Raw genomic sequence first — 288,358 nt, 5'->3', positions numbered from 1 at the left:
CCAGTTATATGACAGAGATTTATTGGTTCTGGTGACAAAGGGAATGAAAACTCTTGCTGAGAAAATGCTGATAAGCCCCATTAGTGAGGTTTGTACAGTCATTAATGCAGCTTTCACGTTTTTGCCAAAATACTCACTGTTTTCCTTCACTCAGTGCATCACTCTTTTTCTACTGACTGATATTTTTAAACCCATCAATTATTTAAGAGTAAGGGAAGCATTATTAATATGTCAAAGATAAAGTCTTTTGGAGAAGATATTCCCTTCAGAAGAGCTGAGGGAAAATACATACACAGAGACAGGAACCCCTCTGCCTCTTATTAGATTGGTTAGCAAAGTACTGTTTTTGTTTCAACCAACAAACATCTTTTGAGAGTACATTTTTCACTTTGGGATACCAACAAGACATAGGGCATGCCTCACCAGTATCTTGTCACTAGAATGACAAAATTAGAGCATTTTTGAAAGTGAAAGGGGAACTAGTAATAAATGCACTGGATAAAGGCATAACCAAGATTAATTGGCTCCAACTTTTATGATAAAGTTGGGGAAATAAGTCATCTAACTGACCAGATTTTTATGGCCTTGAACTTAGAGGTAGAACAGATGAAGCATTCTGACCGATTCAGGGCAGGTAGAAGAATGTTAAATTCCTGTGTGCTGGAAACAGGGTGGGAGGGGGAGAGAGAATTTGTGAAAGCTCTCAGAGCAACAGCTGGCATTGTTTGAGTACCGGCTCTATGTTATCCATGTGAAATAGAGCATGGACCCATACCATGTCTTCTAGAACTCTCATAAACTTCTAAGGAAAACAGTTTTATACAGCTCAAATGCTGTCACTTAGTGATGCATTGCTGATATTGTCATTGAGGCTAGATCAGTTCAGTTCAAAGCTATTTACTGAGCATGTGGCCTGTGTCAGGGTGCCTTTTGTCAGGACTCAGAGATGAAGAGAATGCTTCTCTTCAGGAAGTGGACACCCTGTGGGAGGAGCCTGCAGCATAGGGAGTTTTCTCTTTGGGGGAGATTTTAGAGTCTGTTTTAGTAAAGGGAGTGATTATTATACTCATTGGATGCTAATGAGCAAAAGAAAGTGAATATTTTACCTGCTTTCTGACACTTGTACTTTTTCACAAGCTAGGAGTACAAGAGTATTTGCAGTTGCTGTGTAATGGCAACCCTCGGTAAATACAGATGGCATTATACTATACTATCTCATTTAATCTTGAGAATATCATTTGACGCATGCATTATTTCTCACTTTACAGATGAGAATACTAGGATTTTAAATGGCAGTGACAATTTCAAGTCACAGAATAATGTAACCTGAAACTATAAAGTGGGCTTAAGTTAAAACACTTCCTGTGAGTTCATTCTGATACCAATTCTATCTCTGTCCTGGATGATGGACAACTGACTGTGGACGGCTTCACAGTAATGGCAGAGGAAGCATTCAGGAGGTCAGTAATGCCAACCAAAACATAGGGCCGCTGCTTGTCACAGATGATGTGCGAAGTAGTCCCATTGTTTTATATTCTATTCTATTAACTATAATAAATTCTACTTCTTTTAAAGACAGGGATCACAGTTTCTTTGCTTCGGACAAACAAAATGGAGAGACTGCACTGAGTATTTCTGCAGTGTGAGGTAGACAACTAACCTGCATAATCCTGTTTACTTTGAATATCTTGGGGACTGTGTTCTTCCATAGTCTCTTATTTTTAGTAATATGTATTATAATGTCTTAGAATTGAAAGAATAGGGGAAAAGGCTGTTTGGTCTCTATTTCTAATAGCAACACTATAAAACAAGACTGTGATACAGGCGTATAATAATAACACGGGGATTCAATAGAAAAGGAAAGGGATTTAGGAATGATTTAGCAAAGGTGATTTGCATGGCTTAATGAGGATAGAAAATGACTTTCTGATATATTCAAAAAAGTGAAACGGCAAAGGAAAGAATCAAGACAGCAACCACAAGGAGAAATCATTAAGTTCTCCCTGGAAAGAATTTTGGTGGCATCAGAATCTTGACTAAAGAAAGGAAAAAAGTAAAACATCTATCCTGCCTTTCCTATATTAACTACACCACTGGGCAACCAAGTAGTAGATGAAAGGAAGTTTCTCTTTGTACTTCCTCCAGCTAATGCATGACGAACTAATGCCATAGTTAATGGAACTAGAAATTACACATCAATGGCTGCTAACCATTGGAGGAGATAACAATAATTATATTCCTCCTAGTGGAAGAAAACACTTCTAACTATGGAATAGTTTTTTTTTCTTTAATTTTTATTGGAGTATAGTTGATTTACAATATTTTGTTAGTTTTTGCTGTACTAAGTGAATAAGTTATACATATACGTATATCTACTCTTTTTTAGATTCTTTTTCCATATAGGCCATTACAGAGTACTGAGTAGAGTTCCCTGTGCTATACAGTAGGTCCTTATTAGTTATCTATTTTATATATAGTAGTGTGTATATGTCAATCCCAGTCCCTGCCTTTCCCTCCAGTAGCCATCAGTTTGTTTTCTACATCTGTGACTCTATTTCTGTTCTGTAGATAAGTTCATTTGTACCATTTTTTTTTAGATTCCACATATAAGCGCTATCATACGATATTTGTCTTTGTCTCTGATATTTAGTGTGGTAATCTCTAGGCCCGTCCGTGTAGCTGCAAATGGCATTATTTCATTCTTTTTTGTGGCTGAGTAATATTCCATTGTATATGTGTACCACATCTTTATCCATCCTCTGTTGATGGACATTTAGGTTGCTTCCATGTCTTGGCTATTGTGAACAGTGCTGCAATGAACTTCGGGGTGCATGAATTCTTTTGGATTTTGGTTTTCTCCAGATATCTGCCCAGGAGTGGGATTGCTGGATCATATGGTAGTTCTATTTTTACTTTTCCAAGGAACCTCCATTCTGTTCTCCATAGTGGTTGTACCAATTTACATTCCCACCAACAGTGTAGGAAGGTTCCCCTTTCTCCACACCCTCTCCAGTATTTATTGTTTGTAGATTTTTTGATGATGGCCATTCTGACTGGTGTGAGGAGATACCTCATTGTAGTTTTGATTTGCATTTTTCTGATAATTAGTGATGTTGAGCATCATTTCATATGCTTTTTGGTCATCTGTATGTCTTCTTTGGAGAAATATCTCTTTAGATCTTCTGCCCATTTTTTGATTGGGTTGTTTGTTTTTTTGACATAGAGCTACATGAGTTGTTTGCATGTTTTGGAGATCAGTCCCTTGTCGGTCACCTCATTTGCAAATATTTTCTCCCATTCTGTGGATTGTCTTTTTGTTTTGTTTATGGTTTCCTTTGCTGTGCAGAAGATTTTAAGTTTAATTGGGTCCCATCTGTTTATTTTTGCTTTTATTTTCATTACTCTAGGAAGTGGATCAAAAAAATCCTGCTGTGATTTATGTCAAAGAGTGTTCTGCCTATACTTTCCTCTAAGAGTTTTATAGTGGCCAGCTTTACATTTAAGTCTTTGAACCATTTCAATTTTATTTTTGTTTATGGTGTTAGGGAGTGTTCTAATTTCCTTTTCTTTCCATGTAGCTGTCCAGTTATCCCAGCACCAATTATTGAAGAGACTGTGTTTTCTCCATTGTATGTCCTTGCCTCCTTTGTCAGAGATTAGTTGACCGTAGGTGTGTGAGTTTATCTCTGGGCTTTCTATCCTGTTCCATTCATCTATATTTCTGTTTCTGTGTTATTATCATACTGTTTAATTACTCTAGCTTTGTAGTATAATCTGAAGTCAGGGAGTCTGTATCTATGAAATAGTTTTACCATAAAATGGATATGCATTCTGAATAAGTCTTTGAATCCAAATACTAATTTACCAGAAAATCAGATAAGAGAGGAGCATGTTAAACTAACCATAGGGAAGCCATCAGCAAAATATGGACAGGTGAGTCTACAGGATAAATGACTTGGTTTATTCCAAAGACAAATTACAAGAAAGATACGGAAGAGAAACCTATAAAAAGAGATTTAAAAGTTATATCACTGATTCACAATATGTGGATCTAAATTAGATCCTTTTGCAAACAAACTGTAAAATAAATTTATGACATTTATAAGACAACTGAAATTTTGAACACTGAGAATATTTGATGATATTAAGGAACTGTTAATGTCTTATAGTATGATAATGGTATTGTGGTTAAGTTTTATGGTAATCCTCTTCTTTTAGAGATACGATCTGCAATTTTTAAGACTGAAATGATAGGACATCTGAAATTTGCTTCACACTAATATAGAAGAGGTGGAGGGAAAAGATGAGATGAAAAAACAAGATTTATAATTGTCATGGACTGAATGTTTGTGTCCCCCCCGAATTCATTTGCTAAAATTCTAACTCCTAAGGTGGTAGTATTAGTAGTTGGGGCCTTTGGGATGTACCTAGGTGATGAGGGTAGATCCCTCATGAATGGGATTAGTCCTAATGCCTTAATAGAAGGGACATAAGAAAGCTTGTGAGAAATAAATGTTTGTTGTTTAAGCCACCAGTATATGTTAATTTGTTACAGCAGCTCAAACCAAGGCAATAATTATCAAGGCTGGTGATGGGTAGATGGGAAGTGGTTACACAGTATAGTAATGCATACTATTTGCTTTTTTATATTTTTAAAGTTTTCAAGAAAAAATAATATGAAAAGTGATAAAGTTGTCTAAGAAAAGATAATAGTCGGGCTGCAGTGGTACTGAGAAAATTTTTCTGACAACTTCCAAGACTTAGCATCTCATTGGAGTAGAAAATCTGGGAAGCTACCCTCCAGAATTTCTACTTATAGGATAAAGAAGTAAAACATAATAAGAAATTATTAAGGGAAAGCGTTTTGCAATTTGAAGCTTCCTGGGAATGTTATGATTTATATGCTGTTTACACTCTTTATTTTTATTAATGAATCTTCTAAATGTATTTTTGTACTAAGAATGTTTCTTAAAAATCTCAGCTGTTCTAGAACCTTATGAAACGGACAAAATTTAGTCTACAGCAAGGCAATGATTTTATGGAACTAATTATGGGAGCAGGGGGTGGGGACTGAAGTCAGATAGAAATAATGAAACATTTCGTGGACGGAAGTATTCCAGTCCCAGCGTTCCACTTTATTTATATTTAACAAGTCCAACATGACTAAGGGAGGAGTGCAAAGCAAAACAGAAGGTTGGCTGGGACTGAATTAGCCCATTCAGGCAAATGCAGTGCACAGGGGCTTACTCACAATGTGTAGGTCAAGGAAAGAAGATGGAAGGACTTCTTGGCTTATGTCCCATACCATCATACCACGTGCATGCAAGAGTTCTCACTTTTGTCAGTTCTCTGCCTGAATTGTATCGTAATTTTCTCCTCCTGTATTTCATGGAGAATAAAAATAATAATTGTTTCAAAGACATGCATTCCTTTTCATCATCACTCCTCCCTGATGCTATCTACCCCTCCCATCCTGTTTCTACTACATAAATTGCCATAGAAGTTCAGATGGTATTATCCCTGGAAGAGTCCTCAGAGAACATCTAGTGTAACTCCTTATTTCTCAGAGAGATGCAGTGTCTCAGGATGCTGGTAGCAGGTGCAGGTGGGGGGAGGGGTTGCAGGGGAGTGATTGAGGTCACTTGCCTGGTTATTGCACAGCTGTTACTGATTTTCAGTACAGTACTCTTTCTCCCCCATGCTTTTCCACATCTTGGGTATTATTCATCCCTTTTGTTCTGGAGTCCTAGTGATTATGGTGAATGTCGTTTAAAATCTGTGGTCCAGGATACTATGAATATAATCATTTATAGGAGAAAAAGGTGCTTTGTCCATTTCCCTGGGCGTATCCCCTCAGAATCCCCTTTGCTTAGATTGTTGATGTGGTCCCTTTGCATCCTCTGCCCTTGACAATCTCTTTTTATTAACTGGGTTATGTTTTTATGTTTCTAAGGAAAGTTGAGATATCAATATTTATTAATAAGTATGGTTGGATTATTAATTTTCATGGAGCAATTGTGATTCATTTTGGTGAAGATCTCAGCTCTAAAGAGAAACCAGAGGATGCTAATATTCCCACGGCTGAGGAGTAGGCTATTTTCTTGCACGTCTCTGACTAAACAAATGACATTTGGAAAATTGTTTTTCTTAGAGCTGATTAATGCCACGGCCAAGATTTATTGCTTGGCTGAAGCTTCTTGGCATATGGATCAGGCAGAGACATGGGGAATACTGAGCTACTTGGCACCCTTTTATCAAACTCTTTTTGACATTTTTTTTTTTTTTTTTTTTTTGCGGTACGCGGGCCTCTCACCGTTGTGGCCTCTCCCATTGCGGAGCACGGGCTCCGGACGCACAGGCTCAGCGGCCATGGCTCACGGGCCCAGCCGCTCCGCGGCATGTGGGATCTTCCCGGACTGGGGCACGAACCCGTGTCCCCTGCATCGGCAGGCGGACTCTCAACCACTGCGCCACCAGGGAAGCCCTGACATATTTTTTGATTCAGGGAATATCCTTTAAAGTTCACACTTGGGCATGACAGGTTGGAGTTGACTAAAATATAGATTCACAAGATCTCCTGGTATAAGAGACGAGTCTGTAGACTAGTTATTAGTAGGTACTTACTAAAGCAAGTGTTGCATCGTGGTGGAGAGCATGTGCTCTGGTACGAACCGGGCTTAACTCCTGATCCACAATTTCCATTTACATCACCTTAAAAAATTACTTTTCCTGCCTATGCCTCAATTTCCTCACTTATTTATGATAAGTGATAATGATAGCACTCATTTAACAGGGCTTTATCAGGCTGTTCTGAGGTTTAACTGAGTGAATGCATATAAGCCCTTAGAACAGTGCCCAGTGCATAATAAGCGCTCACTCAGTGTTAGTCATTATTAAATACCTAGTCTTGTCAAAGCTGCTCCAAACCATCCTTTGCCACAAGGCATCTCTTGATCACTTTCTTCTAGATCCTTTCCTTTTCTCTTGTGCCGTGGAAACATCAGGTGTTTAGAAGCTGACAATCCTGGCTTCAAATCCTGACAGTAACACTTCAACTAACATAGTGAACTGGGCAGGATACATACCTGCTTAAGCCTTTGTTCCATATCTATAAAATTTGGATAAAATAACACCTACCTTTGTCCTAGAACAGAAGTTCTCAAGCCAGACGGCCCCTCAGTTCAGGCCACACTTCATCCCATTCATTATGGCTGACTGTGTCTCATCGTTCAGGCTTTCTCTACCTCCTCCTTGGAGGAGTTTTCTCTGACACTCTGCCTGTTTTCTATTACTGCATTGGTCTTATTACCATCAGAACCGTCCTCTCAGTCTGTAATTGTAGCACTATTTGTTTACTTATACTCTGAATCCTCTCAGACTATAAATGCTCTGAGGGAAGAAATGATGTGAAGTATCTAGCATGTTATCTGGCACATAGCAGGCATAGTAAATAAATATTATTTGCCTGAATGAATTTTCCTTAAGTGTCAATAAAAAAATAACTGAGGAAAATACCAACCCCCTTAACAATAGTAAGACTTAACTTGTGCAGCAATCATAAGGGATTGTGGTAAATTCACAGGCACCTTGCCAGGCTTCCTCTCTTTCCTGTAGGGTCCTCGCCAGCCTACACACACAGCTGGGGTCCCCTTGCTTCCTGCTTCTGGATATGGTGGATTTTCCCTTAGCCAGGACAAAAGGCTTAGGCTAAATTCTTCTGATTTCTGTCTTCTTATTCAGCATTGGTTTCTGAAGGTCACACCAATTTGTATGGACACTGTTGATCAACAAAGAATAGAACCTCCCATTTCCCAGAACGTTTTAAAGTCTCTCTTCAGGGCTGGATATTCTTATTTTTCAAGGCTTCATCTCCTCATTGTATCAAACATGTTAAAATGAATTAATATCCTGCATTTAATACAATACTCTTACAGTAAAATATATTAGAAGAGATTTTTATAAATTGCTCTTGAAATGTTTGGCTATGACTAACATTTCATTTCTGATTTGCTGCTGAAAGAAAGAAAGAGAGACATGCGATCTATCAATACAGACAGACAGTCTTATGAAGCAGGCATAGTGAATAAATAATTATACAAGTACTCATTAAATCAGTGCTTTTGGAGTTCCTGTTTTTGGATTTTGCTCCAGAAACAATTTTGAGAAAACAGTTAACTTTAATTCTTAAAAACCTATGGGTTTCTTGTTTAGAGTTTCTAGATTTATTAATTAGACAATGTTACTGGAAGGCAGTGTACTGTCTCACTTAAGGAAATGAGCTGCGTTATGAGGTAACAAGTTTGCCGCTGCTAAAAGGATTTGAGCTGGCTTCATGGAATGTTACTCCCTCCTTGGATTTTGTGAACCACACGGGACATATCTGGAGTGTTTTAACAATCCTAGGCTGGAAAATGTCCCAAAATATCAATTCTCCGAGCTAAGGAAATATATGCATTTGGTTAATATGCTGAACTGTGTTGACAGTTTGACAGACTTGAGTTTGACAACTGAGTCTGTTGATTTTCCTGGCTCACACTGCGGATGTCCGCTCCAGGTGAGTGAGGGCCCTATTATATATAACAGGAATTGCAAGTGGCTTTGAGCATGCACACACACACACACACACACACACACACACACACACACACACACACACACACACACACACACACACACACACACTTGAAACTCTGCAGAAGACATTCAGGCCCAAATTGAATTCCGTCCAAAAGTCTGATGTAATTTCATTCTCAGAATATATTCTATCAAAACTTTTAAGGCTTCCTTTCCTCGTCAGAATGAAACTGTTGGGGTAATGAAGTCCTTTTTGGTTAATATTGTATCTATTGGGAGGGAATGAGTTTAAAGAAGTTTCTGCTGATTATAAGGGAAATGTGTGCCAGGCATTGGGAAACCCTGTGTGGGTGGCTGAGTGGAGTTAGAGGCACTAGCTCTGTATTTTCTAGGGTTCTGTGATTGTAGGTAAAAGGCTGCTAAATAAAAAAAGGGACATGGTCCTCTGGAACTAGGAAAGGAGTAAATGAAAGCTGAGGAGGACTCTCCCCGTCTCTCATGCCTGCTTCTCGCTGAACTTCTCTTTTCTCTCCCTGCTGACGGGCTCTCCCTGTGACTCAGTGCAGATGGCAGGAGGTGCCTGCCCCATAGCTTTGAGGTTTACAGCTTCTCCGTTCCAGACACCAGACCACACTGGGATTGAAATCTCCATCCACAACTCCAAAATTCTAAACAATGGACTGGAAACTACCCAGTTTGTCTTAGGCGTCCGCCCTCAGCCCAGTCAGCCTTGTCCGTGGGGAGAGGATTTTCCATGTGAACTGATTGTAAGCAGCCCACTTTTATGAATGGGGTAGAAAGTTCCAGGGAAATGGGGTGTCTTTGGCTCACAGCGTAGAACTCCTTAAAAGATGCCCACTACTCTGTCCTTTCGAAGTTGTTATAAAAATAATTGAGAGGCAGTTTACATTCTAAGAAAAAAATTCATTATAAACAAATCTTGTGCAGAAACACAGGTAACCAAAGCAAAAGATAATGAAAACTATCTTTATTTTGCCTGAACAGAAAATACAATTAAACTACTCCCTAAGTTAATAATAAACATAGTCTGTCTTTATCGAATGCCTACCATTTGCATGCCTTCAAGCATTCTCATGATTAAATACAAAATCAACCTGGCTTGTGTTTTGCCACAGATAAGATTGTGAGGCAGGAATGACCCCTTGGGGAGACTTTCAGATGGAGGTGGCTGAACCACTGCCCCAAAGGATCACCTCTGATGCGTGGGACACGCTCAGAGCTTCCAAAGACAAAGGATGCAAACGCTCAGGTGCCTACCAAATGAAAATGGAGTGAAGTTGCCTCTTGGTCACTGGGAATTTGATGAGGGGAAATAATCTCACTCAGCCTGTCCCAATGTGCTAAACTCCGTAGCCACTGTTAACTCTCCCCTCACCTTATTTGCTCCACCTAGCTTCTAATATTTCTAAAATACCTGGCCACTTCTTCACTTAAAATAGACCTTATCATTATCCTGGCAGAGTTACTGAAAAACTAGTTTTATAAATTATTCATTCTTCAGTGAAGAAACATTCATAAAGTACATTCATTTTTGGTTGCCCCTGGGAACAAGGATATGGAGAAGACACACTTCCTGCCCAGCAGAGACTCTACTGGCCCATTTTTTATTGAATTTGAACCACTTTTATCATTATGATTACTACTTATTTCCTGCTAAGGAAAGAGTTTTGGAGAGAGCTACAGGCTAAGGCTCAGCCTGATTGGAAGCTGCCTCGGTTTGGTCAGATTCATTTTTGGTAGAGGTGAGTAGTTCTTACCATTTAATTATGGCTCTCCTCTACTCATTTCTGCCCATGTCTTAGAGTTGTGTGTGTGTGCACCTGCACACACATGCTTGCTTTGGGTTGACATTAGGGCGTGAAGTTTCGCTTTCCCCAAATACCTGAAATATTTGTTTTACTTACTCTCACCAACCTGCTATTCTTGATGAGGGTTCCTCAGGTCCAATTGGATAAAAAATAAATTGCAAAGGCTTCTGGGATATTTTGTGATGCTTACTTTATAAGATCAGGATAAAATGGAAGACTCCTATTTGATGGCCAGCTTGTGACTCATATAGAAAGTAGAGGAAATTAGGCTGGACATCCCTCAGCCTTATGTCTCCCACCCTGTTAAACTCATCTACAGGTGCACACAGCCATCCTACCCTTCCTTCTCTCCCATGTGAAGAGAAGCCTCCCTGCTTGTGCTCTGGACATATGTGCTCTTGCAGAACTTGGCTCTCCCTGAAGCCTCACCTGATGAAACACACAAGTAAGACAATGTACACATCTGATAGCATGCACAAGTCTCTTTCATCTTAAAAAAGAAAAAACAAAAAAGGTTCACTAGTCTCTTCTGCAGCTCAGCACTCTGCACCTACTGCAGCTACATCGTTTCCCTCCCCTCTTCTCTTGGTTGCCGGCTCCCTTCCTGTTCAGGCCTCAATTCACTTTAATCCAGCTCTCATATCCTCATCACCTGACTGAAACTGCCCAAGCCAAAATCAGCAGTAACCTTGGAGTTGCCAAAAGAGACTTCTCCATCTGTAACCTTCTTGTCCTTGCTTCAGTCCTTAATACTTTTGACCACACCCACAATTTTAAACCTGACTCCTCCTGACCTTGGGGCACCACCCACTCTGAGTTCCTCCCTGCTGTTTTTCTCACAGTGACATCCTGCTTGAGACTTCCTCGTCATCTGGCTTTCTCACTCCCCCATCATTCTACGTCTCCCTAATCTCTGTCTTTGTCCACATTTCTTTTCTGGTGCAGCAGACACATGTGTACAACTCTGGATATTTGGACTTCCCCACCTGGATACCCCATGAGTCTCAAATCAACATGACTGTCTGGTCTCATCCACCTACACGTCATTCTGCCCAGACGTGCTCGTCTTCCTGTGTTCCTTAGCGCAGTGAACGACACTAATCTGAATGTAGTTTCCCAGTCCAGAAACTTTAGAGTCACCCATGTTTTCTTCCTGCTCACCCCAAGCATTCAAAGTCCTTGTGGCTTATTTAGCTATCGCTTGTATCTTGCATGGATTATATAAACAACGCTAAGAAGTCTCATTTCATTGATTCCAGTCTTACCCTCATATCCATCCAACTGCACTGAAGCCAAGGTAATCTTTCTGAAACACAAACATGGTGATGCCAATTCCCTGCTTAAAATTCTTTGAAGGGGCTCAGTAGTGCAGGGTGAAGTCCACGCTCTTTAGCATTGAATGTGCAGTCTTAATCTTTTTGCTTATGTCTCTAGCTTCATTTCCTACCAGCTCTTCACTCTCAGATTCTCAGCTGTATGCTCTGTGGCTTGAGGAAAGCCAAATCTTTTTTTAAACTTATCTCCATCTTCTTAGTCCATAAGAGTTTCATTTCCTCTTACAGATTTGCCAAAAGCAAAGTAGCAAATCTGATCCCCTGTAATGCAGTCAGCCTATAATGTGCTTCAGCATGAAAATGCCTGTGCTTCTGATATCCTTGGTTATTTCAACTTCTCTATTCTTGCCCCCATTGCCCTGAAGGGGGTAATTCAGAGACTGGAGCATTGGCAGTGATTAAACAGGTAGGTTCTAGGCCTGGAGCCTAGCAGCTCCAATCCATTCATTCTCTTGTCTGGTCCTGTTTTGTTGTTCTATGGAACTGGAAGACTGGTTCCTGGGGCACCTGGCAATTGGTCAGTCCAAGCTCATGGTGGTTATTCCTCATTAACTGGCACAAGTATATAGTAAGGTTTCAGGTCAACACTGTTTTGCATATGCCAACCCCCATGCGTAGAATTTTCTCCCAACTCCATGCTCTGTTTCTCCAATTCAGCACCTGGTGAAATTTCTGGCTTCCAGATGCAGCTCACATACCTCCTCCTCTGTGCCTCATTCCCTCACACCCCTGCTCTCAATGCCAGTTAATCACTTGCTCAGAGCTCACACAGTACTATGTACATCCCTCTAGCACTACATTTAACCCGATGTGTGCTGAAGACCGCACTTGTATCTGTTTCTCTCTCTGCCCTTGAATGAAGTCTTCATCGTCGGTCTCTGAGTTTCAGTCATCACTGTTTTCAGTGTCTAGCATGGTGCCTAGCATGGAGTAGTTGCTCAGTAAATGTCTCTGAGATGAACAGTGTATACCTACTTGGAAGAAAATAATGGAACGTATTTATCCTATTGTCTAACTTCATTTACAAATAAGGCATTTCAAATAGAATCACAAGGCGTCAGAACAGACCTTTGAAATCACTAGGGAGTGGTGTTAACTGTTTCTCAATGAAAACCCTTAAGCAAATGTATGTGGATAAATGAAAGGAATATCTGGAAGATTCCACTGGAGCTGTTTTGGTTTCCCAGAGTTAGCCGATCCCTGTAAGCAATCCTAGATCTGATGAAGAGCCCTGAGCTAAACAGATTGGCTCCTTCTTGAATCCCTTCCTGCTAGGCTGCCGTGGCTGTTTAAGGAGAACTCCCAGGCTTGAGTGACAAGTTTTTCCCCAGGCGACAGCAATGTGGGCCATTATTCAGTGGGTTTGCTCCCCTTTCATGCTCCTAGTTGATTGATTGATTGAAACTCTGGTTCTGTAGAAATCCCTCCCCCTGATGCAAGGTGGTCTTAGGCACCGTACTACCAACACTCCGCATGTCACAGGAGTCCCCTCCACTCCCAGGCCCCAATGTGACGATGTGGTGGCTGACAACTCCAAGCAGAGCTGTTCCTGGCACAGTGCTGCTACAAGGACACGCGCCTCTCCGTAGTCTGACAGTCCCTCCAGCACATCTGCCCTTTCGGGATTTTGCTTCTAGCTGTCAGCCTTGGGGTGGGGTCTCTTTCGCTTGTTTCAGTAGATGTAGGCTGGACTCAGAGTTAGGGCTGCTGAGAATTCTTGTCTCTCTTCTTCCCCAGTGGTGCAGCTGTTTCCTACTTTTTGTTGAAGACTAGATAACGTTTCTCCAGATTTTATATTCAAGGGTCCAACAAGGTGGGTTTGTGTCTAAGCATTAGAATCCAGAGCAGAGAGCTTCGCTTTCCCTTCTTCTCCCTCACTTCAGGCAGGGGCAGGCATTCCCGCGGAGCTCCCCGCCGACCCCGCTCTCTTGCTCCCTCTCGGAACGCTCTTTCTTATTCTCTCTTCAGGTTCAACCAGTGAATCATCTCAGATTTTGTGCTGCCCTTTGAGACTCACAAAACATTTGAATTTTTCAAAGCAGCTTTTGACTTTTGCCTTCTGGGACCTCAAAAGCCTCCCAGCCCCGACCTAGTCCAGGCCTGACATGCTATTGTTACCTCATTTACACTGCTGTCTGGAACACAACGCAGACTGCCTTTATCCTGCAGAGAGTGTGCATATTTTGAGAAAATTACTCAGCCTTTAAATGTCAAGATAATTGAGCCCACAATCCCACAGATAATTACATAAAGGACAGAAATGAGGCATCGCCACTGCCCGTGCTGCAAGGGACCTTTGGGGCCAGCCCACACCTTTCACAGGTGGAGAGAGGAGAGGAGGCATTGCTGGGTCACATGACTGCACACGGCAGCTCCCACTGACCTCTCCTGAAGTCATATCTAAGGCCAGTTAGCACTTACACATCTCACCCTCTTAAAACCCTCCATTTCTATTTGTTCTGTTTTCAAAATTATCTTACATCTCCCTTATGCTAAGATAAAAGAAAAAAGGAAATGGATGTTGAATCTTGAGGAAGTATTGTGATGCTCTTTGGGTCCTGACAAGACAGACACCCTGATTCACCTTTTCCTGATGGGAGGTAGCAAAATACCACACAGTTGTTTAAAGCCCATCTTGGAAGTGGATCCTGGAGGTCAGCAGCCTTTGGGCACTCTCTCCTCTGAAAAGACCTCACTGTGTTTCTAATGAGCTGGGGGACCTGACTCAAGCAGTGAGATGTTTTCCTGATTTGCCTTTTAGTGTAGCAGCAGCAGCAACTAGAGGTATTTAAAGGGTGAGGCACCAGCAAGACGAGACCATGGTATTTACACACAGGCTGGGGGAATAGTCCAGCAGGAATGGAGAGAGCCCTGGGATTAAGGTAGCTTGATTCTTCGGGGCTCTTTTACATCACGGAGGTCTTCTCCCAACTAATTTCTTTTCAAATAACCAGTTGTCTTGATCCTGAGCAGTAAAACCGAAACAACACTCATATGATTTTATTGTCATGGCAGTCGATGTAAAGTAGATATGTGCTAGGTGCCAAGGTGCATGCTGGGCACAGTGGGAGGACAGCACTCCCATAGGCCCACATGAAGAATAGCAGCAAAGCAGGGTACATGGAGTCAGTAGCATCTTGGCCAGTCAGAGAGAGTGAGATGTGAGCCCGGTGATGAGCACAATCTTGGACTTGAGTGGGCTTTCTGTGTTCTGTGGCTTCACAGCCCTGGATATGATGGTACTTCCTCCTGGGGAGCTTTTCATCTCTCCATTGTCAAAATGGTAAAGGCTCATAAAACTCTTAAAGCTCACATAAATAAGTCCTCTTGAAGACACAGTTTGGAGCTGATCTGCTTGGTGGTAACCTCTGAACTTCCTAATCATACCGTCCATCTCCCCATTAGGTCATCAGTGACCAAGCTGCAAATTCTATAGGTCATTTCTTGAGTCTCGCTATCAGCAGTATTTGACCTAGTGGATTACTTGCCTTCCAGGACACCAGAGTCTCCTGGCTTGACTCATCCTGTTTGTCCTTCTGTTTCACAGAGTCTCAGCAACCTGAGCTCCAAAAGTTGCAATCTCCCAGTGTTCAGTTCTTAGAACTCTTAGGTTTTAGAACGGATTAACACCAGGGGGCACATTCACAGAGGTATCTGCATGCTTGGTACTCCTGGAGTTGTGCAGCGCCCTGCTATGCTGTATCATGATAGCAATGTGGGCAGTGCTGGTCTGCAAACTGTTACTAGTTCACAGTGAAATAAGAACAGAGATTGAGAGAACACACCTAGAAACATTTAGAGCAGTGTGACATTGTTACTGTTCAGCACATCCACATCTGTAGTTGGACTCTTCTCATTGTTCATAGCCTGAGCAGGTACAGTTTGGGCATCTTTGAACTCATATGGTGAGTCACACTTGATGTGAGCTGGGTACCGGGCATATACAACAGGACCCTGTTGCTATGTGTGATAGTTTAAGTTTAATTAGTCAATTGAAAAGAATATAATGTTTGAATCCATTCTTTTTGTTGAAAGATAATTTAAATCAACTATAACATTATCAGATAAATTGTTGAAACTAACTACTGATGAAGATGAATGTTGGAAATATGACTTCCTTTGTTTCATTTTGAATAAAAGTAAAAAATGAATATTCTGAGCCTGGAGAAATTGCTTTAAAATTTCTTCTTCCATTCTCATCAGCCTGCCTCTTCAACCATGAGTAACATTAAAACAAAACATGGCAACAGTTTAGGTGTACATTGCTCTTAACGAGTACTGTCGTCATCAATCCAACCTAGAGGAGATATATTAACAGCAAGAAGCAAGCTCATTTATCACTTTAAAAAGTTATACATAGATATCTACAGTGTATGTTCAAAATGTATGTAGAGATTCTGAAAATGGGGAATCACTCTTTCATTAATAATGTTTTGTTTGATTAAAACTGCAAAAGGATAAAAAGGTACAAGTGCAATGCTCTTATTAATCACCTATATCCATAATTTCAATGAACAATGTGTAGTTTTGGTCATCTTTTCTTTATTGTGTTTTATTCTGATTATATTACTGAAATGTAATCTTACATTTGCTGAATCGAATAATAAAAATGTGGGCTTGTATTTTGTATGTCTTTATTTTTATTCCATTTCCCTTTTCCAATAATTTACTTTTGTTTTCTTTTACAAAAGTATCAGTTTTGCAATAGATTGAAGAATATAAGAGATGAGATATGTACCTCAGAATTAATGCAGCCCCTGGAGATGGGCAAGTCCTTCTCTTTTCTATGTACACTCACTCCCATGATGATATCATTAAGACTCATTCCTTAAATTCCACCCAAATGCCAACAACCTCTAAATGCATCTCTTCAGCACAGACGTCTCCCCTGAATTCAGCTTCACTTGTCCAGTTGCCCACTTGCCATTTCCACCAGGATGAGTGACAAATCCAAAACCGAACTACTGATCTTCTCCCATCCCCACCCTAGATGCTCTATTTACAAACTTCATCATCTCAGTAAATAGAAATATCTTTCTACTAGCTCAGGCCAAACACGCAGAGTCATGCTTGACTCATCTCTTTTTCTCACACTCTACACCCATCTGTACTGAAATCATGTTGGTTCCATCTGTTAAATATGTTCAGAATTTAACCATTTCTTACTACCTCCATTTCTGTCACTCAACCCTAGCCCTTACCCACCCTTTCTTGGATTACTGCAATAATCTCCTAAACAATCTTTCTTTTCACCCTTGCTGTATAGTCTCTACTCAGCTCCTCTGCTGAATGAGCCTTTCAAAGCTAAGAACAGATTTTGCTACTCTTTTGTTCTAATCATTCCAGTGAAGCCCCATCTTAGTGTAAAAGTCACTTGTAATGACTAAAAAATATACATGATCTGTTCTCTTCCTTTGGTCACTCTGACCCAATCAAACCGACTTCCTTATTGTTCATCAGATGCACTGATCATGTTTCTGCCTCAGGGCCTTTGCACTCATTTTTTTCCTCTTCCCGGAACACTTTTCTCCTACAGATCCCCTTAGCTTGCTCTCCCTTTAGATATTTTCTCCAATCTTACCAGCTCAGTGAGCCTTTTTTTTTTTTTTTGCTTTTTTCCTGCGGTACGCGGGCCTCTCACTGTTGTGGCCTCTCCCGTTGCGGAGTACAGGCTCCGGACGCGCAGGCTCAGCGGCCATGGCTCACGGGCCCAGCTGCTCTGCGGCACGTGGGATCTTCCCGGACCGGGACATGAACCCGTGTCCCCTGCATCGGCAGGCGGACTCTCAACCACTGTGCCACCAGGGAAGCCCAGTGAGGCTTTTTCCCAGGCCTTATTTAAGTTTGTACTCCTCTGATTTCTCCTATTCCTCTTCCCAGTTTTTTTTCCTCCATAGAATGTAACACTTTTTAAGGCCCTGTATAATTTGTATTGTAAAGCTTTTCACTAGAATATAAACTCCACAACAGTAGGGAATTTATCTCTTATGTTCACTGTCAACTTCCTAGCACCTAGAGCAGAACTTGATACTTAATAGGTACTTACCCTCTTTATCATGAGATCTGTTATTTGACTGTGAGCCCCTGGTAAAGAGAGAAGATAACCTATAACATTTTTTATTATCTGGGCTTAACCTAGTACCTAGTAAAGAACAGTGATCAATGCATATTTACTAATAACTGAATGAAAGGTTGTCTGGGGACATTGCAAATGGTGAAGGTGTACCACCAGACCTTGGTTTTTACTATCTTAGTATGAAGATGAGACAGCTGCAGAAGAAAAAGATTTACCTGGATGAGAGAGACAAATAACAACTTACATGTGGTTCTGGAAAAGAATATATTAATTGAGGTTTGGGGTAGAGCAGGTGTGTTTTGAGTTCTGGCCCTTGGCAAGAGAGAGAGAGAGAAGGAAGGTTATCTACAGGTGAGGTGGGAACAGGCTTGAATGAAGTATATTTGGTGAGAGTTTAAGCAAATCGCCTGGCTGAACGTACTGGTCCAATTTTGAGGACTCACCCTGTCAGTCAGAAACCTCTGCGCTCTCTTTACTTTTTCAAATAGTGACATCTAGAAGTAAAAGCTGTCACCTACTAGGGAGAAAAGCATATCTTCAAAGTATTTTCCTTGAGACAACTAAGTGTTTGACTGGAGTTTCAGGAAACAGAATTCAGCCATTGTGTACATGAAAGAGATATATTCTTCTAGCCATAAAAAAAAATTACTGCTTGTTATTTCAAGAACAAGCAGGAGGAAATGATGGCTATATTTCAGGTGGCAGTGATAGGAGAGGTTATGGAAGCTCATAGAGGCTGCTTCCCTTTTCCTAGATCATAAAGGAATGCTATGACCAGTGTAGTCATTCACACTTTAGTATGAATAAATTCATATCTTTTTATTTTTTTTCCTCAGGCAGATTGCACTGTGGACCCCCTCTCTGCTTATAGGATGAATAGATTTAGGTGTCAACAATCAAGTAAGATCAAGGATAGTTCTATTCAGTAAGTAAATGTGCTTCCATATTCCCCTTCAGATTTCTAAATTCCTGGTCATATTGAATGGTCCACTTAAATCCAATGGATCAATAAACATGAAGGTTACTATCAGGAGAGGCCTCTAACATTTGGGTATTTGATTTGCACTCTTACTGAATAGCTTTAAACACCAAGTAGTAAGAATACCTCATGATAAAAAGCTTTTGTAATTTTCTGGTGTGTTGTACAACTTGCTTTTGCTTAATGGGGCCATATGCAAGGTATATGATATTCTACAATATAAGCTGGGGACTGGGAAAATCAGGGTGGTGTGCTTCTTGGGATTCAGATGTGCAGATCTATTATTCATCCTGCCTGGCATTTATTATCCAGACAACTGTGAAAATACCAAAACATTGTTTATATTCATCACGATCTTATTTGATGTTCTTTTTGTTTCCATTAATGATTTATAAGAGGACATTTGCTTTATGGAAAACGTGAATCCAATAAGCTTTACCTTGTGAAAGGAAAAGAGTAAACTTATGGGCATATCACTTCTGCAGCCTCATTTTTCTTATCTGTTTAAGAGGTTTTAGCCAAAGGACCACACTTTCTGAGCCAAGAAATGAAGCATGGATTTTGATGCCTATCTTGGATGGTGAAACAATCTTGGAAACACACTGTAGGTTTTGAAATGTTGACTGTGAGGGACAAGTTGGTGGTTTATAAGTACAGAGAACATAGTGACACAGTATTTGAAATTAGGTCTGTTTTTGTGAGCCTAGGAGGGATAGTTATAACAAAGTTAAGGCCCCACTAGATATGATGATTTCTGATTTCTAAACAACACCCATAAACCTTCTAGAGATATGCGCAAGAGAAAGATGGGCGTATTGTAGGATCTGAATTTGTTTTCTTCAAACAGTAAATTTTCCTTTGTGGCCAGTTTATGTCTTTGAACTTTCTGTTTACTTTTCTGGCAGAAAGGGAAGGAGAGAGAGAGAGAGAAAGAGAGTGAAAGGAAGGAAGGAAGGAAGGAAGGAAGGAGAAAAATTGTGTTTATCTGCAATATGAAATGCTTACATATGGCAGATCATTTCTGGATCCTTTCACTTATCATAAGGGATAACACTTACAAGTGTATCATGTGCCAGAAGTTTTCAAATCATTTTACACATACGAATGATACATTTAATCATCACAACAATCTTATGGGATGGGTGTTATTCTTACCTGTGTTTTACAGATAAGAAAACTGAGGCATAATTTGCCCCAGCTCAAACTGCTAATAAGAGGCAGAGGCAGGACACAAATACAGACAGTCTGGTGCCAGAATCCATTGCCTGTAACCATTATACTCGGCTGTCTCTTACTGAAAAGAGCAAGGCTCCTTGAAAGGGTGTTTTTATTTTTTGCTATTAAAAATATTTTCATTTTAGGTAAGTTAGGTCCATAAGACTCTGTTTATGGAAATTATACTTATCCTTTTATTTCCCTCCCATACTTCAACATTTCTTCCCATTCATCAAGATTTTAAACCGGATATTTGAGAAAATCAATAAAATTAATACGCATGTAGAGTTGGATAAGGAAAAGAAGATAGAAGACACAATTTACCAAAATAACGAATCAGAGAGATGAAATCAGTATAGATTTTACAGATATTAAAAGGAATATCATTAAAGACAATATGTCTATATGTTGAAAGCTGAGATGAAATGGACAGATTCCTTCAAGAATACAAACTGCAAAAGCTCACACAAGAAAAAATAGATAACCTGAATCCATTAGAGAAATTGAATTTTTAGTTAAAGACTTTCTCATAAAGGAAATTTTATGATGGTTTCACCAGTAAATTCTGCCAACTGTATAAAGAAGTAATTATATAAATGCTGCACAAATCATTCCAGAACATTGAAAAAGAAGAAACGCTTCCTAATTTATTCTATGAGGCAAACCAGGTAAAGATACTTCCGGAAATGTCCCAATGAAGACCAGTATCTGTCATGAATATGTTTTCCAAACAAGAGTTTAGTAATTTCAATCTTAAAAATGTTTAAAAGTATAATACATCATGATCAAGTGAGGTTTATCTCAAGAATTACAGAGTTGATTTAACCTTCAAAAATCAAACAATGTAATTTACCAGATTAATAAATGCAGGAAAATACTTGACCTAATCCAACATATATTCTGGGTAACAAATCTCAGTAAACTAAGAACATCAAGAAACTTCCTCAGCCTAATAAAGGGCATCTATGAAAAACCGACAGTTGACATCATACTTAAGGGTGAAAGATCAAATACTTTACCCCCAAGTTCAGGAGTAAGACAGGTCTGTCGACTTTTCATCATTTATATTCAACATTACACTAGAGGCTCTAAGACAGTGCAATCAGGCAAGAAAAATGAATAAAAGGCCCTCTAGATTGAAAGAAAGAAGACAAAATGTCCAAACTCCATCATCATCTATGTGGAAAATCTGATTGAATTTACAAAAATGACTAGAAGATTGTTCAACTGAAATTTTAAAATGCAATTTACTATAGCATCAATCTGTGAAATAATTACAGGTACATCTGACAAAAGATATGAGAGATCTATGCATTTGAAAATACAAAATATTAAGAGGAAATAAAGACCTAAATTAAAGACCTAAATTCCTTTTTCAAAGGCCAGAATATTCAGTATTGTTAAGATATCAGTTATTTCCAAATTTATCTATAGATTCAAAATAACTGCAGTAAGAATCCTAGCAAGCTTTTTGTGGAAACTGACAAGGTGGCTGTAAAATTCATATTGAAATACAAAGACATCCTTGGAAATGTAAAACAGAATCTGAGAGCTAGCCCTACCTACCGGGCTTCAAGTCATATTAAAGAAACAGTCACCGAGGAGATAGTGTGATGCTGGCATCAAGATAGGTAAGCTAATCAATGGGACAGAATCCAGAATCCAGCAAAGGTCTCGTACATGTAAAGATCAATGATTCTGACAAAGCTGAAAAGACAATTCAGGGAGAATTGATCATCTTTTCAATAAATGGTACTGGATATCAAGATGAAAAACAAAAACAGAACTTCAATCCATTCCTCTCACCATATATTAAAACTAACTCAGAAATGGATCATGGGCCCATGGACCTAAATGTAAAATCTGAAACTATAAAACTGCTGAAAAAGAAATAGGAGAAAACATTTGTGAGCTTGGGTTAAGCTAAGATTTCTCCCACAAGTATGATCCATGAGAGAGAAGATTGACAAATTGAACTTCATTAAAACATCATCTTCTCCTCAAAGAAAATTATCAAAAGAATGAAAAGACAATACACAGTTTGAGAGAAAATCTATCTGAAAATGGTGCATCTGATACAGGACTTGTTTTAGATAAAGCTCTTTCAGAACTCTGAGAAAACAAACAACCCAATTAAAAGTTGGCAAAAGATTTCAACAGACACTTTACTAAAGAAGAAATAAGAATAGAGAATAAGCACATGATAAAATATCTGACATCATTAGTCATTAGGGGGATATAAATTAAAAGCACAGGATACCACTACACTTCTAATAGAAGAGCTACAAGTTAAGATAGACCATACCAAGCGTAGATCAGGACGTGAAATAACAGGAGCTCTCATACACTGCTGGTGGGAATCTAAAATGGTACAGCTTCTTTGGTAAACATTCTGGCAGCTTATTTAAAGAAAAGTTATACATTTGCCTAACATATGATCCAGCCACTGCTATTTTCCATAATTACCCAAGACAATAATAAGTGTATGTCTATATAAAGACTTATGCACAGATATTCATTGCAGCTCTATCTGTAAAAGGCAAAAACTGGAAATAACTCAAATGTCCATCAGCACGTGAATGTCTAAACAAATTGTGGCATATCCATACAATGAAATGCTATTCAGAAATAAAAATGAATTACCCAGGGATTCATGAGACAACATGAATGTTGCAATCCATGCAAGATGTAAATATGCAAAATGAAAGAATTCAGATAAAAGACTGCATATTATTTGATTCCATTTATAGAAAACTTTAGAAAAATTCAAACTACTCCATCTGATAGAAATCAAGGAGGGACAGAGAAAGACAGAGGAGAGTGATTACAAAGGGTCTCAAGGAAACCTTGGGAGATGATGGATTTTGATGCTTATTATTTTGATTGTGATGATGGTTTCATGGATGTATATTTATGTCAGAATGTATCAAATTGAACACTTTAAGTATACACATTTTGTTGTTTATCAGTTATTCTTCAATGAAGGGGTAAATGAGAGATGAACAGAGCAGAGCTCCTTATAATAAATGCTGAGTGGTTCTATAAAATCAACTGCTTTTAACAATCCCCTCATTTGAACTTATGTTTGATATGGTGAAATTCTGATGCAAGCAAAATATTTACTCAGTCTGTGGGTTTGTTCTGGAAGCAGATGAACATGTATTTGGGGGACTAGTTGGCTTCTTGCTCGCCTGATTTAAATTCTGTGCTGCAGAGGTGAAGTCATTTGTATGCAGTCCGTGTTCTTCACCAGCAGACACAGACTCTGTAAGTCTAATAGTGAATCTGAGCAAGCATTCTGGTTGTGCTGCGAGCAATTTGAGTTTTGAATGACCTTGAGAATGAGCATCTCTAACCTGCAGAGAAAATTGCATCTTTTTCTTAAAATTTAAGTTAAAAAGGAATGATTCATTTTCATCATACAGAAGAAATCGTATGTTGATAGTACCTTTCATACATCATTTTAACAATATTAATTGATCCAGCAAATAAAAAATTCCCTTACTCCTGGGAAGGATGGGACAATTTTGAGAGTTGATGCCAATTTTTTTTAACATATGTTTAAATCCAGCCTGTGAGTTAAACAAGAGTGGCAAATTCTTACCATTTAATGTCTCTTTTTCATGGTACTTTTAAAGGTCTCAAAATTGGGTAACACTGGCATGTGTATATGTATATGCTTATGCATAATTTCCTAATTCTTCTAAATGTCCTATGGTGGGGTGGACTGGGCACTGAACTAAGAGTAACAATACTTTTTTTTTTTTTTGCGGTACGCGGGCCTCTCACTGTTGTGGCCTCTCCTGTTGCGGAGCACAGGCTCCGGACGCGCAGGCTCAGCGGCCATGGCTCACGGGCCCAGCCACTCCGCAGCATGTGGGATCTTCCCGGACGGGGGCACGAACCCGTGTCCCCTGCATCGGCAGGCGGACTCCCAACCACTGCGCCACCAGGGAAGCCCACAATACTTGGTTTTGATGTCCTAGCTTTGCTACTTCTTAGCTTTGAGTTTAGGCAAGTCATTTTACATAGTTTAGCTACAGATTATTTATGTGTAATATGAGAAACAAGCACATGAGTTGCCAGACTTGTCTATTTTGTGTGCCAAAAGTGCAAACTGTCCAGGGCCGGGCACATTAAAGTATTATTAGCAGCTGGACTGCAGAAATCTTGGATTGCAAATTAAGCAGTATAAATGCAGTGCGGGGTAGAAGGTAGGAGTGGGCCTCCTGGAGCAAGACTGATGGATTCAAATCCCATCCGCCCCTCCCAGCTGTGTGACCTTGGACAATCAACTACGTGTGTGAGCCGCCAATTCTTTATCTGTAAGATTTAAGGACAACCTACCTCAAAGCGTTGCTATGAGAATTAAATAAAGCCATTTATGATAATATTGAAGATTGCTCAATTAAAGTTAGCAGTTGTTATTATGACAATCTATCATTCAAATAAAATTTTTATGATCAGAAAAAATGCATTTTTGAAAGGAATGATTAAATTCCAGTTGGATATAAACACTGCAGTCAGGACTGCCAAATCCTTGAACATTTAGAGGTAGATTGAGAAGCTTAAATGAATTCCTTTTATTTTTTAGTTTTTTTATTACTTTAAAATTTTTGTTGAGGTATAGCTGCTTTACAATTTAGTGTTAGTTTCAAAGTGAATCAGCTGTACATATACATATATCCCCTCTTTTTTGGATTTCCTTCCCATTTAGGTCACCACAGAGCACTGAGCAGAGTTCCTGTGCTATACAGTAGTTCTCATTAGTTATCTATTTTACACATAGTATCAATTGTGTATATATGTCAATCCTCATCTCCCAATTCATCCCACCCACCCCTTCCCCCTTGGTATCCAGATGTTTGTTCTCTATGTCTGTGTCTCTATTTCTGCTTTGCAAATAAGATCATCTATAACATTTTTTCAGATTCCACATATATGCGTTAATGTACGATATTTGTTTTTCTCTTTCTGACTTACTTCACTCTGTATGACGGTCTCTAGGTCCATCCACGCCTCTACAAAAATAAGAATTTTTGTTCCCTCCTTATATAAAAAGGAATTCTATTTCTGAGGAAAGATTGACAGGCCATACACCAGTTTTAAAGAATAATTTCTAATATAATTGAGACAGTATGCACTTTAGTCAAATGAATGTTAGTCCATCATTTCAGAGTAAATGGTATGTATCTAAAAATTGCATGGGTAGTTTTAGTGATGCCATGAAAGTTGGAGAAACGAGAAACAATAAATTCTTCAGTTAATGTCAGTCAATTTTCTCCAGTACTTTGCCTAGAAGATGTGGAATGTTCCAGTACTTTGCCCTAGAATATGTGAAATGTTTTCTCAAATGATAGATCATTACTAAAGATAGAAAACAACAGTTTTTGTAGAACCAACCCTAATACAGCCTGTCCTGCGTCTTTAAGTTTACAGAGTTAAGTGAAGCGATGTTACTTGGCTAGGAGTGCAGGAATGGTGAGAAAGAGGCACAGGAAAATCAGTAATTAAAATAGGGTGATATGAGTACATAATGGGGGCAGATGAGGGGACAGAGGTGGCCCAGAACAATGGGAATCTATTCTGTTTACAGGATTCAAAGAAAGTTTCAATGGGGAAGTAACTTTCAGGAGTGTGTCTCAAAGGGTGAGTGAATGTTTTCCGGGGGAACAATAAGGAAAAGGAAGAGGACACAGAGGACAGATCTGTTTGGGAGACTGGAAGCAGTAAAGATCAAAGTGGGGTGCAAGTGCAGAGCAGTGAGAATAAAGGCATAGCCTGAGGACCACACAGTGATGGGCCTTTTACGTACAATATAATGAGTGTTGCACTACTTAGGGCTAAATGGTGATGCCTGCAGGAATCTGTCTCACTAACCATTTTGGCATCCAGGAGTCCTTCCTGTGGTTGAGGTGTTGGTTACTTCAGGGAAGTGCTCTGGATGCAGAGAAAATCTTAATGCTAAATAGCTGGTAGAGTTTCTTTTGTAGTCCCAAATGTTTCCAGATGTGCGGAGACTTGTGTATCTGCTTGGGACGGAACTGTGTCAATAGTGCATAACTGTAACCAGGCACTGTATGGGCAGGGCAATGATGGCTGCCCAGTGGAGGAAACTCCTGGATCCCAGCAGTCCTGTTTGCCAGGTCTCACAGATACAGAACTTCATAAGAATGTCCTAGTCTTCAGCTGTGCCAGAGCACAAAAATTGCCACAGTGGACTGCCGTCTGCATTGTAGATGGGATAAAGGAGGCATCACGGTCCCCGGAGTCTGACTGTCTCTTTGTGGATTTTCAGAGAACTGCTGCTGAGGAATTCCCCCCAGGCAGTATTTGCCATCTCTGAAATGCAGAATAACACAAATCCAGAAGGAGGTGGCTCTGGACAGAGATCCCTATATATCAGAAAGTTCAACCAATCAGAATGGTTGAACACTCCGCTCATTTCTTCCTCTAGCGTACCTGGGCCATCCCTGAAATGCAAAGCCCTATAGGCAATGCCAAAACCTGACCCCATCCCACCTTCCTAGAGCCACCATGTAACTGAGGGGGAAGCTTCCCACTTAGGCAGTTCAACAACAACCAGAGATGACCGCTTTGCTGAGTGTCCAAAGAGGGGTAGAGACTGTCCATCCTGATAGAGCTCAGCGGGGAGAGAGGAAGAGCTCTGAGGTGTGTTGTGATCAGGGACAGTTTCTTGGAGGACTTGGCCATATCTGGACTTTGAAGCTCAGAAAGTGATTGAATGGATTGATAAGAGAGTATTCAAGTAAGAGAAAGGATGTGAGTGGAGGCCCAGAGGCGCTGGCAGAGCCTCTGGTCCCCCCCGCCCCGCCCCGCATCTCTCCAGAGTCAGTTAGGTCCTCCTCCTGTCTGTCCCCTTCACTCTGCTCTTCTGGCTCAAATATTCTAGAGTTCTTTGCCTTCTGCTTGGCTGTTTGCCTCAGCATTCTTATTCCAGCTATTCTCAACTTGGGGCAACTTCACCCCCAATCCCCACACTCCCATCAGTGGGTATTTTTGATTTTCACAACTGGGGGAAAGTGTTACTGGCATCTAGTGGGTTTTGGTCATCCTGCAATGCAAAGAATTGAAAATATATATTTTTTTTTGCAAAAAATGCAAAGAATTATCCAGTCCAAAATATCAGTAGTATCAAGGTTGAGAAAACCTGGATTATTCTATTTAACCCTGTCCTCCCACTCTCACTGAAAAAAGATGCTTTTTCTTTCTTCAAACTCCAAAGTCACCTTCAGACGTAACTGTGACATTTATTCTGGGACCTGAGCACTAAGGCGCCATCTCTGTAAGGTCATATTTAGAGGTACTAGGGGTTCGCACTTCAATATGTGAATTTTGGGGGGACACAATGCGACCTATCACAATGTGTTAATCATCTTGCCTACCTGTAAATTTCCACAGCATTTTCTCTGTACTTTAGAACTATTGTGGAGTCCATGTTATCTGCCTTCATACAGGAATTTGTATAGTGAGGTAATTCTTCTGTGTGCTGTGAGCTTCCTGAGGGGAGAGGCTGAGGCAAATAAACAGGCAGAGAGATTTTATGAAATTGAGCGTAGAAAAAAAAATCTAAGTGCTTTGAAAATTTAAAGTTTTGCAGTAATAAATGGTATTTTTGAATTCTAAAATTTGTATATTCATGTATTAAAAAAATCAATCATGTCACTTTGTTGGCAGGTCCTGCCAAGATCCTTGTATTTCTTCTTTCTTTGGAGAGAACAAAGCTGATACTTGAATTTGAGATAACTGAATTACCCACATGGCCTGCATTTCACTTTTCCCTCTTTTATTTTATTTTACTTTATTATACTCCATTTTATGTTCATCTTCTGACAGAGTAGCAATCAGCAGGAAGAAAATCTTTTTATGTGGATAAAAGTCTGACTGATGAAACTTCTGGAGTGAGGACAAGAGGGAATGTAGAGGCATGAATAAACACCAAATGCCTTTTGAAATAATTTATCTAATCATTGTAAGATCTTACTGACAGTTTTTAGACATATAACTTTATAAAATTCATTAGTTTCTTGATATTTCTCTGAGGTGCTTTGATCTGTGAATTCGTTTCATTTCAGCTCCTTGCCTCTGGTCTGGCTCACACAAGCTGCTTTGCAGCTACCAGAAACCACACACTCCCAGCACTGTGTTTTCGGTTTTTATACCCAGCCTGTACTTTGTATGTGACACTTAGTTGTTGCTGAACTGATGAGTGACAAATTAGCTCATGATTCAATGGATTTTGTTGGTGATTTTCTAGACTAATAGAATTTGTGATTAATATAGATGATAATGATGGCTTATATCCAATCCCAGACTCCAACTTACTAACCGTTATCAACCTTTTCCACTCTGACTGTAGTCCAGGGGCTTTTTCCAAGTGTGCCTCTGGCCAACAGCTGCCTGATGCATGGTCCAGGCTAAGCTTCCTCTCAGGTGAACGTGGGTGAGGGGTAAGAAGGTTGGGCAAGGGGAAGAGAATGGCTTTGTCCCACAGTCTAGCAGATTGGATTTGGTGAAACAATAATGGAAAAGGGAAAGAATAAATTTGAAAGAAGATGGAAACATGAAGTGGCCATAACATCCAGAAAAGTTTTGTTCTGTTCCAGCAGGAGCAGGAGAAATACCATCAGTTACTCATATCACTCTAATTACAAGCTTATTTATACCTCTGACCCTTGTTAGTCCAGCTCCTTTTGGTAGTCTGTGGTCAATGGCTAAAGAGGGTAAGGTAAAGGCAAATATTTTTACCAGGCTCCTTCTGGAAACTTGCTTATCCTCTTCTTGCTACTGCTACACAAACGTAGCAGAACCCAAACTTAATGAGAAAGTTTATAGGTAAAATAGACCACATGGTTTAATGGAGAAGTATATGGGCAATGGAATCCAAAGATATGCCTTTTTTTGCTTTTATCTATTTAGGTGTAAATGAAATACCTCCTCTATTCTAGGTTCTACACTAGGTACTAAGGTACCTTGTATATTTGTACCAAAATAACAAAAGACGAGATCTCTGCTATCAAGTAATTTTCAGTACACTAGGAGAAACAGAAAAATAAACATGTATTTACAGTGCAATATGATAATTGTCATAAGATTTCTATAAGCACACTGGCGAATGAGAACTCAAATCTGTTGAGGAGCATCAAACAAGGTATGAGGGAAGGGAAATGTCTGAGCTGAGACTTGAAGGTTATATAGACATTTTCCAGTAAACAAGCCTGGAGAAGGCATTTCAAGCTCAGGAATTCAGTGAGCTATAAGGAGTTAAGTTCACCTGAAATGTAATCTGTAAGGATAGGAGAAAAGGCTGGATATGAATCTGAACACCTAGGCAAAAGCCAGATTCTGAAGGGTCTTCTTTGCCAAGCCAGTAGTTTTTAGATTTTTACCTGTGGAAGATGAAGTGTCATTGGTGAATAATACATAGGGAAATAGCATGATCATATTTGCATATTCAAATTATTACCATAACAGTGATGTAAGGATGAATTGGAAGATGTATTTTATTTTATTTTATTTTATTTTTTTTTTGCGGTACGCGGGCCTCACTGTTGTGGCCTCTCCCATTGCGGAACACAGGCTCCGGACGTGCAGGCCCAGCGGCCATGGCTCACGGGCCCAGCCGCTCCGCGGCATGTGGGATCTTCCCAGACCAGGGCACGAACCCGTGTCCCCTGCATCGGCAGGCAGACTCTCAACCACTGCGCTACCAGGGAAGCCCAGGAAGATGTATTTTAAAGACCCACTGATAGGCTAAAAAAAATCACACAATCATATTAATAGAATGCAGTAAAAGCTTTTGGCAAAATCCAATGTGCAGTAATGACAAAAACTCTCAGTAAACTAGGAATAGAGCAGAACTTCCTCAACTTGATAAAGAATATTTACAAAAAACCCACAGCAAAAATCAAACTTAATGGTGAGAAACTTGAAGCTTTTCTACTGAGATCAAGTAAAACGCAAGGATATTCCCTCTCACCCCTCCTTTCCAACATCATACTGGAAGTTCTATCTAATACAATAAGACAGGAAAGGAAATGAAAACTATAAAGATTGGAAGGAAGACATAAAATCATCTTTTTCACAGATGACATGATCATCTATGCACAACATTTGAAAGAATTAACAAAAAATAACTATTGGAACTAATAACCAATAATCGCAAGTTTGTAAGATAAAAGGTTAAAATACAAAATCAATCACTTTCTTATATACTGGCAATGAACAAGTGGAATTTGGCATTTAAAATACAGTACCATGAACATTAGTACACAAAAATCTGAAATACTTTGGTGTAAGTCTAACTCAAATCTGTACAAGAGCTATATGAGGAAAACTACAAAATGCTAATGAACAAAATCAAAGAAAAACTAAATAAATGGAGAGACATTCCATGTTCATGGATAGCAAGACTCAATAATATCAATATGTCAGCTCTTCTCGGTATAATCTGCAATACAATTCCAGAAAGTTATTTTCTGTGTGTCAATAAACTTATTCTAAATCTATAGAGAAAGGCAAAAGACCCAGAATAACCTACACAATACTGAAGGAGAAGAACAGAGTTGAAGGATTGACAGTGGCTGACTTCAAGACTTACTATAAAGCCACAGTAATCAAGATAGCGTGGTATTGGCGAAAGAAATAGACAAATTAATGGAATGGAATAGAGAGCCCAGAAATATAGATCCACATATATATATATAGTCAACAGATCTGTGGTAAAGGAGCAAAGGCAATACAGTGGAGCAAAGATAGTGTTTTCAACAAATGATACGTGAACAACTGACATCCACGTGCCAAAAAAAAAGGGTCTATACACAGACCTTATATCCTTCACAAAAATTAACAAAAAATGTATCATAGACCTAAATGTAAAATGTAAAATTATAAAACTCCCAAAACATAGCACAGGAGAAAACCTAGATGACCTTGGGGTTTGGCATGGCAGTGACATTTCAGATAAAACAACAAAGGTATGAACCACAAAAGAAATAATAATTAATCTGGACTTCATTAAAATAAAAAACTTCTACAAATGACAATGTCAGAAGAATGAGGACAAGCCACAGACTGGGGGAAAATATACGCAAAAGATACATCTCAGAAAGGACTGTGGGGCCTCCCTGGTGGCGCAGTGGTTGGGAGTCTGCATGCCGATGCAGGGGACGCGGGTTCGTGCCCCGGTCCGGGAAGATCCCACATGCCACGGAGCGGCTGGGCCCGTGAGCCATGGCCGCTGAGCCTGCGCGTCCGGAGCCTGTGCTCCGCAACGGGATAGGCCACGACAGTGAGAGGCCCGCGTACCGTAAAAAAAAAAAAAAGACTGTTACCCACAATATACAAAGAATTTTTCAAAATCAATAATAAGAAAGTGAACAACCTGATTTAAAAAATGGGTCAAAGACCTTAACAGATACCACATCAAAATATATATATGGCAGGCAAATAGCATATGAAAGACGTTTCACATCATATGCCACTGGGGAAATGCAAGTTGAAGTAACAATGAAATATCACTACACAACTATTAGAATGGCCCAAATCCAGAACACTGACAACTCCAAATTCTGGCAAGAATGTGGAGCAACCGGCATCCATTACCGGTTGGGTTGCAAAATGGTACAGCCGCTTTGGAAGACAGTTTAGCAGTTTCTTACAAAACTGAACATACTCTTACCAGTAATTGCACTCCTTGGTATTTACACAAAGGGATTGAAAACTTATGTACATACAAAAAACCTGCACATGGATGTTTATGGCAGCTTTATTCATAATTGGAAGCAACCAAGATTTACTTCAGTAGATGGCTGGATAAATAAACTGTGGTACGTCCAGACAATGGGATATTATTCAGTGCTAAAAAGAAATGAGCTATCAAGCCATGAATAGACATGAAGGAATTTTAAATGCATATTACTAAGTGAGAGAAGCCTATCTGAAAAGGCTACATACTTCATGATTCCAACTACATGATATTCTGGAAAAGGCAATGCTTTGGAGACAGTAAAAATTGCCAGGAGTTGGGCAGAGGAGGGATAAATAAGCAAAGCATAGAAGGATTTTATGGCAGTGAAAGCACTTTGCATGGTACCATAACGATGGATATGTTATACATTTGTCTAAGCCCATCGAATATGCAATACCAAGAGTGAACTGTAATATAACTATGGACTTTGGGTGATTATGATGTGTCATTGGGGGTTTATCAATTTTAACAAATACCCACAGTTTGATAATGTGGAATGCTGTTTGTGTTTGGGGAAGGGGGTATATGGGAAATCTCTGTACTTTCCTGTCAATTTTGCTGTGGACCTAAAATGTCTCTAAATATATAAAGTCTTAATGAAATCAATCAATCAAGTCTTATTTGTTTGAAAAATCCATTAATAATTATTTGATGAATGACTAGAATGTCTAGTATGGTTAGTGAGCAAAGCTCTTGTCTGGTGATTCTAAGACTTAGCTTTACCTGGGAGGGAAAATAATAGTCATGCTTGGAGGGAATGTCCTCTATTCTGGTTAGACAACCTTGGCAATGACAGCCATGGCCAAGTCTACTGGAAACTATTTAATTGATTCCCCCAACTGCTGTTCTTTCAAGTTTCCTGTGTGAAGAGATCAGAAATATAATTCTCTGGGTATCATAGCTGACTCCTAAAGAAAGATTCCTTTCTACAGGAAACCAATTTAGCCGCTAGCCTCTTCTGTCTTATCCTCCTATGGCTTTTTAGCTCTCTAATCACAGTCTGTTTTCCAACTAATTAGTGTTGGGACAATTCAGCCCTGAACCTCAGCTTGAAAATGTTAGTGTCATGGAGACAGAGCACTTAATCAAATGACTTGTGATTATTCAACAAAGAGATTTTCTCTGATTAAGACTGCCACCCTTTCTAAGGCACTCCGTCTTCTTTCTTAAAATCTTTGCTTGAGCAGGCTCTGCTGTGGCAGGGTAGCGACTGACATGGATGGTTTACTGAAGGGAACAGAGAGACATGGCAGTACCATGAGGAGAACTGCCTTCTCCTTTAAAAGGATGTCTTTAAGCAGTTCCCTACTGGCTATTAACTTTAAAGAGTCAAGTCTCTTATCATCGGAATGGTTAGATAACTTATTCAGCTATATAGAATGGATTATCTCGTTCTCATAAATTCTTCAGTCTGTAAAGATTATGGCAGGCTTAATTGTATTGTTTGCTTTTATGTTTCCTTGATTTTGAAAATTTCCTATCAGAAGGAACAGGATTTTGATACATGGCATTGACAGTGAGTGAGCTTTTAACCTGATCTCTCCTAGACATTACATGGGAGGCAGTTTAGGAGCAGTGAACCAGGCTCTAGATCCTTGAGACAGGTTGACTTTAGTAAGAATTGAATTCTGCACTCACGGTGTGATTTCAAGCAAGGTACTGAGCCCATCTTTTTATTGAGGAAGCTAGTACGTACGCAGTAAAGTTCTTATGATGATAATATGAAACAAGGTACCTAAAATACTTCTTGAAACACCTGTTAAGATAGGAAGCATTACTTAGTAACAGCTAAATTGTAGTTTAAATGGAAACCAGAGATGCTTGTTTCTGACCTCCCATAACCTCGCTTAAATATTTCTTTTCTCACAAGATTCTTTCAGACTAGGTTTCATGGACCAGAGAAAATGACAACGATAAGTTCTCTTAAAAGAAAATAACTTATTAATATAGTGACTATTCCTTACAGGTTGTTCTGGGAGGTTTCCAGTGACCCTCCAAGTGGTTACTTTACTCACAGGTCAGATGAAGCTGTTTTCTTCCTGCCTGGGGACTCTGCAGGGATCTCACACAGGGAATGGGGTGCCCTCCACAGCTCAGATGCTGACAAGTGCCTGTCGAAACAGGTTATTTTTTTCCATCAGGCATTGCCAGCGCTCTACTTTATTTCCATTCATATGTGAAAATGAAACCTAGAATCGGCTCCTCTAAAGCAAGTTCAAGCACGTTACCAGCATTTGGTAAAATATTGATTATCTCTTCTCCCAAATGGCAGCACTCCCAGTCCAGCAGAGTGGGATGGAGGCAATGGAGAAGAATTCTATCTTTCCCTGTGTATCCATGTGCTGAGGGCATTGAAATTAAAGGGCTGTTTTTAAGTTATCTGAGGTTATCATGGACAGGTTGACAAATGAAAGTAGCAAGATATGGTGATAAGATTGGGGGTATTGGAGCCAGGTAGATGTAATTTGCATTCCTGTTCTCATCCTTACTAGCTCAGTGACAGACCACGAATTGACTTACTCACAGTTCGAGTTTTATCATAAGCAAAATAGGGACACCAGCCCTGATTTGCAGTATTGATTGGAGAAAAAGCGATAATGTGCAGAAGTGTGTAGCAAAGAGCCTGACCCATTGTGCATGTTTTAAAATAAACAGTAGCTATTGTCCCTGTGGCATTACTGATTTAATAAGCAAGAAAAGGGCTCTGTCACCCCGGACATCATGCCCACTCTTACAGCACATTCTCAGTGCACCATCTGGACTTTAACAAGATCCCCAGGAGGTTCATATGCCCATTGAAATTTGAGTTGTGTTGATAATGCCTACACGATAAGGTTGTTGTGAGGATTAAGTGAAGTGATAGATGTAAAGCACTTAGAACCTGACATAAATACTAAGTGCTGAATATGTATTAGATATTATTTGTTTTATTTTACGTCAAGATATACCTCTAATGACAACTTTCCTCTCAGGCTTCCTGTGATCTTTCATTATCCTCTTCTTATTTAATTATGCTCCACAAAAGTCTTCATAGCTACTTTTGATAATATATTTTTTTGAACTCTTCTCTGTCAAACTCAGAGATCTTTAAGGACGCAGGAGTGTCTTGTATCTCCCTGTTCTCTGGGCCCAGGACGATGCAAGAAGAGACCTTCAATAAATACGAGCTGAACCAATGATACACGAGCACATACACCAAACAACAGCAGCGACAAACTGACAGTTCCAAGTGGGTGTTACGAAGAACAGTCACCAGAAAGACTCAAGGAATGCTAAGGTGCTTCGAGAAATGTCCTTAGTAAGGGTGACACTTAAGCTGTTCTTTGAACAACATAGATGTGCAAGAGTTTAAGAGAAAGAAACGGTGTAAATTCCGGGTGTGGGTAACGATGTGAGTGAAACTTAAAAATGGGTTGCAGGGGCTTCCCTGGTGGCGCAGTGGTTGAGAGTCCGCCTGCCGATGCAGGGGACACAGGTTCGTGCCCCGGTCCGGGAAGATCCCACATGCCGCGGAGCGGCTGGGCCCGTGAGCCATGGCCGCTGGGCCTGCGCGTCCGGAGCCTGTGCTCCGCAACGGGAGAGGCCCGCGTACCAAAAAAAAAGATTGCAAGTAACAGGCTCACAGGAGCAAGAATCGATATGTGTTTCTGGAACAGAGAGTTCTTTGCAAGTTGTGAATTCACATAATGAAGAGCCTCAGCTAAAAAGTTTGAAAATAGAGGACCTTTGAAAGTTGTTGAGCTGGAAAGTAACATGCTTAACACATCTTTTAAAAGAGAAATAAAAAGAGTATTAATTGCATGTGCTTCTTAAGTATCTCTAGAGACAGGGATTTATGCCCACTCAGGCTCACGTAAATATTCTGTAAGAGGATGCATGTGGGAGGGATAGGGTAGCAATGACAGAGCTGTGTATACCAGCAAAGCAAGGATTCATTTCACTGCTGATAGGCTAGCGTTTGTTTTTTTGCCAAACCTTCAAGGGAAACAAACAACTATCAGGTCCATGTGGTCACTTAGGAATTGTTTCAAAGTTTTTAATTTTTAAAATGTTTACTTGTCACAGGTGTTATTGTTGTTTTCTGATTTGCTCATACTCTGAAAGCTTCTAATTTCCTCTACAAAGTTAGAGTGAAGTATGACTGAGCAATTCAAGGACCATTTTAGGTCCTGAATTTCGGGTGCTACAAAACTACTGGATGAATAGTGAAAAAATGTGTTGGGCTGATGTAGGTGGTGTGTGGTCAGCTGGTCTTACTGGCTTGTTTGGTGACTGTCTTGCAGATTTATTGCAGTTTGGTGCTTCAGTAAATTTTCTAGTTTCTCCAGGCCATTGGTCAGAAGAGACCATGACAAGGAGTTTGTAGATATGCTAAGGGTATTTTATGTGGATTTTTCAGGATGAAGTGAAGGCTTTACAATGTTTCCACTGGAGTTGAATTTACTCAGAAAGAAATTGTAAGAACAGTTGATTTGTCCTTAATATTCTGTGTTTCCTTTGTGCTGTAGATGAAACAGGGAAGAGTCAAAGAGGATCAGAAATAAATCATATCTCTTTTGATTTATTTACCTAAACTGCGTATGTCTTTATCCTGTTGACTGACTGATTCTCTTCCAGATTATATTCCTTGTAAGCAGATATATGACCTTTTTTTTCCCCCTTATTGTCCAAAAGTTGTGCAGACTAGACCTGAATACACAGAAGGAGTTCAATAAAAACTTACCGAATAGTTGAAGTTCAAGCATGTTGTTAGTAAGCATCCATTTTCTGGAGATACTGATAGTGTCCCTGGTGTTTCATGTCAGCAACTGAAACAGCTGAGGAGCCTGTGTTCCATCTTGGGCTTCGAGCCTTTGAGGCCATAAACTCCCCTCCCAGAGACCATGTGCACTGTGCCCATGGAGAGGCAGTCTATAATTACAAGGTTCTTGGGAGGAAACACAGTGACTGAATCAGAGTGATGTGTAGACGAGCCTTGCCAGAGAGTGAGGGGCTGGGGAGCACTGGGGTAGAGAATGGTAACACAGTATTTTTATCGATAATGTAATTGAATATATTGTAAACAAGAGCTGATATCTACGGTGTATGCGTTGCATGCCAGCCACTGTGTGATAGTTCACAGGCATTATCTCACTTATTATTCACAAAAACTTTGGTAAGTAGGTGTTAATATCTTTCTCAGTTTAAGGTAGGAAGACACTAATGTCTTGAGAGATTATGCAACTCATCTGTATTCAAGGAGCTTAATAAAAATTCTTGTTTTAATTTGGATGATTTCTAATGAATTTGCACATGTATTCCCATGTATTTATTGGAATTTTTCCTGATGAATGACTTCTACGATGCTTCCAGATCTAATATTTTATAATTTATGAAACATTTGCCCGTAAGCTTTTCTGGATATTGATTTTTGAGGATGATAGTTCATTTAATGGCAAGTCAAAATTTAATTTCAAAGTTAAATTGTTTTATCCACTACAGTTAAAGGCCCTTGAAGAGATAAGCCTTTGTCGGAGGCAGATCACATGTGTACCTGACTTTTTGATGAAGATATATATATCTGTACCTATAGGTACAGATATATAGGTATAGATGGGATTCCAGAGAGAAGGGCTGATTGGGAAAAGAAGGAGGAATTTGTGTCAGTGGGGAGAAGTAAGGGTTTTAAGACCAGAAAGCAACATTCACTCCATTGTCCTATCCTTTCAGTCCACATCCATGGACAGTCTATATAGAGGGTGAGAGAGCATGTGGGGAGGGAGCCTTTGGCATGGACTGTGAACTATGTAACTGAGAAAAGAAAGTACAGAAGTGACTGTCAAGAGAAATCTCTGGATTTATTCTGCTTTGGACAATCTTAAGAGCTTCAGATGAATACCTTAAATTCCCTGCACTGTAGGTTTTGTCCTAGCAACATGCCCTAAAACTATGAGTTATGACTGGCTTTGGTTTAAAAGGAATATTATAATCAGCCCTCAAGGTGGAATAGAGAGGCAGTGCGTGGTCTAATGCTGCTATTTGTTTTCAGTAGATCTTTACTGAGTTCCCATAGGATTTTTAATCTATAATTTACATAGGTGGAACAGTGTCGATTTATTAAGCTTATTTAAAAAGCAAGTGACAATGACATCCATATGTTTCAACTGAAACATTTAATGTCGCTGAAGGTCAGCTAGATGTCACCAAAACAGAATAGGAAATAGAGAATAGAAAACTTTTCCTTCTTCTGCAAAGGGTTTGATGCCAGGATAATCTAGTTTGTTTTTCTAAACATGGCAGATTAAAAAGACTAGAGAATCTGTTAGAAACAGATGTTCTTGGAAACAATGACAGCTGAAGGCTTGTTTCCTTGAGGGAAGCAAAATGCTGAAGAAAATAATTAGTTCAAAAATCACATATGGAAATAACCTACAAGAATCATATTTGGAAATAATCTAATGAAAGACGTACAGAAGCTCTATATTTTTGCTATTCAAAGTGTGGTTCATGGAGCAGAGCCAGTCCATGATTTCCTTTCTTACTTCTTAGCAATGAGATAAGTACAGAAACTGAGAGTAAGCGTTTAGAAACGTTTATAGTGACTTAACATTACTGCAACTTCCAAGCCTGTGATCCATGGATTTGATTCATTGAAAAGTGTGTAAACCAGTTTGCTTACTGTTGAACTTAATTGGTAAGCCACATCTGGTGCAAACTATGACCTAGTCATGCATAGTAGTCATACATATCTTGATCTGCAATCCTTAGAAAACAAAACTGGTTCTGCATCACAGACACAAAATCTACAAAACTTTACTGAACAAATTAAGAGGACATAAATAAGAGCAGGGATAAGCTATGTTCATGGATTGAATGACTCAGTATTTTGAAGATATCAGTTTCCCTCAGATTAGTATATAAAGTCAATTAAATTCCAAGTATTTAGAAAAAAATTCTTGACAGATTTTTTGTGGAAGTGGGGAGGGAGAGAAAATGACAAGCTAAATCTTACTGATACTGGCTAAAAATAACGAAAGCAGTAAAAAGAAAGAAAGCAAAAAGAAAGCTGGAAGACTTAAACTACCAGTACCTAGCATGAAGATACAGTAATTAATATAGTGTGATACTTAGACAAAAAGACAATCTGACAATGAAACAGAATTAATAGTCCAGAAACAGATCCCATAAATTTGTGGTCACCTAAAGGTGATGCTGTGCTGCAGTGGGAAAAGGGTAATCTTTTCAATAAATAGTGCTGAATTAATTGCTTTCAAAGAAAAAAAAATAAAATTACCTTGACCCTTACTTCAAACCACACAAAAAATTAGTCCTAGATTAATTTTAGATCTAAATGTAAAAGTTAAAACAGATGAAAACATAGGTGAACATCTTTATAAACTTGAGGTGAACAGATATTTCTTAAACAGGACTCAGAAAGTATTAACCAAAAAAGAAAAACTTAATAAAGTTATCTATTAAAATTAACATAGATAGCTTTTGTTCTTCAAAAGACACCGTTAAGAGAGTGTAAAAGCAACTCACAGTATGGGAGAAAACATTCACAATACATATATTCAACAGAGGACTCATTCCCAGAATACACTTCTTAAAAGTCCTAGAAGTCAATAAGAAAGTGACTGACAGTCTAATTGAAAAATGGGCAAATGATTAAAATGAATAGTCCACAAAGGAGGATATCTAAATGGCCAATAAACTAATGAAAAAGTGCTTAACTTCATTAGTTATCATGAAAATGCAAATCAAAGGTGTAAAATGGCAAGTGTTGGCAAACACTTGGAGTAACTGGAACTTTCATATAATCGCCAGTGACGAGGGTGATGCTAACAGAACTGTGTGGCGGTATCTGTATATCTAAACATATACGTACCCCACGAACAAAGAATTTGTATGTATTCTACCAAAAGACATCTACTAGAATGCTCATAGCAACACTCATCCCACACTGGAAAAAACCCAATGCCCATCGAGACTAGGATAGAAATTAACTGATGGTCTACTTACACAGGGGAATATTATACAGCAGTGAGGATCGATCATTTACAATTACACCGAATCCTACAGAGGAATCTCACAAATACAGTTTTGAATGAAATGAGCCATACACAAATGAGCACATATTGAATTGTTTCATTTATTTCAACAAAAATAGGCAAAATAGTACTCTATGCTATTCAAAGCCCAAACAGTGGTTACTCTTGGGAGAACGTAATGACATAAAAGGAGTACCCGGGAAACTTTTAAAGTGTTGGTAACTATGTGTCTCTATCTGGTTACACGATTTCAGTTTGAGAACATTCACTGCTATGTGCTCTCTTGTCTCTGTATGTTTTATAAGTCCGTCAATCGATGGATGATTTCTAAATAAACACACAGAGAAGCAGAGAGAGAGAGAGAGAGAGACAGAGAGAGAAAGAGATTGAATTTTCAAATGAAGAGCTAGTCTCAGCTTGGAGGAAAAAGTCGAGAAGGTAATAAGTAAAGTCAGATTTCCAACTCTGAGGTTTCCCTGAAGTTGTGCCAGCACTCTGAGTTCACGGAACAGTTATATGGGTCATGCCCCCTTTGAAGAGAGAGATTAGAAATGATAGATTCTCCAGTGTACAAACTGTATTTTCAAATGTAGATCTGGTATATATACCTAGCAATACAGAAGAAAAAGCAGCAGGGACTTTCAAATATATGAAACATCAAATGGTTCAGCAACTCTAGAATTCCCAGCTTGAATCTTTTTCATCCAAAAAAGTATACTGTGTCTCAGGCCAAGGAAACACTCAGGTTACCGTTGTTGCTGGTTTATTGTAAGCCGGAGGGTGACAGAATCTCACAGGATCATTGATAGCCCAAATCGAGGTGCCACATGTGAAGCAAAATGCTCTAAAACGTGAGTTATTTTTGACCTTGGTTTAAAACGAATGTAATCCTTAGCTTTCCAGCTGAAACAAATGGGATGTACGGGAAAATGCCGTTAAATAAAAGTAATAAACATGTTAATTTAGTTTGGGATAGGTACCAGGATTATACTTCATCACGTCTAAAAACTTTGAGAGCCCTGCATAGAAAAACCCGTACATCGGCCAGGCCGATGGACACAGTCCTGTGGCTTCATAAATCGCGGATGATGAGAAGGTCCTTGCTCAGGGTTAGAAGGAGGGTGGAAAGAGTCTACTGGGAGGTTTCTGCTTCCACTTGATGCCCTCTGGAGTACTTCTCTAGGTCAGTCAGATTTAAGGCACTCCTGTTAGATAGTCCACTTTTCCTGGGATGCGACCACGTGTCAGCTGCACACTAAATTATTTTTGACGGATATACGTACTGCCTTTTACAGTACTTTTGCATTCCCCAATTCAGCTATTTGTTCATTATTTTGGTCATTTACTAATCAACGATTGATGTTTACTAATTACAATGTATTAGGACCTTATGGAGATCCAGAGATGTCTAGGAAATAGCCCTTGCCTTCAAGAATGAATACTTACAAAATTTTCATAACTATAAAAAAGCAATATAAGGTAAAATGCAGTAAGAGAAATTAAAACTGGTAAAGGAGACAAAAGAAAGCTTCCTTTCAGAGAGGTTAAGCAAGGATTTGCAGAAGTCATGGTCTTTGAACTGAGCCATAAAAAGGAAAAACTTTTGGACAATGTCATTGAAAGGAAGTAGGTCCTAATTAGAGGAAACAGGATGAGAAAATGTATGAGGTTGCGAAACTGTGGGTATATGTTGGGAGCAGCAAATCATCAAGTTTGCCTGGAGCGCAGGCTGTGACCAAGGGAGTAATGAAAGGAAGGAGAATGTGGGAGTGGAGTGTATAGATTCCAAAAAGAAGACTAGAATTGAGACTGCAGGGCTGGGAAAACACTGAAGACTTTGGACTGAGGAGAGAGGGAGGCTGGTTAGAATGTAAGTTACTAAAGGCAGGATCTGCTATAATCCTAAAATGTACCAGAGTAGACTCATTGTAGGCATTCAATGAATGTTTGTAGAAAATTATATTGAATGTTATAAAAGTATGCCATAAAGGATATTCATGACACTTCCATTTATTTAAACTTTATTTACTTTCTGAATAGGTAATGCCTTCCAGTGATAGGATATCCAAATGTTTTCAGATGGACATACATTAAAGATAAATTTCCTCTTTCCTACTCCTGTACTCCTGTCTCTTTATCATTTAGTTCCCCTCCAAGAGGCAGTAATTGATATCAATTTCTGATAGATACATCAAGAGACAGTCTGTGTGTGTTTCCGTATCTGTCTGTATTTTTTATTCACATAGTTTTATTTACTTTTATTTACAGTTTCTATTTATTATATAAATGGAGAAATTCTACACACAAGGCTCTGCAAGATGATTTTATATTTATATATCAGTGATTTTTTTCTCATCAAGTACACACAGAACTGCCTCATTCTTTTAAATCTACTGCCTATTATTAGTTTGGAAAAAGGCAATATAATTTATTTAAACAACATTAAAGATAGATATTTTCAGTATTTTCCTAGTTAAACAACATAGCTAGCATAACAAGATACATCTATTATAGTGTTCTTCTTTATAAAGTATTATTATGAAACCTTTAAACATAAGAAAAAGTGTAAAGAATAATTCAACAAGAATCTTTGTGCCCACCATCAGCCAAAGAAATATAATATTAACAATATAGTTTAACCCTGTGTATGCCCTCTCCAATTGCACATCTCTCCCTCCCTTAGATGAGCATCAGTATGATTATTACTAGGGCTGAGTAATTCCACATGTATTTCAGAGCCATTTGTACTTTTCCTTTTCAATGAGCTTTCAGTTCATTTGCCAATTTTAGTATTGTCAGTCTTTTTATTCATTTATAGGAACTCTTTATATATTGGTGAAATGAGTTCTTTGTGTGGAAAGACAGAAGAGAATATTTGTGGGCATCTCTAGCAGCTCTCATGGTTACCTGGTGACGAGTTAGTGGCTCCTCCTCTCCCTAGCATCACCTGAGCCAAGCATACATCCTTCCATTTCTCAAGAGAATAGGACCCAGGCAACTTGCTGACCCTCTGCCAACGGGTCTCCAAAAGATGCATATAGTGCTTATCCTGAGCATTTTGCACAAAAACCTGTGATGTGGGTTGCACTTACTTTCTTTTGCAGTTTATCATTTGTCCTTTGACTTTGTCTTTTGCCTCAAAAATTGTTCTGGTTTTCTTGTAGCTCATTTGATTTCAAAAATGAATTTTTTAAATGTACATGTTTATATTGGCAAGTTTTTTTTCTGAACTTAAAAAACTTCCTGTCTTTTGCCATACAGAATGCTTGATTATTATCTCATGTTGATGCCTCTGAATGCATAGATTAATCCACTAACTTCCTTATACAATTTAGTATCTAGTAATAGTTAATAGAGACGTGTAATTCTTTTATTACTCTAGTGTGGATTCGTAAATTCTGTCTTTCTAATGGGAAGAAGTATCATGTGCTATACCTGCTGGGAAACATAAGAAAAGGATAATTTTTAGGTTAATAATTTATATGATATAACACTCTCTTTAACTTTTCTTACCTTTGTATTTAAACGTAAAACATAACAAAAACAGAAAGAAATATACAATAAACTTCTGCGTGTGTATCATCCATTACCAGCAATTACCAATTCATGGCCACTGTTGTCCCATCTTTACTCCAGCCTACCCTACCAGCAATTTCTTCATTACTGAGTCAGTTATCAGTCATTTATGTTATGGTTTCTCAGACTTGTATTATGCTTAAAAAGGCTTTTCCTACACCAAAGTTATTAAAAATAATTATCCGTATTTCTTTTATACTTCTATAGTTTTATTTTTTTAATTTAAATAATAGTCCAAATTACTTGTGGGATTAGTTTGGTCTATGAATGTGCAGAAATGTATTTTACTTATTTTTTTTCTATATATTAAGTAACCCATATTTTCATCAGTTATTTGAAATGTTATATTGAACCTATAGTAAATTCCCATTTGTAATTGGAATTTTGAGATAGACATTCTGGTACAGTCCATTGACCTAGCTAAATATGCAATTTTAATTGACCATATTTTGTTTATGTTTTTCATCAATATTCATAACTGATATTTTCTTTAGTTTTCTTTTTTTATTCTCTTTGTCAGAAGTTTTGTTATCAATGCTAAGTTTATAAAATGAATTTGGAATTTTTTCTTCTTTTTTTAATGCTCTGGAAGAGTTTAAATCATATTGGAGATACAATTGACCCTTAAACAACTGTAGGGGCACCAACTCAACACACAGTCAAAAATCTGTGTATAATTTATAGTCAGCCCTCCGTATCTATGGTTCCTCCACATCCAGTGTTCCTTATTCGGGCGTTCAACCACCCATGGATTGCGTAGTACTGTAGTATTTACTTTTGAAAAAATCCCCATATAAGTGGATCTGCACAGTTCAAACCTGTTTTGTTCAAGGGTCAACTGTATTTACTTTTTTTTTAAGTAAATTTTCTTGTGAAATCAGTCGAATCTAATTTTTTTTTAGGGATACCTTTGATAACTTTCTCTATTTCTTATGATAATGGATTGGTTAAAATTTATTATATCATTTGAAGCCAGTTTTCATAAGTTATATTTCATTGAAAAGTTTCCATTTTCTTTAGATTTTTATTTTTTTTCCCCCTTTGGTCCAGTCTAGGTAGGAGAAACAGGAACTCAGATACTCTGCCCTGACAACTCTAGCCACGTTGGTCTTCCCAAAGTGTCAGCTCCCTTTCTCAACTCAGGAAGCCCACAGGGTTTTGCCTGGGTGTCCCGTGCCTGCTCTGTGGTCTGGAAACCCTCTCAGGGCAGTGAGTTAAGCAGTCACAGGACTATTATTGTTTATTTTCTGTCTTCCATTGACCACCAGTCTTCACTGTCTGATGTCCAGTGTTTTCAGTCTGCACATTTCAATCTTTTAGTTCTGAAAACGTATTTTGATTTATATCTTTGGCTTTTTTGCCTCACTATTTATTTCTCTTCTTCGGGTATATTAATATTTTTGGAGGCTATTAATAGGCATAGTTGGAATGTCCCTTTCCTTTCAATACATTTATTATTTCTTTCTCTTTTTCAAAATTCCATGTCGCTTGTGATCATCATTCCCGTTCTCACGCCCCTTGTAGTATGTTCGGCCTTGTTTCCTCTATTTGGGGTTGCCTCCAGTTGCTCACATCATTTTCCCTGGGCTCTGTCAGCTTGTGATTTGTCTCCTTCTGTTGTCACATCATACCTCCCTCTGCTGTGTCCATATACCTCTGATGTGTTTTCATCTTGTGGATACGATTGCTTCATTATTTAAAATCCATGTTGGATATATTGGTTACAGTTTTCATCAGCTGTGTAACAAGCATATTTTCTGGTGAGTGTTCTTCATCTCCTACTTTTTTTCTTATTCTCTTTTTCCTTTTCTCCTATCTTATAATTACATAGAGTATATTACTTAATTTTTATTTTTACTACTCCTTATTGACCAAAGATATTTTTTCAGGCTAACTAATACCAGGAACGCATGGGGGAGGAGGAAGCAGAGCCGTGTTCAGGTGAGTAAGACTTCTTTTTATGACGACTGCCTTTATATCTCACTGTTCTTTAAGCAACCAAGACTGGCACTGCAGGGCCATTCACAATAATGTCTGTCTCCTCCAGTCTTCCTCAACATCACACTACATCCTGGACTAGAGCTTTTTTTCCCTCTATGGCGTTAGAAAAAAACAAACACAAAATTTAAAAACAAAATATATATTAAAAAAATCTTAATTCTTTTTTTTTTAACATCTTTATTGGAGTATAATTGCTTTACAATGTTGTGTTAGTTTCTGCTTTATAACAAAGTGAATCAGCTATACATATGCATATAGCCCCATATCTCCTCCCTCTTTAATTCTTTTTAAAGAACACTTTTCTTGGTGTTTTATGAAAATAGATCTTTTTGGTGATTGTTTCTAAAGCTGTTTATCTTCTGAAGCATAGTGTGTAATGACTTAGACCTGTACTGGTGAACTGGGGAACTGGTGACTGGAATCACTGTTGGATTCGGTATAGGACATCATCAGTCTGGAAGCCAATGTTAGTCCCACTTCTGCATCTAATTAGTTGTTACAGCTTAAGCAAATCTCAGTCTTTAATAAAAATTGCCTTCTCACAGGCACTATCCCAGCTGCTGGGCATCGGAATGTCTGCCCTCTCTTATATCCCCTGGAGAAATGGGAAAATCAATATGCATGTGCTTGAAGTGTTAAGTGGAAATCTGTTTCTGCCTTCCACCTCCTCAGTAGTCAGGCCAGAGCTTGCCTCTCAGTGTCCTGATATTGTCTCATTCTCCACTCAATTTTCAGATGACACTCTGGCCGCAGAGGCTGCCCGATTGGAGACATCTTCCACAGATAGGTGAAATGTCAGGCTGGCACTATTATAGACAGGAAAGATCACAGTTGCTTTGATATGTTTTGCTGCCCTGAGAAATTAAATTTATTATCAAAAATAGTTTTGTTTCTTGAAAAATATTCTACATTTCCATCTTATTTGAGGACTCAGGGATTCCTGACCACACAGCATGGCAACTCGGAAAGTTCCTTCCCACCTGCCTTCCTGCCCACCTACTTCTGTTTCTTCCCTTTCCTTACGCACGCTGTTGTGTTCAAATATTTGGAAATGATATATACATGAGGATTCTAAGCACCACAATTTAAAATGTACCCAGCTTCAGTGAGAGTCATCTTTGATTAGAAAGAACATATAGTTGACAGATATTCAGAGTCATCTCAGTGCTGTGGTTCTTGAAGCCAGCGCCTGTAAGGAACACTCAGTTGTGACTAGTAAAAACGTTATGTGTGTCTCTAAGCTTTAATATCTTAGACCAGATGTTTAAATGATCCTCTCAGTAAGTGAACTGGGTAGAGCTGCACGAAAGGCAGGAGTGGAAACATGAATAGGATCTTTCACACTTGACTGTACCCAGCATACAGAGACATAATAAATAAAATAAGGCAGAAGCATAGGAAAAAAGTCTTAATTGCCTTCCTCTGCTTTCCCTTCCTTCCTCCCGTCTCTTCCCCAATGTCTGTACTCAGCTGCGTCTCCAGCGATGACCCCATCCTCACCCATTCTTTTCCTTTTCACGGTTTTTCATAGTTATCATTAAAACGGCTTTGTGACCAACTAGAGGGGTGGGATAGGGAGAGTGGGAGGGAGACGCAAGAGGGAGGGGATATGGGGATATATGTATACGTATAACTGATTCACTTTGTTATAAAGCAGAAACTAACACACCATGGTAAAGCAATTATACCCCAATAAAGATGTGAAAAAAAAAAAGAAAAAGAAAAAAAGGGCTTGAAAAATGCCTTTTGTTAATGCCAGCACTTAGCAGAGTCCCGCTGAGCAAGCCAGCTCCCAAGGTCCTGTCAACACTTTCTGTCAGCAGCTAGCTTCCTTACACTTTGGCAGTCAGACACATCCTCATGAAACACAAATCTTTCTCTGCTGAATCAGGATGTAGAAATGAAGGAGCTGGGCAGTGAGGCAGGAACCCTTGCAGGATTATTTATTAATGAGGTGGGCCTCCACAATATGGATGGCTCTATGTCAGAGTGGAGACTAGATAAACAAATGGGGAGATGAAGTACTGATTAAGTCCTTGGACTGCTGGGTTAGTCAGCAAAAAGCAGACTGCGGGGGTGGGGGGAAGTAAGAAATACGGTTTAAAAAAATTTTTTGTAGCACCAAACTACTCTCAATTTCTGAAAATACAGCTATACTTATGGTGCAGTAGAATGGGAAGCAATTTCAGAAATCAGCTTCTCCAGCCATTTTACAGGTGGAATTACTGAGGAACAGAGAGAAGAAGGGGACTTCCCAAGCCTATGCATTTTGTGGCTGAGATCCTTAATCTGAAATGGTATAATACAGGGGTTTTCAGCCTCAGCACTGGATAACTCTTTGTCTTGGAAGGCTGTCCTGTGTACTGTAGCATGTTTAGCAGCAGTCACATCTTCTACCCTCCAGGTGCCCAGAGCAACCCCTCCAAAGTCATATTAACCAAAAATATCTCTAGATATTGCCAAAGGTCCTGTAGGAGCATAATCACCCCCAGTTGAGAACCACTAAATAGTCTAATAAACCACTAAATCAGTGTAAATAGGCCGGTGCTGAGCCTTGCCTTGATTAAAGAGTTGATGCAGGACTTCTGTACTTGGTGCTGGTCAGGGTGTGTCTAAACTTCTCAAGCAGACTTTCATCAGTAGATAGGCAACTGGCAGGGCGCCAAAGAGAGATTATGATGGTGGCCAAGAAGAATGTCTGTCAAATGAGAACCCAAGCTCTTGTTCATTCATTTCTCTATAATGGCCAGGCTCTTTTACAAAGACAAAGCGTGAGCATGATGCTTCATGTAGAATCTGTCCTGTCTCTGCTACTAATCATGGACAGGTAAACCTCAGAAATATTGTGGGTTTGGTTCCAGACTACCTCAATAAAGTGAATATAACAATAAAGTGAGTCAAACAAATTTTTTGATTTCCTAGTATATATAAAAATTATGTTTATACTATACTGTAGTGTATTAAGTGAATGAAACAGCATTATGTCTAAAAAATAGTGTACAGACCTTAATTAAAAATACTTTATTGCTAATAAATGCTAACCATCATCTGAACCTTAAGCAAGTCAAAATCTTTTTGCAATAGTAGCATCAAAGATCAATGACCGGGGGGCTTCCCTGGTGGCGCAGTGGTTGAGAGTCCGCCTGCCAATGCAGGGGACATGGGTTCATGCCCCGGTCCGGGAAGATCCCACGTGACGTCGAGCGGCTGGGCCCGTGAGCCATGACTGCTGAGCCTGCGCGTCTGGAGCCTGTGCTCCGCAACAGGAGAGGCCACAACAGAGAGAAGGCCCGCGTACCACCAAAAAAAAAAAAAAAAAAAAAAAGATCAATGACCACAGATCACCATAATGGAGTAATAATGAAAAAGTTTATTGAAATATTGTGAGTATTACCAAAATGTGATGCAAAGACATAAAGTGAGCAAATGCTATTGGAAAAATGGCACCGATAGACTTGCTCTATGCAGGCTTGCCACAAAACTTCAATGTGTAAAATATGAAATATCTCTGAAGGACAGTAGAGCAAAGCCCAATACAGTGAGGTATGCCTGTATTGCCTTAAGCCAGTCATCACCACCCTGGGTATCAGTTTTCCTCTTGCTGAGTGAGAGTAACTGGGGAGTGTTTCCCACAGCTCACCTAGCTTTGATAATGTTACTCATTCGTCTTGCAAAAGTGAGAATTTCATTGTGGCTTCCAAATCAAGAGAAAATCTGTTCTCCAGTCCCTTCTAGAAGTCAAGTCCCGAGGACTTTCCAATCTCTGAATTGAGCATATTTTACTAAGCAAGTTTTAGATTTGATTTATGTCTAAGGTTCAGCTGAGCTAGAAAGAGAGCTGAGAGCTACCAGGTGTCAGAATAGTTGGTTAAACAACAGGCCAAAAACAAAATTAAAAATCAAGCCTTTGATCACCTACTGTGATAGTTTAAGCAAAAGACTAAATTGGATAAAGGGCCAACTCTCCCCTTTTCCACTTTAAGCAATGGACTGGTGTAACCAGGTGAATCAGCGTGGATGTGGGAGTCATTTCACTGCCAAGGTACCCCCAACACAAGGTTCCTGCAGTTTTATGGACTCGCTGGCTGAAGAAAGGTGATAGGAGAGGACTAGAAGTGGGAAAGTACTGAGTACTGAATCAGAGTAGAGAAAGTGTCTTCAGTGTCCCCCGACTGCCATAAGGAAGCCTCTGCAGAGACACCTGAGATAGGTGTCAGCTGACAACCCCAGTTAGAGACCTCTGAATAAAGGCACCTAGACTCTGAATGCAGCCGTGAGTAAGAACATGACTTGACAAAGCGTCCTGAGTCAACTTCCTATCAGGACTGCACCAAGTCTGTTATGGGGAGAGATTTCCCACATGAAATCTGACAGGTAAAGTCTTTGTAATTACCTATGGTCAGACCTGAAAAAAATCGTACATATAATTTTTGGCCAGGAACTGGACTCAGTTTTCCTTAGATCTGTTCAAATGTCTAGCAGGTACATTGACTGATTTTCTATAAGTCTATTCTGATATGCAAAATGCCTTCCCCAGTTTTTAAAATCTTAGATATTTGCTTCTATTTGTGACTGCTCGAGTTCTAATTTGCTCTCAGAAAGCAGATGAGAATGTGTGCCATATAAAAAGAAACAACTGTGATTTATAGCCTTAATCTGTCAATGTGGTGTATTACATTCATTGATTTTTGTATGTTGAACCATCCTTGCATCCCGAGGATAAATCCTACTTGGTCATGGTGTATGATCATTTTAATGTGCTTTTGGATTTGGTTTGCTAGTATTTTGTTGAGAATTTCTGCATCCATGTTCATTAGGGATATTGGCCTATAGTTTCTTTACTTGGGGTGTCATTGTGTGGTGCTGGTATCAGGGTAATGCTGGCCTCAAAGTGTGCTTTGAGTGTTCCCTCCTCTTCAGTTTTTTGGAAGAGTTTAAGAAAACTTTGCATTAATTCTTCTTTAAATGTTTGATAGAATTCACTAGTGAAGCCATCTGGACCCAGGCTTTTCTTTGCTGATAGTTTTTTGATTACTGATTCAATCTCCATACTAGTTATAAGTCTGTTGAGACTTTATATTTCTTGACAATTTAATCTTGAAATGGTTTATGTTTCTAGGAATTTATCCACCACTTTTAGGTTTTCCAGTTTGTTGTCGTATAATTGTTCATAGTAGTCTCTTATGATTCTTTTTATTTCTGTGGGATCAGTTGTAATGTCTCTGCTGTCATTTCTGATTTTATTTGAGTTTTCACTCTTTTTCATCTCAATAGATGTAGAAAAAACATCTGATAAAATTCATCACCCTTTCATGATTAAAAACTCAACAAAGCAGGATAAGAAGGACATTACCTCAACACAATAAAGACCATGTATGAAAAGCCCACAACAACATCACACTCAATGGTGAAAACTAAAAGCTTTTCCTCCAAAATAAGGAACAAAGCAAGGATACTAACTTTCACCACCACTTCTATTCAAATAGTACTGCAAGTCTTAGAGCAATTATCAAAAAAAAAAAAAAGGCATCCAAATCAGAAAAGAAGAAGTAAAATTATCCCTGCTTTCAGATGACATAATCCTATATATAGAAAACCCTAAAAGCTCCATTAAAAAACTGTTAGAACTAGTCAATGGATTCAGTAAATTTGCATGATAAAATATCAACATTCAAAAATCACTTGCATTTTGTATATTTGAAAAGGAAATTAGGAAAATAATCCCATTTACAATAGCACCAAAAGAACAAACTACTTCAGAATAAACTTAACTAAGTAGGTTGAAAACTTATATACTGAAACCTACAAAACACAGATGAAAGAAATAAGACATAAACAATTTGAAAGATATCCCATGTTCATGGATTGGAAGACAATGTTTAAATGTTCTACTACCCAAAACAATCTACAGACTCAATAAAATGCCTATCAAAATACCAATGGCATTTTTTTTTTACAGAAATAGAAAAACAATTCTACAATTCAGTGGAACCACAAAAGATCCTGAATAGCCAAATAAATCTTGATAAAGGATAATAAAGCTGGAGGCATCATGCTTTCTTATTTCAAAATATATTACAAAGGCTACCATAATCAAAACATTATGGTACTGGCATAAAGGCAGATATATAGACCAATGGAACAGAATAGAGCCCAGAAAAAACCCATACATATATGGTCAATTGATCTTTGAGAAAGGTTCCAAGAATACACAATTGGGAAAGGATAATCTCTTCAATAAATGATGTTGGGAACACTGAATGTACACGTGTAAAAGAATGAAACTGAACCCTTATCTTACACCATACACAAGAAAACAAATCAACCTAGTTTAAAGACTTTAACCTAAGGCCCCAAACTGCAAAACTCCTAGGAGAAAACATTGGGTAAAAGCTTCATGACATTTGTCTTGGCAATGATTTCAGAGCTATGACACCAAAAATCCGGGTCACAAAAACAAATGTAAATAAGTGGACTAGATCAAACCATGAAGCCTCCACACAATAAAGAAAAAAAATCAACAGAGTGAAAAGGCAACTTACAGAATGGGAGAAAATATTTGCAAATTATGTATCTGATAAGGGGTCAGTCTCCAAAATATGTAAGAAACTCCCACAACTCAAGAGTGAAAGAACCAATAGCCCAATTTAAAAATGGCCAAAGGAGGGCTTCCCTGGTGGCACAGTGGTTGAGAGTCCACCTGCCAATGCAGGGGACACGGGTTCGTGCCCCGGTCCAGGAAGATCCCACATGCCACGGAGCGGCTGGGCCTGTGAGCCATGGCCGCTGAGCCTCCGCATCTGGAGCCTGTGCTCTGCAATGGGAGAGGCCACAACAGTGAGAGGCCTGCGTACCGCAAAAAAAAAAAAAAAAAAAAAAAAAAAAAGAGCAAAGGAATGGAATAGACATTTCTCCAAAGAAAACATATAAAAATGATCAAGTACATTAAAAAATGCTCAATATTATTGATCATAAGGGAAATACAAATCAAAACATGAGATATCGTCTCACATCAGTCATATCAATAGAATTGTTTTTGTATCCTAGAACAAGTTACCCATTTGTTCGCAAATTACCATCCCCCAGAGGAAAATTTAACAAGGCTAGCGCACATTTAGGTGGGGCACTCAATTTGTGTACAGGCATTTATTGAGGGTCTAATGTTTGTCAGACTTCATGCTAGGTGGACCAATTTGCTAGTCAGTAACAGAGATTCTCAGTGTAGACTTCTCTCTTGTGCTGCAGACTTGGAACTCACTTCCTCTGGTGCATCTGTACCTAGATGTCCCACAGGCACTTCAAATTCAACATGTCTAAAATCAAATCCTGCATCTTATTCTTCCCCTCTAATGTTCTTAGTTTCCCAACCAAGTAGCAGATTTCTTTCTTTTCATACCTCCTGTTACCTTGGCAATGCTCACTAATGAGTGCATTAAATGTATATATTAATATCAGAGGTAATGATATTACTATGGTATTTAATATTCCCATCCAGGAATAGCATATGCTGCTTCATATAAATTATATAATAATTATAGGGTTTTTTTCTTATAGGTCCTGTACATTTTTGTTAAAATTTGACCTAGGTACACTTTAGAAATTTGCTGCCAATGTAAAGAGACTTTTTTCTTTTTTAATTTCTGTTTTGTTATTCTGAAAATAAAAACTACAGAATTTTGACATTCATGTCTTAACCTAAATGACATCTCCTTCCTGAGCCTTCCATGATCACCACATTTGAGGGAACCCCTCTTATCCAATCTCTGTTTATATACATATATGCTCAATTTTACAGCCCTGCTTTATTTTCATCAGTGTTCACTATCTGAAATTTTATTAATTAAAAATTGTTTATTATCTATTTCCCTTCCTTCAGAATATAAGCTCCATGGAAACGTCTATTCATCTCTGTATTTCTATTACCCAAAATAACACCCAGCATAAAATAACTGTTCACAAATATTTGTTGAATGAAAAAATGAATGAATTTGTGCATATTTATCATATATAACTGTTTTATGTGATTCTGTTATCATTCAAGTAAGATTTTTGTTCTTTTATTTTGACTAGAATTTTTATTTTGCTCTAGGTATATAATCATAGCATCTGAAAACATATATTGCCTTTCATTTTATTTTATACAAATTATTTAGCTTAATTTTCCTCCAGGCTTTATTAGCTAGAAACATCAAAGCTATGGACTGTAAGTGGTAATGCAGGAGATTCCTATCTTATTTCTGCTTTTAATGGAAGTAGCTTATTTCACTATTTATGCCAACATTCATTGCTAATGTTTGCAAATTGTCAGCCTGTGAGCTAATTTACTTAACATTTTTATTAGAAAATGTTGCTAGATTATTTCAAGTAACTTTTCAGTAACTATTGATATAATTTTATGGTTATTCTCTTTTATGTAAGGTATTACGTTTATAGCTTTTTCTGATGGTAAACCATGATTGTATTCTTGGAATAAATTCTCTTAGTTTGGTATGTTATGGTTTAATATGCTGTTGGATTTCCTTTGAAAACATTTTGTTCAGAATTGTTGCACCTGTATTAGTAGCTTAAACTGAACTGCAGTTTTTCTTCTTTGTACTATCTCTGTTAGGTTTTTTTTTTCTTTGCGGTACGCGGGCCTCTCACTGTTGTAACCACTGCGCCACCAGGGAAGCCCCTCTATTAAGTTTTGATTGTACAGTTATACTATCATCACAAAATGAATTGGGGAGTTCTTCATCAATTTTTCTGTAGGCCTGGAATAGAATAATATTGAAATTATTTGTTCTTTAAGGTTTAAAGAGAAGTCAGTGTACAGTTTTATGTAATCTCTGTGTTTACCGTCCAAGGATATACCATGGAGTTTTTAAAATCTTAGATGTCATTGATTGTAAGAAGCCCCATTATTTCATAAACAACTAAGAAAAGAAAAAAAATTGTCTAATTATGTTAAGCTTTATTATCATATATAGTTTTTATTTTACAGTTGTTGAAATAACTATTTTAGCAACTCAGGAAGAACTTTTATCATATGTGAATCTGTCTCAAGGAGGGAGTGAGGATATTCTCAGAGGCTGTCCCACCCCACTTTCAGGGTCAAATTTCCATTTTTCAGCACCCCCAAACTGGAGTTATATACTTAAAAGGGAAAATGGCAGGAGTACTGCTCATCTTTCCTCACACACAACTTCTGTGGGAAAAGGGGAGGAAACAGTGATAGTATGGAAGGTCAGCAGAGGAGTGTGTTGGCTTATACCCCAGGAGCGTTTTCACGCTCAGAAGTGAGGGAGCCGTCTCCAAGCATCCGGACAGATCTGAAGTACGTTTACCCCTCAGGACATACGGTCTGTGCTTGGTGAGCTAAGTGTGAGTCCTCTTCCCTCTCCTCACCCTAAAGGCGCTTTGCGTCTTCTCTCCTCCTTGCATCCTCAGCTTCCTCCCCAAAGCCAGGCCAGAGTCTGTCAAATGAAACAACAGAGAGCTCTTAAGAAAACAGACCTCACAGAGAAAGGAGTGTGGTAATTCACCAAAGTACAAGAAATTCTGGCCCCATGTAAACCATGAGTTCACACTAATACTTCAAATACCAATCTTACACTATGAGCTTCCTAACTTTCACCCTTTCCATCCTTCTGTCATTATCCTCAATCCGTTCACTTATTTTCTTTCTCTCTCTGCATGTAATCGATCTCCTGAAACCACTGGGTTTCTGCCTCAGTGGTTGCCTCCTCACTTGGTCCAAACCCCACCTCTCCACTGTCCTGCTTGACCATCTTCTCACAGGGCCCTGAATCCCTCTTACTCAGTTGTCTGCTGGACAGGCCTCGGCCCCTGATGGGCCACTGCCTTGCTTCTCGCTCAGCCTAGGAGAACATTTATCATCCAAACTCTATGACACCAGAGAATCAAGATGAGGGCCAGCTCATCTTAATGTTGTTTTAAGATTAAATAACATGATTTTTTTTTTAAAAAAAGACTTATTCTCAAGATTTTATCTGTTGCTTCAGATATGAGAAGTTGTGATTTACCCTGTAATTTAACGCCTATTCTATTTTATTACTACAATTTCTACAATGTGATTTTATATATATACACAGACATACATGTATATTTAAGACTTTAGCTAAAATTTATTTGATTGTGCCAATTAAGTTGGAAATCAGAATTTTTTTCTCAATTTGTTCTTTAAATACCACTTAGTAAATCACCTTTCCTATCTTGTTTTAGTAAGTATATTTAGCTTTTATAAAGTTATTATATAGGATTGGTTCTATGTATGGAACTTTTCTTCTGTTGCATGCGTCTATATATATATATATATTTTTTTGCGGTACACGGGCCTCTCACTGCTGTGGCCTCTCCCCTTGTGGAGCACAGGCTCCGGACGCGCGCGCAGGCTCAGCGGCCATGGCTCACGGGCCCAGCCGCTCCGCGGCATGTGGGATCGTCCCGCACCAGGGCACGAACCTGCGTCCCCTGCATCAGCAGGTGGACTCCCAACCACTGTGCCACCAGGGAAGCCCCATATTTCTATTTTTATGCTGTTATCACATCTTGATTTATTGTCTTTTTATCTTACCTTTTATTCTTTGGCATTTCTTTTTCTAAATGTACTTTTACAATTATTTGTTAAATTAAAAAAATCCTACTGTGATATTAATATGAAATTGGTATACTAATAAAGTAATTTGAATTAAAATAAATATTATAATAATCATTTTCCCCATTCAGAAACACGGTTCTCTCTCCATTTGTTCAGATGGTCTTATAAATAGTATAATACGAGACTATAGTTTTCCTCCTAAAGTTTACAGGTCTCTCTCTTTGAGTTGATTCCTAAGTATTTTATATTTTCTTTCTTTGTTGATTTTTGTTGAAAATGGAATCTCTTTTCCGTGTTTCCTTCCCAGTTAAGTTCTAACATCATCTCTGATTGACAAAGAATCTATTTCCTAAAGAAAAAGCAGCTTCTGGGCACAAGCCCCGGGCAGTGTCTGGGATATGAATAGCAAGGCCCAGGAGAAAACCCAGAGAGCCCACTGCAGCTTTGAGCTGAGTCTTTGCACCTTAGTATTCAGGACTCTGATCACCAAGTCCAGGTTTCACCTTTTACCATTTGCAAGTAGTTTGCTGCTGACATGCAGCAACTCCTCTTATGAAGAATGTCAAGGATTGGGTACTTCCCAGTCCTTTCAGCGTGCCCATAGCTGGGCGGCAGTGGTGACATTTTCCTCCTTAGCCTAGGACACTGTCATGTAAACTATGTGGCTGAAAAGAAGTTAAATGCTGGGCTGTGAAGAGTAGAGCTCTAAAATAAAGCCTCCAGGAGCTACATACACACTCAGCCCACCCTCCAGTTTCTCTCCTCCCGTTTCACCTGCTCTTCTGTGATTGCTACCTTGAAGGTCAGGGTTCACAGGTTTCATCCAGTTCTCAGCCTCTGAACTCCTAACACTGTGCCATGCATAGAGGAAATGCTCCCTATAGGCTGGGCACAATGAAATACATAGAAGCAGGGAGGATCAGATATGGCTGTTCTATCTGGGTCTTCTGAAATCCCAGATCTTATTTTGTCACTTTCCTTATTAAAAATCTCATATTTCCTGTGTCTTCATTATAAAATTTCAGGTTTCTTGGCTTAACAATCAGCCCACATACTGTCTTTCCCCACTGTGCCTGTCTAGGTGTCTTAGCTCATACTGTCATAACAAAATCCCATTGACTAGGTGGCTTAAACAACAAACATTTATTTTTCACAGTTCTGGAGTCTAAGAAGTCCAAGATCAAGGCACCACAGTGTAGGTTTCATTCTTAGGCCTCTTCTCTTGCCTTGTAGGTGACAGCCATATCACTGTGTATCAGATGATCCCTTCTTTGTGGAGAGAGCAAGAAGGAGAAAGAGAATGAGTATCAGCTCCCCAGTGTTTCTTCTCACAAGGGAACTAATCCCGTCTTGAGGGCCCCACCCTCATGACTTCATTTAACCTTAATTACCTTGCAAAGGCCCCATTTCCAAATACTATCACATTGGAGGTTAGAGTTTAACATATGAGTTTTGGGGGACACAAACATTTTGTTCATAACACCAGGTATCCAGGCTAACTGACATCAGCATTCTTCTGCACCAGCTTCTGTATTTTTTATGTTCATGACTTTGTCAAGACAGTCCATCTCCCTGAGAGCAATTACTTCAGTCTGCATAGCAATGACAGGCCGCGAAGTGGTTGAGTTTGGGAACACAGTAAATATGCAGAAGCCAAGAAGTCAGGGACTTGCAAACAGAGACCAGTTTGAGTCTGTAAGGTTGTGTTTTTATTTCCCCCATGCTGCTTAGGACAAAGTCTCAGATGTAGAGAGAGAGCTGGTTCTTCCCTAGAGCTGTGATAAATTAATGTCCTGTCTACTAATTACAGAATGAGGGCTTAGCTGGCCTCCCTCTCAGTAAGATTACCTGACAGCCTTCCAAGACTCCTCTAGCATCACCAAACTGAGGTCCACACAGTCCTGTAACTGAGGGCAAACCATGCAAGGCAGGCTTGTACCTGATGTTTTTTCGCAGGATGCCCACTCTTGGATAACCAACTCCTCCACAAAAAGGACTGTGTCTTTCTCTTTAATATCCAGTTACAGTGAAAAAAGCATAGACTTTGGTCTCAGACAGTTCAAACCCCCAACTCCAGTAATCAAATCAGTACAATATTTGACAAATTAATTTATTTCTCTATGTCCCACTACTATCTTCTGTAAAACAGGAAAATTATATCTAACAAAGAAAATAATTTATTTTAAGCATTTGGTCCATAGCAACAAATCCATGGCATGGGAAAATGATTGGGAACTTCTTAATCCCTTTCTTTTCATCATTCTCACATTGTCTTGTAGAAAGTAGTAAATTTTGGTTGAACGATGAGCATTCATCATTAGGGCAGGGGATAGGAATATAACAAGAAATAATTGAGACTCCAAGATCACAGTTGCTGAAAAATACCTTTATTTTTTTCTACCCACATATTTTGGGTACAAGTTAGTTTCTCTCCTGGCTAGAAAGCAACATCTAAGAGGCTGTGTATCCCTTCTCTTCATTTTAAAGGGAGAGAACATTTGAATGTAAGCTAGATAATTCTGTTCCCGCTCTCCCCTTCACAATTTCAAAGGCTCCAAAGGAACTTGTCAGTGAGACCTCATGACAGTGACTGGGCTTGTTTCGTGTTTCAGAAATGAAGAGATGCTGAAAGAAATGCAAGCAATGTTTGTGGAGCACATATTATTATGTTGCTTGCTCTGTTCTAGGCATGGGGAATAAAAGATAAGATGACTCCTGCTCTGTAGAATCTCACAGTTTGCAGTGAGACAGTTAAAAATATGAAATAAATACAAAATAATGTGCAATGTGCTGTGACAGAGATACATATAAAGTTCAGGGGCAGCAGAGAGAAGAGAGTTATAACTGCCTGGGGCTAGGAAGATCAGAAGAAGACATCTCAGAAGAGATCTCCTTTGAGATAAGCCTGGCAGGATGAAGGGGAACTTATTAGAGTCAAAGGTATAGCTTGGGCAAAGGCACAAAGGTTTCCTCTCATTTGAGAGGGTTGAGGGATTAAGAAGAGGTAGGACGAGGAGGGAGGATTTTTTTTAAAAGTAATGCTAACCCAACCAGCTGTTATTGACCAAAGAATGTTCCATAGTCATTACAAAGGTGCTACTAAGAGCAGCTTTCCAACCGTATGCCTGCTTTCAGCTTTCTGGCTCTCCGTGTCTTCTTAGGCTTCAGCTCTTTGGAACAAAGCGGAGATTGTATCGTCTCATGAGCTCTTTAATATGGGCCTTTCTAAAAGTGATTATATGCCAGTCAAAGGCCATGACAAATATCAGTGTTTCCATCAGGAAACTCACTGTGAGACCTTGAACTAGTCATTCAGCCTCTGATCTTCCAGACCCATGAGAAAAGCTGAGTAAGCAAGGTGAGATGATTGCCAAGTCCTTTCAAAGTCTAAGATTCCATATGAATCCATATGGAAAGTGTATTAGCATGGGGGGAGCTCCGTGAATTTGGACTAATTGAAGAGAGAAGATTTTGAATTAGTGAAAACCCCGGGGAGAACACTTTTAATGAAGTTTTATTGCTTTCAAGTACTCCAAGGAATTCCAAGAAGGCTAAACATATAAGCAAGTGCTTTCATCAGTAGAATAAGCCTGATTTTGAAACTCAGTTATTTGTACACTGAAAAGTTGTTTGAATCTGCTTGGAATGTGCTGGATTCCTCAAATAAATCTCTAACAACAGCAACAAAGAAAAATTCATTGGCTGAGCAAACTCCATTTTTATAAAAGATCCAAAGAACAGTCCTTTTCCTAAATATTGTGGTTTTTAAAATTAACAGGCGATTGTTGGATAGTCAGAGGCAATTTTAGAAAGTCTCCCCCAAGAAGTACAGAATGACTGGTAGACTTAGTGTCTTGTGAAGAAGGAAGGATTCTTGAAGACTCATGCTCTCTAAAGATAGAGATAGGACTCGGCTGCTCTCAACACTCTCTGAATTAGCAGTGCACGTGACTGACTGTCCTTCAGGAACTATTGGTGAGCCCTGCCGATTAAGGAGACGGAGCAATGGTTGCATTTTTCTGCTGAATACCATACCAGAAAGGATCAAGAGACTATGAGGGAAAAGTACAAGGATGGGCATTGAATTACAAGCAGCAGTTGTGGGTTCTAGTCCTGATTCTGCCACATGTTTACTTCAAGTCCTTGACAGTTTTTCTCCCTTACTGGGCCTCAGTCTTCTCAAATACATGATGGAAGAAGTGGGCTCCCAACACTGCACTGATTCTAATAGCTTGTGGTCAGGAGGCTCAAGCAAAATTGCACCGGATCCATTCTTGCTATTCAATTCCCAGTGGTAGATGTATCTGGCTAGTCTATGAGGAAATCATATAGACTAATTCAGCCATATCCCCGAAGTCGATATTCCTGATAATAGAGATTTTCATGACCTGTCCGATGTCACACTGCAGGTTGTGGCCAAAGCAGAAATCCTATTAACGTTGCTCATTCATCTACCGAGTGGCCTGCTCAGGGATGTCAGGGTGATTAACTGGATCCCACGGAAACCACAACAGATGAGGAACAGCTTGCACAAGGTAGATAGATGAACAAATAAATTTGGCCCAGTTTCTTTAGCTCTTAACTCTTTCTTCTCCTAGTTTTTTGTTTGTTTGTTTGTTTGTTTTTCTTTTACCGGTACGAGGGCCTCTCACTGTTGTGACCTCTCCTGCTGCAGAGCACAGGCTCCGGACGCGCAGGCTCAGTGGCCATGGCTCACAGGCCCAGCCGCTCCGTGGCATGTGGGATCCTCCCGGACCGGGACACGAACCCGCGTCCCCCACATCAGCAGGCGGACTCCCAATCACCGCGCCACCAGGGAAGCCCTCTTCTCCTAGTTTTGTTCTGAACTTTTGATCTCTATGGTCTCAACTTAAACCTAGCTTCACTCTAGGCTCAGTTACAGAAGTTCTCTAGAAACAGCAATGATGCCTTGTTGATATGACTGTCCACAGCTCCAATGACCAAATATTTGCTTCCTGAGTCTTACCCAGCCTGCTCCCTGAAAGCTGTTGGCAGAAATGTGTACTATCCCTGATGGATAAAGAACAGAGAGAGCTCTTATCTCATCAGTTTGTAGGAGTGGTGAGCTCTTGGGGGTTATACATCTTGCATGTTGTCAATATGATTTCTCCCTCAAAAGCGGCAAATCAGCAGGAACAAAGAAAAGCCAGGCTATGTCCTCCTGTCAAAGAAGAACACAGAGAAAACACAGAAACCTTAGTTATAAAAATACAGCCTACAGAGCTAAGTCAGTTTCAAAGTTCTGGAGCTGCATTTATGTTGAATAAAAATCATGAAGTAACAACCCCTGCCCCAACTCAAACAGCAAGTCAAAAATATAGAATGGGGAGTTGGCAATAACTGTGAAAAGAGAGAAGTGTATATAGAGAGACTGAGATGAAAAAATTGATGGAAGTTGGAACTAAATGAGGATGACACGTGAGGATATCAATGAAGATAATAGTCAACTTCACAGTTCCTAAAGTAAACATGCATTTAGTCATTCTTTAGTCATACATTTATTACATGCCCACTGTGAGCCAGGCCTTCATTTTCTAGCTCTGTATAAAATGGATCAGTTCACAAGATAGATAAGGTCGTCACTTTTGACCTAGTGGTGGATTGAAGATAGCTATTAAGTCCATAAACAAATCAAGATAATTTCTGGTAGTGCAAAATGCAATGATATGGCTAAAATCATAACACTGACAACACCACATGCTGGCGAGGATTTGGAGCAGCAGGAACGCTCGCTCATGGCTGGTGGGGATGCAGAACGGTGCAGCCACTGTGCCAGACAGTTTGGTGGTTTCTTAGAAGGCTAAACATAGTCCTAGCATATGACCCGGCAATACTACTACTAGGTGTTTACTCAAATGAGTTGGAAACACGTGTCCACGTAAAAACCTGAACACAAATGTTTATAGCAGCTTTATTCATAATTGCTAAAAATTGGAAGCAACCAAGATGTCTGTCAATAGATGAACGGATAAACAAATTCTGTAGCATTTATATAATGCGATATTATTCTGAAATAGAAGGAAAAGAACTACCAAGTTACGAAAAGGCATGGAATAGCCTTTAAATGCATATTGCAAAGAGAAGCCAATATGAAAAGGCTACGTATTGTATTGCTTCAACTATATGATATTCCGAAAAGACAAAATTACAGAGATACTAGAAATACCAGGGGTTACCAAGGGTTCTAGTGGAAGGAGAGATGAACAGGTGGAACACGAAGGATTTTAAGGGTAGTGAAACCATTCTACATGATACTGTAATGGTGGATATATGGCATTATGCATTTGTCATAGAATATATATCGATATTATTTCATCAGTTTTAAGAAAAATACCACACTAATGTAAGATATTAATAATAGGAGAGACTGTGCAGGGGGCAGAGGATTTAGTATATAGGAATACTCTCTATTCCTGTCAAACTCTATGGAGTATAGGAATACTCTCTATCTCTGCTTAAGTTTTCTGTAATCTTGAAACTGCTCTAAAAAATGAAGTCTATAAAGAAAAATTTTTTAATACAATGATAAAGAATCAGAATGATAGGATAATGAATGCCCTAGGCTAGAGGCAGGAGAGAATCTACTCTCCACTAGGTCTTCAGAGAAGTCTCTGAAAAATTGACCTTTCAGCTGACTGATGAGAGGAGCGTTCCAGACAGTGGGAAGAGCGAATATAAGGGCCCTAATGAGGGATCAGATCCACTTCCTTTACATTATTTTGTTCATAAACTTTGTGAGGTAAGCCAATCAGGGATTTTCTATTTTTATGTTCAACAAAAGGATTTAAGCCAGCTATTAGAACTCGGAGAGCTAATTCTAGGCCTCTGATGCCCAGAAATGTGCTCTTCCCACTAGATCCCAGTTCCTTCTGGTACTTCATCAAAATCCACACTCTTAAGAATGAAACAAAACAAAAGCCAAGTTGTCCTCACCACAGCACCTTTCATCCTGTGCACCTGTGTCTTCTAAAGCAGTGTTTTTCCAACTTTGGTCTCCATCAGAGTCATCTGAAGAACTTGGTAAAAAAGCACAGGCTCTCGTCTCCTTCCGTTTAACTGCCCCGGCTGACTGTGCTCCATGTCGAAGTTTGGGAAATGATGCTCTAAAGCAGAGCTCCTCAAAGTTTTATGTGCATGTGAATCACAGGGGGCTTGGGGAGTAGGGGCTCTTGTTAAAGGCAGCTTTGGTTCAGTAGGTCTGCAGGTGGCCTGGGATTCTGTGTTTCCAGCAAGCTCTCAGGTGGTGTGGGTGCTGTCGATCCATGGAGCATATGCTTCGATTGGCAAAGGGTCTAAACACAGGCCTATGACCGGTGGAAATGTGGGATGCCAGAAAGAATAACTGACCTCCATTAGGTCTGGCAGCATTTCCTACTCAAAAGGAAAGAGCCCATTTTCCTTTTCAGTTACTCTACTGTGCCCTGTGATAGTTTAGATATTTAAAGCAGAATAAGATTTTTCATCAAGTTCTGCTAGAGAGACGTGGTAGCACCTGTTGCTGTGCATCCAGACGAGGAAGTTAAAGTAGTGGCAGGTGCTTCGCATAGTCATTCCTGTTCCTTCCACCAAAGCACCCTGCAAGAAACCGAAAGTCAATTGAGGAAAAAGTGGTGAATTTCTTTCCCGAATTATAATAATTTCATTCATTCAATGCATATTTTTGTGCCAGACCCAGCGTCATGGGATTTGGAGGCATTTTATCACAAACATTAACCAACTTATTATACACAGCCTTTTACTTCGATTTTTCATAACTAATAAGGACCTACTGGTATAGCACGGGGAACTTTACTCAATACTCTGTAATGACCTATGTGGGAAAAGAATCTTTAAAAAGAGTGGATATATGTATAATTGATTCACTTTGCTGTACAGCAGAAACTAACACAACATGGTAAATCAACTACACTCCAATAGAAGTTTTAAAAACTGAAACTGAGGCAAAGAAAGGCATGTAACTAGTTGTTGTTGTAGAGCTCAGTTTCAACATCTGTGTACAAATAAAATCCACGCTTTCAACTTCTCTCAACATGTGCCAGATTACAAAAGCTTCTTTGCACAAAGGCTGGGCATTCAGACATGCCATTGAATGAGGTACAGGTGACATTGATCGTAGTGGTTCTGGAATCATTTAACGATGCTTATTAGTGAATAATGCATGGCTTAAATATTGATGATGATGAGTCTTTAAACTTTAATAAGAGTTTCTGAAAGCACCTTAAAGTCTCGGCAATATCTGTGATTTTTATAGGGAAGGAAAGCCAGTGTGCAGTAGAGGAGGGAATATTTAGCTAGGAGTCAGGAGAAAAGATTCTTACCCTGTCTCTGACCCTGATTTGATGACTTTGAACAAGTCATTTTCCCATCCTCAGCCCCAGTTTCTGAATCAGTAAAATAATGGATTGGATCAGGTCATTTCAGTGGTATTTTGCAGCTTCATCCCTGAATGTAAAACGTCTACTTCACTACTGCTGAATGAAAATGAAGACGTGATCAATAGACTTATGAATTTATTACACAGTAGAAATCGGCACGCCCAAATGTCATGACCTTGAACAGGTTTGCAGCCACTTGGTAGCAGAACAGGGACGAGGGCCCAGGTATCCTCAGTCTTAGTGCCGTGTCTCTCCCCACACCATGCCCTTGCAAGGTGGTCACTTATCATGGGAAATAAGGGGAGAGAATGGATGAGTGTCGACTCTGGTGACAGTGTCACTTTCCTCCTCTGTGCTTCAGTTTTTCCATCTGACAAATGGAAATAATGATAACACAAGTGGTGTAGGGTTGTGAGAAGTAATGGGCTAGTACATGGAAGGCATTTAGCACACCACCCGGGGAAGGTTCATGCTCAGTAAGTATTAGCTATTATTATCCCAAGTTTACAGATGAGACAACTGAGCCTCAGAGGGGGGCTGTGAGTCCAGTAACTTTCAGCCAAGTAAATAGGAGCTCTTTCTTTACAGAACCTTCTACCCAGTTATAGAAGAAGGGTGCATGAAGAAAGCATACAGTTTGGAGGCAGAAGACCCAGGTATGAATCCTTTTTCTGCTCTATCCTAAGCTTGTAACATTGAACACATTATTTCAGTGCTCTGATCCTTTTTGATTCATGTATGAAAAGAGTTAACAGTGATATCTATTCTACAAGTTGGCTATGAGGATCAAACTATAAGGTTCTGTTACAGTGTCAGTTATTGTTATCATTACTATTAGCAGTCTAACTGGCTTACAGAGTCGAGTCGGGCTTGGTGAAATGCGGATGTCCCCTTGACCTGGTGGCCATGGAGGTAACTCAGTAGAATGCCCATGCCAGTGCCGCTGGGTACAGAAGGTCCAAAGTCACCCAGAACAGTCCCTAGTTTGAGAGTGATCTTCAAAGCACAGGGAGAGGACAGCTCTGTTAGGCAGGGAGAGGGCCTCACTCAGACAGACAAGTTATAAGAGATCTTTCTGCTGCTTTAAAGTAGCTCAAACCACCCAGCCTTGATGAAAGACATCTGAGGCCTGTGTGGTGGGGCTGCTGAATTCCTGGGGTAGATCCTTGAAGATCTACAGACAATAGCGGGGCCTCCAGTTAGTTCTCTATGATATGGAGTGATTTTTTAATGTAAATTTGCCCAAGCACCTCTTCATGGAGCACTTCAGTGGCATGCAGTGGTTCAGAGGATGAAGACAAAGCTCTTTCACGAGGAGTACGTGACTGACTCTTCCTGCATGGTCGAGGCCCTGTCTTCCTCTCCCCCAGATCTGGCACCTAGTTTCCCTCACGCCACCCCTCCAGCCAGTCTGTCTTAGCACTTCCTCCATCACAGCGCCTTGCACATTCTTTTTCCCCTGAAATACTCCTCTCCTCTCCTCCCTCCTTCCTGGTTCACTCCTGCATAACCTTGACACCTCAGGTGAATCATGACTTTGTCACTAAATGTTACTTTTTTCTGAGTTATAGAATTGTGGATGATTTATAGCTTTCTTATTTTTACTTCAGCATATTTATTTTTAAAAATAAATGATACATTCATTTGTTTATTCAATTTTATACAGTAAATATCTGTTGCACACCTGCTATGTGATGGCATCATTCTAAAGAGTCAGTATAGCCAGGGACAAAACTAATACTTGTTTTTAAGGCACTTATATCCTAATGGAAGAAACAGACAACAAACAGTTAAAGTAACTAAAATACCAGGTAGTGGGAATCTAGAATATAAATTAAACAAGAAACTCATTATTCAAACCAGAAGAGAAAGGCCACTGAATGTAACACATTTAAAAGGTGGTCATACAAGACAGTTTACTTGAATTAAGAGTTTTTAAGCAGCAGTTGAAAGATCTGAAAAGGTCTATCTTGCCAAAGAAGTAAGAAATACTAACACATATCTGAAGAGTCATCATTTGAAGTAGTAGAACTTGGCAAACCCAAACAGCAGATTTCCAATCATGGGCTCCAAGTTGCAGGGAGACAATGTTTGGCTCACTATTTAGAATAACACAGTAATTACAACTGTTGGAATATGGAATATTCCTCTTTGGCAATGGGAGGACTTCTTAGTCATAAATGGAATCACCATTTTGGGGCAAAGTGGTACAAGAACTCACATGTCTTTTGGACACTGTCTTGGGTAGTGCCACACTTATTTCCATAAGAGTCTGTCCTTCTATCAGGTAACTCCACATCCTGTCACATAAAACTTCATGGACATGATGATGGGGGAAAGATTTTGATAAGATGTCTATAATTATGTACAACTGTATCTAGGCAAGTATTATCCTATAAGTGTGCATACACCTAGGATTTATGTGTATTTCTTTTAGAATTAACAGAGAGACAAATATGTATTTTTCTGTTTTAAATTGAGTTAAAGTAAAAATCTCACCCGTAGCTGAATTGCTTGTTCATTCCCTATTTTGTTTTTGTTGTTGTTGTTCATTGCCTATTAATTAAGGGGGTGTAGAATTACTCTGATTTTCTCCAGTAATTCAATGATTTAGGGTTTGCTAAGCATTTTTTCCTTTAAACTGTAGGTTTCAAGGGAAAGCTTGTTTTCAATCATGAAAGTAGCTTAATCATTAAAACAGTCTGCTCTTTGCCTCAAGTATGATTTCATCTTTGGAAATAATTGCCTTCCATCCTTCTAGTCCTCCCCAAACAAACTCACAGAAATATCCTACAGAGTAATAGAGAATTCTGATTGTTGTATTCAGACCTAGTCATTCTTGAAACTGGAAAAAATAACTTTCAGCCTTCCTTCTTTTCCATCTTCTCGTTTACACTAAGTGAAAGTAAGTGCAAGGCTCAAGGGTTGGAGTCTTGCTGCCTGGCTTCCTGGCCAGGGTGTTGCCTGTTGTACCTGCCCAAGAATCTTAAGGCAGCTAAAGCTGTCGAGTTCAGGGGGCATGAGAGGAAGCTTTGGATTTTCTCACGATCAGTGCTTGGAGGACCAGCCAATAACTCATCTTTTCTCTCCTCCAAGGTGCTCGCAGAGGGAGGGTACAGTCAAGGAAAACTAGCCAAATGAGTCTCCCAAAGCAGCTTCATTAATGGCTGGTAGCACACGATAGCCCCAAACTGTGTGGCTCTGGAAGAAGCTGAAGCAGAAAACATGAATTTTCCTGGGACTGATACGGATTCTACTTCTGTACAGTGGGGCATGTGGTCGGTCACTCATACAGGGGTAGTGAGAGGTCCATTTGGGTCCACAGCCCAAATGCAGCTCCCATACTGCTACATGGGCAGGGGCAGAAGTTGGCTTCACACCGGTCACGGTCAGGGCAGAGGCAGGCGGAGTGATAACCTCACTCAAAAAAGAGCCACTGCCTGAACTGTGGGCAAAAGTTGTCAAGGTCAGTGACCCACCAGCCTGAAATGAGACCGTGAAGGGGAGGTACAGCTGAGTGTAATAAGAGCATACCTACAGAGGGAAGGGCTGACTTTCTCCTTCCATCCCTGTTTCATCACTGAAGTGATTGTTGGTCCGAGGAATTGTCTTTCGGGAAATAAAAACAAAAACAAAATACTAACTTTTCAGTAACAGACCTTTTGAATCCCACCAAAGTGAGAAATTTCCAACGGAATAGATGCATTTTTAAAGAAAGTTTTGTTCTGGCTGGAAAGAAAAGCTTGTTATACATTGCGAATAGGTATACAGAATCTTTTTCCTGTCTTTAGAAAGTGTGTTGCGTTCTAAATGGATCTCAAAGTCATTTCGGAGGGCTATAAAAGAGCTGAGAAGGGGGCCCGGAGCGAATGGCTGCATGGGTTTACTAACGAGGGAAACTTGGTGAAGCTAATTCTGTGAGCAACACCGTGCTAGGCACAGTGGGGACCCCACAGCGTGCAGTACGTGGGCCCTCATCTTCTAGGATCATCAGCACAAGAAGGAGACAGACATTTATCCGAGCGTTTCTAATAGAAGGCAGACTAGCACACATGCTGAGCTATGGCACAAATATGATGGTACAGGGAGAATTTTGTCCGGAGGAACTAGTAAGGCTTTCTGGTATTAGTGGTGGGTATCAGGATTTAAGCTTGGGGGAATTCCCTGGTCGTCCAGTGGTTAAGACTCAGGCTTTCACTGCTGTGGACCCGGATTCGATCCCTGGTCAGGGAACTAAGATCCCACAAGCCATGTGGTGCAGCCCAAAACAAACAAACAAAAAAGATTAAAGCTTGGGAAATCAGGATTCTAAAGGTTACATGGATCTAACTGGCACGAAAATGCTAGTGAGTGTCACCACTGCCCTTCCCATCCCTAGTGTAGAAGAAGGATCTGGCAGGCCATTGCTGCACGTGTTCTGTGTCATGGATGAACTACGGTGCCTGTTTCGAAGTCACTTTTGTAGTTATTGAAAAGCTGGAAAGGAGCTTTAAAAGCATTTAGTCCCACTTGCCTCTTTTGTCCCCCTAGTGTTTAAAAATGAGGAAACTGGTCTAGAAGGAAAAACAACCTGCCCAACGTGACCAGTCAGTTAACATCAGAGCTGGACCTAGACCTGTGTTCTTTCCAGATAAGAGTCTTAAGATCCGGTTGCAGTCTTTTCATTATAGAAGCCCTGAATCCACATTGGTCTTTATGCCGCAAACCTCCAATTATCATTTTGAACCATGCCATTTTTATTCCACAACAAAATTTCTCATTTCCAAAGTAAATAATTTCTTTTTTTTTTTAACATCTTTATTGGAGTATAATTGCTTTACAATGGTATGTTAGTTTCAGCTTCACAACAAAATGAATCAGTTATATATATACATATATTCCCATATCTCTTCCTGCTTGCGTCTCCCTCCCTCCCACCCTCCCTATCCCACCCCTCCAGGCGGTCACAAAGCACCGAGCTGATCTCCCTGTGCTAGGCGGCTGCTTCCCACTAGCTATCTACCTTACGTTTGGTAGTGTATATATGTCCATGCCTCTCTCTCGCTTTGTCACCGTTTACCCTTCCCCCTCCCCATAGCCTCAAGTCCATTCTCTAGTAAGTCTGTGTCTTTATTCCTGTTTCACCCCTAGGTTTTTCATGACATTTTTTTTTTAAATTCCATATATATGTGTTAGCATACAGTATTTGTCTCTCTCTTTCTGACTTACTTCACTCTGTATGACAGACTCTAGGTCTATCCACCTCATTACAAATAGCTCAATTTCGTCTCTTTTTATGGCTGAGTAATATTCCATTGTATATATGTGCCACATCTTCTTTATCCATTCATCCGATGATGGACACTTAGGTTGTTTCCATCTCTGGGCTATTGTAAATAGAGCTGCAATGAACATTTTGGTACATGACTCTTTTTGAATTATGGTTTTCTCAGGGTATATGCCCAGTAGTGGGATTGCTGGGTCATATGGTAGTTCTATTTGTAGCTTTTTAAGGAACCTCCATACTGTTCTCCACAGTGGCTGTATCAATTTACATTCCCACCAACAGTGTAAGAGGGTTCCCTTTTCTCCACACCCTCTCCAGCATTTATTGTTTCTAGATTTTTTGATGATGGCCATTCTGACTGGTGTGAGATGATATCTCATTGTAGTTTTGATTTGCATTTCTCTAATGATTAGTGATGTTGAGCATTCTTTCATGTGTTTGTTGGCACTCTGTATATCTTCTTTGGAGAAATGTCTATTTAGGTCTTCTGCCCATTTTTGGATTGGGTTGTTTGTTTTTCTGTTATTAAGCTGCATGAGCTGCTTATAAATTTTGGAGATTAATCCTTTGTCAGTTGCTTCATTTGCAAATATTTTCTCCCATTCTGAGGGTTGTCTTTTGGTCTTCTTTATGGTTTCCTTTGCTGTGCAAAAGCTTTTAAGTTTCATTAGGTCCCATTTGTTTACTTTTGTTTTTATTTCCATTTCTCTAGGAGGTGGGTCAAAAAGGACCTTGCTGTGATTTATGTCATAGAGTGTTCTGCCTATGTTTTCCTCTAAGAGTTTGATAGTTTCTGGCCTTACATTTAGGTCTCTAATCCATTTTGAGCTTATTTTTGTGTATGGTGTTAATAATTTCTTAACTGAGAAGAGCCAAAACAAAACCCTTCCTGATTTGAGCCATGGTGGCATGACAGTACACAGCATATAGATTGGGTTTCCATAAAACGATTGGGTTTCCTTTTCCAGCTGTAAACTCCCTGTTTCTTCCCAAAGCTATTTTGTTGCTCAGTCCAGAATTTCAGCTGTCAGAGTTTTTAAGAAATGTGGCTCTGGGGTGTAATCTAGCCAAGACTTTTTCTCAAGGAGAACTGAAACCTGTTATTAAGCTATGAGAAAACTTATTTCTAAAGGATTTACTTTTCCCCTAATGAGATCAGGAGCTTCTGTTAGGGACCCGAGTTTCTCCTAACATAAAACTTCAAAGGGATCAATTACTGACACTCAGAGCTTCTACCTCATTTTTGTAGTTTCAGATTGAGTATTTTTAGCTTTTGGAAGCCCTTTTTTTCTTTTATTTTTCCTCTTCAAGCTAGAGAACAGGGTACGGGAGGCACCACAGTAACCAATGTGGACACACCAATCAAGAAAGGACTGCGTGTACTCCTTTCTGCCATCAAACCATTTTTTTCTCCCAGATTACTCCTCGGTTGTCAATCTTCTTTATGTTATTCAACAAAGTTCAACACTACATTTTGAAATAAAACGGATTGTCTACATTTTCCCACTTATTTTTGAAGCCAAACATCTTTATATACGTTAATAATAATAAGGATGTTCAGAATTATGAAGAAAATGACAACACAGCTAACATTTATGTACTCTTTATGCATTGGGGACCAGGAAAGGGCTTTTATTCATTCATTTCCCAGACGTGTGATGAGTGCTGGGTGTGTGCCAGGCAGGGTCTAGGATTGAAGGTACAGCAGTGAATAAAATGAAAAAGAAACTGCATTTTTGTGGCATTTATATGCCAGTGAAGTCCGTTACATGAATGACCTCATTTATTTGAATAAATACACTCATTTAGGCCTTACCCTAAATTTAGGACGCAGGTGTTACTGTTTCTTCAGTTGTACAGAAGAGGAAACTTAGACTCAAAGAAGTTAAATACTGTGCCCAAGATTCCAAAGTTAGAATGAGATCAAGCTGAGATTTGAATCCAGGAATAGGATTTTACAACCTATGCTCTGAACCACATTATCTCATTGAGTCCTCAGTATAATCTTCCCTTGTGATTGCACTAATCACTACATTTTGCATATGGGAAAACTAGAGGTTAAGTTACCTTCCCCAAATCCCACATCTGGGATTTGATTACTGTAGCTTTGTAGTATAGTCTAAAGTCAGGGAGTGTGATACCTCCAGCTTTGTTCTTTTTTTCTCAAGATTGCTTTGGCTATTCAGGGTCTTTTGTGTTTCCATATAAATTGTAAGATTGTTTGTTCTTGATCTGTGAAAAATTCATGGGTATTTTGATAGGATTGCATTAAATCTGTAGATTGCTTTGGGTAGTATGGATATTTTAACAATGTTATTTCTCCCAATCCATGAACATGAGATATCTTTCCATTTCTTTGTATCATCTTCAATTTCCTTCATCAGTGTTTTATAGTTTTCAGAGTATAGATCTTTCATCTCCTTAGTTAAGTTTTTTCCTAGTTATTTTATTCTTTTTGATGTGATTTTAAAGGGTTTTAAAGGGGATATTTTGTTTGTTTTCTCTTTCTGATGGTTCATTATTAGTGGGGATTTGAATTTAGGACTTCTTTAGTTCAGTCCACTCATTCTTCCATGTACATGCATCACACGTGTAGGGGCACACATACACGTGCAAACACACACACACATGCAACCTCTACCTCGAGTATGCTTTTTACATATGAATGGTAGGGATCTGAAGGGATACGAATTCTTTGTGAAAATGTCTGGGCTGCATTTATAAGTGAAGAAAACAACCTCCCTCTTCCAATTTTCATACCAGAGATGTTATTTCTGCGTGTTATATTATTAATTTGAAATACAGTAGGATTCATTTGTTTCTGTTCACATTTTTAGTTTTTTTCTTCTATCCCATCCTTTTTGATTTCATTGTACATATGTATTTTAATTTGTAGAGCATTAACATGCTTCTAAAAGTCAAAACTATGCAAAAACATACACTCAGAAAAATATCTTCCACTCAGTCTTTCTTTCATCTCCCGCAGATAACCAATTTTATTGTTCTTTTGGTTTATTCTTCCTGTATTTCATCTTGCCACAGTAAACAGGTATGTGTATCCTATTTTATTTTACCTTCTTTCTTCCCTCAAAGTTATCACACACTATATATATATATGTTGTGTTTTTTCACTTAACAGTATATCCTGGAAATCACTCTATATCAGTTCATAGATACCTTCCTTATCATTTTTATGGCTGTGTAGCATTCCATTCTGTAGATGGAGCAGTTTATTTAACCAATACCCTATATTTGGGCATTGAGGTTGATTCCAACATCTTGCAGTTACTAATGATGTTGTAAATAATAGCCATGCACACATTTATTTTCCTAGTGTTGGACTTTTATCATCATTTAAATTCTGAGAAGATTTCTGGGTTAAGAGGTACATTCTTAGTGGATTTCTGGGTTAAGACGTAAATGAACATGTAGTTTTATTAGATGTTGCTAAGTTTCTCTCCATTTTTGCACCATTTTTTATTTCCATCAACAATGTATGATGAACTATTTTCCTACAGTTTTGCCAGTAGTGGATTTTATCAAGCTTTCGAATGTCTTGCCAGTCTAATTGGTGAAAAATGATATTTTAGTGTAGATTTTAATTTGCATTTCTCTTATTATGAATGAGATTGAACAGCTTTCACATGTTTAAAAGCCATTTAACATATTTTTGTGAGTTTTTAATGTCCCTTGCCATTTTTGATTTTTCTCCCCACCAATTAAAAATAAAGTCATTATATTTCAGTGTTGCTAGTCATCCAGAATATTCACCACAATTTTTTTTCTCCCAATTTGTCCATTTTCTTGTGACATTTTTATATACATTTACCATGATCTTTCACATTTTTTATTTTAACATTTAAATTTTAAAGACAAATTTATCTTTTTTTTAAATTGGTGATAAATTTTGTGTCATGGACAGCCTTTCCTTATACTCAGGTTATAAAAGAATTTTCTTCTAGTACCTGGATCGTTGTATATTTGTTACATTTGTTTGTTCTAATAGGAGTTTACTCCTACATACGATGTGAGAAAATGATATCATTTAAGCTATTCAAATGGATATTCAGTTATTTTAAGACAATCTATTAAAAACTTCTTTCCCCATTGATATGAGATACTACCTTTTTTATATACTAAGTTTTCATATATAGTTCAATGTGTCTCTGGACTTTGTTTCATTCCGTTGGCCTTCTGTCTATTCATGCATTAGTATGTTTTAGTAGGTATAGCTGTTTGTTTCAGTATCTATTAAAACTAGTTCTCCCTCCCTTATAGGTCTTCTTTTACAATATTGTTATAACTATTATTATGTTTACTTTTTCCGTATAGATTTTAGTATCAACTTGTCTAGCTATAGTAAAAGAGTTTGTTTGTATCTTTACTGGAATAAATTAAATTTCCCCCAGTCAGTCTTTAGTCAGTCTTGGAGCCTATCCTTTAATATATCTCTCAGAAAGAAAACAAGAGTATGGTATTCCTTGAGTTCTTACATGTTCAAAACTAGCCTTATTACTTGAATAACGGTTTGGCAGATGTCCTTCAGTAATTTCTAAAACTTCCACTGAAGCATTGCCTTCATTTGTTCTTGAGAAGTCTGATGAATACATATCATAGATTTATCCAAACCCACAGAATGTACAAACCAGGAGTGAACCATAATGTAAACTGTGGACTTTGAGTGACTGTTTGTGTCAAAATAGGTTCATCAGTTGTAACAAATGTACTCTGTTGGGGGATGTTAATAATGGGAAAGGCTGTGCATGCATGGAGACGGGCTGGAGGGGTGGTATATAGGAAATCTCTGTACCTTCCTCTAAATTTTGTTGTGAACCTAAAACTACTTTAAACAAATAAAGTCTTAATTTTAAAAATCCCTCTTGCTATTGGAACCAGGGTGGAGGTAGATATTCCAGTGAGGATGCTGTTAGTAACCCAAGAGATGATGGAGGCTGAGACCAAATTTGTAGTCAAGAATATAGTGAGAAGAATATTTTCAGATGCTTGATTAAAAGATCTAACACATTCTATGCATCAATTTTTGAAACAATCGTAAAATAAGTTAGCGTTAGGAATCTGTCTCAGGAAAGTACAGATTCCTGTACTTTCATCTTATATTTAATTTTCAAGTGACATTTTGTATAAGTTACATATCAGAGTTGGAGAGAATCTTAGTGGTTCAAATTTTATAACTGTAATCAGTCATCTTTAGCAGCGCTTCGAGAGGAGAGGGACCTGCTAAAGCTCATCATGAATCTGAACAGTTCAGTCATAAGCTAATTATCAGGTTGAACTGGGCTTCTCTGAGGAGCAGCCTGACAGTTTCAGAACAAACTGTGCCTGTCTTGAAATTCTAGTAGGGCTCTCACTTCCTCCAATTCTGCCGCCTTCATTCTAGGTAAACGCTGAAACTCCCACAATGCAATATAGAATGATGCTTGATAAAATTTTGTCAATTCTCTACTTGGAGCTAGAGGGCTGGAATAACTAAGTTTGAAGCTGAGTACAGTTTGTCCGGACCTGTCTTGGTGGGGAGAATTGAAAAATCAGACACTCTTTATGAGATTTGTTTTCTCTTCCTTATTTTTAACTGGTGACTCAAATCATTCTCTAGAGTGATCACTTGGAGTTTAGTTTTCATGAGCAACTTTTCTCTTCTGCCCTATTATTTGTAGGCATATTTGATTAACAGGCACAGTAAAGTGTTTCAATACTTAAAGATGTAAGTAAGGTAGTAAGTAAGGTAGAAGAAAAGGTGAGTAAGGTAGAAGAAAAGGAACTGAAATTGTAATGTACCATGCCAACAAAGATGTGATAAAACTGGGCTATTTATGTATGCACTGCCTATGGTGCTGGACATTGGCAGTTCATTCCACAAGTCATAAAAATAGATCCATATCCCGGTGTACTCAGTAAACTTGTTTCTGGGACTTTTTCCTGAGGAAATAAAGCCAGAAAATGGAGGGGAAAATATTATAAGCCTGGGTGTATTTACTTATAAGCTTTTATGAAGAAAGTGGTCCTGGGCTCCTCATTGCCCTAGTCAGATTTGGACGTGTAGGATAGGGTGAAGGAAGGAACCCATTCCTAGCATTTCATATTCTGCCTTATCACCAGGGATTCCTACACAGTGTTTTTTGGTTTGATTTTTACTGCTTTATAATACTGTAGCAGTTTCATGTGTGCAATATTATATTTAGAATTCTGTATACGCTACAGCACGCTCACCACCAAAAGTTTCGTTTCCACCTGTCACCATGTTGTTGACCCCCTTTACCTATTTACGCCTCCCTCCGCTCCCCTTCCCTTCTAGTAACCACCACTGTTCTCTGCATCTATGTGTTTGTTTTCATTTGGTTTGGTTTGTTAATATATTATGTTTCATTTTTTTTATATTCCACGTATGAGTGGAATCATATTGTATTTGTCTCTTTCCATCTGACTTATTTCACTTAGCATAATACCCTCAGAGTCCATCAGTGTTGTCACAAATGGTAAGATTTCATCTTTTATTATGGCTGAGTAGTATTCAGTTATATATATATATACGCATCTTTATCCATTCATCCATTAATGGGCACTATGGTTGTTTCCATATCTTAGGTGCTGCAATGAACATAGGGGTGCATATATATTTTTGAATTAGTGTTTCCATATTCTTTGGTTAAATACCGAGGAATGCAGTAGAATAGCTTAGATTATATAGTAGTTCTATTCTTAATTTTTTGAAAAATCTCCATACTGTTTTCCATATGAAAACAGTGGCTTTCCATATGTAAAGTGAGTAGCAATTTACATTCCCACCAACAGTGCAGGAGGGTTCCCTTTTCTCCACATCCTCCCTAACACTTTTTATTTCTGGCCTTTTTTGATAATACCACTTCACACCTGTTAGAATGGTTATATCTCATTGTAGTTTTGACTTGCATTTCCCTAATAATTAGTGATGCTAAATATCTTTTCATATACCGTTGGCCATCTGTATGTCTTCTTTGGAAACAATGTCTATCGCATCCTCTGCCCAGTTTTTAATCAGGTGTTTGTATGTTTGTTGTTGACTTGTATGAGTTCTTTACACATTTTGGATATGAATCCCTTATCGGTTGTATGATTTGCAGATATCTTCTCCCATTTGGTAGGTTTTCACTTTGTTGATGGTTTTCTTTGCTGTGCAGAAGCTTTTTAGTTTGAGGTAGTCCCATTTGATTATTTTTGCTTTTGTTTCCCTTGCCTGAGGAGACATATCCAGAAAGATATTGCTAAGACTCATGTCAAAGAGCACACTGCCAATATTTTCTTGCAGGAGTCTTATGGCTTTAGATTTTACATTCAAGACTTTAATCAATTTTGAGTTGATTTTTGGGTATGGTGTGAGGTAGTGGTCTAGTTTCATTCTTTTGCCTATGGCTGTCCAGTTTTCCCAACAGCATTTATTGACAAGACTACCCTCTCTCCATCATATGTTCTTTGCTCCTTTGTTGTAAATTGTCTATATATGTGTGGGTTTATTTCTGAGCTCTCAATTCTGTTTCATTGATCTGTGTGCCTGTTTTTCTGCCAATATCATGCTGTTTTGATTATCATAGCTTTGTAAAATAATTAGAAATTAGGGAGTGTGATATATCCTTAGAAAGTAGGGAGTGTGATATATCCAGCTTTGTTCTTTTTTCTCAGGATTGTTTTGGCTATTTGGGGTCTTTTGTGGTTTCATATAAATTTTAGGATGTTTTTTAGGGTGGGTATTTGCACTAGGGTGGGTATTTGACCAAAGACCCGTGAGTCCGTGGTCTGAAGATCAGTCTTTGTGCAATTACCTCATTCACACACATGAGCTGGATAAATTTCATGTTTCATGAAATTGAACTTGGAACTTCTAAGAGAATTAGACAGCTGATCCAGTCGGAAGTGGGGCCAGAGACACCATGATGGGTGTAGTAAAACAAAGATACCGTGGGTCAAAACTATGAAAACACTGGGGACTTGTTTTTTTTTTTTTTTACATGTTTAGAGAGGAATGGAAAGCAATGATCTCACTCATCATGTAAGCTTCGACTCTGGGAAGTAGACATGAGGAATGCAGTGAGGAAACTGAAGTTCAGAGAAGTTATTAACTTTTTCAAAGCTATACAGTCAGAGTGAAAACTTGACCCCAGCTTGTTTTGCTGAAGTAGTTTGGTTTCAGTAGTACACTTGCGTTGCCTCTCAGCGAAATACAGAATTACAGGAAAATGAGAGTGAAATGACATCTAGAAAGCACTATAATTTTTAAGTCAACAGAAGAGCTATTTTGTTCTTTTGAATCAGCCTTAGACTTCAGTAAGTCATTATGGTTTACTAATTCACACTAATTGGGGGAAAGCTAATTATAATTAGTGAAAACAGAGATTTTGGTCCCATTTTTATAGAAATGAAGTTTTGATACATTTAGCACTTGAGGTAACTGCAGCTGGTGTATGTGTCCTTAGGCAGGTCTTTAGTGATTCAGTAGGAATAGTATGAGTGCATTCAAATGTGATCTAGGAGGCCTAGAATGTTTACTTGATGAACTTAATAATCATGAATGGTGTACATATTAATGCCATCCTGCTGCTGTTTGGATTTCAGGATGTACACTTAATGGGAGTTTCCTGGCTTGTAATAATAATAAAAAAAAAAAAAACCTAATATTTTTTGAGCATTTACTATGCGCCAGAAACTGTGCCAAGTACTTTCCATGTTTTTGTCTTACCCCTCATTTAATCCTTAGGACGACTTCACGTGCTAAGTGTTATTGCCTTCCACCTTCTTACATATAAGGGAACTTAGGCTCAGAGAAGTTAAGTAACATTTTCTCAGTCACAAAGCTGCTAGAGCTTGGATTTAAGCCTAAGTCTTTCTGACTCCAGAAGCTTTATTCACTATGATTAATCACCAGTTGATATCTCAGGGTAGTAAGGTTTTTTTTCCAAATTTTACTGTTATCAGACATACCACCATTGTTCCATAAGTCACTGGATCTGTCTACCCAATAGAGTGCATTTACTAAGAGTCTAGGATGCTGGGTTGTTGTGTCTTTTTTTTTTTTTTTCCCTCCCCAGTCCAACTGCTAGTGTTCTAGTTCATTTCTTTCTCAGAGAAAAGCAACAGCCTCCTAACTGGTCTCTTTGGCCTCAGTATCAAATCTGCAATCCATTCTCCTTACAGCATCCAGAATTATCTTCAGCTGCCTAAGCCCCTCCGTTGGTTCCTTTTCTTTTCAGGACAATTATCTAAGCGTTCTTGCATACAAGAACCTTTATTCCCAGACCCTGCTGACATAGCTGAAAGTATGTACCTCATCTCCCTGCCCTATACTTGACATTTTTGAGAGACAGAATCTCTTATGTTTATCTGAACATCTTTCAGCACCTTTTTTGGCTAAAGCTATTCCCTCTACCTAGAATTCTCTCTCTCTACATCCTCAAACTGTTACAAATTCTAAAGACTCAGCTCAGGTGTCAGCTTTGTCTAACCCAAAGGCTGTATTAAATGTGTCGCTTCTCCACCCACTCATTAACCTGTGCTACACGTTATCCCAGACCTTATCACCAATGGGGCAATTTTGCCTTTACTCCTTTGTTTCTCCCATTGTAAGTTGCTTCATTTCATCTCTCTATCTGCAATGTTTAACTCAGTCTCTGGCACAGAGGAAAGTCTCAGTTAAGTTTTGCTCAAATGGCACTGAAATGAACCAAAGAAGGCACTAATCTCAAACCTGGCTACAGCAATTCACAGTTTTCAGTACACTGAAACTGTGCAATGTGTATTCTTCCTGGTGTTTCTACACATCTTCTATCAGTTTTTGTTCCAGACTGTTCTTTCAAGGATGTCTGTGCAGCAAACACCTTGAAAGATAGTGGTAGTGTCTCTGTCCAAGACAAAAGGCAGATTTGTTTTCTGACCAGAGTAATCTTTCTCCCTCTGGGGAAAATGTTGGGGAGACTCGCTATCAGCCCTTTATGAGATTGGGGCTTCCTAAGCTCGGGTTTCTCAGCAGTGACCCAGACCCACTCTGTGTGCAACATCCACTTGGGTCTCTTTGTATCACCCTTGTGGGACTTGGGGAACAAGAGGCACTGATGCAAACGTGAAGCTCTTGGGCCTGCTGTGCTGTGAGCAGTAAAGTCCTTTGTCTCCGACCCAGGAATCACATGTTCTCTGCCAATATCTATGGCATGGCGGCAGCCTCACTTGTTGGCTTTCAAGCAGGGTAAGAGTTCAGACGCTCCACAATTGATGTCACTGTGATGATGTCACTTATTAGCTTCAGCTGTTTATTTTTTGTTTGGTTCTGTTTTTCTTGATTTTAACACATTTTATTGTTTTTTACAAACTCAGTCATTCTAAACAAAGCAAATTCACTTTCAGCTATTTATTTCACCTCTCTGATTTATGGCTTACTCATCTGTAAAACGGGGTTAACAGATCTCTGTCAGAGGGTTGTTGAGAGCATAGAATCAAATGGGATAAAGTATGAAGGTGCCTAATGAGACACTGTAGGGTCCTTTCTTTGCAGGTGCAGAAATAAAACTCAGCTCTGCTGAGGTGATCTGAGATTTCTGGGCCCTGCTTTTCTGTTGAGACTCAAAGAGTTACAAAGCCTTCATTCTCATTGATTCTAGTCCTGTTCTGCAGGCTCCCATTCTTTCCTCGGGAGGAGCAGAAGGGACCCTGACCAGCACATCAGAGGGGAAGTTGTTTGAAATAGATTCTGTGGGAGTAAACGTGCGAATGATCCAGGGAAGACTGACTGCTGGCTGAGTCTGCTTCCCTCAGATTCTACGACTCTGAGTCATTTAATTCCTCTCTGTCCTTTGGTATAAATGGGTTTAAATGGACTGATTTGCCTAATAGAAGTGTTAAATGCATTAATTAAGAGCTTTGATAATTCACAGGATTTCACTGGCTAAAAGCCAGTGTGAGCGGGGCCGCACCGAGTTCCAAGTATGTCCTTTCCTTATACTTTTCTTTCTTCCTATTCTGAACAGAGGGGCAATTCTTGTCAGCTCTGAAGCATGTCCTGCCATTTTCACCTAGTGAGAAAATCTCAATAAATTTTGAAAGCAGATTAGTTCTCTCTCATGGCGGAATTCATTGTCAGTTTTTGAGTTTGGAAAAAGGTGGAACATACACCACTGTGGTTCTCTTAAACTTCACAGCCTTAAGAAAAGCCATGACTCCCCCAAACTCCCAGATTTACAAATCTACTACCATTTTCTGTGGCGTTTACTCCCTAGAAGCTACAGCTCTTTTTGGAATTATTCCTGAAATTCTGAACATAGCCAGCCAGGCTGAAAAATAGATCATTCCATAGAGGAGAGTGAACTTTCTTCCTCTTACCTTAGGAGGAATCATGACCAAAAAATGAAGCTTGACCAATTGCCCATTTATGCCCTTTCCTGGGCAAACCCCAGTGACAAGTGTCCTTAACTGGCACAAAAGTTTTAGGCTGGTCCATAGACCAATATGGGATAATTGAGAAAATCCTGGAGGCCCAACCCATACCGGGTCCTTGAAGTGAAAAAGAGAAGTTTTAAACTCAGGTCTTCACTCTGTAAGCTTGCAGTCAAGGTAACGGCAACATAATGGGCATAATAAATCCCAGCACCGTATGGAAGGCTGCTAGTTGCCAGCGATTCTCTGGGACCCTCCTCCGAAGGGGTTCCAGGGATGAAGGAACAATCCCGAGTGACATGGAAGAAGAGGGGTAGAAAATGTGTTCTTCTCATTATAGGCAAAACCTATATATTATTTAATTCAGCAGTTTTTACATTAACAAACACCATGTGTAGCCTGTAGGAAGGCACCGGAGAAAGCTTACTTGTTTCAACTGAATGGAACTGAATTGAAACAATTAGGCCTTTACAGGATATCTAAATGGAGAATGAGATGTATACTCACTTTTTTTATATATGTATAAATGTGATTTTGAACATTTCTCAAGATAAATTTCCAGTGTCATTCTGGTCACAGACTGAGGGAGCTCAAGGCAAGTATGAGGCTGAATTAGACGAGTTTCCAGGACCCCTCAGACTATGTAGGTGAGGAATTTGATTTCTGTGTAGGCTGCCCCCGCCTCCACATACGAAAGACTCTGCCTATTTTTACCTTCCTTTTATTTCTCTGTGATTTTCGCTTTCACGGACCACAGAAACCAGTGTCCTGCAGGAAGACAAAATGTCTCTCTCTATTTGAAATATGCCTGTGAAGGCTGTGGCTTTAGACCTTAGGCTGGCCCAACTCCAACTCCAGTCAGGCCATATTTAGAGGTAAAACTCTAAAACTGGTGAAGCTTCTTTGAGTCGCCTAAGGATTCCACTGTCCTTGTCATCCTCAGCCATGACTCCATTAAGTTCCTTTCGGCTTTTTTTTTCTTGCCTGTGAAATCATCCTATAGTAAAAGCTGCAAAATGATAGTCCACAAAGTAGAACTGTTCTGCAGATGTGGTGTGCTTGGTCTTCATATAGTTTTTTGAATGGAGTTAATTATGATTATTTATAAATCTAGAGATATTCCTTAAAAATAGGAACCTGGGCCTTCCTAAAAAAGATTAAAATATAACATGACACTAGACTTCCCTTCCTTCAGGGTAGCTGTTGGCTGGAGCTGAATAGCAGGCATCTCTCTTTTGCATGAGAGCTGTACTTTCCTATTGGCCACACATCCTTCCAGTCCTTAATGGCTCCACAGCAAGGTTGGGTGTTGATTTTAATTTGTTGTAATGGTGAGTTATTGTCTTCATATAGTAGAGTTCAAAGGAAAGTAAAATAGTTCTTTTATCTACACTTCTACCCAAAGTGAGAAAACAGCAGATAAGTAGCAAACATATATAACTAGGACTTCCAAAAGGACAGTGATTAACCCAAGTACATGGTGGATAGCAGGGAATGAGAAAGAAATATGCTGGTAGAATTTCCACTCAAGTGGGGATTTATAGACAATAAACAAGTAAACCAATAATTGATACTTTGAGGGAACAGAAGAATGCTATAAAGAAGATAAAGTAGAATAATGTAGAGTGAACAAAGTGGGAAAAGTAGAGGGGAATGACAGCAGAAAGGGAAGTAGGGGACAGAAAGCTCAAGAAGCAACTTGGCAGGACAGAGTCTAGATGATATTCTAAGTGTAGTGAGCAGCCATTGTGGAGTTTTAGGTAGAAGTAACTGGACGTGGTTTGTTCTTTGAAAGATCACTGTGCTCGATAGGAGAGAAGAGGCTCTCAAGCGAAAAACAGAAGATCACATAGTCCAAGGAGATATGGTGGTGGTTTGTGTTAGTCTTGTAGAAGGAGAGGTGGTGAGAAATGGTCAGATCGAAGGTATGTTTTGGAGGTAGTAGCCATAAGGCTTACTGTGTATTGAACCTGGGGTGTGTAAGAAACAGAAGGATGAAAGTGAAGTTTTGGGCTTGAGCAACTGGATGGGAGAGCTGGGACGTGCTAACATAGGGTTGGAGGTAGGGCTGGATGGGGCAGAAGAAGCAGATTTTCAGCACGGTGGAAACACTGTCACTGCTTCAGCCATATTGGACAGAGATGGTTATTACACATCAAAGTGTAGATGTTGAGTAGCCAGTAGGATATCAGAGCAAGAAACTTAATGAAGAGGTTTGGGCTGAAAGAATTTAGGGCTTGAGATTACCTAGGAAAGGATAAAGATTAAAAATATAACAGATTATAATAATATAACAGGAAAGGATATAAATAAAAAAGAGAAAAAAGATGTGGGTAGAGAAAATATTCTTGGATCTTTCCAGTATTTAAAGTGGAAGAGGAGGAAGATGCATCAGAGGTGGTTGAGAAGAAAGATTCACTGGGATAGAAGGACAACCAGTTGAGAACAGCATTGAGGAGGAAGGGATTTTCTCCCCTTATAAATTCTTCTGGCTGATCTGAGAATTAGATGGAAATGAGGATTAAAAGGAGATTAAAAGGAGAAAATCTAACAAAAGTGTAATAACATGAATATATGGGAGAGACTAAGAAAACTGAGTAACTTGCCAAAATGGCAAAAATCCTCACTTTAAATACCATCTTCAGCTAAAGACAGAAGAGGATGTTGGGATGTTTGGGACTTGAAAGGGGAGGAAGGCAATTCACATGGCGATGGAAGAGGTGTGGTTAACAAGTATTTGCTGGACCACACAGAAACAATGGGACACAGATAGCTCTGATGATAGCTCTGTTCTGGGAACAGGCCCTCTATCTAAATTATTTTAGGGTATTAGGGGGAAGGTAAAAAGAAAGACTTCCCTAGTCTTCTGTCTCTCAGAGGTAACCAGTCCAAATTGATCCTCATGCCAAAGAGACACATTTCCAGATGGCATCTTTTGCTCCCCTACAGATTCTAAACTGGAGTACAGAAGGAATAAGAACAAACGGGGCTGAGACTTCCCTGGTGGTCCAGTGGTTAAGAATCTGCCTTCCAATGCAGGGGATCCGGGTTCGATCCCTGGTCAGGGAAATAAGATCCCACGTGCCACGGGGCAACTAAGCCCGTGCACCACAACTAGAGAGCCTATGTGCTGCAACTACAGAGCCCATGCACTCTGGAGCCCGAGCACCACAGCTAGAAAGTCCACACCGCAACTACCGAGCCTGCAGTCTCTGGAGCCCACATGTCACAACTAGAGAGAAGCCCACGCGCCGCAACAAAGAGCCCGCACGTCGCAACTAAGACCTGATGCAGCCATAAATAAATAAACAAACAAACAAATAAATAAATAAGAAGAACATATGGGGCAGAATTGAAAATACGAAGTAATAAGATCAGTGGTTGAGGGACTGCTAGTGTGGGAGCTAGAAAGTTGGAGGGATGGAAATGATGGGGTTGCGGAGTGGGATTTATTTAATAGGTCACTTTCTCATACTTCACTGTGGTTGACATTTAGGTGTCAACTTGTTTTTTCGGTCAAACACCAGTATAGTTGTTGCTGTAATTTTTGTTGGAAGTAATTTTTAGATGTGATTAATATTTAAATCAGTAGACTGAGTTAAGCAGCTTACTCTCCATAATGTGGGTAGATGTCATCCAATTAGTCGAAGGCCTTAAGAACAAAGACCAGAGTTTCCCAAGGAAAGGAGTCTCCTCACTACCTGAGTTTACAGTCTTTTGCTTTGTGGAATTTGGACTCAAGACTGCAACATCAACTCTTACCTGTTTTTCTAGCCTATAGTCCTCCCCTGCAGACTTCAGACTTGCAGCCCTTATAATCACATGAGCCAATTCCTTAAAATATATCTCCGTAGATAGATAGTTAAGTAGATAGACAGACTAGATGGTAGATAGATAGATAGAGGGACAGAGATATAGAAGTAGAGATATCTCTTATTTGTTCTGTTTCTCTGGGAAATCCTGACTAAAATATAACCATTTTAAATTCTGAATATTAACCATATTAGGTTATTCCCTTGCTTAAGACTGTCCAATTGTTCTCCAAGGCTTTGAGAATAAAATCCAAAATGCTGCTTGTTGTTTGCAAGGCCCTATATGATCCAGCCCTTGCCCTAACAGGTGGATTTCTTTTCATGCTACTGCTACCAAACTAGGTTTGTTTGCCCGATGCACAGCAAGCTAAACATCAAGATGCCGATTTTTACAACAGAGAGAGGGTTTATTCACAATGCAGCCAAGTGAAGAGACAGAAGGGAGAACACATCTCAGACCCACCTCCCCGAAGGTGAGGGGTTTGAGATATTTATGAGGTAAAGAAGCAAGGTGGTCTTAGGTGAGGGAAAGGTGATCGGAGGTAGGAAAAAGGTGAGGTCATCCATGTTCTGTGCAGGCCCAGTTTTAGGGTTGGTGGTCCCAACTAGTCTTATCTGGCTGGAATTGGACAAGAGCTGATTCCAAGTTTCTGAAAAACAGCTTAAGCGCCCATTACTGTAGGGACCCATATGTCAGCGGTATTATCCGTAGGGGGAGGTTAAGGAGTCAAACAATAATTAAGGCGAGCTTGGTCAGTGAAGGCAGGTTACAAGCGGAGCTTGGTCAGTGAAGGCAGGTTACCAGCGGAGGGGTTTTAACAAGCACAAGGTTTTTTATTAGTCACCAGTTTCTGTAAACCCTATGGGGCACGGTTTCATGACTACTCTTTCTTATTATATTCTCATCACAGTGACATTTTTCCTGTTCCTTAAGCACAACAGGCTTTTCCTGCATCAGAATCTTTGTGCTTGTTTTTCAGTGTAGTATGTGGTTAAGCACGTGGGATCTGGCATCAGGCTGCCCAGGTTCAAAACAGAACTCCATGACCTTTGATGGGTCATCTAACCACTTTATGCCTCAGTCTTCTAATCTGTAAAGTGGAAATAACAATAGAAACTATCTCATAGTAGTGTTTCTGTATTAAATGAGTTAATATAAATAGCACTTAAAGCAGCGCCTTGGCTGTATAAAATGCTCAATAAATATGGGGTGTCATGAGGCTGCCCGGAATGTGCTTTCCTCCCTTTTCACCAAGTGGCCTCCTTTGTTTCATTCAAGTATCAACTCAAATACCAGTGCTACAGAAAGACCTCTCTGTCAGTTTTGTTCAGGTACCGCTTGCCCAAGTATTGCACAAGCCCACTGCAGTTCCACCAGGACTCTTGATTAACCCAAGCCAACTTTGATAATCTCATTCTCCTTGCCCAGGATGGGTGTAGGCTTGGTCATGTGATACCATCAGCCTCAGGAAAGATAGAGTATTTGGGATGTGTCCTTCCTCTTCACAAAGGAAGCGAGAGAGAGCCAATGCCTTCTTTTATCATTAGTAAGTGAGGACCTAATGCTTAGAACTGGAGCAGCCATCATACATCTAGGAGAGGAAAGCCAGAAACATTCAGAGCCTGACGTTTTTTATTGCTGAGACAACTGACTCCAAAACTGCTTACCTCCATGTTTCATTATGTAAGATAATGTTCCTAGACTTTAAACTGCTTTATTTGGGGTTTTCAATTTGCATGGTTCCTAGCTGATGTACTTTCCATGACCACCCTAGATAAATTGACCGAGTACCTGCCCCCACAAGCCCCAAGTTATTTTTTTCTTCCTCATTTGTAATAACCTGATATTACCACATTTATTTAAGTGGTTTTGCCCCCCTTTCCCCTTACTGAAATGAAACTCCAAGAAAGCAGAGATCAGCGTGTCTCCTACATCCCTGAGACTTCCGGGCCTGGGATCTTACTGGCATGTGTATAGATGTGTGCAGTTAAATTTCAAAAAAAGAGGTAAAGAGGAACTAAGAATCAAGAGTCTAGGCCCACTTCCATCCGTATCCATGCTGCCCAGTAGCTGCATGGCACTGGGAAAGCTTCTGGACCTCTCAGAACTTAAGCACCTCATCCATACAAAGCTATAATGATGGTCAGATGAAAGGTCTTGTGAGAGAGCTTTATAAATGGAACAGCAAAGTACGAATGTAAGGGAGCATTACTTTTCCTTTATGAATAGCACATGGTTTTCATCTCACATTACTTAGTGCTATTATTGTTTAAGGTCATGAAAGAATGTCCTTTAAGTAAAATATTCAAATTTAACTTTCCAAATACATAATTGACATGAATTAGAAATGCTCTACCAGCCTAGTGCTGTAAGGTTTACTTTTCTGCAGTATTAAATTTAGATGTTCTCACTTTCCTGGACACTATAAAGAGCTTTTTCTCTAAAGTATTGTGTAAGAAGTTTTTTAATTCCTGACAAAAAAGGGAAGACTTACCAAAGGCAGAAATATCTGAAGGGGGAAAAAAAAAGGTTCTTTCATTCCTATTTCACTGGCCAACAGAAATCTACTTAAAAAAATCACATCTCGATCTCTTTACTGTGATTTCTATTTTTAAAGATTCAAATCCAGTCCTCATTAGGATAATGGGGCAGGGAGAACAGAGCATTTCTCTTAACATTTGCATTTATTCACCAAATTCACAGATCAGACTAACCTCCACCATGTCAAGGGAATATTTATTTTTGTCAGTGGCCCAGAGGGCGATAGTCTTCCTGATCTAATAGACTGCCATGTAATCCCTCAACAAGATAGATTAAAGAGGGAGAAAATAGTACCCCATGTATAGCTAATACATGAATCAATTAAACCTACTGAGGAACAAGCCCTAATGTGGTTTGTGGTTCCAGGTATTTTCACTGGCATCATCTCCCAGGTAGGCAGCCCTTTATGAGGCTATCATTTGTATTATAGCATATCAAGGGACATGCTTACAAAGAAATTATTTTCATTTTTAACGCTAGCATAGTTATTAAATTTTTGCTATAAATATTTCTCGGATGTCAAATGGCAAGTGTAAAATATAACAATACGTTTTTCATCCAGGTGTTTAATCTAGAACATAGCTGTGATCTGTGAAGTCCACACAGAAGCACACACACTTCGTTTATAGGAAAGATCATCAGAAACTTACTCTGACTTCATTCATTTGTACTTTAGAATTAGTTATAGTAACAAGAAGAGTTGATCCTATGTGGAAAAACATTATCAACTTCAGAATCTCTTCATTTAACTCTCCCCTTTATATGGTGAGGGAAAGTGAGGTAGGTGTGTTTAGATGTATTTGTGGCATTTGATGGAAATGTGACCAAGATTTAGGGCAAATACAGCCCAACAGAGCACCTCTCCTTCTCTTAGACATTCCAGATAGAACTCTGGGAAAACATAGTGAAAACAGCAGAAATAGCTGTTGTGTCAGTGCTCACGTTGGCATTCTGAGAAAGGGCACCGGTCTCTACCTTCCACCAGGGCTTGAGTCCAAGTGTTGTCACCCTTTCACTGCCTCATGGAATAAGGAAAGAGGAGATAGAGGGAGCTGGCCATGTTCCAAGGGGGACTTCAAACCTATATGTGCGACCACGTAATGAACATTGAATCTGTTGACTGGTAATTGGGGCATAATTAATACTCCAGCCTTTGAACCATTTGATGGGAAACTCTCCTCTCATGAGTGGTGGAGGAACCTGGGGTGAGGTGGGCAGACAGGCAGGAAGAAAGGAAGTAGCTCTCTCTCTTCTACAGACGCCTCTGCTTTCGTTATGTAGATGAAAAAACAGTAGCTCAGAGTGATCACATTGTTTTTTCTAAGTTTCACAGCTGGCAAGGAGCAGAGACAGATTTTGAAGTCAGGTCTGCGTGATTCTAACTGATTCCAAATGGTCCTGTTTGTCCATCTCCCCTGCCCTGTGCTGTTTCCCCACGTTACCCTTTACTTGGCTTCCTAATGTGTGCAGTGATTGAGGAACAAAAAAATGACAGGTGGTAAAGGAATTGCTACAGGCGTGCACATAGACAGCTGTCCAGAGGGGCAGAAATGTCACACCAGAGTCGTGGATGACTCACCGCTACCAGTGGAATTTTAGTTTTATAAACATACGAAAGAACTACCCCCACTGCTGCCCACACATGTCACTACTTGGCACTTAATGTAGGAAGAAATTATCCCATATTTCATGTTACAACTCAAAATGATATTGATAACCAAAAATATATTGGTCACCAAGAGAAATATTCAGTGTAGTTTATTTTAAAAGGCAAGAAAGTTTATAACAAAGAGATTCTATAAGCATATTTCATGACACACTAGTAATTCAAAATTGAACTTCTGAAAAGAAGAGGGTTTAATGGCCAGATAAGGTTTTAGACTACTGCATTTTATGTAACCCTTTAGGTGACTCACACTGCATAGTAGCATATAAAATAAATATGATAATAAATATTTTTTTAATTTTTGCCTTGTTTAATCCAGCATTGCCCAAACTTTTTGACCTTAAAAACCCTTTTATCACCCTTATAATTCAAGTCATGGAGCTAGATTTCAGCAGAATTCACTGTGGAAAATGAAGTATAATAAATTATAGAAGTATTTAACTCAGAATGTGTAAATTAAAATTTTCTCCTTTAAAATCTTTTAAAAAGAAAAGTTCTGCTACTTAACAGGGTAAACTCCAGGAGCGTTCCTTAGATGGCATGTCTCATTCACTTCAAGGACCTTTCTTGTTCCTTCCCGGATAAAATAGTTACAGAGACTTTACATATTTGCTCTAGAAGCTGTTCCTCTCACTTTTAAAATATTTATGTTTAGCCTCAGTGCTCAGACCTGTCCCTCAGACCATAAAAGTACTGATGGGCCTGGCGTGGAAATTATTATACCAAAAAAAAAAAAAGAAAGAGAAAAAAAAAGAACATTACGTCCAAACTGCAGTGAACATCAAGAAGAAAATAGATAAACACTATTTTCTGCATATTAAGCAAATGCCACATCAAAGAATCTCATAGACCATCACAAAACCAGCAGTCAAAGGACAGGCACCTTTTGTTGGATGTATTCAGTGCTTTCTGTTGTGAGTAAATGCAATGAAGCATTTGAAACTGCCAAGTGACAACACAGAAAATACATGAAATCTTTTGTTTTTCTCTCTCTACAGCAAATCAGTGACTATGTGTTTCTCTCCTACACTTTGTCTGACAAGCAGCAATTTTTTTTATAAAAGAAAGGTGAATGAGTTAATGAGTACTGTACAGATGCAGTACAGATAGTTACCTGCCAGCTGTGTGAAACTAGGGAGAAGCTGAATGGTCAACATATGAATAACCCTTATCATTCAAAGCAAAGGGTTTTGAAATGTAGTGATTGTTCATGTCTGATGGCAGAAGGTCCCAGTGATTCTTCATTGTTACCAGGGAGCAATCCACCTGTGAAACAAATCCCAAGCTCCTTATACCTGGAATATTTTATTCTACAGGACACTGCAGCCTGCTGGGAGTTCTACACGGGACTCAGGGAAGTATCAGTAGATGTCACTGTGCAGGGGCCAGAGTCAGAGCCCATCAGAAACTTGCCAGCATGGTTGATGCTGCCATGCACCATTTGAGAACTGAATTCTCTTCTTACTTCTCCATGCGCTATTTTAGACAAAATTTCTAGGACATCCTGGCTCTCTCTCTGACACCTCCTCCACCCTGAACTTCTAAAATTGTCACTGGTCTATTACCTGGGGATCCTTTGATTCTCCATAACTGGTCCAGAGGTGGAAAAGATCTGACGTATTATATAGTTCGATATGATGTCCTTTCCTAGGGGCTGCAATTCTGCGCCTATGATTCACCGACTTCCTGTTGAACCCCTCCTCCTCCATTGAACTGAATTGATGCTGCACCGTAGAATGTTCCAATCTGCTGTGGGAAACCAGTGCAGAGAGCCGGGGGAGGATGGCACAGAGCACAGGAATGGGATTGGGCACTGAATATAGATCATGGTACCGGACGGTAAACACCTCAGATACTGTGTTCACGTGGAGGTGGGAAAGGGAGTGAAATCCTATGATCTGGAACTGAGATAAGGCCAAAACCAAACTGGTGTAGGCTATGAATAAACTAAGGGCATTCTGGGGACTATTATAGAACAACCCCAGAATGCCTGGCTTTACAGGTCAGTTGAAGTCACACTTGGGTAATACAGTGGCTTAAAGATACAATGATCATAATACACATACAAAATAAATTCCTAAAAGATGAGGATGGAATTCTGGGAAGTAGTCTTTGAATAAACCAATGACAGAGCACAGAAAGTTAGTATAGTCAGACTCCATTTTATTGCATTTCACTTTATTGCTCTTTGCAGGTATTGCATTTTTTTACAAATTGAAGTTTTGTAGCAACCCTGCATCAAGCAAATCTGTTGGCATTATTTTTCCAACAACATTTGCTCATTTTGTGTCCCTGAGTCACATTTAGTAATTCCCACAGTATTTCACACTTTTTCATTATTATTATATTTGTTTTGGTGATCTGTGATCAGTGAGTGATCTTTGACACTATTTGTCATTGTTTTGGGACACCATGAACAACACCCATAGGAGACAGTGAGACAAATATGTGTGTGTTCCGACTGCTCCAACCTCTATCCATTCCCCTCTCTCTCTCCCTCTTCTTGGACCTCCTTATCTCCTGAGACACAACAATATTGAAATTAGGCCAATTAATAACCCTACAATGGCTTCTAAGCGTTCAGGTGAAAGGAAGAGTCACACGTCTCTCAATTTAAATCAAAAGCAAGAAATGATTAGTCTTAGTGAGAAAGGCATTTCAAAAGCCAAGTTAGGCTAAAAAGCTAGGCCTCCTGTGCCAAGCAGTTAGCCAAGTCGTGAACGCAAAGGAACATTCTTGAAGGAAATTACAAGTGCTCCTCCAGTGAACATGAAAACGATAAGAAACAGCGCTCTATTGCTGACATGGAGAAAGTTTTAATGGTTGAGATAGAAGATCAAACCAGCCACAATATTCCCTTAAGCCAAAGCCTAATAAGAGAAGGCCCTCACTCTCTTCAATTCTTTGAAGGCTGAGAGAGATGAGGAACCTGCAGAAGAAAAGTTTGAAGCTAGCAGAGTTTGGTTCATGAAGTTTAAGAAAAGAAGCCATCTCTATAACAAAAAAGTGCAAGGTAAAGCAGCAAGTAATGCTAAAGAAGTTTCAGTAAGTTATCCATAAGATCTAGATCAAACAATTGAAGGTGACTACACTAAACAACAGATTTTCAATGTAGACCAAACAGCCTTGTACTGGAAGAAGATGCCATCTAGGACTTTTATAGCTAGAGAGGAGAAGTCAGTGCCTGGCTTCAAAGAACAGGCTGACTCTCTTGTTAGAGGCTAATGCGATGTAGCTGGTGATGTTAGGTTGAAGCCAGTGCTCATTTGCCATTCCAAAAATCTTAGGGCCTTAAGAATAATGCTAAATCTACTCTGCCTACTCCATATGAAACAGCAAAGCCTGGATGATAGCCCATTGTTTACAACATGGTTTACTGAATATTTTAGGTCCATTGTTGAGACCTACTATTTAGAAAAAAAAAAAGATTTCTTTCAAGATATTACTGCTCATTGACAATTCACTTGGTCATCCAAGAGCTCTGATGGAGATGTACAAGGAGATTGATGTTGTTTTCATGCCTGCTAACACAACATCCATTCTGCAGTCCATGGATCAAGGAGTCATTTCAACTTTCAGGTCTTATTATTTAAGAAAAACATTCTGTAATGCTACGATAGTGATTCCTCTGATGGATCTGGGCAAAGTAAATTGAAAACCTTGAAAAAGGATTCATCATTCTAGATACCATTAAGATCATTCATGGGGCTTCCCTGATGGCGCAGTGGTTGAGAGTCTGCCTGCTAATGCAGGGGTCGCAGGTTCGAGACCTGGTCTGGGAGGATCCCACATGCCGCGGAGCAACTGGGCCCATGAGCCACAACTACTGAGCCTGCGCATCTGGAGCCTGTGCTCCGCAACAAGAGAGCCCGCGATAGTGAGAGGCCTGCGCACCGCGATGAAGAGTGGCCCCCGCTTGCCACAACTGGAGAAAGCCCTCGCACAGAAACGAAGACCCAACACAGCCAAAATAAATAAATTTATTACCCCCAACATCGTCAAAAAAAAAGATCATTCATGATTCATGGGAAGAGGTCAAATACCAAAATGAACTGGAGTTTGGAAGAAGTTGATTCCAACCTTCAAGGATGACTTTGAGGGATTTAAGACTTCAGTGGAGGAAGTCACCAACCACAGATGTAACAGAAATAGCAATAGAACTAGAATTAGAAATGGAGCCTGAAGATGTGACTGAACTGCTGCAATCTCATGATAAAACTTGAACGAATGAGGAGTTGCTGCTAATGGCTGAGCAAAGGAAGTGGTTTCTTGAGATGGAATCTACTCCTGGTGAAGGTGCTGTGAAGGTTGTTGAAATGACAACAAAGGAACAGGTTTTAAGGGTTTAAATGGATTGACTCCATTTTTGAAAGAAGTTCTGCTGTAGGTAAAATGCCATCAAACAGCATTACATGCTGCAGAGAAATCGTTCACGCAAGGAAGGGTCAATCAATGTGGCAAACTTCAGCGTCGTCTTACTTTAAGAAATTGCTGCAGCCATCCCACCCGTCAGCAACCACCACCCTGATCAGTCAGCAGCCGTCAACGTCCAGGCAAGACCCTCCACCAGCAAAAAGATTACGACTTGTTGAAGGCTCAGATGATGGTTAGCATTTTTTAGTAATGGAGTCTTTTTAAAATTAAGGTATATGTACACTGACTTTCAAGACATAATGCTATTGCACGTGCTAGAGTACAGTAACATGTAAATACAACTTTTATAGGCACTGGGAAACCAACGTTTTGTGTGATTTGCTTCATTACAGTATATGCTTTATTGTAGTGGTCTAGAACTGAACTGCCATAACTCTGAGGTACGCCTTTACTCTTAAAAACTCAGGATAAAGAATAACTCAGAAAGTGTCTCTGTTCTCAAGGGCCTCAGAGTCTAGGTGGGATGTCACCATTCTTAGATGTTGTTGCAATACCATAGGATAAGCGTTATACTAGAAATCGATGTCAAGTGCTATGAAAAGGCACCAACTAACTCTGTGTGGAAGAATCTGAGATCTCACAGAGGAGGTAATAATTGGTGGACCCTAAAACAGAGGTTGAGGCACATGAGGGGCAATAAAGAAGGGGGACATTCCCGGCCCCGTCTGGATCAGAATGACAAGAGAAGAGATGTACAAGATGTATTCAAGGGGTAAGACAGAGTTTGGTTTGACAAGAATGTTTATCTCAACATTATTTGCAGTAACAAAAAAGTGGAAACAATGTAAGTATCTATAAATAGTAAATGGAACATATATTGTGATATTAAAACAATGAAATATATTATACAAATGTTTTATAAATAAAATATATAACAGTTGGAGACACATCTGGAATGGCAGAGTGAAGGCATCTGAAAAATAAGCTCCAACATACAAGTAACACTGACCAAAAATGTTAATATCAACTTTTTTACAACTCCGGAAACGAATCAAAAACTTGCAACAATCCAGAGTGTTTGTTCAAGAAAAAACACTCAGCCTCTATAAGAATAGTGAGCTTTTTGGTAATTTAACTTGCCCATTCCAATCCCTCACTTTCTAGCTTTGTAATAGCCTTAAACAGTGACAATCTGATAGCTATATCAGCTGTGAAAACTAGCAACATGTCAGCCACTGCAGGCAACAGAACAGATTTGAAGCTCACTCAAAAGCCTGGCCCCAGGGCTTCCCTGGTGGCGCAGTGGTTGAGAGTCCACCTGCCAATGCAGGGGACACAGGTTCGTGCCCCGGTCTGGGAAGATCCCACATGCCGCGGAGCGGCTAGGCCTGTGAGCCATGGCCGCTGAGCCTGTGTGTCCGGAGCCTGTGCTCTGCAATGGGAGAAGCCACAACAGTGAGAGGCCCACATACCGGGGGGGAAAAAAAAAAAAAAAAGCCTGGTCCCCAAAGAAAGATTAATATTTGACCAGACTGATTGATATCTCATATCCATTTTCAGGGTATGTCTTTATTTGCTCTGTGCAAACAGTTGTTATCCTTAGGATGTTTACTGAAAACAATCAGGGAGAATTTTACAATGCAGGTAACTGACGCAGCCATACAGGATGGGACTAACAAATGTCTGGCCGAAACACTTAAAAGGAAAAAAACTGGGGAATGAGATATTCATAGCAGGCTTTGAAAAACTCTGACTTGTTCCTGAGACTCTGGAAATCCACACATGTGAAGGGCTGTGCCCAGGAAAGACAAGAGAAGGCTCCCACCTCTCACCTCTGGCTGACGTTGAGGCTTTGCAAAAGCAGGAAGTGGAGACTAAAGCAGAGTTGGAAATTGCCTGCTGGAGTTTTGAAGATATGTCCCAACATACCCAGAGCCTCTCAGCAAAGACTGCTAGACCTATTGGTCCAAGACGTAAAAGGACATCTCCGTCCAGTCAGTAGGTGCCCCCTAAGCTGAGTGAAGACTTCAGTGGCTACACACAACCAAGAAAAAATACTGAACAAACAGCAGAAATAGAAACAGCAAAAAGCAACAGCAACAAACTATACTTCATTGGTGGGGGCGGGAGTTGTGTCACATTATATTTTTTTAATGTCCAATTATTTTTTTTTATTTTATTTTTTTTTTGCGGTACGCGGGCCTCTCACTGCTGTGGCCTCTCCCGTTGCGGAGCACAGGCTCCGGACGCGCAGGCTCAGCGGCCATGGCTCACAGGCCCAGCCGCTCCACGGCATGTGGGATCCTCTCAGACCGCGGCACAAACCCCTGCATGTCCCCTGCATCGGCAGGCGAACCCCCAACCACTGCGCCACCAGGGAAGCCCTTTAATGTCCAATTTTAAACAAAAATTTACACTAAGAGAAATGTAAGGAAACAGGCATGTATGGCCCATACACAGGAAAAAAACATTCCCTAGAAACTTTCTCTAAGGACACCCAGGCACTGGACTGAATAGTGATTTTAATTCAGATATTACATATATGTTCAAATAAATAAATCATGTCTAAATAAAGTGTGAAACTGATTTTATTTAAAAAATATATATATATAAAACTAACCTGCCATCGTGCTTTGCTAATTCTCACATGGATGCCTCTTTTCCTACAGTCCTTTATGGGACTGTATTTGTCCTGTCACTTACCTATTCATATTCCAGCAGCACTTTGAGGGCCTGAACAGTATAGCTTCTAAAACAAAGAATGCCGCTCACCATCCAGTTCTACAAGAATTAAGGAAGTAGCCACTGTGGTCATCAACTGACAGTGTATCCTAAAGAAATTCAGGACAGGGCTTCCCTGGTGGCACGGTGGTTGAGAGTCCGCCTGCCAATGCAGGGGACACGGGTTCGTGCCCCGGTCCGGGAAGATCCCACATGCCGCGGAGCGGCTGGGCCCGTGAGCCATGGCCGCTGAGCCTGCGCGTCTGGAGCCTGTGCTCCGCAACGGGAGAGGCCACGACAGTGAGAGGCCCGTGTACCACAAAAAAAAAAAAAAAAAAAAAAGAAATTCAGGACAAAAACTAGGAGGAGGCACTCTGTGTTTTGGAAAAAACAGCCCTTTAAATAGTTAGAGATATCTCAGGGGAAAAAAGTTAATGAACCCAGATTCTTGCATCTTCCTACCTAGAAAAAAACACTAAAATCAGCTGAGGTATCTGTTCCTTGTGACTAGCAGTAACCTTTTACCAAGATGTGTGCTTGACTGCATGTATTCTCTAGCCAAAATTATATATACACTGGCTTCTTCCCCTGTCTCTTCAGAGCAGTTCCCCAGAGCTATCTGAGAGATGGTCTCCCAGGCTACAGTCCTCAGTAAGACCCTGAATAAAACTCAACTCACAGCTCTTATGTTATGCGTTTTTTTGTTTGTTTGCTTTTTGTTTTCCAGTCAATAAGCTGGGTCACTGATCTTGGCTGCATTAACAGTCCCTTCACTCACCTGGCACTGGGCATAGCCTGTCTTTAGTGCTGGGTATCTTTTCTCTTGTTTACTGTCCTCTATATAGACTATAAACTCTTGGAAGATGGAGCCACGTCTGTTTGCCTTTGTCATCCCTAGAATGTGTGCATAGTGATAGGCACATACTCCATTCTAAAACATTATTGTAACACTGCCACATGAATACACTGGTGCAACACCCTGCCAAAGTTTAGATCCTGAGTTTCAGTGTATATGGGAATTTTTTTTTCTTGTTAAATACACAACAGAAAAGATGAGAAAACATATAGAAACAAATGAGGATTACTGCAGTTACAAATAAAACGGACACATCTGGGCATTTAAAAAAAAAAAAAAAAGGAAACAAATGAGGATTGCAGCCATGAAGTAAAGATGCTGGCTGATGACAAGGACTTGATATGGCTCCCAACCATTTTAAGCAGATATTTTTAAAGAGTTCCATATAACAACAACAACAATAAAAATGATAATCAGATACTTGATATTTATTTTGCTACTGCCAAGTCCTATTTAAATATTTTATGTGTATTTTATCTCCATGAGAATACTTAGAGCTACCTTTCCCTAAATACCAGTGAGGATTAAGTAATTTAGCCACTGCTAATCCATGTCAATTTCAGCACCTGTGTTCATGATGTCTTCATGTACACTACATTTAAACCTTGCTGTGTACACATGAAATTTCCCTCGTCTACGCCATCTCTATTTCCAGTTCCCATGCCCCGTATCCAGGGCAAATCTGTTTAATATGGTTGTAGCCACTTGGCTACTTCAGAACTTCTCTTGTTCCCTTAATCTGGTTTATTCCTCAGGCAAATTGGAAATAACTTTTCCACTGACCCAAGGTAATCAAGAATTTTAAAAAGTAGGTCCGTGGGATAGATAGATAGAAAGATAGATACATAGAAAGATAGATACATAGAAAGATAGAATTTTCTATCTTTCTAGGTATGCAAAATACATCTTGAGAATGTGAAGGAAAGGAGAAACTCACCCTGTATGAAAGGGCTTCTTAAGTACTTTGTTAAAAGGAGGTGCGGAGTGCTTCCCTAGTGGCGCAGTGGTTGAGAGTCCGCCTGCCGATGCAGGGGACACGGGTTCGTGCCGCGGTCTGGGAAGATCCCACGTGCCGCGGAGCGGCTGGGCCCGTGAGCCATGGCCGCTGAGCCTGCGTGTCCGGAGCCTGTGCTCCGCAAAGGGAGAGGCCGCAACAGTGAGAGGCCCGCGTACTGCAAAAAAAAAAAAAAAGGAGGTGTGGAAACCTAAATTCGGATGAAATTTCCAGGCAGGAGGTGCAGAGCATATCTGAGTCTTTAAGATTTCCATTTCCAGACTAGAAAACAATTCAAGTCAGCTGTAAAGACTATCAACATAAAATGGATTTCAGAGACCTGATTTGATTTGAAAATATCAGACTCCAGAAACCAATTTATGAAAGGGAATTAGTGTGAATAACATGTTCTAATCTCATAAGCATGTGAATGAGGTGTTCCTTCTTCTGGCCCTTCTCACTGTTTTATATTAAAGCCTGTTGGGAAATGCCTTGCTATGCCTCCATGCAGACAGGTTTTACCTTGCTCTGGTGAGAATTATCTTGTATCTTATACAGATCTCTTCTTTATGAGAGTTGGATCCTCTCAGGCCCTAACTTGAGAGCCTGGACCATCCTACTGTAGTGTTTAAAGGGGCAGTGTGTGAACAGAACAGTGTTCATGAGTCTTTAGCTTCCTCATGTAGAAACATCTGGAAGAATTGAGGCCACAGCTTTGCAGACACTTTTAGGCCTCATTGGCCTTTCATGAATAGGCCGGTAAGGATGTGTCAGAGCTGTACACTGTGAAGGGCCCTGTGGTTCCAGAAAGGCCAGATATCCTGGATGTTTTGTGCATTGAATGAAAGTATTGCAAATTCTCTGTCTCTGCTGTTCCACACTCCTGATGGGATGACAGGAATGGGACCACCTTTCATTATGTCAGCAGTGGTTGTGAAAGGAAAACGTCTCTCTTCCTTCCTGCAGCTCTAGCTTCTGACCTTATTCCTAAGCCTCTGTTCTCATCCTCCCCTATTTCCAGTCACAAAGACTGTCACCTGTTTTCTCAAAGTAGCTGCAACATCTCTGCCTGTCTGGCTTCTCAACACCCTTCCTGCCATAGCCGTGATAGTCTGGAGTGTTTTCTTTCCAGGAGCGGTATTTTTATTTTGTGTTTCTACACCACTAGTGCTTTCCCACTCCTAGAGCCTCTCTGTCTGTTTAGCGTGAATAAACTGTCTTTTTCACTTTGGGAATATTTCCTTTGATTCTGAGTATGTGTTTGTAGTGCTAAAACCTCTTAATTCTAACCTGTTGGGCAAGGCCCCTCCCTTCCCTACTGTGGAGGAGACTGAAGCTGTCCCTTGGGAGGAAGAAGTGACCCTGGAACACATCCTCTCCATCCTCCATCCAGTGTCCTCTCTTCCCATCAATCCACGTGGGATGGACTGGAGGTGGCTTCTTCATGATACAGTGAAGGCTGCCTCATTTTCTGATACAACCTCACTGTTAGCCAGGATTCTCCAGAGTAACAGAACAATAGGATACATATGAGGAAATTCATTATAGGAATTGGCTCATGTGATTATGGAGGCCAAAAAGTCCCATTATCTGCCACCTGCAAGATGAGAGGGTTAGAAGGTCTGAAATTCCAGGAAAATGAGGATAGAGAGAATGCTATCATTAAAACTGTGCTTTGAGAAGAGAAGTATGGGAATAGGTGTCAGAAGAGTGAAGCAACAGGCAGTGGTATTTCGCACAACACAGTCATTTAAGTTTGAATTGCTAATAGTCAACACAAAAATAAATGGAAGGAAACTTTTAAACTTGTTGATAGAACTGCCAGAATTCAACTTTTCTTGCTTCTGGGAGTTGTGGTGCAACTAATGGGCTGACTAATGAAAAGGAATTGATGTGTTAATTTCCCATGCACCATCAGCATATTTTTGAAGCAGTTCTACCACCTGATTATACCCTGCTTAGGCGAGCACTAAAATTTACGTTACATAATTAGGGAAGGCATGGCTGCCAGGAAATGGATGAAATTTGAAGACAAACTTTCTGGGGCTGAAATTTAGAAGAGACGGGAGTGAAAGTGATGGAGAGGAATCTTCCCTTGTTCTGCTATGGTGAGGTTGAGATCAGATTTTCATTTCACCAATTTTTTGTAGGTTCCCATGTGGCAGGGACTGACTCCTGTATGAGGTTGAAATTCATATAGGGTGATCCCACACTTTTCTATCCTTACTAGCAAAGACTAACTGAAATGAGTATAACCATGTGCCTCTAAGAGAATTTTCTTAAATATAAAATGTTGGTGATGGGGCTTCCCTGGTGGCGCAGTGGTTGAGAGTCCGCCCGCCGATGCAGGGGACACGGGTTCGTGCCCCGGTCCGGGAGGATCCCACGTGCCGTGGAGTGGCTGGGCCCGTGGGCCATGGCCTCTGGGCCTGCACGTCCAGAGCCCGTGCTCCGCGGCAGGAGAGGCCACAGCAGTGAGAGGTCCGCGTACCACACACAAAAAAAGGTTGGTGATATTCACTTAACAAGGCCATTAAAAATCTTAAAAGAAAATAACGTGGAAGTCTTTAGCACAGGGCCTGGCATATGGACAGGACTCAGGAAATATTGGTTCTTTTGTTGCTCTACATTTGTGAAATGAAGAGGTTGGACTCACAGGTGTCTGAAGTCTTCTCCATCCTGACATCCTAAGGCTGTGAATTCAAAAACTCTTGTCACTAGTCACGTGTGCCTCTTCAGTTTTCATTTCAAATAATTAAAATGAAATAAAATTAAAATTTTTAATAAAATTAACAGTTTAGTTGCACTGACTACATTTCATGTGTTCAAAAGCCACTGAACCCAACAGAGGTGATAGGGAACATTTTCATCATTGTGGACAGTTCTCTTGGGTAGCATTAGCTAAGAGTTTGAGACATTACACTGGGGTTTTTTCTTTAGAACATAACTTCAAGTTGTTGGGTCAGATATAAGTTCAAAGAATAACAGACATGTACCTCAGTCCCAGTTGAGTTGAAGCTCCCAATGGATCATTTATTTCTCTATATACTCATGCTTTACAGCCAAGGCTAATCTCTATGTCACGCATATCTGTGAATCTCTGAATTAATTCATGCTTTCCTCAAGTGGTAGTTACACAGCATGACAAGTGAAAAGCTTGGAAGGGATTTTGTGATAGAGAGTTCTAGGGACAGTCTTAGCTCCATAGCATTCCCTCTCTGTGGGGAGAAATGCATCTCAAGGACTGAACTCACATCATGCAGCCTCCACATCTGTCAGGCATGGTACTGAAGACATTTACACACATTACATCATTGAAAACTCAAAAGTTTTTCAGAAGAGGTATTAATGTTCCAGTTTTACAGAGAAGGAAACTAAAGATAAGAAAAGTAAAATAACTTATTTGAATCACACTGCTAATTGATAGGTAAAATCAGGGTCCAAATCCAGGACTTCCTGTCAAAGTCTAAACTCTTTCCACTGCAAAAAGCTATGTGAAAAGCTAGAGTATGTTAAGTTCTGCCTAACTTGTACAAGTGCTATGTGAGCACAGTGAAGAGAGGCGTCACTGGAGGATTCATTCACAAGAGAGCATTTGATTGTGACAGCAATAGGAAGGGAGGGAGAGGAGAGGACACTTCAGGAAAAGGCACAGGCATCCAGAGAGCCGCTTGATGAGTGACTTTTCAATATCCTGTGACTGAAGGAAGTAGTTCTGTCTTCCCTCTTAGGACTCTTCTTGGGACTCAGGGCTAGCGTGGTCTGGCAGCAGCTGCCCCAGGCCCTTGGCACACCTCGCTGGTCAAGTTGAGTGTCTTGATGTAATTCTCATTTGCCTTGTGGATAAATAGCATCTTGTGACTGCTGGTCTGCTTCACTGTAACATTTCTTTCTTCATCTCATCCAGGCTTGGACGTCATCCAGGACCTTTGGGCAGTGTGTCTCTCAGCACTGTGGATAGGCAGAGAAGAAAGAGATGTAGTCACAATCCCTTTTCTCTTAATCTTTAATTAAATTACTGAAGCCCCTATGTTTTCTTTAGCAGTTAAGGCCAATGAAGAGGGATCTTTCCTCTAGGGAAGTACCATCTACTAGAACTCTCTGTGAAGATGAAAATATCTTACATACGTGCTGTCCAATAAGATAGCCACCAGCCACATGTGGCTACTGAGTGCTTAAAATGGGAAGAATAATTTTTAATAATATTTCATTTTAATTAACCTAAATTAAATTTAAATAGGCATATGTGGTTAGTGGCTACCATATTGGATAATGCAGTTGTAAGGGATCCAGATTATTGATATATTCTGCCTTTTATAGCTATCTAGAGAGTAATATTCACCCCAAGAAAGTTCACCTTTCCTTTTGGAAACAGTTAATTGTTTCCCTACACCTGGAAAGGTCTGAAGACACAGGCTAATTTCAAATTCTGCACTGTAATTAGTTTTGCTGCTTATAATGACTCTCCAAAGACAGCCTCAGTGTTGCCAAATTCTATGCTCACTTCTCTACCCTTAACTTGCTCGAACTCTCAGAAACATTCTGCATTGACCATTCTATCCTTATTGAGATCCATCATTCCCTTGGCTTTGGGGACACTATACTCTTCTGATTCTCTCCATATCTCCTTGACTCTCCTTTCCTTAGTCTTCTCTAATTTCTTTTCTATTCTCAATTGTATAGAGACCCAGAGGTCTCTTCTCTAACACTCCAATTCACTTATCATTGAATAATATCTATTTGTCAGTGATCTAATACTTACCCCCAACTCCAGCCTCTTCTAGGGAGCACAGACTCAGACTGGTATATATAAGGCCTCCTTGACATATCCATTTAAATGTCAGATATGCATCTAAAAATGAACATATTTGAAACAGAACTCTTGATTCTTCCCCAAATGCTACTCCTACCCGTTCTAAAACAGTACCTCCATCCATTCTGTTCTTTCCTATCTCAGTGAATGGTTTCACCATCCTTCCAGTTTCTTAAGCTAAAACCTTGGTGTTATCCTTGATTGACATACTCCCGCGTAAGCAATGCATCAGCAAGTCCTCTTGACTTTACATCTAAAACATTTTGCTGATAGAGCCTCTTGTCTTCATTTCTAATGCTGTGACCCAAATCTAAACCACCACCATTTCTCTTTTCACTTTACCATTTCTTACTTGGAATATTGAAATCATTTCCTAAGTGCTCAACTGCTCCATGGCTTCTCTTTTTCTCTTGAAAAAATATCCAAATTTTTTCTCCGGAGCAGGAAGCCCTTCCCAATCCAGTTTCCAGCTTCCTCTCTCCAACCTCATCTCCTGTCAGTTCCTCACTCTCTTACACAACTCTAGCCACATTCATCTGCTTCCTGTTCTTTGGTCACATTGAATTCGTTACTCACCATGAGCCTTAAACCAGCTGTTCCTCTGCCTGCAACACTTTGCACCCTCATCGTTGCATGGCTGATTCCTTTTTATTATTGGGGTCTTGGAAGAAAAACAAAGTCCTTAGAGTCCTTGGTGTGACCACCCATGACCACTTAGTCTAAGGGGCACCTTGGTTGCTCTCAGTCACCTCACCTCATAGCACTTATCACCTGAGCTATTTTGATTATGCATTTCTTTAATGTCTTCCTTCTCCCACAAGAATGTAAGCTTAAGACAAGCAAGAATCTTGTCTTGGTTACTGGCTGTATCCTCAAAGACTAAGATAGTGCCTGACACACAGTGGATACTAAATATATATTGAATAAGTAAATTAATGAATCTTGTATGCAGAAAGAATTTAATGAAATTTTTAAAAATCCTCTGAACTATTGCATTGTTTAATTTTTAAAAACATCTTGTAGGTAAACAGTACTATTATGCACATTTTGAGGATGAAGCTCAGAGAAGCCTTGAGATGTTCCCAAGTTCAAAAATCTTGATGTGACAGAGGTGGTCATAGTTTTCCTCCATTCAGTATTAATTTAAAACAGCACTTAGCTTAAAAGACAACACGTAGTGTGCACTTAAAACATGTAAAAATTACTGAATGGAGTAATTATATCATAGTGGAAAAGTTGGGCCATGCCGTCTTATTATCCTAATTTATAGCACAGTGTAATTAGTAGATAGTCATGTATCTTTGAAGGAAGATTGAATAAATAAATTAATTAATGAATAAGTTACGTAGTTTTCTTCCATCTTTAATATTCAATCTTTCTACATCATGCATAAAATCGTTAGTTATTAGTTATAACTGGTTATCTAATTGAATTAGTATTGGAGAAAATTTTAAAGAGACTATCATTATAAGTTTTGAGACACGGAAGTATCAGGATTACAGATTTGGTATTCACATATCTAGAACTTCAACAACCATGCCTGGGTATGAATTAAAATTAGACCAATTGGAGGGGGGTCTGGGAACATGGCTATAGCAAAGACGTAGTTTTTTGTTTTTATTTTGTATTTTTTTAATCTCTCTGAATACCCACATGAAAACCAATAGAAAAATTAGATAACAAAACCAAAACCCATGGACAAAATTTACCACAAAGCTAAGTCACAGATATCCCCATGAATCCCAGAATCCAAGCCTGTGAGGACAACCCACCCCCAGCTATGGACCAGAGTAGCATCAGCATCTGTGTTGACATCAATAGGCGGAAGCAGAGACAACAGCAGAGAGAAGGAACACGGCTTCTGAAGGACCTGAGACTAGAGCCTCAATCTAGCCAATAGGCATTTGCTTTAAAATGCTGTGAACCACTTTGAGAAAAGCAGCTAAGGCTGACATAGTACTGCCCACTGCAGTAGCAAAATCCATAGCAGTGCCTGAAGGCGCTGTTGCATATTGGCTGCCATGAACATTTAAAACTAAGCCACCAGGGCACCCTTCCAGGACAGAGCCCCACACTGCTGAGATGATTCAGTGTTGAGCAGGTTAGAAATAAGTGGGGGGAAGTATAAGAATTCTAAATAAAGTACTAAGGAACAAAACAAAGAGGTGTCAGAAAGAAGGCTGTCATATCTTTGAACACTCCATGAAGATAAGAGAGGAGGGAGCTCTGAGCAATATCCTGAATGCCACCTCTTTCTAATAGCTGAAGGAAAGCGTTAAGGATTTATTCTAACTAATCTATATGAACTGTAACACTAAGTATACAGGAAGCATATGAGACATTTTTCCTTTATAAAAATACCCAAACGAATAAATGAAAAAGAAATGAAAGGAATAGAAGATCAGCACTTTGTAATCCCCAACGAATTAATGGATATAAGTGTTGAGCAGCAACATTTCCTGATATCATAATAAGAGTGGAGCCCAGGCATCCTGTGCCTCCTGATGAAAGAGCATCACACCACCTCTAGTCCTACCGAAGGGACTGAACATGAGACAAATCAAGCTTCTGAATGCAAGTACTAATTTGCAAGAAACGCAGAGGACAGAATACGTTGAACCGCACCATGAGTATACAGTCAGCAGCATCTAGATTGTGGGAAACTCTACAAGCCAAATACCCGTTTTTTCTTTTTCACCAGATATAAGAAAATGAAAAGGATAGAGGGTGAAAACTGTAGGTTAAAATAGACTTAAAAGACATAACATTGTATTAAACTAGAAGATTAAGCTATAGGATGTACACTTGGATAATAGAACTATAAGGAAGTGATTATGAAAATCAAAGTAGTGGTAACATTTGGGGAGAAGGGTTGGGTTATTACTGGGATGAGATGCCAGCTTTCTGGGTTAGCCGGTGAAGTTTCTTTTCTTTTGTGACCTGGGTTGTGGTTAGTGGGTGTTGGTACCTTATAATAACTCATTAAGTGATACACTTTATGATTTTTGTGCGTGTATTTATTTTATGTTACAGTAAAAAAGGTTTTAATAATAGACTAATCAATGTTTTAGATTTTTCTAAGAAATGGTAAGCTATTTGGGGACTATAGAAAGATTTCCAGGGATGTGATACGGCAATTGGATTCAATTAGTATTGTAAATATTAGGGAGAACCTTGGGGACCTGAGTGAATAAATGGCCACAGAAGAGCTCAAATCACTGCTGTGTTTTCATTCACTGTCTCCTCGGGATCAGAGTGGAGAGGAGTGAGGATCGTGCTGATATTGTGTGATAAACATTATGAGAGGGGTAGGTAAAGCTCTGCCTGAAAAGGACACTGGGGGCTAATCACTGTGCTTCTCCAAGCGGAAGTCAGCAGGTATTCAAAGCGCAGGCGCCTGAAGAGGCTGAAGGAGGTGCTGAGTCACTGGGAAATGCAGCTAATTAGTGTGCCAGGCTCTCCACCAGGTCCTGTAGAAATGTAAAAGCCAGAGCTGCTGTGACTGTAATTGTTTCTGTAAGATTCCAAGAGTCAGCTTCCCTTTCCTAAGGCATAAACAAATCACAGAGAAGATGGTTCTCTCTGAGAGTATAATTGCCTAATACTTCAGTGCTGGGGAGAGGAAAAGGTAAGACAATGAGTAAATTGACCTTCTCTGAAGAATCTATCTCTAACAAGTTGATTAGGACAATCCTCTACATAATCCCTGGCCCAGACTCAGAAGTAGCTTTGATCAGTTCCATGATATGGTGCCACCGTTCACCAACTTGCCCCAAATCCATTCACGTGTCTCCATCCGTCCAAGCCTTCATCATCTCTCTTATGGGCTACTGGAAATAACCTCCTAACTGGTCTCCCTGATTTTTTTGTTAACCCGTTAAATCCATTCTACATGGTGCGGTTTTCTGTGTGAAACCTTTCAATGACTTTTAGTGACACTTAGGAAAAAAAAAAAGAATCCAAGTGTCATACCACAGTTGCCCTGACTGCCTTCCTGAACTCATTAACTATCTCTCTTCCCTCTCTCTGCTCACAGAAATTCAGGTACCCTGCCTTCCTTTTGTTCCAGAATACGGCAAACTCCATCTTACATTTTGGCTTTGCACTTGTTGGTTTCTCTGTCAGGAAGTGAGTGACCCTAGAATTTGTATACCTAGCTCTTTCACATCAGTCCGGTCAGTTCAAATGTTACCTCTTCAAAAGGCCGCAGAAGGCCCAATTTAAAGAATAGTTCTCGTGGATGCCCAGCTAGCTCAGTCGGTAGAGCGTGCGATTCTTAAAGAGAAGTTCTTGCTCTTCTTATTACATATCATTTGCTATATTTTCATCGTTATACTTTGACTATCAGAAATTTCCTTGTTTACTTTATTTACCTGTTCATTGTCTTACCTGGCTCCACCTTCTAGAAGTTAGCCATCATGCAGATAGGATGTGTATGTTGTTCTCCATGTTTCCCCAGCACCTAACCCCATGCCTTCCATAGTAGATGCTCAATGAATATTTGCAAATGAATGAAACAGACTGCTCACTGATTTATGAAATTTCACAACCTGCTTTCTTCCTGGTGCCGTTTGCTCAACAAATTCACGTATTAATCTGTGTAATACTCCATCCTACTTTTTATAGTGTATTTTGTTTAAGAGTGAACTAACTACTTACCGTTCCCTGAACACGTCATTCTATCTCGTGCTTTCTCGCATTCAGCATTGTCTCCCATCTCTGGGCCATGTCTTCCTTGTATTTCCTTAGTGACTTAGGAAACTTTTTCATCTTTTCAACTTTTGCCCATGCCCAAGCTTTGCAGTATTGATTGATGGCTCCTTCCCAGTTTATCATCCTACTTCCTGTATTACTTTGGAACTTTGTGCAGTATCACGCTCCATTTTAATAAATTTCACAATAATGAAAAGTGAGAAAATAAAAAATGTGTGAATAAATCCAGGTTCCAATTTTATGTATGAGCTAAGCTGGGCACTGTTGGTATGTATGACAATGTACATATCTATTCCAGTGGAACAGCCCAACAGTGATTATAGGGAGACTTTATTTCCGTTCTGTATAATTGAATTGAATTTAGCATTAGGAACCTGGGCTTCCTGCCTATGATCCTACAGAGTATTTCAAATCATAGGTAAACATCTATGGACAGTACCTTCACATTGGCATTTGTATAAATTTGATTTCATTCACTGCATGTTCATTTTATAGATTGAAACCGCAGTTTTTAGGGATCTTGCCATCATGTCTTTATAGCCTTCCTGTATGTAAAATGTAAAGAGTGGTGTAGGGATTCTGTATAGCAGCATAGTTAAGACCAGAACCCTTGGAACCAGACTGAACCCTTAAGCAAGATAGTTAACTTGTCTATTGCTAAATTTTCTTTTCTGTTAAAAGAAATAACTGTACCTACCATAATGGGTTATGGTGAGAATAAATGACTAACACTTGAAAAGTGCTTCAAAAAAGCATTTACATAGTAAGCACTCAACATAGTTATTAACATTGCTTTAGAAGGTGCAAGAAAACCAGTGTTTTCATGTGACTCTGATGTGGGACTCTGAGAGCTTTTAGATTCTTTAGAAAGCTTGTGGTATTCTATTTCCTGATCATAAAATATTTTCACACTTTGGCCTATTCATTAGCTCTGGGACTATTTTCAAAGAGACATGAATATGAATGTGTTCACTGAGGTATTATTTACAGTAGTAAATAATGAGAACCATGATCACTATTTTAAAATATACCAAATTAATAGTTGTCTAGTGGAATATCATAATGTTGCTGTTAAAATAAAAGTTATGTAGACCACTTCAGAACATGAAAAACTCCTTGTAATATGAAGTAAAAATTCAAGATTTAATGGGGTAGAAATTACATAGATTTATGTAAATTCAAAACTTGTAAAAACAAGTCACATTTGGTGATGAAGTTTATATACTTATATAAAATGTTCTTCAAGGCCAAGTACAGAAGATATGAATGTACACGATATCTAATACCTATTCAATGCTCTGTAAACATTAGATTGAAAAAATGATTGAACCAATGATAATCCAGCATATGGTTAGATAGCTATGACTACGAATGGGAACAGTAGCTCAGCATTTAAAATTGTGTTGTAATGAAGCGGGGTTCTCAACTTGGGGTAGTTTCCCCATCACCTTGCCCCTAGTAACATTTGGGAATGTTTGGAGATATTTCTTTTTTTTATATTAATTAATTAATTAACTAATTTTGCTGCGCCAGGTCTGAGTTGCTGCACGTGGGATCTTTTAGTTGCAGCATGAGGACTTCTTGGTTGCAGCCTGTGGACTCTTAGTTGAGGCATGCATGTGGGATCTAGTTCCCCAACCAGCCAGGGATCGAACCCAGGCCCCCTGCACTGGGAGCGCGTGGTCTTACCCACTGGACCGCCAGGGAAGTCCCCATGTTTGGAGATATTTCTGATTGTCACAGCTGGCAGGGGGTGCTATTGGCATCTGGTGAAAATAGTCCAGAGATACTGTTAACATCCTTCAAGGCATAGGAACTTCCCCTGCAACAAATAATTATCCGTTTCAAAACGTCCATATTCCTACTGCTTAGAAATCTTGCAGTATGGGCACACCTCTACTATCAGAGTCTCTCAGGAGTCAGGTCATCACTGGAAGGCAAAGGCAATTCTGTTAAAGAGAAATCTAGGTCTTTGGGGAATCTTACAGAAACTCAGGAGTTATTGCATTTATCTGATGGCTCAGGTATAATTTAACTTGGATATATCACATTGACTTTGACATGGGGGGTTTTAGTTCAGATTTTGAGTCTCCTATCAAATTAATTTATCTCTTGATGATACAGAGAGACCACGGAGGGGACCACTCCCTGACTCCCAGCAACCACTATGCCTAAGCCCACCGGGGCTGGGCACGTCACAGCTGTGGCCTTACGCCCTTCCCCATGACCTTGTCCTGCCCCAGCCTCAAGGACAGCCTGCACAGGGGGCTGGGCTTTTGTCAGGGGGCAGAGAGTGGAGGGAAGAGGCTATTTTAAAGAGAAATTGCTGCACTTTGAAGCTTTCCTCTAAGAGAATGAGCCCTTCCTGTTCTTCCAGATTCAGGTTCACCTTCTGTTCAGAGGCTAGCGGTGCTCCCTTTGTCCCTCCTCCTCCCCTGTGCCAGTGCCACCTGGATGCCTCCTGCCCCTTCTGGCTTGACAGCCACCCCCCCACCCTGTCCAGTGTTGATCGTGTGCATGTACATGTGTGTGTGAACACAAAAATGTACTCATAAGGCACACACACAAAAAGGCCATTTTGTCAGTTGCAACATTGTGAGCCATAAATGTGCGTGTCCTCAAGGAAATAAATGAAAAGAAATGTGATTAAGTGTCTAGACACTTTGCTTCTCACCTCTCTTTCAGTCTCCCTATCATGCAACACACACACACACACACACACACACACACACACACACACACACACACGCACATCAATTGAGTAGTCATAGGCGAGTCACTTCACCTCTCTTTGCCTCATTGATCTATCTATAAAGTGGAGATCACAGTTTTCCTGCAGGTCAATTCTTGCCTAGTTAATGTGTGTGTGTGTGTGTGTGTGTGTGAGAGAGAGAGAGAGAGACCATTGTTCCATAGGGCAAAATGTAACCATAGACACAGAATCTCTCTATATATCTATGAGTCTCCTTTATTACACTTAATACCTAAATAGCTCACTGTGGAGAAATCCATCTTAATAACATAAGGTTATTGGCTCAACTTTATGGATCTTCCTTTGGCCTTTGTGTATGAACAGGAATTCGTTATGACTGAGATTCAGGAGCTCAGTAAAGGCTCTAAACTGATGTTACTCATTCAGAACTTGCATTTCAGACTACAGAGGGGTGCAAGGTCAATGCAAATTTCTTTTATCTGGTAACGATAACAGGAAATGCTCTATCATTATTTAAAATACATTCGTTTGTGACAGGATATCATTTTTGAATGATCTAAATGTATGTTCCCTGTTTTAGACTAGATGATAAAAACAAAATCATCTTTTTATATGCAGATTTTATAATTTTATTATCACAAATTCATAGGACATCAAATAGTCAATAATTGCTGCTATCATAGTTCTGCCACAAAAGGGGTCTACAAATCAACTTGGCCAAAAGAAAAGTCATTATTCATGAAAGCTGCCACGAATTTTTAACTATTATGTTGTTAATAACAGCATATAGAAAGTCAGCCAACTCAGTTATTATTAGGAATCTTTTGCAACTGCTAACATTGGTGTGTACAGCAGAGTACTTAGACTGTGCGTGTAGGATTCATATTTCCTAAGTTCAAACCTTTGTTCACTTCTTAATAACTGCAAACGGGCAATTTATTAAATCTCACTAAGCTACAATTTCCTCCTCTTTAAAACAGGGATATTAATAGCACATACCTCATAGAGTTGTTGTGAGGATTAAGTAAGTTTATGATACAGTGCTATTACTGCAATGCTAAAAAGTTATCAATTATTCTTTTTTTTTTTTTTTTGCGCAACACGGGCCTCTCACTGTTGTGGCCTCTCCCGTTGCAGAGCACAGGCTCCGAACGCGCAGGCTCAGCGGCCATGGCTCACGGGCGCAGCCGCTCCGTGGCATGTGGGATCTTCCCGGACCGGGGCACGAACCCATGTCCCCTGTATCGGCAGGCAGACTCTCAACCACTGTGCCAACAGGGAAGCCCCTATCAATTATTCTTATTGTGTTGCTCCAACTGAGGAGATCTTGCTTGGAGAATAAAAAGCTTTAAAATCAGTCAATTGAAAATCTCTTTGGAAACCTGAATAGTTTTGTTATGAATACAACAAATCAATGTTGATGAAATCCTCTTATGTCCTTCCACCATCTTGAACCAGCATGTAATCTACAGCCAATATCACTTCTGTTTGATTTATAATCTCTGTGGTCTTTGATGTCCTCTGTTAGACATTCATCAGTGGAAAGAATGGATTCTTATTCATCTTTAGATCCCTACATTTCCTTGGGAAAATTCTGAACATAATTAGTAAATATTTATAGATCTGACTTTTCAATACTACCATTAATAATTTTACATTTATGTATTTTTATTTCAGCTATTATATTGTTTGAACTATCTTAAAATATTACAATGTAGACCATGGTAATGGTCAAAGCAAACCACATAGAATTCTCCTGCCTCTCTAGTTATTATGATTTAACTGTCTATCTTCAGTATAATAGACACTGCTTAGAAAAAATTTTATTTCTTATACTGTGTATTTTTGTCATATATGGCATATTGATTAGTTGTGCTTGTCTAAGGCATGTTCAGATAAGGTTAGTTAGAGCACTTGGTCCCCTACAGTATAAGAACGTATGACCCTCCAAACTCTGATACCTGAGGAGTCAGGGAATTTAGGCTATGGCACTGCTCCACCACAGATTAATTGTGTGACTCTAAGTATTTCACTTAAATTTTCAGAGCCTTGGGTTTCTCATATGTGAAAAGGGTATAGGATGAGCAGATTATTCAATTATATTCTTATTCCAGCATATTTTGATTGTTAATTGTATGTGATGAACCCTTTAAAAAATCCTTTTGGGGGGCATGTATCAAATTGTGACATTTTAAAGAAAATAGAATTAATAGACGTACTATTTAGGCATGCTGGCGGTGTTTTAGCTTTATAACCAAGATATCTGAATTTGAACTGTCATTTTCAGAATAATTGGTACATGCATGATTTTTAAACATGGTATGATTTATATGGGAGTTTTGATAGAATCTATGGAAATGAAAAAGATGATTTATTGGTCGAGATTTTCTAGGAACTCAAGCCTACAGCATATTGGGATTTCTAATATATGGCTTTCCCACCAAGATTTGCAGATGGAGATTTTGAAGGGAGAGGTCTTAGGTCATCTCAAATGTTTGGAACACATATCTTGCCAACAGCCAACTCTTCCGCATTTTCATTCCCCAATCAAGCAAAAGGAGCTGTATGCTAGCTATGCATGTGTGTCCTCATGCATGCACAGTTTCATCAGAGATCCATGCTTTGAATGCTAAGTCTTCAAGAGAAAGAGAATAGAACATACAAATCAATGAAGGGCAATTTGATATTAAATCTAAAGAATTTTTCTAAAAATTATTTGCATCAGCAACAGAGGGAAATGTTAATAACCTCAGACTAGAGCTCACTTAAATCCATTTTTCAAATATGAAGAAACCTTTCAATAAGCAGAATCCTCTTTTGTATGAAATGGTGGAAAACTAGGGCAGGAAGCACTGACTATTAGGGGTAAATTAAGCATTCCTAGACTTCAGTAACTTTTGCCTTAGACCTAAGGATGGACAGCAGAGAAACATAAAGATGCAAAATGATTAGTGCCCTAGTTGTGGCGACTGTTACAGGCCTTAATACTCACCTCTTGCCAAGGAATCTGGTACCCTTCTGATGGAGGATAAAAGCCATCTCCTTCAGTTCCTTCCCTCTTCCTGATGTCTGTGTAAATTGGGGAAAGGAAGACCCTGAATCCAGAGATATCCTTCTTAGGAAGTTCTGCAACATCCTCCTTGTTTTGCTTATATAAATAATGGCTTAGGAAAGATGTTAAGCTAAGCATTGATGTAAACAATATACAAAGAGAACTATTCTGAAAAAATCTAGTCAACACTAACGAGAATGTCCTCATACACGTTCCTTGAAGGTACCAGGAGCTGGCTGCCAACCACATAAGTCTAAGTGTAGATGGGTTTGATCAAAAAGTTCAATTAGAAATGCTTTATTTCTTGTTGAAGCAAGATTTCTGTGTCCCAGACCCTGACCTGTAAGTTGAGGGAAGTGTGAACATAAGGTTTTCTGTATATGAAAAAGGCACACATGTTGGCTCTACCTCCATAAATTAGCAAAATGGCACTGGTCCATGGGTTGTGTTATGACAAACCATTAACTTTGCCTCTCTAAGCCCCAATCTATTCTGTAAAAGATAAATGCCACCTACTTCAGAGGATGCTGTATTAGTTGGCTAGGGATGCCATAATAACACCATAGACAGGGTAGCTTAAACAATATAAATTAATTTTCTCACAGTTCTGGAGGCTGGAAGTTCAAGATCAAGATATTGGCAGGGTTGGCTTCTGGTGAGACCTCACTTCCTGATTTGTAGATGGTTGCCTTCTTGCTGCGTCCTCACATGGGCTTTCCTCTGTCTACACATGCTCCTCCTTGTCTTTCCCTCTTCTTATAAGGACACCAGTCCTAGAGGACTAAGGCCCCACCCTCACGACCTCATTTAACCTTAATCCCCTCCTGAAAGGCTCTATCTCCAAATAACAGTCACATTGGGGATAAAGGCCTTAACATACGAATTTTAGTGAGACACAATTCAGTTCGTAACTGAGGTTATGAGGACTGTAAGAGAAAACATATGCAAAGTACCTAAAGCAGTGCCTGATGCATCACAGATTGATCCTCAATGATATGGACATTTTTATTCAAAAACTTGACAGCCCTGGTGAGCAACTAGACCATGCAGGGCTGAGGGTCAGAACTTGGACTATAGTGACCCCATGATGGCAAGGCCATACAATTTGTAGTTATAATTAGCCCTCATTTTATAAGGGTGGAATTGGGTTGGTTAGTAGATCCCAGGGCTCGGAAGGTCACAGTCAGCTTCTGAGTCAATGTGGCTCTCTCCAGAGCCCTGGGTCTGTTCATTCCATCTCAGGCCTGAAGTAACATATTCAATTACCATTGTACCATACAGCCACCCATCCCAGGGGACAGCCTCTGCCATTTGTCTTCACTGAAGTTTGACCACACTTGAAGGAAAACCTGCAAACTGGTCATCTACCAGACAGAGAGGTTTGATGGAAAACTTTGGTCACAGACCTTGCTGTCATATCTGTGGGAACTGTTCCAACCATAGAGATGCCTGGGCTGATTAAAAAATTTCACTGCCCTTTGGAAATTGAAGATTGCGGTTAGTCTTTATGAGAGATAGGAATACCTGATTTGTCTTTAAATTTGATTTATTGAAACCTCTAGTTTCAAAGCTCCTAGCATAAAACCACCTAACCATGAAAATGGCAAAGCTAATGTTCACACTCTCAGTTCAGATGCTGGCAGGAAAAAGGTTGTTTTAGCCTCAGGCTTGGAGTGGCAAGTACGGGGCCTGGGAGTGCACATGCAGAACCTGCCTAGTCTGGACAATGAAGGGTAGTTAACTCCAGCCTCCGTGCCCTTTATCCTTTTTTCTCATTTTCATGGCGTTTGGCTCTTGTTACCCTCACCCACTGATTCTACTTTTCACTGTGGATATGCCATAAAACACTTATACCTCAGAACATATAAATCATTGAGCCAAAGAACCTAAGAGCTGGAAGGAAAACTGGTGATATTATGTTCAGTGTATTAAGAAGGAATAGAAACTCAGTGAGATGCTGTCTATTCCCTGAGAAAACCCAACATCTCAGCTTGTGGCAGGGATGTGATTTAGAGAATGGACTTGAGGACACGGGGAGGGGGAAGGGTAAACTGGGACGAAGTGAGAGAGTGGCATGGGCATATATACACTACCAAATGTAAAATAGATAGCTAGTGGGAAGCAGCCGCATAGCACAGGGAGATCAGCTCGGTGCTTTGTGACCACCTAGATGGGTTGGATAGGGAGGGTGCTAGGGAGACGCAAGAGGGAGGGGATATGGGGATATATGTATACATATAGCTGATTCACTTTGTTATACAGCAGCAACTAACACAACAATGTAAAGCAATTATACTCCAATAAAGAAGTTAAAAACCAAAACAAAACAGCACATCTTCTGAGTCCCAGACCAGGACTATGCTTTAGGCTGTGGTTATAAACAGTGAGAATTAGGTTTAATTTATTCCATACACCAAGCCTATTATTATAATTTGCATGGTTAAGTGAAAAACTGAAAAAAAGATATTCATGAGAATGAAATGGAGAAATGCACTGGATCTTCACACTTGTTGGAAGATCTTTTCAAACTACTGTAGGCAGAACTCTCAGATGGCCCCCAAGATTCCCACCCTGTATATTTATTTCCCTTTGAGTGTGGGCAGGAACTGTGAAGATGATAGGGTATCACTCCCAAGAGTAGCTTACCATGCATGGCAAAGTTTAAGGGATTTTGCAGATGTAATTAAGGTCCTTAATCAATTGATTTTGAGTCAATCAAAAGGGATATTGTCCTCATCAAGCCTAACCTTATCAGGTGAATTGTTAAGGAAGTCAAAGAGATCTGAAGGGAGATTTTCCTCCTGGCTTTCAAGGAGCAGGCCACTCTAAGTTCTGCAGATTCAAGAAGAAGATCATGAAAGATTAGAAGAGAACCTGAGTAACAGATGAGACTATAGCCCCTGGCTCACCCCTTGTGAGACCCTGAGGAGAGGACGGAGCTAAGTCATGCTCAGACTCCTGACCCACAGAGTGGGGGTAATAAATGGTGGTTGTTTTAGCCTCCAAGTTTACGATAATGTGTTACACAGCAATTTACAACTAACACAGATTTTGGTACCTGGAAGTGGAGTGATGCTGTAGCAAAAATCTAAAAATATATGAGAGCAGCTCTGGAATTGAGCAGTGGACAGAAATTGGAAGAATTTTGAGGAGGATAACAGAGAAAGCCTGAATTTTCCTGAACAGACTGTTGGAAGAAATAGGAACTTTGAGGATGTTCCTAGTGAGGGCTTAGAAGGAAAGGCATAACATGTTACTGGAAACTATTATGTAGTGGCAGAAAGCTTAGTGAAATTGCCTTGGAGTTCTGTGGAAAGCAGAACTCACAAGTGTTACACCTAGTTATTTGCAAAGGAGATTTCCAAGTTGCTGCCTGCTTTCTTCTTGTTGCTCATAGTAAAATATGAGAGGAGAGAGAGAAATTGAGGGATGAACAGTTAAAAAGAACTAAAATAAGACCATATGATTTTGAAAATTTGGCCTGAAGCAGGTTTTGTACAACTCTTGAGCTAGGAATGGTTTTTATATTTTTAAAGAACTGGGTCTGGAGCCATGGAGAAGGTAGATGTCTCTAAGGGACCTTCTTTATCCAGACCTCCGGGATTCTGAGTCTATAGGCTGTGTAGATCAGAGTTCAGTATGGTTAAAACCAACAGGCAGCACCCAGGAGTTCGGAGCCTCTAAGGACAAGAGGTGTTTTTTTCCAGGTCAGGCAGATTTAGGATTCTAGACTAGGCATCTGGGCAGCAGTGAGGTGAGGGCCCAGACAGGATGCCTAGGCAGCAGGAATACCTTAGTGTTGGAAAATCTACTATTCCTGTCAGGTGCTCTTCATATTCTTTCTGGGTAAATCCTAGAACAAGGATAGCCTGTCACACAGCATCTTCTTGTACCTGTCAAGTTCCAGAACACAAATCCTACAGTGTTTAGTCTGGAGACACGCATAGGATTCTCTGTTCAAACCATTTCCTTTAACTGATTAGAAATCTAAGGACAAGGGCAAAGCCTAGTTTATTATTTCGGGTACAGGCTCAGCTGCTGCAACAAAAGACTCAACAAAACAGAAATGGCTTAAATAAAACAGAATTATATGTCTCTACTTTATGGGAGTGCCAGACTGGGTAGCCTAGGGCCTGTGGAGCTACTCTGATGCTGTCTCCAACATGCGACTTCTGTCTCTAGGGCTAAGGCAGCCGGGGGAAGGGGAAAGAGGAAGTGAAAATAAGCAGCTTCCTCCTTAAGCACATCACCCGGAAGTACATTTCACATCTGCCAGATTGTAATCACAGTTGCAAAGGAGGCTGGGTATATAATCTCTATCTAGGAAACCCTGCTAAAACTTGGCAAGTGTTATTACTTAAGAAATAAAAGGAAAGTGGATAGTGGGATGCAGTTGGCCTCTGTCACAAACAAAATTCTTGAAATAAAGGTGAAAATTTAAGACTTTTTGTGCTCATTTCACATCCTTGGGAATGGACTCTGAGTCTGCTGAACCACAGAATAGAGAAACTTGAAGGTTATTAAAGACCATTTAGATCAAGAGCCTCAACTTATGAATATGTCTAACTAAGAAAGATAAAATGACTTTAATATCCGCCTGTCAGATGATGGTAGAGCTGACGTTAGTCTGTAATTTTGCCCCTCCACCATCACGCACATAGACCACAGCACTTAGCATAGGGCACTACTCTAGGTATTCAACAAAAAGTCGAAAGAAAGAAGACATGGAGGAAAAATGAATCAAAGGGAAAGAAATGGAAGAAGAGAAGAATAGAAAGAATCATCAAAGAAATGAGTAGAGACACTGGCAGAGATGATCTGCTTTTTGGAATCTCACCTGCTTTTCCCTTTCTCCACTTGTCCTCTTTATCCTGAGCATGGCTGCATCAGGGCATCAGGTGCAGATCGTAGTCTTGCTCTCCGCTGACCAGACGAGGCAGCTCATTGTGTACCACAAAGGACTTACATGCAATATGGAGTAGTCCCAACCAGTGATGCTATCAGATATGGTGATGGACACTGGGATGAGATGGCCATCATCAGTGTGAGTGTATTGCACCAGGTGGGCAAACTTCAGTCACATAAATCAGGGTGAATGATCAAAAGTCCTAAGACAAGGGGAGAACAGGTATTAGGAAGGACTAGCTCAGGGATTCAGGCAGCCATGATTAACAGTTCATCTTGAGATTGATCTGACCGATGAGGAAGTTGAACTGCTGATACCTGGATATCATCAGAAAGACTCTTCTGGACATAAAGGGGCCATGTGCTCTGAATGGACAAGATTCCCACTTAAAGCTAAAACTCTCAGAAAGTTCAAGACGTATAGAGATTCACTGGAGATAATTCATAACGCAAAAATCCATTCTTTCTTTCCATCTCATCCCTGTAAAGACATCCTGCACGGGGACCTGGATTCTGAGCCATAAAGAATGTAGATCAACAGAGAGGAGAAGAGAGGTCATTTTGGTTGAAGAGGATAGAAGAAGGCACATAATGAAGGCTTCAGCATTTTTTATTAAAGGAACTATTTGTGGTCCCAGGAGAGATCTAAACACTGGGACAGTTCTTCACCCATCTGGAGACCACACGGAGACCACAGAGGTAGTGATGAATCGTGGGTGCCTAGATTCCAGACCAGAGTTCTTAATGTGTCAAAAGAGATCATATTCACACAAATCTTTACAGGAAGATAATGAGACAGCAAGAATATTTGATGAGAAAAAGTAATCAACCAACCTAAATGTCCCTCTAAATCTCAATTGCCCTTAATAATAGCTAGTATTCGTTTCTTACCAGTTGCAGTCACTGTTCTAAGTACTTCACATGTACCCCTTTGAAATATTCTTATTATCCCCATATTTTAAATGAGAATATTGCACAAAGGTTAAGTAAATGGTCTAGGCCTAGAGCTATTTGGTATTAAGTGGTGAAGCTGGGATTTGAACCTAGGCTACTTGGCTCTCCAATCTGCCTGCCTGACCACAAAACCCTTCTGCTTGTCAATACTGATATTATTTTTCTGTTTTGGGTTCTTTTCAACCATTGATCATTTTCTTTAGGCTATTCTGTATCCTTGGTAAAAAGTAAGCCGTTTAATGGCAGGGACTGTGTTGCTTTCCCTTGGGCCTTTACCTAGTGCCAAGCATATAGTCACTACCTTGGAAGTCCTCGACTGAGGACTTCCTGAAGTTAAACCTTCACAGTCCGGTTAAAAATTCTCTGCACATTATTATTAAAGGCAAATGTGAGTTCATCCTCACCAGTGACCTCTTCTGCTTACAAGTAAACTGCCCAGGCATTATATTAAGAGCTAAGAGCTTCAGCTCCCATACCGTTTCCGTGGGTAGAGAGGTCAGAGTAACACTCATCAATAACCAGGCCACTGCAACACCATCCTGCCCTGAGCTGACACCAATGAGCCATCCTTGAAGAGTGCATTTCCTTTTGGCTTCTTTTGTTGGCAGCATTTCACCTTTTAGTCACTTTCGTCCTTTACTTGCTGGGATATTGCATTGCTGAGACCTAAGATTAGTTGCTTGTGGAAAAACAAGTGGGTGTTTGCAACAGGCTCTGTTAAAATCATTACCCATTCTCCTCCCAGCACTGCCTGGACCAAATGCCTGGATTCGTGACTGTTGAAAAAGCAGTGTTCAAATCCATTAATCCCATCCTTTAAAATAGATCTTTCTAGATGAAGAAGAAAAAGTGGAAAACATTTTCTTTGCAGTTATTTTGGGAAAGTGACCTGAGAATATAAAGGGCACTCAATAACTCTTTGTTGAATAAATGTGTGAACTGAAAAACTTTTGCAGAATTCTACATTACGAAGACCCCATTCCCAGAGGATTGGTCTTGGGCCGAAGACAGTTTCCTCCCACTTAATACGCTGCCACCTTCCTCTTGCAAAAACTACCAACTCCAACATGTATGTCTTCATCCAGCTTTTCCATTCATTCATGAGTCACTTAGTCAAGGCTTCTGTTGATCAAGATCCATGTGGAATTGGAATGCAGTGTTGACATAGAAAAGGCCCTTGAGCACAAGATGATCTGTTAGCGTCTGTTCCTTGACTTGGTGTTTCTACGTGAAATTGTTGACTTGCATTCATATTTTAGGAAGGTCTTGAAAATTCCTGAAGTTAACAGGGGTTTCTTGTCAAGAGCCCTTCCCCCTAATGGCAGAAGTGATCACGGGAAGTACCTTTCTCATTTCACGAACCTGATACCACCTTGGCCACAGTTTATCGGACTAAAGATGCGTGGCTGTCTATAGATTAGAGAACTCATCAGATTGTATCTTGTGGGAAACCTAAAGAGAGGGTTAGTCAGCAGAAACAAAAGTGGGTAGAAGATTATATAAATTGCTCACTCCATCAAAAAAACTTGAGCAGTCCCTCTTTATTAGTCAGGGAAGTTTGTGCTATTCTGCAATAACAAATAACTCCAATATCTCAGTGTCTTAACCTAACAAAGTTTTACATCCCCCACACACTTTTTATCCACTTCTCTGCTGTATACAGCTGTGGGACCCAGGCACCCTATAGCTACACCATCTAGAACGTGCAGACATGGCCACGAGGCAAGGGAGACTGGAGAATTATGCACGGAGTTTTCATTGCTTCAACTTGGAAACACCACTTGTCACTTCTACTCAGATTTTATTCCCTAGGACTCGTCAAATGAATCCACTTAATTGCATAAGGCTGGGAAATGTAAGGAATCAATATCTGGTGAGCGTTATTACTCTCTCTGCCACATACAACTAATACTATATATTTATATATTTATAACTTAGATGACTGCCATAATTTATGGTATACATTATCAGAAAACCATTCAAAATTGAAAAGTATAATGGTGAGATTTTTTAAAATGTATTCTAATACATTTTCTCCCTGCACTCTGTCTAATCTTGCACATCCATTGGAGGCCATGATTCCAGAGTTACTAACATAGCATGACATAGAGAGGTTCTCTGTGAGGCATGGCTGTATCACTGATGAAAGAATTTCTCTTTTTCCCCCCTGCCCTACTGGCCTTACAATGAATCCCACTTACGGAGATAATCTGAGTTTACTTTTGTTCCAAATAACCTGCAAGAGTTTAGCTAACAAAACTCTCCTCTGCCTGTCGCTCTGACACCTGTCAGAACAGTCCAGTCTAGAAATGCCATCAGCTGCTTTCTGACTCTAGAGAAAAGCAATGCTCTGGTTGCTTGTTCTTTCTTGAATGTCCCCCCAATCCACGTGAATCCCTTCTGCATGTATTTCTTGATGCCCTTTCCAGCACAGGGCCTGGCACATGGTATTTATTCAAAGATAATCCAATGATCATTCTGCCTCAAGGCCAGGTTGGTTCACAACACAGTAGTTCTTCCTACCTGTTGGCCCCTCACACAGAGAATCATAGCTATTTTTCCGAGAAGAAGAGAACCTTGGATTGAATTCAGTGCAACACTTTTATCATCCAGATGAGGAAATTAGCAAATTGAGGCCCAGGTATGTTGAATAACTGGCCTAAGATCAAACACTGACTTAGTAGCAAAACCCATTATATAGTCAAGTTGTTTTTACTCTTAGAACTTGCCAGGGATGGTGAGGGAGGGAGCACATAACAAAGAAACACAAAATGTAAAAACAAACCATAATTTTACTTCATCTTTGTTTAGGCCTTTCTCTGTCTTTTATGAAAATTGAAATCAAAGATATAATGCTAATTAGAACTTAGCATATAAATAAGGATAAGAGAATGTTTGATGAAAGATTGGAAAAGAAAACACTGTTTGAAGCAACCCTTCCATCTGTTCCGGAGAAGTCCAGCATAACCCACCAGCATCTTCATGCAGCCTAACCTTAAATTCATCCAAGCAATGAGCTTCGCACTTATAGTCCAGTCCACTGGGAAAGAGTGATTTCATTTCCAGGGACTTCACCAAAGTGGGGACCTGATTTTACAAACCATTACAGTTTTCTGGAGGATTCTTGAAATTTTTCTTAGCATTTAGTAATCTGATAATATTTGTAATTCCCATTAAATGTTAAGTTATACCTATATTTAATGGACTTTCTAATGTTCATTGAATGGCCAAAGTAAATTGAAATTATATAATGAATGACATCATTCATTCAATAAACAGTCTCAGTGGGAACTTACTCTGTGCAGACACTGTGCTGGTGCTGCGGATAAAACAATGCACGAAGCAGATATGTTTCTGTCCTTATCAAGCGTCAGTGTTAGTCCCTGGGGGATCCAAGTTTTGGTTTCTCTGGATCTCTGGAGTCCCTGTGAGAACTCTGTCCTGTGTCTCAGTGGATCTTCAAGGGCAAATTTTGCACTTTGTGCTATCTAGTCTAGCATCCGGGTACAGAGTTTAGAAGAGCTGGCTTTGAAGTGATAATATCTGGGTGTGAATCCCAGCTCTGCTACTTACTAGTTCTATTACTTTGGACTAGTTACTGTGATTACTTACAAACTCTATGTCAGTTAGCTCTTGCTGCACAAGAAAGCATCCCACAACTTAATGGCTTGGCAAAACATTCATTAATTTTTTTCCTTGGGAGTTCATGGCTCAGCTGGGGCTCAGCTGGGGCTCAGCTGATCTGGGAACACCTGCTAGCCTGGGCATGTTCTTCTCATGGAGATAGCAAGGAGTCAAGGGCTCCTGATCAGCAGGATTGGGTTAGATGATGTATGTGATTACCACATGCTCTCCACCTACGGCAGATGTTATTATACTTCAAGTTTCCCCTTTGACATTTGGACAACTCTCTTGAATGTTACCCTGCTCCACTGTTCTCTGATTCCTCCCTGCCTCTTACCTTTTTACCACACCGTGGAAGCTCCCACTTCCTCAGATTAGACCAACTCCTGCCTCTTGAGAAGGGTCTGGACTTGGTTTGTAATTATGGGACATTCTCTGAATCACCTCTGGAAGAACCTCTTGCCCAGAACTCTACACCTTCCTTCCTGGGGCGTTCCCTCTCAGCTGGAGCACTGCTGTGGTGACCAGTTCCCCTCTGGCAGCCCAACTGACAGGCAAAATTCACCAGCAGTGGTGCTGAAGAAGGGTAGTATCACTCCTGTTGCGAATGTATGATATAGATTTTCACAATTTATCCTCATAATAGTATAGAAGGTCATTTTATTACCCCCTCCAATAGATGAAGAAATTGTTGGCTTGTATTAACTTTGTAAAGTTTAAATATTAAATTAGAACGAGATAATATTTGCTGGGTTTTATGGGAGTTAAAAGAATAACATCCCGGGACTTCCCTGGTGGTCCAGTGGGTAAGACTCTGTGCTCCCAGTGCAGGGGGCCCGGCTTTGAGCCCTGGTTGGGGAACTAGATCCCACAAGCACGCCATAACTAAGAGTTCGCCTGCCACCACTAAGGAGCCCGCCTGCTGCAACCAAGCCCTGACACAACCAAATAAATAAATATTTAAAAAAGGAAAGTCAGAAAGAAAGAGGATAAAGTCAAGGGGGTCTTTCAGAATGTCAGTTGAATAAGAAAGAGAAGGGGAATTCCCTGTCGGTCCACTGGTTAAGACTTGGTGCTGTCACTGCATTTGGAAGGCTAAGATGTCAAGCAGTCTGCTCAAACGTCCCATTAACAGTAGTGGGTCCTCAGTGGCATGTTGCTGTGCAGAGGTATAAGCCCCTAGGTGAGATGCGTTATTTACACACACACACACACACACACACACACTCTCTCTCTCTCTCTCTCTCTCTCTCTCTCTCTCTCTCTCTCTCTCCATCTCTGGAAATCCCTTCTTTATATTTCTTTATTATGTTTTCTCTGGGGCTTACAAAGTCTAAGCACATGCATGATCTCATAGCAAGCCCACGGGGCAAATCATGGAGATGGTTAGCCCCTAGTACAGGCAAGGGGACCAAGGCTCAAAGAGCTACGCTTGGCCTAGGGCAGGGCAGTGGTAAGTGACAGGAGCCTCGGAGCCTTGAGTCTTCACCCTTCAAATCCTATACGCGGGAGCTTCACCCTAGACTCTCCAAGGTGAAAAACGACTGAGCTTACGAGGACTTGTTTTAATGAATAGCCCTCCCTTCTCCCCAGGAATTTCCTCAAGCCTCCAGAATGGACTCAGGGGAGCACGAGTTCTGGCAGGAAGCCAGCTCATTGGGAGGGGAGACACCAGGGCAATGGTAAAGCTCTATTGGAATGCTTTCAGTCCAGGAAAACAAGTAAACAAACAAGTAATCATTGTTTCTTTTCTAAAAAGCTCAAAATGAGAAACAAACCCAACCTATAAGCCAGTGCTTCCTGCCCAACGTCCTCAGTTTGAGTCGACTATGGCCACTGCTTTCTTAATAAAACCTTGTTTGCCCTTCTGTAATCCAAATAATCTTATCTTTGGTTGCAGAAGAAACAATAGGACATTTTGTTGCAAAGTCTTCTGGAGCTTTGAATTACACTCTGTTACAGAGGACCAAACCAATTCCCACCCCATTCCACTCTTCATCCCTCCCGTGCTCCCTGGCTGCAACACCAAGTGATAAGTCTATATGCCGTGCCAGGTTCTACACAGGGCACCAGGCCTTGGGGAAAAAGATACGTACGGCTTTTTAGAAAATCACTGTGTCTTTATTTATGTTCCTTTCTCCATCTAGGACCCTGCCCTCAGATCTCCACTGGTGAATTTCTTTTGGTTATTCAAAGGCCCTTCCCAATACCATCTCATTGGGAAGGTTAGATGCTCAGTGCCGTGCTATGATAGTTTAGCCTTTTTGAGATCTGCAAGGAAGAGAAAGGTAAAAGTGACGAGTAGCCAACAAGGAGGCAAATAACAGGTCTTGTTTGGAATATGGGTGGTGTGTATTTTCTCCATCAGTTTATCAGTTGACCATTAAGAGCCATTAGAGACCATTACCATCATAGTCTGAGTGTTTATAAATGAGTGTAAGTCAATTAGCAGGATCTTGAGAGAGAGAGAGAGAGAGAGAGAGAGGTGGGGGGGGGGGGAGAGGGGGAGAGGGAGAGAGGGAGTAGGGACCTGCTATGAAGAATTTAGCTGCTTAGAGAAATCAGATGTTCTAGATGGGGGACTATCTGAGAAGGGTATTTATGTGAGAACACATTTCAATATCAAGTGATAGGAATACAGAGAGCTTCTAAGAGTGTGGGTCATGATGAAGTGTGTGAGATGTGTGTGTCTCTGTGCTCGCATACACATCTGCATGAAGATGGTGTAAGAAATAAGTTGGCCCCAGGGGTCTGGCCACTGGGAGAAGGTGTTTTTTTCTGTTTGTTTGCTTGTTTTTTTGGTGAGGTTTAGTGTCACACTCTAAAGTATTAAGTGAAGAAAAATAAAAGCATAAATACAGATCACTAGAAGTATATATATATATTTCATCCTTCAGAAAGCATGTACTGGGATGAAAGTAGAGATATAATTCTACTTTAAAAAAAATCAGTTCCTGTTTGTACATTATGGTCAGCGAATAGATATTGAGAAACAAGTTGAGATCTAAACGTGTCTAAATATGTATATATGTGTTTGTGATTAGAACAAACTAGTTTTCTGAGACATATACATTGTTAGCATGAGGAGTCAGTATGTTCAGAACTGCTTACCACACAGAAGAATAGCAGGTGCATAGCTTCACAATAAATAAAATTCAATTTCTATTCATATAATCTCTATTACAGGCTTAATAAGGCATTTGCATACTGTTGAAGGAGAAACGAGAAAGAAATTGAGTACGATGCTAGGAGGTTTAGCAAATCAGAGATAGAATTTGAATACATTTGGAAAAGATATTTGTATAATTAGTCTTCCTAATCTGGTATCTATGGAAACAAACATATATTAATACCCAGAATAGATCATCGTGTCTTTGTTAATTTAAGACAGAGCCCATCGCTTCCTGACACCACCACAGCTTCAGGGCCTAAAGCTCAGGTCTCCTCTCCAAAGGTCAGCCCTGGACCTAAAGGAAGATGACAGAGTCTTGGAATTCGATCAATCTGAGCACCCCCTTTCCAGACCGTGTGAGTCTGCTGTCCTCTTTGCAGGTTTTCCAAAGGCTAAAATACGAATTTCAACCACCTGCTTTTTAAAAAACAAAAGGACAAAAAGTTCCAACAGGAATCATATCAGTATGGGTAAAAGAAAGACTCAGTTGCAGGTTAGGTAAACTTAACAGGTTTCCCTGATGGTCCCTATGTCTTCATTCGCCACACAGATGTTAGAGCTGGCAATCGGCTTACAGAGAACAGGTGGAACAGGGAATCCCAAGATGGCGCTCCGCTGGTGAGGGGGATCTACAGCTACAGTCCCTGATCCTGATCCCTCCAACTTGTTGGGTGGTTTGTTGGTGTGAGTTTTACGATTTCTCCAGCACTGGAAGGCTGCCACGCAAAATAGCCCCTGACCGCCTAACAACTGGTAAGTCAAAACATGAGATAGAATTTTCTCTTCCAATCATTAGCAAGTAATGAAGGGATGGTGAATTCAACTGGACTTCCAGCAGCAGGGAGATTTTGAGATTGTTGCTGCCAATACAACTTTGTTTGGACCTGTGCTAATGAAAACTAGATGCACCCTCAGAAATTTAAAATATATGTATTATTCAAAGAAAATGAAAACAACGTAGCTCATTTATCTATCTTTTCCTAAAACATGTTGTTTAGGGCCTTTTCCATGGCGCAAATGACCAGTCTAAGATGAAAGAGCAAGCTATTCTATGCTATCCTGCAGGTTCATAATGATGATAATGTATGTGTGTGTGTGTGTGTGTGTGTGTGTGTGTGTGTGTGCGCGCGCGCGCACGTGCACGGGCGCGCATGTGAATGGTGGTGGAGGATACAGAGCATCAGATACTTGCCTTTAGGGTTACCATAATTGATGATCATTCATTATTTTACTCTTAAAAATATTTATTGAATACCTACCCAATACTAGCACTCTTCTAAGCATTGAGGATACAGCAATGATAGAACAAGCACATTCTCTGCTCTTAGGAAGACTGTATTCTAGTGGAAGTACCAGATAATAAATGAATAAGCAAATATATATATGAGTTGGCAGGTGCTGGGCAGTGCTATAAGGGAACAGAAACCTGGGCAAGGGGTGAGAAAGTGACCAGGGTGTCTATTGAATAAGGATGGTCAATGAAGGCCTCTCTAATTAGGTATCATGTGAACAGAGACCTGAATGAACTGAGAGAACCAGACCCGTGAGCATCTCAGGGAAGACCGAGAGACTAGTAAGTGTGAAAGGATGTGAGGAGACACTTGTGGGAGGGTTGTTATTAATCTGTCAGATTCCAAGTAAGTTGTTTCAGGAAAGTCTGCTGTTTGATGAAGGCTGGCAGCTTTGTAAGGGAGTTAGAACTGACTCAGCACTCTCGCCCTGGGACACACAAAAGGTCTCGTGTTCTGCCAGCTGGTAATGCGTTTCCACCCTTTACCTTCCACTCCCATTTCTAGATTTAGTACTGTATTTGGCTCAAATACAGTATGAACAGAAAAAATACACAGTTAAGACCTGCACACAATGAGAGGCTTTCTCAAAAAGGGATTACGCAGGATCAAAATGGAGCAGTCATAGGAGATAAAGAATACAAGTCATGACATGCAGGAAGCGACAGTGAAGATGGCTTTGCATCTGTCCCATCTGCAGATGATAGGGTGATAGGATTTCTGAGCCCTTCCCAATACAGGGCACTGTGCCCCTATGCTGTGAAGGAGGGAAAGTGAAAGGAATGCATAATCCATGTCCCCATGGAGCTAATGCCTAGTTCAAGTGACAACAGCCCTGGTGTTTCTTCAAGATGACTCGGAGGAGAACAGCCATTGCGATCTCTGATGTCAGACAGAAAACAGTTCAGAGCCCAGTTCTACCACCTATAACCTGTCAGACCATAAGTGAGCCTTTCAACATGGCAGAAACTCAGATTTCAACAGGGTCTTTATACCTGCCTCTTAGGCTTGTTGTGAGAATACATTAGTTCATGTGCATAAAGCAACTAATACCGTGCTAGGTGTTTCCTTCTGGAGTGGGAAGGTTATTTACTCCTAGGAAGCCCGGGATACCCTTCAAAATGGCCTTTGCATAATGGGCAATTTGTAGTGTCATGACTTAGTAGTCATCCAGACGCCTGGATATACTGATGCAGTACAATGCGAATGGGCTTGGTGTGACTTGTGAACTTTATGTATAGCTATAATCATGTCTGTACTTTAGGTACTGTTACATTTTAAATCAGTCTTGTCATGTCTCTCTGTGAATTATCTTCATTAAATGCACCAATCCATTTCCACCTAGAACACATAATCATTAAATCTTTTGTTTGCCAAAGAAAGCTCCGAACATATGCATATAATGAATTCTTACATCTGATTAATTAGCCATCTCACATATGTTAAGTAAAATTTACTGTAGGCTAAATCCTGGACATATAAAATCAAATAAAATTGAATTGGATCCTACTTTCCAGGAAAACACACTCTAGTCATGGGGCAGGAGCTGTAAACAATATTTGCAACACACTGTGATAATCACTGATACAGAGATACCCTCACATATCTTGGAAGCACTAAGGAGGGATTTACTCCATTTAGGTGTTGGCAGTGCCTGAGGGAGTCTGAACTTCCTTTTTTTTTTTTTAAATTTTTATTGGAGTATGGTTGGTTTCCAGTGTTGTGTTAGTTTCAGGTGTACAGCACATGTACATATACATATATCCACTCTTTTTTGATTCTTTTCCCATACAGGTTTTTATGGAGTATTGAGTAGAGTTCCCTGTGCTGTACAGTAGGTCCTTATTAGCTATCTATTTTATATAGAGTAGTGTGGATGTGTCAACCCCAGAGGTGAAAATGGAAATCATATTTGGAAGTATAAGTGCATATGTTAGGTAGCGGAGATTAGCCTGGAAGGGTTTGTGGAGTAACTGTGGAGAAAGGGGGGCGAGAAGAAAGGAAAGTTGATGGAGGAACCGGAAGAGCGGGAAAAAATGAGGAAGGAAAGTGATGAGAGAAGAGAGATCAACTGCTGAGAAGCTTGAAGCCATCAACTCCATTCACCCACGTAATTTCACTGAGGACCTTCTGTGCCCCTTACATGGCTTAATGCTGGAGACGGAGAACTGAATGTTGTGTGACCACAGAGATGGCTGTCACTGACCTCCTAACTCTACCTTGTTTTCCTTGAACACATTGTCACATCAGTGACAAGGGAAAATCTTGCCAGACTTCTCTAATGCAGAACAAACCTTTATTTTATCTGTTAATTTTTCACAAGGAAGGATACGTGAGGTAGACAGATTTGGAATCCATGGTTCCAAAACATTTATATAAACCAGAAAGTGGATGTTACAAGATGCTACGAGAAGTGAAGGTGAGCTTTCAAGCTAGCAGGGTGATGCTTTGGGCATCTAAATAAGTATATATACCAACTATGTCTATCTTATCAGAAACATACATAAGTATTATATCAGTCAGGGTTCTCCAAAGAAACAGGACAAACAGTATGTGTTTTATAATATGGAGAGAAAGAAAGAGATTAATTTATTTTAAGAAATTGACTGATGTGATTTAGGGGACATGTCTGACATTTGCAGTGTAGGCCAGCAGTCTGGAGATCTAGGGAAGAGTTGATTTTTCAGCTCAAGACTGAAGGCAGTCTGGAGGCAGAATTATTTTACCTTTGAATCTTTCAGGACCCTCAGTCTTTGCTCTTAAGGCCTTCAACTGATCGGATGAGACCTACCCAAGTTATGGAGGGTAATGTGTTTACTCAGAGTTCACTGATTTAAATGTTAATCACATCTGAAAAATACCTTCACAGCAACATCTAGTCATTTGAACAAAAGACTGAGCACCATAGCCTTGCCAAGTTGACACATAAAATTAACCATCACAGATCTCTATACAGTTTTAACCCCTTGGAAGAGCTTATGAAGAGCCATGGATGGGAACAATTCTCTAAACTGGTGCTGTATTTTAAGGCAATAGGCCATAGGCTGCTAACAGTGATGCAGATGGTGCTAACAATCAACACTAACTGAAATTCCATTTATTCATTCATTCTTTTGATAAATATTTACTGAGACCATCCTATTTGTCAAATCCTGTCATTTGAGAGAAATCAATATGCTATTAACCTGTCCCAAGAAGCTTACAATTGGAAATAAATACCAAAGCTAGAGTAACCCTTAGAAATAATTTAATCCAGAGGAGTGGAGAGACTAACTCCTGATCATACAGTGTGTGAATTGCACAGCTGGAGTCATGATTCAGAAAGTCTAATTTCCACATAGTGTTCTTTTCCCTGAATGAGAATTCAGACACTGCCCGTATTCCTGGGCTTAACTTCATATACCAACCACGGTGTAAAACTCCTGAGAATGTCTGGGTCTCATTGCATAATCAGATGAGTCACATTTGAATTTTGGGAAGTATGATAATGTGTAGAATAATCCAGAAAAGCAAGTAGACTCTCTTATCTCCTCCTTAGGTGGGCTTCTAAACAGCAGATCTTTTTTTTTTTTTTTTTTTTTTTTGCTGTATGTGGGCTTCCCACCGTTGTGGCCTCTCCCATTGCGGAGCACAGGCTCCAGACGCGCAGGCTCAGCAGCCATGGCTCACGGGCCCAGCCGCTCCGCGGCATGTGGGATCTTCCCGAACCGGGGCACGAACCCGTGTCCCCTGCATCAGCAGGCGGACTCTCAACCACTGCGCCACCAGGGAAGCCCTAAACAGCAGATCTTAAACGCAAACAATAAATGGATTTTTACTCTTCACCTCACCACTGAGAAATACGGCAGAGAGGGAAGAGCTGGAAGAGCAGCCCTGTGACTCCAGCACAGTGTTACAGGAAGAGGGTCCTCCATGGTAGTGATGCCCTCCTTCTGTGTAAGCTGTGGTGGCTGGTGTGAATCTTGTTTTCCATTCCTAACCAAGGAGCCAATCAGCTCAGGCTTTTGGAAGCATCTACCCTGACTGCATGACTCATTAAAATTAAAACAAACAAGCAAATGAACAAACAATTAAATAAATAAATTCTCATTTCCATCCATTTATAACAAGCTCTCCATCTAGAATTTAGCGTCTTCTGAGAAACAAGAAACTTAATAAAACTAAATGAAAATGCCTAGCACTGTTTTTCCAATTTCCTGTGTCATTCTTGTTAATCTATTTTAAGGAGGTTTTATTTATCTCTGAGCAAAGCGGGAATAGATGTTTCCTCTTTAGAAATCAGCCCAGGTGTGTTCTGCCCCACTGAAGTACTTGCACGCTCTAACATCAGAGGAGACAGTGAATTGTGACAGTGAGGTCACCCTGTCCAGAGGCAGGCGACTTCTTTTGCTGGTCAACCTCTGTGCAGTGCCTTAATGAAGAATGGCCTCAAGCGTAGTTCAAAGATAGAAATAGAAAGGCAAGATTTCACTGTTATCGTTTCCAGAACTAGCTGTTCAAATACCCATCAAGCATTATGATTCTCGATCAATATAAAGATGAGACACAGATAATTCAAGCACTCAGACTGATGGCTGTGCAAAACCTCTGGCCTGGCACTAAAGAATATCTTCTTAAAAACAACTTATAAAAGCTAGGTGCCGACTTCATCCAAATGCATCCTGTCACAATCCTCTCCCAATCTCAGCCACTCGAAGACATTATCAGCAGAGAAATTGGCCTGCCACTGTGACCTTATTCTCTAGGACTATTTCTTGTGAGTGATATTTTCCAAGCTTTTACAGATCTATCATTATCTTGTGACATTCAGCATGATATCTTGGCATTTGGAGCTCTCCCCACATGCAGTGTCAATAAATCAAGTTTCGTAAAGAAGGTGCCAATTGTGTTGGTTCTTGAAAAGCAATTAAAAATTGGGCATGAAGCAACGGTGCAGTTCCAGGAGAAAAAACCATCATTACTCTGCATTTGATACAATTAACCCACCACTTCCTCAACTCTCATTTAGTAGCTGGAAACACCAGATAAGCATTGTGATGTTTACAAGGTGACCATGATGTAAGTAAAGATAGATGTTAATTTGATTAAAAGAGTGGGGCTTCTTTGGGTCTTTAGTATTGTAGATTTAATTCTTTCTTAAAAAAAAAAACATAAAACAAAAAACTGGAGTCATGATTTGTATCATATATATCTGCCACTGGTGTTCAATGCACTATTCTCCTAGTAAAGAGGAGGAGAAATTTTTGAGATTCACAGAGATGCCGTCTTTAGTAGCTCAGTGAGAAGCAGGAATATGCTCTCTGCCTTTAGCTATACAACCAGAGATGAGTGTGAGGTGATGGAAACCAGGAGTACTCTAAAGACACACACTTTGAAAATAGGTTTCAAAATCGGTCTTGTTGGGCTTCCCTGGTGGCGCAGTGGTTGAGAGTCCGCCTGCCGATGCAGGGGACGTGGGTTCGTGCCCCGGTCCGGGAGGATCCCACATGCCGCGGAGCGGCTGGGCCCGTGAGCCATGGCCGCTGGGCCTGCGCATCCGGAGCCTGTGCTCCGCAACGGGAGAGGCCACAGCAGTGAGAGGCCCGCGCAAAAAAAAAAAAAAAAAGTTGGTCTGCTTTGTGTTTGCTTTATTTTGTTTAGTACACCTCAGTCTGAGGAGCTCTTTTCCTGGAACAGTGAAATAGGTTTCCTTATTTCCTTATAGTGTGTGTGTGTGTGTGTGTGTGTGTGTGTGTGTGTGTGTGTGTGTGTGTGTGTGTGTGTGTGTGTGTGTGTGTGTGTGTGTGTGCGCCTGCCTGCACACGTGTATGCTTATTTGCCCTTGCATATCTGTGATTCTTGTGGGAAAGGAAGTCATTTTTCAAAATATACAATACGCAGAACAATTGTTAATAGAAAATGGAGAACCTAGTCATCTACTCCAAAAACCGTGGACTCCTTTAATCTCCTTTTCTCTGTAAAATGACTTCCAGGACTCTGGCTTCCATGAACATCTCAAATGTGTACTTTGTACAAGGATTTGGCCCATGAACTGTAGTAAGGCCTCTTACTCAAGCCTCCTCTGCTCACCGAATTTCATTTCTACTTCATGATCCAGTGCTCCCATTGTGGACATCTAGTAATGCTGCTACACCAACTAGTTCACTGATTACTCACACAGGGTCTTACCATCTCCTCAGGCCCACCCATCTTCCCCAGGTCCACTGAGTGACAAGTTACCCTATACTGCCTCACTGAATATGGAAACAGATGCAAATAAGAGACAGTCTGTGTTCTTTGACCTTCAATGCTAGGTTTCTGCCTAGGATGATTCAGAAAGAGTTCCATCTGTAAGAAAGCCTAGTGGAATTTCATTTGCCATTAAAATAAATCGATTCAGACTAGGGTGTGGCCAAGAATTAAGCTTCATTTAAATGAACCCACCTCAGACCCCGATAAAGACCTTGTCTCATACCTAACGATTTGACCCGCACTCTGTACATTTGAGGGTACACCTCTGACCAAGGCACTTGTTTGGTGAACAGCTCCTTTGGCAAAAGCCACAGGAGCACATCAAGTGCAAGGTTGGCAGTGTGACTACAGGAGAACGTTACTTACTTTTTTTTTTCTTTTTTAACATCGTTATTGGAGTATAATTGTTTTACAATGTTACTTACTTTTAAAGCTTCTGCAGTTTAGCAGGCTTGGAAAAACCAATCCATATTACAGAGAAGTTTGTCCACATAGCAACGGAATGGATCGGGTGTCTACACTGAGAAGTGTAGAGGACATTGTGCTAAGTGAAATAAGCCAGGCACAAAAAGACAAATACTGTGTGATCTTCCTTACATGTGGGATCTAAGAAAGTTGAATATGTAGAAGCAGAGAGTTGAAGAGAGGTTACCAGGGGTGGGGAAGTGAGGAAAATGGGGGATGTTGGTCAAAGGGTACAAAGTTGCAGTTATGTAGGATGAATAAGTCTAGAGATCTAGTGTACAGCATGATGACTGTAGTTAACAATGATGTATCAAAGACAGGACATATGCTAAGAGCAGATTTCAGGGACTCTCATCACCCACAATAAGCAGTAACTATGTGGGAATATGATACGTTAACTACTTATTACTGTAGTAATCTTATCACTATGAATATGTGTTGTACACAAGTTTATACAATTATTATTAAAATAAAATATTTTTTATAATGTGGGCCCAGAGAATGTCAAAAATTTCCTACAAGCAAATCTTCCTTTCTTTCTTTCTCTTTCTCTCTCTTTCGTTTCTTCCTTCCTTCCCTCCCTCCTTCCTTCCTTCCTCCCTTCCTTCCTTTTCTTTCTCCCTTCCTTTTTTCCTTCCTTCCTTCCTTCCTTCCTTCCTTCCTTTCTTTCTTTCTTTCTTTCTTTCTTTCTTTCTTTCTTTCTTTCTTTCTTTCTTTCTTTCTTTCTTTTCTTTCTTTCTTTCTTTCATTTCTTTTCTCTCATTCATTTACACGGCTACAGTATAAAAAAGCACCAGAGAGAAGATTTAAGGAAGTTAGAAGGAAAATAGATCCTCCAAAAGAAATAAGATTGTCCAAAGAGAAAAGAAGAGATTTGGCAAAGGAAAATGACTGTACTCTCCTATTTCACAAACATGAGAAGAGTTTTGTAAATTATCTGTATATTTATGCAAAGATACAGAATAGAGTGAATAAAACTGATGGCTACTGTTTGTTGAAGGGACCCAAAAGTGAGTAGTGGAGAGAGCCATGCTGTTCCCTGGGTTGTGGTGATAAGGGCAGGAGGTGTGTATAAAATAAGCTCTCGTGGTATCAGTTAAGCTAGTGCTATGAAGAAGGAAAGTAACCTTTGCCAATCTCTGTGAACCCCTCATTGGGTTAAACTTTGTCTTTCAATTAAGATTTTTGATTTAGCCCTGCTTGTATTTCTAGCATTCCTGGGAGTTCTAGCAAAGAGGGCATTTGGAGATGCTGTCCTGGCCACAGGAAATTAAAATATAATCTTGGTAGATGCACTGGAAACTGTATTAAGACAGATTCTATAATTTTATGGTACATGGCCACTTTCTGGCACTCAGATCTCACTGTAGGAGCCAGGGAAATTTATTTAGAGGCAGTGACATTCTCTCAAGGATGACATCCTGAATTGTACCCAGGCAATAGCAATAAAAATATTTGATTCAGATACAGCACAGTTCACTCTTGAATTTATAATTTTAATTTGAAGGTTTTTATCGCAATGAACAAGCACCCCATATCTAGTGTGTGAAAGCATATGGTAACGTCTCTCACACAGCTTCTGGTCTCTCACAGGCTGTAAGAATTAACAACAAAACAATAACAACTTGTTGGTGTTTGGATGGTTTACACAACTCTTTCACATGTATCATCCCTTTAGACTTTCAGAATAACCTTATGTGGTAGGCAGTGCATGGAATATAATTACATTCTTTTTCCAGGTGGAAACTGAGATCCAAGTAGGTTTACCAGCCAGCCCAATATCACATCATGGGTTGGTGACAGAGCCAGATGACAGGTCCATATTGTGGCTGTCAGTTCCAGTGCTCCAATCATTCCACAGTGGTGCTATGACAGGGCTCGTTTTCTCAGTCCCCCCCAGAGAGTAAATTTAAAATTGTTGAAATCCCGAAGACCACATGTGCTTATCTCTAGAAATAATATGAAACCGAGAGACTGGAGAAGATGCATCCTACTACACAGCCAGGCTTTAGGGACAGTGGAAGCAGCTCTAAAGCCAAAAAGGAAAGCAAGCTGAGGCCCTCACTGGAGCTGGGGAGAGAGGACAGTGCTGGGTCTGCCTGAGCTGAGAAAGGCACTGAATCATCTGCAAATATTACATTTGAAGACAGAAGAATGAGTCTCAGTGTTCTTGATTCTCTGGAAAGTTGGTGGATAAATGGTCTCATTAAAGAAGGATCTAGATCTACCCTGCTCTCAGCCTCATGCCATCTTCTCTCAGCCATGTTGCCCATTTCCATTATCTTGTGCAGATTTGAAGCTGCTTCTGCACTAGAAGTAGCTGCTGACCTCACAGAAGCACCAGCTTCCTTCCAAATGTGAATATGATGTCTCTTCATGGTGCCATGACCTTGTTTGTTGTCATGGTGCTGGTAGTAGCAGGCTGAAGTACTTGGGGGTATGAAAGAACACTAAAGGACTAGGTACTACCCAGCAGGACAGCCCATGGCCGTAAGAGTGCTGAACTACTAAAATAATAATAAATAGCTAATTTTTCTCAACAAGTGTTTACTGAGAGCTTACTATGTTCCAACCACTGTTCAGAGGACATCACACGTATCTGTTAATTTAATATTTACAACAACAGTGCGAGACAGGTTCAGTTCCTGTGATTCCCATTTTATAGATGGAGAAACTGAAGCACAGAGAAGTTAACTTGCCCAAGGTTATAAGCTAATGTTAGGAAATATGGGTTCCCAAACCAGGAAATCAGATTCCCAAGCGACTCTAAGATTCTAGAAAACAACAGGACATGTAAACCCATCCTCAGGTGTTACTAAAGAACAAGTACAAGAATGTCCAACCTCCTGGGACAAGAGAATTTCCCCAACAAGGGTGATCAGATTTCCCAAATGAAAATGTAGCATTCTCTGTTAAATTTTAATTTCAGGTAAACAACAATTTTGGGGGGGATAAGTATGTCTTATGCATACCTGGGACATACCTATCCCCCCCTCAGCAAACATTTCTGTTGATCTGAAATTCAAATTTAACTGAGCATTCTGTATTTTATCTGGCAACCCTACCCACAACCCACCACTGCCACCTGCTTGGTGAGTCAAGTTCTCCTTATTTAGATGCTCTTGCAGTTGCGCAGTTTCTGACTATTCTTGCTGCAGTTGGATCATTTCTGTGGGATCTCTATCAATCAAGATGGGTAAGGCTAACTAAATTTAACCCTCCAGAGTTTCTTCAGGCTTCACAGTGAAAGCTTGGGATGCCATAACACCCCCCCGCCCACCAGGTCAGCTCCCTGACGGAGAGAGGTATGTCCTACCTTCAACCTCAGGCAAGGAAGCAACTTGAAGGGGGTGGCTTGGACAATATTCTCCTCCTATATGCTATTTTCCCTAAAGTGGGATTGATCCCAGCCAGAATTTCAACGTATTGAGCCTCTTTTCCTATTTAGCAGCTAGCATTGTTTAGAACTCTTCTCGTTAAAAGTTTCTGTGAGGGCTTCCCTGGTGGCGCAGTGGTTGAGAGTCCGCCTGTCGACGCAGGGGACACGGGTTCGTGCCCCGATCTGGGAAGATCCCACGTGCCGCGGAGCGGCTGGTCCCGTGAGCCATGGCCGCTGAGCCTGCGTGTCCGGAGCCTGTGCTCCACAATGGGAGAGGCCACAGCAGTGAGAAGCCCGCGTACCGCAAAAAAAAAAAAAAAAAAAAAGTAAAAAGTTTCTGTGAGCTACTAGAATATGAACATCTTGGCCTCTACCCAAGCATCTGAGACATCTTGGGCCTGTCCTTTCTGGGAACTGCCAATAAGAACTGGCCTCTCCAAAGCCAACCTCCTGCCATGCCTGAAATTTTCTGGGAAGTGAGACACATCACGTTTTTCCTTCCAAGCAAATTGTTGGGTTCTGAACTCCACCTTCTGAAGGGTAAATCACCTACGTCCCATTCCACCAAGAGGCCCAACACACTGAGTGTGAACGAAGACATATGCCACTTCCAGCATTTGAATAAGAATTCAGTTGATAAATGATTCAGTTTGCTGTACACCTGAAACTAACACAACACTGTAAATCAACTATACTCCAATAAAATGTTTTTTAAAAATGCCTTTTTGCTCTGCATTTGTAGTCCAAGGTCACCTAAGCTTCCTGCACCAGGCATATAGTGAGCACCCAGGAATGCTTAGGAAGAAGAAGGAAAGTAAGAGAAAGGAAGGGGCTATGAAATTACAGAAGTGAAATATTAGTTTCTATCACATCTAAAACCTTTCCAAGTCGGCTAATTAAATTATACGTTCCAACAGAGAATGCAAACACAACTTCAGGTTCTAATTTCTTAGTAATCAAGCATTCTATTATTAATGTCCTCTTCCTTTTTCTGGGCTTAATTGCTCATTGTACTACATGTGGCATTGATTAGCAGGAAGAGTGTGTTCTGTTTTGTTGGCTTGTGAGAAAAGTGTCTATAAAAAGGCATTGAATCGGAAAGCAAGCTCTATCCAGCTGTGATATGGTGAGTGGGGCTTCTGTGTCTAAGGAAGTGAAGCCGGCCAGCTTGTTTAGTTTGAAATAACAGCATAAAGTTCCATATTTGCCTGTGAAACCATCACTCTTGATCAAACGTGACCCCAGATCAACTGGGAACTTTTAACAACAATGATCTGTGCAGAGCTTTATAGTTTATAACCCACCTTTTTACAGGTATCATTTTAATTAATCTGGACCGTAAATCTGTGAGTTACACAGTTTTATCCAGGTTTTACAGATGAGAAGTCTGATGCTTAGCAAGGTTAAGTAACTTTGGTCAGATCACATAGATAACATGATGAAGACAGTATTTAAACACAAACATTGTAATTTCAAATCTTGTGCTCTTTGATGATAAGACGCTGTCTCTCAGCAACAGTGAATCAATTCAGTGTAATTTACCAAATATTGCTTGGGCAAATACTACGATCCATAAACCAAGTTATGTACACTGAGAGAAAAAAGTGTTGGTAGAGGCACACAACTCTAACAAGACATGCTTTTGATGAGTTGTATTACAGCTACAACTAATCTGTACAGCTAATCTAATACAGGAATCAAGGAGAAAAAAGGTACTCAGGAAGGAAAAATCTTTAAAGAGGAAGAGATATTTCAGTAGGTCTTTGAAAGATAAGACATGTTTTGACAACCAGAAAAGGGGAAGGGAACAGAGAAAACATTCAGTGGAGGGGTATGGTAAGAAAGATCTTGTGTTGTGGAAAATGTAAGTAAATGCAATTTATTAAATTGTACATTATCTGAGAGAATGATTGAGATGCAAATTGGGCTCATGTGATGGAATTTAACTTCACCGTATAAACAACACAAAACTTGGAACATGTCTCCAGAAATATCACTAACTCAGAATTTTCAAGTTAAATTTTTTTCCGTGTATAAGAAGAGTGCTATTAAACACAAGTGTCAGCTACTATGGCCTGTAACTAGGGGTGAGACTGTGCTTGGACACAACCCCTCTAACAGGAACGTGCATTTGTACACACTGAGTCTGAGCAGCAAATGCACACTCACTTTCCCACTCATAACTGGGGCTGTTGCTTTCTATTCTGGGTAGAATTTCCTTTCTATGAAAATCCCATGGTTCCCTCCAACTCCAAGGTTTTGTTCTTTGTTCCCATAACCTAGATCAGTTTTAGGAAGGCAGAGTTAATTAATGCACTTGGTTTCTGACTGCAGAATAACTAAGAGCCCACTGAGTTGCACTGGAGGAAGAAAGGCATAAGGGAGATCTGTATGTCTTTGAGGAAACATCTCTCCTGCGATGTCCCACTAGTGGCAGCTCCACTTGTGTATACACTTCTTGAATGACACCCTTTCCTGGGCTACCTGTGCTCCTCTCTCTTTCAGCGACTTATCTGGCAGATTGAAAAGCACTTGGCATTTTCATGATTTGCGGTAGATGGTCAAGCTAATGGAGAGCAACATCTTTTCCCAACTTTCCTTACTGTTCCTACTCACATTGCTTCCGCAGGCGCAGATGAGACCTGCAGCTCTGGTCTGCACATCCCTACTCCGAATATCACGTGTCACAAGGAAACCAGGAAGGGGGCTGAGAGCTAGAAACCTAGAGTTTCCATGCTTGTAATCTTTCCCTCGGAATAGGATGGATTCCATAATTCCTGGCATTTGCTCATGGCTCAGATGTTAATTAAATGTTTCTTTCTTTTCCCCTGTGCATCCAGCACTCTCCCAAGTGTTGTGGGAGATTATAGACAATGAAAGATATCATACTATGGTGGTCAAATGCATGTAATCCGGATCCAGACTGTGTTTAAATGGTAATTCTCTGTGTGATTTTGGGAAGAATACTCAAGCTTGCTGTGCCTCAGTTTCCTCATCTGTGAAACAAAATGAGTAATGTCAGTACCTTTCTCATAGGGTTCTTATGACCATTAAATACATTGAGACATACATGAATGACTCAAAACAGTATTTGGCACAGAATAAAAGCTTCATATATTTTAGGCTCTGTTTATCATTATTAGGTTATAACACCAATAACTGGAATAAAAGACAGAAATGGCAAATGTTAAAGTAGACTCAGTAAATGAAGTGACATTAGAAGTAAAATAGTTTGATGGAGGGAAATCAGGGAAGAATTTACAAAGGAACAAATATTTGAATAAATGTTGAATGGATCTATATTCTAATCGCTTTGGTTTAAAAGTTCTGAGGACTGCTCTGATGTCGTGTTACCTTACAACACCTAACCCATGGATAGTCAAGGTCTTCAAGCCATGTGACATTTGAGAGCTACTGTTACTGTAGAAATAAGGGACCTGCTTATCGGTCTTTTGTTTTAGATGAAGTTAGAGTATTTTAATTGTTTCTCCTATGCTTGTGCTACTTAAATAAAAACACATCTTAAAGAGACCAGCACTTTTTCTCCTTTTCTGAGAGATATTTTCATATATCCTTTTTTCAAAAAGAGTATTCATTATCTCTGTCATGCTTTTTAGAAGTTTCAGTGCTGGTATAGTAGTACAAGGTTTTCATCCAACGTACCATGTCTTCCAATATTCATCACTACTATGGAAACTCAAAATTCAAATTTTGCCAGTCTTACTCTAATTAAAAATATCAGGGCTTCCTTGGTGGCGCAGTGGTTGAGAGTCCGCCTGCCGATGCAGGGGACACGGGTTCGTGGCCCGGTCCGGGAAGATCCCACATGCCACGGAGTGGCTGGGCCCGTGGGCCATGGCCGCTGAGCCTGCGCATCCGGAGCCTGTGCTCCGCAACGGGAGAGGCCACAACAGTGAGAGGCCCGCGTACCGCAAAAAAAAACAAAACAAAAACATCATCCTCCACAATCCACAGCAAATTTATTGCTCAGCCCTGCGTCACAAAACTGCCTTCCTCTTCATCCTTCCTACCGCTGCCTGGTGTAGACAGCCATTATGTCTCATCTGAATAATTACAAACATTTTCTAAATGGCCATTCAGTTCATTTTTCATACTTGTGTTATCTTTATAATAATGATTACCTGATTAAGTCACTCTCAGATCCTTTGGAAATTCCCTGTCTTCTATAAGGAGAGCTCCCAGACTGCTTAGTATGGTATACAAGATCCTTCCATTTGTTCTCCAGCTTACCTCATCGGCTGAATGGTAGAATCTCCTACCTTGATAGCCTACACATACTGTGTTCCAACTATATGTACATTTTTGCCTTTTCCAAATGCACCAAGACATTTCAAACCATGTTCATGTGAAATATATCTCCCTTATCAGCCTGGTAAACACCTCTTCATCTTTTAAAACATATCTCACATATAACTTCAGCATTGGAAACTTTTTGAAACGTTCTCAAGCTCATCGTTCCTGTTTGCTCTGCGATCATGTAGCACTTTGATGTGCACTGCCATGTTGCACTTAATATGCTGTATTGTTGCAATTTACATGTCTTTAATTATGAGCAAGGACAAGCATATTTAATATGTTCATTCATCGTTTATATGGTTACAATCATAAATTGTTTGTATAGTTCCTTTTGCCCACTTTTCCATTCTACTATTGGCCTTTTCCTTATTGATTTGAAAGAACTCTTTATACATTAAGAAAATTAATCTTTGTAATAAGTTTTTCCAGTAATTTTTCCATGTAGTCATCTGCTTTTTCTTTTTTTTTAAATTTAAGGTAATACTTATATATTTTTTTAAATATGGAGTTAAACATATGACACTTATAACAAAATTAGGATACCATAACAATTGGGTCATTTGTTTACTAGTTTGCCTCAATCACTACATAGTGAGCTTTTGTGACAGGCACCATATTTATTAATCTTTTAATCTTAATACTTACTCTATCTATACCTCAGATACTCAAAATGCTTTGTCAGTTTTGATAATCAAGATGAATGTTGAATGAATGTGTTTAAAACATCACATTATCATTTAAAGAAAATAGATAAATAGTTTTGGTTCAAGATATAAAATATGCCATATTTGGCAACTATAACACACCTAATTGCTTCTGCTACTTTTTTAGAAGATCACATACAAAGTACAAATGTTTTTTTTTTCTATTTGGCTTTATTTTTTAACATTCTTATTATAAAAGAAAACCCAGATGCATAAGACTACACAAATAAATATATATTTCACTAAATTATTATAAGGTGATAATAATAATGATTATCTCACCAACCAATTCCAGAGATAGACCTTTGCCAGCCATCTCAGAAGCCCCTCCCTTGATTGTCTCATCCCGATCTCTCCTCTCTCCCTTCAAAATTAACCACTATTCTAATTGTAACAGTAACCACTACCTTGTATTTGTTTATAGTTATATTGTATAAGTGTATATTACAAATACTATACCTTAATATTGTCCATTTTACCTATGTGCCAAAAAGATCTTTCTTTACTCTTTAAAATCCAGTACATTTAGTAGATGCTGTTGGTTCTTCTTGGTTATTTTCAGGTTCATGTTGTACTCTGTCATGTTAAGTATGGGGGTAAAAGTTTTAATATTCCTTTCCAATCTGAATTCCTTTTATTTCCTTTTATTGACTTATTGCACTGGATAAGACATCAAGTGTAATGTTAAATAGAAGTGATGGCAGAATTCTTGGTTTGTTCTAGTCTTTAATACAAAGCGTTTGGTTTATCATCATTAAGGATGATTTTAGCTGTAAGATTTTGTAGATGCTATTTATTGGGTTGAGAAAGATTCTTCTATTCCTGTTCAGCTGAGAGTTTGTATCAAGAGGGAGGGTACGTTGAAATGTATCAATGCTTTTTCTCTGTTTATTGAGATGATCATATAATTTTGGATTGGGTCCTCGACATTGTGAATATTATGCTCCCGAGTGTCTGGATTTTGTTGTCGTCCTTCAAAGAGTATTAAAATTGGTTTTGACAGGCAATTAATTTATTGAAAGATCAACTTGAACCTTTCAAAACTCAATTTTAGGCTTTTCTAGAGTCTGTTGTATGGCTAGTTTATTCCTACTTCTAAGGTATAGTAAGGTGTGATCTTCCCAGGGTTCATAATGAATGACCCTGGTACTCATTCAGCATAACTTTCTATTCTGTAGGTTGGAAACTGACCACTTCTTAACCCTGTATTAACTCCACAGTTTTGTTCAGCTTACTCATCTCTAGTAGTTGCTCCTTCCCTGATAGTTGTTCTTTGCCTAGTCTCTTGGGGTCTCATCCTAAAGAAATTAAGCCAAGTATTCAGCCAAAGACTCAAGATGATCCCTATATTAGTTTCTGGAACTCTTTCCCTACATTATTCTCTTCCCTCTTGTACCCTGCTCTAAAAATCACTTCCTCTGCAGTCTTCAATGAAAACTGATTCCTTGATTATTCAACTCAGAAAAAACTGGTCTTATCTGGTTGGGTTTCTTCTTCATGAACCTTGGTCCAGAAAGTACTTCTAAGCAGAAAGCTAGGGTGATATTAAAGTTCACTTTGCTGTTTTCCTTAATTAAGGATCACATGCCTACACGGCCTACTCCAATGTCTGGAAGCAACAACTTCACTTTTTCCCATTTCCACCTCACCCCCAGAACTATTCTGGTTCATAGTACTTCATCATCCCTAAACTGTGTACTCTTTCAATGTGATATCAAACTTTTATTATTTCAGGAAATTTTTATTGAATTACAGCTTATTTAATATTTGTTCCATTGCTTTGGTTTTCTTTTTCAGGGACTCCTGGTAGTCATGTGTTGGATTGTCTTTGCCTAACTTCAGTAATTGTCACTTTTCTCACATCTTTTTCTCTTTTTTGTTGTTTTTTAGGATTTGCACAGGGTCAAAATTTGACATTCTGTTTTGTGTCAAATTATTGTTTTCTCCTCTTTGTACTCTCCATTTATCACTATTCAGAGGCATCTGTCTTCCATTCCTCCATGTCACTGCAACAGCTGTTTCTCTGAACAATTATTTTTCTGGAGCTAAATCTAAATGAACAATTTATTCTTTATTTTAACTGTCACTGGCTGAATTTCATGCTATTTTCCACTTTACCCTTTTTGAAAGCTTCTACCCTCGGAATCTGTAGTCTTATATTTCTGGCAGTTTCTTCTCAGTCTCCTTCCTGAGCACTGCTTCCTCCATCTAGCACTCAGTTTGGGGAGTTCCATTCTTGGTCACAGTTCTGATTACTCTGCCGTGCCTTATGTGAGTTCATATATCCCCATGTATTTATCAATTCTGTATTGACTATTAACTGTACCTTTCCTGCAAAAACACTCCTCCAGCCTCTGGAAACTCACCATTCCATAGCACCCTCACCAGTCATTTGGGTGTGTATGTGTATGCAAACTTTGTCAGGCCTTCTTAGTGGTTTTTCCATTTCTAGTTTAGGTACCCTCAAATGAATTCTCCACATGAGTAATTGATCTAAACTACAGATATAACCCTTTCACTGTCATCTATAAAAATTGTTCAGTTGCTCCCCATCTCTTTAATAATAGAATATGTTACATGGCCAAAAAAAACAACCTACCTCTCCATCTTCTCCTACCTCTTACCACTTTCAGCCTTGTATTGAGAAGTGCTAGCTACCTCTCATTTCCTGTGCACAGCATGCTTTTTCACACTTTGTGTATTTCTCAAGCTGCTGCTTCTGCTGGTGTGCTCCAGTCCCTCCTCTTTACCTTGCTAACATACTTTAAAATTCAGCACAGACATTCTCTCTTCCAGGAAACATCCTCTGGACACCCAGCCCAGTGTTAACTCAGTGTTACCACCACATCCTATGGTTACCTCTATGTCTTCAGTTAGGACACTCTCTGTAGTAATTGTTCCTTGGCAGTATTTTCCCCTGGATTGTGCAGTCTTGCCAAGAGCTGCTTTATAAATCTCATGCCTGTAACAGCGTCTGATCCACACTGTGTTCTCAGTAATGTTTATGAAGCAACATACCCTTGTGTAACGTGAGACATATATCTTTATGAACCTATGAGAAAACTAATGGGTATGTAAGAAAACTAAGGATCGGTAAATACAGCCCTCTCATTTTACAGATGATATATCCTCGACTGAAACCAGAATATCTTGGTTTTTAATCTAGTGACATTTCCAGGTATATCATTCTGGGTATATTGGAAGTTATAAAATATTTCTCCTTCACATCATTTACTTTAAAAATTCTAACCAGGCTCTGTTACAGCTTCATAGTTAATATAGCAGTGATTCTTTAATTTGATTTTTTCATTCTTTAAATTATATTCACTTGTATTTTTGACATTCTATTTTATCCTATATTTTTAAGTTCTCCAAATTATAATACAGTTTTATCCTGAAATTATTGTCTTGATCTTAAAGCAATAAGGTGTTGGCTTCTCTTAAAATAATTGTACTGTTTGGCAAAATGTGATGGTTTCTATATCCTGCACCTCTTACAAATATGAAAGTGATTATTTGCCAAACAACATATTTATGTTTTTTTTCCAGGAAAGACATTGAGTCCCAACAGTTATGTTTCTGTTTTTATTTTTTGAGAAATCAACTGTGATCATGAATTGAACTGGATTAGAATTTAGGAGTTAGAGTATCTAGTCAGAGAAAAAATCCTAAGAAAATAAACAAAATGAAAACAGACCCATAGAAACAGAGAACAAAGGGATGGTTGCCAGAAGGGAGAGGCCTGAGGGATTGGGCAACATAGGTGAAGAGGATTAAGAGGTGCTGGTGTCCAGTTATAAAATAAAAAAGCCACAGGGAGGGCTTCCCTGGTGGTGTGGTGGTTGTGAGTCCGCCTGCCGATGCAGGGGACACGGGTTCATGCCCCAGTCTGGGAAGATCCCACATGCCGCGGAGCGGCTGGGCCCGTGAGCCATGGCCTCTGAGCCTGCGCGTCCGGAGCCTGTGCTCCGCAACAGGAGAGGCCACGACAGTGAGAGGCCCGCGTACCGCAAAAAAAAAAGCCACAAGGATATAATATACAGCATAAGGAATATAGTTAATAATAGTGTAGTACGTTTGTATGGGGACAGATGGTTACTAGGCGTATCATAGTGATCATTTCATAATGTATGCAAATGTCAAATCACTCTGTAGTAACCTGAAACTAACATAATATTGTATATCAACTATATTTCAATTTAAAAAAAGGAATTCTAAGAAGATAAGTAAACAAACAAATAAACAAATGTTTCTTTATACAGAGTATGTTAAGTATGGAATTTCAGCTTTGGATTAACTGTTAGGAAGCTATAGTTAAAAGCACTAATGAAAGGTTTTTGAAAATCCACTTGAGGAAATGATAATTCTAAACAACTCTGAGTTCTCCTAAGCTCTGTGCTATAACAAACCGGCTGTTACCAAAGCAACATATCTGTACTTTATGAACTTCTTGAAAACATACCCCCAATGAGTTATGGCTCAATATTATATCCTCAAGTTTCACTGAGGCTTTGATATAAAAAATAGGTGTATAAAAAATCTTCCACCACCTGCTACCAAATGGCTGTGACAATGCCTGTCCTTCACACAGAGAAGCCCATAGTAATTTTTTGTAGAATTTGAGCTGGGGGAGAAATATATACTTCTCTGATAAACTGATATATAATGTTTACAAATTCAAAGTAATTCAAACAATATTTATATCTTCTTATTTTGGAATCACTGGCTTCATGCAATAGAAACCAAATTTGACCCAACTAAGCAAATGGCCTATGCTGGGAATTTATAGTGGGTGCCAAACTCTCTCAGTCCAATGCCTGTTGGGAGGGTTAAAAACAAACCGACAACAGTGGTGTCATAGCAGTCGACAGTCTGATCAGCACACTACCTTTGGGATAAATACATTCAAATATTTGTTTCGGATTTTCAACATGTATTCCAACTTCAGACTTCGAGGAGAAGGCCCTGACTGGCCCCCAGTGTGACAGGGCAGGAAGAAGAAGGATTTGACCCCCCAGGCTTTGTAGTGAAATGCTGGCACACATACTTACCTGTCATTTATTGAATATTTACTACTCACCAGGTCCTACAGACACAGTATGATTCTATATACTGTGCAAATGTTATTCTATATACAGGCAAATGTTATTTTTCATGACTTATACGGGAAAAGAAGACTCAAGACATTCAGTGCATTGTTCAGAGCTAATGAATGTCAAGGCCTGGGCTCTATATATTTATATGGATCCAAAAACCAAATCCTTAATTGGGAAAACCACAGGTTATAAAATAGTAAGTACATAAATACATAGTAAATACTGTCTGACACTTATTATGGAAAGGGGAAAGCCCTAAAAGGATGTCAGTAAAGGATTCAGGTGAAAAATAAGTGTATTCAGGGTCACAGTAATGCCATTGTGGTTTCTGAGACATTTCTCCATAGCCACAACTGGGATCTAAAAGCATGGACTAGAATTAAGAAAACTGGGACCTCTGTGCTTGCATCACTGTTTTTCATCTTTGTGACCATAGAGAAGTCACTTAAAATTACTTGAATATTAGGTTCTTATCTATAACATAAAATGATAATATCTCTCTCACAGACACTGTTGTAAAATCTAAGTAAGATGAGACGTGAAATTATTTTGTTAACTTTGGATGTGTGTTTACTATCTTAATCATGCTACAGGGAGTAGTAACGTGTATTATAAATCTTCCCAGTGTTCCTTCTTGTTTTTCACAGTTTAGAACTGTGATTGTTTATTTCAGTGACTTTAGCAAAAAGATAAAATAATTCTCCTTGTAACATAGGAATCGTTTCACAGCTCCACTTCATGCAACTGGGGTTTTCTCTCCAGGCTGTGAAGTTTTGCACCATTTCTTCTGTAATTCACTGCTAACTTGGACAACAGGCCTATTTTTCAGTGGGAGTTAACAAGTGCCTTTCCCAGAGAAGCATTTACTGGAAGGGGAATCACGTCTCTCACATTTACTCTCCCTGGTAATCTTTTCAGATAGCCTTGTTTCAACATTTGTGGAGGGTTTCTGAGCGCCCTGGGATTATTTCCATTCTCACTTTTAGAAAGATGATTTAAATTCTCTACTTTCAAAGCTGCAGTCTCTGTGGGATTTCTCTGTAGGGACAACCTCAGTGAGAAAGTTCTGTGATTCATTGTGCTTACACAGTGGATTCATGGAGCCATGAAGCTATAAACCATCTCGAGAATGAACAGGAGGGTAAAGGTCTGTTCACCAAGAAATCTGTCCTGAGTAAGAACTGAGAATCAGTCTCACTCTTTCTCTCTCTAGCTTATGTCTCTCTGTATGTCTCCTTCCCTCCCTCCTTGCATCATCCCCTCCCTTCCTTCCTCATAATTGTTAGATTATAGATTTGTTAATTTTGAGACCTGTCCAGATTCATTGAAAGTTCCCCATCATTTACCAGGGCCTCCAATGTCACCATGTCTCCTGTAGGCATTTGTTCTCAGTTCTACATGGAGAAGTATCAAAGAGAAAGGCAAGTACAGCCCTTCCTAGAGGCTAAAATTATGTATGTCACTGCTCAGAATCACCCAAAAAGGAGTTGGGAGTGATGGTGACTCTTAAAGTAATGAAATAGACAGTTGTGATGTATACTGCACGGTTTCAATTCCAGCTCCACCACTTATTAGCTATTTGACTTTGACTGAGATAGATAATTTCTGTAAGCCTCAATTTCCTTACCTTTAAATGGGAGGAAGTAACAATAATTATGTGCGGGTTTTGTGAACATAAAACTAAGGACTGTGAATTGATGGTTTAAATAGGCAGGTAGGGTGGGGATGAAGAATTGCAGTTACTCCCTGAATAGTAAGCACTGTTGTCCCCATCTCTGCGGAGGAACAGAGTTACATTTTCACGAGATGCTTCTGTGACTTTTCTCTACTTCATACCTTTCTGCAAGTGTTGACAATGAATTCTCCAACCCTGGTATGAGACAATCATAGTTGATACCTGGCTATTTTCTCGGCTCCGCAGCAGAAGCCTCTCATTATGTGTATATAATAAGGGTTCTCTCTTGATTCTTTTGGGCACATGTCAACAGATTGGACCAGACGGCCTGTGTCTTTGTGCTGTATTTTAACACCACGTGGACAGATTAGTAGCTCACATAGTAATGAGGCAAATTGTACCAATAATCTAATGAATTCTTAATAAAAGGGCATGATCTCTCAACAGCTCCTTTGAATCTCTCCTACATGACTCTTGCTCAGATAATTTCTTCCCTTTTGAAAGGAGTCCTACAAATATTAAATAATTAATGATGGAATTTTAGAAATAATAATATTATGAAAGGAGAAACATTTTTCCTCCTTCCCTCCCTCCTTCCTCCCTCCCTTCCTTCCTTCCCTCTTTCTTTTCCTCTCCCTCCTTCTCTCTCTTTCTTCTCTATTTCCCCTCAGAATAATCTAACATCAAGGCTTGAGACAGTTGTGGGTTGCCAACAGTGAGGAAAATGGAAATGCTGTCTCAGCCATAATGAGTAAATGGGTGGTAAGCAGTTTTGGTCAATATAGTTAGGGTACAGTTAATACTTACTTGAATTATGGGATTTATTATTTTGAAAATTCAGATGACACTAAAAGCCACTATCACTTGTGCAAGAAAAAAGAGTAATAATTAGATGAAATTGCTTGTAGTGACAATTAAAAACAGACTGTGCAAGTTTGAAAGAAAATCTCAGAAGGTTGAGGTAAATAAAACTATTAGCTCAAGTTAAAAAATTATCAGTACAACCAAACGGACCACAAAATAAATAACTCTTGACACTACCTCTAAGGTCAGTTTCAGAATTAACTTAGAAGTAAACTTGACATCAGAGGAGAAATATCATGATGTCATAGATATGCCTAAATCTATTTTAGATGAAAAAGAACTGGGCAGATTGAAAGCATCCATCAGGGACAGCTTGAAAAATAAAGTTTAGTTTGCTGAAAAGAAACATTTGAGTAACTGATTGTGGGTCCAAAGTTAAACTACTAGCAGGACAAATCTGTGGACAGTGAAGGTTTAGTAATTTGATCGAGCTTGTTTATTTCATTTTTAATGATCTAATTTGTAAAACATACTAATCTTTTAAGTACTTGAGGGCAAAACAATCAGTGAAGGAATTTAACACTTAACAAAATGTGTGAGGTTTTTTTTTTTTTCCACTTTGAGGCAAATCCAGCATAGACAAATTGGGATGTTTTCTGCACGGCCAGAAAATACATCATTCACTAAGGGCCTCTGCCTCAGTGAGTTTGCAAGTTTTAGAGTTCAGTACGCTGTCATGAGCAATACAGTTTGTTTAGAAAATACCATCTCTGTTGACTAATTTATAATGAAATAGGAACTGATTTTGAAAGCCAGCTACTTGTGAGATTTTCTGAACTCAATACTGATTTTTTTTCTCAATCATAAAATTATTAAAAATGATAAAGTGGATTGATTCATTTTTAATTTTAGTAATAAGAGGCGTTCATAAACTTGACTTATTTGTTTTTTTCAGCGTTGAACAATTTTAATCAGCAATTCCAGAGCAAAACTGTTTATGATTTTGCTGCATATGAAAAGAGAGCTGCTATAAAAATGATACCTGGGGGCTTCCCTGGTGGCGCAGTGGTTGAGAGTCTGCCTGCCGATGCAGGGGACGCGGGTTCGTGCCCCGGTCTGGGAGGATCCCACGTGCCGTGGAGCGGCTGGGCCCGTGAGCCATGGCCGCTGGGCCTGCGCGTCCGGAGCCTGTGCTCCACAGCGGGGGTGGCCGCAGCGGTGAGAGGCCCGCGTACCGCAAAAAAAAAAAAAAAAAAAAATGATACCTGAGACCTGATGGAGAGACTTGATCATGGAGGTTCTTAGTGTTTTGAAAAATTTAGATCATTTACATGTGATTTGAATTAAGTATTAATGGTAAACATGGAAGTGATTCAGTGAAACCTCACTTAAAAATTCTTTTGGTAAAGGTTTTCTTGTCATAGTAAAGGAAAGTAGCTCATGGATTAGAAAGAAAATTAGCACAGCTATATCACAACAGATTTGAATTTCAATAAAAAGACACACTAAGTGAAATTTCCATCCAAGGAGTGTGAAAACATTGCATCATTACCCCTAGTTGGTAGCACTCAGAACTTCACTTCTTACTAATACTGGGGCGATTCAAATAAAATGTTGGCGTTATAGCCACACATATATGTGACCCTGGGTTTATGAATTGTTGGGAGAAAAGAGAAGAAAATAAAGTGAAATTGCCTAATCATAAATCTGGTACATGACTTCTGCTCTCTGTAATTCCATGTCATTCTACCTGTTAATTCACAAAATTATGTGTTAAGCTTTCTTTCATTACAAACAGTTTGAAATATTTTTTCACATTGAAAAAAATACTCAGTATCTATGGTCAAGAGCCTATGAAGTCATACACCAAATAGTTAATTTTGGAGAGAAGAATTATAAAAACTCACATTTTCTACTTTATGGACTTCTCTATTTGAAATATTTTGACCAGAATATATAAAATTTATGGTGAAAATTTTAGTTTAAAATATATATTGGAAAAGCTGATTTTTGAAAGTAAAAACATGAATAGTAAAGCCTAATAGAAAAGGTGCTGCAAGTTTTAAAAAGATTATTTTAGGATCTTCCTTTAGGCCCTGGTGTTATTTCTTCTGTTGAGTCTATTCTGTCTTTAAAGGAACTTGATTGCACATTTTGAGAATACTTTAACATGCTTTGTTGACTTTAACTGAAAGTTCATTAAAAGAGTATATGCCGTATTACGGGGGCAAGGGTGGTCAGTTTGTATCAGTGCAAAAAGTTCAGTTACTTTTCCTAAATCCCTCTTTATTGACTTTTTACATTTTCTAATGCGCACTGAGTCCAACCAACATAACCCCCTTAATCCTGTTTAGGGCTACTCACTCTCATGTGAGCCATGACTGGTCATTCTCCAGGTGTCTAACCTTGAATCTTCACCTTTCCAATATATCACATTTCTTCTAGTGATATCTATCTCTAATTTAAAAACCTTCTGTTGTTCAGAGACTATCATGAGAGACATGTCTTGCCTCACTGTCCCTTAGAGGTAATTCAAAGGGAAGCTCCATAAAACCTTCACACACAAGCAGTCACCAAGTATCTAGATTGTCCTACATTTAATTTATCTAGTAAATATTGGTCTGCCACAGTACTATGTTCTGTGGCTGATAAAAGAAATGGAATACACATTAATTCCTTTTCATCAAAGATAGCTATTTGTCCCCCAGTATCCATTTCCCCCTTCTTTCATGGCAACAGAACCTGTATATTTTATCACGGCATGTGGCCATCTAGAATGAAGACTACGTTTTTCAGTTTCCTTTGGATTTATATATGTCCGTATGACTAATTTATGGTCAATAGGATATAAGGGACAAGTGATATTTCCAACTCTTCCCTGGTTGCTGGCTCTAATACAGATGGAGTATCCATCTTGGATGAAGAGTTGAACTTGGTAATGAAGTAGCTATCTCAGATGCAGAGGTGAACTCGACAAGGGCAGTCATATTGCAGAGCCATAGGACCGAAGGGTGTTGGGGTCCTTAACAAAAAGGAGCACCAATTTATACCCGGATTACCTACCTAGAGAAGTAGAATTATTTCTTATTTAAACCACAGTTATTTTTTGGTTTACTATTACCCATAGCCAAGCTTAATCCTTATTCAAATAGCTGTAAAATATATAAGATTTTTTAGAAAACAAATCTTATATAAAACATCTTAGGCATAATACTTTTCGGTGCTGCTTTTCTTTCACCAACATGTTAAGTGAAAACTTTTGCTAAAGCGGTATTTTAAATTCTTTGTGACTTTGCCAATACTTTCCTTTGGAGAACAACTGTAGCTATAACTCCAATTTCAGTGCCATTTAATCCTCAATCTATTTCTATCCTATAATCTGGCTTGTAGTTTCTTTAAATATTTCTCTCTTCTTCAGTGAGTCTCATCCTTCAGCACCACAGAATTTAATAGAGAACACAGAGCTAGAAGTAGGTCAGGCAGAATTAGGTCCTTACCTTACTATCTGATGATGTTAGGCAGTTTATTTTCTATCTCTTGTATTAGAAGCAACTACTCTGCTTTCATGATAACATTTTCATAAACATGAAATGCTTTCTCTCTTTTACCGTAGCATGCTATGCAGTGCTATGCAGTCAAGAGCGTTGTGTATCCTAATCTGTTTCTCCTTCTGCTCCAACATTTATTAAAAATATTTTAAAGCATTTGATACATATGAATAAATATATATAGTATATATGTTACCTATGAAGCAAAGTAATTTTAAAAACACTTATGAACATATCACTATTTAAAGACAGAACATTACAGATATTCTAGAAACTACTTCTGTGTTTCTTCTCTATCCTAACCCCTGGCTCTCTCCAGAAGAAATAGCTATTGTGAATTTTGTGTTTATCATCCTCAGGTTGCGTTTTTTTTCAAGTAGTGCTACTATTTTCATGTATGTATGCAAGAATGTATTTTTTAGTTTTGGTTATCCTGAACTCTTTATGAATGGAATCATTGTACATGTTTTTCTGTTTGTTTGTTTCCATTGACCATTGTTTCTAAAATTCCTCCATGTCACTGTGTGTGACTGCAGGGCATTCATGTTTATTGCTGTGTAATACGCGTGAATAGACCACAAAACATTCATTCTTCTATTGATGAATATTTTGTTTCGTTTTTCTATTACAAAACAAGCTGCTATGGACATTCTTACACATGTCTCCTAGTGCACATATATAGGAGCTTCTCTAGGTATATAATTCCAGAAATGGAATGGTGCTGTGAGTAATTGCTTTCCAAAGTGATTTACACTTTTTTGATCCTTGGAACTGTATGTAGTAGGAAACCTCTCTCACACTTGACTTAACAGATTTCTCAGTTTCAACCAATATAATGGAAGGAAAATGGTATCTCATGGTTTTTAACTTACATTTCTCTGATTAATAATGATGTACGTTTTCTACATTTTATTGATTTGTGTTTCTTAGGAAAAGACTAGTCATGTCTTTTGCTCATGTCTTCTATTATTTACCTTTTCCTTGTTGGTAAGTAGAATACATTTTAAAAATGTATTTTTAGTATTATCCTTTCTCATCATATGTTTGCAAAATACCTGCTTCAAATTGTAACTTGTCAATTCATTCTCTTTGGGAGAACTTTAGTGGAACAAAAGTTGTTAGTTTTAAAACAGCCGAACTTAACGATCGTTTTTTAATGTTATCATATTTTGACTCATTTTAGCAGCCCTCCATATTTTAAAACAGTCCTCAGATGATAACGGTATTCTCCTATATTCTTTTTTAAAAGTTTAAGTTGTTCCTTTCACAATTGAATATTTATTCACTTGGAATTGATTTGTACCTTTGGTGAGATAAGAATACAATTTCAATTTTCTTTTGTTTACTTAGGTAACTAATTGTCCAAGCACCATTCATTGAGAAGTCCATCCTTTTTAAATGATCAGCAACGTTAACTCTATGATAGGTCAGTCTTCCATAAATCTTTGGGTTTGAGCTCATTATCCTGTTTCTTTGGCAATTTTTTTACTGGATAAATATTACTATATTAATTTCTAGAGAAAATACGTTTTACTATCTGGTAGGGCAATGTTTATCATGTCACAAGAACTGTTTTAGACCTCCTTGGGTTTGTTCTACCATATACATTTTAAAATCAAATCTACCACATTAATCTTAAAATCAACTTAGCAGAGACAAATGTGTAGAGATTTTAGTTGAAAATTGTTTTTAACATCTTTATTAGAGTATAATTGCTTTACAATGGTGTGTTAGTTTCTGCTTTATAACAAAGTGAATCAGCTATACATATACATATATCCCCATATCTCCTCCCTCTTGCATCTCCCTCCCACCCTCCCTATCCCACCCCTCTAGGTGGTCGCAAAGCACCGAGCTGATCTCCCTGTGCTATGCAGCTGCTTCCTACTAGCTATCTATTTTACATTTGGTAGTGTATATATGTCCATGCCACTCTCTCATTTTCTCCCAGCTTCCCCTTCCCCTTCCCCTGTCCTCAAGTCCATTCTCTACATCTGCGTCTTTATTCCTGTCCTGCCCCTAGGTTCATCAGAACCATTTTTTTTTTTTTTTAGATTCCATATATATGTGTTAGCATATGGTATTTATTTTTCTCTTTCTGACTTACTCCACTTTGTATGACAGTCTCTAGGTCCATCCACCTCACTACAAATAACTCAATTTCGTTTCTTTTTATGGCTGAGTAATGTTCCATTGAATATTGCCACATCTTCTTTATCCAGTCATCTGTTGATGGACACTTAGGTTGCTTCCATGTCCTGGCTATTGTAAATAGAGCTGCAATGAACATTGTGGTACATGACTCTTTTTGAATTATGGTTTTCTCAGGGCATATGCCCAGTATTGGGATTGCTGGGTCGTATGATAGTTCTATTTGTAGTTTTTTAAGGAACCTGCATACTGTTCTCCATAGTGGTTGTATCAATTTACATTCCCACCAACAGTGCAAGAGGATTCCCTTTCCTCCACACCCTCTCCAGCATTGTTTGTAGACTTTTTGATGCTGGCCATTCTGACCGGTGTGAGGTGATACCTCATTATAGTTTTGATTTGCATTTCTCTAATGATTAGTGATGTTGAGCAACCTTTCATGTGTTTGTTGGCTGTCTGTATATCTTCTTTGGGGAGAATTGACAAATTTCTAAAGTCTGTCACAAATTACAGTCATGAGCCAATTTATTATAATAAATTTTTTTCTACACATACATACATCCTATAGATTCTGTTTCTTTGGAAAACCCTAAATACACTTCTTCATTTTTGCTTCTTTCTTTTTCTTCCACTGCTGCACTCTCTAGGAGCTCCTGTATCTTTAAATGTTATTAGCAGCTACAATAGCAGGCTTCTTTGTCTTCTTCCTAATTGTAAAAAGAATGCTTCGAAGGTTTTCCCGGTTAGAATGAAATTTCCTCTGGCTGTTGAGTACTGATGGGATCAGACCATCTAATCGCTGAGAATAACTAAGAAGTTTGAGCGAAAATATTACAAAAACATGTTTGAGGCTGTGAAGAACTACCAAAGCGAAAAAGAGTTATAGGTTAAGATCTCTGAGAAAATGGAAAACCGGAGTAATGAGCCCAGCATTTAGGGTAGCTGTTCGCCTTGAAGCTGTTGCTGATTTTATAGAGGTGGCTGAAAATCCAATCCAAGCTTCTGGCCATTTCATGGGACAAAAATAGCAAAATATGAAGTTTGGCCTTCCAAGAGGAAGATGTTGCTTATACACCCTAGGTTTTCAGGTGGGACTTTTGATAGCGTTGGGATGTTAAGAGTTAGGATGAACTATACATGAACCAGCCTCCACAAAAAATTAGATCTTGACTCTAACCTTGTTCTCTGATTAGATTAGGGTGATCTATTCCTACCCCAACAGCCTGTGAGAAGCAAATATAAATTCGTTTTAGAGAACAATAATGCCATTGAGAGGGTCAAATTATTTCTGTATTTGTATACACAGTGTCCAGCATATAATAAAAAATATATAGCAGGGGATGCAAAAGGATAAGAATTAATAAAAAAAAATCAAGAGAAAAATCAGACAATGGAGAGCAGATAACAGATATTCCAGATATTTGAGCTATCAGGAAATAAATTTAAAATAACTGTTATTAATATATTCAGAAAATAGAAGATAAATGGAGAATTTCAACAGGTAACTGGAAAATATTAAAAAATATATACTACAATAATTGGAGAGTTCAATAGAAAAAAGTTAACAGCAGAGTAGATAAACTGAAGAGGCACAGAAAATCAGAATGCAGTTCATTAAAAATGATGGTTGAAAGATGTTGAAAGACAAAAGAATAAAAAATTCAGAAAAGAACATAAAAGATATATGAGACACAGTGAAATACTCTATTTGTAATTGGAGTCCAAGAATGGTAAGAGAGAGAATTAGGCAGAGCAACATTTGAAGTCATCCTAGCTGAGAATTTTGCAAAACTGACAAAAGATGTCAAGGTACAGATTAAAGAAGTACTATGAAGGGCAGGGAAATAGAAATAAAAAATAAACATCAAATTAAATAAACACTTTGAAAAATAAAGACAGAAAAGCTTAAAAGCAACCAAATGGGAAGAGGAAATACATTAACTTCAAAGGAACATCATTAAGGCTTACAACTAACTTCTCAGTAGAAAAAATGAAAACTAGAAGACAATGTAAGGATATACTCAAAGTGCCGAAAGAAAATGATTGCCAACCTAGTATGGTAGGGCCTTCAAAAAGGAAGTTAAATAAAGACTTTTTAGACAGAGATACACAGAGAAGTCATCGCCAAAAGGTACACACTAGAGGAAATATTAATTGGTATTTTTCTGACACAGTAAAAATGATCCTAAGTGAAACTATGAAGATGGAAGAAGAAATGAAGAACAATGAAAAAGCTGACTGTGGTAAACCTACATGAATATTGGCTATAATGTCTTATGGAATTTAAAATAGTATTAAAATAACTAGGTTTAAAAAAATTGAAAGAATTTCAAAATACTAAGCTCTGTATTTTCTAGGAAATAGTAAAAGTTCTAATTTAAATTAGATCATAAAAACCAAAATTATGTATTATAATTCCTAGGGTTATCACTAAGAAAAAAGAATAAGGAATATTCAACCATCAAATCAATAGAGATGGAAATGGAATAATAAAAATAGAAGGTATAAAAGAGGAAAAAGTTCTAGCATTCTCACATTGTTTAGGATGGAGGAGGGAGACATAAGATATACATTAACTTCAGAATTTTTAAAACATGCATGGTAAAATCAGAAGAATGGGACCTCCCTGGTGGTCCAGTGGTTAAGAATCCACCTGCCAATGCAGGGGACACGGATTTGATCCCTGGCCCGGGAAGATCTCACATGCTGTGGGGCAACTAAGCCTGAACACCACAACTACTGATCTCGCATGCCTCAACTAGAGAGCCCACATGCTGCAAACTACAGAGCCCACACATTCTGGAGCCCGTGCGCCACAACTAGAGAGAGAAAACCCGCATGCCACAACTAGAGAGAAGCCCGCGCACCGCAACTAGAGAGAAGCCCGCACGCTGCAACAAAGACCCAACACAGCCAAAAAACTAAATTAAATAAATAAAATAAATATTTTTTTAAAACTCACAAGGGTAATGACTATACATAAATTCTAATTTGGAGGGTTTAGGATGAAAGAAATAATGAACAACTAAAAACTATCAAAATGTATAAAAGAAGACAGATGACATATAGAATCAGTAAGAAAACAACTGACAGAACAAGATTCTGAAATGTCCAAATATATCAATCACAATAATTCAAATGAGTTAAACTGGCAAATTAGAAGAAAATGCTGGATTAGATTTAAAATAGAAACAAATCTAGCTATACATTGTTTTCGGAGAGACACATCAGATTCTTCAGTGTCTAACCTGGGCTCCCTTTAGTTCACTTGGAGAAGCCAACTCAACACAGGGTATTCTACTGGTGACTCTGGACTTGGACTGTGAAAGTTCTGGTGGGCATCTGCCCTGCTGGCAACATCACCTTTGACTTTATTAGCATATAACTCACACTCTCTGCTCTGGTTCCAGTTTAGTGAGTGCTTTTCTCTTTGTTTGGTTAAATAGTTTCTCTTTTAACCTTTGGAGATTTCTCTTTCTAGTGAGCCCAGTGGGGAAGTGTATCTCTTGAAATACATCCTGGATCTAGTTTTATCTGACTGGGAGAGTTCATCAAATTATCAAGCTCATCATACTGAAAATTTTCATTCAGTATCATTGCAAAAACATATAATGATATAATGTATACCAACCATTTTGTTGGACAATAAAGTTTTAAGAGACGTGATAGTAATAGTTCTTCCCTCGAGGAGTCCCCAGTAAGTGAAATATAAGCTTCGTGAGGGCAGGATCTTTGTCTATTTTGTTTAATGACGAGCATGACAGGTACTCGATAAGTGCTTTGGATGCTGGCTTGAATCCTTTGAGAGAGCCCTAGTTAAGGAATAATTTCAACTACTCAGTTTCTGAATGGTAATTTTGAGAAGGAAATGAACTTCCTTGTTGCCAATTGAACAACACTTGAACCGAACTTGTGTCCACTCCTTGGAGGCACAGCAAAGCCAACCTACTGACCCCGAGCTGTGAAGGAAAGCACGGCATTTATTGCAGGCCGTCAAGCAGGAAGGAAGGGCAGCTCACGTTCAAAACTCTCAGGTGGCTTTCAGGGAAGGGTTTTTAAAGACACTGTGAGGGAGAGCGTTCTGAGTGTGTGATCAGCTCATGCACAACTCTCTGATTGGTTGGTGGTGAGGTAACAGGGTGATGTTTCTGGAATCTCAATCAGCAGTTTTCTGGTTCCAACCAGTCTGGGGTCTGTGTGCTGGTGGTTAGCATGCCGTTAATTTCTCCCACCTGGTGGTGGGAGAAACTTCAAAACAACTCGAGGATATGGCTCAGGATATTTCCCTGTAGCCCTTGAGGAAGAACTGAAGGTCGTTGACTTTGTTTTGTGTCTAAACTGTTATTATTTTGTCTTTCTTGGCTGTTTTCCTTTGTTTCTGCATTTTCTTTCTTCTTGGATTAAATTTGCTCTTTGGAACTCAGGGAAGGTCTAGGAGGCCAAAGCTTTTCTATAAACAAGAAGCAGGTGGGGGACACAGGTGGGGAGGGCATCTGTTCCTGGAAAGGCACCACAGAATCCTGCTCAGTTTCACTGATACTTGGATAAGACACTGAAGAAAATGAAGGACAAAAATCTTCAAGGAGCTTCCTTTTGCAGGGATGTACACCCAGCTAACCTTATGAGCTCATTTAAAATTTTTTTCACCACAGTGGTCTCACACATCTTATTAATTTCGCCTCGTCCCTAACGTCCAGCCTTTATAAAATGCTCCAAGGAGACTTTCATCTTTTCAAATAACCAGACTCAAAGCCTCTGGTATGCAATGCAGAAGGCAGTCAGTTACAGGAGATGAGTTTTTTGTGGCTTTCAGAATGTTGTTCTAGTTTATCAATTGTCCAATGCCCATAGGTGAATTCAAAAGTGTGTCCTCTGTGGGTGTTTAGCTGGTATGTGGGTCATATATGAGGCAGGAAATAGAGAAATGTCTCTCAAGCAAGTAAAAAAAAAAAAATTCTAATTTTTTTTAAGAGATGAATCTAGGAGGCAATTTGGCCTCTCTACTAGGTGATAAAATAGAAAGGTACTCATCCACGAAATAGAAATAGCTGAAGACTGCTGCTTCTGACATTTCATTTCTGTTTCTGCAGATAAATGTTTGTTACCACGAAATCACTAAGGGGAGGAGATGGGCCTGGCATTTTAAGATTTGAAGAGTAACTTAAACCAGTGGCAGATCCTCCAATGAGATACGCCTTTCTCTGCACACTTCTCTCTAGGCCAGAATCTACCTGCACCCTGGTGAAATAAAGAGAACTGAAACAACCTGTAATCCAATATCCTCATCTCTCTAGAAATGTATGCATTTTCTTCCTCACAATAGAATCTACCTGCCAGCTTCCAATGTAGAGGTCAATAAGAAAATAATCTTAGAATTTCTTAGACATTGCGAAAAAAGTCAGGCTGATGAATTTAGTACTAGGCTGTGCATGAAGTCAAATCCTCCTAATTGTCTCTAACCTAGACTATTGCAGCAGTTTCCCAAGTAGGGCAGGCTCTACCTGGCTTCTGGCCACGAGGCTCTCTCTCTCTCCCCAGGCTTTCCCTAATCCCCCAAATAATCGATCACAATCTAATACATAACACCAAGTTCATATATACTCTGTTCTTGACCTTGATCACAAACTTGGTAACTGGGCGGCTACCTTATGTAAAACCTACCTTGTATCAGGTATGGTGAGTGTTTCCAATCTTGTTTTCCTGGACCCAAGTCTTTTTCTTGATTAACCTGCTTCATAGTAGAGCTTATACTGCAGTCTATCCTTGCCAACTTTTCCCCAAACCAGGAATTTGATCCCTGGAGTTCAGATATTAATTCAGAGGCTGAGATCCTGCTGCCCACACTCTGGGCAGCTCTGGATCTTCCCATGTGTCCAAATATCACTGCCAGTTGGTTTCTCTCATTTTCCCATGTGACCTCTGAGTTCTGTTTCCCTGAATCTTCACCAGCAGCATCTGGAGACCTATTGTGTGCAGATGAGGTTAAGCAGTTATTACTTCACACTGGACTAGGCTGGTATCCCCTCTACCACCAAAATCTGGGGACAATACTAGATATAAATCCAAGATCTTCCCTAGTTTTCTCTCCCACTGCAGTTAACTGGTGAATGATCCCTAGATATAAAGCTCCGAGTAAATATTCCTATTCCAATTTCATAGGGTTTAAAGGAGTTTTACTTCTATTTATTTCTATTTCAGTATTATTTCTATTGTTGTCAAGCCAAGAATAGATTACATTTTCAATTGAAGTTATATTGACTTTGGTCACAATGGCTTTTGAAATAAGATTTAGGTTTTTAAGAATATGTATAAAATATACTTATTTTCAGGTAAATACTTGATGAATGTCATTTTAGTCTTATGAGAGAGGCTATGTTCTTAGTTATGTTAGACATCACTGAGATACCTTTAATATAAAGAATTTTACTTCACAGAAAATCCCCCCAAAATGTGTGTCACAAAGGCAGAAATGATTTTATGCAGTTTGGTTTCTCTAAACAAAATGAGGTATCAATATGAAATTTCTGCTCCAGTGATTTTAAGACGCTGAATGGAGAACATGAGTTTTGATGTAAACAGAAAGGAAATTGATTTTTGCCCCAGAACTCTGCAGTATGGTTAAGAATACATTAAACACCTGAGAAATCTGTGCCCAGCCTCCATCTTCATTAGGAGTAGTGTCACAGTTCGTTAAGGATTGTCACAGGGGAAGGTGCTCTGCTGCCTTCACACAGCTCACCTTTCCTCCAGTCTACTCCATGCCAGGCATTGCCATGTGCTGACGCTGACGGGATGGCAGGGGTAGTAGGACAAGGCCCTGGAGGGCCAGAGCCTTTGCCTTCAGTGCAGAGATGGACTGGACTCCCAGGCTTCTCTCTTCTGCTGCAGCCACCGTGCCTACTCTCTTCCAAGCTTGGACGGTGTCATTATCCCCTAAGGCAAGCACGCAGTTAACACTCGTTCCAAGGACTTCCCATTTCAATGAGGAATTGAGGAGAGAATGAACAAAATACCCCAAAACTAAGGGAAAATGATAATGAAAGGAAGGAAGGAATGAAAGAAGGAAGGAGGGAAGGAGGGAAGAAAGGAAGGAAGGAGGGAGGGAGGGAGGGAGGGAGGGAGGGAGGGAAGGAAGGGAGGAGGAAATAAAATAAACTTACTGATATCTTTAAATACTGAGTATCATTTTACATTGGTTGCTGATGCAAAAAGCAATGCAAATTAATTTTTATTATTAATCTTTTATCCAGAAAATTTCTGAAGATTCTTATTAAGTATAATCTTTTGTTAGAATCTTGAATTTTCTGGGTAGAAAGTAATAGTTAGCAAATAAAAGCAATTTTATCTTTTTATTTCCAATTCTTATTCTCATTTCTGTCTCTCACACAATGGTTATGGCTTCTCAGAACCTGTTGAATAGTTGCAGTGAATATGGGCATCTATTTTTCATAATTTTGATTGAAAGGTTTTTCACTAAGTATAATTTTCTGTGCATTTTTGTCACAGACCCTTTATCTGATAATACCAATATCCTTCTATTTTTGTACAAATGAGACCATTTTTTAAATAAAAATTATTTATAAAATATTTTTCCACATATATTGAGATAAGTGTGTGTTATTCTTAAAAAAAAAAGATTCCGGTAATGGATTCTCTTTGCATTTCTGGGATACATTTGATCTTTTTGTCAACATATATACATTTTATATTTATGTACTTACGAATGATTGCTCAGTAATGTTCTTTCTTCCTGTTGCCTTGTCAGGTGTTGATAGTAAACTTATGTAAAACACTTACCTAGTCTCAGGAGAGAAAAAAGTGTACAAGTGAGATATTATTCTTTAGAGATTCAATAGCATTGCCTTGCAAATAATATGGGCTTCATTGTTTTTGAGTGAGAGACATTTTACTGTTGTTTCAATTTGTTAAGTGCTTACTGGTCAATCTCTATCGTCTCCCTCTTCTGAAGTCACCTCTGATAACTTAAAATGTTCAGGAAAATCCTTCATTTTATCACTTATTCCTTTATCATTTTTAATCTCAAATGTAAAACCCTATACACTTCTTTTAAATTCTTAATAGTGTTTATTATTACCTTTTATTTTTTCTAAGTCAATTTTGACTTATCTTTGTCTCCTTTATCGTCTTTTTAAGGACCCAGCATTTTTGTTTTGTAAATCACTTTTATATTTTCTCTGTTGACTTTCTGATTTCATCTTTATTAATTCCTATCTTCTGTTTCCTATTTATCTTGCTTATTTTGTTTTTGTTCCTCCTCATTTCTGTATTCTTTTGGAATGATCTGTTTCATATAATATTTTTGCAACTATTGATTTGGAAATTACACATTCATTGGTGTATTTCCATTATTTAGTGGGTATGCTTTAAAATTTCAACGTATATAAAATGTCCAAATAGGCACATCATAGAGAGAGAAAGTAGATTAATGGTTGCCTGAGGATGCTGGCAGGTGGGTACCAGGATTGAGAAATGATTACTAATGGGGGTGACTGAAATATTCTTAAGTTAGATAGTGGTGATGGGTGTATAACTCTGTGAATAGACTAGGAAACACTGAACTGTATACTTTAAATGAGTGACTTTCGTGGAATGTGAATTAATATCTCAGTTATTAGCTATTTAAAAAGAGAAGAGAATTTCTCTGGGATATTGGTGACCTTTATGTGTCACAGGCTGTGGCTGTCCTGAAGCTCATCAGCGAGGCACGGTGCTTCTCCCTGAGAAACTACCCAAAGCCCTCCTTGTTTTCCTCGTGGTCTCTAGGTTTTTCTGGAAGGTCTGTTTGAGAGGATTGAATGCCTTGGTTTTTCTGGAAGGTCTGTTTGAGAGCAGTAGCTTCAGATTTCTGACAGCCACTGCTATACGTGTCAGCTCTCAGGTCTGACAATCTGATTTCCTTATGGGACGGATAAATGACAGGTTCACTAAGGGAACTCTTGTGAATTGTCACTATGAGTTAATGTGTAGGGAGACCCCGGGCTGCACAGCCAAGACCCGTAATGTGCACTCATCATATAGTAGTGGGTTGCGGACCAAGTTTTTTTGAATATTTTATATGAGAATATAATTGTGCATGTAATTATGCACATAGGCAACGTGAGTGAGGTAAAACACATGAATATATTTATGTAGGAATGGGATAACTTGTTGGGGAGCTGGTCTTGCTGCAAATGTGTAAGTATTGAGAATAGGAATAAAGTTTAAAACCCATTTGGAGAAAAATTAAATCATTTACCTATCAGTCAACAACTTTTTTTGGCCAGACATAACTTGCTCAAGTGCAGGGATGGGCTTTATTACTGGATCTCAAATATTTAATTTACAGCTAGACTTTAGTCCCAAACAGGCATTGCTATTTATACTTTTTAAAAATCAGTGGAGATACTTTAAAAAGCATGATGTTATTGAGTTCATGAAGGAAATGGATAGTTTTTACGTTTGTGATTAAGTTGATGGACTTCATGAGCCACACTTGTTGAATATGGAAGGAAGAACTAGAGCCTGGGTAATCCCACGTCTTTTCAGTCTACCCTCCGGGGCCATTGCTAGGGAGACTCTGCTCCATCATGCCTCAAGAGACAGGGATGCCCTAATAGCACATCCTGAGTGTTAGCCACCTTCCCCTGTTGATGTGCTAGAGCACCAACCAGCCCCACCAGAGAGCTCAGCCGTGGTGTCTTAGAGCTTGTCAGCTGTTCTGTTTCCTCTGGGAGGCTACTTTTCTCCCTCTTCCCATTGACACATGAAAACATCACCAATTAATGAGATCTGATTATTATGACTAGGTCTACACTCCATTTTCAGATGTCAGAGAAGCCATTTTTTACTGCAGTGCTTTTGAACCCACTTATTTCCAGTCAACCCCACTGTGCTAGGAATTGTATGCATGTAGAAAGTAGGTAATAGGGGTTCATGGACTGAATGTAGCATGAGAACCTAGAGCAGAGGGATGAAGGAGGGTAGGAGAGTACAAAGAAGGAAGGAAGGGAGAAAGGAGAATAGCATTAAAGTGCCAGACAGTTCTTATCCTTTGCCTGCAGTATGCAAGGCCACCATCAGTGGAAATTTTGCATGAGCTCAGTCCCTAATTCATTTCTAGAGGGGAGTCCCAAAATAACTCAAATGATAATTAACTTTAAATGTGTCAAGAGACTGGGGAAGTGTCAGGGGCTTCGGGGTGAGAGAGTCCTAGGTTTGAATCTAGACTGTGCATCTTACAAGTTCAGTGTCTTTGGGCTAATGCTTTATTAACCTCTCAGTCTTGGATTCTTTAACTGTAAGATCCTACCTCATAGGATTAGAATCAAAATGATAACATTAAAAAAGCAATTAGAAAAGTAGCAGTCACAGAGGTGCTCAAAAAAGCAGCTATTACGATTATTGAGAAGACTAGATGTACACCTACATGGAGTAAGGAGGACATCTCTCCCAACTTGCAATTAAAGTATGAATGAAGATAAAAGAAGCTGAAAAATAACGACAGAGACCATTCGGATGGATTGACAATCTAATGTCAAAACTGAGAGAAATTTCTGCTAACTCTAATAGGTTTAAAACAACATAGAGAAAAACCTACCTGGGCTTTATTTTATGAAACAGAGATTATGTAAAGAAAAACATGTTTTCTTCTTCCATTATCTGTCCCCAAGTTGAAAGACTATCCAGTATTTGAACCAATCCAAAAGCTGAGCAGTTGCCCATCTGCCCCTCAAGTGAGAGAGCACCCTGTGCTGTCCTTCTGCATCTATCTGCAGCCACACTCCACAAGGAAAACTCTGGATGTAGCTGGAAAGATCCACTACGGGAACAGTGACCACTGAACAGGGAACAGTGACCACTGAGAATTACAGCTCCCACCCCACCCCACAGAAGGCAGTGCCTCAAGTATGGGAATAGGGAAGGCTGTCAGCTCAACAGAATATCCTACTACCATAAGCAGGTGCTGTTGGAAAGCTGAGCACTGGAGAATGAGGTGTCACATCCACCACTGGTAGGTAGGAGGGAAAGACTCAGGCATCATGCAAGTGGGCAGAGCAGAGCCCAAGGCAGTCCCTTCCCTCTCTTTGTTGACAAATACTGAGGATGACAGTTTGCTGAATCACTAGCTAAGAGCAAATAAAGAGGGGAAGAAGGAGGTCTAGGAGCAAAGTGCTGCAATGCAGGGGAAAGACAGACAGCTGGAAAATTCTGAAAAAGGTATGTATGTGGATGTGACTTGATTCACAGTGCAAGAGAAAATTCAGAACATTTTCATTTTCAATAAAGAATTAAATGAAATAGGCTGTATGAAACAGTAGCATGGAAGAAAGAACAGGTTATAAGACAGTATACAGGCAGGCAAGCCTTCTGTTTTGTTTTTTATTGCCAGTGCTTAGCACAATGGCAGACACGTAATAAATATCGTGGTCACATAATGAATATAAATGACGTTCAGTAAATGTTAACTGCATTTATCTCTGGGTGGTAAAATTACCAGGGATATTCATTTTCTTCCTATTGTTTTACTGCATTGTCTGAAATCTCTGCAGTAAATATGACATGCTTTTGAAATAAAGAGAAAAGTGTATGTGAGTTATGTGACTTTCTAGCTCCTGTTATCCACTGTTAACATGGATGCTGGCTAACATCCCAGGAAAATAACTCTAAGAGTGCCAAGATTAGGATGCCAACATATCTTCAAGCACATCTGGTAAACTGGGCAGGAATAACTCAGTGGAATGAAATTTCAAAAAAAAATGTGGATCCTTATGGAGAGAATCTAGCCTAAGGGAAGAAGAAATTCGCCTTAATGAGCCAGGTTAGTTACAGGGCCCGAAGTTAAGAGTGGAGAAATAGTACAGCATGGTGGGTGTTACCTGAACCATTCTAACGGCTTGCACCAACACATTGTGCTGTGAGAGCTCCCTAGATTATACGAAGCGAAAGTAGGGACAGTATAGCCCAATCAATGGTAGCTGCCTCTTGGGTGTTGATTTGTGAGGGAGCAGATGGATACAAATACCACTTAGAGCAATCAGCCGGGGATAAGACTAGTCCAAGAAAGTGGCAGGCAAGGGTTCTAGAGTGGGAAGGCACTGGGGAATGAAGGCGGTCAGAGGGAAATCAGAGGAGCCTAGAGGCAAGTACCAGTGGGATGTGCGTACGGTCAGGAGCAAGAAGCAGCAGCTCTGAGGCAAGCATTGCGAAGTCCACGCCCCAACCAGGGGCAACGCAGCATCAGAGGCAGTGTCCTCAATGGAGCAGAAAGCATTGGCTCAGGGACAAGCAACGGCAGCAACATGGGCACTGGTCCAGCCGCTGAGGAAGCCAGCTGCCCTAATTTGTGAGAGAAGGTAACACCCTGAGGATGCCCCGGAGGGACTGGTGTCCTGCAGTCAAACAGGAGGGCCTGCTGAGTTCATGTGGCCTGGGCTTTCATGTCAAAATGACTCCAGGTCCACCCAGGGACAGGAGAGACTGAATAAAAGATATTTGAAGGGAAAACTAAAGGAAAGCAAAGCTTCAATGGCTTCCCACTCTCTGTCTCCTTGCCCGATTTCCGTACTCTGTCACACAGGAGGACATCGAGGGCTTGAACCCAGTTCACTTCCCACCCTCTTTCACTGCTGTGCTGTGATCAGACTGTACTGCTCAGCAGAAAGTCCCACTCATTCCAGAGCCTGATGCTGTCTGGGAGCTCCTCACAGTTCTTTTGTTACTTCAGCTTCCAAATCTGAATCCTTGCCCTCTGAGAGTTTGCAGATATCATGCAGAGATGTCCTAAGCCTTCTGGACTGAGGCTACCCACGAGGGTCCTGGTAACTGAAACGTGTGGGGTAGAGGAAAATCTCAGCGTTCAGTACCAGGCAGACACAACTGCACCCCTGACTCTGCCACTCACTGTCTGTGAGGTCTAACTAATTAACTAATCTCACTGTCTGTGAGGTCTAACTAATTAACTAATCTCACTGTCTGTGAGGTCTAACTAATTAACTAATCTCACTGTCTGTGAGATCTAACTAATTAACTAATCTCACTGTCTGTGAGGTCTAACTAATTAATCTCACTGTGAGATCTAACTAATTAACTAATCTCACTGTCTGTGAGATCTAACTAATTAACTAGTTACTAGTTTATTTGGAGCCTCCTCTGAGCCCACCGTATCTGAAATGGTGAAAGAAGTATTTACCTTACAGTTTGCCATGAGGAATAAATGCTATAGCACAGTGAGACCCAGATGATTCATGGCAGGCACCCAGAAAACATAGGCTCTTTGGGGCCTGATGTGTCTGGCCCACGGGTTCCAGCTGCCCCAGTCCTGTTCAGACACCTCAGAGGCAGAGAGTATCAATATCTCAGCTCATCTGCAACTCTTTCATGGCGCCCCGGGTTCCATCATACCCAAGTAGAGAAGATCTGATAAAAATGTACATAAAATGTACACTTACCATAACGCCTGGCTCTGTGCATCTTCTCAATGAATGTTAGTTCCCTACAGTACACCTGAGCAGAGGATACTTTGTATATTTTTCTAGGCATGTGCAAGGAATATCAGGTTAGCATAGGCACCAAAGTGGCCTCTGGTAGAGAAACCAGATCACAGAAGGGCAGTTAATAACTCTCTATGCCTAAAAACTTGTTCCAGATGTAAAGTTGAGCCTTAGTTCTATATTAGCACCTAAAATATAAATCCTGTAATCTATCTAAAATGTTTACTCATTGATACTATATCTATTTCCACCAATTTTATCTCTGTAGCAACCTGGACCCTGCCAAATTCAAGAACAGGATTGAACCCGAGATATGAGGACAGATTAATACAGAGAATACGAATATTGGCGGGCATCCCTGGACCGAGGAAGGTCTGAAGCTTCAAGGGGGTCAGGTTAGTGCCCAGACATCTGTTGAGAGTCAGTGAGGGAACTTGCTGCCCAGGCCCCCCTCCTGGTGAGTAGGTAGTTCTGTGCTTCCTTCCAGATGCCCCTCAAAGCCCCCTTCTGTTATAGCCCCACGAGGGCAGTGACTTCTCCTTTGTTCGCACAGCATGTTCCCTCAACCATATTTTTGGACCTTTTCATGGCCTCTTTGTAGTTTTCCAGGATACTATGATGAGGTTTCGTAAACACACAGAATATTTAGTATAGTACCATGGACAGCTCTACTCGCTCCTAGGTACTTAGATTCCAGAATTAACTCTACAGTAGCTCTGACTTCCAGTCTTCACATCTGTCCTCACTCAGGTGGGGCCTTCTTCTTCTGATTGGGAACTCTTGTAGGTGCCCTCTGTCTCCTGTCACACCCAGGACCCTACGCCTTTCTTCCACGTGGTCCCACACAAGTCTCAGCTCTCACAGGAGCTCCAGAGGCAATCTACTAGTTTCTAAAGTTTATTTCCCCACTTACATATAAATCAAAGTTTTAGTACTCTCTTTCTCACAATCATGCCGCAGGCCTGGTCTAATTTGGAGTTTTACTGATTTTCTTTTCTATTTCTATGATTCTTGGAGGATGTGTAGAGAGAGTCTAATTTAGTGGCTTCCATGACTCTTAATTGCTTTCTCTTTTAGCAGCTTATTCTCATGCCTTATCTCCATGACACTGGGGCAAGCAACACATTTGATCTGTCCAACTCTAAAGGACACCCCGGGACCCTCGGGGTGGAAATTACAAAGAGGTAGAGATGCAGGGATACATATTAAAAACTTGCTATATTCCAAATTTGTGCATAATGTTGAGGAGAGATCAAATAAGTCTCCTTCCTGTTCCCAAGGGCCTCACAACTCTATAAAGAGACAGATACATCAAGAAATAAATGGAGTCAAGGATTACAGCCATTAGGACAGGAGTACGTACTGGACGTGCTGGGGCCACAAAGGAGGGGGCAGTCAAGTCTACTAGCAGGGTACAACCATCAGATGGGAGCATTGTTTTAATGTCCCCAAATGGAATTTCCTTCTACCCAGTGAACTACCTTTTAGAATTTATTTTTGTTGAGAATAATGCTTACACTTAAGACTCCTTCCCCAATGGCCCATTGTGTTCTGTTGGTTTAGAAATTTTCTCCAGACACAACTACTAAATGCGTGGGAAGAATATGAGCTGTGAGTATATCAGAAGGCAGCCAGAGCACACTATTTGCTTACAGTAAGCGGCTGACATTTCAAAAGCTTAAAGGCAAGACAAGAAATCCTTGTCTCAGGCTTTAACCTCACACATGTTCTTTCCTGGAGAGAATTGCGGGAGAAATAGTCACTTCATTTAGGCATCCAGGAAGAAAGAGATGACTGCTCACTCACCTGTCAGATTTCTGGATTAGTCGACATGAACTCAGGTTATGTACTAGAGGGCCAAGGAGCCCTTTCCCTGCCACTGGAAATGTGAGGTTAAGGACCCACGTTCCTTGGACCCACATTCAAATAAAGTTCAAGTCAATGAGAGACATTAAAAGATAATTTTGTTTAAAAAGGTAAAATCATCACTCATATATATATATATATATATAAACTTGACATGTGTCAACGATGAATTAATTAACTCATTAGTTAATGAGGAGAACAATAAAATATTACAGTCGGTTCAAAGGAGAATTCAATATGACAGTTGTCTGCAAGGAAGTGGTGGTGAGATAACTTGTCCTCCATTGGACAAAATGTGTTTGCATATCTATGACCAAGAATCATCTGCATTGTTTATCAGTCAGTTATCTACAATTTATTAATAGCTCAAAGACAAAGAGAGGCATAAAAACTCAATAAAATCAGATAAACCAGAAGAGTGTGCTGTACAGTCCCTACTTTTCCATCGAGTTAACTCTGTAATCTTGTTGGTCCATTCCAGAGTCTTTTACAGACCCTCCCCACGGGGATTGCTCCCAGGAGCCTCGAGCGGCTGCAGGTTTCTGGCCTACAGCATTGAGTAATCTCTGCCTCATCACCAGAGTCAGAAAGTCGAGCAACGTATCTTTGCTCCCTCACCTTCAAACCGCAGCTCTTCTCTCGGTCTGACCTCAGAAATAAATCACCTGTGTCTGTGTCCCCTGTGTCCCATCTCCCCACAGCTGCTCTTTTCCAGGTTCTCATCAGCTCCAATTTATACCATTAACTCTGTGCAAGTTCCAATGTACTGCAAGCATGTGTGGACCAAGCAGCATAAATACATATAGAGATTAACATGACAATCAGTTTCATGTATAAAACTGCCCCCTCATATGTGTGATTACGCTTTTTGTGGAGTCCTCTTTAGCTAGAAACCTCATGGAAAATATTGAGTATTTCCTTCTCTGTGCTTCGAAAGTACTTAATTTGCCCCCTTTTCAAGCTCTATCTTAGATTTGTTCTAGATTTAGCTTTGTAGACACGTCTTCCTTAACTGTAAAAGGGGCTCCTTAAAATAAGGGTCGTGTTTTTATCATTTTCATGCCTCTCCCTCCTCACTCAATTATTAGTGAAAGGTCAGACAATTCAATTGAATTATAAAAGAATGTATTGTGCACCATTAAATAAGACCTGGAGAGTTCAACTGAAGTACATTGCTTCACAGTGACAGCCAGAGTAGAAGCAGAGCTGTGCTCAGGATGGGAACGAACAAAAGGTCAGGGGGTGAGGATCACCGAGACATCAGAGAACCTCAGGGAACAAATAATTTTTGAACCCCTTCAGTGGTTCCCCCATTTCTAAGAGAACAAGGTCATCTCCTGGAAACAAGTCCTCCCATGACCCATGACCAGGCTCACCTGTGTACCTATATAATCTCAGTTTTTTTCACTTACTACCCCAGATTTACACAGAATATTTGGAATTTTCCAGAGATTTCTTGCCATTCCAAAACCCATGCCTTGTACATTCTGTCTGGAATCTTCACTTCACTATTTTAGGGCTAGAGGTCAAAGGTCATCTCCTTTATGAAACCTTCCCTGGCCTCCTTTAATACAGTTAACCCTTTTCTCCCCTCTGTGCGCCCCCCATCTCCCTACCTGTAAATCAAATTCAGTGAGACCCATAAGGGCTCTGGATTTGCTCTTCCAGATAAAAATGGTTTCCTCCAGCCACTCCAAGAACACTGAAATTTTAGAAATTTGCTAGGTGGGCTAACCCTTCTCCAGTCACAGTTTCTTCGCTTTGGAGGGGGTTCCACTAGTCTGACTCTCACAGTCTCTCTACTTTCCTTTAATCACTCGGCCCTCAGGGAAGAGGAATAACTTTACTCAACTGTCAATTTGGTAAAAAGAAACCAGGAATGAGAAGTTAAGTCCCTTCTGGCACCTTTTCTCCTTGAAAGCTCACTACCCTCAGCAAGTGCACATTTGCTCTTCTTCCCCGTGCTATATTTTATTTTATTTTATTTATTTTATTTATTTATTTTTTTTGCGGTACGCGGGCCTCTCACTGTTGTGGCCTCTCCCGTTGCGGAGCACAGGCTCCGGACGCGCAGGCTCAGCGGCCATGGCTCACGGGCCCAGCTGCTCCGCGGCATGTGGGATCTTCCCGGACCGGGGCACGAACCCGTGTCCCCTGCAACGGCAGGCGGACTCTCAACCACTGCGCCACCAGTGAAGCCCCCCGTGCTATATTTTAGAAGTGCAGCACCCAATGTGAAGAGGTCTAGAGTTTCCCTTTGGTGTTCGATAGTTCATTATTATAGCATGCCAACGCCACATTATCCAGCATCAGCTTAATTTCAGTCGTGAAAATAATATCTTGATCTCTGCCTTGCAGTGAGAGAAGGGTGCTATTTCTTGGAGTCCCTTAAGCTCTCAGCGGCATTGGTCTCCATTGCAGAAACCCATACCCTCAGCTCGCAAATAATTCTTTGACTTGGTTTTGCACTGAGTTCCTGGGTGCTAGAGCAGCAACCATGAGAGGTAAGGGCAGAGAGGACCTGGGAGGGTAGAGAATTAGGCAGAGGCAGGTCATGCTCTCCAGCTGGCTCCAGGAAGGCTTCCCTGCCTGGGGACATTCCTTTCTCCATGGAAACTCGCCTGGAGCACAGAAACACCATCATCTACAGTCTATTTCTAAAACTGTTAAGTGAAGGAAAGCATTTTACTTTGCCAAGGTTTTTTCTTACCTAAACCGTCCTCCATCACAGCTCACAAAAGGCTGCCATACAATTATTCCAGTCTGACGGGCACTTCACAATTTCCCTGAGCACTGAAGTGGGTTTACTTCCTTTACCTCTTTCATTTTCAGAAGAGTAATTGGAATGAGTCAGTCTCTCCTATTGCCTCCAATTTGCCAGGCATCTTCCTTGAGGAGGACTACGGCAGGTACTGTTTAGAACTTAGTATGTATTTGTGATCGGGGCAGAAAGACAAGCTTAGCTTTGACGTTTGCAGTTTGAATTTTGAATGATTTTGCCTTGTTAACTCAGAATTGACTTCAGAGTTTCATCAGGTCATTCAGATGATCTACGTTCTTCACTGTCCTTCCCATTTCATGCAGGATTTATACCCAACTGTTGTCCTAATTTAGCCCAATTTTCTTTTCCAAAGTTATCCCCCATGATAATATGAACTTCTTGCTTAATCATTCCTATGCTTTCATTGTTGCTGAGATAACTTCCAAATTCTTCCCTCTGTACTTTTGCTTATGTGCTTCCCCTTTGGGAATGTTATTGCCCTTTTTTTCTGCGGATCCAAGTCTACCCTTCAAAGGCCAGTTCAACTCTTGCTTCCTCCAATAAGATGTACATCTCGCCCTATACACCCCTATAATATTTAGATGAATCACTCGTTGTTTTTTATCTGCAAATACTGCTTCATGGCCTATTTGGTTTTATTGGTTACTCATATTACCCTTTACATAAAACCCTGAAATTCCTGTACGTCAGGGAGCTCTTAGAATTATCAGGGAAACAGAAAAACAACAGGTAGTTACTTAACATTGTGCTAAGTATGTGTTGTTGATAGAGGTAAGTATAAAGGTCTTGAGGGTGCAGGTGAGGGGTATCTATCCCAGGTTAAGGGTAAGGAAAAGCTTCCTGCACTGAGTGTCAAGGAGCTGGATGGTGTTAATTAGGTAACCCGTAGTATACTCCACCCAGACAGAACAGCATGTGCAAAGACCCAGAAGACTGATCAGGCTTGCCACATTTGAAGATTTGCAAAAGCAGGAGCAAATAGTCCGGGGTAGTCATTTGGCAGAGCTGCGGGGGGAAGCTTGCTTAGAAGCCAGAGTTTGGATGCCCTTGCGGGCTACGGCACAGAGCTTGGCATATGCTACAAGCTGGGGTACGATGGAAGAGTTTTCATTAGGTTACAACTCTAAAGATCAGTGAGTCTAGAGAAAGGACTTTCAAAGTGTGTTAGACAGGTGGACAGAACAGATTTTTCTTGACTAATTGGAACTGTAACAAGAACCCAGCCGCACAACGAAGAAAGCACAGATTGCCTGAAGCCCTGGCTGATTTTTTGAGGTGAATATTGCCTCCTGAATGGTTTCACTAAGTTCCACAAGGGCAAGAGTCAGGCCTGATTTATTTCCGCTTCCTCTCACCCACTCAGATGTATCCAGCAGTGCAGAGGCACATAGCAGACACACAGTGCATAGTGACCTCTGTCAGCGTTGCTTCATTCAAACATCCCCCTTTATTTTCTTCCCTCTTACTTTTCCAGCAGAGGTAGGGTCTGTGTGTCAGATCTACCAGAGGTCCATTGGACGTTCCTGAATGAACTTCCCTGTCTTGTTGCCACACAGAAAACCACACACCTAAATCATGTGTTTTTCATTGTTCTATTTTTCTTTATACTCTGTACACACCAGGATGCATTTTTTTTTAACATCTTTATTGGGGTATAATTGCTTTACAATGGTGTGTTAGTTTCTGCTTTATAACAAAGTGAATCAGTTATACATATACATATGTTCTCGTATCTCCTCCCTCTTGCGTCTCCCTCCCTCCCACCCTCCCTGTCCCACCCATCCAGGCGGTCACAAAGCACCGAGCTGATATCCCTGTGCTATGCGGCTGCTTCCCACTAGCTATCTACCTTACGTTTGGTAGTGTACATATGTGCATGCCTCTCTCTCGCTTTGTCACAGCTAACCCTTCCCCCTCCCCATATCCTCAAGTCCGTTCTCTAGTAGGTCTGTGTCTTTATTCCTGTCTTACCCCTAGGTTCTTCATGACATTTCTTTTTTCTTAAATTCCATATATATGTGTTAGCATACGGTATTTGTCTTTCTCTTTCTGACTTACTTCACTCTGTATGACAGACTCTAGGTCTATCCACCTCATTACAAATAGCTCAATTTCGTTTCTTTTTATGGCTGAGTAATATTCCATTGTATATATGTGCCACATCTTCTTTATCCATTCATCCGATGATGGGCACTTAGGTTGTTTCCATCTCCTGGCTGTTGTAAATAGAGCTGCAATGAACATTGTGGTACATGACTCTTTTTGAATTATGGTTTTCTCAGGGTATATGCCCAGTAGTGGGATTGCTGGGTCATATGGTAGTTCTATTTGTAGTTTTTTAAGGAAGCCAGGATGCATTCTTGAACAATATATTCCTGAGTTTTGCATGTTTCTGAACTTTATAAAACCAGATTCATATTGCACGCATTCTTCTGAGACTGCTTTCAGTATATTGTTTCTGAGAGTCAGCCATACTGATTCACTCATTTTCACTGTCCTATACCATTAATTAAGTGAGACTATCACAGTGTATTTATCTATTGCTCTAACAGTAGACAGCTGGGCTCTTTTCGTGCATTGTAACATTGCTGTGATGAACTTCCTTTTGTATGTTTCCCAGTGGATTTACCACTAGCTGATTCTGTGACTAGAATCAAAAATTATAAACTTCCAATTTTGACTGATCTTGATATTGCAAATGTAAGCGACAACTGCAGAGTTGAGAAGTTTTTTACATGAATGGAAAATAAAAAGACGATTGATATTTACTTTCTCCGTAAATAAAAAATAGGTGGAACTAATACAATGTTTACACTTCTGTGTTCATAGGAATACAATAAACCAATAGTGTTGTTAGAAATTAGCCTATTGGAGCAAAGGTCTTACGAAGATTAAATATTGCCTCTGATTATTTTGCTTACATATCTTTATCTTATATTTACTAACAATTAATGAGAAGAAATAAGACCCTCAGAGATCTGTAACTGCCTGACTATAAAGCTTGTTAATGCAACTATTTACCACAAAGCTTAAGGTAACAAAGATTGCAAAGCATACATGTTATAAGAAATTGCAACTATTCTCTCAAAAGATGAGAAACAATTATTCTAGGAAACTGAATTTTCTTATTTAAGTTATAATTCACCATCCTAGTGTTAACTCTGTATGCTACTTTTTGTTAATCAAAGAGCATTTTGTGTGGCTGTCATCTAGATCTGTGGTCATTAAAGCTGACCCTACTGGGGTTCCCCTGGTGGTGCAGTGGTTGAGAGTCCGGATACGCAGGCTCAGCGGCCATGGCTCACAGGCCCAGCCGCTCCACGGCATGTGGGATCTTCCCGGACCAGGGCACGAACCCGTGTCCCCTGCATCGGCAGGCGGACTCTCAACCACTGCGCCACCAGGGAAGCCCCTGATACCCTTAATATCCACAAATCAGAGCTAGATTTTTGATCTTAGGCTAGTTCTATAGGCAAAACTTCATGTTCTTAATATGTCTTGAGATTAATAACGTATGTTCTCATAGAGTTGTGAGGATTGTGTAACATATGAAAACAAACATAGCAGTGCCTGACATAAATTGATGCATAATTTATGCACGACACCTGTTGTTACTTTTGTATTTCCAAGTGCCCCCCAGCTGGTATTGGGACCAGCCAGAATTGCCCTTTACTCTCGTAGGAACATTCTAGGATCTGCTTGCCTGTCTCTGATCAATCCACGGCTCCATTTCCAGTTTTTACATCCTCCAGCAAACTTTCCCCGCTTACCTAGGATTTCTTCCTCGGTTCCCAGAACTTCTAGAGCATACAGTGCCCGGGATACCTTCTGCTGCTCCTCTGCCTCTGTATCAAAATCTGAACAGGCTGGACAGGGTCTTCTGTTTCCTTTGTTTGCTCCCACTTGGTGTCTAGAACAGCCTCTCCGTGGATTGATTGGTTTCCGATACATCACCTCTCCCATGGTTTTGCTAAATATTTCTCCTCTGGTGTACTTTGGGATTATTTTAGTCTCCTTGCTTGTCTCTTGTGAAATAATTATTGGACTACATTAGACTCCTGTTCTCTCACTAAATCATCATGGCTCCCATAATCCTGGGAATAACATGAATTAAAACAGAAATGTTTGGTTGAATCCTAAGAAATTTGATTAGCATTGGGGCAAATTTCTCTATCCTTTGGGATTAGGCAATGCCCCAGAGCAATTCTCACCCAGACAGGTTTTCATAAATATTTTATAAATTCCCAAATGCCAATAACTTCCCAAATCCTTTGCCGTTAATTTCATCCTTCTCTCAGCAGAAGACTGTAACGACCCAGAACCATATGGAGAGTAGAAATGAGGGAGCATTCTATCAGAATAAACAAGTTACTATGATGGCCTTTGCCTCTATTCTGAAAACCTGGTCCAAAAATAGTTCCACAGTACCTCAAGCTGAAACTCAAAATTCCTAAGGATATATATGACATATAGATATGCTTTCCCTATGTTTCTTACCTCTAGCTTTCTCTAAAGGGTGCTCTAAATGAAGGCCTGTTTGTTTCAAAAAAAGAAAAAGAAAACATTAAGCAGAAAGCTATAAAAAAATGCATCTCACCCATTTTTGCATTGAAGAGTTTGGGAGGCGAATAGCAAATTTGAAATTTTCTATCTGAGTGTATACTGAATTCTATTTTAAATGAGAACTCAGGATGAGCATGTAAATTAGATCTCAACAGCATCATGAGATATAGCACATGAAGTCTTCTTGAATAGTTCCAGATACACAGTAGAATGAAGATTAAGACTGCCATCCATTTTCACTTCCTCTCTTCTGCATGCTGTATAAAACCTGAACTCTTTTTATAACTCCAGTTTATGGTAGAGAATATAACAGCTTCTTTTCAATGTGGAAAAATGTTGATTATACTCTCCTGAGCCCACCATCCTCTCAAATTTATTCATCAGCATGAGAGCTGTAATATGCCAATCAAATGCATTGTTGCTTTTGTATAGTCTTCTATTACTGCTAGCAACTTTAATACTTTATAAAGTATTGAGCAGACTCTTTCTGAAAGTTTAATTTTCCTAAGTTCTGGTCTTACAGAGCCAGGTCTCATAGATAGTGGCCACCAGCCTGCACCTCCTCCCTTCCATTATTTCTACCTGTCCCTCAACTTCCGTTGGCAAAATGAGTTATTGCACTAAAATCGTGTCAAGATTCCACAATTCGTTCTCAAGCAGAGAACTCCTTTTGCCAACATCAGATGAAGAAATGGCCTCAAATTCTTCATATAAGCTTAACAAATCTTCTATCAATCTGTTATATCCAGGGTTATATTAATCTTTTCATTAATGTTTTTTGCAGTTAATCACAAAGTGATTACACAATTATTTTTTTAATGTTACAACTTGTGTCCTTGTCTTCTTTTAGAATTTCAAAGGGCTATATTATGGATTTATGCTGTACTTGCAGTCTGTGCTTACCTTCGTATGTAAGCACATATACATATATATGAGTTTTGTTTGCAGTGTGTTTCACAATACTATGTGAGTATGTGCACGTTGTGTACCCACATGCGTATATATACACACATGTGTATATATGTATGTGTTTTATATATATATGCGCATATTCTTCATATGCCTTCATATGTTCCTGTGGGCTTGCTGTGTGAAAGTGAGGTGTTTTGAGTTTCCTTTTCCTTGGAAACCGGAGAGTTCGTCATATTTCTCTGGTTACATAACCTGGATAAGTTGAAACTCAAGGGGTTTATCAAGAAGAAATGGACTTTGCCATCTGACACTCTTATTTCTTCCTCACTGGTCAACAAATTCTACGGTCGTGAGTTTCATTGCTGAATCATTGCTCTGAGAACAGCAGTGACATGAGGCTGTTTAACTGAAGTAACTTTGGAAAAAGTTGTTATATTTTTAAAATTTGCTTAGGATTATTGATAAAAGAGGTGCCTTCCTATTTTGTTCTCTCAGAGTCTTGGTTATATTCGGTCATGCTGATCAGATTTATCTATGGAAACTATTGAATTTCATGCATAGCTGAGTTCACACACAACAGCAAAAAAAGTGGGTATGGCTGTGCTGAGATGGAGGGTAGCAAGGATCCTGGCAGGTTGTGTGGTCTCCCAGGGCTCAGCGGCTGCCAGCCCTGGTTTTTGGTAGCAAAATCCAATTTCCACTCTCTCCACGTGGGCTGGGAAACAGCAGGGGTCCACACTAGCTCACAGAATTTTGGCTTCCTGATTTGTGAAACGTGACCAAACGTATTAATCTCAGTGGCAGGTAGGAGATCAGGAGAATATCGGATGGGGATGAACAAATTGCAGTCATCACAGACACACTGCCACGACAGCGCCAGATCAGGATCGGAGACAGACCCTGGGTTAAGGAACAAGAATGGAAATAAAATGGGGCTTGGAAGAAGCTCTCAGTTTTTGAAGTGATAACCTACCCCCATACATATCTGCAAGGCCTCCAAAGTATTTTTTGCTAGAACACAACTTATATCAGTCGACTACCCTACACAGATAACTACAGGAGCTCTCTTCTCTGTGGTCCACAGGCTGAAATTTAAGCCTTTAGTTTGTTATTTGAGGCCCTCCATCATGAAACTTCAGCTTCCGTTGCGGAGCACAGGCCCCGGATGCACAGGCTTAGCGGCCATGGCTCACGGGCCCAGCCACTCTGCGGCATGTGGGATCTTCCTGGACCGGGGCACGAACCCGTGTCCCCTGCATCGGCTTTTGATGCCAACCTAGATCCATCTAGTCCCTTTAAATCTGCCTATAGAAAATACTTTATCAAATTTCTTCTCTGATTCCCTGGCCTGGATCTCTCTCCCTCTCTCTCTCGCTCTCGCTCTCGCTCTCGCTCTCGCTCTCGCTCTCTCTCTCCTCTATAGAGTTTTATTTGTGTTCTTCTCATGGTGCTTACTTCTTACTCCTGTTTTGGGTTACAGTCATATGGCTACATCCTCCTTACCAGACTCTCATAAAAAAAGAGGGGCATCTTCATTTGTGCATCTCACAGTACCTAACAGAGACCCTTGCGTGCATATAGTAGGTAAAAAATCATTATTTGATAAATGAATAAGTAAATGCATGACATCCAATGATTTTATTTGTAAATGCTACTCTAACATTAACTTAGTATCACGGAACCTCAATTCACTTACCTCTACAGTAAAAAATTAAAACCATCTTACTACTTTAGAAGAATGGTATAACTAAATGCAGACGCTTTTACAGGCAAATTCTACCAAACGTTAAAGGCCTAATCATTCCAATCTTCCTCAAAATGCTCTGGAGCAGGATTTCTCAACCTTGGCACTAATCTTTGCTGTGGGGAGCTTCCCTGTGCTGCATAGGGCATTGAGCAGGATCGCTGGTCTCTACCCATTAGGTGCCAGTAGCATCTGCCCCTCGGGTCATGACAATAAAAATAGTCTCCAGATGCTGCTAAATGTCCCTTGGGAAACAAATGGCCTACAGTTGAGAGTCTAGAAAAGAGGTAATAATTCCAAATCTGACAATGACAGCATATAAAAGGAAAATTATAGACTCAGATTTATTCATGCATATACATTTAAAAATTTAAGCAAAACATTAGGAAACCAATTCAAAAAATACGTAGACAAAAATTTACCAAACTAGGTTTTTCTCAGTAATGATTTAATAGCAATTAGGAATCAACAGAACAATAATTAACAATAACAATAAAAATTAAAAAAATAATTTTTAGAAATTAGGAAATTAATGTCCTTAATTATTAAATTAAGGAGAAATGTAATTGTATTGATTTCCTTATTTTTCATAACAAAACTTCAACATACCAATAAAAGTAGATACCTCAGGAACTACAGATTTTTGTATATTATTTATGATTATTGTGGTAACCACAGTAAGACCTAAGAACATATAAACTCTCCAGATTTTCTAAAGGAAATGCACACTTGCACACACATACACACACGTGTGCACACACACACACACACAGATCAGCAGAGACAATAACAAAGAAAATGGAAATCATATCATAACTCTTCTCTCTCTCTCTGTAGCTCCATATATAAATACATTTATTTTTTTATTAATTTTTATTGGAGTATAGTTGATTTACAATGTTGTGTTAGTATCCTTATCTGCAATGCCTAGAACAACGTACTTCACAAAGTAGGTACTCACAAAAATCAATCCTGAGGTGATATCAGGATCACTTCAAGGCCATTAATCCCACTGCCTGCACTGCTTCCTCCTAGGATGTCCCAGCTGCAGCCCTACCCCCGCTACACTGGCCTTTCCATTCTCTGAAGTCCTATAGTTTCTACTGTCCGTGATACCAGCCTTTAAGTACAATCCCAGAATCAAAGAGAAGGCATAATTGGAAGGAATCTTAAGCAAGGGAAAGTTACTTCTCCCGTCTGATTCAGTATCTTTCATTGTAAGATGCCCTACTTTGCTCCTTTGCTGTTTCTAGGGCACGTGTTGCTTTCCTACTAAACCCTATGTTCATAAAAACTTGGACTCTAGTCTTAAAAACCTTCTCTTTCCCATAAATGTGTCAAGCACTATCTCTTGCTCACAGGAAGGACTCTGTATTCAGGTATGATTAAATAAATAAAGGATTGAATGTTAGGAGGTTGATAACAGATTTGCATATATTGGAGTTTTACTTTTCGCCAAACATTCTGCTAATCACTTCACATGCATTGCATAATTCAGTCTTAGCAACCCTACTTCTATTTCATGCTTGAACCAAAGCATAGAGAGAGTAATGAACATGCCCAAACCAGGATTTGAACCCAGGCATTCTGGCTCCTGGCTTAACTACCAGGCTGCACAAAAGATCCAAACGAGTAGCATGTGTTTTTCTGAATTTTCAGTTGACTCATAGCATGTATTCAGAGATTTAGACTACATGGGTCACTTCCTTCCTTCCAGCTGCACCTGCACCAGGGAGCTTCTCACCCTTTCAGCAGGTAGAGAGGAACCCTCTGGGTGGAGAGATGCTCAGTGAAGCGGGTGACCTACAATTTGAGGCTGGTTTGGAATCCCACGCATCACTTTTGCACAATAGCTTCTCTGAGAGCCAGGCCCACATGGGGCACAACTGAACAGGCAGAATAACTGACCTTTCCACCAACCTGTTCTTCCCTTGCAGGCAGCTTGGGAATTGAGTGCTTCCTACTCAGTAGACACAGTGAGAAGTCAGGGCGAGGTCTGGAAATAGGAGGGCCTTGGGCTAATCCCAGCTTTGAGGAAGTAGTCCAGGCAGTGGGTTTACCCTTAACTGTGGGTGTCTAACGAGTGAATTGTGCCACTTGAGATCTCCTGAAGCTTTTGCAGTTCTAGGAGAAAGTTGTCATTATGACTGTAGAAATGTGTTTGGCTTCCAGAGTTTTCAGTTTTATTTTCATTTAAAATAAAACTAACATCACTCATTCATCACTGAACCTCCCTCAGTCTATCACCAACTCCTTTCTGCTCACGTGATAGCCTGAGCTGCCTGGACCCGTTGCAGTACAATCTTTGTTCTCCAGCTGTCTCTTGACTAGACTGTGTGCTCCTGGAGGGGGGGTGGATGACATGTTACTCATCTCTGCAACCCCAGTGTCTGGAAGAACAGTGTTTGACACCAAGCAGACATCAATGCACTTGTAAAACAAGCCAAGGATGAGTCAGCAGTCCAGTAAAAATAAAACTGTATCCAATGGAATTGAATCAAAGGGAACTGTGGAACTTTCTAACTGGAAAGCTGGTCTCCTAACCCATAGCCCAAGGATAGTTTCCAAAGTTGAAGCCCCTGATTGAACCTAATATTTATTCAAGTAGAATTTGAAGTGCAAAGAGAATGTGCATTATTCTGTGTGGCATTCAGGTCAACATTTTAATTAGTATTCAGAATTCTGGCCCAACATTATTTTATGTGTAGCTCATAAAATGGCACAACATACATTTTATGTACTGACTACATAAATAAAAATCACTTTAAAAATCTTTATCATACAGGAATAATCACTTTGACATTTTGGGGTATTTCCTTCCTATTTTTTATTCTCATAAACATGTGTATAAATAGTTAATTAGATAGCTCGATAAAGATAGCCCCTAAAAGATGTCCATGTTTAAAATCCCCATCACCTGTGACTATATAACCTTACATGGCAAAAGGGACTTTGCAGAAGCTGACGTGGAAAGATTATCCTGAATTACATTGGATGGGCTCAAAGTAATCACAGTGGTCCTCATAAGAGGGTCTGAGTCGGAGAAGGAGATGTGATGACAGAAGCAGAGGTTGGAATGATGCAAAGGGGGCAATGCGTTAAGGAATGAGGGAGCCGCTAGATGCTGGAAAAGCCAAGGAGCAGATTCTGCCCTAGAGCCTCCAGAAGAAACGTCCTGTTGATCCATTTGGTCTCCTGACCTCCAGAACTGTGATATAAATTTTTGTCATTTTGAGTCACTGGCTTGTGGTAATTTATTACAGCAGCCATCTAAAACTAATAAAGATAGAAAGTATATTAGTTTCCTAGCGCTGCTGCAACAAATTACCATAAACTAGGGGGCTTAAAACAATGAAATTTATTCTTTCACAGCTCTGGAGGCTAGAAGTCCAAAACAAGATGTTGACAGGACCGTGTGCTTCCCAACGTCTCTAGGGAGTCTTGCCTTGCCTCTCCCTAGCGTCTGGCGGTGGCCAGCAATTCTCGGCATTTTTTGGCTTTGTAGAATCAGCACTCCAATCTCTGCCTTTGTCATCACCTGGCAATCTCCCCGTGTGTATAAGTCTTCATGTGGCCTTCTTACAAAGACACCGGTCTTTGGATTTGGGGCCCACTCTAATCCAGGTTGACCCGAATTTAACTAATTACATCTACAAAGACTCTCTTTCCAAATAAGATCACCTTCTGAAGTTCCAGGTAAACATGAATTTTGGGAAAGTACTATTCAATTCAGTATAAATAGATAGGTAGGAAGATAGATAAACAGAAAGATAGATGATAGACAAGTATCTAGATAGATAGACAGGTAGACAGATAGCTACATAGATAAACATTATTTAATAGTATCGTTTTCGTTGTTGCATAATATTTTGTTAAATGCTTATAGTAAAATTTACTGTATTTATTCATTTCGCCATCAGCACATTGTTATACTTACCAAAGCATTGATTATCTCACTGGAAGAACTGCCCCTTTCTGAGCGCCACATTTTGTACGGGATATTTACAAACTGGAAGTTACTCTGAGAAGGGCAAACCGGGACGGAGCATGGACTCAAATATTACTTCTCATAAAGAACTGTGGAAGGAACTAGAATGACTAATGAGAAGAAGAGAAGCCTTGGGACATACATGGAGGAGATCTTCAAAGACTAGAGGTACTACTATGTTGAACAGAAATTAATTTGTTTTCCCCCCCAGGTGTTGAACTAAGGCAAAAGGATCAAAAACGATTCCAGAGAAAAAATTCTCCAGCATTTGTCTCACCCTCTCTTCATTTTCTTCTTCTCTCAGATCTTGGAACTAAAAATTTTCCATCTAAGTAGTGCTCTAAAGCCTTCAAGCAAATGTTTCCTTAATATTCTTGGCAAGAACTATGAATGGTATGAGACTTTTTAAAACTGTCAAGAACTGCTAAGTGTCTGAGATTTTGCCCTACTTGCAAGTTAACAAGTTCTCCTGTTATAGCTTCCTGGATGCTTTGGATGCTATGAGACTCCTGGGTCAGATTCAAAGGCTGGTTTATTACTCACAGCCATAGCGGTAGCCAGCGTCATAATTTTCTTGACCAGTTTCCAAGTCCTGATTTCCACAAAGTGATGTGAAAAGGGCCAAGCAGTGCCTGCACAGGCAGTGGTGCCTCTACAGGGGCTTAGGGACCCCAATCTTTTATAATGGTCTCTGAGCAAGCCTGCCTGACCTTCGCCCTGTAAATGTGTATTATTGCTCTAGAAACAAACTTGAAAAGGTTGTCCGCAACAAATGTTGTCAGAATCATTGCTCACAAGACATGCAGAAATGCAAGAAACGTATAGATATTTGTCTCATGACCAGATCCATCCCTCTTTCATTTTTATACTATCTTAGTTTCCAGTTAATTTTCCAATGAGTTCATCACTACTTCAACCACTTGGATTAATCTGACCGGCAGGGGCTGGGACCAGCTCCATTCAATTTGTCTCCTACAGCGTTGGGTAAGACTGCTATTAATAGGACTCCAAACAGCAAGATGAGATCAACCTGAAGTGTCAGCCTCATAAAGTGAAAAGCAGAGTGCAGGGAAAGATGGAGCTGGAGAGGTGGGCAGGAGGCAGACAATAAAGGATTCCATATGCTCTGTTATGCTTGGACTTTATTCTGCTGTGATAAAGAAGTATCAGAGTGTTTAATGGGAGAGTTAAACAGCTGATTTGCATATAAAGTAATTCCCCAGGATGGCCAAATGGATAACATCTTGGAGAGGATATTAATAGTCAAAGAGAGACCCCATTCAAATGACATTTTAATGATGCATTTAGCAGACATTGAGTCTTGAAGGGGGTATATTTTAAGGATGCATGTAGCAGACATTGAGTCTTGCAGGGGGTATATTTTAAACATACTTGGGGGTAGAACCATTAAGTGAAGGGAATGAGAGAGAAGGAAGGAGGCTCAGGCTTGACTCCCAGGTTCTGACTTTGGTAATAGTATGGCTGGCAGTGGCATGCCCTGAGAGAGGGAAAACCATGCAGGACAGTGGTTTTGAAGGGGGTTGACAAGTTCAAGGCATTAGATAAGCATGTTAAGTGTAGTCATCCACTGGTATGTCTACCAGTTACTAAAGGTAAGGATCTGAGAGCGGGGTTGGGAGGAACTCCAGTGGTAAAAAAGTCAGTTTGGAATTTACCAGCACTTAGGTTGTGACAAAAAACAGGCACTGGCTGAGAATTTCTGTAGAGGCTGTAGTTAGAAAGGTCTCAGGGAAGAGCCCTGGGGGACATCGGCATATGTGGGCCTTGGCGTGGAGGATAGGACGGAGTCTGGTGGAGGCAGGAGAAAACCTAGGAGGAGGTTCTGCAGCAGAGCCTTGCGAGAGAGGGTCACGGAGAAGGAAGCCATCAGCAGAGAGAGTAACTAAGACGAGGACTGAAAACGTGTATTGGATTCAGCAAGAAAAAGATCATGGAGGACTTGAAGGAGAGCAGTTCTGTGGAAAGGTGGGAGCAGAAGCTAACCGAATTGAGCTGTCACACCGTTAACGGGCACGTGCTGTGCACGTCCTTCGGCCGTGAGGAAAATTTCATTATAGAGTGCTGATTCTTTCTAAGAATTAAAGGGAAAATCGCTTGGGCTGAGGCTTCCCAGGGCCTCTGACCTTGGCGAAGGAAAAGCAGGAGGTGTTTCATTCATTCCTGTTATATATTTGCTTGCAATGCGTGCAGCACATCAGTGGAGGCCATCCTTTGAGAATAGGCAGAAGTAGCAGGAAGATGTCTTCTGGTGATGGAGGTGAAAGGGTGGTCAGCACGTGATGCAGGGTTCGTCAAGTTTTATTAAAGAAGAAAAAGGAGATGGCTTAGAAGTCTGTGATTGAGCAGACACCGGCCCACCTTATGTCAATGCAGACAAGCTGGAATAATGAGCACCTCCACCGATCTCACATCATCCCTTTTCTTTCATGTGTGAGACCCAGAAAAAGATTTCATGAAAGTGTGTCTAGAGGAAAATAGGAAATGTCACTGCTGCTGAGTTCCATTTGAAATGAGCAGGAGAAAAATACAGACTCAGGTAATTAGGTTTTTAGATCCAGCTCAGACTAACATTCGTTACCCCACTGTCTTCCGGGTCTGATGTGTAGATCAGGTATCATGGGGGGGAAGCAGGGGGTCCAGAGCTTTCCTTCATGAGGCAGCCAAGGGCAGAGGGGGAGCATGGGCTTTGAGCCGACCCCCAAATTCATTAGTTCTATACCATTTGCAAGTTAGGTAGCCTCTCTGACCTTCATGGCTTTGTTTGTATTTTGTTTTTGTTTGTTAAAACAAGTTAACAATACTTTAACAAAAGGTTACTGAGAGGCTTAAAATACCCTGTAAATATTTAAACACATCTATGAAATGCTTGGAATATTAAACAATGAGCAGTTTCTTGATTCCTTCTTTCTTTTCTTCTTCCGTCCCTTCCTTCCTTCCTTCCTACCTTCCTTCCTTCCGTCCTTCCCTCCCTCCCTCTTTTTCTCCGCAGTGAATATCTGCTCCTTCAGGTAAAGAGTCAGACTTCTCAGGAATCTAGGTGCCACGGACAGATTATTTGCATAAAAATCAGATCCGCCAGATAATAGGTGCTAATTTGGAAGTGTCCCTAGAGGCAGGAAGGCCTTCAAAGGCCTCCAGTCCCCTAAGTGGATTAACACTTACCAGTAACTTGATTACAACAAAACTCTTCCAAGCTATAAAATGACTCAGCTCCTGTGAGGGCCATATGCACAGTTTCCATCTCATTAGCAAAAAGCTTAGCCCTCATAAGCCTTTGAAGAAAGAATAGCTCTTTCCCAAGAACACGTTCTCTCTCGTCTCACTCCAGTCTCTGAAATTGGATTGAAGTTCACCTTGCAGACTATAAGCATCATTTTCCTGAGCAAATGACCCTCTTCTCCAACCTGGCAGGATAGGAAGTGTCTCCTTTCCCTATTCCAGCGATCTGGTGTCTTCTTGGATCAAGGTGTAAACTGTCATTTGCAGAGTAACTGCTGTTCAGTTTTCAGAGGAGCGTTATCCAAAAATTTCAGGGAAGGAAAGCTAAACTGATCTCTAACAAGGGAGAATATATGTGAAAGTCTCTTCATTCCACTCGGAAGGACCATTCAGTGCCTTGCTAAGGGGTCTATTGCCTGAGTCCACACTTGGGTCTAAAATAATGTTTACTGAAATCCAAATTCATAGCAGAGTAGAAGTAAAAAATTACAACTCAAAAGAGAAATTATGGGCAGATGGGTGTATCTAAAAGAAACGTAGTGAAAGGAGAGTGAAGGCTAAATATGACCAATATAGGAAATCAAAAGCCACAGCAGTGAATGAACATTTTGTGCTGAGTGATGAGCCAAGCACATGTCGATACCCCCAAGGTCACCCCCCAGATGCGCTCAGTACAGCGAGGGTTGTTCACAAATGCTGAGAAAAGACTAATGTATAAATGATGCAGCCACTACCTTATCAAGAGATAGAACGTCTTCATCACCCTGGAGGGTGTTCCCCTCATTCCTCCCTTTCTCACGTCCTGACTGCCCTGATGTCCATCTCTGCAGATTGCGTTTGCTTGTTCCAGGGTTTCAAGGAAATGGAATCTGACAATACTGCATTCCTTTGTGTCTGGCTTCTTTCATGCAACATCATGTTTTTGAGATCTATTTATGTTGCTGTAGGTATCAGGTACCCACTTTTTCTGTTGTTGAGTAAGTATTCCATTGTATGAATGTACCACAGTTTGTTTATCCATTTACCTATTGAGGACCATTTCTATACAAGTCACTTTATGGGCTTATGTTTTTTTTGGGGGGGGGGTGTTTTGGTTTTTTAAGATGTTGGGGGTAGGAGTTTAGTAATTTATTTATTTATTTTTGCTGTGTTGGGTCTTCGTTTCTGTGCGAGGGCTTTCTCTAGTTGTGGCAAGTGGGGGCCACTCTTCATCGCGGTGCGCGGGCCTCTTACTATCGCGGCCTCTCTTGTTGCGGAGCACAGGCTCCAGACGCGCAGGCTCAGTAGTTGTGGCTCACGGGCCTAGTTGCTCCGCGGCATGTGGGATCCTCCCAGACCAGGGCTCGAACCCGTGTCCCCTGCATTAGCAGGCAGATTCTCAACCACTGCGCCACCAGAGAAGCCCTGGGCTTATGTTTTTATTTCTCTTGGTAAATATCCAGGAATGAGACTACTGGGTTATATGGTTAGTGTACATTTAACTTTTAAGAAGCTACCAGTTTCCAAAGTGATCATACCAGTTTACATTCCCACCAACAATATGTGAAAGTTCTAATTTCTTTATATCTTGTCCACACTTACTATTGTTAATCTTTTTGGATTTCAGCCGTTCTAGTGTGTGTGAAGAGATTTCCCATTGTGGTTTTAATTTGCATTTGTTTTTTGCCTCATGAATGACTTATAGAGCAGGGATCTGCAGACTCTGTCCATGGTCAGGACCAGCTCCATAATTTGCAAATCTAAACATAAAGTAAAACCACAAGGCCACTTGTTCAAAAGTTAGTAAGAATTCCAAGATGACAAGAGCAAAACATTAAACAAAGCAAAAGACCGTGCTAAGTGCAGAAGCCTGTGACATTGCACAGGTCACATGCCCTTAAACCTGGTTGTACTGGGGAGCCAAATCCAGCCCAACACCCACCTTAGCATGGCTTGTGAGCCAAGAATGATTTTAAATAGTTAAAAAAATTTTAATTATGTTTTTGATACTTAAAACTTTTCAAAAAATTCAAATTTCAGTGATCATAAATGAAGTTTTATTGGTACAGAGCCATGCTCATTCACTGATGTATTCTCTATAGCTAGACAATGGCAGAGTTAGCAGTTGTAACAAAAAGCGTACAGCCTACAAAATATAAAACATTTACTCTCTGGCCCTTTACAGAAAAATTTTGCCAAATCCTGCTGTAGACTATCTTTCCATGTATTCACTTAACCATTTGTATATCTTCTATTTTGAAGTGTCCATTCAAGTCTTTAGTCTACTTTGAATTGCATTGTTTATCTTCATTTTCGAGGTGTTAAAGTTCTTCATATACTATAGAGATAATTCCTTTGCCAGATATATGTGTGAAAAATATTTTATCCAAGTCTCTGGTTTGACTTTACATTTTAGTAAAGATTTTTCAAAGAGCAGGAGGTTTTAATTTTGATGGAGCCCAATTGATCAATTTTTGTTATTTTGTGATTAGCGCTTTTTGTGCTCTTAAGAAATCTTTGCCTACCTCAAAGGTGCAAAGAATTTTTTCCCAGTTTTTTTTCTGGACATTTTATACTTTTATTTTTATAATTAGGTCTATGATCCTGTTCAACTCTTACTATTTTTGGCCCACTGGTCAAGGTTTATTTATTTCTTTTTCCACATGAACATCCAGTTGGTTCTGGACTATTTGCTGAAAAAAGAGTTTCTTTCCTCATTGAGTGAGCGCTCTGTTGAAAATCATAAACTATAAATATCAGTGTGAACTCTGTTATATTTTCTTTTTACAAAATAATATGTATTTCCTAGCTCTGTCAAGCGGTAGAACCTAAAAACAATAACTAACTTTGTAACAATGAACACCACCATTCATATATTGGTGACTGCAAACATTTCACACCCAAAGAAACCAGAACAAACCTGGAAGAAAAAAAAAAATACGAGAGCCTGGAATACTTGTCATGTTAGAAAGTGAGTAAGCTAAAAGGGCTACTGGAGTTGTGTCAAACTGACAGAGTAGCCAAATTCAAGAGGTCCTGTCTGTCCGCAAATGGACTACTTTCTGCACCAAAGTAATAGTAGATATAACAGTTTTAACACATCAAAATGCATGAAAAAAATCCATATGCTTATAACTGTGCAAAAAACAAACACACACACACACACGGTAATACCATTTATATAACATCATCTACCCTGCAGTAACAAAAAGCAGATCAGTGGTTCTGTGGGTACTGGAACAAAGGAAGAGCTGACCTATGGAGGAGCACAATGAAACTCCCAGTGGTGGTGGAGGTGTTCTCTCTCTGATTGTGGAAATGGTTTCACTCATATGAAATCGCCCAAACTCCCCAAGTTGTGTACTTTAAATGAATAGTTTATTTTATGTAAGTTATTCCTCAATTAAATTGACAAGGAAAGATTCAATTAGGTAAACTTAGTTGAGGGTATTTTTCAGAGTCTCTACATACCTACTGATTGTCCATTTGTTCTATCAATTACCGAGAGAGGAATGTTGAAATGTAAAACTATAATCATGAATTTTGTCTGTTTCTTCATTTTAATTCTATAATTTTTGCATTCAGGAATGTTTAAGCTGTTTTTAGATTCATACATATTTATGTTACTGTTTCTTCCAAATGAATTGCTGTTTGAATCGGTGTGAAATGCCCCCTCTTGATCATTTTTTAATACTCTGTCTTAAAGTCTACTTTATTTTTTAAAATATAACCACTTTCTTATGCTTACTGTTTGCATGGGATTGTCTTTTGCATCCTTTTACCCTGTTTGTATTTTCAGATTTAAAATATATTTCCTATAGATGAGAATTGCTTTTTAAATCCATCTAACATTCTCTCTCTTTTTTATAAGACTCTCTAGTGTTTTACACATATGCAGTTATTGATATGGTTGGTTCACATCTATATTTTGCTTTGTTTTTCATTTGTTTCTCTGTTGGTCTTTTTCTTCTCACTGCAAACATCTTGTTCTTTATTCTTTTTAGTATTCCATTTTATTTTCTCTATTTGCTTCTCACCTACCCTAGTCTTGCCCCTGGGCTAACAATACACACTGTTAATTTATCAGTCTGTTTAGCCTCCATAGTGTACACTTCACGCTTCACATTTCCACTTGGAATTTCAGACATTTCATTTCCCAGTTGCCACTTCTGTCATCATACCTGATGCTTCCCATTCTCAGTTCCTCCTCCCATCCTCACCTATAAATAGAATAACTTTAGAAAAAGCATAGTATCATTTACCATCTGCACCATTCTTTACCTTACAGTGCATGAAATCATCATTAGTTCTTTGGGGAAATGAGAAGGATGAAACATCACATTTTGTACTGATTCATTTAATTACCATGTTCTGTGCTCTTCATTCCCTACTGTAGATCCCAGTTAGCATGGGGGTCATTTCACTTTGGCCTCAAGACTATACTTGAACATTGATCGTGGTGTGATTCTGCTGGCAAAAACATTCTCTCAGCTTCCAGTTTATGAAAATGGCTTTCACTCTCATTGTCGAAGGATAGTTTAGTGGGTATAGGATTCTGGATTAACAGGTTCTGTTTTCGCTTTCAGCAAAGTAAAGCTCTCATTCCACAGACTTCCGGATTCCATTCTTCTGTTGTTTCTGATGAGAAGTCGGCTATCATTTATATTATTGCTCCTCTGTGTGTAATGTGTCTTGTCTTCTCTAAATACGTCCAAGATTTTTATCTATGGCTCTCATCAACTTAACTATGACATACCTACATGTGATTTCATTTGTATTTTTCCTGCTTTGAATTCACTGTGATTCATGGATCTATATGTCAAATAATTTCGTCAAATGGCAGAAATTTTCAGCCATTGTTTCTTCCAGTATTTTTTCTGCCCTATTTATTCTCACTCTTCTCCTTTTAGGGCTCCTGGTACATTTATAATAGACAGTTTATTTTGTCCCAATGGTTCCCAAGGTTCTATTCATTTTATAAGATCTGTTTTCTTTTCTCTTAGATTAAGTAATTTCTACTGATCTACCTCCAAATTCATTAACTCTCCAATCTGTTAAGCCCATCCAGGGTTTTTTTTTAAGTTTCTTTTACTATACTCCTATATGCAAGAATATTCATTTGGTTCCTTTTTAACTTTTTATTTCTCTGATGAGATCTTTAATCTTTTTTATATTTTATTCATTTTTATTGATGATTTTAATTAATTAAAGCCATATTTTAATTTTATTATTTTAACAGTTTTCCCCATTAGTTCTTTGACATTTTTATAATAGCTGTTTTAAATACAATACACTGAATACAACATCTAGGGCACTTCGGCATTGGTGCTTAGTGATTTTTTTCCTTAATTACATGTTAAAATTTCCTATTTCTTTGCACACTTGGTAATTCTTGGTTATTACTGGACTTTGTTGATAATGTGTAGAATGGGTTCTGGATTCTGTGATTTTGTTTGTTGAATGTTGCATTTTGTTCTAACTAGCTCAAACACGGGCTGTTTACACTGAATTTGGGTAGACTTGTTTTCATGCTTTGTTAGACCAGGTGTGGAACACTCAAGATCTTTCCCAACTTCCTCTAACTTGGCAGGACTCAACATTCAAACTCTGCCTCTCCTGTGAATCTCATCAGGGCCTGATTTTAGTTTTGTTTAAAGTGGGTCTAAAATAAAACTCGGAAAAAAACTTTCCTCATGAACAGGGTCTTTGCTCCTAAGACGTGGCCTTTATGGTGTCCCAGGTAGGTGCTTGTGATGTTTATTAGACATAAGTAATTTTGTCCATTCTGGCTAGACCAAAACTTCAGCATTCTCCCAGCCCTGCTGGAGCACTAGGCTGTTCATTCTACTCTCACCTCTACAGCTGCTGCTCTCTGGTAAATATGATGAAATCTCCCTGCCTTCATGTGCAGCCCAGCCCCTAGCTAAGGACGTGTGAGGAGCCCCTGCAACAGGCTTCTGACTTCACTCTCCACTCTGTACAGCTCCCTCCTCTCCAGTGCCCTGTCCCAGAATTATAACCAGCTTAGATGTCCTGGACTCAAACCTCCACCTCCTCAGGTCGGTGGCGCCCCCGTGCTCTGCTTGGAGACCTCTCACTATGCAGAGGGACAGGAAATGATGGGGCTTTACCTCATGAGTTTCCCTTTTCTCATGGAATGGAGCCTCGTGGTCAATGCTGAGAATAACTGCTTTGTCTGTTTTGTTCAGTTTTATGGTTGTTTACATTGGAAGGGCCAGACCAGTACTAGCTGGTCCATAATCGTGAGAAGCTGAAGGCTAACAGTTTTTATTACTGTACCATATGGATATGTAACCTTAATGTAATTTCTGCTTTCCAAAAATATAACAGGCAAAACGAACAGGTGCTATTAGCTGAAAGTCCCAAAGGAGTTCTGCACCAGTTAATTATATATTTTCTTAGTGGATTAGAGTTTTAATAGTAAACCACTCACAATAATGATAATATTTACCTTTATTATCTATTAGAGGTATTTTTTTCAGCAAGACTGTAAGTTAGTGATGGAAAAAATAATAGCCGCCCGGCCCTGAGGCCGTTACCAAGGCCGTCTAGAGCCTAGCTTGCAGTCAGCTCCTTACCTCCACCTCCACTTCCCTCCAGCAACCAGGACTGGCCCAATCTTGTTGGAGGCAGGAGCTATCTAATTTCAGTGCCCTTATTCTCCTGCAAATAAGGTAATATGTATCATTCTTGGAGCTCAGGGATCAGAGAGTTAAGGTTAAGAGACATGGATGGACCTAGAGATTGTCATATTGAGTGATAAGTCAGAGAAAGACAAATATCATATGATATATCACTTATACGTGGAATCCAAAAAAAAGGTACAAATGAAGCTATTTACAAAACAGAAATCAAGTCACAGAAGTAGAAAACAAACTTATGGTTACCAAGGGGAAAAAGTGGGGGAGGGACAAATTGGGAGATTGGGGTTGACACATACACACTACTATATATAAAACAGATAAATAATAACCTACTGTATAGCACAGGGAACTCTACTCAATACTTTGTAACGACCTATATGGGAATCCATCTAAAAAAGAGTGGATATATGTATATGTATAACTGATTCACTTTGCTGTACAGCAGAAACTAACACAACATTGTAAGTCAACTATACTCCAATAAAAAAAAATTAATTAAAATAATAAAATCCCTCTCCATACAAAAACAGTTTGATACTTATTATACAAACAATCTGGATAAAATTTGACATTTGCTTTACTCAGAATTGAGAGATCAAAAAGTTATCTTTAGGAAATAACTGCTCATTAAGAGACTACAAAGTAGGCTTCATCTGTTTTTGATATTTTAAAAAATGATCACAACATACCAGATAATAAGCTCATAGAGGATGAATCGCTATCTTATCTGTTTTATATCCTCCTAATATACTATAGTTTATGGCACGTACTGATTATTTAATATTAGTTAAATAAATGAATGTTTTACATTATTCAGTCATCTACAGTGAAAATTACCATGATTTGTTTTCAAATTGATCATTAAATATTAATACTATCTTACTGATGGTTTAAATTTTATGCAAATAATTAAATATTTACAAACACTTGTTGCAAAATAATGGAAAAATAAAATGCAATAAATTCTCTTGTCACTCCTAAAAAAAAAGAGAGAGCGCGAGGGAAGGTCTCAATCAGCCATTACACTATCATCTAGTTGGAAAAAATATCTGTGATGCACATATATAATATGCCAAATATTAGAAGGAGAAGGTATTCAGTAAAAAAAAGGAAGGAAGGAAGGAAAGGAGAAAAGGAAGGGAGGGAGGGAGGGAGGAAGAAAAAAAGAAGAAAAGAAAAAAGGGAAAAAGATAAGGAAACAGAAAAAGAAAAGGAAAGAAAAGAAAAAAGAAAGAAAAATGGGTCCTTGTTCTGAAAAATATTACTGTTGAATAATTTGAGAACACCTAAATTTTAATGCCATGTGGTAAGACTGATTGTGGGGATATAAGTGAAGTACTAAGGAAGTTTGGAGAAAAGCCACCAACTGCCTCATGAAGGAGAACCACACAGATAAAAGCAATATTTAAGAAGGTATGAATGCAATAGGTGCAAATTTCACAGCTAAAATTTCTCACTGGTAAAGATATCACTTGCTTTATTTCCCTGTAACTAACTTTATCTCAGGAACCACCATTCCACTTTGGTAGAAGACAACCTAATCTTACCAATTCAAGAAACATTCAGTCATTTCTGGCTTAATATTGAGTCTCAGGAGAAACCACTAAACCAATTCAATAGTTTCCTCCTCTCTTCTCCTTTACTGAGGGTGTGTCTCAGGTTGATTTAATTCCTAGGAATTTATTTTTATTTGTCAGTTTGGCCTGGCGGGGGTGGGGGGGGTGGGGGTTACTCACTATCCAAGAATTGAGGGGAAGATATCTGGCCCATAGCTATCAGCTTTTCTCTATGTTGGCATCTTGTTGGTTAGATAACCAAAAACAGAAACCAGCCAATATTTCTGTGTGCTTAGGTTTATATCAGGGACTTTTTCAGGTTCACAGCAGCCTTTAAATTCTAGTTGTGTTCTTCAAATTTGCCTTTTCTCATCATCAATATTCCTTCCCTTGCAATATTTGGTATTTTTTTCTTCTATCTAAACTTATGGGATAAACAAGTTCTGAATCCTAGAGCACTTAAGTTATCCTTTGCCATTAAAAAAAAAAAACAACCAAAATCTACTTTCTCCTTCAAAAAAGCCTGGCTCGGGCTTCCCTGGTGGCGCAGTGGTTGAGAATCTGCCTGCCAGTGTAGGGTACACGGGTTCGAGCCCTGATCTGGGAGGATCCCACATGCCGCGGAGCAACTGGGCCCGTGAGCCACAACTACTGAGCCTGCGCATCTGGAGCCTGTGCTCCGCAACGGGAGGGGCCGCGACAGTGAGAGGCCCGCGCACTGCGATGAAGAGTGGCCATGCTCGCTGCAACTGGAGAAAGCCCTCGCACAGAAACAGGACCCAACACAGCCAAAAATAAATAAATAAATTAAAAAAAAAAAAAAAAAAAACCTGGCTCTTCTAAGCTTTGATTTTAAAGACTTGAATTTGCCGTGGAATTCAAAGTCTATTTTTGTCAATCAAGGGTTGAATATCAACTATTTACTTCTCTTTGCAAACCTGCTTTACAAGTCTATACTGAGGCAAGGATGCCAGTGATGAAACAGCCAGAATGTTAGTATAAAGAAATGAGAAAAAAGTTTTTAAAAGGTCATCTGAATAGTTTCTACTCGATACTGCAGACCCACCTTCCAAATTTCTCTGCCCTGCTTTATGTCCCAGGATGCTGAGTTTTATGGGCTACATCAGTGGGCCCCCCCACTCTCTGGATTCCAGTTGAGTTTGGCCAGTGGTCAAGAATAGCCATCATAGTACCTGGTTTCCTCTCTGGCTGTTCTCTCCCCTTTGCCGAGGTCAAATTCTCTCCCACAAAGACAGGCGTTCTCTCCCGGTTCTGCTATCTGCTCCCTCCCCTTTCTCTTTCTAGGTCAGGGTCACAATAACTGTCTTCTCTTGCTAGCAACTAAATACTTCACCATTCCTATTGGTTGCCTTTTAATCTGCCCACAATACTGTAAATAGTCTCTTCATTAAATACTCCCAATTACCCCATTTGAATGGACCCTCTGTTTCCTGCCAGGATATTGAGTGATCCAAAAGGAAATTGGAAATGCCAGGAAACAAACAAACAAATTGACCAAAAAGGAAACGTAATCACAGCACTCCACTTACTGTTTCAAAGACAATATTAATATATTCATAATTTCAGGTTTTAAATCAATCTTTAGGTAAGTCACTAAAGACTTCATAATGGTAGAAGCATAAAAGGTAATACAGTCAGCTATGAAATTTTTAAAATAAGGGTAATTCACCAGATACTGAAAGGAAAAAGGAGAGGTAAGGGGAAGGGTAGACCTGCTAATATCCAATCTTAATAGGTAAAGAGGATGAAGTAGTGTCTGTGATTAGTGGTAAATGGACTAGAAGTGTGTGCATTCATTATTTAAAGTTATAAAGGTAGCTAAAAGTAGAATTAAAAATAGTGAAATAATGATCTTGTGAGGTGGGAGGAGAGAGGTGGAGAGAGGTATGAGTGAGCTAAATCCTCATTTCTTATAGGAGGAAATCAATAGCTCACATCTAAATCTGACAAATCAAGAAAGAGAGATTTGACTCTATTATTTAGACACATGGAAGTAATGATCAGAATAATGGCAAAAGGAAACCGTATGGAGCAGCTGCTTCTGGAGAACAAGGCTGTGGCAGAGAAGGACATGCGGGGCAGGAGGATTGTGGCTTTTCATCTACGCTCCTCTCCACTGTTAGGATATGGTTTTTCAAACTGTGTGTACGCCTTCATTTGATATAAGCTATTAACAACCCTGAGGGGATTGTGGGGCCTAGGTTTGGGAAGCACCCGCTGATCTTCGGTCAGTGTTTCACCCCACATATGTGAGCCAGGTTGAGAGAAGAGAGCAGACACTTCAAACAGCTCCTCTTTGCAGCTCCCAGGGGAAGGAAGGTGATTGACCTAACATCCTGAGAAGGCTTATTTCTGTGGCTCCAGGTTTGCGTCCTCCCTTCGTGCCTGAGTCCCAAAGACCAGACAGGGGCCTTTACAGAGCTTTCCCTTCTCAGAGGCACTGGAGAGGGTGAGACTCTTTCACTCGTGCCACTTGCCTGATGCTGGGGGCACATGCATCTCTTTGGCTCTGATGTTATGACATCATTTGTTTTGTCATTTTCACACACGATTGTTTTGTCATTTCACACACGATTACTTCTTTGCCAGCCCCTCTCCCCCAATCTCTTTAGGAAAGCTGTTGTTTCAAAAGCCAGTTGGAATTATTTAAAGTAGGTGGATTCTGGGAGGCAAACTCTGCAGGCCCCCCTCTGTTTCTCCCATGGCCTTTAAGGCGGACTTCTAGAGAACAAAAAAAACAGGGACCCTTGGATCTCCAGTCCAGGCTTGGGATGAGAATATGGCTCTCAAATGAAGATCAGTAAAGACTCAGACTGCTCTGGTTTCAGACTCACCAGAGTGTGGAGGCTGCCGATTTTAAGTTGAGCCTTCCTTCTACAAAAGGGTGAGAGATTTCATGTGACACACAGATGTATCGGTGACAACCCAAAGCCAGCCCTTTCTCAAATCTCCCTCTTTTCCAGTAGGAAACAACCCATCCTTAACCCATCATTCAGGGTCATCAGTAATGTGGCTCCAGCCCTAATTCCACCCTCTGGTCTTATGTATTTAAATCCTTGCTCACAGAATACACTCCTTTTCCCCAGTAAGTGTCGCATGCTTTCTCAAGTCCATGGCTGTGTTTCTACCATTTGTTTCATCTGCAGTGTCTTCAGCTGAAGCACATCCTCCTAGCCAGAACTAGAACATGGGTCACTGAACATAGATGCAGAACTCTCTTTGTAATTTCATTCTTGCCCACGTTATAGCTTGAACACTTATAATTTTGGACTGTGTTACAATGCACCCCTAGTTCCTGGACAGTATGACTTTCTTCTTGGGTGCAGCCAAAGCCCTCATACGACCCCAATCTCATTCATAAAAAGAGAATATCTATAAGTGCTGATTAATCTTTGGAAGGAAAAGGCTAACTTTCCTCCACTGAAGAACATCAGGGACCATATGGTATTTGTATGGCGGGTCCTTCGTTCCTCAAGGACCCTAGGCCAGTTCTGAGAACAGAAAAAACTTCAGCATCCTGGCATCTATGAGTCTTCAAAAAATTAAAGTTAAAACCTCAATATCAAACCTCTAGACTCAACCACAGATTTATGGAAAAGCAAGGAAACTGAGACCTACATTTAACAGACCAAAGGGTACAATGAACAAACTCAGTCAATGGGAAACTCTCTGGGACAAATGGCCTTATTTCATCAACAACTAAGTTAGAAGGGAAAAAAATACTGATGGGTAGTGAATCTATAGATGTAAAAAGGATTAAAAATTACATCAACCAACTGCAGTGTGTGGACCTTCTTTGGATCCAGATTAAAGCGATCTATAAACAAAACAGAACATTTATGATAATTATGAGACAATTAGAAATTTGGGGGAGTGGGAGGGTAGGTGAAATGAGTTAAGATGGTCAGAATGTACAAAATTCCAGTATAAAATAAATGTCATGGGGATATAATGCACAGCCTGGTGACCAAAATAAAACTGAATGTTGATTGAATATTTGATATCACAGAATTATTAACTTTTTTAAATGTGAAAATGGCACTCCGTAGAGCTCTGCCCTAAAACACACTTCCTTCCTACCTCTTATTCAGAGTTGTACACAGTCTCCTAAATGTTAACAAAAAGGCATGTGTTACTCATAAGAAGTAGATTCTGTTATTCATCTTCCTGCTAAAGGTTAATTTACGTTCACATTTCCCATCAATGGCCTCCCACTGATGATTCAGAAGGTGTGTGCTTATGAATGAAGAAGTACAAATACATATCTGGAGCTTTAACAATAGAGTGTAACGCCATTTGAATTCACCAGAACCGCTTTCCTCCTTACTGCTGGTAGAATTGGTGGCTATTTTGTATCTTTGCAAGTTAGCACAGGCAACCAAGAGAACGTGAGTCAAGCATTATTATTCAACTCCTTCCCAGAGTCTTATGATCACAGACATAATATCAATTTTTGTACTGAGAATTAGAAAACAACTTTGAACTTATATACCAGGAATAAAGCTTGCTCATATCATCCAGGACCTCTTTTGTACTAGAGGAGGAGACCCTTGGATACACCACTGGAACAGCAGGTACAGCACAGAGAATGCCAGCTACAACAATGCTTTCAGGCAGAGCTGAGTGTCCTGCACAGAACAGACTGACACACAGCACGTGCTCCAGTCTTTACTCCTCACTGGATGAAGGAAAACACCAAACACAGCCTGCCTCTTGAAAGAAAATAGTGCATGGGTGAAATAAAAAGCTACTTATCAAAGCAAACCAGGGCTTCCCTGGTGGTGCAGTGGTTAAGAATCCACCTGCCAACGCAGGGGACACGGGTTCGAGCCCTGCTCCAGGAAGATCCCACATGCTGTGGAGCAACTAAGCCCATGAGCCACAAGTACTGAGACCGCGTGCCACAGCTACTGAAGCCCACACACCTAGAGCCTGTGCTCCACAATAAGAGAATACACTGCAATGTTCTAAATTAAATGTCTTAAATTAAAGATGACTCAAATAGATGGAAAGATATACCATGTTCTTGGATTGGAAGAATCAACACTGTGAAAATGAGTATGCTACCCAAAGCAATCTACAGATTCAATGCAATCCCTATCAGACTACCAATGGCATTTTTCACAGACTTAGAACCAAAATTTCACAGTTTGTGTGGAAACACAAAAGACCCCGAATAGTGAAAGCAATCTTGAGAAAGAAAAATGGAGCTGAAGGAATCAGGCTCCCAGACTTCAGACTATATTACAAAGCTACAGTAATCAAGACAGTATGGTACTGGCACAAAAACAGAAATATAGATCAATGGAACAGGATAGAAAGCCCAGAGATAAGCCCATACACATATGGTCACCTTAGTTTTGATAAAGGAGGCAAGAATATACAATGGAGAAAAGACAGCCTCTTCAATAAGTGGTGCTGGGAAAACTGGACAGCTATATGTAAAAGAATGAAATTAGAACCTCCCTAACGCCATACACAAAAATAAACTGAAAATGCATTAAAGACTTAAATGTCAGGCCAGACACTATAAAACTCTTTGAGGAAAACATAGGCAAAACACTCTGACATAAATCACAGCAAGATCCTTCTTGACCCACCTCCTAGAGAAATGGAAATAAAAACAAAAATAAACAAATGGGACCTAATGAAACTTAAAAGCTTTTGCACAGCAAAGGAAACCATAAACAAGACGAAAACACAACGCTCAGAATGGGAGAAAATATTTGCAAACAAAGCAACTGACAAAGGATTAATCTCCAAAATATACAAGCAGCTCATGCAGTTCAATATCAAAAAAACAAACAACCCAAGCCAAAAATGGGCAGAAGGCCTAAATAGACAGTTCTCCAAAGTATACAGATGGCCAACACACACATGAAAGGATGCTCAACATCACTAATCATTAGAGAAATGCAAATCAAAACTACAATGAGGTATCACCTCACACTGGTCAGAATGGCCATCATCAAAAAATTTACAAACAATATGGGCTTCCGTGGTGGCGCAGTGGTTGAGAGTCTGCCTGCCGATGCAGGGGACACGGGTTCGTGCCAGGAGGCACGAGGATCCTACATGCCGATGCAGGGGACACGGGTTCGTGCCAGGAGGCACGTGCCAGGAGGATCCCACATGCCGCGGAGCGGCTGGGCCCATGAGCCATGACCACTGGGCCTGCGCGTCCGGAGCCTGTGCTCCGCAACGGGAGAGGCCACAACAGTGAGAGGCCTGCGTACCGCAAAAAAAAAAATATCTACAAACAATAAATGCTGGAGAGGGTGTGGAGAAAAGGGAACTCTCTTTCATTGTTGTGGGAATGTAAATTGATACAGCCACTATGGAGAACAGTATGGAGGTTCCATAAAAAATTTTAAAAAACTAACTTATGACCCAGCAATTCCACTACTGGGCATATACCCTGAGAAAACCATAATTCAAAAAGTGTCATGCACCACAATGTTCACTGCAGCCCTATTTACAATATCCAGGGCATGGAAGCATCCTAAGTGTCCATCAACAGATGAATAGATAAAGAAGATGTGGCACATATATACAATGGAATATTACTCAGCCATAAAAAGAAATGCAACTGAGTTATTTGTAGTGAGGTGGATGGACCTAGAATCTGTTATACAGGGTGAAGTAAGTCAGAAAGAGAAAAACAAATACCGTATACTAACACATATATATGGAATCTAAAAAAAAAAAAAAAATGTTTCTGAAGAACTAAGGACAGGACAGGAATAAAGACGCAGAAGTAGAGAATGGACTTGGGGACACAGGGACGGGGAAAGGTAAGCTGGGACGAAGTGAGAGAGTGGCGTGTACATATATACACTATCAAATGTGAAATAGATAGCTAGTGGGAAGCAGCCGTATAGCACAGGGAGATCAGCTCAGTGCTTTGTGACCACCTCGAGAGATGGGATGGGGGTGTGGGAGGGAACGCAAGAGGGAGGGGATATGGGGATATACGTATACGTATAGCTGACTCACTTTGTTATACGGCAGAAACTAGCACACTATTGTAAAGCAATTATACTCCCATAAAGATGTTAAAATATTTAAAAAAAAAAAGAACTACCCATTTATTCATTCTACAGATGTACACAGGTTGGATCCTTTGTACCAGGCCTCATGCATGTTAGGAACCTAGATACACACACAAGATTGCTGCCTTCTTGGAGTTTACATTCCAGAGAGAAAGATGCAGAAAATAAAGTCAAGAAATATATGATATAAATAATTACAGATTATCAATACTCTGAAAAAAATAAACAAGTGTTTTGATAGAAAATATAGGTGGACTTAAGATATTGTGATCATAAAAGCCTCTCTGAAGAGATGGCATTGAATCTGAAACCTTAGACGTGAGAAGAAACCACTGGGGAAAGAGAGATTCATGAAAGGAGAATGGTGAACACCAAGGCCCTGGGGCTGGCCAGTTCTTGGGAGGGGCAGGGAGCTGAAGAAGGTGGTCAAGAAGAGTTAAGCGGTGAGTTGAGAAGAGGATCAGGGTCAGATTTTGCATGTCCTTGTAGACCTGGAAGCGTTTAGATTTTGTTCTAAGGGCAGCGTTGTTGAAAGCATCAAGTAAGGGTATCAAGTAGGGAAATGGAACATTTTTTTAATAATCTAGCTTCTGTCAAGAGTATGGACTGCAGAGGAGGAACAGTAGAAGTCGAAAGACAAGTTAGGAGGCAAATCATATCAGATTAGCAAGAGAAGATGGGGACTTGGGCCAGGAAGTTGGCACTGGAGAAGGAGATAGATAAGTACATTTGTCATATGTTTTGGGTAGAGGACGGACAAGGACTTGATGAAAGAGTAGACAATCAGGGTACAGGAAAGAGGCAATTCTGAGATGACCCCCAACTTCTGCTTTAGTGAATAGCCTGGCCGTTTACTGAGAAGGAGAAGACCTGAGGAGGAACAGGTTATGAGTCACAAACAACATAATGCATACTTTGTATGAAAAGCACTTAAAATTGTTCCTGACGTGCAATGCGCTTTCAACAGGTGGTAGTGAAAGAAAATGCTTCTATTATCTGATCATTCCGGTTCATTAATTTCCCTTGACAACCCATTACAATTTAAGTAGCATCTTCCAAAAGCATTTTCAGTTTCATGTTTCTGTGCTTTTATTGTTCACTTTTCAATAACTTAATGTTTAAGGTCGATACAGTCCTTACTTTAAAATCCCATTGGGTAATGAAGGCAAAAATCGTTATTCCTCTATTCATTTTAAATAAACACCACATGCCAAAGTGATTATTGTGATTCATTCTTCCCAGCTATTCTTACCTTTCTAAGATGACAGGAAGCCTCTTTGGCCATCTGCAACAAGAGTACTGCCCGAGCCATGACCACAGAGAGACAGTTCTTCTAGTTCGCTGCTCATGACTGGGGAGGCCCAGAACTAGAGCAATAAAAGTTGTTAACATATACAGGGAGGTTACCACAGGCTGGACGCGGTGCCTCAAGCACTTTACAGCAAGGGCAGTCCCTTGGAATAGGCTAGGTGCTGGTTGTCCTAGGGATTTTGATAGTTATTATGGCAATTTTCCAGCAGAGGGCAGTAAAGGGTCTTAAAAAGGGGGACCCTTTTACAAAACTGCGTAAAATTGCTGTTGAGCTAGGACTGGGTATGCAGTCTCTCCTTGAAGACTTACAACCACCTGATGAAATAGGTTCTATCATCACCTCCACTGGGTTGATGAAGAAACTATGGCTTATAGAAGAGCGGCAAGTCGCCCAAGGTCAACTGTAGAAAGTGGGAGAGTTGGGGTTTGAATCCATGTCAAGCCCACGATCTCAATTCTGTGCTGTGTGAACTCCCAAAAGACACTTCTGTTCCCTCAGCACAGTTGCGGAATTTACAAGAATACAGATACTGCCTTAATGACAGGGAGCCTGTTCTAACTAGCAGAGCTGTCCAACAGTGAAGCAGACTATTTTTTGAAATGACTCGTTCACCAAGGTAAAGACATGTCTGGCTGACTGTGTCCAGGAGATTTCTGCCATGAAAGGGAGTTGAACTAAATGGCCCATGACACTGGGTAGTGCAGACGCAGGTGAAGCCAATCTCTAGGGGAGGGGTGTAGGCCATGTACTCATTTCAACATTTCTTTTGTGACTCAATACTTGGGTTACATCTAGAGAAAGTCTTCAGAGCCTATTTAAACGTCACACAAGAAAAATAACTTCAGTGTTTAAGTTATTTATTTCTTCTTGCTAGCTTTCCCTCAATCGATTGCCAGACTTGACTCTAAATAGCATTTAGCTGTTTGTTAAATTTTAAAGTAAATCAATGTACAGCTTACAATCTACCTACTGATAATTAACACTCAAAGGGACATGTTTACTAAATAAAGACAAGTAGGATCATGGGACGAGTACATAAGCTTCCAGGGTAACAAATTTGAGGCAGACAACAATAGATTTTGGTGTCTTTGTTATAATTTAGCCACCTTACTGTGTAGTTATACCGTTGACTCTTTGCACATCACCAGTTTGAACTGTGTGGGTCCACTTACATGCAGATTTTTTTCAGTAAATACCAAACCTGTATTTTCATTGTTATTTCAGATCTTTAAGTGTGGGGAGAAGTTCGTGTTCTACGAGCCATCACAATATGTGGAGTCCAAAGAACTAGAGTTTCAGTCCTGATTCTATACAAGCTGTTTCTGCTTCCTGCTCTTGGGTAAGTCATTTATCAGTTCCTTTATTTTTGAGGCAGAGATAGCAGTACATGGATTTTCAACTGTGCAGGGGGTTGGTGCTCACAACCCCCGAGTTGTGCAAGGATACTTGGTACCTTTGTAATAATAACAATCACCTAACATTTATCCTAGTGTGTTTTAAATTTTAAAGTCCAATCATATTCATCATATCATGTTGGTTTGATCCTCATAAAAACCTTGTGATGTGTAACCGAGATCAGTATCTCCATTTTCCAAATAAGAAAACTGAGAGACAAGAGGTGACTTACCCACGATAAATGTCTAGGTCAAGACCTGAGCTCCTGAATCCTGCAAAGACACTGTCTTATTTTGGTGTTTAAGAGCTTAGACTCTTATCAGCCAATAACTGGTTTCACTTCCCAGCTCTTTCTCTTCTTACCACACGACACTGACTAGTCTTTTAACTTTTCTCACCTTCGGTTCCTACATTAATAGAATAGTGGTAATCAGAATAGCCATCAGATGAATTTGTTGTAAAGCTTATTGACTGAAATCTAGGTACCACCCAGGACAGGGTAATACCCGACCATTTCAACTAGTATCATTATATTCCACTGCCTCTGACATTTGTGCATGCGTGCTGCGTATGTGAGGGCCACATACTGGCAGTTGGCTCTGACGTACTAGAAGCAATAAAAACGTTTCACTGTGACCCAGCACCTGTCCTGCTCTGTCTGATACACTCAGACTACTAGAAGAAGTAGGTGTACCACCCAGGGTGACTCTTCCAAAATATAAACCCAAATTGCAAGGTGTTGCTGATTTTGAAAGAAAGGATTGTAAAATGGCACCAAAAGAACAAAATCCATGGTGGCAAAAATGGATAATATGATCACATTAAGAATTTCTATATTTCAAAGTATGACGTGATCAATGTGGAAATAAAAACCCCAGTCTAGGAAAATATGTTCCATACTCTATCATCTCTATCTGGGATTTGTATCCAGAATATATGAAGACCTTTCAAAGATTCATATTGTTATTGTGTCCTTTGAGAAATAGTGATTGAGCGTCTACCATGTGCCAGGAAGATTTCTGGATACTGAAGGTAGGACTTAACATTCTAGAGAAAGAAGCAATATACACATGCAAAATATCAAGTATGCAAATGCATATGTAATAAGTAAAATCTTGATAGGTGCTATGAAGAAAATATAACAGTCAGTATATTAAGATTGTTGGCGGCAGGCTCTTCTCAATGGGAAGACTGAGGAAGTCTTCTCTAAGCAGATGCCATTGAATAGAAATCTGAATGAAATGAGAGATCCAGTCGTGCAAACCTCCGGAGCGAGAATATCCCAGGAAGAGAGAACAGCAGATGCAAAGGTCCCAGGAACATACACGGTATATTCAAGGTACAGCCAGGAGACCAGTGGGGTAAGTGCTGGAAAAGCGTCAAGAGATGAACCTGGTACATTTAGACAAGTCTCAGGTCATATTGTGACTAGTAGGCCTTGGAAAGGTATTTGGATTTTATTCTGAGTGTAATGTGAATCCATTGGAGGATTTTGAGCAGAGAATGCCTGCTCTGATTTCAATTTTAGAAGACTAGTTTTGCCAAGAGTGTGGAGAATTGATTCTGAGAGGTCAAAAAGGGGAGCCACTATAAGATTGCTAGAACGTCATTGAGGAAACATAGGCGAGAGATGATGATGGATAGGACTGAAGGGGCAGAACTAGAAATGAAGAAAAGTCAGCGTTTACGGGATGTAGTTGGAAATAAATCCTACAGTGGTTTCTTATGGATGTGGCAGGTAAGGAATAGGAATCAAGGGTGATTCCAGGGCTTTCAGCCCAAGGAATTTGTTAAATGGTGATAGCGCTTCCTGGATGGGGAAATCTCAGGGAGGAACGGTGTTTTATGGGGAGGGAGTGCTACCAAGCGTTCTGTTTTAGGCAAGTTAAGTTTGAGGTGCCCAATAGAAATCTAAGCAGAAATATTAAATAGGAAAATGAAGGTGTGAGATCTTGGGAAAACGTGGGACTGGAGAGATGACATAGAGAGCCTGTGGAGATGAGAAGACAGTGGAAAGGGAGACATATTTAGAAGCAAGTGAATAGAAGCAAGGAATAGAAGCAAGTAGAGGAGAAAACTGCACCTGGAGTGAGATGGAAAACACTTCACAGAAGCTCGGATTTTTCAAAAGCGGCGATGAAATGTTGAGACCATACCTACCCCACCTCTAGACCCTTCAGTTCATGGAGATAAGAGAAAAAAACAGCACCCACTTGAGAGGGTAGGCCTAACATCCTTTGGATATATCCAGATTTCAGGTACAATAAGAAAGTGAGTAGCCCTAAAAGATATTTGGAATATAGGTGAATTTGCTGATGACATGAGCTCTAGGAGGGCAGAGGAAAGTTTTGGGAAGTTTGGGAAAGGATGAGAGGTTGAATGAGAGACGGAATGTGCACACCACGTGGGATCAAAGTCCCAAGAATGGTGACTGATCTGGGTGTCTTAAACATCTTATCTGGGAAGACAGTCATGTTGTATTACTTCTGGATGGCTTATACGGGGAAATGGGTAATCATTTCTAACACCAGGATTCATCTTGGGGTTTATCTCTAAGGCTGTATATGGGTGTTACACATGGCAACAGGAGGTTGTGATCTGAGGATTCATTCTAGTAGGTCTGGAGTTAGCCTGAGATGTTTGTTATTATCTTCATGGTACGTAAAATGTACTTATTAATTGTATTCCCTGTAAGCATGGGTCCAAGGTGGGCTTGGAACAGTTTTTACTAGCTTGTTACCACTGTTTATGGATAATAGCAAAATGGAGGGCTTGCAGCTGGTTTTGGTGTGACCACGCCTTGCCAGAGGTCTGTGATTTTAGGGCTATTTAAATAGCAAGAATATGCCTACCAGGCTCAGGCCAAGACCACACTTTGAGCTCCCATGTTTCAGGGTCCTCCGTGCTCTTATCAGTGGCTCCTGACTGAGCACCTTGGGTGTGGCTCTGCAGAAGGAGGGCAATTGGAGGTTGTTCCTGGCTTCTCCGGAGGTAGCTTCTGACTGTGAGGCATACTCTTAGCTTAATAACATTGCTCCAGTGCATCCTCTACCTGCAGTAATCCACAGATGCCTGCAGTTGTCATGTTCCCTCTGGTGAATCCTCTTTGGCAGTTAATCCTATCAGACTGTGACCATTAGTGGATGATGGTAAGCTTACCAGATGTGTGGGCTCCCTCAAGTCCTAACGGGAGCAGCGCCAACATGTGGTTGGCTGAAAAATGGTCTCCAAAGATACCCAGGTCCTAAATCTGAAACCTGTGCATGTTACCTTATACGAAAAAAAAAGACTTAGCAGATGTGATTAAATTAAGGATGTTGAGATGGGGAGATTATCCCAGATGACCCAGGTGGGCCCAGTGTAATCACAACTGTCATTTTAAGAGAGACAAGAGGAGATTTTACAACAGAAGAGGAAGAAGGCAATGTGACAGTAGAAGCAAAGGGAGGAAAGACAGATGATGTGATGCAAGGAAGGGGTCACGAGGGGAATACAGACAACTTCCTGATGCTGGGAAAAGCAAGGACACGGGATCTCCCCCGGAGCTTCCAAACAGACCAGCCCTGGGGATGCTGGTTCAGATTCATTTCAGCCTTCTGGCTTCCAACTGTGAGAAAATAAATGTGTATTATTTTAAGTGACTAAGTTTGTGGTAATGTGTTACAGCAGCCATAGAAAACTAATACACAGCAGATCCCTCTTTAGGCTTCAGAAGGGTGGTGTTGCAGTCGGGAGTGGGGCCGCCTTTCCAGAGGACTTGGAGCTCTGAAGACCATCCTTAGATCCTGCTGTATGTTGCTCTGCTTAGGCAAACACATCCCTTCATTCTGCCTCTATAGATTTGCCCTTTTGCAAAATTCACATGAATCGTACAATCTGTATGATTATATGTGTGTCTGTCGTCTTTCACTTGCCAGAATGTTTTCGAAGCTCATCCATTTGCGGCGTGTATCAGCAGTTCGTCCCTTTTTATTTCCAAGTGGCATTTCATTGTGTGGGTATACCACATTCTGCTTATCAGCTCACCAGTTGATGGGCTTTGCGATTGTTTCCAGTTTATCAATCTTATGAAAACGTGTTATGAATATATATATGTAAATCTTTGGGTGGACATATTTTCATTTTGGGGGGGGTAGATATCTAAGTGTGGAATTGCTAGATCAGATTGCATGTGTGAATTTAACTTTTTAGGAAACTATGAAACTGCTTTTCAGAGTATCCATACCATTTTACATTTCAACCAGCAATTTGAATTCCGCTTTTGTTATGTCCTTGCCAACCCTTGATACTGTCAATCTTTTTCACTACAGCCATGCTAATGATTCATTTTCTGTATCCTAAAGACTATATTACTTAGTTTTTCACCGTGCCTGGACCTTTTCATGCACTCTCACAGAACTGTACTTTTGCATGTGGTTTTCCTTTGCCTGTAATGCCATTCGCAATCCCTAAGACTCCTTATCCTTGAAGACCTTAGCTGTGATGGCTTCCTGACTTACAGAGACACCCTTGGACATTCCTTATTCTGTGCTCCTTGAGCACCTTGTCCATCCCTAGCATGGTACTTATAGCCCTGCGTTGTGCATCAGGATTGGTCTGTCTGCCTTCCCCTAGATTATGCCAGTTACTTGAGGAAAGGACACTCTTATCCCTCTTTGTGTTCACATTGGGTAGTGTCTGGAATACAGTAGATATTTACTGTATCCTTAGTTAAGGAATAAATTAGTTAGTGTCTTAACTGGTGGATGAGTGAGTGATTGAGTGAGGAATCATGAGATTATAGAAATGGAAACATTTTAAAGGGGAGCTTTGAGTCAGTGCCAGTCCCACTTCTGCCTCTGCCTCCTGCCTTAAGGAAAGCTGATTGCAAAGGTGATAGGAGAAAAGTCTGTTTATTAGACTAGAACAGGAGACATGCTGGCAATAAGAATGCCTCACGATGGAAAGATTTTGATTACAAGAGCTGAGAGACTGGCTTCTTTCATTAAGAACTTTTCACTTGACAGCCACAATTTTTATCACAATGTTTGTTGGCCCAGGAGCACATCTAGGGGATGTTTTTGTATGTTTCCTCTCAGTGTGTAGCCCTTGACTTTTAAGCGCCTCTACTTTAATAAAAGAAACTCAGATACGCTGGAGCCATTAAATAATGGCTTTCCTCTTTTAATGAAATTTTTAGTTCAAACCGTAAATAGGAGTTTATTGAACTTCATATTAAAGCCAGATGAATCCCTCAGCTTGAGCTTCAGATGTCATTAAGTGTGAGAAGAGCAAGTAAGCCTAAGTTCTGCTTCCTTTTAAAAGGACGTATTACTAGGGAATGGGGGATCAGAAGTTCATAGCACAAGACAGATCTGAGAGGTCAACGGAGATCTGTAAGAATAGGACCCAGAAGATGCTCAAGAGAAGGAGGAGTGCTTCCAAAAATGAGTAAGGATGACCCACAAGAAAAAATGACTAAGGATGACCCACAAGAAAAAATGACTAAGGATGACCCACAAGAAAAAATGACTAAGGATGACCCACAAGAACTTTTGCTTTACGTTAGGAGCAAGAAAGCGGCCGAATTTGGGGCAGATCCATCGCTTGGTGGTGACTGTTGATACTGTTGAATCGGTAGACAAAGTAGAAAGTTTGCCTTCTAGTTTGCAACTGTCTTCTCCGTAAAGGAACATGAACACTACGGGATTAGAGAGCCACAGAAGCGGGTATGGAGGATGTGAGATCCAAGGTGGGTGGGGAGACTCTGGGGATACCATGCGGGTGTTTTTCAACACCAACTACCAATTCTCTGTGGACACCAGCTGGGTGTCTTACAGGTCAGCTGAATTCTGACATGAACTACCGGGAAGTCAGCCCCCACCTGACAAGTTAAAGCCTCAGTTCCACTTCAGATGCCGGTCACAAGTCGTGGATCCCCAGGTTACCCACACTTCTGTGTGACTTGGCTACAAATTGGTGGTGTCCATGATCCCCGCCTCAGATGTGATGGATTTCTGTGGGATGCAGAAATGATAAGGCTAATAATGGTGGAGCACCTCCCATCCTACGCACCAGGCACCGTGGAATATCCGTTTGCTACGGCTCTGTGCTTTACGTTTAGTTGCTGGCCTAACTTTCTCACTGAGTTACAGTGTTTTATATACTGTATTAATAATCATTTCCTCCAGTGTAATATTTCAGACTCATTTTTCTATCCTGATGCTGCAGCAGTTCTGTGAGGCAGGCAGCAATCATCGCTCCTACTTTACAGTGTAAGAAATGGGTTCAGCCGTTTATGTGACCCACAAGCACAAGATTACACAGTGAGCAAGTGGTTGAACTGGGATTTAAAACAAAATATTTTTTGTTTCTAAAAATCAGATTACTTTTGCTGCTTACTGTTACCTCAGCCTGAAAAGTCGGAACAGCTGTGGCAGGCGGATGCTCTTTTTACTTGATGGTCTTTCTTCAAGTACTTCATAGAAAACAGATCTGCACCATAAAGCATAACTAATCCTCCAGAGGTGGCTGTTAATTCCCATGTTTATTCATTAATTCATGTCACAGAAGAAGCTTCACTGAAATGCAATCTTTGCCCCCAGGAAGTTACAATGAAGAAGTTGCTAGTTATTCAATATAACTAAGAATCTTCAGAAAATTGCACAGTTCTCAAGAGACCAGGCAGCAGCTGTTTGTCACTTCTTGGGTAGGAAGAGCCTTGGCATGTGTTCTGGAGTGGTCCCAGCATGTTCTGCGAACTCGGTGCTGTCTCGTTCTTTTAGGAAACTTCATTCCCCATCAGTAAAAAAGACAGGATTTCGGGCTTCCCTGGTGGCGCAGTGGTTGAGAGTCCGCCTGCCGATGCAGGGGACGCGGGTTCGTGCCCCGGTCCGGGAGGATCCCACATGCCGCGGAGCGGCTGGGCCTTGAGCCATGGCCGCTGAGCCTGTGCGTCCGGAGCCTGTGCTCCGCAACAGGAGAGGCCGCAACAGTGAGAGGCCCGCGTGCTGCAAAAAAAAAAAAAAAAAGCAGTATAAGGGCACAGACTGTGGCTAATTAGCCAACAAATAATAAATAGTTGGTGAAGTGTTGCAGCCGGCACCCCAGGAATGTTCTCAATTGCCTGAGAATTCCAACAAAGGCAGAGTCAAGAATAGATAGAGGGCCCATGACATTTGAGAATTCCAACAAAGGCAGAGTCAAGAATAGATGGCCCAAAGCTTTTCGTGTAAGCGTTTTCATGGGCACTTGGAGGATGCAGAAGGAGGGGACCCCACAGGGAGAGCAATCAGATTGTCCTCCTAATCTGGTTGCTGTTTGATTTATTTGCTGGTCTTAGGGATGGGAAGTATTGATGGAGCAGAGCACATACCAGTTTAGAAATTCCAGGGCTGACTTGTACACTTTTGTAAGTAATTAACTCCCCAGAAACCAACCTGAGACTTAACTTGGGGGAATTTGGTACTAACTGGATTAGTCAGTTCGGTAAATAAATTTAAATAGCAAAGGATTGCCTGTGCTGGAAGAAGAGAGAGACAGAGACAGAGACAGAGATGGAAACAGAAGTGTTTCCCTGAGGGAAGAGGGTCAGAGCTGCATTTTCGAGTCCTAGACCAACCAAGAGAGACAACCAATCTGTATCAACCACATACTATGTGGGAGTCTGTATTAGCTGCTTAATGAACATAATTCCATTCAATTCTTTGAACAATCCCGAAAGGCAGGGACCGTTACCTGAGAGGTGAAGTAATGCTCAGTGTCACACAGCTAGTAAACGACAGATCTTCCATTTGAACCCAGGGCTATTTAACTCGAAAGTCCCTTTGACTAGAAAGCTTTTTATTATTATTATACCAGGAGCAAAACCTGTTTAGTTATATCAGGGCCGCTCATTTGACTGCACTCCAGTTCTTTGAAAATTAGCAATCCATGGCTATCCAATGAGCTCTCACTGCATAGAAAAAGCCGCCCCCAAACTAAGTAGTTTAAAACAAGAATCTTTATTCACTGTATTATTCTGTGGGTCAGCTGATGGTTCTTCGTGTCTGTGCCAGCTCAGCCGACCTCCCCTGGGTGCTCTCATGCACCTCAGCCTCCAGCAGGACGGCCTGGGCCACTCTCATGATGGTCAGGGGCAGCAGGAAAAGGGAGACCTCAAGAACTAAGCCTCTGTTAAGTCTGTGCTTGTGTCACACTCACTGTTATCCACAGGCCAAAGCAGATCACATGGATAAACCCAGTGTCGGTGTGAGGAAAAACTACCCAGGAGCGTGGTTCCAAGGAAGGGAATTACCGTGGCCATTTTTTCATACCATCTAACACCCTGTTTTGGGTAGATTCTGTTCACTTATTCATTTACTCAACCACCTTCAATGAGTACTTCTGTGGCAAAGCTTATTCTGGACTGAAAAGAAAGATAAAACAGACTTTGATCTAGAGTTCCCAATCTAGCAGGAGAGATAAGGACACACAAAGGCTGACAAAAGTAGTAAGTATTAAATGCCATGTGAAAGAATGGATGAAAAAAAAGTAGGTGGTCCGGAGAACCAAAAAGTTACAGCAAAAAAAAAAAGAAAGTGACAATTCCATGAAGGAGGGACGTTCAATCTGGAACTTGAAAGATGGCTAAGACTGTACGTGCCCAGATTCCGAGGGAAGATCTGATCCGGCACGGGGCTGATGGGCAGCTTGGCTGGGGCGCGTGGCTTTCCACACTTGTACTGCCCTGTCTGCGCTCTGCACGTTTAGGGAGACCTCTCCTTTATGGAAATGTCTTAGCCTCTTTTTCCACTTTTCAGCTCCATCCTCTTGGCCTACGGGGTGTTTTCCAGGAAATAAATTGGCTGGAATGGGGGTGGGGGGCAGAGTACAATATTTGAAGGAAACCCATGATCCCCGAGCTTCTAACCATAACCCACAACCAGGACAGTCATCTCAGGAGAGGGATCACCTGAGCAAGGTGTGTGAGCCAGGAAAGTGTTGATTCCAGGAAGGAAGAGGTAAGCATCAACAGAAAGGGGACGCCTGATGGAGGCCGGAGCCCGGAAAAGCCACAGTCACGGCTGCCTCTGGGATGGCTGCGTGTGCAGCAGCACGGTGGCGGCCCCAGGGACAAGGCAGCAAAGCGAGGCACTGAGCGAGTTCGGGGTTTGTTGAGTCTGAGGTCTCTGTGCAGCACGCGGGAAGAAATGTTTAGTACGGTGCTGGACGTTTAGATTTGGACCGTGGGAGAACGTTCAAAGCTGGAAAAGGAATTCATCAACAAGGGGATAAGTGGTGAAACCATGGGCACAATTGAACTCACCAGCAAAGAATTTACCAAAAAAAGAAAGGGGGAAATATGGGAGAGCAGAGAAGAAAAGGGGGAGAAACAGCATGAAATCTAGTAGCCAGTGGCATCGCCATCAACACATCTGCCTAGAATCAGTCAGAAATTTACATCAAAAGCTTGAGGGTTGAGGCTCCGTGGATAGAGAACTGTAAGCTCACTGTGACTGCATTTTGAAAACGATTTCCTGTGTCACTGGTTTCGAAATATATTCATTCTGAAGGTGAGAGTCAGCATGATGTAATGATCGAGAACACTGACTTAGAAACCAAAATGGAATCAAATCCTGCCTGTACCTAACTAACGGCAGGATCGCAGACAAATCATGGAAGCCTTCTTTGGTTTGGTGTAAAATGGGATAGCTCCTACTTCGAAGGGTTATTGGCATTAATACAAGTTAAATCTTGAGACCCGTGCCTGACATGGAGTATGTGTTGTGAAAACATTGATATGAACAAATATTTATAAAAGCACGTATCTAGATGGAAAGAAAATGATTGAAAGATGCAACCTAAGGAACAGTTCTGGTCAGTTAGGATCACGGACCCGACTGATGTTCCAATCAGGAGGTTTGAACAGCTGGGGATGCTGGGAATTAGGAGTGACAGGCTGAATGACACAGGAATAGGGAGAGATATCTGCACGGTGCAGACATGCACACGCATGTAGCCTTGAGTGTGCAGCCTTGAGAAGCAGCAGCCCTTAGGCTGAAAGCACGTGGCAAGTGAGCTGGGTTTGCCGTATGAAGCGAACCCAAGAGTCAGAGGTGAAGATGATGAAATTAGTCACACAGGACCATGGAGACCCTGCGACACAAGAGGCAAAAGAAAGGAGCAGAGAAAGAGAACTTTAAAGATGATTCCTTTGCTGTGTTTCTCTGTTTCCAGCTTCCCTAGAAGGCTGTGTTACCCCTACTTTTCCATCCAGGGTAACTCTGAGAACATGCTCCAAAATTATGTTTGTGTTGGAGGGAGTGTATGGAAATGCAGTGCCTAACCAAGGCTAGAATTGATCAGCAATGCTGGTAAATCTTTCTGAACACTACTCCTTGGGACTTCCCCAGTGCCCCCAAATGCACCCCTCTATTATTTTCTCTCCTTCCTTCCTTCCTCTTTCTCTCTTTCTCTTTCTTCCTTTCTTTCTCTCTCTTCCTTCCTTCCTTCCTTCCTCTTTCCTTCCTTCCTTCCTTTCCTTTCTTTCTTTCTTTCTTTCTCTCTCTCTCTCTTTCTTTCTTTCTTTCTTTCTTTCTTTCTTTCTTTCTTTCTTTCTTTCTTTCTTTCTTTCTTTCTTTCTTTCTTTCCTTCCTTCCTCCCTCCCTCCCTCCCTCCCTCCCTCCCTCCCTCCCTCCCTCCCTCCCTCCCTCCCTTCCTTTGTAATCTGTGCAACTGGTTCCACGTTGCCTATAGGGTAGGATCTCCCTCCTTAGCATGGCATCTAAGGCTTTCCTTGATCTGGCCCCATCCAGCTTTGAGTCCCCTTCTCCCATGATTCCCCCGACCCTCCCCTGCAGCTAAATGGACTGCACCTCGTTTCTTGAGCATGTCATGAATGCTTGTAACTTGTTGGCTTTAGTAATTCATTCATTTAGCAAATCTTAGGTAAGTCAATTAATTTCTCAGTCTGTTTCCTTTTTGATAAAACCTATCTTGCCAGACTTTGTAAGAAAGAGTACTTTAAATATAGGTAAATCAGTTCCTCATATATCCAACCAAATTATAAACACTTAATAAACAGAAGCTGTTCTTTTATTATTATTATTGTTTCCTCTGTTAACAAAACTGTTGTTTTACAAGAGATTAGTAAAGATTAGGAAAATATAGAGAGGAAAATTAAAATGCCCCCCTAATTTCATCTCTCTGAAATAGTCTGTTTCCTCAATCATGTATATAAAATAGCTATACAAAAGTTTATGAGTTCATTCTGCATACCAGTTTATTTCCTGATTTTTCCATACTGCCTTATATCACAGATATTTCCCCACATCACCAAAATTTTCTTAAAAATGAGTTCTTTAGCTGTACATTATTCTACTCCATAGATTTATTTACTTGATAGATTCCCAGTTCTTGACCATGTAGGCTATTTTGAAAATTTCCTGTATAAACAAAACTGTGATGTCCCTATTGTTAGAAAAAAAATCTTCCTGGACTTTGCTTATTCTTTTAGGCTGATTCATAAAAATTCAAGTAGTGGATTGACACATACAGACATTTGAAGCCTCTTGATACATATTGGAAAATTGCTTTCAGAGAAGTGAGACTGGTTTTATACGTACTCCCTATCTCTGCCAGGTGTTAAAGTTTCCCTCTTATCACCTCTCCTCCAGCCCTGGAACTCTGGGAGGACATACGTCTGCACTCAGAAATAGCAACCGACAGCTTTGTGTTTCCAGGGAGCAGAGACTGGCCTTTCAGGTTGCCTGAAAAATAGCACTGCCTTAAATATTCCTAAGTTCTCCCCACAGACCTGCCGGGGAAACTTGGTCTCCCAGGACGTGATGAAAGAGTGCAGGGTCTCAGCCAGGTCTCCTATCAAATGTCACATCACCTCTGTACCTCAATCTCCCCATCTGTAAAATGGGAATAATAAGGACACCTATCATGTAAGGATTGCGATGAGGATTTTGAGAGCTGGTTTGAATACAGAATGATTAGAGCAGCTACACCTTCCTGAGTTCAGTTCTTTTATTGCTCCTGGAAATGGCCCCAACAGAAGGCACCGCCTTGTAACACTAGCTGAAGCAGGTAGAAGAATGTCACAAACAAAGCAAATGCCACAACTGATGGATTAAAAACTCTGCCCACAACAGAATGTGCACTCCTGAAAGGAGCAGAAGCTGCAGAAGGTCTTTGACAGGCCCTGTTCTAACGTCCTTTGTTCCCTGAAGAAATGCTCGGATTCTAAAATTAAAGCCCATTTCCACTACCCTAAACTGCCACGTGCATTTGAGTGTCGCCAGCATTAAGGAACAGTTTTTCATCTGATCTCATTACCATGGTTACACCTCCAAGAGCAAAAAATATATGGTCGCTGCTTTTGTCAAATCAGGCCCACTTTTCTGTGATTTGGGCCATTGCTGCCAAGTGGCTAATGGCTGCTCTCCAGAGGAGCTCGCTGACATGGCAAGCCCAGGGGCCAACTCTGACTTGTAATGAGGCCTCTGATATGACAGTGAGTCGCGGCATTGACACAGAGTCACTGGCAGCACAGGGATGTGGACCCCAGGCCTCACGTGAGTCCATCAGCCAGGTGCAAAATGCCAGCCCTGGCTGCAGGCACTGCCCCGAGTTCAGCAAGGAGACAAATACGCAGAGGAAACGCATGGAGGAAACTGGAGAAGGTTGGCTTCAGGGGCTCAAAAAAGTACCCTCCACCCTTAGTCTCAGAACCCCTAAGATTCAAAAGAAGAAGGTAGCAGAGGCCAAATTATCACTCTGATTACTGATAAAGTGGTTTGGAGAGTTTGCCTTAGCTGTGCCGGAAAGTGGGCTCACTTCAGCCCCCATTCACATCATCACTGTATCAGCTGGACCACCTCGGGCCCATCCCCGCACAGCAGAGATTCCCAGCATGCTGCTCCCAGAATATAGGATTTCCGCAGTCAGGCAGAAGGCTGGGGAGACGGAGCGAAGCTGAGTCAGACTGGCTTTTTCTTCCAAACCACCATTAAGAAAACTTGTTCTTCCGATGGAGTTCGGAAAGTGGACAGCAGGATTACTTTAGTCCCCCAGCCTGCAGACTTTTTTTGGTAAAGGGTCAAATAGAAAATATCTTAGGTTTTGAAGGCCACCTATGATCTGGTGCCTAGTCTTCTGTCTTTTTTTGTTTTTTTTTTTCATGCTTAGCTCCTGGGCCATAAAAAGCAGGCCCTGGGCCAAGCCTTCCCCAGGCCTCTGCTGCTCAGCGGGGTCTCCGAAGCAGCAGCATCCACACCACCTGACAGGCCTCTAAAAATGCAGAATCCCAGGCCCCACTCCAGACCTACTGAAGCAGAATCTGCCTCTTTAACAAGACCCTAAGTAAAGTTTGAGAAACACTGCTGTAGAAAAATCCCTCATGAGTTGCTGGGAACGAGCACTGCTCTGTAATAGCAAAACAATATGGAAACATGTAAGCTCTGGAGCAAGTCACCTCTACAATTTCATCATTCCTTTGTGTCAGCATATATCACAATCTGCTTGTAACAGAGCGTGTGTGTGCACGTGTGTGTGTGCATGTGTGCACGCACATGCTTGTGTGTCCCTCTCTCTAACTCGATGGTCAACCAGAACTCACCCACTTCCGAGTTCTCAGTCCCTTGGACTTCCGTGTGCAGAGAAAGAGCTGCACAGAGACTTCTGTTTGCTTTACTTGAATCCCTTCCCACCACTTGCTGTGAATCATTCAAAGCCTTTGGTAAAATGGAGTTCTAAACCCCTTCCTTCCAGGCTGTTGAGGGGATTCAACTGTGGACACAAGGGGTCCCTCCCAGTGACTGGTATATAACCTGCTCTTTGCGAGCAGCAGCCCTTGCAAGGAGGATGGGTCTTGTCTGCAGGGAGAGTCCTGGCATTGCAGTGGGAAGAGGTTGGTGGCATTGCGCTGGCAATAGGACTCCAATGGAAGGGGGCTGAAGAGCAGCTGGGGCTCTGAGGGCTCCCACAAGCACACCCTGACCCTGCCGAGCTTCTGGCATCATGGGCCAGAGCCCCAGGCCCTAGACATGAGGCACCTGTCTGCAAAGCAGTACTCTCAACTCCTTCCCCACCGGCTAGGAATTTCAGGGGCATGCTATCCAAGTATCAGCATGGCTGTGTCTCACGATGGTACCAGGGCCATTGATAACTCACATGACAGAGTACAAGGACTCTGCAAGCACCCAGAATATGAGGTTCTGCCCTTGTGCGGTTATTGGCGACTTGTTGGGAATGGGCGCCATCGCCTGGACACAGTAAGAAATACATTCAAATGACCTCAAATTTATTATATCTCATATGTCTAAGCCAATGTTCATTAAATGTCTTTCTGCAGCCCTCCAATAAGGAGGAAAAAAAAATATGAGTATCTACCCCAATTTATTTTTAATGTATTTTATATTATAGCACCAGTAGTATATTAGGCACTTTATATGAAATACAACCATTCATTCAATCCCTCTTTCCAATGTATATTGAGTATATTGAGATTCTGTTATGTGACAGGCACTGTCTGGGGCATTTGGGATATTTCTATGAATAAGAAAGACAAAAATACCATCCGTCCTGTAGTCACATAATAATTGATAAACTAAATCAGTAAGAAAATTATGCAGTATGTTAGAAGGCAGTAAGTGCTCTGGCAAAGAAAACAAAATGTGTAAGGGGATTTGAGGGTGAGGAGTAATGGGGCAGGTTGAGAAGACGAGAGTTAAACACGAATTGAAGGAGGTGGGGGGCATGTTGGTGTCTGGGTTTCAGGCATTCTGGTTGGAGGGAACAGCCAGTGCAAAGGTCCTGAGGCAGGAGTGTGCCTACACGTTTGTGGCGCAGAGGAGGTCTATATGGCTGGAGTGGAGTAAGCTGTGGAGGGTTAGAGGAGAAGAAATTAGAGAGGAAAGTCATGATGGGCCTCAAGTACTTCGGCTTTTGGTGAGATGGAAATTCATCGGAAGATTTTGAGAGAGGTGTGACTCGATCTGACATTTTTAAAGTATCCTTCCGGCCACTGAGCAGAGACTGGTATTGTGGGGCAGGGGGCAAGGGCAGAGGCAGAGCCTAAGAAAAGGGCTATTGCATTTTGCCAGGTGAGAAACTAGAGTGGCTCGGAGCAAGGGGATTGTTGTGGTGATATTGCACCATCTTTTTTTAAGTAAGACATGAGAGTAAAATATGTAATTAGAAGCTCTAATATTTTCTTTCCACATCTCAGTGGGCCAAGAAAGCATGCTGCATTAGAGATCACACCCCTGGGCAAGGTAAATCGTGAAGATCAGAGGCTGCAGAATAAATCTACAAAGTGTTACACAAGAGAAAGGTTTTGTAGAAGGGTATTTTTTGTTGTTGTTCTTGTTTTTTCCGGTATGTGGGCCTCTCACTGTGTGGCCTCTCCCGTTGCGGAGCAGAGGCTCCGGACGCGCAGGCTCAGCGGCCATGGCTCACGGGCCCAGCCGCTCCGCGGCATGTGGGATCTTCCCGGACCGGGGCACGAACCCGTGTCCCCTGCATTGGCAGGCGGACTCTCAACCACTGCGCCATCAAGGAAGCCCAGAAGGGTGTGTTTTTAATATTGATAAGACCAGCGCATTTCACAAGGAGGCTGGCAAACAAACCTATATAACACAGGTGGCATTTGAAGTGTTGAAAATACTGTGATCTGAGGCTCATAGGACCCTAACCCCATGTTTCCCCTCGGAGCAGTCCTTCAGCGTTCTCTAATTCAGTGTTGATGGTAAATGTATAGAACATAGCTCTGCTGTGAATAACAAGAATCTACTGTATATTTTCTGAATGCAAACATCAATATGTTCATCCGTGTTTGGACGATGTGATATATTGACTGGGGAATGGCTCCGATTTCCTCTTCCTTTGCGTTACACCTTTGGAGGTCCTTCCACCTAGAGGCAGATTCTAATCCCCACCCCCTGAATCTGCGCTGGGCTTTGTCTCGCTCTGGTCAGTAGAATGTTGGAGAAGTGGTGCTGTGTCATTTATGTACTTGGGCCCAAGAGGCTGTACAAATTGTCCCCCAACTCTGCCCCGTGCCTCTGAGACCATCATGAGAACATGCTAGTAGAACACAGGCAGTTGGGCCAAGGCCATCCTAGATTAGCCAGTAATTTGCCAATAACCTGCCACTGTCCGGAGTGAGCCTTAGTTCAAACCAGAACTACCCAGTCAATCTCAGCATGATCAGCAGAACCAAACCACTCCGCCAATCTGTAGATTCCTGAGTCATTTTAAGACGTTGACCTTTGGGGTGGTTTGTTACACAGCATTATTGTGGCGATAGATTACTGACATAGATGCTGGAAAACTCTACTGGATTTCCTTGGTGTTTTGTCTCAGCTGTAACCTAAGACTACATTCTAGGGAGACTAGCGGGGGGACTTCAGACAAGAGTGAACTTTAATTCCCAACTATTTTATGTCCCAAGGTTTTGTACATGTCAGATCTGGCCTCCTGGAATCATCCCCGATGCTCAGGCCTCTTTTACAGCTAAGACGCCAGGTAACCCACTGCTTTCCAGAGGTGGATTACGGTGGCTTCATCCTAATAAATGGACAACGAGCTTCTTCGTTTTGAGCAGCTAATACCTGTGCACGTGGTCCCGTGATCATTTAGATCAATAACACACAGGTTTCTTTAACAGTAATGCCTGTTCAGCAATTCATACGTGCCCCAGAGTAGGCTGATCATTTATACGTGTGCAACCCCAGGGCACTTTCATCCCTGACAACAGTAAGCTAAAGGTGTCCAGTTTTTGTTTTTCTTTTTAGGTGTCCAGTTTTGTTGTATGAATATATGCCATGATTTTAACATTAATTATTCACGCGTGTTTCCCTTCTGCCAGAAATCCTGCAAATGACCCAGTTTTCACTATGTAATTTTAGTGAAATTAGACTTGAACATTTCAAAGTTGTGTAATTAATTATATTCAGCTTCAATAGAGATCACTAATTGATTCGAACCACCAACAGGACACCTGGCAGTGTCAGTTACACATCACAGGTGGCCTCACGGGGCCTAAGTATGATAGCTAATTCAGTTCCCACACTTTAAAAAAATTAAATTCTCTGTTTGGTTAGGGTCAGAGAGTGTACATCTAGTCCACCGTTGAATGTTTAATGTCTGACTCCAAGTTAATACTCATTGGAAGACTTTTAGTTTTGTAAAGTTAAATGTAATTAAGAGCTAAACTGTATTAAGTGTATTCCCAGCCTGTGGTAATAAGGCAAAATGGTAATTGCCTGACCTTTTAATGTCGTCTCAGAGCATTTTATAACAAGCCTGCCTGAGGGCCACCTCCCTATCTTAGGGATCGTAACGGCCTTTGACTCATGCACTAGTCACAACTGACTGGGGCTCAGACATCTTACAAAGTCAGAGGTTAGCTCATAGAAAGTTGATAACATTGGGCTTGGATATGTGTTTGCTTCTGATGTCCCTGACATTTGGAGAAGGACGGGCACCAGAGGGTTGGGCTGAAGAAAGAGGACTTCGTAGGGAACATGGGGTTTTGATAAATGAGTAAAATTTGGCAAGTCAGAATGAAGAGGGAAGGGGCTTCCGAACAGGAGGCAGGACCTGAGCGAGGACACAGGCAGCAAGGATCTTCTTGGGGGTGTGAGAAGGGTGGGGTTGCTGGAGTTTCTCTGACTGTTTTTGCTCTGGAAGCTCCTGCTTACTGATCTATTCAGTGATGGATGAAGACTCTGCCTATGGCTCAGTCCCTCAGACACGCTAACAATTATGGGTGCTGCCCCCTCCCACTGAGAGCTCCCCAGCACAGAGCAAGACAGTGCAGGCCTGTATGTGGAACTCCCAACCCACTTACTACCCCTAGGTAAGCCTCATCTCAGACATCACATTAATTCCAAACTTCTCCTGGAGTCAAACGGAGCTTTCCAGCTTTCTGGAAAAAAAGCTCCGTTTGACTCCAGGAGAAGTTTGGAATTAACGTACACACACTACTATATTCAAAATAGATAAACAACAAGGACCTGCTGTACAGCACAGGGAACTATATGTATATATATACACTTTTTTAACATCTTTATTGGAGTATAACTGCTTCACAATGGTGTGTTAGTTTCTGCTGTATAACAAAGTGAATCGGCTATACGTATACATATATCCCCATATCCCCTCCCTCTTGCATCTCCCTCCCACCCTCCCTATCCCACCCCTCTAGGTGGTCACAGAGCACCGAGCTGATCTCCCTGTGCTATGCGGCTGCTTCCCACTACCTATCTATTTTACATTTGGTAGTGTATACATGTCCATGCCACTCTCTCACTTCGTCCCAGCTTATCCTTCCCCCTCCCCATGTCCTCAAGTCCATTCTCTACGTCTGCGTCTTTATTCCTGTCCTGCTCCGAGGTTCTTCAGGCCGTTTTTTTTTTTTTTTTTAGATTCCATATATATGTGTTAGCATACAATATTTGTTTTTCTCTTTCTGACTTACTTCACTCTGTATGACAGTCTCTAGGTCCATCCACCTCACTACAAATAGATCAATTTTGTTTCTTTTTATGGCTGAGTAATATTCCATTGTATATATGTGCCACATCTTCTTTATCCATTCATCTGTCGATGGACACTTAGGTTGCTTCCATGTCCTGGCTGTTGTAAATAGAGCTGCAATGAGCACTGTGGTACATGACTCTTTTTGAATTATCGTTTTCTCAGGGTATATGCCCAGTAGTGGGATTGCTATGTCGTATGGTAGTTCTATTTTTAGTTTTTTAAGGAACCTCCATACTGTTCTCCATGGTGGCTGTATCCCACCAACAGTGCAAGAGGGTTACAGGGCACTGTATTGAGGAGCGGGTCTTTTTTTTTTTTTTTTTTTTGCGTTACGCGGGCCTCTCACTGCCGCAGCCTCTCCGGTTGCGGAGCACAGGCTCCGGACGCGCAGGCTCAGCGGCCATGGCTCACGGGCCCAGCCGCTCCGCGGCACGTGGGATCTTCCCGGACCGGGGCACGATCCCGCGTCCCCTGCATCGGCAGGTGGGCTCTCAACCACTGCGCCACCAGGGAAGCCCCAAGGAGCGGGTCTTTTACTCAGATCCCAGATGCAGGAGGGCCTGGGACAGGCAAGGGTGGAGGCAGGGAGAGCCGGTGGGAGGCTGAGGCAGATGTAAACGATCCAGGTGCGAGATGACGCTGCTGGACCAGATGGACAGCGAAGGAGGTGGTGAGAAGCAGCAGCCGTGTGTGGGGCTGTGAGGGTAGAGACACCAGCCCATATGATTTACAACCAGGAGCTACCTGGGCAAGGGCTGCTGAAGACAGGGGCTTTACTCCGTTCTCAAGCTCACCTGATTGTCAAGGTAATCAACTCTTCTAACAAATGAACCGGGTAGGATGGGCATAGCTTTTTCATCAGAACCTTGTAAATACTGTACCTACTCTTTGCTTTGCTCATGTTTTATGTTTGTTTTGTTTTCACTTAAAAATTAAATGTGGGACTCGATTTCAATACCTCCTTTGTCCCTAGTTCCCAGTACAATGTTCTTCTCTTTCTTAATAAGGTTTCAAACATCTCTTTGGAGTAGTAAGAACAATGACAACCACCGCTACCATGGTTGTGGACCACCACGTGTTCTTCTAAGTAACCCGGGAGGTAGGCACCACCATCATACTCATCCTAAAGAGGGGACGCTGGGCACAGCGAGTCAACTTGTCTAAGGCCACCGGTCTTCCCTTGAAGAGCTAGGAATCGAAGCTCTCGACCACTGTGCCCTGCCTGCTACCTCCCAACACAAACCTGCCTGTGTTTGTAATTCTGAAAGAGGGAAAATTATGCATTGAAAACCCTATAAGCAAGTTTTAATGTGAACTTTGTAAGGGAGAACTTGATCGACTAAACTATAATGTGAATGTCAGTTTTCTATTGGCTTCTGAACATTACCTCCATTCAGGGGACAGGGCCCAAAGGATAACATCATAATTCTGTCTTCATAGTGTTGCCACCTAGAGCAGAAAACTCACACCTGTGCACCCAGAAGACTAGTCCCACACGGGGAAACTAAGCCTCTCATGAACAAGGAAGACAGAGGTGATGGTAGGATGCAGACACCAGCATGATCATTTAGGGCAATAAATTTGCTCATGAATAAGGCCAGCTGCCAGCCATGCATGATATCATTTGATTAAAAATCAATGCAAAATAAACAAGCAAAACAAAAAGAACAACGTGGGATTTTAGAGTCAAGTCAACTTGTATATGAATCCTGGATTCAACACTTGCTCCCTAGATCACCTTGCAAGTGACCCTCTCAGCCCGCCCATAAAATGAAGGCAACCATCCTCACCCCCTAGGTCTGCCGAGAAGTGAGCTTAAAAGTTTCCTGTGGGGCCTCCCTGGTGGCGCAGTGGCTGAGAGTCCGCCTGCCGATGCAGCGGACGCGGGTTCGTGCCCCGGTCCGGGAAGATCCCACGTGCCGCGGAGCGGCTGGGCCCGCGAGCCATGGCCGCTGAGCCTGCGCGTCCGGAGCCTGTGCTCCGCAACGGGAGAGGCCACAACGGTGAGAGGCCCGCGTACCGCAAAAAAAAGTTTACTCTTGACTCAACTCCTCTACCTCTTTCTTCCAAGGCCAGGAAGTAGGTGTGCCAGAATTGCCAGTGACAGGAATGCCCACGAGATTTGCAGTGTGGACGTGGAGTGTCTCCATCCCATGGGGAGGTTGTGAAGTTGAGACACGTGGCTTTGCGAGCCTGTCCACGGGCTTCCACTTTGGTGCCACTCTGGTCACTAGACCTGGCGGCTCCTCAGATGCCCCAGGGAGCGCTGGTGTCTCCACTTACCTCACCGCTTCAGGCTGAAGTCATTCCTGACTTTCTCCCATCCTCTGCCTGCAGCCTTCCAGACCTCTCTCCCTCAGCTCCGCTCACGATCATAGAAGCCCTGATTCCTGTCAAACTTGCAGTGGCTGTTTTCCTGACTGAGTTCAGGCTGGACACATGAGGCTCAAATGGTAGATAATACATGCGGGAAGCGGTTGGCATCAGGAGAGGGTATGGACCACGTGCTGTGGAAGCGGAAGCCCACCGTGACCACGGAGAGGCCTCCTGAGGCCGTGATGTGTAGCAGTGCTTCTCTCCTGTCTCCGATGTCAGAAGACACTAGCTACTCGTCAGATTCCAAAGGTTGCAGAGGTTCCCAGAGAAGATGTGTGTGTTTGAAGCCTGACTCCAGACCCTTCTAGCTATGTGGATTGACTGAGTTACTGACCCTCTTAGAGCCTTAGTTAACTCCTCTAAGCTTGTCTAATTAATACAGTTAAAATAATAATGCTTATTTCAAGAATATATGCACGAAACGTCGTGCACAGACCTGGTATATGGTGAGTAGTGAACAGATGTTCGTGACCATCTCCTCACCTCCTAAGCAGTAAGATGAAGGGTGTGTTCACAGAACAGGGAGCTGTTTGTGGGAGGGAGGCTGGAGCATCAGGTGTGAAATGGAGGGAGTCAGAGAGGTGAATGTGAGTGCGGGTTAGAGAGAGCCATGATTCTCCAGCTTCATCCTTCTCCTATGAATGATGAGGAATCTTTGAGACGAGTTAAGGAGAACTGAACATTTTCGTTTTGCAAAGATCCTTTCGGCAGCCATGTGAAAGATGACCTGCAGAGGACTACGTTGAAGATCAAGAGACCAGGGGTTCTCAAATTATGGAGGTGGCAGCAGTGGTAGAGAGGAAGGAAGAGGTTGGTTAGACACTTAGGTGGTGAATCAACTGGATTTAGTGTCCACTACACATAAGTGGCACCTAAACTCCAAGGCATAGGCAGAGACTTTCAGAACGGAATTCAGGATCCAGGCTACTAGAAAGGGATGTATTTCCTCTCTAAATGGTTCAGAATTTGATGTGTCCAAGGTGATGTAGGTAGTAGGCTTGGGCTTGCAAGCTAAGCTGGTTACAGTATACTCAGCCCCCAGGGAAATCAGAGAGAGAGGCGAGGTGGGCACATAGTGTGGCACAGTGTGGCCTCAGAGATGAACAGGTAGAGGTACGTGACAGGTTACCAATCCTTTCCTCTTATTATAACATGAGGCCCCTCGGCAGCCCTCTGAGACAATCAGTACAGAGGACACTGTTGCCATTTTGCAGATGGATAGCCCGAGGGGCTGAAAGATGACAGGGCGTTTCGTCTCATTCACCCGTGCTGGCTAACAGAATAATCAAATCAACAACATCATCCTTTGTTCTTCATTCTTACTTCTGCCAGCCTAGTCCTTGCACCTCACTTCTTGAACCTCTGACTGGACCCCCTCCCTCCAAAGGCCCGTCACCCCACAAGTAATGCTCACCTCTGCCAGAGGCCCTAAGAGATGCCGGGCCCGACCTTCTTTGTGTGAGCCCTGAGAAAACACCCAGGAACCGTATCTACGATTTACAGAGCGGTTACTTGGTACCTGCCATTGTTATGAGGTATTGTTTAATTATAACGACAGTTCCATGCAGTATGTGCTATTTATTATTCTCATTTTGAAGACGAGGAAACTGAGGCATAGGCAGTGTTCAAATCACCTAAAGCCAGGCTGCCACTGAAGGGTAGAGCGAGTCTTTGCACCAAAGCCGCCTTCCAGATCTGGACTCTTTACCCCTGTCTCCCTACATCAGGAATTTACTTCCTAGTAAAGTAGAAAGACACATAAATCATTCATTCTAAACAAGGTGGGAGGTACAGTGACAGCGACATGAGGATGTTAACTCCGGGGCCCAGACGGGGAGGGGCACCTACTCCAACTTGGCAGGTGAGGAAGGACTTCCTGCAGGTTATGAGGAGGTGTCAGAGCCGGAGTCCTCAGGTGCGAACACACGAGGGAGTTGCCTGTGGCGTAAATAAGATCGCAGCACTTTCTTGCTTAAGCCCCCTCGCGATTTCCATTGCGAGCAGCGTACAGACCCAAGCCACCCCGAGGTCTAGTCTCTGCGCACTTCCCTGGTATCATCACCCTCTACTCTCCCCCTAGTCTACTAGTATCCCCCTCTCTGATCTTCTCTGTGCCCGGACCGGACCAGGTAATCTTATCCCAGACTCAGTGCCTTTGCACTTCCTGTTCCTCTTGCTTGGAATTCTCTTCCCTCCTCGTCCTGCTTTGCAGCTGAGCCTCTCCAGAACACCTTCCCTTGATCACTCTTGCTAAAGCCATTCAAAGTCCTTCCTTATCATGTTGCTTTATTTATCATCTTCAAAGCATTTACTAGTACCTGAAATTATTTATCCATCATCTATGTATCTTTCTACCTGTGTAACTATGTATGTATGTATGTATCTATCTATCTGTCTGTCTATCTACTGTCCATCCATCTATCCATCGCTTGTCTCCCCCCACTGGAATGTAAGCCCCTTGAGCACAGGACTTTGTCTTGTGAACACTGAATCCCAGTGTCTACGTCAGGCCCTCTGTACGTATGGGCTGAATGACTGGCTGCCTGTGGGGCTTCAGAAGGGAGATTTCCAGTTGCTCACGGAAGGCTTCCTGGAGGAAGGAGGTCTTCCTTCCCATAGGGTTGGACCCAGTTGGTAGACATTTGGAAAAGAGGAAGAAGTTTCATATTGGAGTAGAGGTTGACTCTTTCTTTTCCTGTAAGATAGAAACTCAGAGAAATATGAGACATCGCAGTGAGCTGTCCTAAGGTACTAGAATGGGTGATAGTCAGGGAGCCCAGAAACCTGTGTTCTTGTCCTCCCTCTTCAACTAATTTATCACAAGACTTCCCCTCCCTGGACTTCCGTTTGCCCATCTGAGAAAGGAGTGGTTGGGACTTGACTGGTCTCTGAACCACCCTTCAGTTCTCAGATTCCAGGAGGATGAAATTTCAGGATGCTTGCCCAGTCACTGCTCACATGAAGCCTTGGGCTGCTCCTTCTACTGTGGCCGCACACACTCAGCCCTGCCACCATTGCACAGATGACTCGGGGACAGCAGGGCTTATTCTGAGCCTCAACCAGGGCCGCAGAGACCCTGCTGTCACACAGCCTGGGCGGTGGGCCTGGTACTGGGCTTCCTCCAGACTGAGAATTCGGATGTTAACTCACTGTGGCCACCAGGTGGCACCACTCTCCAAGACATAGCGCTTCCCTGCTAGAAGGTCATTTGAACGCCCTTGGAGGTGGATGATATGCAAAATATAACCAAGGCTGATGTTTGGTAAATATGTTCAGGTGCTGGTTCCCATGGGATGAGAAGGACTTGACACATAACCGGCTACGGGGAAGAAGTAAAACGTGGGAAGGGGGCTGAGGAGAGCAGCCTCCTCTGAGTGCCTGTGCAGCGTGTCTGGGGCGGGGGCGGGGGCGGGGGCGGCTGGCCTGGGGCTGGGCTGGGCGGTCCCTCAGGGCTCACTCTGGCCGGTGGCACGTCCCCGCCCACAGGGCCCCGCCTCCACCATTACCCCATGCAGCGCCCCCACCTCCCCCACCCCCACAACCCTGAGCTCCAGGCCACGAGGATGTTGCAGTCTTCATTTCTGGAGAGAACACAGGACAGTTGTTTCTCTGACCCAGGGGCTCTGGCCTGAGGGCCCTGCAGCTGTCTCTACACGAGGCAAAGGCGGGCAGGGGCCAGGGAGAGCCCTGAAGGGAGCATCTCATCTGAGGCCCGTGCTCATTCTCTGACAAATTCCACAAGCACCCACCGAAACCTTAATCTGTGCCAAGCCTCCCGGAGATGGAGCTGACCAGCCTTCAGGAACCTCTGACTGGCGGGCAGACAAGACAAGCGCATAGAAGGGGTGGCAGAGCCCTGCAAGAAGTGAGATGAATGGTCTACACAGGGGAGAGTGGCTCACACTAATTCCGACGGGGAACTGGCTGGCCAGGAGAGTCCCCTGGAGGAGGTGACACAGGGGCAGGAAGCGAGGGAGGAGAAGAGGAGGACAGGGTTCCAGGCAGAGGGAGCTGTGGGAAAAAAGACCTCGGCTCATACAGGAGAGCCTGGAGTCTGGGGTGCTGGAGGCATTTGGCAGAGCTGGGACTTCGACTTGCAGTGAAGAGACAGCTAGTGCAGAGGCAGGGAGCAGACTGGAGAAGCAGGCGGGAGATGGAGCTGTGTGTGCCCTGGTAAGGAGCCCAGCATTACCTGAAAGCAACGGATGATCATCGAGGGGCTTTACGTGGGAGAGTGACGTGGTCAGACCATCTAGAGGATGAGTGCGGCTGCGGCCTGGTGCTGGGTTTAATTGGAGGCTGCCGGGGGGGTGGTGGGCAGAGCTGAGCCGGGCTGGCAGATGGCAGCTTTGCAGCAAGATCATGACGCCCGACTTAGGGCAGAAAGGAGGCAGAGAAGGGGGCGCCTCAGGAAAAGGAGGGTCTCCACCTGGCAGCAATGTTAGCCAAAGAAAACTAAGCCCCATTGTTTGGGCAAAAGTCATCCTTTTGGTAAAACCATGAGAGAGAGAAATCTTCAAGATGTAATTTATGTGTACATCAGCCTGCAGTTTCGCCAGCTGACAGCAGAGGATATTTGAAGATCTTAGCATCCTCTTTCTTTGTTCACTGATTTTTCTCTGATGAAATCGTTTGCAAATCCCAAGTTTAGCATGAGTCGAGATTGTCCAAACCTCAGCTGTATGCACAGCGTCATTTCCCATTTCTCAGGAGGAGCTGGTCTCGATGAAGCATCAGAAACAAACAGATGAGATGGAGCCAGAATCAAATGGCAGGAAAAAATGTGGTGATGAAGCCGCGTGGGGACGGGATCCAGTTCCTTCGCAGTTGTTTTTACTTACCGTCTGCATCACTCCTCCAAGCCGCGTCCATCGCCCCCTCTCCCCAGCCACGCTCGCCCGGACAAGAGGTGGCCTGGACTCGGGGACAGGCACCAACCGCTGGACACCGGAGAAGGGCTTCTTCCGAGGCCCATGGCTCCGCGTCTGCTGGGTCCATCTGCTCCCTGAGCTCTTTGCAAGACCAGCGCGGGGTCCCAGCTGCTCCTCCGGCAGCAGAGCCCCCCCATGGAGGAAAGGCAGCGTCCAGCCTGAAGAATGGGTTTGCAGGGCCCACCTGTCTCTGCAGCGCCGTCATCCATGACAACATCCACAGCAAGGGGACAGAGCAACAAGGCTGGCCCCTGACACGGGGCCCTGTCCTTGGCCAGGTCCCAGGGGCATCCGCGGGCGACTTCGCACTGACAGCCGCCCCCAGAGCACCAGGGACAAGAAAAGGAGGGCGCAGTCTTTGAAAGGCTCAATTAAGGAGCCATTCCGGGGTGCGGTGGTTTTCTCTGTCAAGCCTGTTGGCCGATAGTCCCGAAGGCACTGCCAGCTAGCTAGGCACGCTTTGGCCAAGCCGAACTTCAACTTGACGTGACTTAAGTTCTCTGAGCCCAACACGTTTTCCCCAAATGATAAATGAGAAGGTTTAACTGATGGCCTCTACGTTCCTTCCAACTGTGCAATCTCTGATTCCATCGCAGGATCTTTACTTATTTAACAGTGTCGCTATTGGGCTGAGCAGAGGAGATTCAAACCAGAACCAGTCAGCCTCTGTACAGGGGCTCACGATCCAGAAGGGAGATAGGTGTTCAGATAGACGAAGGTGAGGCTGTGAGCTGTAAAGCAGGGCTTCCCTGGTGGCGCAGTGGTTGAGAGTCCGCCTGCCGGTGCAGCGGACGCAGGTTCATGCCCCGGTCCGGGAAGATCCCACATGCCGCGGAGCGGCTGGGCCCGTGAGCCATGGCCGCTGAGCCTGCGCGTCCGGAGCCTGTGCTCCGCAACGGGAGAGGCCACAACAGTGAGAGGCCCGCGTACCGCAAAAAAAAAACAAAAGAATGCCGTAGAGCAGAAGGACAAAGGACAGGGGACGTAGAGGAGGGGCAGGGAAGGCGCCTTAGAAGCACGGGCTGCCTGCACTGCTTAGCAGGATGAGGAGGGCCCTGATGGGCGCCAGGGGAGACCGGGCTGCTGAGGACGCAGGTGTGCAAGGACAGGGCTACGTGGAAGGGCCCAGCATGGGAGGACTGATGAATTATCCACTCAGGCCACGAGGAGGGGAAGGGAAGGCGAGGTGGAAATTGAACCCGAAGTTTCCACCTCAGAGTCCACATCACGAAGGCCTTGAATGCCGTACTGGGAGTGTCAGCATCAGTAGCCATTTCTGCCAGAAACAAGCAGAGGACGTGGATTCCAAGGGCCCCTTCACGTGCAAGCGCAGCTCTGCGTGCGGGAGAAGACGTAGCAACTGAGCTAGGCTTTATCTCATTTCAGAAGTTCGTTTTCATAAGGTGGGCAGCCATAGCTCCAGGTTAGGTGCTGACTCAGAACAGTAGTGAACTCCCAAGGTCCTATCACAATAGCTACTGCTATTCCCTTCCAGGGAAACCGAGGGGCAGGACAGTCCTGAGTGAGGTGAGGCGTGAGTTGACTGATGGTCATGCGGCTGGGTCCCAGAACCCTGGAGAAAGTTCCAGCAAAAGCCAGGATGGCTTGATGTTCACCATGGCCAAAGTTGACCAGGGGCTGGCATTAGTCACCGGGGGACCAGAGGACAGGGCCAGGAGACCAGAGCAGGAGAGAATGTCCCGCAGCCTTGGTAAACTGTGTGCCCAGTGGAGACACGAAGGCATGGAGGAAGCACCGTGCACTGAGTTACACGCACCTGGGTCTCAGTATTGAGAGACTTGGAATGAGTCCTTTCACATCTCTTGGCCTCAGTTTTACCTTCCTTGCAGGGTTACAGCGAGGGTTAAATGGAACCATGGATGTACGGCAGGGATGCTGGCTTCCCTCCAGCGCCCCAGTGGCTGCCCAGCCGGGGTACGCTTTCCAGCCCCCTTTACGTTGCCGCAGGGCCGTGACACCGAGTTCCAGCCTCAGAATAAGGGTGGGAGCAAGGTCACATGTTGAAGCCTGGCCCGTAAAGCCCTCTTACATCATCATCCTCTGTCCTCTCCCTTTCCCACCTGCCAACCAGAGGCTGGTGGCCAGAGAGGCCTTGGAAACCAGGTTTTAAAGATGGCAGAACATCCGTCAGCCTGGTTCCCTGAAAATTTCATGGACCGGAGCTCTCCCACCCACATCCCTAGTCTCCCACCAGTGACTTTCATAAGAGCAGAAAACAACCTTCCCCTGCACGAAGTCACTGAGATTTCAGATGGATGTGTTTTAGCAGTAACGTTACCTTATCAATCCAGTGTTTGAGGACCTAGCACTGAGCCAGACTTAAAGAAAGTGTTCAAGAAATGAATTCTTTTAACAGATATTTCCCAGGTGTCTAAGTGTGTGCCAGGTGGTGAGCTAGCCGTTAGAAAAGATCTGTGAGCGAGAAGCACCCCCATCTTCAAGGAGCTTACGGGGTGTGGGAAACCCAGGTGAGTAGCTAGGCAGTCATCGCGTCGTGTGATTAGGGTGCTGGAAGTGTGGGCTCAGAATGGCCTAACCCGTGGAGGGGGTGTCTCTCCCAGTGCAGGAGAGTCAGGAGAGCGTGCTGTCCCAGTTTCACTTCTGCTTTCTTAGGGGGAGCCCCCCCTGGCTTCTCCGTACATGCACGAGAGGGAGAGTGAAGGGGAGAGGATAGGAGAGCGCCTCCAGGTAAGAGGGCGCGGTGCGGGCAGCTGAGGGCTCACAGCGGCAGAAGCACAGGACACCAGCGTGAGACGTGACCCTCGAGAGAGAAGCGGCAGCCGGATCGTGAGGCACCTGCACCCCACATGGAGAAGCGTGGAATTTACCCCCAAACAGTGGGATGCGGTGGAAGAAACAGAGGTGGGAGAAGACAGGGAAATATTTGCCCTTCGGATGCATTCCTCCAGCTGAATGTGGCCCACACATCAGTGCGTGACTACCAGGAGGATGAGAGGTCCGACACTGGCTCCTGTCCTAATCCATAGACAGTGGCTGGTAGTGACGTCAGCTAAAGCATTTGACCGCTTACTAGGCTAAAGGAACCATCCAAACTCTTCAGCACCTATGACCTATTTTAACCTCTTAACAGCCTATACCAGTACAATTATTTACCCAATTTAAAGGTGAGGAAACTAAATATGACCACGTTAAATAAATCGCTGGAGGTAACAGAGACCACCCAGGATCTCTAGCTCCAGAATCCACATCTAGGTCCTTAAGCTCGGTATACTCGGGTGGGGAGCCCAGAGGGAGAGAGGCAATAAAGTGAGAAAAGGCAGAAGATCCCGCGAGACTTGGTGGAGCCTGACCAGGAGTCAGAGCGATGCACAGCCTCTGGGTCCCGGCAGCCGGGTGGGAGGTGGTACCACCCACTGTCTCACTTCCCAGGACTCATCACAACATGGGTGGCTTAGCACAGCAGGGATGTATCCTCTTACGGTTCTGGAGGCCAGAGTCCACCGTCAAGATGGTATCAGGGTTGGTTCCTTCTGGAGCCCCTGAAGCAGTGTCTGTTTGCTGCCTCTGTTCTAAGTGTGGGTGGCTGCCGGCAGCCCCCAGCATCCCTGCCTTGTGGTTGCCTCACTCCAATCTCTGCCTGCACTTTCCCTTCCCGTGGCCTCCTCCCCTTCCCTTCACTTACAAGGACACTTGTCATTGGATGTAGGGCCTACCCTAGTCCAGGATGATCTCATCTTGAGATTTTTTAAGTAACTTACCTCTGCAAAAACTTTTCTCCAAATAAGATCCCATTCACAGGTTCAGAGTGACGTATGTCTGGGGAGAACACCATTGAATGCACTGTGCCCACCGAGATTGGGAACCCAGAAGGAGAAAGATGTCCTGGGTAAACCATGATGCGTTCCCTTTTTCATATACTGGGATTGAGGGGTATGTGGGATTTCCGAATAGCAATATCTGGTAGGTGGTTAGATGGATGAATGGAAAGCCCCGTGTGAGCCATCAGTGCCGGGGACTCAGAAATCTTCAGTGAGGCTGTGGAAGCAATGCCCCTGGGAATACACGTTGGCACAAAGAGAAGAGGGTTAGGGCAAAAGAGAGGGGACATGTTAGGGTCAGAGAAGAATGAGGAGCTTGTATAAGAGCCTGAGAAGAAGCGGCCCAAGTGGCTTGAGCCTGGCGGGGAACTCACAGAACAGAAGAGAGGGTCGAGGTCAGAGGGGGTGGGCTTGAGGGTAAAAGCCACAGAGATGTGACAGGACATCCCGGTAAGTGGCGGTAGGTTTAGCTTCATGGAGATGTTTGGGGGCCTCAGTGAACACAGCTTCAGAGGAGGGTTGGGGGTAAACTCCAGATGCATAGATGACGCTTTCATCCTGATTGTGAAAGGCAAGAGAGAGAGACGGGGCGGGGTTCAGAGGTGGACACAAGATGGAAGCAACTCAAGCGACAGAGGAAGATCCAGGGAGGGAGAGACCGAAAGGCAAGGCAAGGAGAGGACAGTCACCGGGGAGGACGTGCAAGAGCGAAGGAGTCAGAGCTGAGACAAGACAAGAAGAGCAGGGCTTGCTTTTTGGCTGTAGAGAAGGAGTTTTTAAGGATGGGAATGGATATAAGCAGTCGGTAGGTGTGAAGCCAGGAAGTAGAGGAAGATGTATTCTTGCCACCTATTTTCTCTGCAAAGTAGACGATCAGGTTATCTTCAGGGAAGGAGTGGGAAGTGGTGGGTGGGCAGTTTGAGAACCGTCAAGAAGATTTTAAATAGCTACGATGGGAAACAAACTTGACTCAGGAACAGAAGGATTTCTTGGCAGCCTCGCGTTGGAGACCATGAACATTATTGGGCAGCAGTCTGCACGGCTATGTGACTTTCCCCAGAGGTCCCTGGGAGGCTCAGACGGTTTCACAGGTACAGAGTTAGGGACGCCCGAGGAAGATGCAACAACAACAACAATAGCAGGACAGGACTGAAGGGTGTTTGCAAAGAAGATTGAAGAGATAGACCCTAAAGCCCACACTAAAGAAGAAAGGAAGGAAGGACAGAATGGATTTGACAGCAGAGGAGAGGGGTCAGGGCACTGGCGATTTTGATGGACAGGAGGATGAGGGGTAGAGGAGAAGTGGGCAGACAGAAGCACGGGAGGCTGTGAGTAGTCAATTGTATGTTGAAGAATCTGAGGGGCAGCAGCTCCAGAAGATGCAGTAGACTGTGTGACAGACTGCGGCCCCCAGGAGCAGGGAGGATGCTGTCTTAGGTCAAGTTCCAGAGAAGCAGAGCCTGAGGCAGGGATTCTCATGAAAGTGATTTATTGAGGGGGTGCTCGTAGGAGAAGGGGAGTGAGGGAAGCAGGATAAAGCTGGCAAGAAAGCCAAGCAAGGATGCGGTCTTGCCTGGAGACTTGGAGCTAGTCTCTGGAGCTAGGGAGCTCTGGAGCACAGATTGCACCATCGAATTGGCTCCAGTGTGAGGCCAGAGGCCAGCCTTTTGTACCCTGTGCCAGTTAACCATTGCCCCCCAGCACAAGGTGGCCCCATTTGGGGCAGCTGTGAGCAGTTGGCCACTCACACATATAGCACTTTGGAGACTGTGGCCCAGTATGAATAAGGGGGTCAAGACAGGGCACCAGGAGCATCCACCACAGGTGCAATCCCGCTGCCAGAGCCACCACGGAAGGAAGCAGGTGGGGAAGCTGCGTCCTCAGGGGTAATCAGACTTGGACACGTCAGGATCTAGAATATTTGGTAGAGTCCTAAGAGGTGTGGGAGACTGTTTCCCACAGATCAGTCATCTCAGGAGGCCAAGGAACAAAGTGTAGTGAGAGAGGGAAGGGGAAGGTGTTGAGCAGCACAGAGTAGGTGATACGTCTGAGAAGGGACAGGTGACCCAGAAGCTCTGAGATTAATCAAGAAACCTAGAGACAGAAGGGCCTGTTGGCATAGCTGCTGCAAGGTCTTTAGCTGAATTCACCCCAGCCAGCGCCGGTGCTAGAGGAGGACCGGGGCTCTCTGAAGAGATCACCTCCACCCCAGATGGATCCTGCTCTGACTCATGAGCAAGGCATCAGGTCAATGATTGGTCCCAGAACTGCTGCCCAGAATTCCTCCTTCCCAAGAACCACCCTGGAGCCTGACACTCCCACCTGGACCAACAACATCTTCATGTCTGGAGACCAGTCCTTTGGAGGGATGCACAGGCAGCTCTGGCCACAGAAAGGAAGCTACCGCTCCATCTCCATCTGTCCCACTTTCTAGCCCATCTCGAAGGAGGAGCTCAGGCAACACCTGTCTTCCTGGGGTCAGTGTAGGCAGCAGAAGATCTGTGTTCTAGTCTCGGCAATCAGAGGTGGCAGGAAGTCAACCCGAGGATCCCACAGTGCAAGAAATGACAAGAAAGCCGTCGGGTGTGTCCATGCAGTGAGCTTTACGTCCTGAAGACCAGCCAGCCACATGGAGAGAGGGGAGTTCTGTTCTACTGCAACCACGGCTGTGGGGCTGGTCCTCAGTGGACATCCTGATATTGGACTCAGTTTGGCGAGGTCTTAGAGCAGAGCAGGAGCGGGAGACAGCACTGCAATCCCCCAGACCATGCGTCAGCAGCAGCCGCCTGGGAATGCAGATGATTTTTCCTGGAAGCGTCTTTCCCTTTAGAAGCAGTCCTTGTACCTAGAAATGAATCATTTGGGAGGGCTCCTGGAAAGATAGAAATCCCACCTATTTGCATATCTTGCCCCCTTTTTAATAGTTTATTCTAGTTTGGTAGATGAGTGAGTAAATGAGTGAATGGGAATCCTGTACTAGATGTTCGTGGTGATGGCCAGAGCGGGCTCTGTGGCCCCTTCTAGCTCTGGATGTCATGGGAGGCATGAGGAGAAAACATTTTCAGAACTGGGGAGCACGTGGGGAAGGGATTAGGGTTTAGATTCAGTTCGGTTTGGGTTCTGATCAAACTTGGCGGCAGCAGGCCTGTCCCTCCACCCTGAGCTACCACAGCACAGGCAGTCTCGTAACTCACCTACAAGTGAACCTGCCTCAGCATTGACTTCCAGTCCCGAGAACCAGGAGAAATCCCATGGACTTCTGTGTATCTGGCCCAAGGTGGAGGAACAGCCCAGATCCCAGGAGCCATGATTCAGGTAAATGAGAGATGACTGAAGTCAGTGCTAATTCCAGAGTGAGTTGGGGAGGAGATAGCAAAGCGGCAGAACTTTCGGTCCTTTTTCATATTCGAGAATTCACATCTTTGCAGAGACCCTTGGGGGTGTGGCCTGTCATCTTTTCAGGCCAATGAAGTCCCCAAATAATCACAGCCAATATCTTAGTTTGCTAGGGCCGCCATAACAAGTGTCACAGACCCGGCTGCTTAAATAACACGTTTTCTCACAGTTCTGAAGGCTAGAAATCTGAGATCAAGGTGTCAGCAGGGTTGGTTTCTCCCGAGGCCTCTCTCCTTGGCTTGTAGACGACCGCCTTCCCCCTGTGTCTTCACATGGCCTTTTCTCTCCGTGTGCCTGTGTCCTAACTGCCTTTTCCTGTAAGGAGACCGATCATATTGGATTAGGTTCCATCCCTGTAACCTCATTTTAACTTAATTACCTCTTTAAAGACCCTGTCTCCAAATGCAGTTGCATTCGAGGTACTGGCAGTGAGGACTTCAATACATGAATTTGGGGGGACACAATGCAGCCCATAAAAACCCATAACCAGTTTACTGAGTGAGCTGGCACAGTAGGGCACACACAGAAAGCCACTTCATTTTCTCTCGTTGTTCCTCATGAAATGCTCTCAGTGGCTGTCCCCTCCCACCACATCCCCTGGATGAAGTCTCAGGCTGGTGTCAGCTTCTCCAGACTCCCTCAATAAATAAACCAAATAAAAAGTCTATTTCGGTCTACAGTATAAAATCCCAGACCCCTTGTGCAATCGAAAGCTTCTCTCCTCCTCTCCACTTCTCTTCTCCTCCCATTATTTCCAGAACTCGCCGTCTTTCTCACTGTGCTCCCACCGCAGGCTGTAGCACTCAGCCATGACCCCCTTTCTGGGTCAGGTACACGTCTCTATGTCTCCCCGATTCCAGAGCGTCATGGGTCAAGCTCTCCCAGCGGGTTTACTGATGCTCCCTGCTAGGATGTCAGGTGGGAGGCGGGCAGAGTGACCCACTGTCCTGTCTCCCAGGAGCTGGGAGAGATCCTCAGCAAACTGAAACTCTCTCTAAAAAATCTTCCCTGTCTACTCTTCAACCTTCTTTGTGGCTAAGGACTGAAAAGCACATTTTGCAATTTTACACATGCCCTGCATAGTTGTTTGTCACGTATTTTATTGGTGTCAGCCTGTGGGGATCTCAGCAGAAACTGACACCAAAAGTCTCCGTTTAACATCCAGTAAGATTTTTTTTCACGTAACTTCAAAGTCAACAGACGTCTTAAGAGCACCTTGGAGATACAAACCCAGTCTCCGGGAGAAGGCGCCGGCCCAAGGCTGCCCGGGGGGTGCGGGGGGTGTGAGTAACTGAACCTGCCTTGCAACCTAGCTTTCATGCCTCCTGGGCTGTGGTCCTCTCAACACTCCATCATCAGACTGAATCTAAATTGACACGATTTCAGACCCTTGTTTTCTTAAGTGAATGATACATCATTAAACATATATTCATGCAATACGTTTGAATGTGGTTAAAAAACGCCTCCCACTCTGCATGGTACAGAAATCTTTTGTCTCCAGTTCCCTAGGAATGCTATTGTCTAGAAGGATCTGACAGCAAGGGGAAGGGGGGGGGGGAATAAATCATTATCGAGGTCAAGGAGAAGAGCTTGGCTCGGCAACAAAAAAATCACGCCTTCTGGTTTGTCCCCAGCACGGCAATCCGTTCCTGGGTTAAAATACTCTAACTTCTCCTCCCTCCCTCACCCTTCTTTCTCCCGCCCCTCATTCCTGCACACTTCCCCCAACATGAGGACTTGAAATTCTGGAAGTAGAGCTCCCATCTGCTCACATCTTCTCCTATCACCATGGTTACTGGGCCCAGAGTAGTCTCTGTGGAGACGGAGGCAGAACAGTAACCAGGGACAACTCCACTGCAAGAGGCTGGGAAAGGGAGGATCATTGTTTTACCCCCAGTTAAACTGGTGTGCCCATACTCACGTGACCTTGTTTTAGTAGCATGTCAGATTTGAAAGGCCTTTGATCCACGACCAAAAAAATATGATGATCTGGGTAATTCCCTACCACTACATTCGAAAACTCTACCTTCAGGGTGTGCTACATGTGAAATGCCGGACCGAGTGGTGTGGACCGTGGGAAGGTGGTGGCCAGGTCTCAGCCCGACTCAGCCGGCACCCCCTGAATAGTCCAGGGTCCAGGCCCACGTGGGGGCAGGGAGTGGGAAGTGGGGAGCAGGGGGGAAGGGGTGACTTACTAAATCCAGCACAAAGGACATTGGGAAAAGCTGAAAACGCTTACAATTCCCGAGCCCCCATGGCTTGATTCGTCCCCAGAATAGCCTCACTGCGCTGACGTCTCACGTCCTGTGCCCAGCTGCCTTTTTTTTTTTTTTTGCCAACCAGGTGGGATCTGTATTTGTTGTGCTCTGGGCTCAAAGGCCATGGGGAGGTGGAGAATGCTGATGCCAGAAGAGGTCAGGGAAGCTTCCCATTCAGTAAGGGAGAGAGCGAGAATCAGAAAGGCTTAGCTTCCAGGCTAGGCTTTGCCGCTCTCCGAGGACTGCCATCGGTCATTTCTCTTTCACTGAGATGGCACAGTGGCCGGAAGTTAGCTGAGCGGAGCGTCTCAGGCCTGGCTGCACACTGGAACCACCTGGGAATCTGTCCGAAGTACTGCTGTCTGGCCCAGCCCTGGACCATTCAAGCAGAGTCCTGGAGAGCTGAGCTCAACAGTGTTTTAAAACTTTCCCAGAGGAGTTCCGGGAAGATGGCGGAAGAGTAAGACGCGGAGATCACCTTCCTCTCCACAGATACACCAGAAATACATCTACGCGTGGAACAACTCCTACGGAGCACCTACTGAACGCTGGCAGAAGACCTCAGACCTCCCAAAAGGCAAGGAACCCCCCACGTACCTGGTTAGGGCAAAAGAAAAAACTAAACAGAGACAAAAGAATAGGGACGGGTCTCTCTCCTGCACCAGCGGGAGAGAGCTGTGAAGGAGGAAAAGTGTCCACACACTAGGAGCCCCTTCGCGGGTGGAGACTTCGGGAGGCGGAGTGGGGGAGCTTGGGAGCCGTGGAGGAGAGCACAGCAACAGGGGTGCGGAGGGCAAAGCGGAGAGATTCCAGCGCAGAGGATCGGGCCGACCGGCACTCACCAGCTGAGAGGCTTGTCTGCTCGCCCGCCGGGGCGGGCGGGACTGGGAGCTGAGGCTCCGGCTTTTGTCGGAGCGCCGGGAGAGGACTGAGGTTGGCGGCGTGAACACAGCCTGCAGGGCGTTGGTGCGCCGCGGCTGGCCGGGAGAGAGTCTGGGGAGGGGTCTGGACCTGCCGAAGAGGCAAGAGACTTTTACGTCCCTCTTTGTTTCCTGGTGCACGAGGAGGGGGGATTGGGAACGCTGCTTGGGAGAGCTCCGGAGACGGGCGCGAGCCGCGGCTAAGAGTGCGGAGCCCAGAGACGGACATGGGACGCTAAGGCCGCTGCTGCCGCCGCCAGGAGGCCTGTGTGCGAGCGCAGGTCACTAGCCACACGCCCTTCCGGGGAGCCTGTGCAGCCCGCCGCTGCCGGGGTCCCGGGATCCGGGGACGGCTCCCCCGGGAGAGCGCACGGCGCGCCTCAGGCTGCAGCGTCACGCCGGCCTCTGCCGCTGTAGGCCCGCCCTGCACTCCGTGACCTTCCCTACCCCCCGGCCTGGGTGAGCCAGAGCCTCCGAATCAGCGGCTCCTTTAACCCCGTCCTGTCTGAGCAAAGAACAGACGCCCTCCGGCGACCTACACGCACAGGCGGGGCCAAATCCAAAGCTGAGCCCCTGGGAGCTGTGAGAACAAAGAAGAGAAAGGGAAATCTCTTCCAGCAGCCTCAGAAGCAGCGGATTAAAGCTCCACAATCAACTTGATATACCCTGCATCTGTGGAATACCTGAATAGACAACGAATCATCCCAAATTAAGGAGCCCTGTGGATGAAAGGCTCTTGGTGCTGCAGCCAGGACTCAGTGCTGTGCCTCTGAGGTGGGAGAGCCAACTTCAGGACACTGGTCCACAAGAGGCCTCCCAGCTGCACATAATATCAAACAGCAAAAATCTCCGAGAGATCTCCATCTCAACGCCAGCACCCAGCTTCACTCAACGACCAGCAAGCTACAGTGCTGGACATCCTATGCCAAACAACTAGCAAGACAGGAACACAACCCCACCCATTAGCAGAGAGGCTGCCCAAAATCATAATAAGTCTACAGACACCCCAAAACACACCACCAGACGTGGACCTGCCCACCAGAAAGACAAGATCCAGCCTCATACACCAGAACACAGGCACTAGTACCCTCCACCAGGAAGCCTACACAACCCACTGAACCAACCTTAGCCACTGGGGACAGACTCAAAAAACAACAGGAACTACGAACCTTCAGCCTGCAAAAAAAAAAAAAAAAGGAGACCCCAAACACAGTAAGATAAGCAAAATGAGAAGACAGAAAAACACACAGCAGATGAAGGAGCAAGATAAAAACCCACCAGACCTAACAAATGAAGAGGAAATAGGCAGTCTACCTGAAAAAGAATTCAGAATAATGATAGTAAGGTTGATCCGAAATCTTGGAGATAGAATGGACAATAGAATGGACAAATTGCAAGAATCAGTTAACAAGGACCTAGAAGAACTAAAGATGAAACAAGCAACGATGAACAACACAATAAATGAAATTAAAAGTACTCTAGATGGGATCAATAGCAGAATAACTGAGGCAGAAGAACGGATAAGTGACCTGGAAGATAAAATAGTGGAAATAACTACTGCAGAGCAGAATAAAGAAAAAAGAATGAAAAGAACTGAGGACAGTCTCAGAGACCTCTGGGACAACATTAAACGCACCAACATTCGAATTATAGGGGTTCCAGAAGAAGAAGAGAAAAAGAAAGGGACTGAGAAAATATTTGAAGAGATTATAGTTGAAAACTTCCCTAATATGGGAAAGGAAATAGTTAATCAAGTCCAGGAAGCACAGAGAGTCCCATACAGGATAAATCCAAGGAGAAATACGCCAAGACACATATTAATCAAACTGTCAAAAATTAAATACAAAGAAAACATATTAAAAGCAGCAAGGGAAAAACAACAAATAACACACAAGGGAATCCCCATAAGGTTAACAGCTGATCTTTCAGCAGAAACTCTGCAAGCCAGAAGGGAGTGGCAGGACATATTGAAAGTGTTGAAGGAGGAAAACCTGCAACCAAGATTACTCTACCCAGCAAGGATCTCATTCAGATTTGATGGAGAAATTAAAACCTTTACAGACAAGCAAAAGCTGAGAGAGTTCAGCACCACCAAACCAGCTCTACAACAACTGCTAAAGGAACTTCTCTAGGCAAGAAACACAAAAGAAGGAAAGGACCTACAATAACAAACCCAAAACAATGAAGAAAATGGGAATAGGAACACACATATCGATAATTACCTTAAATGTAAATGGACTAAATGCTCCCACCAAAAGACACAGATTGGCTGAATGGATACAAAAACAAGACCCACATATTTGCTGTCTACAAGAGACCCACTTCAGACCTAGAGACACATACAGACTGAAAGTAAGGGGATGGAAAAAGGTATTTCATGCAAGTGGAAACCAAAAGAAAGCTGGAGTAGCAATTCTCATATCAGACAAAATAGACTTTAAAACAAAGACTATTAGAAGAGACAAAGAAGGACACTACATAATGATCAAGGGATCAATCCAAGAGGAAGATATAACAATTGTAAATATTTATGCACCCAACATAGGTGCACCTCAATACATAAGGCAAATACTGACAACCATAAAAGGGGAAATCGACAGTAACACATTCATAGTAGGGGACTTTAACACCCCACTTTCACCAATGGACAGATCATCCAAAATGAAAATAAATAAGGAAACACAAGCTTTAAATGATACATTAAACGAGATGGAGTTAATTGATATTTATAGGACATTCCATCCAAAAACAACAGAATACACATTTTTCTCAAGTGCTCATGGAACATTCTCCAGGATAGATCATATCTTGGGTCACAAATCAAGCCTTGGTAAATTTAAGAAAATTGAAATTGTATCAAGTATCTTTTCTGACCACAACGCCATGAGACTAGATATCAATTACAGGAAAAGATCTGTAAAAAATACAAACACATGGAGGCTAAACAATACACTACTTAATAATGAAGATATCACTGAAGAAATCAAAGAGGAAATCAAAAAATACCTAGAAACAAATGACAATGGAGACACAACGACCCAAAACCTGTGGGATGCAGCAAAAGCAGTTCTAAGGGGGAAGTTTATAGCAATACAAGCCCACCTTAAGAAGCAGGAAGCATCTCGAATAAACAACCTAACCTTGCACCTCAAGCAATTAGAGAAAGAAGAACAAAAAAACCCCAAAGCTAGCAGAAGGAAAGAAATCATAAAAATCAGATCAGAAATAAATGAAAAAGAAATGAAGGAAACAATAGTAAAGATCAATAAAACTAAAAGCTGGTTCTTTGAGAAGATAAACAAAATAGATAAACCACTAGCCAGACTCATCAAGAAAAAAAGGGAGAAGACCCAAATCAATAGAATTAGAAATGAAAAAGGAGAGGTAACAACTGACACTGCAGAAATAAAAGAGATCATGAGAGATTACTACAAGCAACTCTATGCCAATAAAATGGACAATCTGGAAGAAATGGACAAATTCTTAGAGAGGCACAACCTGCCAAGACTGAATCAGGAAGAAATAGAAAATATGAACAGACCAATCACAAGCACTGAAATTGAAACTGTGATTAAAAATCTTCCAACAAAGAAAAGCCCAGGACCAGATGGCTTCACAGGCGAATTCTATCAAACATTTAGAGAAGAGCTAACACCTATCCTTCTCAAACTCTTCCAAAATATAGCAGAGGGAGGAACACTCCCAAACTCCTTCTACGAGGCCACCATCACCTTGATACCAAAACCAGACAAGGATGTCACAAAGAAAGAAAACTACAGGCCAATATCACTGATGAACATAGATGCAAAATCCTCAACAAAATATTAGCAGACAGAATCCAACAGCACATTAAAAGGATCATACACCATGATCAAGTGGGCTTTATCCCAGGAATGCAAGGATTCTTCAATATACGCAAATCTATTAATGTGATAAACCATATTAACAAACTGAAGGAGAAAAGCCATATGATCATCTCAATAGATGCAGAGAAAGCTTTTGACAAAATTCAACACCCATTTATGATAAAAACCCTGCAGAAAGTAGGCATAGAGGGAACTTTCCTCAACATAATAAAGGCCATATATGACAAGCCCACAGCAAACATCATCCTCAATGGTGAAAAACTGAAAGCATTTCCACTAAGATCAGGAACAAGACAAGGTTGCCCACTCTCACCACTGTTATTCAACATAGTTTTGGAAGTTTTAGCCACAGCAATCAGAGAAGAAAAGGAAATAAAAGGAATCCAAATCGGAAAAGAAGAAGTAAAGCTGTCACTGTTTGCAGATGACATGATCCTATACATAGAGAACCCTAAAGATGCTACCAGAAAACTACTAGAGCTAATCAATGAATTTGGTAAAGTGGCAGGATACAAAATTAATGCACAGAAATCTCTGGCATTCCTATATACTAATGATGAAAAATCTGAAAGTGAAATCAAGAAAACACTCCCATTTACCATTGCAACAAAAAGAATAAAATATCTAGGAATAAACCTACCTAAGGAGACAAAAGATCTGTATGCAGAAAATTATAGGACACTGATGAAAGAAATTAAAGATGATACAAATAGATGGAGAGATATACCATGTTCTTGGATTGGAAGAATCAACATTGTGAAAATGACTCTACTACCCAAAGCAATCTATAGATTCAATGCAATCCCTATCAAACTACCACTGGCATTTTTCACAGAACTAGAACAAAAAATTTTGCAATTTGTATGGAAACACAAAAGACCCCGAATAGCCAAAGCAATCTTGAGAACGAAAGAAGGAACTGGAGGAATCAGGCTCCCAGATTTCAGACTATACTACAAAGCTACAGTTATCAAGACGGTATGGTACTGGCACAAAAACAGAAAGATAGATCAATGGAACAGGATAGAAAGCCCAGAGATAAACCCACGCACATATGGTCACCTTATCTTTGACAAAGGAGGCAGAAATGTACAGTGGAGAAAGGACAGCCTATTCAATAAGTGGTGCTGGGAAAACTGGACAGCTACATGTAAAAGTATGAAATTAGATCACTCCCTAACACCGTACACAAAAATAAGCTCAAAATGGATTAAAGACCTAAATGTAAGGCCAGAAACTATCAAACTCTTAGAGGAAAACATAGGCAGAACACTCTATGACATAAATCACAGCAAGGTCCTTTTTGACCCACCTCCTAGAGAAATGGAAATAAAAACAAGAGTAAACAAATGGGACCTAATGAAACTTAAAAGCTTTTGCGCAGCAGAGGAAACCATAAAGAAGACCAAAAGACAACCCTCAGAATGGGAGAAAATATTTGCAAATGAAGCAACTGACAAAGGATTGATCTCCAAAATTTATAAGCAGCTCATGCAGCTTAATAACAAAAAAACAAACAACCCAATCCAAAAATGGGCAGAAGACCTAAATAGACATTTCTCCAAAGAAGATATACAGAGTGCCAACAAACACATGAAAGAATGCTCAACATCACTAATCATGAGAGAAATGCAAATCAAAACTACAATGAGATATCATCTCACACCAGTCAGAATGGCCATCATCAAAAAATCTAGAAACAATAAATGCTGGAGAGGGTGTGGAGAAAAGGGAACCCTCTTACACTGTTGGTGGGAATGTAAATTGATACAGCCACTGTGGAGAACAGTATGGAGGTTCCTTAAAAAGCTACAAATAGAACTACCATATGACCCAGCAATTCCACTACTGGGCATATACCCTGAGAAAACCATAATTCAAAAAGAGTCATGTACCAAAATGTTCATTGCAGCTCTATTTACAATAGCCCAGAGATGGAAACAACCTAAGTGTCCATCATCGGATGAATGGATAAAGAAGATGTGGCACATATATACAATGGAATATTACTCAGCCATAAAAAGAGACGAAATTGAGCTATTTGTAATGAGGTGGATAGACCTAGAGTCTGTCATACAGAGTGAAGTAAGTCAGAAAGAGAGAGACAAATACCGTATGCTAACACATATATATGGAATTAAAAAAAAAAAATGTCATGAAAAACCTAGGGGTGAAACAGGAATAAAGACACAGACTTACTAGAGAATGGACTTGAGGCTATGGGGAGGGGGAAGGGTAAACGGTGACGAAGCGATAAAGAGGCATGGACATATATACACTACCAAACGTAAGGTAGATAGCTAGTGGGAAGCAGCCGCATAGCACAGGGAGATCAGCTCGGTGCTTTGTGACCGCCTGGAGGGGTGGGATAGGGAGGGTGGGAGGGAGGGAGACGCAAGCGGGAAGAGATATGGGAATATATGTATATATATAACTGATGCATTTTGTTGTGAAGCTGAAACTAACATACCATTGTAAAGCAATTATACTCCAATAAAGATGTTAAAAAAAAAAAAAAAAAAAAAAAACTTTCCCAGACAACGCTGATGGGAGGTCAGTCGAAAGCCACTGGACCAGAGGTGCTCCAAGATGCTTGCCTGGGTTTACCTGTTTGGGTCACGTACAACCCCAGTAATCTCACTGGCTTATTAAAACACATGGTCATGTCACAGCCACAGGTGGACAGGTCAGCTATGACACTGCTGGCATCTCCCAGCTCAGCAGGGGTTGGCTGAGCTTGGCCCTAGAGGATGGGTTGGGCTAAGGTCTGCCCCTACAATGTCCGCTCATTCTGGGACCAGCAGCTCTAGGGCGTTTCTCTTCTCATGGTAAAGTGGCAGGATGGAGACATTGGTGGCGCCTTGCCCTGACTCTTAAAGCTTCAGATCAAAACAGGTACCTGTCGCTTCCACCCACCTTCCATTAACCAGTGCAAACCACGTGGCCAAGGTCGGGTCAGGGCGACAGACAACATTCTACCAGCAGGGAATGAGAAGAGGGGAGGGATGAGTGGCCGTCACATGACCTCAGCTACCCCAGGTGAGGGTGACGAGCGAGCTGAACAGGCACCAACCAGAAGCGTATCTGCTGGGCTCACTCCCCGAGCCCAGCCTGTATTCTGTCTCCTCCAGGCTCTTTCCCAGGCTCCCCCGGTTGAGAGAGCCTGTCTGCTTCTCTGACCTTCCCCAGGCTTGACTTGCGTCCCTCCCACTTAGCTGTCTGCAGTGAGATTGTGGGAGCTCAGGCACGGGGTTTCCCTCGCTGCCCCCTACAGGCGGGCGCGTCGTGATTGTAGCCACTGCTTGATGTGTGGATGGAGGAAGCGCCAGGAAGCTTCCTGGGGTGGGGCTTGAGGCCGGACGAGAAGCTCAGGGGTCGCACGACTCTTCCTTTTCAACCGCCGAGAGCTGCCTTGAAACATGGCTGTGGGATGGAAAGAACAAAGGCTTTGGAGTCAGAGACTCAGGTTCAGATGACAGCAGTACCATTCACTAGTTCTGTGATCTTGGACAACTCTTTCTGCCATACGATGCCTGGGATGGCTTCCCTGTAACGTGAGAATAATAGTAATTTGCAGGATGATTATAATTTTTCAAGCCTGCTCTACACAGTGTTGCCTCTGGGCCTTCAAACACTTTCCCCATTTCACGTCACCCAGCTCTCTGCCAAGCCTCATCTCGTCAGAGGGCTTCTTTCATATGAAATACTGCCCTCCATCTCTCTGCCCTGTTTACTTTCCTGTTGTGCTATTGACACTCAGTTTGTTTGTTTATACATTGAATTATTGCTGTGTACTTTCCCAAACATAATGCAGACGCAGTGAGGAACTGGAACTTTGCTGTTTTAAACATTTGAAAAATCCCTGTATCTCCAGTGGGTATCATGATACCCAGAGGCAGTTTATTAAACACTTCTGGAATGAAGGAACTGTGAGGACTGAATGAGAGAGTCCGCGTCTGAAAAGCCCTCACACAGTGCCTGGTGCACGGCGCATGCTCAGTAAAGGGCAGCAATGCCCGTGTCCAGCCTGCCCCCGCTCTGAACCCAGCCTGGGTCTCTCTGCTCTGGGTCCGGGGACACAGCCGGCCAGAGAGAGCAAATGAGCCTCTGGGGCAGCAGCCCGCGGGCAGACTCAGGCACACAGTGAAGACTTTTCAAGCCATTTGCCCTCTTCCTCCATCCTCAGCAAACAGAAGAAACTTGATCTTGAGGGGCCAGGGAGTCCTCCATCATCGTTATTTCTTCTGCAAACCCAGGACCCATCGTCACCCAGATTCAATCTGTGAATCCCACACTTGCAGCTCCTTCCTAAATGTCTTCCTCTGTGGAAAGCAGAAAACTAAGTGGGAAAACTGAACTCTAAACACACGCGTGATTCCATTTTGTCCCATTAGGAAAGCCTCTCTCATAGAATGCATCAACACGAATTGGGAGCTTGAAACTATTTTATTAAATAGTAAATAAATAAACCCACAGTGGTGACTTCGGCCCCTATAGTCTGAGACTTACAACCTAATGCTGACAAAGTGAGGGATTAAAGCAGAGGCAGTTCTGTACAAGAAATTTCAGTACTTTGGCTTAAAGGTCAAAAACCCTGCTTCGTGGGTGTTTTTCAGATTTGGGACACTTTGCTGAAAATCAGGAGTCATGATGCCACCTTACTAAGGTGAAGTGAGCTTCAGAGTTTCACGATTAAAAGGTCTGTTGATCCGAGGTTAGCCCAGCTCTTGTGTGCTGGGCAGTGGCCCAAACCTTGGAGAGACACTTAAACCTAGTCCCTGCCCTCAGAGACCTGCCTTTGTGGTGGAGCTCCAGCCGTGTTCACACAGGGTGTACCCACTGAGGGTGCACTGATGGAGAAGACACGCCTGGTCCCAGACCAAAGGAGGGAGGGAGAGACCTTGGGGGCAGGAGTGCAGAGCAGGAAACTTGCTTGGGAGGCACTTGAACTACGTCTTAAAGGCAACAGGTGTTCAGCAAGCAATCCAAGAAGGGGAAGGTGTGTGGGGCGAAGGAACGGTTTGCACGAAGTCTTATGGGGGTGAGGGGAGCAGAGCCGGCTCTGGGAACAGTGCGCTATTTCTAGGGTGGGAAAGATGAGGGTTTCCATGAGGGACTGTTCTCTCTCTGTCTCTATCGAAGAGTACCAAACATTGTCACATGTGATATCGCAGGACAAAAATTTTTAACTTTGTATTTTTTTCACAAGAATTTTCAGAGACTGTACTGTGCAGCCTCTCCTCCTAAAACTGACTTTGTCAGAGGCTGTGCCTTTCAGACCAGTAGAACATCCAAGAAAGAAAGTCTGCTGGCTTTCAAAGAGGCCCCAGTGGAGCAGAATATGCCCTCTAGCTGCTCCTGGAATGAGCGTGCACAGGCTTACACACACACACACACACACACACAGACACACACACACCTCGCTTCCTTGCCTAGTTCAATTTGTACATGTAATTCCAAGGCTTTCCCATCTGACATCTGATCATGCTGTTCTCCTTTTGAAGTCCAGCTGTTCGTCCAGGACAAAGTTCATGCTACTGAATGGGCCCATGAGATTTGTCACCATCTGAACCCTCTGCTTCTCCAGCCCCAGCCCTGACCACCCGTTTGGTATCTTCTGCTCCAGCAGCTTCCAGCTCCCTGGACACACATCCCCATTTCTTACTTCTTCATCTCTCGCATCATCTGCTCTTCCCCAAAGACCTTCCTATCTCTCTCCTCAGCCTCAACATTTATTCAGGCCTCACATTGAGCTGTCCGGCTCCGGGAAGGGCCCACGCCTTGTTGAGTTAGAAGGCCCTGCCCCGGGGGTCCCAGAGATCAGTGGGCTTCCCACTGCACTGCCTCTGCCTGCTTACCTGCCACCTCTGTTTATACAACCCTTCTCCCCACGTCCAGGGCTGACTTTCCCATTAGGAGTGGTGCCTGGGGCCCATGCTATTTTTAGGGGCAGATCATAATGTTTTCATTTCTTATACAATCAGGAGAAAAACTGAACCCAATAATAATGAACATACAATAATGAATTCAGCCCAGACTGCCTTCATCTTTATACCAATGCAGTCAAAAAACAAAAATTAAATTTTAAAAAGTTTTTAACAGGGGAAGGGGCCCTGGGACCTTGAAAGTCATAAAGCAACCTGCCTTCCCCTCCCTACTAGGCACTTCAGACCCTGTTCTTGAAGCTTTGTATCCCTTGGTGCCCACATGAACACTTGGGTGTGCGCTCATTAAAGGTGTGTTGAAAAAAACTGGGCAATCTGGAATTGGGAAAGGCAGGGAAGGCTGCCGTCAGTGTGTCTGTGTGACAGCAGGGACACTGAGTCCTAGGAAATCAATCCCTGTCACCCTAAAACTCTGTTTAATTGGGTGAGGGAAGGGGATTGAGGACAATCTGAATTATTGGGGGGAAGCTAAATATAACAGGTGTTCAGGCCTCGTGCGTTCCTGAGTCTCAGAATTAGTGGAACGGTTCTCTATTGCGATTTTATGGAAGAATCCGTTCTGGCTGGGTCTCCAAAAACGATCATGCGAAAGTGCAGGGTTCCCGAGGCAAGCCTCAAGATCGAAGGAACTAGGCAAGCTTGATAAATCCACAGGAAGAATGAGTACAGTTTCATTTTGATGTGATTTTTCAAATGTCTGGCTCCTGGAATACTTATCACCAGTAATGAAAGCTCTCCTCACGTCCATAGGCAAACTGCTTAAAAACAGACTCTGAAAATGCACCTACATTATTTGTACTGGGGGAGTGGGGATTCTGAAGGTCTTACTGGAAACTATTTATCAGTTTCCAAAGTAGGAGATAAACTGTGGCCTATAATGAAATCAGGAAGTAAAAAGTTCTCAATCCTAGAATTCTAGACTCCGTAGGCTCGCAAGGCCCTTAAAGAGCGTTCTGTGCCCTCCCCACCGTATGGATGAGAAAACCGAGGTCCCCAGTCAGGGGGTGACTGGTCCCAGGTTTCTTCAAAAGGGATCCCAGCAGTGACAGGGCTGAGAGTGAACACGTGGCTTCAGTCCCTAATCATCTAGCCATACAATGGGAATAACAGAAGGGGCCGTGCAAATATTCATTCGCCTTTGAAGTTTTAAGCTATTCAGAATTCTTTGGTTGAGGGCAGAGGTAGCTATGGAGTATAGAGGGCTGTTTCTGGTTATTACAATGGTGAAATCAGACGGAGGGGGCTTTCCCTGCCTTACATTGGGATCCTTTTGTGTCCAATAGTTTTTGGGTTAATGCCACCAGAAGAGTGTCAGCCACAGCTGCTCTACAATGGACAGATCAGTGGGGTCTGCCAGCTTGGAGTCTGCTGGTGGGTCTGTGCAGAAGAGGAGGCTCCTGGCAGCAAAAGGGTTACACTTCTCCCCTTCGGACGATGCTGACAAGCATGGGCAGGACCTACAGGGGCTCCCCTTTGCTCTGATTTACACTCAGTACCGTCTCCCTGGAGGCTCCCAGCCCCTGTGAGAACCACTCCAGCAGGTTGGAAGCAGCTGCTTGGCCAGCCCTCCCTGCCTGTCTACCTTGTTGCCCCTTGGGCTCAGCCCTCCCCGCACGTACTGCCACAGTCCCTCAGCGTATTCAGTATTCGAGCTAATTAACTCTCAACTTGGTTTCAGACCTCATGAATCTGCTACTGGCTCAGAATTTCTGAGAAGACCATGATCGCTTTAAAAATCCAATTTATAATCAGTCATCCTGGAATATGGGTAACCAAGTTTAATAAGCTGATTCTGTTTGGTATCCAGAAATCTCTGGTTATTGCATTATTCATTTTAAAATGTATTATTTCATTCATCCAACCAACTTTCACTGAGCCCCCTACTTTGTGTCAAGAACTGGAATTAGAGATGAAGGGATCATCGTTTTTACCTTTAAGAAGCTCTCAGAAAAAGTCAGAGAAATAAACTGACCGTGACAATTGTTGTCACAGTGTTAAGACTGAAGAATTATCAGGGTGGGGATTCCATTTCTGACAATATGATAGACTAGATACTTATTTTAAAATCTTCAATCTGCAATTTAAATGCAGTTAAAATATTAAAGATTATTTTGAGGCACGTGGCTGAGGTGGAAGAAAAGGAAACTCCCCAGAAGCCAGAAATGACAAGGAAGCAGAAGCATGAATCCACAGGCTAAGTCAGAACAGGATCCAGAATGCTCTGGGGATGTATGATGATTTCTGAGTGCTCAGAACTTGAGTTTTATGAGCAAACTTGGGTTCTATGACATAGGAGAGAAATCTGGGCCTTCAGCAGAGTTGACTAAATCAAAGATACCCACAAAATCCAGACCACGTTGAGGAGCAACATTTTGAGAAAGACACAATAAGGAGATAAAGTCCACCCTACAGAAGTATACAGTGAGGCCATGTTCCGATAAGGAAGGAAGGGAGGGAGGGAGGGAGGGAGGGAGGGAGGGAGGAAGGAAGGAAGGGAGGGAGGAAGGGAGGAAGGAAGGAAGGGAGGAAGGAAGGAAGGGAGGGAGGAAGGAAGGGAGGGAGGAAGGGAGGAAAGGAGGAAAGAAGGAAGGAAGGGAGGAAGGAAGGAAGGAAGAAAGGAAGGACGAAGGGAGGAAAAAAAGAAGGAAGGAAGGAGGGAAGGAAAAAGAGAAAGAGAGAGAAAAATTAAAGAAAGACATCTCATAATACCTAAGCTTAAGCCTGCCCTCCTGTGGGTTTGTGATCATAATTAAATTTATTTCTGTAAATAAGAAAAAGCTCTCTAGGCTTTATGTTTTAATAGTCTAGATTGCTACTGCTCTGGACAAGCAAAATTTTCTCTGGATAAATATATATTTTTTAAAATTTTTATTGGAGTATAGTTGCTTTACAATATTGTGTTAGTTTCTACTGTACAGCAAAGTGAATCAGCTATACATATATCCCCTCTTTTTTGGATTTCCTTCCCTTTTAGGTCACCACAGAGCAGTGAATAGAGTTCTCTGTGCTATATACAGTAGGTTCTCATTAGTTATCTATTTTATACATAGTATCAATTGTTCATATATGTCAATCCCAGTCTCCCAGTTCATCCCACCCCCCATTCCCTCCTAGGTATCCATATGTTTGTTCTTTATGTCTGCATCTCTATTTCTGCTTTGTAAGTAAGATCATCTATACCAATTTTTTCAGATTCCACATACATGAGTTAATACACAATATTTGTTTTTCTCTTTCTGACTTACTTCAGTCTGTATGACAGTCTCTGTGTCCATCCATGTCTCTACAAATGATCCAATTTCATTCCTTTTTATGGCTGAGTAATATTCCGTTGTATATATGCACCACATCTTCTTTATCCATTCCTCTGTTGATGGACATTGAAGTTGCTTCCATGTCCTGGCTATTGTAAATAGTGCTGCAATGAACATTGGGGTGCATGTGTCTTTTGAATTATGGTTTTCTCTGGGTATATGCCCAGTAGTGGGATTGCTAGGTCATAAACTAGTTCCATTTTTAGTTTTTTAAGGAACCTCCGTACTGTTCTCCATAGTGGCTGTATCGATTTACATTCCCGCCAACAATGTGTGAGGGTTCCCTTTTCTCCATGCCCTCTCCAGCATTTAGTGTTCATAGATTTTTTGATGATGGTCATTCTGACTGGTGTGAGGTGATACCTCATTATAGTTTTGATTTGCATTTCTCTAATAATTAGTGATGTTGAGCATCTTTTTATGTGTTTGTTGGCCATCTGTATGTCTTCTTTGGAGAAATGTCTAGTTAGGTCTTCCACCCATTTTTTGATTGGGTTGTTTGTTTTTTTGATATTGAGCTGCATAAGATGCTCCCTGGCCATCCAGTGGTTAAGACTCCATGCTTCCAATGCAGGGGGTGCAGGTTCGATCCCTGGTCGGGGAACAAATCCCACATGCCGCGCGGCGTGGCCAAAATCAAAAAACAAACAAACAAAAAAAGTGGATAAATATATTTTGAACCAAAGCCTCAAAAAACTCCCAAATAAAGATCTAAAGATTATGAGTTCACAATCAAAACTCACTAATAGACAAGGAAAAATGCCACCATTAGAGCTGGCATAAATAATGTAGATTCTTACCAGCAAAAGCTGTAGCTATTTCACTTATGAGGAACAGAATATAAAACAAATATCTTTAATGATTTTTAAAATAAAAGAGGAATTAGAAGTATAATGAAGAAATAAGATATTATCAAAACTGATCAGGCAGATACAAAATAGAAAAAAAGAAATATAATATCTAGAGCTAAAATAAAAAGAAAATGTGCATGTTAAAATTTTTTTAATTATAATATTTATAAATATAAATAAGATAAATTTAACTGCAGATTGAACTGAAGAGAAAATTTGTGAACTGAAAAATTTATCTGAAATTATCCAGAACATGTCCCAGTGAGACAGATAACAGGAAAAACACAAGAAAAGTTAAGATATATGGGCAGTAGAGTGAGAAGATGTAACTTATGTCTGATTAGAGACCCCAAAACAGAAGGGAGAAAGACTGAAATAGAAGCAGTATTTAAAGGAAAAAATGGCTAAGAATGTTCCATAACTATGAGAAACGACAAGTCTCAGATTCAAGAAACCTAGCGAATTCCAAGTAGGATTAAAGAAAAGATTCCACACCCAGATATTGTTCAGTCAGAACAACAAAAACAAAGAGAACACCTTGGAAGGGGGCGTGAAGAAAATCCAGAGTACTTTATACAGGAACTCAGTTAGACTGAGTCTGACTTTTCAGTAGTAATAACGAATATCAGAACAGTATCTTCAAAGTTCTAAGAAGCAAATAACTGGCCTAGAATTCTATGTCCAGTTCTTCAGGAAGAAGTACAATAATTCCAGAACGAACGCTGGAGAATAAAGAAGGAAGAGTAAACAAAGAAAGTGTTAACCACATGGGTAGATATAAACACGTACCGCATGAAATAATTATCACATATGTACTTTGTACAGTTATAGAAACAAGAAAGAACTAAGATTTAGGACAACAGTAACACACTATTTAGAATTGGGATGGTCAGAGTAAATGTGAAATTCTGGTATTATTTAGAAGAAGTTAAAAATATTGACTGAGTTTAGAATTTAAGTTAATAATGGATAGTAGACAAGTATGTAAGTGTATGTACAACTGCTACACTAGAGGAAGAAAACTGAAGTGTGCGGGGAGGGATATAAATCAATCCAAAACAAGTCCAAAAAGTTTAAGAAAAAGGCAAAAAACAAACAAACACCAAACCCCTGGATACTACAAATGGAACTGAAGGAAGGACACATTGGTATAATCATTTTTGAATATAATTTTGCATTGCCCAGTGGATTGAAATGTGCATATTCTTTGACACAACATTGCCATTTCTAAGTATATATTTTAAAAACACTTGTAATCTGTATCAGGAAAAACGTTCAAAAATGTCTAGAAGCATTTCTTATAGGAACAAAAAAAATTCTATATCATCAGGAGAATAGGTACGTATATTGTAATGATTTATACAATGGAATGCTATACAACAGTGAAAGAACTAGTGGACTTTAAGATATTCATTAACATGGATGAATCTCAAAACTATAATGTTTAGTGAAAAAAGCAAGTCAGAAGAATATGTTATTTGATTCAATAACATTCAAATACAGGCAAAACTATGTAATTTGTTGTTTAAGTGTACATACAAATGTGGTCAAACTCTATAAAATAAAAAAGATAATTTAAAAATTCAGGAAAGTGGTGACCTCTGGGAGAAGGGAAGGGAATGGAATTAGGGAAAGACACACAAAAGGTTTCCAAACAGTTGGTAATCAAGCCAGATGATTGGTATCTGGGTGTTCATTTTCCTGTTTTTCTTAAAAGTATATGTGTATATTATGTACACTCATCTTTAAGTTTTAAAAAGATTTTAAAATAATTAAATGAGAAGAATGAGAGAAAAATGAATATCAAAAATGCTGATGGAGGGCTTCCCTGGTGGCGCAGTGGTTGAGAGTCCGCCTGCCGATGCAGGGGACACGGGTTCATGCCCCGGTCCTGGAGGATCCCACATGCCGCAGAGCGGCTGGGCCCGTGAGCCATGGCTGCTGAGCCTGTGCGTCCAGAGCCTGTGCTCCGCAACAGGAGAGGCCACAACAGTGAGAGGCCCGCATACCGCAAAAAAAAAAAAAAAAATGCTGATGGAGAAAATAATGGAACCTCTCCTTTAAAGCAGCAAAGTGGGGGCTTCCCTGGTGGCGCAGTGGTTGGGAGTCCGCCTGCCGATGCCCCGGTCCGGGAAGATCCCACATGCCGCGGAGTGGCTGGGCGTGTGAGCCATGGCCGCTGAGCCTGCGCATCCGGAGCCTGTGCTCCGCGACTGGGGAGGCCGCAACGGTGAGAGGCCCACGTACCGCAAAAAAAAAAAAAAAAAAAAAAAAAGTAGCAAAGTGGTATGTAAGTTTCTTGGGGGAGAGGGTGCTGTTTTTGAAGGATGAGTGGAAGCTCTTCAGATGAAGTGGAGACCAGTGTATACAAGTTCAGAGGCCATTCTGAACATGGACAATGGAAAACTACAAGTCCCTGTGTGTCTGAAGCAGGAGGGGAGACTATGGGGGAAGCTGGGCTAGTTGGGTCTAGAAAATGAGGCAGGAGCCAGGGCCTGTTTGGAGCCTTGCTTGTGCTCCTGTGTCATGAGCAGGAAGGCATTTAGTAGACTTGGAATTTCCTCTTGGTGATAGCCTGAGCTGTACTATTTTATGTGGGTGACAGGGATGAGATTCATTTGAAGTGAGGTAAATCTTTATTCTGAATAGCCTTGCAGCACTCTCTTGCTGGAGGATAGGATGTGAACCTCAACCCAGAGAGGATGGGAAGAACCTCACCGGGTACGAAGGAGACTAGTGTCTCAGTAGACACAGGCTGTCAACACTTCAGCAGAAACAAACATAGGCAACCCTTTTCCCTGTGGTTGGAAAATCATCATCATAATATTAAATCCTTTCATTTGAGTTTTGCTTGCTGCTTTCAAGTACAGCATCAAATAAGATTGCATAAAATTCAGATGGAGAAATCATGGCCAAGAGAGAAAGAAATAGCCCAGGATCACTCACAGTAACTGAGTGTCAGGGCAGTGATTAGAACCCAGGACTCCTAGAAGCTCAAAGAAGAGATTATGAACCTGGAAAACTGAAGTCAAGAAAGGCTGAGTGTGAGCGTTAGGACCAACCCTCTCCACACTGAGGTCTCAAACAGAGACAGCTTCCGTTCTGTGGTCACTGGCACTTGTCAGATGAGATGTGAAGTCCATCTTATATGATGACCTCAGAGGAGGAAGGAGAACAGAATCCAATGAGAAGGGAGGATAGGGAAAGTGTATGCCATGGCCCATAGTCTTTCTAAAATGACGGAGATTGTCATACTGAGTGAAGTACGTCAGACAGAGAAAGACAAATATCGTGTGATATCGCTTATATGTGGAATCTAAAAAAAGGCTACAAATGAACTTATCTACAAAACAGAAATGAGTTACAGATGTAGAAAATAAACTTATGGTTACTGGGGGGTAAGGGGGGAGGGATAAATTGGAAGATTGAGATTGACACATACACACTACAGTATTTAAAATAAATAACTAATGAGGACCTACTGTATAGCACAGGGAATTCTACTTAATATTCTGTAATGGCCTATATGGGAAAAGAATCTAAAAAAAAGTGGATATATGTATACGTATAACATTCACTTTGCTGTACACCTGAAACTAACACAACGTTGTAAATCACCTATACTCCAATAAAAAATTTTTTAAAAGTACACAAAAATAAATAAATTGCAAAAATAAATAAAATAAAATGATGGAATTCCAATCTCTTAAAGGGTTAGGGCACCCACTATTTTAAAGAGAGTCTGAGATCTCTGTGCAGGAAATGTGGAGGCCAGTGCCTATGAATACAAATTCCTACAGTTTGCCAGTCTTGCCAGCCCCTGATCAGCTCTCAACTGACAGCTTGGTAATGAGTGAATTTCAATACTGAATGCTCCTTCACTCTATAGGCAAACAAAAAAGTAACCCCTGTTAAATTTTCTTTTAGACATTCTGTCCAGGAATTATATTTGCTTGTGTCCAAATTAAGGATGTCCTGGGTCAAATTTCTCTGTATATTTGGGCCATAGGTGGTCTCAGATCTATTCTGCCTTTGATATTTATGGTTCATTTATTTTATGAGAAAGGAGGTTATGTGTGCAAAACAGATGCCCCTTGCGACACTGTTGTAGAACAGTATTTATTGTTGCAGGTCCTCGTATACAACAGAGTCAAATAATGACCCTTGAAGCAGAGCATCTACTCAGAGTAAAATCCTGGTGAGACCCAATCAAGAAAATGAAAGGGGCTCTGTGTGCAGAAACACAAGAATAGACCCCCCTGTGTTATCTCAGACATCCAAAGATCATGTCAGGAAAGAACCTGCTTCTGAAGTTTAAGGAAAACTAACAAAACCTGAGATTTTACGGGAAAGTTACCTGGATGCTCCAAGAAAGCATTTGCAGTTTTATGACACTTATAAGGTGTGAAGCTCAAAGGAATTGCATGGTTTTTGTTTTTTGTTGTTTTATTTACCCTGTTCCATAAGGGAAAATGATCAAAGCAGGAGTGCTTTGAGAGTGTGAAACGTAGCTGAGTTGTGAAGTGTTCCCTAAATCCCTGTATAAGGATGAAGGTGTGCATCTTCCAGCCTCCAATGGGAAAAGCATTTAAAAGTCAGTGAACAGAGAGCTGCTGAATTCCAAGAAAATTGTTAGTGGGAGAGCCTAGGAATACAGAAAGATTTCAAAGGTGGCTGACAATCTGTACTTTTTCAGACTAAATATTTTCTTATATAAATTTAATGATTTGTAGTATCTGGAAAATCAATTTCATGTTGAAATTACTCTGCCAAAAGAACATGATGTGTGATGCATTCCTATTCTTATAAAGTGTATTCCACTCTCCTCTCCCCATTGGTAAAAATACTTTCCTATCTTCCCAGTACACTTGCCAATCTCCTGAGTTGAGTGCTCTCCTAGGATTCGTTTGTTGTATCTCTTGTGCTTTTAAATTATTGAGCAGAGTCCCTCCAATCAGGAATCTTGCACAAACCTCTGAGATAGACTCATCCATAAGACGGCAGACAGCAGAAGCAAGAAGAACTACAATTCTGCAGCCTGTGGAACAAAAACCACACTCACAGAAAGACAGACAAAATGAAAAGGCAGAAGACTATGTACCAGATGAAGGAACAAGATAAAACCCCAGAAAACAACTACATGAAGTGGAGATAGGCAACTTTCCAGAAAAAGAATTCACAATAATGATGGTGAAGATGGTCCAGGACCGTGGAAAAAGAATGGAGGCAAAGATCAAGAATATGCAAGAAATGTTTAACAAAGACCTAGAAGAATTAAAGAAAAAACAAACAGAGATGAACAATACAATAACTGAAATGAAAAATACACTAGAAGAAATCAATAGCAGAATAACTGAGGCAGAAGAACGGATAAGTGACCTGGAAGACAGAATGGTGGAATTCACTGCTGCAGAACAGAATAAAGAAAAAAGAGTAAAAAGAAATGAAGACAGCCTAAGAGACCTCTGGGACAACATTAAACACAGCAGCATTCACATTATAGGGGTCCCAGAAGGAGAAGAGAGAGAGAAAGGACCCAAGAAAATATTGAAGAGATTATAGTCAAAAACTTCCCTAACGTGGGAAAGGAAATATCCACCCAAGTCCAGGAAGCACAGAGATTCCCAGGCAGGATAAACCCAAGGAGAAACATGCCAAGACACATAGTAACCAAACTGACAAAAATTAAAGACAAAGAAAAATTATCAAAAACAGCAAGGGAAAAACAACAAATAACATACAAGGAAACTCTCATAAGGTAAACAGCTGATTTCTCAGCAGAAACTCTACAAGCCAGAAGGGAGTGTCATGATATATTGAAAGTGATGAAAGGAAAGAATCTACAAGCAAGATTACTCTACCTGGCAAGGATTTCATTCAGATTTGATGGAGAAATCAAAAGCTTTACAGACAAGCAAAAGCTAAGAGAATTCAGCACCATTAAACCAGCTCTACAACAAATGCTAAAGGAACTTCTCTAAGTGGGAAGCACAAGAGAAGAAAAGGACCTACAGAAACAAACCCAAAACAATTAAGAAAATGGTAATAGGAACATACACATCGATAATTACCTTAAATGTGAATGGATTAAGTGCTCCAACCAAAGGAAACAGCCGCACTGAATAAATACAAAACAAGACCCATATATATGCTGTCTCCAAGAGACCTACTTCAGACCTAGGGACACATACAGACTGAAAGTGAGGGAATGGAAAAAGGTATTCCATGCAAATGGAAACCAAAAGAAAGCTGGAGTAGCAATACTCATATCAGATAAAATAGACTTCAAAATACAGAATGTTACAAGAGACAAGGAAGGACACTGCATAATGATCAAGGGATCAATCCAAGAAGAAGATATAACAGTTATAAATATATATGCACCCAACATAGGAGCACCCCAATACATAAGGCAAATGCTAACAGCTATAAAAGAGGAAATTGGCAGTAACACAATAATAGTGGGGGACTTTAACACCTCACACCAATGGACAGGCCAGACAGAAAATTAATAACGAAACATAAGCTTTAAATGACACAATAGACCAGACAGATTTAATTGATATTTATAGGATATTCCATCCAAAAACAGCAGATTACACTTTTTTCTCAGGTGCACACGGAACATTCTCCAGGATAGATCACATCTTGTTTCACAAATCAAGCCACAGTAAATTTAAGAAAATTGAAATGAGATTAGAAATAAATTATAGGGAAGAAAACATAAAAAAATAAATACATGGAGGCTAAATAATACACTACTAAATAATCAAGAGCTCACTGAAGAAATCAAAGAGAAAATCGAAAAACACCTAGAGACAAATGACAATGAAAACATGACGATGCAAAACCTATGGGATGCAGCAAAAGCAGTTCTAAGAGGGAAGTTTATAGCAATACAATCCTATATCAAGAAACAAGAAAAATTGCAAATAAACAATCTAACTTTACACCTAAAGGAACTAGAGAAAAAAGAACAAAGATCAATAAAACTAAAAGCTGGTTCTTTGAGTAGATAAACACAATTCATAAACCTTTAGCCAGACTCATCAAGAAAAAGAGGGAGGTGACTCAAATCAATAAAATTAGAAATGAAAAAGAAGTTACAATGGACACTGCAGAAATACAAAGCATCCTAAGAGACTATTACAAGCAATTTTATGTCAATAAAATGGACAACCTGGAAGAAATGGACAAATTCTTAGAAAGGTATAACCTTTCGAGACTGAACCAGGAAGAAATAGAAAATATGAACAGACCAATCACAAGTAATGAAATTGAAACTGATTAAAAATCCTCCAACAAACAAAAGTCCAGGACCAAATGGCTTCACAGGTGAACTCTATCAAACATTTAGAGAAGAGTTAACGCCCATCCTTCTCAAACTCTTCCAAAAAATTGTAGAGGAAGGAACACTCTCAAACTCATTCTATGAGGCCACGCATCACCCTGATACCAAAACCAGAGATACTACAAAAAAAGAAAATTACAGACCAATATCACTGATGAATATAGATGCAAAAATCCTCAACAAAATACTAGCAAACAGAATCCAACAATACATTAAAAAGATCATACACCATAATCAGGTGGGATTTATCCCAGGGATGCAAGGATTCTTCAATATGTGCAAATCAATCAATGTGATACACCATATTAACAAATAGAAGAATAAAACCATATGATCATCTCAATAGATGCAGAAAAAGCTTTCAACAAAATTCAACACCCATGTATGATAAAAACTCTCCAGAAAGTAGGCATAGATGGAACTTACCTCAACACAATAAAGCCCATATACGACAAACCCACAGCAAACATCATTCTCAATGGTGAAAAACTAAAAGCATTTCCTCTAAGATCAGGAACAAGACAAGGATGTCCACTCTTGCCACTCTTATTCAACATAGTTTTGGAAGTCCTAGCCATGGCAATCAGAGAAGAAAAAGAAAGGAAAGGAATCCAAATTGGAGAAGAAGAAGTAAAACTGTCACTGTTTGCAGATGATATGATACTATACATAGATAATCCTAAGGATGGCACCAGAAAACTACTAGAGCTAATCAATGAATCTGGTTAAGTTTCAGGATAAAAATTAATGCACAGAAATCTCTTGCATTCCTATACACTAACAATGAAAGATCAGAAAGACAAATTAAGGAAACAATCCCATTCACCATTGCAAAAAAAGAATAAAATACCTAGGAATAAACCTACCTAAGGAGGTAAAAGACCTGTACTCAGAAAACTATAAGATACTGATGAAAGAAATCAAAGGTCACACAAACAGATGGAGAGATATACCATGTTCTTGGATTGGAAGAATCAATATTGTGAAAATGACTGTACAACCCAAAGCAATCTACAGATTCAATGTAATCCCTATCAAATTACCAGTGGCTTTTTTTACAGAACTAGAACAAAAAATCTTAAAATTTGTATGGAGACACAAAAGACCCCGCATAGCCAAAGCAATCTTGAGGGGAAAAAAATGCAACTGGAGGAATCAGACTCCCTGTCTTCAGACTATACTACAAAGCTACAGTAATCAAGACAGTATGGTACTGGCACAAAAACAGAAATATAGATCAGTGGAACTGGATAGAAATCCCAGAGATAAACCCACACATCTGTGGTCAACTAATCTATGACAAAGGAGGCAAGGATATACAGTGGAGAAAAGACAGTCTCTTCAATAAGTGGTGCTGGGAAAACTGGACATCTCCGTGTAAAAGAATGAAATTAGAACACTCCCTAACACGATACACAAAAAATAAACTCAAAATGGATTAAAGACCTAAATGTAAGACCAGACACTATAAAACTCTTAGAGAAAGACATAGGAAGAACACTCTTTGACATAAATCACAGCAAGATCTTTTTTGACCCACCTTCTAGAGTAATGGAAATAAAAACAAAAATAAATAAATGGGACCTAATGAAACTTAAAAGCTTTTTCACAGCAAAGGAAACCATAAGCAAGATGAAAAGACCACCCTCAGAATGGGAGAAAATATTTTCAAATGAATCAACGGACAAAGGATTAATCTCCAAAATATATAAACAGCTCATGCAGCTCAATACCAAAAAACCCCAAACAACCTAATCAAAGAATGGGCAGAAAACTTAAATAGGCATCTCTCCAAAGAAGACATACAGATGGGCAAGAGGCACATGAAAAGCTGCTCAACATTACTAATTATTAGAGAAATGCAAATAAAAAGTACAATGAGGTATCACCTCACACCAGTTAGAATGCGCATCATCAGAGAATCTACAAACAACAAATGCTGGAGAGGGTGTGGAGAAAAGGGAACCCTCTTGCACTGTTGGTTGGAATGTAAATTGATACAGCCACTGTGGAGAATAGTATGGAGGTCCCTTAAAAAACTAAAAATAGAATTACCGTATGACCCGGCAATCCCACTACTGGGCATATACCCAGAGAAAACCATAATTCATAAAGACACATGAACCCCAGTGTTCATTGCAGCACTGTTTATAATAGCCAGGTCATGGAAGTAACCTAAATGTCCATTGACAAATGAATGGATAAAGAAGATGTGGTGCATATATACAATGGAGTATTGCTCAGCCATAAAAAGGAATGAAATTGGATCATTTGTAGAGACATGGATGGACTTAGAGACTGTCGTACAGAGTGAAGTAAGTCAGAAAGAGAAAAACAAATATCGTATATTAACGCATATATGTGGAACCTAGAAAAATGGTACAGATGAACTGGTTTGCAGGGCAGAAGTAGAGACACAGATGTAGAGAACAAACGTATGGACATCAAGGGGAGAAAGTGGGTGGTGGAGGTGGTGGGATGAACTGGGAGATTGGGATTGACATACACTGATATGTATAAAATAGATAAGTAATAAGAACCTGCTGTAAAAAAAAAGTAAAATAAATAAAAAACTGTAAAAAAACAAATTAGTAAACAAAGCATCCAAATTAAAAAATTAGAAAACTAACAAAATCAACCAAATAAACATTTTAAAAGAAAAAAAATAAAAATAAATAAATAAATTATTGAGCAGGATTGCCTTTTCCATAATGTCTTGGTCCCAATTATACTATTCGCATGTGTTTATGCCATTCCTTACCTTCATATATATTTCACAGTCTTTCTGTTGGAAACAATTCCTATCTTCTGGGTGTTCCTTGTCACCAGCCCAATAATCCTTTGTACTAATATTTTTGTTTTCTGGCAGTTTTGAGCTTTCCCCTCAGCAATGGTGATATAAAGCAGTACCCAAACAAACACATCCTAGTATGCCTCTAATTCCCCAGCATGATATACTCAACAACCTGTGTGCATTTCTGTGTCCTCCAAAGCCCAGTTAGCAAATTTCACTGTTCTCTGTCCTCTTGGAAATTTAAATGTCACCCTAAATTAGAGGTAACTTTCATTAGGTCACCTAACGAGTTAGAAGAACTCTTGAGTCCCAGCTCTTGCTGCACCGTGGCGCTAAGATCATGGGCATTTGACTAGGGAATTTGAGATGGCATCCTCTGGTCATGTCAGATATGATTTGAAATGATCCGCTCTTTGGTCAGGGTTTTTGTCACTCATGGCTCCTTCTCTTGTTCTATGCCAACAACTGTGTCCTCCATTCAGAACAAACGCCACATGTATACTGCTGTACACACACACACACAAACATCACACCTTCTTCCCCCTTTGACCCTGCTACTGTTCCTCTCAAATGTGAAGGGAAGCAGGCTTCCCTGGTGGCGCAGTGGTTGAGAGTCCGCCTGCCGATGCAGGGGACACAGGTTCGTGCCCCGGTCCGGGAAGATCCCACATGCCGCAGAGCGGCTGGTCCCGTGAGCCATGGCCGCTGAGCCTGCGCGTCCGGAGCCTGTGCTCCGCAACGGGAGAGGCCACGGCAGTGAGAGGCCCGCGTACCGCCAAAAACAAAAACAAAAAAAACATGAAGGGAAGCATCAGATAGATGAGCAGGACTTCTTGATGTCCCTTTTCTGCAGTTAATGCTTTCCCATCCTCTCGGTGGTGTTCAGTGCTCCGTTGAATTCAACCAACATCTGCTGGAAACTGTACTAAGTGTTGAGAATACAAACTGGAACAAAATGTTGCTTCGCCTGCTGGTTGTTCACAGTCTGGTAGGGGAGGCAACCATATAAGTAAATAACTGAGCAAGAATGTGATCAGTGAAAGAACTGAAAGATTATGTGACTTCTCTGGAGTCACAAAGCCCATGACTAAGGCAAGATGACCAGACGACAGGTTGATCGTGCTCGAGCCAGGGATTTTAGCAAACTTTTGCAGAAAGAAAACTATGCATTCATTTTCATTATGATGAAGCAAAGGATGACTTAGTGAACACATTTAATTGCCTATATCTGTGATGAGCTTGAAAATGCTTCAAAGGATAGACAGGCGAAGAGGAGGAGAAAAAACTGTAAAAAATAGAACAAAGTATATTCTAGGATTCTATTTTAAGAAGATGGATACCAAACGGCGTTTGCCAATCAGTCTTGCTCCAAGCCTCTGAAGGAGGCTCCAGAGTCCTCTGGGTCAGCCTGGCTTCCGGAATCGAACTGGGAAACGTGAGCCTTGAGAGGTCAGATGTCGGACATCTCAGAAATAACAGTTCCTGTTGGATTTTCCTGTCAGGGAAAGCGGGGTCCTTTCAAAAGAATCAGAAGAGGCAGGGGTCGGGCACTAATAGATAAATACTGGACAAATCCCAAAAACCAGAAAGAAAATGGAACCTGATGGGAAAAGATCAAATGTGATAAAGTGGGAAAACCCCAAAGCTTTGAGTCGGTCGGGGTCCTGGTGCTAATTCTCTCTCCTCCACCTCTGCTAATGGACAACTTCAGTCAGGTCACTTCACTCTCAAGTCTCTCAGTTGCTTGTGCAGAACGGAGAATAATGATGCTTTCCCAGGATGTCAGGGAGCTGATGATAAGATAAAGAATGTGCTGGTCGGGGAATGTTGAAATGCTCTGCACACGTGAGCAGTTACTGAAAAGCTACCATGGCGTGCCACACTCACGTGTGACCCTGAACCTGCAGAGACGGAAAGACTGTTTTATCCAACCTCTCCTGAGGAATGTAGCCCTGACGCGGAGGATGGAGGAGGGAGCAGTAGCTGCCCCGAAGAAGAGGAGACTCCAGGGCAAGGGGCCGAGGCCAGGGCCCCACAGAGGTTTGGAAACAAATCAAGAAATGGCAGAGAGACTGAAGGCTGCAGACGTGTATTTTTCGAGGTATCCATCCATGCATTTGATCTGTAAGCTTTCACGATAGATCTCCCCTGTGCTAGGTGCCAGGCTTCAGAGACACCTAAAACGTGGCACCTGTTCTCTAGAAGCCCACTGCCTCTGGGGGGGAAACAGACACTCAGATGATCAAATACTGATTGAAGGGCAAGAATGACACATCAAAGAGATGACCTGTGCTGCGTGAGGCAGGGGTGATTTCTCAGATGAGAAAACTACGAGTGGGTCGTGAAGGGTCTTGAACCCTTATAGGGTTGAGGCTAGGTTTAGGATTAGAAGGGCAGGGGGCAGGGCAGAAAATTCAGTTCGGGCAGAAGCGTGAGCCCAGATTGTGCTTGAACTAGAGGCCGGTGAGTCCTCACGGGGACCAGCCTCCTGGGGGTCCATCAGAACCACCTGCAGGGCTTTGCTGTCTTTCCCCCAGATTCTGACTCAAGCACTGAGGAGCGCGGGTCCTTCCATTCTCTCCCACTGAAACTGGACCCATATGAATTGACTCTCTGTGTTTGATCTGGGAGTACTATGCCCCTCAGGAGTGCGGGGATGGCAGAAGTATTTTAGGAGCCACTGAGCTTAAGTGATTCCTGTGTAAAACATCTGTGAACGTGTTTGTCTGTGCTGTGAACGGTTGCACTGTTACCTACATACAAAGCTACGTAGCGTCATCACCCAAAAGAAAGAGTATGGAAACCGTGTGGACACATGTCGAAAAGTCAAGCATCAAATTCCCTACCAAGTTCCAAACATGGGCCATGTTTGTAAAGACTGTGATGAAGGGAGAGCTTCTGGAATGGCTTTTGCTTCCCTAATCCCAGTGTCTTCATTCAGAGACAGACCTGCAGTTTCCATGTTGCATTATTGATGCTCTGGGAAGTCAGGGCCCCCATGAGCTGCAAAGAATGGTTCAAGTGGTATGTCTGAAACCAAGCTGTGTTCAAAGGCAAGGGCATTACTCCCTACTTCTGACAGCCTCTGTGTTCTTCTCTACTTCAGTTTCCTCTTCTCACACCAAAACTCTGTGCCCCCTACACACTCACATGCACGCACACGGGCACGCGCGCGCGCGCACACACACACACACACACACACACACACACACTCCTCATTAATATGGCTTTAACAAATCATACCTCTTTGGGTTAATTTCTCCTGCCCCTACCACCACGACCACCGTTCTCTTGGCCAAGAGCCAAACCTTGCTGTCCTCAATATTGCATCCTTCTCCTGTCTTGCTATCCAGATCCGTGTCCTGTCAAACCTGCATCTCCTTCTCCTATGCCCACATCAAGTTGTGCTCTCCTCAAGGTCTCAATGGGACAGCCTCTCATCCCCACCCAATCTGTCTCCCGTCAGCTGCCACACTGACCTTCTCAAACACAAACATCTTAATGTCCCTCTGTTTTCTAAAAAGTTACTGGTTTCATGTAGTCTGATGTCAAACTCCACTGGCTGGCATCTGAATTCTCCCCCATCTTCACCCTTCCATCCACATCCCTGGCTCCACTGCAGAGCAGACAGGCTGCCCCGGGGAGATCGTCAGGGTCCTCATCTCCCTCAGTCTCATGTCTTGCTTGTTCCCATGTGGTTCTGTGAACTTGATGCTGCACTAATTTAGGATGTCCTCCTCCTAGTGTCAGAAATACTGTGTCCTATTCTCCACCCAAGGCTCACATCCTGGAAGCATTGCCCCAGCTCCTGGTGAACCCCCTGCAGTATAAATTCCTGCTGCTTTGCTGTGTGACTGGCATTATTTCCTGGGTTCAGATGTCAGTTTTTTAGCAAGAAAATAAATTTCTCAAGGATAGGAATAATAAATTCTAGGTGTGGCCCACTAGGCCTGGCACATAGAAGACATTTAGCAAATGTTTTTGAATCATGGAATTTTTATGACAACCAACCTAAAATAGATTTTAAAATTAAAAAAGGCATACATATTATCCTACAAAATAGCTGATTTTGCTATTAAAAAAGTTATAAGTGATAAAAGGTTCAAAAACTTTAGGCCTGAAAGCTTATGGTTGTGAACACTTTATGTTACAGACACATAAAAGGAGGTCCAGAAAGAGCGTAATGACTTGCAGAGTTACAATAAAGTATTTACAAGTCTGATGGAGAAAGAGAGTGGGGTGATTAAGTCTGTATGTGCTGGTCAGAGAGGATTTCACAGAAGTGGTGATGGACAAACACAGAAGGTAGTCTCAGCAGAGGGACCAGCACGTACAAAATATGGGCATCTGGAAAAAGACCGCATGTTTGGGAACAGCTCTTCAAACTTCATCTAATCAAACACTCCGTTTCAACTCCCGTACACCTGCTCACATCCTGTGCTTTGCCCTATTAAGGAGACTCTGAAGAATGCACTTACATCCCAGGAGTTTCCTAAGGTGTTTCTGCCCAGGTCCAGGGAGAGAGCTTCACGCAGCCTTTCCTCCTGCCCACCACACAGGGAGCTGAGTTTTTGTTGCTACGAGCTTGTCTTTCACCCTCATTTGGTTTCTTCTCATGCCTGTTAGTTGAGGGTGTGGGAATGTGTGTTAAAGGAAAAAGAGTCCAGAGTTTACAACCTGGTCAATCTACTGCAGAGAGGTTAGTTGCCTGTGTCTTTAGATAAAAGCGCTCTTATTAAGGTATCATAACTGTGTGTGATCTGTGTTTTTCTTCGTCATTGAGTAACCCCTCTGGGAAATCTAGGACCAGGTGTAGGAGGAGAAGCTGCAGCTTGAGAAGGAAACTCGCGCAGAATCTGTGCCACAGATGCCACACTGACTGCCCGCATCCCTTTGGCCAGCTCTGTGGACAGTTCATCACACGGCAATGACTTCTACCTCGAGCAGATGTACCTCTGCATCTGAGGGCCCACTCTCCTCCCAGGAGTGTGCTGGCCATGTGAGGAGCAGACAGACATCTTGGGAAGTTAATATCCCCAAAAGCAAGCCTTCACCAACGAGGAACAAGCATTGATGGGTGAATGTCCTCCTCCTTTCACTGGACAGCCTTTGAAACCCAAATCCTGTCTCAGGGTCTGCTTTGGGGCCAACCTACGCTAAGCGAACCCCGTAAGCCACACTGAAGAGTTAGATTCTACCTTGTGGAGCTAGGAAACCAAGGAAGTATTTTAATTAGGGAAGTAACATGGTTACACACACACACATTTATTTTTAAAATAAATGTCACCGAGATGGCGGGAGGAGGAGGGATTGTAGAAGCGAAAGAGAAGAAGGAATCCCAATTGAGGATTTGTGGCCAAAGTCGGGGGCAGGTTCAGTGCGGTCACGACATAAAACATAAAGTTCCTGACCTTCTCTGGCCCCCAGCCATGTAGCCACAGCTGTTCATCTGTGCCTCCTGGAAGTGATTTATATTTCCAGGGAGCTGTCCGCCCACTTTTACTGGAACCTCTAATTGCAGAATTACACCCATGTTTTCCACGGAGAAGATGCTGCCTCCTCACTGACTCATGTTCATTTATTAAATAGCTTCTTATCCCAGGCAGAACAAGACCTATTTTAGTCCTCTTTCCACTACTCATCCCAGAATTTATCCTGAGCCTCTCACCAATCATGACATGTGAGGTTTATTAGGAACGTGCATTATCTGGGGTTGGAAGAGTTTATTTCTAGTCCTGGCTCTGCCACTTACCAGCTTTCTCTGAGCCTCAGTTCCTTCATCAGGAAAATGGGTATGAAAATACTCGCAGAGGCTGCTGCATGGATGAAAGGGTGCTCATCGTGGGCATGGCTCTAGTTACAGTGTGGCCCCCCATGTCCTCAGCTCAGCCATCTAGTCAGGATTCCTCAGGCCTGCTAGGGATTCATTCATTAAGAACTTTCCAAGATCCACGAGAGCCAGGACCGTGCCCACTCATGTCTGAGTTCCCCACAGTGCCCCCCTGGGGTCTAAACATGGGTCTGTCCTTGTTGAATGGCCTGAATACGCCTGTGAAGGAGGCTGGTGACATCATGGCTGAGGCCCCATCCTGCCCAGCCCAGCCAACTGTACCACAGAAAACTCTGAAGATGACAAGAAGAGGGGACGCTCCGTGGATTGCAAAGTCAGCCAGTCTCCAGCCAAAAACGGCTCCAAACCTGTCCACAACAGCCAGCACCCTCGGTCCCCAGCTGTACCACCAAGCTACCCCTCGGGCCCCCCGCCTGCCACTTCTGTCCCGAGCACCGCCCCTGGCAACAAAGGGGGCCCCTGCCCCGCAGCACCCCCAAGTGCCCTGGGCCCCAAGGCCGGCCCAGGTTCCAGGGTCCACAGCCTCACCCAGCCCCGGCCCCCCAGCGTGCAGCCTGCTGGGGGAGGTGGCGGTGGCAGCAGACGTGACAGAGGAGACAGCGGTAGTGGTAACAGCAGCCGAGGTGGAGGTGGAGGCAGACGCGGGGAGAGGAGCGCAGGGGAGGGAGGTGTCTGTGCGCCCGAGCTAGCCTGACCCGGCGGGTCCCGAGCTCCTGCAATGTGCCAGGCCAGCGCTGACCACATGCTTCGGAGGAGAAAACACGGAAACGGGCATCTCCGGGCTCTCTCAGGGACCTGTCCCAGGGCTGGGGGCGGGGCTCACAGATGTGAGGAAACCAATGGTCCCTTGGGCTGAGGGGTGTCCCAGAGGAAGTTCTGGGCGGGGTTGGGATGGGGGTCTTCTTCAAGAGACACTAACAGATGACTTCCGCCTCCTCTGCTCTCTCCCATCCCCGTGTCCTGTGCTCCAGATTCTAGCTTCCTACCCAGAAGCTGTCATCTGGTCCTACTCATACCCCTCCGCCCCAGCTGCGTGTGCCTGGCACTGGACCATGAACAGAGCCTCCACGGGCCTCTGCTCAGCCCAGCTTCAAACATGTTGATGCCCAATATGATACCCGACGGTTACAATAACTGGCAAGACTGGCAGGAAAAACGTTTTCACGATCTCCAATTTACAGCTGACGTAGATGTACAGAGAGGACTGAAAAGCCGGTCCGAGGTTATGCAGCTTAGATGGGGGGGAGTTTGGACTTGAACCCCTGATTCCACTTCCTCTCAAGGGGTTTTCAAGTTGCTGATAGATTCCACCGTGAGATCAGATCAGATTAGGACACAGGAAAGCCCGCTGACCACTGTGTAGCTTTCAGATGGTAAATGAGGCAGCTGGATGCCCCTTGTCAGGGAAGCTGAGAGGGGAGCCCTGCTCCAGGTTGACAGAGGGAAGCGTGATCTCAGAGCACCGTGGACTCTGATCTATGGGCTGCGTCAGCTCACAGCTGCCAGCTTAGCTTGGTTCACGGGAATCCTGAACCTAGGATGTGGAGAAGAGAGCTCGTGCATCCTAATAACCTGGTGACGCTTTGCTTTGTAGTTTTACACTCGAAATGTCTGTGCGCCCCTTGCACGCAGCCCCAGGACATCCCTGCATCGATGAAGGATTCGGAGCGTTCTTGGCACCCTCTCTAGCTGGGGACACCAAGATGCTGTGCAAAGTGACTTGTCTAGCAGGGAGCTGACAGCTTTTCAGGGCCCCTGCACTCCACTTCAGAGATTATTTTCTTTAACAGAGAATTATCTGAAAACAATGAAATAAAATAAATTACACACACCCCCCTCCCATCCTCCCAGGAGTGCACTTGCTGCGTGGCAGACATATTCTATTTCTGTTCTTGAGAACACCTGGCGTAGTCAGCAAGGACAGGCCGAGAGGCAGCAGCGCAGGGAGGGAAGGGGCTTGTGTTTGCAGCAGGAGCAGGTTTCGGGGAGGGGCTTGGAACCCCTGGGTGCCAGTCATTTCTGATGCGCTGACACTTCACAAACGCTATTTCTTTCTGATTCTGGAAAGCTTGTATAGCTACAAATGTCGTTATGGCAGGCTCAAGAGCGCGGAAGTAAGCGTGAGTTTTGTTAAAAATAGATCCATAGAGGGTCAGAATTGAAAGGTACTTTTCAGTTTATGATTCCGCAAAGGGAGACCCAGAGAGGGCGAGGCGCTTGCCCAAGGACACGCGGTGAGCTCAGGAAGCCGCTGGGAAGCAAACACAGGCCTGGCCCCAGCCCAAGGCCCTCCCCTGCAGGCTACAGCCTGCTCTCAGTTTTCTTTGAGAAAGAAACATAAGTGCTTCTGTCGAGGAATCATAACCTTGGAGGCCAGGTCCACCCTCTGTCCCTCCCTAGGAAATTTCTGACTGCAGACACAAAAAAAGGAAGAACTTTATAAATCAAAATTGTCTTTTATTTTCAAAGAACATCTTCATGTTTGTCTTTGTATACATTCTCTGTCTTTGCCATAGTAGTTCTCTTCTCCTTTTTAACTTCCTATTTTTTACTGAAGTAAAGTTGATTTACAGAATTGTGTTAGCTTCGAGCGTACAGCATAGTGATTCAGTATTTTTGCAGGTTATATTCCATCACAGGTGACTACAAGATATTGGGTAAAATTCCCTGTGCTATATAGTCAGTCTCTGTTGCTTATCTCTTTTATGGATAGTAGTTTGTATCTGTTAACCCCACGCCCCTAATTTGTGCCTCTCGCCTTCCCTCTCCCCTTTCATAACCACAGGTTTGTATTCTACATCTGTGAGTCTGTTTCTGTTTCTTATATGCATTCATTTGCATATTTTTGAGATCCACATATAAGTGATGTCATATAGTGTTTGTCTTTCTCTGACTTACTTAGTATAATATTCTCTAGATCCATCCACATTGCTGCAAATGGCCATATTTCATTCTTTTTATGGCCGAGTAATATCGCATTGCGTGTGTGTATGTACACATATATATATGCATGTATATACACCAGACCTTCTTTATCTATTCATATGTTGATGGGCATTTGATCTGCTTCCATGTCTTGGCTGTTGTAAATAGTGCTGCTGTGAACATTGGGGTGCATGTATCTTTTGGAATTAGAGTTTTCACTTTTTCCAGATATACGCCCAGGGGTGGGATTGCTGGAGTTTCTCTGACTGTTTTTGCTCTGGAAGCTCCTGCTTACTGATCTATTCGGTGATGGATGAAGACTCTGCCTATGACTCAGTCCCTGAGACACCCTGACAATTACGGGTGCTGCCCCCTCCCACTGAGAGCTCCCCAGCACAGAGCACGACAGCAAAGGAGTTGGTGGAACTCCCCACCCACTAGGTAAGCCCCGTCTCAGACGTCACCGGCTCTGGAAAGCTTCGTTTGACGCCAGGAGAGATGAGCCATTTTACAAATAAAACTGTATTCCTGAGCCAGCTTCCAGAAAACAGAAGCGGGGGCGGGGGCCAGTCCGCCTCCCAGCTTCGCCGTGAGACAAGGCGGCATGCAGCCTGGGGGCCCATGGTCAATGCCAAGCCCGCACTTGAGCCTGTCTGATACACTCTGTCAATATTCTCTCTGTTTGACCTTCCCAAGGTCACATTCCAACCGCATTGAGACGGTGCCGGCAGATTGGCAAACTCTGTAGCCTTGGTTTAGAGCCATTCCCAGCTTCAGGCTCTGTCTTCTTCCAGAGCCTTCTCCACGTCGGGTTCCCACGCCTCTCCTCACTCATTTCCTCCCCACCACGGGCACATCCGGCTCCAGGAAGGACTACATCTCTGACCTGGGCCCCAAAGTGAAGGTCAGACACCCTTCCTCACCCCACTTCAAAAATGTTCTCCGGGGCTTCCCTGGTGGCGCAGTGGTTGAGAGTCTGCCTGCCGATGCAGGGGACGCGGGTTCGTGCCCCGGTCCGGGAAGATCCCACATGCCGTGGAGTGGCTGGGCCCGTGAGCCATGGCCGCTGAGCCTGCGCGTCCGGAGCCTGTGCTCCGCAACCGGAGAGGCCACAACAGTGAGAGGCCCGAGTACCGCAAAAAAAAAAAAAAAATGTTCTCCACGTCTGCGCTATCCTTGAAAAATGCTGTCATCTGCTGAAGGGGAATTCTGGTATCAACCAGCAGGTATTTCATGGCAAAAACCAGAGGGTCTTTCAGGAGATCCTGAGATTTTGCCCCAGGACAGAGCAATCCTTCCTCCTCCCACCCATCGACCTGGAAGGCGGCCCCAGCGGGTGGCTGGACTGCACCCACTCACAGTCTGGCCGGATTAGAGAGCCGGACCCCTCGATTGGAAAATATGAAGTGCGGGCTGTGGGCGAGGATGGACCCCTGGGCGAGGAAAGACTTTTCACATCAGGCCCTCCGCGTGACCTCTGGACTTGGGAGGAATCTGTCCAATGACAGAACTCTCTGGGGGCCGGAGGGTCATGCTTCATGGCTTAGTTAATCAAGAGTCTGAATTCAGGGGCTTAGACAGAGTCCAAGTGAACTCGCCGCAGGGTGACTGCTGACCCTCTGCAGAGAATGGAGCCCCTGTTCCAGAGCCGGCCCCAGCCTCTCAGCATCTGCCCTCTGTATCCCTTGCTGCCCTAGCAGGGCCCTCCCCTGTGGGAGGTCCCAGAGGGCACAGGAGGCCTCAAACCTGCCGAACCCAGAGTCATTCTTCCTGGGGTGGAAGCTCTGCTCTTGTGTCAGGCCAGCTTCCCAAATCATAGATGCTCTGAGCACAGAAACAGAGTGAAGCCAGGGCTGGACTCTGTCATTTCTATCCCATTTTTGTATGGCGGTCAGGGCTGCTAGGAAACACAGAGTTCCCAGCCTGAGAAAGCAACACAGGAAGGAGCCTTAGTAGATGTTGGTGAGAAACACACACAGAAGCACACACAGGCACGCCTGCACGTACACACACACTGAGGCAATATCGAGAACACGATCTCTGGAGGAAGGGGGCAGAGAAGACAGCAGTGTTTAAAGATCTAGGGCAGCCAGTGCGGAAAAAAACCAAACATGCTTCAGGAGAACCCACTATAAGAGGACAGGGAAGTGTGTTGTAGAGAAAATCAATTTCACAGCCCCTTCCTGACTGTTCTGTGGTGTGTCACCCAGATCCCCCGAAGAGCTGAGTCGCTCATTCCTCTGGCATCTGTTCATCAGAACAGATGGCTCTGAGCTGAGTTCCTCTCCTTGAATCCCTGAATGGCACTCCCTTAAAGGGAGCCACTTTGTCCAAGGTCACACCCTCCCTAGAGGCAGCCCACCTCCAGGGACGGTCGATATCAGGGCTGCTTTCTTCTACTTAAAACAACTGGAGGACCATCCCAGATCCAGAGCTGCCTGTGGCATCAGCTGAGGCCTTGCTTGCAAGCACACTGCGCTGCAGCTTCTCCCTTTGCCCAGTCCTACTTCCTTCCTCTCAGGTGTTGATCCAGAGGAGACCCTCCAGTCAGCTTCCTGCACCACAAGCTCAGACCCTGGACACCCAACCCTAGACTCCAAGCCAGGCTGGAGCTCAATGGGGAGGATGCCCCAGCCCCGAGTAACTCCTAGCCTGTGGGGCAGGCAGTCTCGTGAAATGTGGACCACGTTCAAGTCGGGGAGACCTGGATTTGAACCTTCAGATCCCGTTTTGCCACTCACTGGCCTCCTCTTAGAGCCTCAATTTCTACATCTTTATTTTATTTTACATTTTTAAAATTGAAATATAGTTGATTTACAGTATTACATTAGTTTCAGGTGTACAACATAGTGATTTGGTACTTTTCTGGATTATGCACCATACAAATTTATTGTATTACTGACTATATCCCCTGTGCTGTTACATCCCTGTGACTTATTTATTTTAAAGCTGGAAGATTGTGCTTCTTAATCCCCTTCACCTACTTTGCCTCTCCCCTCCACCTCCCACCCCTCTGACAACCTCTAGTTTGTTCTCTATATCTATGAGTCTGTTTTGTTGTATTTGTTCATTTGTTTTGTTTTTTTAGATTCCACGTATAAGTGAAATCATACAGTATTTGTTTTTCTCTGACTTATTTCACTTAGCATAATACCCTCTAGGTCCTTCCATGTTGTGGCTAATGGTAAGATTTCATTCTTTTTTGTGGTGGAGTAATATTCCCTTGTATATGTGTACCACGTCTCTTCTTTATCCATTCATCGGGTTCTAGTAAGCCATCTCACGTGGCGTACATGAAGATCACACAGAGTAAGCACTGGCCCAAGTGCCTTGGGAGCTGTAAAGTACTGCACAGTGATGGCGTTAAACTCGAAGTGGTCCAGGAACTCACAGGGCAGCCCAGGAGGTGTTCAAACACCCTGGAGTCTTTTGGGAAAAGAGGGATGAGAGTGAGTGTTAGGGTTCTCCAGAGAAACAGAACCAATAGGCTAGATGTATATATAGATAGGGAGGTTTATTATGAGGAATTGGCTATGAGATGTCCCACTACCTGCTGTCTGCAAGCTGGAGCCCCAGGAAGCTGCCGGTGTAATTCCAGTCCGAGTCTCAAGGCCTGAGAACCAGGAGACCCAAATGTGTAAATCCCAGTCCAAGGGTAAGAGAAGACTGATGTCCCAGCTCAGCGGTCAGGCGGGAAGGAAAGGGGTGAGTTTCTCCCCACCCGCCGCCTTGCATTCTATCCAGGCTTGGGGAGGACAATCCGCTTTACGGAGTTCACTGACTCCAATGCTCATCTCATTCAGAAATGCGCTCCCAGACACACCGGGAAATAATGTTTAATCTGGAAACCCCGTGGCCCAGTCAAGATGACCCATAATATTAACCATCACATGGAGGCTTCACAGAGGAGGGGGTTTGAGAGATCCTGAACTAGGAGATCTGGGTCCCTAACAGCGCACCCCTGAGGCCCGTGGCTGGGGCGTGTCTTCCTTCTGGGCTGTTCTCCTTTCTCCTGTCAAAATACATATGAAGGGATCATCTCTGCCTAATTCTGTGACTGATGCAAGTGGAAATAAAGAGCTTTTTTCTGTTGCCTAGAACACTCAAAAATACTACTTTGATGACAGCTGGGATACCAGCAATCTTCCTAAGTGAGTTCTATAACTATAAACACACAACGTGCAATGAATTAGACCGTCTCCTGCAGTGAATTAGACTATCTCCTGCAATGAATTAGACCGTCTCCTGCAATGAATTAGACCATCTCCGAAGCCCAACTGGCCAGGGCTTTGCCATCTTGAACTACACCAGCAGGAGCGCACGTCTGATTAGGGAAGAGGAGGGCCCACCAAAAGGGACACGGGGAACAGGGCAGAAGACAGGAGACAAAAGGCAGGATCCTCTACAGCTTGATGCGTATGACCTTGGAGATCGTTCAAGGACTTCACTGAGCCCCAGAGCTGCCGCCGGCACATCCATGAGCAGAGAATTTTGCCACTGCACTGCTCAAAGCATTTCTTCATCTCTGTTTGGCATGATTCTTCCATTGACTGAAACCGTGACCTCACAGATTCCAAGTCTGGCTTGTTCATGCCCTCAGTGAATATTTCTTGAATGAATAAATAAGTGACGCCTAATCTTCAGCTGCTCCCTTCCGCTTACACAACAACAAACGTACAGAAACCATGCATGCATACATTTACTAACACCACATATGAACTAAAGACACACCATATGAGCACACAGACCCCCATACATGCCCACAGACCCTCAGGCACAGATTCTTGAACTTCGAGACATAAATACACGTACACACAGGACCACCCACGTTCATATTCAGACACACAGGCACATAGAGATACTGACATACACTCACATTTGCACTTTTGAGCTCTCTGATCCAGTCCATGATTTATCCATGGATTTAACCAAGTGTGACCCAATGACTGGGTGAGTCGCGATGACAGATTGCAATGGAATCAATCATGTAATCACTTATTCCAGCATGCAACAGATAAACAAGATCGAAGAGCAGCTGGTCATGGCAATGGCAGGCAAAAGTCTGAGAAACTAGTGCTAGAGGAGCTTCAACTATTAAAGTAAGACTGGCAAAGCCCTCTGTTACTCAGGCTTTTTTGTTGCTTTGCTTTTGGTGGAAAAGGAGAATTTCTTGTTCTTCCACATATATAAACCATTCCACACATGTCCATCTTTGAATTGCTCAGCAAGCAATACAAGCCAAGTGTTCATTACAGAAGGGGGAGGGGGAGCGGGCAGTCTTCAGAGAGACCCATCTTGTCGATCTCCATTTCCATCCCTATAAAGGAAGCGTTGGTCCAAGTCACCATCACCAGTCTTATATGCTAAACATCATGGAGGGTAGCAAATTGTAAGAGCATGCCTTCAAACTGACATCCCTCTTACCTTTTAAAAAATAAATTTGAAATATTACATGTTAGCACAACTTTGCAAGGTAGGAATTACCAAATTAATGGTTGCCTCAGTTTTATAGAAGACACTGGCTTGGAGATGGTGGGTAAGAGCCCTCAATAGTTCAGAAGAAGCAAAAACACATTTTTAATTCTCTGTTGAAATGTGACACCTAAGCTCTTTCCACATTGATGTACACTTTCCCCCATACTTAGACCAGTTATAATAAGAGAGACAGTTAAATGTGACTTAAAAGGAGGTCAACAAGAAAAGTTAATGCTCTAAACTAATTTCGGTTTGGACCATACTGCATGCTAGTGACAGGAAATTAGAATCTTGCTGGGCTGGCAAGGGACTTGGAGGGCTCAGACACATGAATTGGTCACGTTGAATTCTGTCATCAGATTAGGGGTGTATCAGTGGGCTTCATTTACATTAAATGAAAAGGAGTCCAAAAATACACACTGTTGCTAAGGTTACATCTTGCTGGATGCAAATGAAGATGTGTTCCTTCAGACCAGTTAAAAATATCTTGGCACTAGCTAATTTTCCCATTGGCATCAAGGGAATTATCAGTAGTCTATTGAACTAAGAGGTTAGGTTTACCTTACTCAGCATTAGGGGTCTAGAAAGAGCATTATTTCTGAGTGATATTTTTAGAACTTGCAGAAACTACTCTTTTTTGTTCATTCAAGTCTGATTTTAATAGGTTTTTTTTTTTTAGAATATAAATATCACCCAATCACAGGACCTACTATTGCAAATATGTAGATATTTCCCCAAGTTCTGAAAGAGCCATCTGCACTGATATTTTTGGAATCTGGGAGGAAATGAGAACAAGGAAGCATAAGGATTGCAGTCCAGTGGGATCGGTAGAGAAGGAAAGCATAATTTTCACCTTGTTGAGTTTTTTATGTACATTATTTTCCTTAATTCTCAAGACCACCCTGCAAGCAAGTATTATTGTTTCTTTTTGGGGGAAACTATGGCTCAGAGACATTCAGCCACTCTGTAGAAAGTAGAGGGGCTGAGATTTAGAATTAACTCTGAACCCATGATCTTTTCTCTATATCATTCTGCTTCTATTACTAAAGATAAATTATCAAAGAGAAATTTTAAACCTAAATAGGACACATGAAGCCAGAAAAGCAGTTGAGGTTTTGACATTTGAGAAGAAAACGCATTGTTCAGAGCTGGAGTGGTTTTGACATTTTAACCCCAATTCATAGCTTTTCCTGAATGTGCTCCAGATGCTTTACTGTGAAGCAAGGATCAACGCTTCTGCTCTCTCCACCTCTGGACATAGCCCACCCCCTAAAAAAACACTGAGGGTCGCTAGTTATCAAATCCGAAAATGTCAAAGTCAGAGGGAACTGGGAAGTCAACCCACACCTGCTTCATGAGGCATGAGTCTCTGGTAACACATCGTGGAAGGGAGGTCATCCAGCCATTGGCATGAGATCCTGACTATAGATGGTAATTCACATCTAGCGAATGCTTACTCACTGTCAAGCACTAGGCACTCTTCTAAGTACTTTACCCATTTTAATTTGTGTAAAATCCTTATAACAACCCTGCGAGATTGGTACTACTCCCCCCGTTTTGCAAATGAGGAAAATGACACAAAGAAAGTTTATGTAGCTTGTCCAAGTTCACGTAGCTTCTAAGTGGTAGAAATGGAATCCAATCCCATACAATATGCCTCAAGAAACTGAATTCTTAACCTCTGCATTTTACTTCCCAAATGTAGCTCCCAACTTCACAAAATAGCCCCGGCCATTGTGATCATAGAAAGGTATTACCTAATGGGTGATATTTCCTGTTTGCTTTAGAATTCTTGAGATCTGGAAAACTGGCCAGGTATGGGAAGAGGAAGCCAAAGGAAGGAGAAAAGAACAGGATGAGAGAGAAATGATATCTTAGAAAATCTTGGGTGCAAAAGACCATGGGGGTAATCGTCAACTCTTTCTAGGGCTATCGTAGGGGAAAGGGGACCAAGCTAATAATTACTTCAATGTATTGGGCGTTTGTCTCAGGCTAGGTGTGTGATGTGCACTGTCATCAAACTCCACCACAGCCTTGCAAAGTAGTTCTCACTCTCCATTCCAGGGATGAGGAAAATGAAGCTCACAGGGGCCAGGCCAGTTGTCCATGGTCTCACAGCTCAGCAATGGTGGTCTGGTCTCAGGCTTCAAACGAGAGTAGGGTAACTATGAAATGCCTTGTGTTCCTATAATGAAATGCTTTAAAAATTTCCTTTGAGGGCTTCCCTGGTGGCGCAGTGGTTGAGAGTCCGCCTGCCGATGCAGGGGACGCGGGTTCGTGTCCCGGTCCGGGAAGATCCCACATGCCGCGGAGCGGCTGGGCCCGTGAGCCATGGCCGCTGGGCCTGCGCGTCCGGAGCCTGTGCTCCGCAACGGGAGAGGCCACAACAGTGAGAGGCCCGCGTACCGCAAAAAAAAAAAAAAAAAAAAAAAATTTCCTTTGACTTTTTTGGTGTGTTGTCCAGAATGAAGATCGGAGACCAATGTATGAGTAATATGGAGTCAGAAGAGTCAGACTTCATGTTAGTCGTAAGAAAGAATTTCTACCGCTATTGTAACTTCCTTCTGAAAACCTCACCACACATCTCAATTTTCCTCCTGTTTCCTTGGTGTTTCTTTTCCAGTCTGTTTTCCTGGTTCTTCTCCCTGCTCTTTATGTCCTCAAAGCATAAGAACACTCTGTGCTCTCTCAGAGGTATATTTGTTCCTTTAGCCACATTCCCCTCCTGTTTAATCCCTCGTCCTCTCATAGTTTTGTGTATCTAATACCTAAAAGTTGACTCACACATTTATATCACCAGCCCTGACTGCTGAGCTCACTTCTTCAATGGTCTATTCAACATCTTCACTTAAATGACTAATAAACACTTAAACTATAATGAATGAATAAATAATAAGTCCTCTGATTCTCCTCTTCTGCCAAAACACCCTGTCATTCAATCCAAATCCTCCCCAAACACCCTCTTTCCATCTGAGTCAATGTCACCACAATCCACCCAGTGGCCCTAATCCAAAACCTGCACTTGTCCCTGGATTTCACTCTTTCCCTTGGTCCCCACATCTGATCTATCAGCAAGTCTTAATGGTCCCATCCTTGAAAGACATCTTGAATCTCTCCACGCTTCTGCATTTAAGCTACTAGCACCCTGGCCCAAGCCATGACCCTGAGTTGCCCAGATAACTTCGAAGTCTCATAATTGTTCTCTTTCCACTCTTGTTCTTCAGAGAAAACAGAGGGATTTTTCTAAAATGTAAATCAAATAATGTCATTCCATTAAAAAAAAAATCTCCAGGGGCTTTCAACTAAATTTAGAATAAGATCTAAACTTCTTACCTTATCTCAAGATTTCTCCCTTGCTTTTCTTTCTAACCTGATTTTGTAACACTTTCAATGTCACCCACCATTCTCCCTCACACTGACTTCTGTTTCTTCCTAGAGCACTCCCAGTGCTTTTAGTTGCTGTCCCTTCTGTCTGCAAAGCCCTACCGCCTTCCTTTCACATCTTTTCTTTTTTTTTTTTTTTTTTTTTGCGGTACGCGGGCCTCTCACTGTTGTGGCCTCTCCCGTTGCGCAGCACAGGCTCCGGACGCGCAGGCTCAGCGGCCATGCCTCATGGGCTCAGCCGCTCCACGGCATGTGGGATCTTCCCAGACCGGGACACGAACCCGTGTCCCCTGCATCAGCAGGCGGACTCTCAACCACTGCACCACCAGGGAAGCCCTCACATCTTTTCTTATGTCTTAGGTCTCAAGCCAAATGCCCCCTTTAAGACAAGCATGTCTTCATCACTCAACCTAAAGGAGTATTCTCTGTAACGTTCCATTATATTATCTATCTTACTTCTCTCATAATATTTATCAATATCTAAAACTATATCTTTACTTGTTTAATATTCATTACTGCTACATAATGAATATGGACTGAATGTTTATCCCTTCAAAATTCGTATGTTGAAGCTCTAATACCCAAGGTGATGCTATTTGGAGACGGTGTCTTTGGGATACAATGAAGTTTAGATGAAGTTATGAAGGTGGAGCCCCTATGATTAGTGGTGCCCTGATAAGAAGAAAAACAGACTTGAGAGCTCTTTCTCTCACCAAGAGCGTGTACTGAGGAAAGGCCATGTGAGCACACAGCAAGAAGGCCAGAAAGTAGGTTTTCATGAGACAGTGCATCTGTTGGCACCTTGATCTTGGACCAGCCTCCAGAATTATGAGAAATAAATGTCTACTGTTTAAACCACTCAGTCTCTGGTATTTTGTCATGACAGCCTGAACTGACTAAGACAAGTATTCATCTCCCCCTCCAGAATGAAGTCTCCCTGAGTTCAATTGTGTTGCTGTTGTCTGCACCGTAGTATTCTAAGCCTTGCCCCAGAATCCTTCACTGTATGGCACATAGAACTTGTTCAATAAATATTTTTTTAATGAACAAATGAAACACAAGCACTATATCTTTGGAACTTTTTAAAGCAGATGCTGAATTAAAGTGCTAGAGAGATTGGGTAGGTAGAGAGGTTTCCTGGATCATATGAATTCCTTGAGTCTATTAGCCTGTAATTCAGTTCACTATCTGTGTATCTTCACATGAGAGAATCAGAATAAGAGGATCTTGTTCATTGGCTCTCAATATCTGCTCCAGGAAAGGCTATAACAGTTATCCACAGGTCCAGAGGGTAGAGGCATGGGCCCAGGAGGCAGAGCACTGAGCCACAGAAGATTTTTCCCAGCTTTGAAACCTAATGGAATTTGCCCTGCTGGACTTTGAAATTGCTTGAAAGCAGTGACCCCTTCCTTCTTTGCATGTCCCTCCTTTTGAAATGGGAATGGCTATCACTGTTATCCTATGCCTGTCCCACCATTGAATTTGGAGCTTGTTTTCCAGTTCACAGGTCTGCCATACCTGATTTAGATAATGTAGGTGTTGAGATTTGGGATTTTGGATTATTCTGCGATAGGATGAGACTTTTGGAGATGCTGGGGTGAGGTAAATATATTTTGCTTGTGGGATGGATGTGAATCTTGGGGAGCCAGGATGCAGACTATAGCTACTATAGTTGGTAACCCCAAAACTTAATGGCACCGAACAATCATTTATTATGATCACTGGTTTTATAAGGTCAAGAATGTGGACCTATCGCAGCAGAGCTTTTCTCTGCTCAGTGAGGCTGGGACGTTGGCTGAAAGACTCAAAGGCTGGGGACGGCAGTCCTCTGAAGGCTTGGTCACTCACATGTCTGGAGGTTGATACTGGCTGTTGGTTGGGGACCTCAGCTCCTCTTAATCTGGAAGAGTTTGGTCTTCCTGACGGTGTAGTCACTGGGTTCTCAGGATGAAGGTGCTGAGAGAGAGCAAGAGAAAGAGAAAGTTTGAAGGCCTGTTTCCTTTTCTGAGCTAGTCTCAGAGGTTGCACAATGTCACTTTGACCATATTCTAGTCAGTAGAGGTGACCACAAAGTCCTGGCCAGATTCCAGAGGAGGAAAAACAGATTCTGCCTCTTGATGGGAGGGGCAAGGTTCTGGAAGACCATCTGGGAAATGTTTACCCCAGGAGATTTCAGATGATTCCAGCCTTCTGCCCAGATATCATGGAATAGGAACAAGCTGTCCCTATTGTGCACGTAATGAATTCCTGACCCTCAGAATCAGTGAGCTTAATTAACTTGGTGGTGTTGTCAGCTGCCGAGTGTTGTGGCAAGTTTTTAAACAGCGTTAGTAACTAGAACAGTGTTGCCAGCTGAACTATGTCCTTCCAAAATCAGATGCTGAGGGCCTAACCACCCTCCCCATACCTCAGAATAGAATTGTATTTATTGATAGGGTTTTTGTTTGTTTGTTCTTGTTTTTTTGCGGTACGCGGGTCTCTCACTGTTGTGACCTCTCCCATTGCGGAGCACAGGCTCCGGACACGCAGGCTCAGCAGCCATGGCTCACGTGCCCAGCCGCTCCGCGGCATGTGGGATCTTCCCGGACCGGGGCACGAACCCGTGTCCCCAGCATCAGCAGGTGGACTCTCAACCACTGTGCCACCAGGGAAGCCCAATAGGGTTTTTAAAGAGATAATTAAGTTAAATGATGCCTTTAGGTTGGGCCCTAACCAATACCACTGGAGTCCTTATAGGAATAGGAACTTTAGACACAGACATGTGAGCACAGAGGAAAGGCCATGGAGACATCCGTCACCGTCAGCAAGCAAGGAGGTCTGCCTTGGAAGAAACCAGCCCTGCTGACACCTTGATCTTGGACTTCTGGCCTCCAGACCTGTGAGAAAATAAATTTCTGTTATTTAAGCTCCCCAGTCAGTGGTATTTGTTATGTCAGCCCTAGCAAACTAATACAAACAGTATCACAGAAAAAAACATAATTACCCAAAAAATGTATATGTCCTTTGAAGCATTTTTTGCCAGAGTTGACATTTGGAAACGGACTTAATTTTTCCTCAAAAGGGAATTATTTACATAAACTGTGGGTGATACATCTATATTATGAAATAAAAGTAACATGTAAAAATATTTAGATGTATCTATTTGTATTAACATGAAAAAATCAATTTATTAAATCATAAAAGCAAGTTACAAAATATTACATATAATATAACCACATTATATGGTTTATTTTTTCATTTGGATTTTGGCTTTTTTTTTTTTAATTGAGGTAGAGTTGCTTTACAATGTTGTGTTAGTTTCTGCTGTACAGCGAAGTGAATCAGCTATATGTATACATATATCCCTCTTTCTTGGCTTTCCTTCCCATTTAGGTCACCACAGAGCATTGAGTCGAGTCCCCTATGCTATACTGCAAGTTCTCATTAGTTATCTATTTTATACATAATAATGTATATATATCAATCCCAATCTCCCAATTCATCCCCCTCCCACCTTGCCCTCCTTGGTGTCCATACATTTGTTCTCTACGTCACATGCATATGTTTTTACTATGAACATATCTATGTATGGATATGTAAATGCACAGCAGAAGTTCTGGAAGGATACCACAAAGAGTTAACTGTGGTTACCACTGGGGAACGGAGTGAGTTGTATATATTTATGAGTGTGTGTTGGCCCTTTAACTTTTAACTCTGTACACTTCTATATTGTGGAAATTTTTACATTGGCTCTGCATCCCTGTACTAGTAATGTAAAAAAAAATGATTTCTTAATTTACTCACTAAATCTTAATTAACTCTTGATGCCAATTTCCTGTTCCTTCTGGCTTAGCCTGTCCTGTACTGCCCTGCGGTGTGCTCTGATGCAGCGTTTAATACCCCTCAGCTATGTGGGAAGCACAGCTCAGGTCTTATAAGTCTTAGTATGAGTAAAAATGCTGGGACAGCAGAAATATGATGGAAATTTCATTAGTGAACTGCATTACCGTGACCAAGATTGTTAGGTTTGGAAACGTCCATGTTTCTACTTGGGAACAAGGGGTGTAAGGTTGCTGCAGTGGCTTGAATAGCTGTTTCCATCTTGGATGCCGCTCAAGACAAAGAAAAGAGAAAGATAGTCTTGAAAAATTAATTCTCTGAATTTGAAAAATATATATATTTACCAAGTGCCTACTCTATGCCTGGCCTTATATTGGAAAATGGACATACACAAGC

This window comes from Leucopleurus acutus (assembly GCF_964270905.1).
Source record: "Leucopleurus acutus genome assembly, chromosome: 12".
In the NCBI taxonomy this organism is placed as follows: Eukaryota; Metazoa; Chordata; class Mammalia; order Artiodactyla; family Delphinidae; genus Leucopleurus; species Leucopleurus acutus.
The sequence above is the reverse complement of the archived record's forward strand: the minus strand, read 5'-3'. Positions refer to the sequence as shown.